General features: G+C 35.3%; 17 protein-coding genes and 1 long non-coding RNA gene across 38 annotated transcripts; 9 read left to right on the top strand and 9 right to left on the bottom strand.

Moving 5' to 3' along the window:
* The first annotated feature begins 12730 nt into the window (after positions 1–12730).
* Positions 12731–18700, top strand: LOC109188095 (protein MEI2-like 2). The gene is made up of 13 exons (XM_019338605.1): positions 12731–13008; positions 13929–14119; positions 14211–14351; positions 14426–14892; positions 14982–15140; positions 15228–15344; positions 15468–15619; positions 16045–16136; positions 16225–17149; positions 17240–17324; positions 17428–17496; positions 17648–17827; positions 17951–18700. Exons 2-13 carry the CDS (start codon positions 14077–14079, stop codon positions 18083–18085), a joined length of 2565 nt encoding a protein of 854 aa, XP_019194150.1. The 5' UTR covers positions 12731–13008; positions 13929–14076; the 3' UTR covers positions 18086–18700.
* LOC109188100 lies at positions 18645–36180 on the bottom strand. The gene is made up of 3 exons (XR_002055354.1): positions 36169–36180; positions 25948–25954; positions 18645–18715 (listed from the first exon to the last, which is right to left on the bottom strand). It is a non-coding gene; the product is annotated as an uncharacterized LOC109188100 (long non-coding RNA).
* Positions 22995–25182, top strand: LOC109188098 (glycerol-3-phosphate acyltransferase 1-like). Its single transcript, XM_019338608.1, has 2 exons — positions 22995–24057; positions 24229–25182. The coding sequence occupies exons 1-2, from the start codon at positions 23296–23298 to the stop codon at positions 25093–25095; spliced, it is 1629 nt and encodes a 542-aa protein (XP_019194153.1). The 5' UTR covers positions 22995–23295; the 3' UTR covers positions 25096–25182.
* Positions 27527–30171, bottom strand: LOC109188099 (PLASMODESMATA CALLOSE-BINDING PROTEIN 1-like). 2 transcript variants are annotated; one of them, XM_019338609.1, is made up of 4 exons: positions 29787–30171; positions 28271–28720; positions 28127–28157; positions 27527–28019 (listed from the first exon to the last, which is right to left on the bottom strand). In XM_019338609.1, the coding sequence occupies exons 1-4, from the start codon at positions 29872–29874 to the stop codon at positions 27848–27850; spliced, it is 741 nt and encodes a 246-aa protein (XP_019194154.1). In that variant the 5' UTR covers positions 29875–30171; the 3' UTR covers positions 27527–27847. The 2 variants fall into 2 exon arrangements, with proteins under 2 accessions (XP_019194154.1, XP_019194155.1); XM_019338610.1 differs by having other exon boundaries at positions 28271–28714; positions 29787–30170.
* LOC109188096 lies at positions 33422–36791 on the top strand. 2 transcript variants are annotated; one of them, XM_019338607.1, is made up of 8 exons: positions 33422–33673; positions 34061–34808; positions 34939–35127; positions 35231–35322; positions 35412–35471; positions 35588–35657; positions 35774–35977; positions 36296–36791. In XM_019338607.1, the coding sequence occupies exons 2-8, from the start codon at positions 34110–34112 to the stop codon at positions 36680–36682; spliced, it is 1701 nt and encodes a 566-aa protein (XP_019194152.1). In that variant the 5' UTR covers positions 33422–33673; positions 34061–34109; the 3' UTR covers positions 36683–36791. The 2 variants fall into 2 exon arrangements, with proteins under 2 accessions (XP_019194152.1, XP_019194151.1); XM_019338606.1 differs by having other exon boundaries at positions 34010–34808.
* Positions 36792–58384: 21593 nt separating this feature from the next.
* LOC109187717 (probable WRKY transcription factor 71) lies at positions 58385–109336 on the bottom strand. The gene is made up of 4 exons (XM_019338011.1): positions 108919–109336; positions 59971–60211; positions 59276–59425; positions 58385–58968 (listed from the first exon to the last, which is right to left on the bottom strand). Exons 1-4 carry the CDS (start codon positions 109220–109222, stop codon positions 58560–58562), a joined length of 1104 nt encoding a protein of 367 aa, XP_019193556.1. The 5' UTR covers positions 109223–109336; the 3' UTR covers positions 58385–58559.
* LOC109187709 (putative callose synthase 6) lies at positions 89273–165932 on the top strand. Its single transcript, XM_019337983.1, has 58 exons — positions 89273–89353; positions 94079–94211; positions 94840–94940; positions 96830–96942; positions 97044–97131; positions 97220–97324; positions 97701–97833; positions 98453–98553; positions 99242–99354; positions 99459–99546; positions 99635–99739; positions 100164–100296; positions 100916–101016; positions 101690–101802; positions 101905–101992; positions 102081–102185; positions 151321–151453; positions 152049–152149; positions 152824–152936; positions 153053–153140; positions 153229–153339; positions 153487–153612; positions 153809–153907; positions 154078–154169; positions 154253–154376; positions 155164–155298; positions 155376–155452; positions 155546–155633; positions 155944–156066; positions 157086–157203; positions 157311–157642; positions 157727–157779; positions 157971–158031; positions 158837–158918; positions 159003–159052; positions 159131–159217; positions 159338–159442; positions 159572–159666; positions 159822–159909; positions 159992–160155; positions 160344–160467; positions 160595–160698; positions 160811–160910; positions 161010–161161; positions 161850–161959; positions 162082–162201; positions 162303–162371; positions 162515–162698; positions 162791–162905; positions 163044–163166; positions 163234–163352; positions 163438–163521; positions 163711–163823; positions 163897–164126; positions 164226–165023; positions 165125–165175; positions 165346–165531; positions 165612–165932. Exons 1-58 carry the CDS (start codon positions 89339–89341, stop codon positions 165840–165842), a joined length of 7293 nt encoding a protein of 2430 aa, XP_019193528.1. The 5' UTR covers positions 89273–89338; the 3' UTR covers positions 165843–165932.
* Positions 106349–140133, bottom strand: LOC109187711 (probable receptor-like protein kinase At2g42960). Of its 4 annotated transcripts, none has more exons than XM_019337986.1 (8): positions 139619–140128; positions 138308–139235; positions 137981–138103; positions 137538–137708; positions 137301–137430; positions 136750–136959; positions 135989–136161; positions 106349–106621 (listed from the first exon to the last, which is right to left on the bottom strand). In XM_019337986.1, the coding sequence occupies exons 2-7, from the start codon at positions 139063–139065 to the stop codon at positions 136033–136035; spliced, it is 1521 nt and encodes a 506-aa protein (XP_019193531.1). In that variant the 5' UTR covers positions 139066–139235; positions 139619–140128; the 3' UTR covers positions 106349–106621; positions 135989–136032. The 4 variants fall into 4 exon arrangements, with proteins under 4 accessions (XP_019193531.1, XP_019193530.1, XP_019193533.1 ...); XM_019337985.1 differs by lacking the exon at positions 106349–106621 and adding an exon at positions 135682–135913; XM_019337988.1 differs by lacking the exon at positions 106349–106621 and having other exon boundaries at positions 135920–136188; positions 136779–136959; positions 139619–140133.
* On the bottom strand, positions 106390–107365 carry LOC109187719 (probable receptor-like protein kinase At2g42960). Its single transcript, XM_019338013.1, has 2 exons — positions 107146–107365; positions 106390–106873 (listed from the first exon to the last, which is right to left on the bottom strand). Exons 1-2 carry the CDS (start codon positions 107326–107328, stop codon positions 106745–106747), a joined length of 312 nt encoding a protein of 103 aa, XP_019193558.1. The 5' UTR covers positions 107329–107365; the 3' UTR covers positions 106390–106744.
* Positions 165933–167257: 1325 nt separating the features above from the next.
* On the top strand, positions 167258–167969 carry LOC109187393 (floral homeotic protein AGAMOUS-like). Its single transcript, XM_019337577.1, has 2 exons — positions 167258–167344; positions 167376–167969. Exon 2 carries the CDS (start codon positions 167511–167513, stop codon positions 167967–167969), a length of 459 nt encoding a protein of 152 aa, XP_019193122.1. The 5' UTR covers positions 167258–167344; positions 167376–167510.
* LOC109187718 (MADS-box transcription factor 56-like) lies at positions 167341–175557 on the top strand. The gene is made up of 2 exons (XM_019338012.1): positions 167341–167375; positions 174789–175557. The coding sequence occupies exon 2, from the start codon at positions 174926–174928 to the stop codon at positions 175388–175390; it is 465 nt and encodes a 154-aa protein (XP_019193557.1). The 5' UTR covers positions 167341–167375; positions 174789–174925; the 3' UTR covers positions 175391–175557.
* Positions 169784–179591, bottom strand: LOC109187714 (GDSL esterase/lipase At4g10955-like). Of its 2 annotated transcripts, XM_019337992.1 has the most exons (3): positions 179526–179591; positions 171400–171674; positions 169784–170988 (listed from the first exon to the last, which is right to left on the bottom strand). In XM_019337992.1, the coding sequence occupies exons 2-3, from the start codon at positions 171603–171605 to the stop codon at positions 169995–169997; spliced, it is 1200 nt and encodes a 399-aa protein (XP_019193537.1). In that variant the 5' UTR covers positions 171606–171674; positions 179526–179591; the 3' UTR covers positions 169784–169994. The 2 variants fall into 2 exon arrangements, with proteins under 2 accessions (XP_019193537.1, XP_019193538.1); XM_019337993.1 differs by lacking the exon at positions 179526–179591 and having other exon boundaries at positions 171400–171852.
* Positions 177618–179528, bottom strand: LOC109187713 (GDSL esterase/lipase At4g10955-like). The gene is made up of 3 exons (XM_019337991.1): positions 179263–179528; positions 177868–178858; positions 177618–177793 (listed from the first exon to the last, which is right to left on the bottom strand). The coding sequence occupies exons 1-3, from the start codon at positions 179475–179477 to the stop codon at positions 177791–177793; spliced, it is 1209 nt and encodes a 402-aa protein (XP_019193536.1). The 5' UTR covers positions 179478–179528; the 3' UTR covers positions 177618–177790.
* A 1261-nt stretch (positions 179592–180852) lies between the features above and the next one.
* LOC109187710 (protein VACUOLELESS1) lies at positions 180853–189499 on the top strand. Its single transcript, XM_019337984.1, has 15 exons — positions 180853–181755; positions 182579–182869; positions 183463–183602; positions 184282–184387; positions 185186–185278; positions 185474–185563; positions 185693–185806; positions 186019–186126; positions 186242–186315; positions 186410–186464; positions 187021–187202; positions 187605–187734; positions 187851–187953; positions 188642–188739; positions 188943–189499. The coding sequence occupies exons 1-15, from the start codon at positions 180982–180984 to the stop codon at positions 189105–189107; spliced, it is 2523 nt and encodes an 840-aa protein (XP_019193529.1). The 5' UTR covers positions 180853–180981; the 3' UTR covers positions 189108–189499.
* Positions 189500–189607: 108 nt separating this feature from the next.
* Positions 189608–192881, bottom strand: LOC109187715 (3-hydroxyisobutyryl-CoA hydrolase-like protein 5). 15 transcript variants are annotated; one of them, XM_019338003.1, is made up of 16 exons: positions 192793–192864; positions 192651–192698; positions 192409–192471; positions 192182–192265; positions 191992–192060; positions 191784–191847; positions 191608–191681; positions 191448–191531; positions 191273–191357; positions 191097–191182; positions 190685–190806; positions 190526–190586; positions 190335–190433; positions 190144–190245; positions 189981–190022; positions 189608–189863 (listed from the first exon to the last, which is right to left on the bottom strand). In XM_019338003.1, the coding sequence occupies exons 3-16, from the start codon at positions 192439–192441 to the stop codon at positions 189708–189710; spliced, it is 1161 nt and encodes a 386-aa protein (XP_019193548.1). In that variant the 5' UTR covers positions 192442–192471; positions 192651–192698; positions 192793–192864; the 3' UTR covers positions 189608–189707. The 15 variants fall into 15 exon arrangements, with proteins under 15 accessions (XP_019193548.1, XP_019193547.1, XP_019193553.1 ...); XM_019338002.1 differs by having other exon boundaries at positions 192409–192467; XM_019338008.1 differs by having other exon boundaries at positions 192409–192445.
* A 1444-nt stretch (positions 192882–194325) lies between these two features.
* Positions 194326–197519, bottom strand: LOC109187712 (cytochrome P450 724B1). Its single transcript, XM_019337989.1, has 9 exons — positions 197225–197519; positions 196671–196995; positions 196428–196580; positions 195846–196097; positions 195630–195716; positions 195455–195533; positions 195251–195357; positions 194876–194997; positions 194326–194700 (listed from the first exon to the last, which is right to left on the bottom strand). The coding sequence occupies exons 1-9, from the start codon at positions 197434–197436 to the stop codon at positions 194592–194594; spliced, it is 1446 nt and encodes a 481-aa protein (XP_019193534.1). The 5' UTR covers positions 197437–197519; the 3' UTR covers positions 194326–194591.
* Positions 197520–219184: 21665 nt separating this feature from the next.
* On the top strand, positions 219185–219957 carry LOC109187392 (cytochrome P450 CYP82H23-like). The gene is made up of 2 exons (XM_019337576.1): positions 219185–219595; positions 219817–219957. The coding sequence occupies exons 1-2, from the start codon at positions 219185–219187 to the stop codon at positions 219955–219957; spliced, it is 552 nt and encodes a 183-aa protein (XP_019193121.1).
* Positions 219958–224154: 4197 nt separating this feature from the next.
* On the top strand, positions 224155–228316 carry LOC109188391 (glucose-1-phosphate adenylyltransferase small subunit, chloroplastic/amyloplastic). The gene is made up of 9 exons (XM_019339042.1): positions 224155–224538; positions 225346–225642; positions 225964–226233; positions 226335–226514; positions 226731–226834; positions 226909–227020; positions 227128–227226; positions 227411–227530; positions 227957–228316. Exons 1-9 carry the CDS (start codon positions 224266–224268, stop codon positions 228071–228073), a joined length of 1572 nt encoding a protein of 523 aa, XP_019194587.1. The 5' UTR covers positions 224155–224265; the 3' UTR covers positions 228074–228316.
* The last annotated feature ends 22534 nt before the right edge of the window (positions 228317–250850 follow it).

Below are 250850 nucleotides of genomic sequence, written 5' to 3'. Positions count from 1 at the left end.
GTCCACAGTCAAAAAAACAAAGAAGAAAAGCACATGTGATCACATGAATTTCTTGAACCTACCACCACCCATGTGCAACCCTCGTCCTACTGCACCCATGATCAAAGGAGCAACGTGTCCCTTTTCCCTCTTGGGTCCCACCTCCCCTTGAGCCCCGCACCACCCCCAATTTTCTTTTTTCTTTTCTTAAATCTTTATCGCTAATTTACGGAGTAATCAAAATTAACAAATATATTTATGGGATTATTCTATTTTTACCTTTATTCATTATAATTCTAGGTGCAAATTGTATTCTTATGTAATTTTTTTTATAGAGTATGACACTCCATATTACAAAATTTTATAATATATATATATATATATATATATATATATATATATATATATATATTTCAAAGAAACACAACACACTCATTTGGAGCCAGGCACTAAAAAGTTTGTATGACTATTTACTATTTGTGCACCAAAGTTGATTAAGATGGAATAAAAGAATTCGTGTTCTTTTAAACCATCTAAAGAGAGTCTGCGAGATAGAGATTTTATTTTAATTAACTTTATAATATTTATATTTATTATATAAAATTAGTCTTTCAAAAGGCTGAATCACTGCCGCTCGTGAGACTCAATCACTGGTCATTTTTTCAAACTTTCACATCTATGACCAGTTGAACTGTCCATGCGGGTAAATTATAAATATTCATTTGGTTTCATTTTACATGTCACGTTAATTATTTATTGGTCAAACCAACTTTTCCTTCCTTACTTATTTTTTTAGTAATTTTTAATTATTTTTAAAATTAATTTTTGTGTTTAATAGTACTTTTAATATTATTTTTAAGTATATATATATTTTATATACTGATATTAAACTTAATATTATGAAAAAATTGAATTAAAATAACTTCAATCAAATTTATTAATCGAATCAGGCAAATAAAATGAGACGAGAGGAATAATTTTTTGACTAGAGTAGAGTTTTTGAAAAAAATGAATAGCATTTACGTAGGTGTTTCCAGGAAGGAGACAGGAGGCGGCGGTGAATTGTGGTATTGTATGTGGATTTATAAGATTAGGTTATGTAGGGGAATTGGGAGTCCATGTGATCAGAGCTACCAAATCTTGTTGTTGCTGCCACACACTACAACCTTGTCAATCATATCTCTATTTTAATTCATTTTTAGTACATACATTGGAACAACCAAATTTCTTGGATCAATTGCCATCTCACTCCAACATGCTATATAATTAGCCTAACCTCCTTTTTCTTTAGTTTATCCACACACCCTTCCCCTTTTGTTTCTTTTTAATTATAAAACAAGCTTTCCCACAAAACTACATCTCAAAAGTCCATTAAAAATTCGCAAGTATAACGCCAATCGTATAATTTATGAAATATAACTAAAATGTATTATTCAAACAGGAGATTTGATTAGCATTTTAATCACATAAGTATTAACACATATATAAGTGATTAGATGAGTACATAGTACTACTTTTTTACTTACGGTATTTACATTTTTACTCACAATTTTGTTCAGTTACTGGATTATTAAATAATTCAAAAAAATTAAGTTATAAACAAGTTAAGCAATTATATACGTTTATACAAAATAAATATATACTTTTTTTTGAAGATTAACATAAATATATACTTTTACAAACTCACTTACAACACATGTAAAACAATAAAAATTGAATTGTTTTGATGTTATAATATTTGATGGGCTACTTTGTTACAATGGAGTGTTTGGTAAATAACTGTTAGCTGTTAGCTGATTGAGTTAGTGTGTTTGACTAATTGATAGTATTAGTTGATTGTAGAAAAGTGTTTGATAAATTAGCTGTTAGCTGATTGAATTAGTGGGTTTGACTAATTGATAGCATTAGCTGATTGTAGAAAAGTGTTTTGATAAATTAGCTATTAGTTGATAGCAGATTACATGCAAAATGACTTGCTCAAAAAGCTGATTGAAAAAACTACTTTAATTTGAGCATATTTTTAAATTTTAGTATTTTGGAGTGATAACTTGTTACGAAAAGCCAATTAATCAAACAATCATATTGATTGTTTAACTAAATTAAAAAGTTAATAATGGTCAAATAAGCTAAAATTGGTTGATAAATTAACTATACTATCAAAAAGCCCAATATTTATGATTGTATTTTTCTTATTCCTTAATATCAAAAAATAATTTATACGAATGGAGTAGAGTTTTTATTTTTACGAAAATATTCTTTTCAATTTTTTATTGTTAATTAAACAATATTAGTGTGTACTAGACATACAAGTTGTTCAAAGTTGTTTTAGTGTTACCGCTAAATCCAAAACGCAAATCTAGGAAAATCTGTCACATTAAACATTGTTGGTTGATTAATTAATTATTAATTAATATAATTAACAATAATGCAAATTTATCCACCAAAATAATAAATACAAAATGATTGGAAGTCAAAGACAAAATGCCAACCCATGTTCATTGGCGTCTTGTTTAGAATATGAGAATGACCTTTCCCTGGTTATGAATTACCTAATTGTACGTCCATCAATTTCTAATTTTCTAAAACGTTTGTCAAGCCCCCGTCTCCTGTATATTAATTCATTCTCTAATTGGGAAACAATTATTTATCATTATTATTATTTTATTTTATGTGACAAAACTTTTGGCTAAGATTGAATCCAACGTCAATTCCGCACGTCATACATTTTTTTTTTCTTATTTTTTTTTTCCAATGGACTGAGAATCCAAATGTCATATCAACAAAGGTTTGACAGCTTTGTTAAGGTTGATGAATGGGGGGTATGGGATGATTAAGGTGGGCAAGTGGAATTAACATTAAAAATCAAACTCAAGCTATCTTGTTATTTCAAATGTTTGTACATGTGATGCCTAAATTAAGGTACTAATTTAATTTCATGTGTTTTTTTTATTAGTAAAAATTAAAGGTGAGTAAAACATGCATAACGATTAAGTGAGGAAAATAAAAAATGGGGACAGGGCAAGTGGGTTTAAAGGCTGGAATTGTGTGGGGTTGAGTGGAGACAAAAGCATAGAAATATTATGGGCACATGGTGGCTCAAAAGGTTGTAATGTATTGAATGATGATGGGTGTGACGAAATAACACATGCACCGCAATGCCATCAAATTATGTGCTCTAAGTCTCTAACCCACCCAGGCACCCACCTTCCACCTTCCTTCCTCCCTCTGATCTTCAACTTCATTTTGCCGCGCTCTCACCTCCCAATACAAAAACCACCCTCAGCTCCTCCATGCAGGGCCGTATTTTAACTTTTTGTGGCCCTGTTCTGATAAATAAATGTGGCCCTACTAAAATAATAATTTTTAAAATCAATATATGCAAGTTTGGAACCTTTGACCTCCAAGTGAAAATACACTAAATACACATTCTTACCATCTCTTCATAAAACCTTTTTAGATTTAATTGAAAACTTTTTATTTTTATTTCTAAACTAGTTAGGTAAAAATTAAATATTAGACCTCTAAAATTTGGGGCCCCTCTAAAATTGGGGGCCCTGTGCGGTAGCCCAGCTTGCACAGCCTAAAATCCGGCCCTGCCTCCATGTCCTACCTATGGCCTGTTTGGTAGGTTCTAGCTACAGTTTAATTCTTTGTGAAGCACAATTACATTGTTTGATTTAAGAAAATTGTAATTCTCTCTTTTTTGAAATTATTGGATATAATCCATTCAAACTATAGCCTTAATTTTGTGTACATGATGTGGCTAAATGACCTTTTCTCATTACCACTTCCCTTGCTTGTAGCTATTGTGTGATTGGGACAAAAGGTGTCTAAGAAGATGATTTTTAAGTAAACTTCGGTTTCACCACTCGACCTGAGAGTGCTTAAGAAGTAGGGTGTTGATCATGCAGGCTAATTATAGCGGCACTTGATCTCCATCTGAAATGAGGTTGGCTTTCATATGTTATTAAACAATCAAAGCTTTGCAATAAAAATTGTTGAAGTACTACAATAGTAATATTGATCTGCATCATATGAATGTTTTATATAAGTCTTAATCTCCTCACGTGAAGGAAAAGTTGTGCAGGTGGCAACTTTGAGTGTTAAAATTATACTTGTTGAAGTCACATTGTTGAGAATTCCTAATAAATGATGGTTTGAACACATCCTTTGCGTATGAGATTAATTTCTTGTAAAAATATGATGTGAAATTTGTGATTATGTTGTTCAACTTGAAGTAGCATGTGGACAACATTATCTCTATGCTTTACTAACAATTAGCATTTGTATATATATTATTCAAATTCTTGGTTGAGTCATCTTGAAAAGACATATAATTCCTGTTTAAAGGGTAATTATGATGGGTTGAGATAACCAAGTTTGTTGAAATATATTCATCTGGTGAGTATGTATCAAGCAAAGTGCAAAACTACTATAATGCTCCACAAAGCAAACTGGCAAAACTGAATCTACATATTAAAGGAGCTAATGTTGGGCACCAAAGATCAGTCTGGGTAAGAGATCAAATACATTTGACAAAAATATTTGTAAGTATCGCATTGTGGGGGTGATTAACTCCTTATATTTTCACTAAAAAGTTTCTCCGTGGTGTTGAGAATAATGATAACAGAGAATGTTTCATGTTAAGCATGAAAATCTCAAGGGATTATTTACGAGTAAATGAAGTACTCGTCAAAGTGCATGTAAGTTTGATCATGAGAATCAACTTACTTGAAGGCTAATTATGAGGATTAGTCGTTGACTCATTGGAAGGACTTAAAGTCCAAGTGGTAATGAATTCGTGGTGGGTCTCACTTGTGTGGTCAAACGAAGCCATAAAAAGAATTACAGAGTAGTACACTAGTTGGTCATTCCTACAATGTGTGTACTTGTGAGGCTGAACTACAACTCTTAATGAATTCATAACTTTTTGAGAATGGTGGTTTTGTTTAGACAAATCTAATGAATTAACCGCATAATGATTTGAGTACAAAAGTGTTCTTAGTGACTTATACCCAATTGGGGTAGTCTATTTTAAGGCAGACCTTACGAGATCCCTGACTTGAGTGGAAAAGGGTTAACCGCCTCTAGATAAAGGGGTATCCCAGAAGCTAAGTGTCTAAGAAATATGTTGATAACCGTGCAGTTGTGGGGGTGTCTGACACCTTCACTACATATACATTGTGATTCACAAACTGTCATTTGCATTGCAAATAACAGTGTCTATGATAGAAAGAAAAGACTTACAACTGATTTATGTCTCTAACTACTCTATAAGCCTTTAATGGTGGTCTATACTGAGATAAACTTGATAGAGTTAAAAGTCTATATTGAGATGGACTTGACAAGACATAAAAATCTATAATGCGGTAAGACTTGTTAGAGTTAAAAGTCTATGTTGAGATAGACTTTGACAGGGTAGAAGTCTATATTGAGATAGACAACAAACTTGAATACTAACAGGGCGTTTGGTTTGAGGGATTTTAAATCCCCTTCCCACTTAATTCCCACCTAATTCCAAAGGCCATTAAATTCCGTAGTTTGGTTGGATGGAATTGCAATTCCATGGAATTCCAATTCCCCCATTTTCATGGAATTAAAATCTCATGTCCCCCCCTGGTATTTTAATTCCTGGGAAAAAAAGATAGTGATGAGTCAAAATTACCCCTTCCTTTTTTAACCTAAAATTAATGTCTAACAACAATAATGGACATTTTTTAGTTTATACTACTTATTCCCTTTCAATTCCCATGTATACCAAACATTGGAATTGAAATTCCTAGTAATTCTATTCCTATCAACCAAACACTGGAATTTAAATTCCCACTTTATTCCCAGTAATTCAACTCCCATGGAATTACAATTCCTTTCCCACATAATTCTCCCCCCCCCCCCCCCCCTCTCCCCCCTCTAACCAAACGCCCTGTAAGAGTATTTATAAGAAGTCAAAGAGTTTGACTTTCGTAGAACCTGTTTTTTGAGTTGGTGTGTGCATTAGAGTTCAGAATTTATTACTCAGTGTCACTACGTGTCGGTTCAAGTTCTCAAACACTGACATTAAGATCTACTCATTTGTATTGCTCAAACGTGACCTTCTTCTAACCTCTACTTTGAATGTGTGGGGGGATTGTTGGATATAATCCATTCAAACTACAGCCTTAATTTTTGGGGAGTCAACAAATGACTTCCGTCATTTGTGTACATGATGTGGCTAAATGATCTTTTCTCATTACCACTTCTCTTGTTTGTAGCTATTGTGTGGTTGGGACAAAAGGTGTCTTCACCTTCCTACACACTATATAAACAAGCAAGCTAAAGAAATCTTGTCTAAATGCAAGAAATATTTCTTCCTTTCTTTCTCCCTTTGGTGTCTGCCTAGTAAAGTCTGAGCAATAGTGAGGTTCGCCTACGTGATTGCTACTTTGCTAGTGCAAGCTATCCGTAGTAGGTCTGTGTAGCCTGTCGAAAGCGTGCCAGGATTTTAACTGCACCGTTACCGGACAAATAATGTTTTTAAGGTAGTGTTATTATAACACGGCACAGATTTTCTTTCAACCATACACCCGTTGTGTCCGTGCTTCTTAAAAGGCTTCATCGCGCGTTGACGTTGCAACTATTTTCCAACAATTGAAATTCATATGACTCCCTCCATCAATTATAATTCAGCGGTGGATGAAAAGGGGAAAAAAAAAATTACAATTAGGAGCAGTAGAACAGCAGCAATGCGTCGGACTTGCGTTGCCCATAGGCCTCAGCTCCCAAATGGAAGACTCATATAATCATATTTAAGCCCCAACATCCCAAATGTATTAAGGGTTCAAAGTTGGGCATGAAAGAGCTAGCGCATGCAATGAAAGCATATATATGGCTCCACCAGGAAAAAGCTGCTCAAACTTCATTACGTACTGTCAGGCTTACAGTAATCCTAGCTCACTAAATTTATGGAAGGCTTAATTAGACCACTGCACCTTGGTAAATGCATGCATGCTAATCTTAATACTTTCCCTAGTACGAGTTACGTTGCCACAACTCAACCCAGGTTTATGGCAAAAGATACAACGTAACTGTACTCCTGCAAAAACATTGCACAATAGTGACCACCTTGGAAGATGCAAATTAAAGAAGCTAAGGCAATAAATTAATTATTGCAGTAATGAACCTCAAGCACATGGATGAGAATAAGTCATCTAACGCCATAACATCACGAAATCGATTCTTACCAAAACCTAACTTATTGGTCCATCAAGCTTGTCACACAGAGTTTTTTCTAGTACAATTTACAATTTTACAAGTTATTACATAGGAACACAATTTATCGGATGCATACTTTCGATCAGATAATGGTTACAATTTTTTTTAAAACAATGATCTATTTAACGGTAAGGATTAGCTAATGCCTGACTTACATAACACAATATATGTCAAAAAAGGGGCATCATGTATCAAATATATTTTGTTAATATAAAAAAAGTTTTTGCAGGATTGCCACATTGTACAGTAAACAGAAAAGCATTAGATTGGCATCTGATCGAGTGGAATAAAACATTGCCACATGTCATTAGGGGCGTAACAAAAAGCAACAAGTCTTTCCAGAAGTCGAAGAGCCAATTCAAAGGAAATAAATCAAAAGATTAGAGATAAACAAAGGTTAAGCAATCAACAACAAAATAGAGATAAACAAAGGTTAAGCAACCAACAAGTCCTGCTTTTATTTGCTGACGTCTTCCTCTTATCTCTTCCTCATTCTTTCCTTCAAAACCAAGTACCTTATGTATGTATACTGCTAACATGATTAATGCCAAACCGGTACGACTATACGAGATATCAGTACACGGTTAATTAGCTCCCATACTCCGATCCGATGAGAACTGTCAATATGACAATATTATTAAGTTTCGACTAATTTTAAATTGAACTATTGTCTGGTCGAGAAAACTCTTCTAATCTAATACTTGATAGTTAATATAACTCAAACACAAAACATTGTTTAAGAATGATTGAACACTCTCCATTTGAGGTATTAGTATCTCTCACAACTTATCAGTAACAATGTTATAAGACATTCGCTTCGTAAGTATTGGGTTTGTTTTCATGACCAAGTTGGTTTTATACAACTCACCAACGTACGGCAGACATAGTGGACCGTATTCTTTTGATAAGCCCAAATTTGATGTGTTACAAAACCTATTACCGTAAAAATGGGCCTGCGAACCTTTCTAGCTTCTACCAGCAATTATACATTGGACCATGGTCTAAAATGGCAGATACTATAGTGTATTTAAACTGACATTGTCTCACGTATTATTTTTATTATATTATCAAATGGAACTGCAGTTGAATTGAAATGAAACAGTAGTGTTGAAATGAAACTGAATAACAATTTCACATATTTGAGTGTATATTATCCAGCGAAACTGTAGTTATATCAAAATGATATTGTAGCTGTGTTGAAATGAATCTGTAGTGCATATTTGATGCCTGGACCATAATGCATTGTGGACCGCGGTCCACAGTATAATTTGCCCCTTTCTACGGCAAATTATTCAGTGGACCTGGATCTAGAACGACGTCATTTTGCTTCAAAACGACGCCATCTGAATTTAAACAAAAAATTACTTCCTTCCTTGTCATTTGTCTTCCGAATTCGTTCCTCTATATTCACAATTTTTTAACTTTATATTCACAGTTTTAGAACTGAATATTCACAATTTTAGATCACAATATACAAAATTACAGAACTCAATATTCACAATTGCAGAACTCTATATTCACAATTTTTGAACTCTGTATTCACAATTAGTATATAGAACTCTATATTCAACAGTATAACACAATATTTAAATCACTATATTCACAATTTTTGAACTCTATATTCACAAAAAAAATATCATTGGCTAAGGAAACAGTGCCACTAACAACACTGTTATTCCAAACACACAAAGCTACATCATTTTAGACATGGATCCACCTTGCAAGGTGGACCCAGGTTCATGACATAACAATTGCCTTTCTACCCATTTTCTAGTGATCAATGAAAAGTTTTAACACAACAAATTTTTTTAAATGATGAAATAAATTTATAGTCATTATCTTCTGAAGGTGTATAAGGTAAACCTAACTTTGCAATCTAACCGGCAAAGAACCATAATGATGTAAACTAGTTTAAGTTACCTACGACTAATTAGCTTAAATTAAGAAAGACAATTAGTTGAGTCTAAATTGTAATATTGTGATCCCTAAATTACAACAATTTTCAAATTTTAATTCAAAAGGAAAAATTTTAATTTGTCACCGCCAACTAAATGTTGTCACTTTAACTAAGGAGGTATCAAGCATGTTGATCTATATAACCTAGTACAATTGTAAATTGTAATAAATATTATTTTTTTCATACACTATTTTTATTAAGTTGTATTTATTACAATTTAATGGTTTTAACAATAAATAAAGGATCTCATTGAGTACACCATACTAATTAACAAAATACTAATAAATACATTTTAATGATTATCAGAATTGCAAGATATTATTATTATTATTATTATTATTATTATTATATTATTATTATTATTATTATTATTATTGATAATAAAAAAGCAGTTAAAACAACAATAATAATTGTTAAAATTGTATAAATTTAAAATAGGTAAATAAATAAAGTAATAAATCTATATTGTTATTACTAATTTTACGTGTAAACAATTAATTTATCAAACATATCTTTATAAACTGTTATATTACCAGTTAATTAAAAAAAATTAATACAATCAACTATCAATTATAAACTAATTGCAAAATATTTCAATATAAATTAAAATACAAGTATGAATATATATTATTGGCTTTGATCGATATTTACGGATAAATTTACATAGAGGGTGGCAGATGTTGTAATTCCGTGAAAACTAGAGCCCGAAATTGAAAACAAAGTTCACTTATAGTCAACGGACTCCAAACTAAATTCAGATACAGCTAAATCTTCCCATGGAGATGCGGGAAACTCAGAACAGGGAATGAATATATACACACAAGGTGAGCAGTTGTATTAAATTAATAATTTTTTAATTCTTCCAAAAAAAATAATTTTTTAATAATATGTTTGTGGTGAATAATTTTGGTTGCAATATTTTCTCCAATTTTGCATGTGTTTCAGAATTTAAATTAACTTCTAGCGCAGGCTTTTGTATTCTTGCCGCAACGTGGCACTAATTCAATTCAGTCTAAAAAATATATATTGAAAAGTGTTGTGGAGAATTAAATATTAAATTTGTGATATTTCATTCATAAAAATTATGTTTTATTAACTCATTAATAATTTTTTAATATTAAAATTGGACACTCCTACATAATTCACTACATGTTAATAACTTATGACGTGTCATTATCTCATTAGTCATTATAATTATTAAGTAAATTCTTTATTAATTTATGTTAAAATTAGTCAATTTTATGAGTAATTCATAAAAATAAAGAGTTTTTCTTTATTTAATTAATATTATATTAGGTTTGAATATTGTGTAATGATTTTAATAAGAAGAGTTTATTGGTACCTAGTTACTCCTCTAAATGGGAGGTGAAAGGTTTGAACCTTACTGGCAAATAGTGTGTGTATAGGGTATCTCTTTATTCCTTATAAAATAAAATTAAAAAAAAAAAAAAAAGAGTAACATCATTATTCTATTAGCAAATTTGAACATGAAACTATTTAAAAGAACCAAACTTTTTATATTTAGATCACAAATCATTGATACTTCTTGAAATAAAATATTTAAACAATTATGATATCCTAGAATATCATACCGTATGTTTGCTAGAATATACAAAGAATATGATTAGACTAATCACAAAAATGAAACTACAATCTACAGATTTAGAATATAATTTTCTATAGTGAGTTTAAGGTTTTTAGAATAAAAATTTCATATCCTCCAACCACATAAAAAATAGAGTAAATACCCAAAATGATCCCTCAACTATAGCTAAATTCAGAAATTGATCATCGACTTTCAATTTCAACCAATTAAGTCCTTAACTTTATAAATTTAACATAATTTGGTCCTCTGTCTATTTGACCGTTTGTTGACTGTGATTTTTTAGGATATATATGTAATTTCATGGTCCACCGTCAGTTTTTTAAGGTTCTAGTTGCATTTCCAGACCGCACTGTTACATTTGAATCCATTGCCGAAAGCAATCTACCAAATCCGGTCGCCTTTCTTCATCCTCCCTTTGCATTCAATGTAGTTGAGTTCATACCTGAGCGAAGAAGACGACGTGTTTCCGAACCAGTGCAACGTCATCCTAGAGGCCTCCACGTGCTCCGACGAGAGCTGAAGATTCTTCTGGAGATCGTCGATCACGGTCAACAAACGGTCAAATAGATGGAGGACCAAATCGTGTCAAAATTACAAAGTTAAGGACTTAATTGGTTGAAATTGAAAGTCGAGGACCAACTTGTGAATTTAGCTATAGTCGAGGAGTTAATTCTAGCAATGGTCCTCCGACTATATTGATTTTCCAAAATTAGTCCTCGACTTTTAATTTGGACACTTTACATCCCTTAACTTTCAATTTCTTTCCAATTGAGGCCATTTCGTCAGATTACGGTAAAGTGGACCTTAAATAAAAGGGTAAAATAGCCATTTCATTTGCCTAATGTATAATTCTTCGTATTCCTTCCTTGTATACGCGACTTCGGACATTAGATTCACTTAATTGCTTAATCCGTAATGAAATTTTATTCTTCGAGTGGATTTAGGGATTAAGCAATTAAGTAAATCTGATGTCCGAAGTCGCGCATACAAGGGAGAAATATGATGAATTATACATTAGGCAGAGAAATGACTACTTTACCATTTCATTTAAAGTCCAATTTACTGTAATCTTACGAAAGGACCTCAATTGGAAAAAAATTGAAAGTCAAGGGACGTAAAATGTCCAAATTAAAAGTCAAGGACTAATTTTGGAAAATCAATATAGTCGGAGGACCATTGCTGAAATTAACTCATAGTCGAGAGACCATTTTGGATATTTAGTCTAAAAAATAAGAACAGTAATGGTATACTTTCCTTATCAAATTATCTCTATAACATTTATTATCAAATTATCTATATAACATTTATTATTATTAATTTTTTTTTTAATCATAAAGAGAGGGGCAACCTCGGAGAGAAAGACACTAGCTAGTCTCCCTCACTTTGTGAGCACAGGTGGCATGCACCAAGTCGTTAAAGTAAGCCTCATCACTTTCTAAGATAGGTGTTGATAATCTTCCACTCTTTGTTTGACAAACGTCTATTGAGACAAGACTATCAGTTATCCTATTTTATTCGCGGTAGATTACTCATATACAACTCCTCCCATCTCTGTCGTAATAAATCACTCGAATAACATTTATTACTTTAACCTATAATTAGACTAAATTTTCAAACAAAATGTAAAATTTAACTCAAATTTCAAATTTTAGTTAGATAATTTGAATAACATCTACCTTAAAGTGACAATTACAAAGAAAAAACAATATTATATGATACAGATAACGTTTATTATTTATTTAGTTATGGTATGTTATACCGAGGTGTAGATTAAAATATTGTGGCCATTACCATCCTATCGTGGTTTGGTTCAAAGAGTACATCTCTTATATATAATGGGTAAGAATATTGGGTACTATATTATATGAATATTTTAATGATGTCGAAATTATTAGTATGCAAGATAGTATTGTACATTACCAATACTTTAATTCCAATCATGTTCCTCCCTCTCGTGTAGTCGTGTGTGTCTCTGTGTTGTGTTTTGGTATGCGGGTTTGGTCCCAATTCTCTCTCTCTCTCTCTCTCTCTACACTGGGATTTCTCTCTCCTAACTAGTGTTCCGGCGGGAGAGAAGGAAGTAAAAGAGTAGAAGAAAACAATTCCTCTGCTTTTACGAAACTGTTTTTTTTGTGCTTATATTTCTTCGTCCACCCTTTCTTCTTGTTATTCTTGCTACTTCCATAACCGAGTCCAAGAGTTTTCTCTCTTTGAGGTACTTTCTCTCAACACGTGTGTTTTTTTTTTAAAGTGGGTGTTCATATCCTGCTTCAATCAGTTGTAAAGTTGTGATCTTTGCTTGATTTTTGGGTGATTTTGTAAATGCTGGCTGAATGGTAGTGAAATCAAATGTGCGTATTAATTTGTGTTTGTGAATGGGTTAATATTTTTTATTTTATTTTATTTTATTTTATTTTTTTATCAATTTCAGACCTTTTCGTTTCCTTTTGATTTAGGATGGTGTTGACCCAAGTTAAAAGTGGGATTTATGGGCTGATTTTGTGTTTGTTATTTTCTGATATAGAACAAATTGATTTTTTTTTTCTCTCGAAATTTTGAGTAGGGATTTATAAATAAAAATTATGGGTAAAATCTTGACTTGATTCTTGATATGCATTATATGTTTCTCATGTCATGATGAACAATTATTAGTATAATAGTTATAAATTGTGAAGTTTGCTATGCTCTTTGAGTCTTTGGTTTCTCTCTGTGCCTTGTTCTCAAAGTTTCTCCTTTTCAGAAGGCCTGCAAAATTGCCTCTGGTCTGTGACTATTTAGCATGATTCTGTCTAAATTTCAAATCTGATATCTCCATGATATAGTTCTTCTGTGCACATTGTGAATAGTTTGTAATCCTTAATAACATGCTGAAACCCAGGTTAAACAAAGGCGTTGATACTTAGGTAGTTAGGTCATAACTCTTTGCAGGACTGTATTGTTATTGGTGAGTTGATGATGTTCCCTTCTACGAAGGGCATCCTCTTACTCTCGGTTCATAATAGTGTCTTAACTTTGCATCTCTTGACTGAACAAATCTTGATGCCATTCAGCATTTGTATTCAGTGCTATCATTCTATGTTGTGAGAATTGCTTTTAGTAATTATACTGGTTGTGCTCAAATTCATGTTGAAACAGGATCTTGCTTAAATAGCTTCGGGGCTTGGCTTGACCCTCTTCGAGGCGCAAAGTTCATAATTCAGTGTGGTGGGAACAGATTTTCTTCCGTTGAATTTGGCATCTCTTGGAGTCTGAACACTTGTGGTTATTTTGAAGGCAGTTCTGAATGGATGCGCCTTCAAAGATACCTGGTTCAGGTGACTCTCGAGGTATTTGCTTCGTGGTCCTTTAACCTATTCAAGTCTAAACCCGCATGTTTGTATTTTCATATTTATATATTTATTGTGCTATAAAAAACAGGTCTAGACAAAGTTCCAGCAGCAAACATTTCTGAGAGGCTAAGAAATGCGTGGGCCATCCCTCTTGGAACTGCTGCATATCATGCCGCAACAGATGTTAGCTTGTTCTCCAGCTCGTTGCCTGTTCTTCCACATGAAAAATGTCTGTATAAACGTCTTTTCAATTGTTATATCTTTCCTTTCATTTTTCTTATAATTTCTTCTTCTAATATGCAGTAATCCCCAATGACTCTGAGCAATGTGGGCAATCGGTTGATGATAACACACCTAGACTAGGTGAATTTAATTTAGAAGAGGAAGGTAAAGGCGCATTTGGAGAGGATGAAACGAGGATGCTTGGGAACATTCTTCCTGGGGATGAGGATGAGCTATTAGCCGGGATAATGGATGATTTTGATCTTAGTGGATTGCCTTCTCAACTCGAGGACTTAGAGGATGATTTCTTTGGCAGTGGAGGGGGATTAGAAATGGAACAAGATCCCCAGGAGAACCTACTTAACGGTTTTGCAAGGTTGAGTATACCTGACGGTGTTCTTGGAGCTAGCATTGCACAATATAGCTTTTCCAATGGTTCTGGAACAGTTGCTGGAGAACACCCGTATGGAGAGCACCCTTCAAGGACACTGTTTGTTCGGAACATTAATAGTAATGTAGAGGACTCTGAATTGAAATATCTATTTGAGGTATGTTTTCTTTCTGTGAATAATTTATTTGCTTTGATTTTAGTAAATTGTTAAGTAAATTGTGTTTTTTTTTTTTTTTTTAATTGAAGCAATATGGCGATATCAGAACATTGTATACAGCATGTAAACACAGGGGATTTGTGATGATATCTTACTATGATATCCGAGCGGCTCGAACTGCAATGCGTGCTCTGCAAAATAAGCCTTTAAGACGGAGAAAACTTGATATTCATTTTTCAATCCCAAAGGTGCGAGCCAAGTGTGCATGTCTTTTTAACCGATCGGTCCTGTAAACATATGAGCTTCTAAGAATTATCATTTGTTGCTGCATGCAGGAAAATCCATCAGAGAAAGACGTTAACCAAGGAACTCTTGTTGTGTTCAATTTGGATTCTTCAGTATCCAATGAGGACCTTCGACAAATATTTGGGGCTTATGGTGAAGTCAAGGAGGTGGCGATTTTTTCTTACTCATTTTCTATTATTACTATATTATGCTGATCTTATCTGTCAATAAAGATCCAATTTTTTTATATGAAACTCGATGAATTCTGGACATTTTTGTTACAAATGCAGATCAGGGAAACACCACATAAACGGCACCATAAATTCATTGAATTCTATGATGTTAGAGCTGCTGAGGCTGCTCTTAAGGCGTTAAATAGAAGTGATATTGCTGGGAAGCGGATAAAGCTTGAACCTAGCCGGCCCGGTGGAGCCCGTCGGAAGTATGTACTTATTGCCTTGCTCTTTTACGCCCTCATGTTTGTTAGGGATGGGCATGGGTTGGGAGTGGGTCACACACAACTTATCCACAACCTTTATAATTTCAAAACTCCCACTGTCCCATTTTATCTGTATTCATTGGTCAAACCAACTATTTCTTCTTTGTTTATTTTCTTTAGTATTTTTAAATTTGATTTTATACGTTTAATAGTACTTTTAGTGTAGTTTCTAAATATATAAATTTTATATACTAATACTAAACTTAATATTATGAAAAATTGGATTAAAAATAGCTTCAGTCAAGCCTCGTTAACTGAACCAGATACATAAAATGGGACGGAGGGAGTATAATACTATAATTCTTTATGCAAGCTAGTAATGATTGAAAATATATAAATGGTTCTACTCCCCTTATTTTTCCTCTTAGCTTGATGCAACAATTGAGCCAAGACATGGAGCATGATGATGCCCGATCTTTTAGGAATCCAGTTGGTTCACCGGTTGCTAACTCTCCTCCAGGTACATTTTAATGATGGCACATGATATCATATTGTCATCCTTGTCACTAGCATGATATATGAGCTGAAATGGTGACAATATCTAACAGGAAGCTGGCCAAATTTTGGCAGTCCAGTTGAGCCGAGTCAATCACACAGCTATAGTAAATCTCCTGGTTTAAGAAATTTTAGCCCCGTAAATAACAATATGTCTGGGTTGGCCTCCATTCTTCCCTCTCACCTCTCAAACCCTGCAAAGATTGCACCGATTGGTAAAGACCTCGGAAGGGTTAGTCATGTGAGCCAGGTTAGTACTGATACTCTTTCAGCCCAAGCAGTTGCTTATCAGCATTGTTATTCATTCCCTGAACAGAAACTTAGTTCGAGTTCTGGACCTGTCTCATTTGACGACTCTAAGCCATCTGGAATCGGGACACTTTCTGGTCCTCAATTTCTTTGGGGAAGCCCGCCTGTTCACTCGGAGCGTAATGACTCTTCTATCTGGTCGACATCATCAATGGGGGGTCACCCGTTTGGTTCCAATGCTCAAGGACAAGGCTATCCATATTCCCGTCGCCAGGGCTCACTCCTTGGCTCTCACCATCATGTGGGGTCTGCACCATCTGGAATTCCCTTGGAAAGGCATTTTGGGTTTTTCCCCGAATCACCTGAAACAACATATCTAAGCCCAGCTGCCTTTGGCAGTGCAAGCTCTAGTCGTAATAATGGAAGCCGGGGAATGGGTATAGGTTCCCCTGGGGTTATGAATATGGGAGTTTCTCTTGCAGGGACTTTTACTGAAGGTGGTTCTCCTACTCCTAGAATGATTCCATTGTCAAGAAATAGCCCTATATTTTTCGGAAATGGTTCATATGGAGGAATTGGAGTGAATAATAGTGAGTTAACTGGTCGAAGTCGAAGAGTTGAGAGTGGGGACCAGATGGAAAACAAAAAACAATATCAGCTTGATTTAGAGAAGATTCTGAGCGGGGAAGATATCAGGACAACTTTGATGATTAAAAACATCCCAAACAAGTAAGAAAGATCTCTCTGTTCAATTTACACGATGTTTTCTTTATGGAACTGCCCAACAGTTACAGACTTACATTTTTATTTCCCATGAAGGTACACTTCAAAGATGCTACTTGCAGCTATTGACGAGACCCACAAAAATACATACGATTTCCTCTACTTACCAATTGATTTCAAGGTAATTGTAGTATCTTTGGCGTTTACATTTATTGGTAGTTTTGACTTGGAACAGTGTAACTAAATTTGTGCCATTTTATCCCATGGTTTTCTTTTGGCTTCAGAATAAGTGCAATGTTGGTTATGCCTTCATCAACATGGTGTCTCCTTCACATATTATCTCTTTCTACGAGGTTAATCTTCTTTTTCTCTCCATTTTTTCGTGAATTCTTGTTTTGTCTAATGGGTTGGTTAGATAAGAGAGTCTGCTGTTTAGTATGCTCCCATTAGATCAGACATTGCTTTTGAAAGTGAGATTTGTATATAACATACTAATTTATGCAGGTATTCAATGGAAAAAGGTGGGAAAAGTTTAACAGTGAAAAGGTTGCATCTTTAGCTTATGCAAGAATCCAAGGAAAAACGGCTTTAGTTGCTCACTTCCAGAACTCGAGCTTAATGAATGAAGACAAAAGATGTCGCCCAATTGTCTTCCAGTCAGAGGGGCAGGAGACTGCAGACGAGGTAACATAAATTATTTATAAATGTATACTTCTTCGTGTAAATGGTGACAGCTTTTATTTTATTTGTTCTTTGGTTCCCCATAAATTTACCGAGATAAACTAAGGATGTTTTTGGGTCACCCAGGAACCTTTACCTTCCAGCAACCTGAATGTTTGTATTCGACGGCCTGATGGGTCCTATACCGGAGACTCCCTGGATAGTCCCAAGGATAATCTCGATGAGAAGCCAGTGACTTCTACATTTACTGGAAGCGCCTGACCCTCGAATATGATGGCCGTGGATTCTAACTGTTAATAGATATTTCAGTACATATAATAAGTCAGCAGAAATGTGAAGATTGCTTTGAGGTTGTATGCTAGGCCGTGTCTGGTTTTTGGATGGAGGACACTCGGGGCATTTCCCGCAAGGCAGAGGGAACAGTTAACTTATGTTTTGTAGCGCACGAATTGGTAGTATTTAACACGGTGACAAGAATTCTACCGTCCGGGCTGCTGGCGCAAAGCATCTCCTTTGTGATCTTACTTGTTCATCGTCCTTGTAATTTCCTTGTATAGTGTTTTGTTATGGGGTAATGCTAAACAGGACACTAGTTAAGGATGTTGGTTCGGTTCTTTTCTTTTTGTTTTGGACAACATGGGAGTTGGGGCCTGGGGGGCTCCAATCTTTGTTTTACAAGTCCAAAATAAAGAAGAAAAGGATTGAAGATATGTCCTAATAGTAAAACCCTTCTTGTATAGTGGGTTTAGGGCAGTCTCTCAAGTGTATAGGATGCAGGCAAACAGACCACCTGCATCTTTTGAGTTTACTTGTGATCATGTACCTAGAAAACTGTTGCGTTTATGATGTTAATGTACATGGAATTTTTTCAATTGTATTTTGACCTCCTTACTCTGTAACAATGTAGTATATGTTCATAACTATTTTATTAACATACTGAAGCACAAAGAGTCAATACTGCTTCCATTGGGGATTGAACCTATGACCTTCCATTTGGGATAGTCATTTCGTGTCACTAGATCACAAAGTCATTGGCTGTAAGTTCCATTTTAGTCTTGAGAGCAGGGTTACAAAACTCAGCCACCTAGGCGCTAGGCGGCACCGAGTCTTGCCGTTTTGGCCTAAAGGCGGCCAAACGCGGCCAACTTGGCCGAGTCGACTGATTTCGTCCGATTTTGATCGTTTTTGACGGATTTCGTTCGATTTTGACCGATGTCGTCTTTCATTAATTATTGATTTTAATACTATTATGACGTTGACTTATAAATTATCATTATTTCATTTATTTAGATATGTTATTTGATTGAATGTTGAAAACAAGGTCATTAAAATTGTCAAACTACAAGTCTGTTACTATTTTTTTAAATTTTTTTGGTGCCCGCTAGCGCCGTCTAAATTCCGCCTAGGCGCTGCCCGCCCGCCCGACTAGCGCCTAGTTGCTTGAGAGAGAGTAGAATTGATTTATTGTCTCACTCAATTAATGTGTGATAAATATGTAATGAGTGTCTAATTTTGGAACAATTGGAACTCTATATAAGGTGGAAAACACAAATTTTACTTGATTGGTAGTATAATGTGGGGTTGGTGGTAAAGATTTAAGAGAGAATTTTGTGAGGAAACAAGCAATGGCGCAATGCAACTACGTTGTTGCATAGACTATTCAAACTTGAACCCTCAACCTTGGCATGAAAATCTTATGCAAAAGAAAGTAGACATCCACTTCAAATGATTGAACGTTCACCAACTCGTTAACAACAAACTGCATGACCCTACCTAACTTTACATGTGATGCACTCAACTCCATACCTCCTCAAACATAACACTTCTCAAATTTTTGAAACTCGTAAAATTTTAGTCACGATCATTAAAGTTTCACTTGAATTACAATACAATATAATATTGTAATTCTTCAATTTTTATTTCTCTAGTTTTCTTTTATCAAATTTTCCATTCTACACTTTCTGATTTCAAATTATAAAACGTATCTTGAAAAGGGTGGACGAGTGAGTAAAACATGATTTTCGTATTAGAAAATTCTTGTAGGTCAACCTAACCCCTTTCAGAATCTATATTTGAAATTAATAAAATACCATCATAACTAATGAGTAGTAACTAGTTGGCCATAAACACTTCTCATTTAAATGGAACAAAGAATATATAGTGATACATGGTAGTATGGAGCACATCAAGAAAACACTTTAATAAATGATGTTCACTCTATAAAATTAAATATATTAAGTTAAATGATATTTGAAACAAAGAATACATAAAATTAATGATACATAATAGTACCAATATGCAAATTTCTTGGCCAACTTGGGGCAGCATTATGGGTGGGGGACCACGTTCTTGACGGATTCGCTGGCTGGGATTATCTCTTTTTTGAATCGGGACGCGAACATGGTGGCTACTAGAAAAGTTACATAGTTTATTCTAGAGTTTTCTAACTCCTCTTTCCTCACCAAAAAAAAAAGAAGATACATAGTACATAGCATATCAAAAAAAGGCTTTAATAAATGATATTTACACTACTATAAAATGCGCTCGTTTCTTAGTGAAATAATATTTATGTGTTTGACTTGATATATGTATCACATGTGCTCAAGAACACTATTGTGAGGCAACTTCTTTTTCTTTTAATACATTAATTAATTTCTTCAATTCCAAAATGGAGTAAATATTAGATACAATTATACAATAATATTTCCCTAGAGTATATTCTCCATTTATAGAGTTTGAACATGATACGCTACCTAATAAAAAATTTACACTCTTTTTATTTGGACCGCAGATTATTTTGTATCAATTATAAATGAAATGATTTTTTTAAAACCTTCTTTTACCTTTACAGAAAAGATAAAAGAACAACGTCAAACACTCCTTTAATTAACAAGTGATATTGACTTGTAGGCAGTAGTGTCAGGTGGACGTTGGAAGTAGATTCATCATGATAAGTGGTTGATCCTTCATAATTCCCCATTATTTATGACACTTCACTGCACTCATTCACAGAAAATTGAAACAACACATACCACTGTATCCAATCACTGATCCACATTATCATCATCACTATATATAATTCTTTTATTTTAATTTCGAAAAAAATATTATAGAAAGATATTAATTTAATAAAAGGAGTCTGAATCACTTTATCGAAAAATTGAGACTTGAAGAATTTAAATTTATATATTAAAATCTTACGATTTTGGGGGGAAAACATTACGTTCAACCTGTGGAGTTGAACCATATATATGCAAAAAATTCAAGCATTATGAAAATGGAAAGGGGAGGCTGGTGACCAACAATTTAACCTACCATATCTTTAGCATGAGGGCAAAGAAAAAAGTAACGTAGCCCCCATGAAGATGGCATGCCCATTTTCCCGTGAAAGGTGTCCATGTAGAATCAAGAAAATGAGAAGTTGACAATATGAGGAAGAAAACAAAAAAAGACGAAAAACAATTTGGTCGGCATTTAATGCTTGCGGTGTGGGTAACCAAATGCAAATGGTCAAACTTCTCCCTACCTGTAAATTAAATTTCACCATGCCCAACCATGAAGAATTACTCCCTCTTTATTTATGTCTCGTAGTTTCATGCTATATTAAGTTATTAACCCTTTGCAATAACCATATGAATAAGATTTTGATTAGTTTTACAATAGTCAAAACACCAGATAATGATGATAAGAAATAAGGGAGAAAAGTAATTTATGGCTGGTTATAAGGAATTTATTATATTTTTCTTAGTAAAAAATTCAAAGTTTTGATCTAAGCCAATCATAGAAACTTTGAGACTATATAATTTTAAGTGATTAAAAGTATTTATTGATATAACAATAAGTCAATAACATGAAATTGAAGAAAACATACTAACCATTCATTCATTTGTCTACACATTGTTCACACATGACCTAGTTTTTTCTCTCATTCTACGTACAAATGCTCTCTCTCCATTCTTTTCTATCCATTTTATTTTCCCTCATATTTTCTTGCATTTTCTTTCCTTTCACTTACCAACCACCCACACTGTCCACACACAACATAAATATAATGCATTCCAAGATTTGACCATATATATGTTACAAGTAATTTTTTAGTAATATTCAAAAAAGTAAATTTTTAGTAATTCTGATCTTTACCTACACATACACAACGAAAATTTAATTTTATTATTAGTATTCTTCAAAAGAAAGTTATACAAAAAGTTAGTTGTAATAATTATTAATTTAGTGTAAAAAAATAAGAGTGAGAAACATAATACTCCGTAATTAATTAACTTTAAACATAACAATACAATGCTTTCAACCTACGTTGTGCATAGCCCGTCTTGTGGTTCTAGACAACAAAAGACTATAACGAAATAAATTAACCTAGGTTGTCTATGGTTGACTAGCTCAAACCAATTGTTATACCATGGATAAGGGTCCATTTTGTATTGTGGACCTTGGTCCAAAAATCAAGTGTTTGTAGTTGACATATTCTGTACTCTTGCAGACACATAATTTGAAATGTAAAATAGACCATGGTCCATTGTAGAATTTTTCAATTGAAACTAAGAAAGCAATAGACTGCGTCTATTGAAAATTCGTATCTAATTGATTATCAAGTTAACAGTTTGATAAATGGTTGGATTTTCCCAAATTATCCTACTTCAATTTGGTGGTTTAAAACCAATCGTTATGCCATGGAACCGTGGTCCCAACGGTGTTAGTGCACCGTTATCTCCTCTTTTTTTTTTTTCTTTTTTTTTTTCCTTAATTAATCGCCTGACTTTTCTTCTTTATTTTCACATTTCGCGGTTTCACTTTAATTTGAGGTGAGCAATGATTTCGGACATTCATAAATTATGAATCCATGCCTGCACATTCACTTTGGAACTATGCCTACACATTCCCGCCCGAAACCTGGCTGCTCCTTTGTAGTGCAAGCTTCTTCAACATTCATAAATTATGAATTTTCTGTTATGAAATTATGAATTTTCATAATTTTCATAATCTCATAACAGAAAATTCATAATCTAACCAAACGCGCGCCGTTAACAACACATTAGCGATTTTTTTTTTTTAATTTTTTTTTTAACATAAAAACGGCACCGTTTAGACCCGTGTTCACCATTCATGGTGAACACGTTTCCAGGGCATAATTTACCGTTTAAAACAGTATATACAACATGATACTATAAAAGCCCATGAAAAAATGCGTTGTACATAATAGTGAGTAGTATGATAGAATAGGCAACCCACATAAAGAAGCTAGGTCTAAAGAGTCTTGTTGAAAAGGTTGTTTTTCTATATACTACCGTTTAATGACTTGAATTGGGAGTTCAGCCACACTGTTATTTCGACTATAAATTCCCTCAGCATTTGTGACCATTCTCTTCATTCCTGCGTTTCTCTCTCTCTCTCTCTCTCTCTCTGCATTATCTCTATCTTTGTCGTCAATTCAAGCCTATTTGGTGTTGAAATTTTCAATGACAGAAGAAGCGGTAAAGGACATGGTGTTTCCAATGGTGGTACTGAGGCTAGCAGAGCGGCTGTTGTACAAACTCCTGGCCAACTCTTGTTACAGGACTGCTATGAAGCTCAAGAGCTACTCTACAATATTCTTCTCCAGAAACCCATCTTCAAAACCCTCCAATCACCTCTCTTCTTTATACCCTAATGTCACAAAATGCAGCTTGCACCACAGGGAAGCCCAAACTTTGGTGTGTGATATGCAGGGCACTCTGCTCAGATCCCACTCATTCTTCCCATTCTTCATGCTCGTTGCCTTTGAAGGTGGCAGCATTTTCAGAGCCTTCTTGCTGCTCCTCTCCTGCCCTTTCCTGTGGTTCTTGGATTTTGAGCTCAGGTCAAGGGTCATCATCTTCATCACCTTCTGTGGGCTCAGGTTGAAGGACGTGGACAGCGTTGGAAGGGCTGTTCTCCCCAAGTTTTACCTTGAAAACCTTAACCGCCATGTTTACGAGGTTCTTGCTTCTGCTGGTACTAGGATTGTGTTCACCAGTGTTCCTAGAGTCATGGTTGAAGGGTTTTTGAAGGAATATCTGAGTGTTGATTCAGTGAAGGGCACAGAATTGCACACCTTGGGGGATTTCTTCACTGGATTTGTTTCTCATTCTGGGTTGCTTGTAAAACATAGGGCTCTCAAGGAAGTTTTTGGTGATAAAATGCCTGATATTGGTGTGGGCACTTCAACCCTTCATGACCACCTTTTCATCTCACTCTGCAAGGTACATTTTAGCGTTTCAAAATAAGCTAGTATCTGCAAGATACACTTAAATAGCGTTTCAAAATAAGCTAATATCTATAGTTAGCGTTTCAAAATAAGCTAGTATCTATTTGGTGAAATGGGATTTGATTTTTCTTCTTTCTTGACTGGTTATGTGAAACTGAATGAACAGGAAGCATATGTGGTGAATAGAGAAGATAACAACAAGAAGGGTTCAGAAATGCCAAGGGAGAAGTACCCAAAGCCACTGGTTTTTCATGACGGGAGGCTAGCATTCTTGCCCACTCCTCTGGCGGCTCTGGCAATGTTCATCTGGCTACCAGTGGGAATACTCCTGGCAATCTTCAGAATATTCATCGGCAAATGCTTGCCTAACAAGGCGGCAGTCTTCCTGGGCAGTTTGAGCGGCGTGAGGATCCGGCTAAAAGGCAGCGACCCTCCGAGATCGGAGAAGGGGAAAGGCGTGCTCTACGTCTGCACCCACAGGACCCTCCTGGACCCCGTCTTCCTTAGCGCCGCACTGGACAAGCCATTGATCGCCGTCACCTACAGCCTGAGCAAAATGTCGGAGCTGATAGCCCCAATCAGAACGGTGAGACTGAAACGGGACAGGAAACAGGACGGCGAAACCATGCAAAAACTGCTGCGTGAAGGCGACCTGGTGGTGTGCCCGGAGGGGACAACGTGCAGAGAGCCGTACTTGCTGAGATTCAGCTCCCTGTTCGCCGAGCTGGCCGACGAGATCGTGCCGGTGGCGGTGGACACCGCCACCGCCATGTTCTACGGGACCACCGCCAGCGGACTCAAGATGCTGGACCCAATCTTCTTCCTCATGAACCCGCGGCCGTGCTACCGGATCCACATCCTGGAGAAGGTGCCCGGGGAGATGACGTGCGGCGGCGGCGGCAAGTCCAGCGTTGAGGTGGCGAACTATATACAGAAACAGCTGGGTGACGCGCTGGGGTTTGAGTGCACCAGTCTTACCAGAAGGGACAAGTATTTGATGCTGGCTGGGAATGATGGGATTGTTAAATGTTAATTGACCATCGCAAACAAACCTTAGCTTATTACTATTACTATTATAATACTCCGTAATAATTATTATTATAATTATTTACCTTATTTAGTCCCCTTGTTTATGCTATTGTAATTACTTATTTTAACTTGAGAAAATATATTAATTTATCACAATCATAAATAGGTATCCATCATATATAAGATTTCTATGATCATAACATTTCAATCTATTTATTGTATGTCAAACATGTAAAAATAGTTAAATTGATGATGAATTTATTGGGAAAGGGAAATGTTGGGAAAGTCAAACAATAAAGAACATTATGGAGGAATTGAAGAATGGGCCTTGGGTAGGGGTGGGTGAGGGACAAATTATACTGTTGATCATGGATAGAGATTTACTTGTAGCATGCATATTGAAGATGCCCATGAGTGATTAATAGTTGGGGGAGTACAGTATTTTAGAGAAGAGACCAAAGTTTGAATTTTGACAATGACAGTGTGAAAATTATGTTTAAAATGGATAAAAATTTTTTGTGTATCGACATTTGATTTTGTTTGTTAAGTTATTGAGTCACCGTGATTTACATTTTATGAAATGTTCTGTGGAATAGAATGTAGAAGTCCTTATAGTTGGGGATTCAACTTTTTGGAAGAAGAATAGTTGATGGAAGGCTAGGCCGGATCTATCCTATTGCAGCGTTAGGTAGAAATTAATGACTGCTCCCATTCTCTTTTCATTTATTCCTAATATTAATAATGCATGGCAATTGGCATGCATGATCTTTTGTGGTCTTGATTTTTTAACTTTTTTGTTCTTTTCTTTATTATTTAAAATTTTCTCATATCCATTTGTTGCCATACTAATATGTACATATAAACTTATAAGGAGTATATATTTTTAATTGCTATTTTGTATAAATTCTTTTTTTTTTTTTTACTTTATTAATTTGTCTATTAGTTGGCAACCAATATAGTGGATCTAAGAAAATTATATCATAGAACTCAAGATCTATCTTGCAAGACGAGTTTTAATCTAATATATGAACATAAATACATTATAAATGAATTTATAATATATTGAAAATAAACGTGTATAAAATATAATTAATTTGTTACATATTTCATGAACCTATACAAACTATTAAATGAACTTATAATATATACTAAAAATAAACATACAGTAAACAAAAATGAACTTGTATTAGGATCCATCTTAGAAGATAAATCCGGCGCCAAGATATAACAATTGTGTATTTTGTGTCAATTGATCTTCCCCATCACCTTGATGGGCTCCTTCTGTGAAGGGGCAAATTATTGTGTGAAACATGATCTACACAATGTTATGTGGAGTGTGGATCATAACAAAAAGTATATTTTTAATATACTAAATATAAATTATTTTTATACTATTTTGTACTGAATGTACATTATATAATATAATGTATACTCAGAATAAAAATAATATACATTACTTGAATATAATGTATATTATTTTTGTACTGAATGTACATTATTTTACAGTAGACAAAATATGGTCCACACAAGTTGTGCGGACCATGGTCCACACAATAATGAGGTATTTGGGCCAATCTATAATTTAAGACTGAAACACCATACTTTATTGCCCTCTATTACTGGACAGGGATGAAGAGATGGCCCAAATATCCTGTCAATTCAACTGTCCAATCCACAGAAAAAGGTCATGGCCCATTTGTCCATATTCAACAATGTATGTTTGGTGTATAATGAATGAGCTGAGATTGGTGGAGCGTTATGCTATGCATCCATGCATACGGATGTAAAAATGACGTCGTTTTGGCATCTAACTTAAAAAAAATCAAAATTGCATAATTACACATTCATAATTTCACTACATATCCATAATTTCATAACTATACATTCAGAATTGTATAACTACACTTTCAGAATTGCATAACTACACTTCCAGAATTTCATAACTAAAAAATCCAAAATGAATGAACTAAAAATGAATAACATAATGTTGTTGCTGGGAATCGAAACTGATTTTTTTTTTTTTTTTTTTTTTAAAGTAGGGCGCACGTTTTATGCAAAACGACGTCATTTTTGCATCCGTATGCACCATGCAGGGTGCATACATATGCACAACATACTTTGCCGAGATTGGTGTAATAGAATGAATTAGTATTGTTTCAATGGAATGGGTATAGCTTTTCAAAAAAAAAAAAATGGAATGGGTATAGAAGTCAATGAGTTGCTGTCACCCTTTTGCTTTTTTTCGCCTCTTTAGCTTTCTTCTCTTTTTCATTAATGTCTGTTACCCTTTCAGTCTCCAAATTACTGAGAAACCAAACTGTCAGTTTCTGGGGACCTTCCTCCCAGTGCTTCAATAATCTGTGTTAGTTTGTGTGTAGTGGAAGAATTCCTTTTACACCATTCCCAACAAGGATTTTCTGATCTTTGCAGAAATGTAGTAAAAGAAACAATGATTTATCTATCTAGCTAGCTTTAATCAAGATTACACTCTAATTTAATTTCAACTCCAATCTCCTCTATAACCTACAAGAAACCCCCAGATTTCACAAACATAAACACCCTCCTGCACACTGCTCTTTTTCTTCCTCAATTCCTTCCTTCATCTGCACACTTCCCTTCTTTTTTACACCAAAAAAGATGTCAGCTTGGTAGTATAATGATTAAAACAACAACCACTGTGACTGACACTAAAGCCTTGCCATTTACATTCTGTCTTGCAGCAAAAAGAAATGATCTTTAGTGCGATATATAAGCTGTTATCGATGATGATGATTACCCACCAGGCACATCACGAGAACCGTTAACTGGTAGTAAAAAAGAAGGAAACTACTTGTTCCAACAGCTTTTGAGGTTGAGGGTGTGATAGGTCCAGCACCGAAAACTCTAGATCCACTCGAATTAGTCGTGTTCAAGATTGATGCGCTCGTGCTGCATTTTTCAAAGGGTTTATAAGAGCTATAATAGAACACTTTAAGCAATCAAGAGAAAAAGAAAAAGAAAAAGAAAGGTAAGTATACTAGCTATGTTGTTCTCACCTAGTTGATGGATACTGACAGGCTCCAGAGCCTGCACATGCAAAAACAGACATGAAAAAGTCAATTAAATTGTTTGAAAAGATGTGATTTTTACTGTAAATGTTTTTCAAACTTAGGACAGAATTAACATGAAATGAGACTCACTGGGGTCAGTGTTGGTTGTGACAGCAGTGCCACCAAAATTGCAGCTATTAGGAATCGGATTTTTCTGGTAATAACTATTGAACGCATAGGAAGCGTGGTCACGGATACCGTTGGGATTGTAACAGCTCCCTCCGGGCTGAATGGCCGAACAATCAGCACCGCCATAGCCACACGCATAGTCCAAGGCTACCTGCAACGCGATTTGCGAAGCAGATTGGCTAGCAACACACCAGCTCGCGCTTGAAGATGACTGTGGGGACGTTGTAGGGAACGGTGTCATCACCGGATTAACCGGGCTCGTGGTGGTTGAATCGGGATTGGAAACTGTAGGATTCAGAACTGGAGTTGTGGTAGTTGGAGTGGTGGGATTTGCAGTTGGAACAGTTGTTATAGGTGTAGTGATGTCTCTTTGGGTGCTGGAAATTTCTCCCTTTACATTTGAACCTGAACAAATCAACATTGAAATCAAATGGGATAAATTTCAAGTAAAAAGTGAAAAATTAACACAATTTAAACACAAGAGGGGAGCAAGATTCCTTACCTGTAGAGAAAGTGACACCTAGTTAACTTTATCAGTGGAATGAAATTTCATTTCTTGTAATTATGAAGAGTACTGTCTTACTTATGCTTGCTTAACCAAAAAGCAGACAGTCTATTGTTACTGTTGTTAGTTTTTAAATTTTTCTGCAAAATCTTTTCAAACAAATAAAAAGGTAAATGGACCATATTTACCTATCTGTTAAAATGCTGAAGGCTCTTGAAAAGCCAGTCTCTTTAATGTCAAAGTATATATGAAAATTAATGTGAGACAACAGTTCAACTAACTCACCCCAGATTCTGCAGATTCATTTGCACAAAAACAGGACAATACATACATACATAAGCAGACAAAATTGCAAAAACATTTTTAGTCCTGCTCCTTTGACATCTGCAATGGATTTGTTAGGCCAGTGGGTACAGTTCAATCAAAGGGGAATTGAAATTCTTCTGAAGTTTGAACTGAGCAGAGGAGGAAGGAGTTCAGCAACCCAACTAAGTTAGTCAGGCTGTTGACTTGGTAACCACAAGATTACAAGTTCGACTCCCAGCAGGAGTGGTCTATTCTTGGTTTAAGCTGGTGGGTAGCCTAGACTGGTTTACTTGATCAGTTAGAGTCACAGTTTTAACCAGTACAATAGTGGCTACGGATTTTTCTTGTTAAAGAAAATAAAAGATATTCAAAATTTGAATGACCAAATTAAATACACTAAGGTGGCAATTAATGATGATTCTAGACAAGAAAAGGAACATTGAATCATCATGGCATTTTCAAAGTAGATCCATATGTTTGAATATAAGTATTTTGGGAAGGAGATTAGTTTGAAACTTTGACATGCAAATCCAACAAAGTAGCAAAACGTATTATCATGGATCACCATTTCTGTGCATGAAACAAAAGAATGAAGAAATGAGAAAAATTAAAGCACTAAAACACAGATATGGTGGCAATTATGATCAGGAAAATTTAGTCAGGCACCTGAAGAGATAACAAGACTGCAGCCCAGTTGGATGAATACAAGAAGACCCCAGAGGTTCCTTCTACACATTCTTCTCAACTTTTTCATCTTCTTCTTGAATTCTGGGTTGGTTTCAGCTTTCAACAGAGAGAGACAAGGCAATTGCAAGGCATTTCAAAACCAGAGAAACATGATATGACATCCTTGGAAAGTAGAGGCAATTGTGTTTATATACAAATTTATGTTGATAAGTGAGAAAAGATTTCCCTTTTTTGAATTTCTTTTGAGAGAGAGAGAGGGCAGAGAAAACTTGAGTGATGGAGTAGGGGGTGAGGGAGCAAGAAAATAAAAGGTGGGAAGGTGCAAAAAGGAGGAGAGAGGTGGAAGGAGGGAAGAAAAGATAGTGAAAGAGGGAATTGTTTGCAATTTAAGTGTGGGGTTGTAAGTTGAAGTAGTGATGGCAGTAATGATGATGATTTTATGTGCAATTTCTCCCCCACCCCTTCTCCCTTGTCACCTTGTGATATGATTCAGCTTTTACTATTCTTAGGACCAATGCCACTCTATCTCGTATGAGTTCTACTATATGTAATAGGGATATACCCCCGGTCACTGACCCATACGATCGAGCGTCACGTATCTCAAAGTTGATGGTTGGACTGTCTGTCCCTGTACCACCTACTCGGGCTGTTGCCCGGCCGACCCAACCGGCTGGCTGTTCCGAGGGCAGTCATCCCGACCGCGCTCCTACCTTAAGCCAGGATCGTTGTTGGACCGACCGACCCCTACTTGTCAGTCGGGTCCGATCCGGCCGCTATCCCACGACCCCCGGAGGTGCTAGACTTTAACCGCCGCGTGGCGGCTAGACATTCGGCATCGCCTGTGGCCAGTGCATGCCCGTCACGTGCCCGCCATGCCGAGAACCCGGAGATGTCCCTCTTTACCCTCTATATAAAGCGCATTAAATGCAACTTGAGGGGGACTTTTGGCATGAGGCTGGATCGGAGCTTCCCGTCCCACTGTTAGAAACCCGAGCTTCAGCCCTTACCTGTATACGTATTGCAACCCGTATATACTATATCAATATGTACTCTCTTAAATTTACTACCAAGACACCAACATCACCTCTAGGATACTAACTCGACAATAGATCTAGAGCTCGGCAAATACAATCCCAAACAAGAAGCACAAATCAAGGAAGATAGTTGACCGAATTGGAAGCTCAGTTAAACGCCTAGACCCACCCATATATCTCTAATGGTCATAATGATGTTACAAGTAGTTATGCATAACGAATTTTGTGATATGACAACATTGGAATATATCATGGATAACAGAGACACGTCATTTTATTACTTGTAATCATTTAAAATTTTAGACCTAAAATAACAATTATAAATATTATTTTTATACCTTGTAAAAGGGAAAGTAATTCAAATATTACCACTCTTAGAAACATCCTTGAATTCGATTCCAACAAATATGTAGCACTACGTGTTGAGGAAGGTAGTTGAGAGTGGTGGGCATGAGCCATCCGAGTAGCATATGTGTAGGTTGTTGTGACAGCACTCATGATCACACCCCCACCAGTATTTGCTTTCTCGAACAAACCCACTCTCCAAAGGACGTTAACCGACCATCCATAAACCTAAGTACGTACCTTAAATTGGCGATTATTGAGGACCCATGATTATATGTATATATTTTAACTCTTAAACGCAAATTTTATAAGATGCTGAATGTGTTTTAGAGCTTACCACAATAATTGCGCCTTCATTAATGGCTTTATTGCCACTCTGGGCCTATGGAGACAACGTGTAACAGCCTTTTTTTTTTTTTTTTAAAACAGAACACTTTAAATTTTATTTATCAAAATAAATTAAATGGTTATCCAACCCTTAATTATTTAAATAATACACAATAATTTTATCCATCTATTCTACTACAGATTAATTGATTTTATGATTATTTTATTCAATATTACGTTAATTAGAAAGAAATTCTTAAAATACATGAATCTTCTGGAAAAATGACATTTTTCCTCTTGAATTATAGAGATATAACTTATTTTCTCCTTTTATATGCATCTACTTTTTCCCACATCAGTGATTATTTTTATCCAACTGTTAACTATTTTCTGTTGACATCTAAAATACTAAAAGAGAGACTTTTTAGAAATATTATTAGCTAAATCTTTTAATATCATAGTTCGTTTAACTCAAATGCATGCTCAAAATAAATAAAATAATATGTTATAATTATTCATATTTCCGAATCTTAATTGCATGTCCAAAAAGAAAAGAATTGAGAAAAAAATTTATTGTCTATTATGTATAAGTTAAAAGAATGATATTATTGGGATATTTAACTAATATTTCTAGAAAAACTCTTTTTTTTTTTTTTGAATATTTACCGTGAATAAAAATAGGAGGTCACTTTAGAGATAATTGAGGGGAGGTGAGGGGGGAGGGGAATAAATTATATCATCATAATTTAAGGGAGAAAGTGTTAATTCTTCAAAAATATTAATTTTTTTTTATATAGTTGTATTTAATATTAACATTAATTATTGGAATTTTGTGTTTGGTCAGATTTTTGAAGAGTATTTAGTTTTTGTTTTTTTTTTCCTTGTAAATTATATTTAAAAAAAAAAGTGAAAACATTAAAAATTTAAATTAAAGTTGGTGATTGATGAGGATCTTGCCAAATCTTAGCCCAATTAAGCCTATACTTTTGACCAATAGATATCAACACTCTTGAGGCTATGGTGGAAAATTATAAATATATGTATATATTTTTAAGGTGGAAGTAAAGCTATTTCTTGGTTGTAGTTCCTATTTAATAGCCACTAATCAAAATTAACAGTAGTGGATTAGTGACTGGTTTATAATAATTGAATATGGCCTTGGCGCCGCTGCTATCACTTCACTCCTCTTTTTGCACAATAAAAAAACATTAAATCCACATCAGCAGACACAGATGGCAAAGTCTGGGATAAAGTCTGATGTAGTGAAAAAAGTGGTAATTATTAAGAAGCTGTCCATCAAGATTTTTGGAGCTCCCCAGAGCCCAAGGTCAAGCAAATGCCAAATTTTGACCATTCTGCATGAGAAATATATACTCATATATAGTGTTCATGTTGATTACGAGATTCCTTCTACAAAGACAACATGGAAAAACATGTAATCTTTTTCAGATTCTGGAAGTGGGAGTATATATACCATTAATTGTCGTTAAGATCACCCATGTAATGTTGGATCTGTGGACATTTTGTTTACCAGTATTGTTAGCTTAGATTTTGATAGCTGTACTTAGAAAGATTCTAATAATATTAAATAATATTTTTCTTAAGAATTTAGCTTACAATAGATTGATCTAGAGACAATGGGAGCGTTTTCGATTCCATGTCAAGAAGTCAGCAAATTAAGTGATTCGCGTGCTTGCACAGACAATTGTTTCCTCATATGTCCTGGGCTCGTGGATTTTTTCTCCACCTATCTCCGATTTATTGAGTTCTTAATGCAGCTTTGATTCGTTTTTGCTTAAAAAAAACATTATGACTTTTATTAGATTTTATATTAGATTTTAGATTGGGTTAAAATGTACTAAAAGAAACTATTTTCATTTTATTTTTTATTCATCTACCGAGGAATTGGCGGTAGTGAAGGATAACGGCCACTTGTCATCCTTACAACAGTGTTTTCTTCATGTTTCGCCGAACTCGTAAGCTGCCGGAATCTCAATTGAAATTTCCAGAGTTTCCCATATTAGATCTCTCTACAAAAAGCCCCAATCTTCATTCTTTTGGCTCTGCGTCCTTGCAAGATTCTTTGTCGGGTTCTTTATGGGTGCATGAATCCATCTAGGGTCCGAGTATCTTCACTCAACTACTAACAACTTCTTCTAGGTATGTGCATTTTCACTAGAACACTCTTTTCTTGGATAAAAACAGAACCCATTTTTAATTTAATACCGTATGAGTCTGAATTTGATCGAATGTCTGATATGTCACTGAATTCTTACAATTCTTGTGAGGCGGTTGTTTTAGTCTTGCTAAAATCCGACATCAATTTGTGAATTAATGTCAATTGTAGTACTATTTGTCATGTTCATTAGGTTGAGAAAATGGGCATTTGCAGAATTAGTCGTTTTTGCAGTGTCATTGGGGTTATCTTCTTCTCTGATGGGTTTATTCAATAAGATGGCTATATGAAAATTTGAATGCCCCTCTCTCACATTTCAGTTCCATCTTATGTGGCAACTGGCAAGGATATTAATGTCAAGAACATATTAGGAACATTCGATCATATCACTAGCTGCTGCTGAAGATTGCTAAAAGGATCATGCCTAGTGCAGCTGAAGTGAACCCGGGCATGAGCACTGAGGCGATTAACCAACCGAATCGCAAACAACATTTGTCCAGAGATGTCATGTTGGGTAGTGAATTGTGGACTGATGGCCTAATTTGTGCCTTTGAATTTGTCCGAGGCCCCTCGAAGAAAAAATGCGCTGTAAGATCATATAGGAAAAATGAATCCAGGTGCCAGAATGGTTGCAGAGTGGTGCCTACAAACTCAGTGTCTAAATGTGTGACCACTCATATATCACCTCAAGATATTGACAATAAAGATTGTGTGGAACCTTGTTCTGTAAGAGATTCTGAAGCTACCAACATTGATTCTGTGGATTGCCAAAATTATTGTGATGGCTTTCATCCCCAAGAAAGATCTTCGGGTAATTACTGGATACAAATCGGGTGGACCAGAATATCCGAGCTCCTACAGACAGTGCAAATCGATGCTGGTTGGGCATCACAGCCCTTTGATTTCACAGATGAGGAAGACGATGTCACTGTTGCAGATGTTGCGGCGCCCTATTGGGAACGCCCTGTGGGGCCTACATGGTGGTGTCATGTAGCGGCTGATCACCCGTTTATCAATGCATGGCTAAGCAATGCTCAGTGGTTGCATCCGGCAATTAGCATTGCATTGAGAGACGAAAGTAAGCTGATTAGTGAAAGGATGAAGCATCTCTTATATGAGGTACTTCTCTACTACTTTGACATCATATTCGAATTTGAGCTTATGGTGCTTTTCCTTTTTGCCCACTTCTTGAGTTCTTGCTCAATGTTAAATTACCAAGTGAACATATATGAGAGTGTGCTATATTCAGGTTCCAGTTAGAGTTGCGGGTGGATTACTGTTCGAGCTCTTAGGGCAGTCAGTAGGCGACCCTTATGTTCAAGAAGAGGACATCCCAATTGTCGTTCGAGCATGGCAATCACAAAACTTCTTGTTAACTGCCTTGCACATTAAAGGGACTGCATCGAATATTAATGTGTTAGGTATTACAGAAGTCCAGGTCTGTCAATAACTGTCGAAAGAATTTTCTTCCATTTCTCACATTAGTTGAGTAAGCTATTGAGTTGCTTTACTTATTATCATCGTACGTCTTAATGGAACAGGAACTGCTTGCTGCTGGTTGTTTTAATGCACCGAGAACAATCCATGAAGTCATAGCCCTCATAGCTTGTCGCCTTGCCCGCTGGGATGACAGGTGGCTGTTTTCAATTTCTAGTTATCCTTATTCATTGTTAGGTTATAGTGTGGGATAGTAATACTTAATTTCCCCCTATTGATTTCTAGGTTATTTCGTAAATACATTTTTGGGGAAGCTGATGAAGTTGAATTGAAGTTTATGAACAGGTTTGATGCTAAGTCCTAATTGGAGCACTTCACAGTTGATTTAATTGATTCCATGAGAAGCGGTTTCCTTTTTCTATATTTTGTAACTTGATTAAATATGCTTTCCACGTGAACAGGAGAACTCATGAGGATATGCACTTGTTTAGCATAATTTTGAATCAAGAAATCAGAAGGTTATCATCACAGGTAGCTTCATTTTCATGGATGTCATTGTGTTAAGATATGCACTAAGGCAAATCCCAGTGCTCTGTATAATTTATCGTCTATTTATATCGAAGTGAAGCATAACCTTTCACTGATAGGTTATAAGGGTGAAATGGTCTTTACATGCAAGAGAGGAGATTGTATTCGAGCTTCTCCAACACTTGAGAGGGAATCCAGCGAGGAGTATGCTTGAAGGGTTACGAAAGAGCACAAGGGAAATGATTCAGGAGCAAGAAGCAGTTCGTGGTCGCTTGTTTACAATTCAAGATGTTATGCAGAGCACTGTCCGTGCATGGCTTCAGGTACACCGTTCTCCTTGTTGAGCATATAGCCATTAACGTGCAATCCAACTATGAGCTTAGGCTTTTAGTTGAGATGGAGCACATGCTTCAATTTGGTATCAGAATCAGACTAAAGGTCATGGGTCACGTGAGGGGGCGTGTTGAGCATATAGTTCAGATGGAGCACATGCATCAGTTATAGGCTGGTTTACTTCATTGTGGTCCTTTTGCCTGCTTGAGTCACAAGGCGGGGTTTACTATCATATCCAAAAAAAAAAAGATGATATCATGGCGACATTTCAATAAAAGCATCTTATTACTATAGGACTATGATTTCAGGATCAGAGTTTACGGGTGCAACACAACCTAGGAGTCTTCGGAGGGTGTGGCCTCATTCTTTCTATTATCACCGGGCTCTTTGGGATAAACGTGGATGGCATTCCTGGAGCTGAAGGGTACCCGTATGCATTCGCCTTCTTTTCTCTCGCTCTTGTCTTGCTCGGGGTTGTATTGATCGTTATTGGAGTGATTTATCTGGGGCTGAAAAGTCCGGCCATTGAAGAACAGGTTGAGGTTAGAAAACTCGAGCTCCAGGAACTTGTGAAGATGTTCCAGCAGGAAGCAGAATCCCATGCTCAAGTCAGAAAAACTTCTCTGTTACCCCCGAGACAACCTAGTCCTAAAGGTATAATATCTGATGGCGAGAACTATATCCTAATTGGATGAACATTTCTTCCCCTGGATCCTGCATTGCAATTAGAAGTGATTTTGCAGGTTATCCCTGTGTTTTTGTTACATCTGAGAAGAAGGAAGAGAAACTACATTCTAGTTTTCACACTTTTTTTTTTTTTTTTTTTTTTTTTTTTTTTTTGGCATAGTGTAATGTAATCATGGGACGAGACGAGACTAATACAGTCGAGTCTTGGTCAGTTCCATTTAAGGATGGCTGTTAAGAGTTCATGTGTGATACTGCTAATACTACGTAAGCAATATAAAATATCACGAGACCAATTAAAGCAAGTAAAATCTTTATTGATCCCGGGAAAGGCCCTAAGTACAATCTACTTGGTTGTTCTGAGTACCGACTGACTGCGGTCGGGATTCTCTAACAACAACCTATCGATCGTCCAAAAGTCCCCTACACTGTAGCTACTGTGGGCATTTATAGCCGCTATGCCGGGGACAAGATTCCTGCCGCTCGGCATGTCTTCCACGTAGCCACCACGCGTCATCTTCCCGGGTGCCCTGCCTGTCGCCATGAAGAGCCGCTTGTACCAGCTCTTTCGTCGAAGGGCTACCGCTCGGTGGTTGACATCAGCGCTCGGGCAACTCCCGGCCATTCCCGACCGGGGTCTTCATGAAAAAAAAGCCCGACCTGCCACCTGAAAAGATCACAAGAGAAAGACAAAGGCAAATCGGTCGTGGTGGAGCGTATGTCGGTCGGGATATTCCCTACCAAAAGCCCCCCATCCCGGGCCTTTTTGATCAGTCGGGAAAAAACGGGACGGGATGAAGAAGCCCAACCGTCAGGCATTAGACCGACCGGCCAGCTGTCATTCCCCCCTACGCCACGTGTCGGCCTCTGCCGGCCTCGGCGATCCCATCCGTCGCCTCGGATTCAGCGCGGGTCGTGTCAGGCAGGTTGGCCCATTTCCCGCCTAGATGTCCTCCTATAAATAGGCCCTTGAGGCCCTCATTTGAACTTTCCTCACTCTTTCGCATCAGTCGGTACCCTCAGAGAGTCCCGAGCAGAGCAGCTTAGCAAGGCAGTCGAACAAGCAAACTTCAACTTTCAAGCTTCAAACTTCAATCTTCCTCCCATCGGTAAGCTCTTAACCCTCCTCTTTACTTTAGGCTCTCATTTATAGGTAGAACTGCTAGGTCAACTAACTGTCCCGGACGTCTCAAGTCCCTACTAACTCCGACCGACCTTTAGGTAGATCGATATGACGGACTCAGACAGTCAAAACGCCTCGATTGCTGATTACGACGAGGAGGTCGAGCACATCAGCGACGAGGAGGTGGACATTATGTCCTACACCCCGGACGCCAGCCCCCGAGCAAGCCGCCGAGCGAGACAATGCATCAAGCTCCTCTGGATCGTCAAGCTCAAGTTCGAGCGGATCGGGGAGCTCCAGCGAAGAAGAGGAAGAGAGGACCACGTCAAGCGGGCGGGGTTCTCCAACCGAGGGCGTTAGGGAAACGCCTACCCGGGTGGTTGGGGACCACCCGGAGGCTGCTCCTCGAGGGGGTGATCGAGAAAATACCCCGAGCAGACCGAAGAAGACCCGGCCGGGCCGGCCACACCAGCCGTCGAGCTCGAGTTCTTGAACAGCGAGAGCGTCGAGCAAGAAATGAGCCTGCTGTCCAAAGGCGAGGCGGCTCGGATTGCTGAAATACTCCGGGGTCGGGCAGAATTCGACACGAGCCGGCAGCTGGGAAACGTGATTGAGAGGCATCGGGGCAAGTGGATCGGGATGCACTACGACTCCCTGATGGCCCGATCGCCATTCCCTTCACCCCCCTCCTGAACGCCTTCTTGGCCTATTACCGGGTCGTCCCGGCCCAGATCTGCCCGAACGCACATCGGATCCTGGCCTGCTTCCCACAGATATGCGCTCGGCACGAGGCCGAGTGCACGATGGAGTTGTTTAACTTCATCTACCAGATCAAGGTTCTCCCGGGCCGCTACGGGGGTGGGTTCCTGATGCTGCAATCCCGAGCAGATATGTGCTCGATCAGAGGCTTGCCCGGGAACAACAAGGGGTGGAAAAACAGGATTTTCTCCATCAAGTACGACCCCTGGATCCTCCCGGTTGACCGCACTTGGAGCACCCACTTTCGAAAGCAAGTGGTGCCGGACGCGACCCAGGCGCTCAAGGAAACGGTCTCCCGGATCTCGAGCGAGCTGCACGAATACATCATCTTCCGGACGGCCGAGAGTCTGGAAGCCGCCAAGCTCCCGCCCCCCACGTACGAGCTAAGGGAAAAGTACCTGCCCGTTCCGGTGGGCGTGACGGTCGCCAAGCCGTCCAAACGAAAGAAGAAAGGTTTACCACGAGCTACTTCTCTCGACCTGGCTTATTATCTCGATCTAACTAACTTTCTTGTTTTGCAGCTATGGCGGAGTTCGGTGATGAAGACACCGCCCTTCCCCCACCCGTCAAGATCTCGCTCGGCGGGAAGAAGAAGGCCAAGACCAAGACGGCCGGGAAGAAGGAGATCCCATCTGCCCGACCTCTGAGCGCCTCGACCGTGACGACGGGCGAGGGCTTCATCGTGGAGCAGCCGGACGTTCTAGTCACTCGGGTGGAGGTCGCCCGGGGCAAGGAGAAGGTCGCCGACCAGGGCGCGACCGAGGTGGGCAGCCTGAAGCGCCGCCGTGAACAGCACAGCCCGACCCCTTCGGCCGGGCGGGAGAGGGGGCCTACATCCGTGCTGGCACGGATCGGCAATGCCGCGCCAGCCCGAGCGGACCTGGGGAAGATGACCCCGACCCAGGTTGCTGAGCGGATCGGCTACGATCTTGCTGAGGTAAGTCCCAACTTTTAATTTTTTATTGCCCTAGTATCTTTGATCGGGCTAATTTTGAGTACCCTTCTTTGTATTGCAGATCTCCCGGGCGACCCAACTTCTTCAGGGTCAAGCTATGCTGGCCGAGGAGGCTGATCACCACAAGAAGACGGCCGCTCGTCGTCTGAAGGAGATCAAGGAACTCCAGGCCGAGCTGGAGAAAACGCAGAAGGCCCTGAAGAAGGGTGACGAGGAGCGGGTGCTGGCCGAGAAGGTCGCCAGCCGGGCGATTGGGGAGGCCAGGGAGCTGAAGGCTCAGCTCGAGAGCCCGAGCGAGCTAGCGCGAGCAGCCTTCAAAGATAAGGACCTGGGCTCGGCCTTCCTCACAGAAGCCCGGGGAACGGCGATCGGTGAAGAACTGATCGTCTCGTTCGGCCGCTGGGGTTTTTCGGCCGGGAAGCGGAAGATGCTCGAACGAGTCCGTACCCGGTTGGAGCAAGCTTTGGAGGGGGAGGACCTTCAGCTGGTCCTCTCGGTCTTGCCCCCAGACCTAGCCGATCCCGGTCCCTCTCCCTTTGCCCCGAAAGCCAAGGCGTCCGAGCCCGGGGCATCGTCGGCGCCCCCTTCGAGCGGGAAGGAAGCAGCTGCTGGAGCTCGGGAGGCGAAGAAGTAGGCTAGGCTTGTCTCCCCCTTTTTTGTAATGACGATTGATCGGGAGCCCGGTCCCGAATTGTACCGGGCGCCTTTTGTGGATTAATAATATTTATTTTTGCTCTAACTTGCGTCGTTCGTCTTTTATCTTCTTGCTTTTCATTTTTCGCACACTGATCATAATCACTCGACCACTTGGCCTTTAGACCCGGTCTCGCGACACTCGATCCGCTCAACGGCCGATCTTACGACCTTATGGCCTGGTCGTGCGTTCGATGTTTCGACTTCAAAACTGGCCAACCGATCAGGTTTACCCGATCTCCGGGCCTTTGTCGAAAAATTTTCAAGCCTCTACGGTCGGAATGTAACCGAGCGACGGGCCGAGAACAAGCAAGCCTCTACGGTCGGAATGTAACCGAGCGACGGGCCTTGTACCTTACTTCCTTATCCCAGCCCCCACACTATTGTGCGCTCGAGGCACGAGTGGGTGCGATAGTGGACAGAAGTTGGACGGATCGGGGAATAATACTGAGAGCTCCTGGCTTCCCCGATCGGTGGCGTGACTTGAGTGTCCGCCTATGTGGAGCGCGTTTTGACCGGTCGACAGTCTTCACCCGGTCGATTGAATGTTGAACTGATCTGCTTATGACGAAGGTGAAAGAAAATAACCGATCGTGCCGCCGCATACAAACGGTCGAGCAATCATCGATCGTATATACATTAAACTTTCCCGCTCGCAGGCGGTTGAACTAATTTTACAACCATAAATTTACATAGAAACGACGACCGGGACTAACTCGCAGGTCCAGCCCCCACTTCGTCTAAAAATACAAAAGATAGGCTAATGCCTAAAAAGAACGAGGTGCTCGGAATTCCAAGTCCCCTCTATTAGCCGACCCGTCGTTGTCTCTAGTCGGTATGTTCCCGGCCGGATGACGGCGTTGATGATGTACGGCCCTTCCCAGTTCTGAGCTAGCTTTCCCCCTTCTAAAGGTTGACTGGCCTCCCTTCGTCGTAAGACATAATCTCCGACTTGAAAATAACGAGGGTTAACCCGAACGTCCTTCGAGCTCTTGACGCACTTCTGGTACTCGGCCATACGCCGAGCGGCTAGCTCTCTTTTTTCTTCGACCGCATCGAGATCCATAGCCATGGCATGTTCATTGTCCTCCGCGTTGTAGGTTCTCTCTCGATCGGTCGGGATCCAAGCCTCGTGTCCATTTCCCTGCGGGTAAGCGACAGACGACCGGACATGAGTCGTCCCGATCGTGGCCAAGAAATTCTGAAAATATTGGCTCACAAATTGGCGGCCGTTATCGCTGATGAGATGTACGGGCACGCCAAAACGGGAAACGACATTGCGCCAAAGGAACCGAGCACACTGCTGAGATGTGATCGTGGCTAAGGGCTCGGCTTCTATCCACTTGGAGAAGTAATCAACGGCGACGATCACGAACCTTCTCCGACCGGACAGCTGAGGAAAGGGGCCCAAGATGTCTACCCCCCACCTAGCGAAAGGAATTGCGGTCGTGACTGGCTGGTAGAAGGTTGCCGGTCGTCCAGGCATCCGGGCGTACAGTTGGCACGTCTCACACTCCCGAGCTAACTTTTCACAGTCTAGCTGGAGGGACGGCCAATAGTACCCGATCAACATGATACGACGGGCCAGGGATCGACCTCCCTGATGTGAGGAGCAGATTCCCGAGTGCAGCTCCTTCATGACTAACTCGGCCTCGAATGCGGTCAAGCAACGCATAAGGGGGCCTCCATACGATCGCCGATAGAGACGACCGTTCACGACTTGGAACCTCGGGGCTCTCAGCTTGGCTCTTCGAGCACGTTGCGGGTCGTCTGGGAGTCGACCGTGCTCGAGGTATTCCTTCAGATCGGTGATCCAACTATCTTCCACCGGTTGGATCGGATTGACCGGCAGGCGATGGATACTGTGTTTGGGGATCACCAAGATCCGAGCTATCTTCGACATGTGTTCCGGGGCGTCTTGGGCCAGTTTGGACAAGATATCCGCATCGGCGTTATCCAATCGGGGTATATGTCGGACGGTATACCCCGGAACTGAGCGAGCTTTTCCATGGCGAGGTCTCGGTACAACTGCAAACGCTCACCATTGACTTCATAATCTCCGAGAACTTGCCCGACCACGAGCGCAGAATCTGTCTGGGCTCGGATGTATTCAGCCCCCAAGTCCCGAGCGCATTGCAAGCCATTTACGAACGCCTCATACTCGGCTTCATTGTTAGTCGGGTGGAACTGATACATGAGAGCAAAATAGACTTTGAATCCTTCTGGGCTCGTGATTACTAGTCCTCCCCCTGCTCCTTTTTTGCTACTTGAGCCATCAGTAGCCAGCGACCACCACTCGGCCTCGGGATCTGCAACCTCGGGGGGTCGAGTATCCCGGGCGGTGCATTCGACCAAGAAGTCAGCAAGGGCCTGACCTTTGATAGCAGGTCTTGGTCGGTACTCGATCGCGTATTGGGTCAGCATTAACGCCCACTTGACTAGGCGACCGGATGAAGAAGCGGTGCGGAGAACTGGGCCGATCGGCTGATCGGTCAACACGCGAATTGCTCGACCCTGGAAGTAGGGAGCCAACTTCTTCGCGGCGGTATAGAGGGCGTAGACGACCTTCTCTAACCGGGAGTACCGGAGCTCGGGACCATGTAGCGCGTGGCTTACATAGTACACCGGTCGCTGGACCCCTTCCGGATCGGTTCGGCACAATACTGCGCTTACTGCACGATCGAAGACGGCGAGGTACACGTCTAGCTCTTCTCCGAGCTCGGGCTTTGAGAGCACAATAGGTGACATGAGGTACTCTTTCAACTCATCAAAAGCTGCTCGGCACTCTTCGTCCCAGACGAACCCATTAACTTTTCGCAATACCTTGAAGAAGGGTAAAGCGCGCTCGGCTAACTTGGAGAGGAACCGGCCGAGGGCTGCCAACCGACCGGTCAATTGTTGGACCTCCCGAACGGTGGAAGGCGGTTGCATGTCCAGAATCGCTTTTACCTTAGCCGGGTTGGGCTCAATTCCTCTCTTGGTCATCATGTAGCCAAGGAACTTGCCGGTCTGAACCGCGAATGTGCACTTGGTCGGGTTCAGCCGTAACTGGTACTTCCTCATGATCTGGAAGCACTCCCGGAGGTCCCGAGTGTGGTCGGATCGGTCACGACTCTTGACCAGCATGTCATCAATGTAGGCCTCCATCGTTCGGCCCAATAGATCGGCAAAGAGCATATTGACCATTCTCTGATAGGTCGCTCCTGCATTCCGGAGGCCGAACGGCATCACTCGGTAGCAATACAGCCCGTCCGGGGTTACGAAGGCTGTCTTGCTCTCGTCTTCATGGTGCATCATTATTTGGTGATATCCCTTGAAGGCATCCATGAAGCTCATCAACTCGGCCCCGGCCGTCTCATCGACCATCTGGTGAATACTTGGTAGAGGATAAGGGTCGAGCGGACAGGCCTTGTTGAGGTCGGTGAAATCAATGCACATCCTCCAAGCTGGGGGCTTCGGAACAAGGACAATATTAGCCACCCACTCGGGATATATCACCGGTCGGATGTGCTCGATCGCCGCCATCTTTTTTACTTCCTCCCTGACAAATTTGCGGCGATCGGAGGAGAGATGTCGGGTTTTCTGCACGACCGGCTTGGCTGCGGGATCGACGGCTAACTTGTGACAGATGACCGACCGATCGATCCCGGGCATGTCTTCGGGTCCCCACGCAAAGATATCAGCGTATTCCCGGAGTACAGCCAGGACTTCTGCCCGGAGCTCGGGGGTGAGGGCTCGGCCAATCTTAATCTTCCTGTCCGGGCGGTCCTCGGACAGGGGAACTTCTTCAATCTCTTCGGAAGGCTCAGGCTGTTCCTTTCGTTCCTTAGCCTCCTCCTTGGCTATGGTATTCACCCGGGATGACGGACCGGAGTCGCGTCTATTAACCGCTCGGGTGTAGCATTTCCGGGCGGATTGGACATCGCCGCGGACCACGCCGACCCCATTGGGGGTAGGGAATTTCATGCACAGGTGGGGCATAGAAATTATCCCACCGATCTTCATAATGGTGGGTCGGCCCAAGATTATGTTGTGGACACAATGGAGGTTGACCACAACAAACTCCAGCTCCGTCTTGATCGACTTTGGAGGCGTGCCGATCTCTACGGGGAGCGTTATCTTTCCCTCAGGGTAGATTAAGGCCCCGGTAAATCCCGACAGTGGTACACCGACCGGAGTCAGCTCCTTCCTGTCAAGGCCCAGCTTCTCGAAGACGTCCAAGTAAAGGACGTTCACACTACTGCCCGTGTCCACCATAACCCTTTGGACATCCGTCCCCTTGACATCGATCGTGACCACCAACGCCTCCATGCCGTGGTCGCTGCTGCTAGGTTGGTCCTCAAGGGTGAAGGTTATGGGTTCCATCCTCTATCTTTTCCCGGTCTCCCGAGAATCTACGATCGCGACCGGGCAGTTCGTCCTCGATCGAGATGCATCTTCTAGCCCGCCAAATATGACATGGATGGTGGGCTTGCCGGATGGTCGGCTGCCAGATGGGGGGTCAAGGTCCCGTCGGTCATCGTGACGATCGTCCCTTCGATCGTCTCTTCGGTCCTGACCCGACCGATCAGAGCGGTGGTGAGATCGCCTGTGATCCCTCCGATCGGTACTTCTCTTGCTATCCTCTCTCTTCCCTACGCACTTGTCCAATTTTCCCAAATTGAGCAAATCTTCCAGCAATTGGCGCAAGTGGGTACACTCCTCGGTGTCATGCCCGGCGCATCGATGGTAAGCACAATGCTTACTCTTATCAGGGCCGTCTCGATCGGGATGGGGGAGTTTGATGAGATTGCAGGACTGGGCGTACTGCATGGCCTCCGCGGCGGATCGGTTCAAGGCCGTAAACTCGCCATGCCTGGTGCGGGGTCGGGGATTGTCATCTCCCGATCGGTGTTCCGCCCGGCCGGCCGGTTTACGGGAGGAAGAGCCGACCTCTTGCGAGCGCTTGACGGCATTCGCCTCACCTGCGTTAGCATAATCAGCGACCCTTCGGAGGGCCTCCTCATATGTGGTCTGGGGGTGGAGGATAAAATCCTGATATAGATGCCCCGCCCGGAGGGAGATATGATGCATGTGAGTGGCGGTCGCATCATCCATGGGCTCGACCTCCCCGACCGCTGCTTTCCACTTGATGAGGAAGTCGGTCAAGCTTTCCCCTTCGAACTGCTTGGCCTTTTCGAGGTACATATAGGACTTCCTCACCACTTTGGAAGTAATGAACTTCCGTACAAACTTGATCGCCAGGGTCTCAAATTTGTCGATTGACCCCGGCTGCAGGGTTCGGAACCATTCTGCCGCCCGACCGTTAAGCGTTGAGTAGAAGGCCCTGCACATCACGTCGTCTGAAACGCCCTTCAGCATCATATTGCTGAAAAAATCATTCACGTGAGCCTCCGGGTCTGTCCGGCCGTCGTAACTCTTCTCTCCCGAGACCTTTAAGTCGAGCGGGTAAGGCTGGGCCATTACCGCTGCTGTGAAAGGCGTCTGGTGTAGGGTCGATCGGTCGGCCGGGGGTGCTGTAGGATACGCACTCCTGAGCTGCGCAACTTCAGCCTGGAGGTTGTAGAGCAATCCTCGGGTTTCGTTGAGCTCGGCGGCTTGGGCGGCTTGGGCTGTATCCCGAGCGCGTCGCCGTCGGTGAGATCTCGACCCGCTGTGCCCAGACGAAGCCTCCTGGCTGGCTTCCTGCATCTGCGCGTCTTCTAACCGGCGATCTGGATCTTGGGGTCCCAGTCTCTGCCGCATTTCCGGTCGAAGACGGTCAAAAGCTACCGCTCGGGCAACTTCCTCAGGATCCTCCGCTCGGGCAGGAGCTTCCCCTTCTTGCTGGGCCTGCGACGCCTCCATCGCAACAGCACCCCCCGACCCCAACCGCGAACGAGCCGAGCGTCGAGCCCGGGAAGTGGGCTGATACTGCGGCTCTACCTGAGCGGCCGGGTATACTGGAGGGGCGGCGGCTGGAGCCGTGTACGCAGGTGTGTACGGCGCGTAACCGACCGGTGGTGTGTAATATACCGGCTGGCCTGGCCAATACCCGTATGGTTGGGGTGGGACCGGGTATGGATACTGACCGGGATAGACCATCTGAGGCATCGGTTGCTGATATTGTTGACCGGGCTGCTGGTACCCTGGTTGGATGTACTGTACCGGCTGTTGGGCAGCCGGGTATGCATTCGATGGATGCGGTGGCGAGAGGTTGAGGTTGAGGTCGACCGTTTGACCTTGCTGTTGGGTGGCATGATGGTCGGATGAGCTCGCCGCATCCGCCTGGTCGTCAGCAAAGTTGTTGCGTGCCCACGGATACATGATTGGTGAAGAGACCGGGTGCTCGTCGAAACGTTGGTTTCTTGCACGGTCCCCACAGACGGCGCCAAAATGATACTGCTAATACTACGTAAGCAATATAAAATATCACGAGACCAATTAAAGCAAGTAAAATCTTTATTGATCCCGGGAAAGGCCCTAAGTACAATCTACTTGGTTGTTCTGAGTACCGACTGACTGCGGTCGGGATTCTCTAACAACAACCTATCGATCGTCCAAAAGTCCCCTACACTGTAGCTACTGTGGGCATTTATAGCCGCTATGCCGGGGACAAGATTCCTGCCGCTCGGCATGTCTTCCACGTAGCCACCACGCGTCATCTTCCCGGGTGCCCTGCCTGTCGCCATGAAGAGCCGCCACGCGTCCTCTCGCGTCCTTGTACCAGCTCTTTCGTCGAAGGGCTACCGCTCGGTGGTTGACATCAGCGCTCGGGCAACTCCCGGCCATTCCCGACCGGGGTCTTCATGAAAAAAAAGCCCGACCTGCCACCTGAAAAGATCACAAGAGAAAGACAAAGGCAAATCGGTCGTGGTGGAGCGTATGTCGGTCGGGATATTCCCTACCAATGTGTATTATGTATTATGTTAGATTATGTGTTTAGGAGTTTATGTATATTCAACTATACAATTATGTACATACGAAAGAGTGGATTTTGCATTGTGCGCCTTGATGCACGATATAACAATTGTTCAAGGACTATGCTGCATACACATGGGTTGCGATTGAACTTGAATAGCATCATTCTTTAACAAGAGTTTAATTAATATAGTTTGGCAGACTATTACACATAGTTCTTCCCCAGTTAGTTAGGCCCTGGGTGGTATAGACAATTGTGAGTATCAACTTGGCTATAAAATAAAACACATCGTCTAGTAAAAAACTCACCAAAAGCGCACGGACTAAGGCCTTCTCCAAAGAAGGTGTCAAACGCCATTCTGGTGGGTAAATTTGGTGCAATCACCCCTCCACTGTAAAATGGCATTGGTAAACAGTGCAATGTCATATATGACGCTACACTCTTCATCAACGCCATTTTAGTAGAGATTTTTTTTTTTTTTAAAAAATTTTATCCTTGTTTATTTTTGTTAATTCCGTCTGTACGTATTCCTATTTTGTTTTTATATATTTACATATTTTGTTCACTACTTAAACATAAAATTTGTTTAATTTAAAATAAATTATATCATTTGAAATATCTCATCAAGACGATTAAAATAAGATTAATATTGAATATATGTGAGAACGATATAGTAATTTTCAAAAATTAAATGTAATAGATGTTAAATGTTATATTACTGTGGAATAAAAATATTATTCACATTACAATTATATATTATATTAAAATAATTAAACACTACTGAAAATTATGAAATTTTCGACCACCTGAAAATGATCTTAAATCAAGTCGAAAGCCTTGTTCCGACCACTTTTGGTATCCGAAAAAACCTTTATTGCTATTTCCGATCACTTTTTGCTTTCAACGTGATTTAAGATCATTTTAAGGTGGTCAGAAATTCCATAATTTTCAATAGTGAAAGTATTAATATAAAATTTTAATTTATGAGAATATAAATTATTTTAGTATAGTGTATGAATAAAATTTAGTGTAAATGAGTTGAAGATTAATAAAATTTAATGTAAGAATATGCTAAGTATTTTTTATTTTACTTTTTTTTTTTGATGATTTAATGTTGAATTTGATGTTTTGAATTGGAGATTAGATAAGGCGGTCCAAGTGTCCAACCCAACTTGCTACCCTATATAGATGATACTCATGATAAATAGACCATAGCACATAGGAGCTGGAGACATGACATGCATGCAGTGTGGATGGTTGAAGTTCCATTAAATCTAGGCAAAGTTATTACCACCCAAACTGCCCCTAAGTTAAGCCTAGTAATTAGGATGAGTATGACCATGACCATGTATAGTGCTATCCACATTATTATTGAACAATCATTTTGACACAAAACCCAAAAGAAAGAACAATCATTTTGACAAAAATGGCATTTGCCTACAAAACTTTTGTATGAACTTATCTAGAAAGTCTAATTACCCTTTTTTGTTTTTTTTTTTTTTTTTTGTTTTTTTCAATTCATGAGTTATGACTTTTATTTCGGAATGGTAGTTACAAGTAAAATTATATGAGTTTTACTACATATATTTCTAATTTTTATTCTCTCACTTGATTCTTTTATACTGTAATTTATGAAAAAACATTTTTATTATGTAAATTCTACTAAAAATGTCTATATCAAGAGTATAAGTGTATGTGAGAGTAAGAATTGAGAATAGAATTTAAGATTATATGTATTATTAGAATTAGATATCCCATTCAATCATGTATTAATAATATGGGTTTGAATATGTACAGTTCAAGTTTCAAATGAATCTTCGTATTAAATATATATAAAACTCGATTAAGATTTAGATTTACGTCCAAATTATTGAGTTACCCAAAATTTATATATGAAAATCAGTGAAGACGTGAAAGTTGTAGAAGTGCATATAATTTACTTACATGAGTGCACAAAATCTACTCTATGGTCTCCACCGTCATTCAAGCATGCCTATGAGTAGAATATAATATATTTTTGGAAAAATGGTCAAATAGGCCATCGAACTTTAGCTTAAAAGTCAATTAGACCCCTAAATTTTTTAAAGGTGCAATTACACCCATCAACAATTCATTTAGGTGCAATAAAGTCCAAAAACAAATTAATGACCTGCTACACAGGTCATTAGGGTTCAGGCCACCTTCCGGCAAAAAAAAAGTGACCGGCGAAATTTCTGGCAAAAAAAAAAAGTGACCGGCGACTGACGAACGGTCGCCGGCGGTCACTTTTTTGCCAAAAATTTCGCTAGTCACTATTTTTTTTGTTGCCGGAAATTTCGCCGGAAGGTGGCTTGAACCCTAATGACCTGTGATAGCAGGTTATTAACTTGTTCTTGGGCTTCATTGCACCTAAATGAATTGTTGATGGGTGTAATTGTACCTTTAAAAAATTTAGGGGCCTAATTGACTTTTAAGCTAAAGTTCGAGGGCCTATTTGATCATTTTCCCTATATTTTTCATCAAAAGTATTACATTTTTCTTCATATGTGTAACATTACTTATAAGGAAAAATATAATACTTTTAATAAAAAAAGTAATACTTTTACATTAAAATATAAAAGTATTACATTTGTCATCAAAAGTATTATGTTTTCCCTTATAAGCAACAAACATTTTATTTTTGATTTAATATTACATTTACTAATATAAGTATTACTTTTGCATATTGACTTGATCCGTCCCGACCCGTCTCACGGATAAGAATATATGAGACGGTTTTACACAAGTGTGACCCTGGTTTTATTATGAGTAATATACTATTATTCCATAGGATAAATTTTGTTAGATACGATAGTTTTTTATTATTTAACTATTAACTAGAATTTCGGCAACATCGCCGTTCTAGGCGTTCTAGGCGCTGACTAGGTTGGCGGCAGACTATGCAACTTAGGCGGGCGTTTAGACTACCGGTTAATTATTTTCAGAGTTTTTTTTTTAAAAAATAGATTATTTCTTTCAAACCTACGCTGATTTTAATATTTTAGTATTAACTATTAAAGTATTAAATAATTTATAATTATCAAGTCTTAAGTAAATCTTTTTCAAAAAAAAAATTAAATAAAAAAAATAATTAAAAAAACGTGCGCCTAGGCACTAAGGAACCCTAGACGCCCGAAGAACGCCTATAGATTTTTGTAACCTTGCGAATTATAAACAATATTTGTAACATGTTCGAACCGACAGGTACTGCATTGTAACAGAGTCAGTAGTATTCAAAAAAATAAGGCATTGGTCAAATATAGAAGCAAATGATTTAAATGTAATTAGTTAACAAAGAGTTTGAACTTGAGAAACATTGCATGTCTTGAGGGGGATCGGACAAATATTAATGGGTTAAAATGACAAAATTAGTATTAACAAAAAAACAAAAACAAAAACAAATAAATAAAGGCGTGTGAGAATACTTAAAAATCTTACGTGGAGGTTAAGATACACACCCTAGACTTATAATATTCACTTCATTTTATAACATTACTAAATTGATTTTATTTATTTTTATTTTTTTGTATTTGATTATTGAACACGTGAACTTTTTTTTTTTTTTTTTTTTCTTATTAACTCATCATCTTGGGGAGGGCTAGTGTAAAGATAAATAATGGACATAAATTTTATCGTTAAGCCAAGAAATGAATACAGTAAATTTTAAAAAGTTAATAGCACATTTTTATATGTTTAAAAAGAAATAGTAAATTCTTTGTCACTAGTTATCAAAACCATTATATATAGGTATGGAACTTTAAAGAACAATTTTGTCCCATAAAAGATAATAATATAATATTTGTAAAGTAATGTATAATTATACCATTATAGAATTACAGACAAAAAAATTAAAATATTGAGTCTTGTTCTAAATAATCAGAAGAAGACTAATTAAACAAAAAAAAAAAAAAAAAAACTTAACCGAGACTTATTTTTTTTTTAAAATGCAAGAAAATGATTTTCATAGTTCCTTATTTGTAAAATTTGATGCTCAACTTTGATTGCTATGTATATAGTCTGACTAATTAATTGACCAAAGTTTATGTTAAATTTTATATTGTAAATTGTATTTTTTTAATACACTTTAACATATTCATAGTATATGTTCAACAATTATGCCACTCTGATTGAGATATGATGAGGTTCGAACCTTAGACATTTTTTATGGAAATCAATGAGTAAGTTAAGAATAATAAATAGTTTACGGAATATTCCATTACTAAAGTTTACACTAGCAGAATGCGGAGTATTTAGGAAAAGTAAATGATATAATATAGGGTAAATTAGGAAAAATAATAATAATACTAAAATAAAAATAATATGAACCATTCATTTTAACAAATAATTGGACCATTCATTTCAAAATAATTCATATTATATGTCTAACTTTATTGAGTCTTATTAGATTTAGTAGATATACGCAAGACTGAATTAATTTCATATAATGCCAATTTTTGTGAAAATTATTATAAATAAATAGTTGTTTGAAGTGACTTTTGACTTTAAGATCCATGGATTAGGTATGTAGACCTGTAAACAACTTGTCCATTGAGTTGATGATTTTGGTCATTAATTAGCTATGACTATAGGGATTAATAAATACAGTATAGTTAATAAATTAAATTGTTTACACACACTTTCCCTTTCATAATCGCCTTATAATTAAAGAACAAATATGTCTCCATTGGTGGAGCAGATGAACTATTTGCTTTTAAAATTGAAACACAAAGTCTTCCACCTTGAAATGACAATGTATGTCTTGGTTCTTGGTACAAAGAAATTTAGGTGAGAAGAAATTACTCCGGCCAATTTATAAGTCATGACATTTAATCAGTACGTGTTGAAAGTTTATAGTGAAATTTACATATATATTAAATAAAGTTGAACTTATATGAGGAGTATATAAAATTGTTAATATTAACTATGGTTACGTTGTTATGTTCTCAAACACAACTTACATGCTCAAGTAGCCCCAAAAGGAATGATTGAGTAAGTGGAACATGATTTTTGTACCAACAGATCATGAGTTCGATTCTTGTCAACAATCTCTCGATCAAATTCATCACACACAGATTTTCATTATGCAGTTTCACTACTGGAAATTATGAAATTTCCGACCACCTGAAAATGATCTTAAATCAAGTTGAAAGCTTTGTTCCGACCACTTTTGGTATCCGGAAAAACCTTTATTGCTATTTCCGACCACTTTTTGTTTTCAATTTGATTTAAGATCACTCATAATTTCTGACCACCTGAAAATGATCTTAAGTCGATTCAAAAGTCTTGTTCCGACCACTTTTGGTATCCGGAAAAACCTTTATTGCTATTTTCGACCACTTTTTATTTTCAATTTGATTTAAGATCACTTTCAGGTGGTCGAAAATTCCATAATTTCTAACAGTGTTTACATCTCTTGTATAATTTGTGGACTATTACATAATAGTAAGATTTATCCACTCTAAACTTTCGAATAGTGACTGTGAATTTTCTTATTATAAAAAATAATATCAATTTGTTGTTAGAGTAGGTAGGCACCCAATTAAGAACATATAGCTGGCAGCCTCTTGATTAAATGTGACACTTAAACACGCTAAGCTACGTTTTAAAGATACTAATTGGGGAGCTTGTTCTCATCTCAGCAACGTTCGATCTTCGATCCCAATCTTGTCGACGTGACTATACACATGATGATTAAGCACGTGAAATATAATATAATAATAATGAAATGTTATTATATTGTGTGCATACGTTCGGATGTAACGTTAATTGATTTAATCAGGACAAAGTTTGTTTCTTTGTTTACATATTGACAGGAATTCTGATAGCGATAATATCCCAATCGAGGTAGATATATAGTATAACTCAACCCACTAGATTGACCAAATCAAACTATAACAGCACTAATGGCTGCCCGAGTAACTTCTAGAACATTATCCGATTCTAAAATTCATATTATGCCACATTATAACTAAAAATCTATACTGATATAGTATCCTTAGGTGTGCAATCAATTACTCTTGACAGGCTTCAAGCAACATGTGTACCATAGTCACTTACCTCTTGAATATGATTGATTCGAATACCAAATTGAATCATGTGCTACATCACAACAAAAAGCATAAGCTAATAGTTGGAGTACACATTTATGTTTATATGTTATATATATTAGTTTTACACGCACATTGCGCGACCGATTTAATGTCAAATGTTTGTATTTACATAAATAATTCAAAGTATATCAATCCAAGATTATATATGAGAAGTTCATTATAGTTGGCATTAAAATTAATGTTTAACTTGCACTTTTCTAAAAGCAATTATCTAAATACTTATTGTAATTGAGTTTGAGTAGCACAACCTCAACATAAGCAGCATGACTTTTTAAGACTCAACAACAGAACTTTGAGATAAGCAGCAAAGCTTATGACAGAAGGACGATAAGCAACAAGGCATTTCGACTAACATTCGGATATTTAGGTCAATGCTCTACTAGATCCTTATTCCTTTTGGAGCGTTGGTAGACTATCCAAAGCAGATACATGCCTTTAAGAAAATGTTCTGCTTGAAAGTTACATAAAGTAGAATTCTAAGGACAAGTTGCAAACAACTATTAGACGTCAACCTTGTCAAATCTAGACCTAATATTTTATTGCGAAGTCGGAGATATATATATATATATATATATATATATATATATATATATATATATATATATATATATATCTCCAACAGACAAATTCGAAACATTGCAATAAATAGGAGGAATTTTTAAAGAAGAAACATAGAAGATATATGAGATAATTCCGAGTTTACAAGCATTCAAAGAGCTTTAAACATCAATCATCAAGTTCAACAAGAGAATTCAAGCAAGATCTAGTCTTTCTTAGTCACTTAGTTGGGTGATTATTCAACCTTTGTGTATTGAAGTATTGTATATCTCTATCTGTGTGGTAGATAGTAGAAGAGTAGCAGGGGTTGTCTTGTGAAAACCTTAGCAAACTCGTATATACTTTGTGATCAAAGTACCCATTTGGTTCATTCACTGTAATTTTGTGTAGATACAAATTGCAAGTAAATATCCTCATAAGAGAATAGTGGAGTAGAAAGATTACATCACCTTCAAGCCACTATAAAATTTCGGAATAAGGGTCAAATTAGCCATCGAACGTAACGTAAAAATGCAATTGAGCCACTCAACTAAAAACAAATGCAATTAGACCATTTAACGTTGTAAAATCATGCAATTTGTTCCAAGTAACCTGCAATGGCAGGTTACCAACAAGTAATTAATTAAAGATTTTTTTAAAAAATTAAAATTATTTTAAAACAAAAAAAAAAAAAGAAAGAAAGAGAAAAACAAAAAGACCAGCAACAGCTCCGGTGATGGCGGGTCGTCGACGGCAGCCTTCTCCGACCTCTCTTCCCCTGATGCGTACAGATCGACAACATACTTCTGTTCAGTTCAAGTATTAAATATGAGTTTTAGACATCAAAGGAAAATGATTTACAGAAGATGTTTTCCATAAAAGAAACATACCCAGACAAAACATTTAGAAAACCCTGAGATTCAAGAGATAAAAGTGCTTGAACTGCCATGCACAATCCTATCAGAAAAACTATGTTAGTTACGTTCCCAATGAAATCTTCACTCTCTAAATATGCATGGAAAGCTTTAGAAATACATTGCCAAGCCATGGGCTCCATATATGAGAAAAGAAGGTCTTGATTCTTAGAAAACATGTATACCTTAGAGAAAGAGAGACGAGAGGAGGTTGTCGATGCTGATCAGGGGAAGAGAGGTCGGAGAAGGCCGCCGTCGACGACCTGCCATCACCGGAGCTGCTGCTGGTCCCCCCCCCCTTTTTTTTTTCTTTTGTTTTAAAATAATTTTTAATTTCTTTTTAAAAATTTTAATTAATTACTTGTTGGTAACCTGCCATTGTAGGTCACTTGGGACAAATTGCATAATTTTATAACGTTAAATGGTCTAATTGCATTTGTTTTTAGTTGAGTGGCTCAATTGCATTTTTACGTTACGTTCGATGACTAATTTGACCCTTATTCCTAAAATCTCTTATGTCATTTACTTTTGCACACTTTATTTTGCCATAACTCATCTTTACTTCAGCTTTTAACTTATCTTGAAAATATTTATTTTCGCTGTGTAATATTGTTTTATAAAAAATTTTTGGACTTTTTAGTTAAGGCCTTTTACTCATTATCAACAGGGACCATTAATCTCTTTTACAAATAATGATCCACTAGAAGAGCAATATATGTGGAGAAAATATGGTTTACTAAAAGAATCTCAACAAAGCAAGTCTAGCTAAGTCAAGAACAACGGGAACAACAGAGCATAAGTCACTAAATTAATTAGATATGGCAAAGATAGTATGGATGAATGTTTTGGATAACTTTTAGAAAAGTTGAAGTACAAGAATGTCTATCAATTAACAACCTAGCTAGGATATGCTAATAAAGTAGCTGTTGACAAAAAAAAAAAAAAAAAAAATCTACAAAGAGTGAGGCTTACATGCAAATTAAAAGGAATTGCTGTAGTTTTCATATTAAAATAATTCTTATGCCATGTTTACTTTATTAATTTTAGAGTAAATACCCAAAATGGTCCATCGACTATAGCTAAATTCACAAATTGGTCATTGACTTTCAATTTTAACCAATTAAGTCCTTAACTTTGCAATTTTAACACGATTTGGTCCTCCGTCTATTTGACCGTTTGTTGATTGTGATTTTTGAGGATATATATGTAATTTCATGGTCCATCGTCGATTTTTTAAGGTTCCAATTGCATTTTCAGACCGCACTGTTACATTTGAATCCACCGCCGAAAGCAATTTGCCAAATCCTGTCGCCTTTCTTCATCCTCTCTTTGGATTCAATGTAGTTGAGTTCGTACCAGAGTGAAGAAGACAACGTGTTTCCGAACCGGTGCAGCGTCATCCTGGAGGCCTCCATGTGCTCCGGGTATTTCTGGAGATCGTCGATGACGGCGCGGGCGCCAGCGTTAATGCGGAAGTGTTCGAAGGACCAAATCGTGTTAAAAGAGTTAATTACCAAAATGGTCCCTTGACTATAGTGAAATTACCAATTTGGTCCTTGACTATTTTTTTAAACCAATTAAGTCCCTCAACTTTAAAATTTTTAACCAATTTGGTCCTCTGTTAGTTTGACCGTTAGTCAACTATTAACTTAGGACCAAATTGGTAATTTTGCTATAGTCAAGGGACTATTTTGGTAATTAACTTTAGGGGTGGGCAATTCGATTTAGTTTTCACGAATCTAACCGAACCGAACCGAAGTAGTTTGGTTCGGTAATATACCGAACAACCGAACGATATTGGATTCTTGTATACCGAATGGTTCGATAAAAAACCGATCCGATTCGAATTTTTCGGTAAAAAATTGAACTGAACCGAATACCGTTTGATTTTTTTTTAAAATATAATAATAATAATAATAATAATAATAATAATAAATAAATAAATAAATAAATAAATAAATAAATAAAAATTAAATCCAAGTCCCTGCTGCTTGCTCTCCGTTCAGCTCATATTCTCACGGGTATCTCTCGTAAATGTTTTATTTGATTTTTTTATGGTTTATTATCAAAAGTTCTATATTATGTGTTATGGTGTTTACATAGTCCATATCCAAAGTCTAATATATAACAAAATAGCAATCCATAGTTCAAACGGTATTCGGTTCGGTTCGTTTTTTACCGAACAATTCAGTTCGGTTCGAGTTTTTATCGAACAATTCTGTATACAAGAATCTATTACCGTTCGGTTGTTCGATATATTACCGAATCTAACTAGTTTGGTACAGTACGGTTCAAGAAAATTGAACCGAATTGTCGACCCTTAAAGTTAATTACCAAAATGGTCCCTTGACTATAGCGAATTACCAATTTGGTCCCAAGTTAACGGTTGACTAACGGTCAAACAAACGGAGGACCAAATTGGTTAAGATTTTTAAAGTTGAGGGACTAAATTGATCAAAAAAAATAATCAAGGATCAAATTAGTAATTTCGCTATAGTCAAGGGACTATTTCAGTAATTAACTCGTGTTAAAATTGCAAAGTTAAGGACTTAATTGGTTAAAATTGAAAGTCAAGGATCAATTTGTGAATTTAGCTATAGTTGAGGGACCATTTTGAGTAATTACTCTTAATTTTATTTTTCAGAAAATGTACATGTAACTATAAAAACCAACCCCGTCGTTTGAATTAATTCTATCAAATTCTTTGCTGATTTAATGTGAGAATTAAATTATTCTAGACGAGTATTATATTATATGTAGAATTGAATATTCCAAACTCTAGAAAACATGGATGGGTAATGTTACGTTGTAGATCGATGTTACGTTGTGGTGTGTTAGTACGTCCTGAAAGTAACAAAAAACCTGCTCTCTTTTGACTCAAGCTGGACATTGTGAATTATATTGTGTGGTTAATTAGTTCGTGAGAGACAACGTTAATTATCAGCGCAGAGGTCAACAATGTCAAGCTTATCTTTACACATGTGCTGCAACCTCTTAGCTTCTTTCATCATCAATCCATCCCCAGCTGGAGTGGGAAAAACTGAAGCAATAATGATTGCTTTTTTCAATAATGCAGCCATGATTTTATTCCCAGTGCTTATTAGCTACATACGTTCTCAAAACTTTAATTTCTTCTCTTTGCTAGCCCAACAAGACTCCTTTCTCTACACTTTTGTCTCTCTCATTCAACACTACAATTATTGACTAATTAGGAATCCCTTTTTGATTGGTAGTCATCACAACTAGAATTGACAAATGCCAAACCTCTAATTAATTAAGCTAGCAAAACCGGTTAGGGTATCCACCTTAATTACTCTTTTATTTGTTATCAATCGACACCAAGCCAATTTGCATTAAATACAATTACCCATAATGTGTTTGGTTGCATTGAACACTATATTAAGAAACATATCCTCAGTACCTGATGCAAATCGACATAGGATAACGTTGTTTAATTGACACCTTAAAAAATTCTTTGTAATGACAATTTTTGGATGAATTATTAGGAGTACGTGATAGAATAAATAGTTTGGTTTAGTTTGAGCACATATAAGGGAAAATGTTTTATCAAAAATAATTTAATTCCAGTCATCTACATCTTCAAAGAAGACTCAACAAGTTCATGACCAAATAAACACATCATAATCTCACATGTCTATATATATATATATATACCCATCCACCCTCCCATCCTTGTAGCTCAGACAATAAATATAAACATCAACAGCTCTAATAGTGAATTGAAAAATGTGTTCCGTCTCTGAATTATAAAATTAAAATGATAGTGATGATCGAGACTACACATTTATATTATATATAGATGTTTGCCGAACAGGAGCAAGGCGTGAAGGAATAATAACGTACGTACTCGATCCATCTCATGGATGCTCCTGTTTATGGCCCAATGATGAGACAAGCATGTCCTGGAATAAAGTGTACTGATCGACTGCGGATTGGGTCATCTGATGATCATAGTGGTGAGGGTTGAGGCCAAGATGGTGATTGTGCTGATGATAGCTGCCGTACATGGAAGTCTGGAAATTTGTGGAGGCTGACAGCATTGGATTGAGCAAGAGGTCTTGATGGAAGGTGGGCATGAGCGCGGCCGGAGATGGTGACAAGAATGAAGCTGGGGATAGCAGCGCCACCGCATTGCCGCGTAGAGTCGCCGGACAGTGGTGGTTGTGCTGCCCTTCGTAGGTGGTGACCACGACTGTTGGGTCTTCGTATGATCTCTCCACACGCTTCTTCACGGTGCATTTTTGGCTGGTGCACCTGTAATAACTCCTGCAACAATATAACGTTGAATACATAACCCTTCTGGTGAACTTAACCGACAAAGAATCATAAGACGTAAATCAGTTTAGATCGTTCATAGCTGATCAGGTTAAATTAAGAAGGTCAATAAACTAAGTCACTTTCAATAAGAGTTAAATTTGTAACATTGTAGTTATTAAGTCGAGCTAGAGTCTGACCAACATAATTGGCTGGAGTTATGGCACAATGTTACGTTTCTTCATGTGCTTTTCTAGAAGATTAAGGTTGGTTGAAAAATCTAATCATGAATAGGTTTAGCATGAAATTAAATGAAAACCTGGGAAACGGACTGTTCTTGACAGCTTTCTGTCCGTATTTTCTCCAGCGATATCCATCTTCAAGATTATCAATCTCACTTTTTGTCATGAAGGCGAATCTTGGTTCCTTTTGCTTCTTCTCCCCTTTCTTCTTCGCTGCACCTTTGTTTCTGAAATATTTATACAGAAATTTATATATATTCAATCACCATATATATTCTCACTCACACCACTAATGTAACATTAATAATTAGTACTGTTCTTCACACATAATGCAAGCTAAGGAGTGAGAAATGGTTGTATATATGCTGTCGAAAAAAATAGGGTTTTTGTTTAACATGAAAATTGGATTCCACCTGGGAGAAGATCGATCAAGAAGAAAAATCAATTCAATTTTAGATGAATATTTTGATGTTGGAAGCAGATAAAATATCAGGAAATTAATTAAAATCATACTATTTTTTATGCTAAATAGTCTAAATTTTGTTGGTAAAATATAATGTAATGGGTTGAAAAGACTAGGTAGCACAAGACTTCCCAAAGTCCAAATTGGAAATAATATATCCAAGTTGTATGTATGTATACTAATTAATTCTACCAAACAATTCAAGAATATATATAATTGAGGGAAACATGGCGTGACATAAGGTGTGATATCTTGAGCTTAAATTAAATTAAACCACAAAATAATAATAAAAAATAAATAAAATCCTACATTTTTGTGGACTTGTCGTCGTCTCCGTCCTCACACCCTTTGGGCAGTATCAGATCTTTCTTGCTCTTTGAGGAATCTTCTTCTCCGTTATCTCCCCCCGCAGCCTCACTGGACGAGGACGACACCGATGAATTCGCCGCCACAAACGGAATATTCTCCGCGCTGCTTCCCGCCGCCGCCTCTCCCGCAGAAACACTACTCTTTCTAGAAGATTCCTGGTGGTGCTGCTGCTGCTGATGATCGGCCGGAGTGCAGACAACCTCGGACGAAGAGCCGCAAGACATCCCAAAAGCGTTGGAGAGAGTGTGGTAATCCATGGAGCCTTGTAAGCTCTCGGTGAAACTCATGAACGGAGAAGGAAGGAATTCTTGGTGGAGGAGATTCTGTGTCGGAGCAGACGGCGGGTGATGATGATCAGAGGAAGCGTAGATAGAAGAAGGGTTGTGGTCGGCGTGATCATCGCCGAAGAAAGGGAATGTGTTGATCCTTCCACTTCCCATGTGATTATGGTAATAGAATGGGTTATCAGACATGGAGAAAAAACAACAACAACGTTGTACTGATCTCTCTCTAGGCAGACTCGAAAATCAAAAAAGGGAATCTGAACTCTCTTTCTGTTGGAAAAGGAATGAATTTTGAAGCTTTCTTGGATCTTGAATTGATTTGATTTGCTTTCTAGCTACCTGAACCAAAAAGAAGATAAGGGGGGGTTGGGATCGGTGATGTTTTCCTCAGAGATTGGGAAAAACAGCAAAAACCAGTTGATAGTAGAGATTCATGGAGATGGATCCGAGGTTCTTGAAGCTAAGTGAGAGTTGAATTGGTAAGTGAATATGAACAAGATGTTATTTTCTTTTCGTAGGGGGTAGTGGGTTTTGGGATAGCTTTTTTATTGCTTTTTAGGGAGATGGGAAGTGCTTGGTTGTTTTAGGTTACTTAGCTTGAATAGTTTAGAAAGACTTTGAGAGAGAGAGAGAGAGAGAAGGGTGATGGTCCTTGTTGGAGGGGAGAATAGAATTTTGGGCTACTCAAGAAGCTAGCTAGATAGATTAATAGACAACATTTTCCACCTCAAAATTACAATATTATTTTTTTAAAATTATTAGAGATAACAGCATTTTGTTAGTCCCTTGATTATTTCTTATTTAGAAATGTGATCCTTCAATTCTTAAGTGAACACATGTGAACCTGTAATTTTTTCTAAATTTGCATTGTCAATTTGACCCCTCCACCTAATGAAATTAACTAACCAATTCAACAATATTGATCATTTGAGCAAAATTAATAGATAAATTATTTATTGTTATTATTATTATTAAGAAAATGTTTCCCACGCCTATAATTACCCCTCCCTATTAGTCTTGAATTTTAAAAATATATATATTTATTTTCATGAATTACTTATGAATTTGTTGACTCAATCCTGAGTTAATTAATAAGGAATCTAAATATCCCATGAAAAGATAACGATTTAGTTTGGTAACATAATTAGTTTATAAGTGAATTCTGGCTTATTTGACCAGTATTAGTTGTTTGACTTGGTTAAACAATCAATATGAGTGTTTGATTAATTAGCTTTTTATAACAACTTATTGTTCCATGTTAAAATTCAAAAAAACTGCTCAATGCAGCTTTTTCGATAAGCTTTTTAAGAAAGTCATTTTGTGTGTAATCAGCTATCAGCTGACAGCTAATTTACTAAACACTTTTCTACAAGCAGCTAGTTCTATCAACTAGTCAAACTCACTAACCCAACCATCTAACAACTATCAGCTAACAACTGTTTACTAAACAACCCAACATGTCAAGAAATGGTAATTATAGGGGTTTCTAGCATATTAGCTATTATTATTAGCAAAGAGACATCAAAGAGTGCCTTTAAATAAAGCATACCATAGAAGTCATGTGAAAAAATCTTAATGAGATTTGAAGAATTTCCACACAAGAAACTGTCTTAATCAAACCTGTGTCTTTTTTTTTTTTTTTTTTTTCAGAAAAAAATAAAATTAAAATGGCTGCGAGGGAATAACCATCAAATTATTGTTTTTAAAAAATAAAGAATATAGTGGCATAAAATAAATGTGTTAGGCACCATATATGTCTATCACTGCACCTGCCAATTTTTTTAGTAATTAAAGGCCATATAGTCACCTACTTACACAATCAACGGCGTAAGGCATGAAATCTCTATAGCAGCACATCTTTTAATCTCAATTTAAATTTCACGTTTATATCACAAAGAAATATCACTGATGTTTTACAAGAAAAGAAAATATAATTTAACATAAATAACACTTTTTGTAAATAAATAAATATTTTCTTACATTTTTTTTTAGTCCGATCGCAAGTTTCCTCATATATGATAAGACCTCTTTAAGGGTGACAATATTATTTCATGAGTTTTAAAATAATTGCATTCTTTTATAGTTTAAACATAGATAAACAGTACAATTTACAATCAATCAATCATTATATCATGGACAAAGGTACATATTACTACATGCACCAAGTCATCCTGTGATTCCTATCGTTTCTCCTCATACTTATTTCTCTTTTTCATTTTTTTTACAAATAAAATTATTGTATAAAAAGTATATCGTTAAAAATTTATAATTAAGATATTTTTAATGACATTAATATTGATTTGTTTTTTTAAAACATTAATAAATTAAACTCACATGTACATAATGTCATTATTTTAAGTACAAAAATCACTATATTATCGTTAACTTGTAGGTACATAAATTCAATATTGTAGGTTCATAAAACCACTATTGCAAGTTCATCACAAAATATTAAACGATATGATATATTGAAAAAAATATATTAATATAGTTGTCATTTAAAATATCTCAACACAAGATATTTTTAAAGAGATTTTTATATATTTATATAAAAGAAAATAAAAAATAATATATTTAAGTGATAATTGATCAATTGGTACCATTTTTACTAATTTATAGTATTATTTCTATGTACATAGGTTGAATCTATTACAATGTAGTAAATCTCTTCAGGCTTGAAATCACAACCTCCCTTATAGAAGTCCAATCCGGATGCTATCTGAGCACAAGGTGCTTGACATCCTCATCGCGACTTAATGTCTCTATAAATAAATTAATTAAACTTTAAAAATAAAAATGGTTGGAATTTATGAATAAACGAAAACCTTGAAATAATTAATATGCATTTTGGAAAATTAAAAATCTTATTACAAAAGAAAGTTGTGGAAGAGGTGCACCGCTGGAAAATGATTAATATGCATTTTGGAAGAGAAACACATGCAGCATTTTTGGTATGAGTCGATCAGCTATGAACAATTTAGACTGATTTATCTCTTTATAATTTTTTACTTGTTAAGATTACAAAGTAAAATTTATCTCGTACGATATACTGTACATGTCCTCAGATAATAATTGCGAGTTATCCTCATGACCACTCAAACACATGCAGCAGCTTTGCTGGAGAGTGGAAGTCAAAGGATTCCGAGGTGGATACGAGGCTGTTAATTGTGATAGAGATATAATTGAAGGAAGGACCGGAGGCTCTCTCCCACGTGTCCGGAGACCGGCACCGGCATTTGACCCTAGCGGACAACACACTTGGCACGTTCCTTGTACAGTTTTTGCAACCATTGTATTTCCATCTCTTCATCATACTTGCCACCACTGTTTGTGTCTCTCTGTGTGTAAAGTATATATATCACATATTAAAGATGCTTGCAAAGATTATTTAATTTTTAAAGGTTATGTACAATATACAAGTGTTAAAACTTATAGAATTAACTTACAAGGCACAATATAATATATTATTAAAAATTACTATTTATGTGGACAAATATTTGTCATTTTTACTATTTATTTATTTAGTTAATTAATTAAATTTTGACTTAAATTCGGTCGATATCAATATCTAGAGTGAATTCCATTTTTGGTTTACTATTATAGGGTCGTTTTCAATTTCAGTCCACTTTAATTTTTTTTGCCACTTTACAACAACTGTTATTGAATGTGTTCCACTTTTAGTCCACCGTTAATATTTCCGTCAAGAGGCCGTATAATCAAAGGGTATTTTGGTCTTTTTATGTTTGTCTCTTCTCTTTTAATCCAGACGCTTCGTCCTCCTCCTTCGATATTCAAAGATGGCTCTTCGAACAACGAGAATGGGAAGCCAAAGCTACATCGTTTTCTTCGTTCCAACATGGGCCAGCGAGGTTTCTTAGGTTTTAGGTTTAATGTTCTCATTTCTTTAGTCAAACATAGTCTTGGATGAGAAGAAAGGTCAAAATACCCCTAGATTACACGGCCTCTTGATGGAAATACTAACGGTGAGACTAAAAGTGGAACACATTCAATAATAGTGGTTATAAAGTGGCAAAAAAAAATTAAAGTGGACTAAAATTGGAAACGCCCCTACAACAGTAGGACCAAAAATGGAATTCACTCTCAATATCTATTCAAAATAAATAAATAAATAAATTGTCTTGAAAGTGGTAATAACTAAGTGGATGAAGCATGTTTTTAGTATTTGGATTGTCACAAGTTTGATTTTTACTAAGACCATCTCGATTAAACTCATCACACAATTCAAGTACAACTAGTCTAAAAAATTATAACTTAATTTGTTAATAATATATTTTAAAATAATATTAAAAATTAGATTGTGTTAATCATATACAAGAGTGATGAGCTTAATTCGGACTTTACCTAATGATATTACTCCCCTTTTACTCGAGAAGTGAGTAGGGCAATTTGGATTGATTTCAGATAAATTGTGTTAGATCAATTAAAAGTCTCCTTTTTCAGCATTAAATGTGCCTTATATAGGCAAAAGAGGGAACACATGCCGCAGATTCGGCATGTCTTCCACGTGGAAGGCGCAAGTTGACCGGTTAGGGAGGCGGTTCCAAGTGCTATGATGTAGGGGATATAATGGACATAACGTGATTGAGACAAGGTTCAAGGGATGGATAGCCGGAGAGACGGGTGGTAGGTCGGGAAGTCCTCCCGATCTCAAGGTGAGTGCCTTGCTCAAGGTTCGGGCTACCGGGAATGATTGTGTGGTATTCAGTCCCGACCAGTTAAGAGTCGGAGCTGGTCGGTTACTGGTCTACTCACGGATTTGAGCGGTCGAGTGTATATGTATTATCAAAGAGGAGGCCATTGTCATCCCCAAATTCCATTATTATTGCAACATTATCTTAATTATATATGTATGGTGCGAAATGAATCGTTGACTAATTCTATACATACATTATAGTGTTATCCTATGTACATAATATGTACAGTATGTACAAACTAGTATTGTAATAACAATACAGAAGGTAACGAAACGTATGTATGGTTAGTTGGCACTAGTACGTACTGTTAACTAGTACCGTGACATACGAACCATTAATTGATTCTATACATATATCTTCTTATTATTATCGTCACATGTATATAGTACATATACAAGGATGTATGACGATTTGGGCAGGCAGTTGTACCGTTAACTTAGGCGGAAGCAAAAGAGCAAATTGCTGTTGTTGACTTTGGAAGAGAGGGAGTACAAAGTGCCAAATATATATATATATATATATATATATATATATATATATATATATATATATATATATATATAGGGAAGGGATCAGGTGCATTTGTGGATTCCCGTGCGGTTGTGCGGTGGATTAATGTGCGTGAGTGTTGTGCTTAATGTGCCTGAGATTTGTACTTAATGTGCGTAATGTTAATATGCGTGAGTTTTGTACTTAATGTGCCTGAGTATTGTGCTTAATATGCGTTAGATTTGTGCTTAATGTGCGTGAGTAGTTCAGAATTACGAGCTCAGAAGGAAGCAGAACAGAAAACTCACGCACATTAACGTCCAAGCTTCTTGTTACTTCTTCCTTCAATTTGGCCATGGATTCTGGATTACCATCTACCTTCAGTGCAGTTGAATGTTTATATAGATGACGCACGCACAGCAAAATTTGCATACCAGCTAAGTGTGGATTTCTGTTGTATTATTCCCATAATTCTTAACCACCATAGCCCGCCTCCGCATCATCATCATCAGGGAAGGGGCAATGGCTATTGAGGAAGAAGCTAACATCCATATTTTCTGCTGCATTTTACACATTCACGCACATTAAGTACAAATCTCAGGCACGTTAAGTATAACACTCACGCACATTGAGTACAAATCTCACGCACATTAATCAACTGCACAACCGCACGGGAAACATTCAACCGCATGGGAACCTTTCACTATATATATATATATATATATATATATATATATATATATATATATATATATATATATACATATATATGCCAAGCAACTTGTGTTCAGATGGCACTCGGGTTGGAATTCTATATAAGAGGGTGTGAGTTTAAGCCTTAGTGAAGGCGTTATTGGCTCTTTGTACCTTCAATAGGTTGCATGCATATATATATATATATATATATATATATATATATATATATATGCTCGCATGCATTTTGCGTACAGTATTTTCCATGCTTTTGGCGCATTCATTGCATTATTGCCTTCAAATGCGGAAAAAGTGTACATGATGATGATCAAAGGTGTAATAAAGCATGTATTATGCCAACAATTTATCTACTTTTTTGTTTTTTGAAAATGCATTTTGTGACTAAGGTGAACCCAAAATGGTAAATTTTTTCTTTGATTGGAAATGGGTAATTTTTAAATATAAACTAAAAGAAATAGACAACATTACTTTGTTTAATGCATTTGGGTCAAAATTTTGAAGAAACACATTATATAAATTAAATTTGTTTGATTAGCTCTTTGCCATGATTTAGAGGAAAAATGTTTAGACTTTCCTCTCTTATATGAGTTACTGTTGTTATTCCTATCCGCTCCAACTACACATCATGCTTCTTTGAATTCGTGATTCTGGGTTCTGATACCAATTGGGGATCAATAACTTATCATTACGATAAAAGGTATAACTAGTAGCGAAGATGGAACTTTATTTCTTTATAATTGCTTAGCAGTTAGCGATCGATACTGTCCAATGACAAGATGCTGAACTCAGCGGCAAATTATTGTGTGGACCATGGTCCACACAATGTTATGTGGACTATAACAAAAAATACATTTTTAATATGCTAAATGTACATTATTTTTGTACTGAATGTATATTATACAATATAATGTACACTCAGAACAAAAATAATGTACATCCCCTGAATACAATATACATATTTTTGTATTGAATATACATTATTTTTGTACTGAGTGTACATTATTTTACAGTAGACAAAATATGGTCCTTATAACTTGTGTGGACCATGATCCATACAATAATGATTGGAACTCAGCTCTCCGGGCCACAACCCAACACTTTCCGTCATGTTAGAAGGGTTGCAAACCGTGTACCTCATATTCTTGCTAAAGTTATGAATTTACAAGCTAGTTCTGGTCTTTGGAGTATACTTCCGCACTTGTTTTTGTGACTATTTTCTTCCTCATTCAATACATTGTGGTGCTTTTGCTTTGAATTTTTTTTTTTTTTTAAATTTTTTTTTAGCTAAAAAAGAGAGAGAATGGAATTTATCAATTTCTATCAAAATCAAACGCATTTTCCTAATGTATTTTTTTCAAAATTTTGATTCGTAAACATGAATGACTTTGTTTATTTCCATCAAACATGTATTTGTGGTCTTACCCATTTAAATTCTCCTATTCTAGTCAAAACCCATTTAATTCCACCTCCCTTCTCTCTCTTGATACCTCGTCGGCTCGTCCCATGCATGTTTTTGTCAAAAAGTAAGAGATGGGATCCGGGCTTTTGGACATAAAACAACAACCTAATATAAATGAAAAAATGTAACTTTTTTCCCTAAGTTATATATTTATAGTACCTTTTTTCTCTTGAATTATTCATGTAAGTATATTAGTCCTCTCAATCATTTGGTGGTTTTTTCCTTGATATATTAAATTGACATTTCTACCCTTAAAGTAAACATTTTATTTAATTTTATTCTCCAACAAATTATTGCGTATACGTAGGGATGACAACGGTTCAGTTTAAACTAAACCGGACCCTATAACAATCGAATTGAAAGTTTTCGGTTATGATTCAGATCAAAACTCAATATTTGAATTTCAGTTTATTAAAATTATGAATCTAAAAACTAGATCCTGAACCGTAAATCGGTGATTCCGAATCCGGTTCACGATTTTGAACCGTCTTTATTTTAGTTTTTTTTTTTAAATTTTAAAATAGTCTAAATTCAATAATAAATGTATTTTTTTTCAGTTCGGAACATGAATCGGCCGTTCCGGTTCGCAATTTTAATAAACTCTAAATATCGGGTTTCACTTCTAAATTGTAATTTGAATATTTCGATTTGGTTGCTATAATGTTTGCTCGGTTTGAATCAAATCGTGGTCATAATTTGTTTGAGAAGAAAAATAAATGAAATATTTGTTTGAAGGGTAAATGCATCCATTTAACATTTTAGGGGAAAAAACAACCATTTGAATAATTCATGGGAAAAAAGTGCCCATGACATTTGGCATGACTCTGATACCAAATTAAAGCATATGCTCCATCTCAACTAGCTGATAATTCGATTACACATTAATGGTTATATGCTCAACAAGTATTGAAAAATCAAAATCAAAATATTCCAAGCATCACATTCAAAAAATAAAACTTTCAATTTAATATATATATATATATATATATATATATATATATATATATATATACGCGCAGTATATTAGATATAACAAATTTTGAAAAGTCATATCTATATCTCATTTACTTTAAGTTGATACAAATTAGATAGAACTCAGAAGTGTATTTAAAAAATTAAATTGAATTTGGCGGATTTATGCTCGCCCTAGTACGAATTACATTAACTATTATAATTAATGCAGCAGCTACTTTAACATACTGGATCACCCGTGCATTAACTGCAGCTATACATTAAATTTGCAATTTTATTGGCTAAGGCATGTCTGGAGGCCTAACTAATGATATTCCATTGGAGGACAAACAAATACTCTTGCCCACAATACTCTTGACCAGTGAGTATGGTAGGGCAGCTAGTTAGCTAGGAATGTACTTAACCCGGCCAAATTGCCAAACCAATATTATAGCTATAAAAAATGAAATATTTTAAATCGGGCGACTTCTATTCTTTCCAATACTCTTTTGGTCAGTTTACAATAAAATTTTCTTAATGCAATTTATCTCTTTTATGTGATTTACGAATTATTATTGCATAATAGTGATGTTTACTTAATACATATCATCATATAATAGCTGTGAGTTTCCTCATCGTTATCCAATTATCTAAAATAAGTCAAACATTTCAGGTTGCCTGGATATACAACTATACAAACGTTTCTGCCTCCCGTGTGTGTCGCATGTGCAAAATATATATGTGCGTATGCGTGTTTGTTTATAGTAAAGTTTGACCTAGTACAACGTAAATAAATTAAGACCAACCAGAATTTCAAAGAAGCGAGTTTGTTGACTTACATTGAGATGCCTACCAAATTTGTGTGGAAAAAAGACATCCGTGAATGGCATCCAAGAAAGACCAATAGAACCTCAATTGGTCGAATATTCTATGTACCTCCAGCTTCAGGTGAAATATATTATTTGAGGTGTCTATTGAACATAGTCCGTGGTCCAAAAAGTTTCAAAGATATTAGGACAGTTAACAGTGTTGAGTACTTGACCTTTAGAGATGCGTGTTATGCTCATGGATTGCTAGACGACGATAAAGAGTACATTGATGCTATAAATGAGGCAAGCTACTGGTCAACTGCACATTCATTGAGGAAGCTATTTGTTGTTTTACTAACATCATCCTCAATTATTAGACCCGAAAATGTTTGGAATCAAGTTTGGCAACATCTGTGTGAAGATGCTCAACACTATCAAAGAAGAATATTAAAACAACAAGGTAATATAACTTTTTTTTTTTTTATACAATATACTTTTCAACAATTTTCTTAGGTTATACATATAACAATTTGGATGTTGCTATTGTAACAGATTTGGTCTTAACAGAGGAAGAGAAAAAGAACTTTGGATTATTGGAATTGGAAAACCTGTTGGGGCAACAGAACAAGTCTTTAAAAGACTATCCTCCGATGCCCACACCAAGTACTGATAATACAAGGTTGTTTCAAAATCGATTGGTTCGTTACAATTCGGAACAATTGAAGACAGATTCTGAAGTGATGTGTGCCAAACTAACAGAAGAACAGGGTCTCATTTTTGATACTGTCATCCAAGATATTGCAACCAATAAAGGTGGATTATTTTTTGTTTATGGATACGGTGGAATAGGAAAGACTTTCTTATGGAGAGCGTTATCCGCTGCAGTCCGGTGCAAAGGCCAGATCGTTTTAAATGTCGTATCAAGTGGCATAGCTTCTTTGTTGTTACCAGGTGGCCGAACTGCACACTCGAGATTTGTAATACCTATTGCAATAAATGAGGACTCTACCTGTAACATTAAACAAGGTAGCGACTTGGCTGAATTGTTGATAAAAACGAGCTTGATAATTTGGGATGAAGCTCCCATGATGCACAAACATTGCTTTGAAGCGTTAGATCGAACCATGCGGGATTTGTTGCGTTTTGTGGACCCTAATAGTGAAATGAAGACGTTTGGTGGTAAGACAGTTGTCCTGGGTGGAGATTTCCGCCAAATTCTTCCAGTAGTTCCAAAAGGTACACGGCAAGACATTGTTTTGTCCGCTATAAATTCATCATATTTATGGGATAGTTGCAAAGTTTTTAGATTGACTAAAAACCTCAGGCTAAGTTCGGTACACAACGGTGTGAACCGGCAGACATTACAAGAGTTTGCTAACTGGATTGCCAATATCGGCGATGGAAAGCTTGGTGGGCGGAACGACGGATTCGCAGAGGTTCAAATACCTAATCACATGTTAGTATCATCCGGGGGGGGGGGGGGGGGGGGGGGACGACATTAAAGCAATTGTGGAAAGTACATTTCCAATGTTTGCAATTGGAAACACTGACCCCGAGCATCTGATAGGTCGTGCTATACTTGCACCAACGCTGGACGTGGTCAACGCAGTTAATGAATATATGACTGAGTTGCATAATGCCGAAAGCAGGTCCTACTATAGTTCAGACGCAGTATGCAAAGCCGACGGTGATAATGGTATACTTGGAGATGTACACACACCGGAATTTCTAAACAGCATTCGTGTGTCGGGTCTACCAAATCATACACTGAATTTGAAAATCGGCTCACCATTAATGTTAATGAGAAATATTGACCATTCTCTGGGGTTGTGCAATGGAACTCGGTTGATAATCATAATGTTAGTAGACCATGTTATTGAAGGCGAGCTTTTCACTAGTCCCAACAAAGGTACAAAAGTGTTAATTCCCCGAATGTCAATGTCACCCTCGGATCCAAGATTGCCGTTCAAGTTTCAACGAAGGCAATTCCCATTGATGCTTTCATATGCGATGACCATAAACAAACGTCAAGGCCAAACGTTAACTCATGTAAGTTTAATACTAAAGAAACCGGTTTTTGTACACGGTCAGTTGTACGTAGCTGCATCTCGGGTTAATAATCCAGACGGTCTGGAAATATTGATTGTAAAAGACTCAAGTTCAACTACTACATCAACCACTAATGTTGTATATCATGAAGTTTTTAATAATTTGTAATTTTGTAATGTATTGTTTTTATATTACCAACACCTTGCAACTATTAGTAACATACAATTTTCATACGTTTTTTGTTGTATTCCCCAATATATCACACAAATCTTAACATAAAATACACACAATTAAAAATATTTAAATAACATCCCGTGAAATTGGCAGTATAGAGTATAGAATTAAAAAATTCCTAGTTGGGTGAATCAGTTACAGCAGGCAAAGCAGTTTCCCAAAGGAAAAGCCAGTACCTTCTTAGCAAATCCAGATTGTTCATGACATAATTCCCTTTGACGGGGCACCATTCTGCGGCTTCCCTGCCCATCGTTCCTCGCGGCCGCCCTCTCGACGCCGCTAGGCCCGAGACTATGACCTAGACAGGTGCTGCGTTTCGGTTGGGCGACGGGAGAATGCCCTATATATACAAGTCCGTCCTCTTCTCTATTCCAGATTTTTATTTCATGCCTCGGTCTCAGCGCTTATCTCCGCCAAACGTCTTTTACGGTTAGCTGATAGGCTCGCGAGGATTTCAAGTCAAATGATGATCTTATAGGTGCGGTCAGTTTTCCAGACAGGTATTATTCTATTTGATGCTCATCAAACAAAGCAAAGCTGATCTTTCCTTCTTATCTTACTCGCTCTCTTCTTTTGTAAAATCCTTCTTTAACTCGAAAAAAATAACATCCCGTGCATCGCACGGGTCAAATACTAGTCATCATATAATAGCTGTGAGTTTCTTCATCGTTATCCAATTATCTAAAATAAGTCAAACATTTCAGGTTGCCTGGATATACAACTATACAAACGTTTCTGCCTCCCGTGTGTGTCGCATGTGCAATATATATGTGTGTATGCGTGTTTGTTTATAGTAAAGTTTGACCTAGTACAACGTAAATAAATTATTAAAATAAAAATTAAAAAAAAAAAACAGGGTGTCATACTGTCATATAGTTGTAGTGAAAGATTCTTACCTCTATAGCAGTCTAGCAGAGTCCAAGTTAGGCATAGAGAATTTGCTTCGCGTGGATGATGTTTTTCTTTTTCTCCTTTTTGGGATGATTGCAGATTTTTTCTTTAGATATGGATGGATATATGGAATTTATTTAGAACTTTGATAGATATTAATTATTTGTCATATTTTCAAATTAAACAATTTAGTTATAATATTGTAATTAGTTTATTTTATAATATTTTGAGTTTTAAATTGAATATTTATGTTATATTTTATTAATTTTTTGAATTAATTTATTAAAACCCTCCTAAATATATTGTTTTCTAAAATTAAACTCTATTAATGCTTTAAAAAAATAAACTCTTTCTTTACGAAGTGTTTTTTTTTTTTTTTTTTTTTTTTTTTTGTTGTTGTTGTTGTTGTTGTTGTTGTTGTTGCTATTTACATAAAAAAAATCAAAATTATTAATTATGTTAAAAAAAAAAAACTTTTAATTTTAGAAACAAGTAGTCAAATATTTCTAAATTATTTTTTACAGCTAAAAAATTATTTCCTTTCAAATTTTCTATTATTAATATAAATATTTTAATTATTGTGTATATGAAATAATAATATAGTGTTTGTAGAAGTACAATATTTTATTTAAAAAAAATTCCAAAGCTATTATTATTATTATTTACTTAACATAATAACGATAACAATAACAATAACAACTATTTTGGAAAGAAATAGTTTTTCAAAATTAGAAATTTTTAATTTAGAAGATTTTTTCAAAGTAATGCTAATACAATAATTGAAAATTTTTAGGTGTAAACCACGAGGTGGTCCAGATCTTTCTCTATCCTTTTAACAGTTCAGGTTCACCCGACAACCGACAATCTCAATTCGTCCTCCAGGTCTTTAATTTCTCTGTCCTTTTAACAGTTTAGGTTCACTCGACAGGTCTTTCTCTGTCCTTTTAACAGTTCAGGTTCACCCGACAACCGACAATCTCAGTTCGTTCCGAGAGACTGAGAGCTGGCCCGGGGAGAATCATCACTTGTGAAAATCAAACTCAGGTTATCCCGAAATTTTCCTCCACGAAAAGAGCTCATTTACCATATGAGCTACCACCCCAGGTTACAATAATTGAAACTTTGTACTAAGTTTTTAAGTAATGAGATTTGAATTCTTATTAATAATATTTTAAAATTTTAAAATCACCTATTTCTGTGGCTACCCATTACCCACGCAATCATGCCCTAAAGTCTTCCCAGTAATAATAACAGTAAAGTCAAAAGAATTTAGTTTTACAATTTTATGATTGAGCTTTAAAGTGTATGATATTAGGAGATCGATTTTTTTTTTTCTATAAAATTAATTATAACTTGCAGTATAACTATTACATCTCTTTGCTCACAAAAGGCAAAATATCTCACAAAGGCAAATTATATTGTGAACTTGGTTTAATAACATTATTATGTTTTATACTTTTAATATTTGTTTTATATGTCTATAAACATAAATTTTAATGTTCATAAGCACTCAATTAAATGCACATCATATGTATAGTATTCTATTCCCTCTATAGTGTTCATATGTATAGTATTTCTATTCCCTCTATAGTGTGTTCATAACGCTCTTTCTATATGTTCATAAAAATAAAGTTTAATTTACATAAACATTATATTATCAAGCAACATGCTTAATAACATTCATCATGTATTATGTTCATAATATTTGTTCTATATGTCCATAAATATAAACCTTAATATCCATAAACACTAAACTAAATGTACATCATACGTATATAGTAGGTTGTTAATCTTCATTATATTCTATATGTTCATAAAATAAAGTTCAATGTACTTAAACATATTGAATTGGGGACCGTTAGGTTATTTACCCCGAGTCCGTTTTCCCGCTTATAGTCGGGTCAAAAGCCAAACAGTTCGATCCCTGATCTGCGAGTCGGAGTCAAAGGTGACGGGTCAAACGCGGAACGGGTCAAACCCGCCACCTCCCTTGGGCCTATAAAAGGGCTTTTAGCCCTCAAAGTTAGGGGTTCCACTCTCTCTTTCACTCTATGCATCTAGCCTAATCTCCTCCTCTCTACAAGAAAACACTCAAGAACAGAACATGAATAACACACCACTTGTTCTATATCTTATTGTCTACAATTCGTTCTTGTACATTACATACATTCTATGAGTACCACCGACCACCTGGAATTAGTACTATCAGGGACGGATTTAGATATGTCAACCTACAAAAACACATTAAGATTTTTTGTGACAAAATATTGAAACAAATCATTTTCAATAAAAGAAAAGGAAAGTGTCAAGTGTAGAGAATATTAAGCAGTGATGTAAGGAATGAAGGCAAAAGGCCCAAAACCATGAATGAGTGATGAGGAAGTTCATCCCCGTGTCTCCTTCCACAAAATAGTGAAATACTTCACCTCCCTATCCACAATTCCCCATGCATGCAATATAAGTAACGAGTAAATACTACCTATGGTCCCTCGAGTTTGGTGGCATCGCCATCAACGGTCCCTAACTTCCGTAATTACCATCCGTCATCCTCCGAGTTGTCAAAAGTTACCTTCTAGCGTCCTTCCGTTACTTCCTCCCGTCTCAGCCGTCAAAATGGAGGGTAATATTGTCATTTGACTTATACGAAAAGAGTTAATACCAACCAAGGTCCCTCGAGTTTGGTGGTTTGGCCATCTTTAGTCCCAAGTTTTCATATTCCATTATTTTTCTTCTTTCATATTCTCTTCTTCAAATGTATTATTATTACTATTATTTATAGTTATTATTAAATTCTTATTATTATTACTATTATTTAAAGTTATTATTGTTATTATTATTGTTGTTATTGTTATTATTATATTATTAGCATTAAATTATTATTATTATTATTATTGTTATTATTATTATTATTATTATTATAATATTCATATTCATATTATTATTATTATTATTGTTATTATTAAATTATTATTATTATTATTATTATTTATTGTTATTATTATTTTTTAAAATTATTATTACTATTATTATTTTATTGTTGTTGTTGTTGTTGTTGTTGTTGTTGTTGTTATTTTTGTTGTTGTAGAAATGTACAAATGCTATTATATTATTATTATTATTATTATTATTATTGTTATTGTTATTGTTATTGTTATTGTTATTGTTATTATTATTATTATTATTAAATTCTTATTATTATTACTATTATTTATTGTTATTATTATTATTATTATTATTATTATTAAATTATTAAATTATTATTATTGTTGTTGTTGTTGTAGAAATGTGCAAATGCTATATAGGATGAGTGTATTTAATAAAATCAGAAAATTAGAGAAATAAAAATTTGGAGGAATGGAAAAATGGAAAACTGAAAAAATGGAGAAGGAAAACTGGAAAAATGGAGAAATGGAGAAAACTGGAAATGGAAAAACAGATAAATAAAGTAAACGACCCCTATACATTTGTAAATTTTCTTTAATATTGTATAGTAGAAGAGGGAGTTCGAGTTGGAAGTTGAGAAACCACCAACTTTCTTTAATATTGTTTGGCCAAGTTTGGGACTAAAGATGGCCAAACCACCAATAATAATAATAATAATATTACATATAATAAAGCTATATGGTTGGGAGGTAATTAATGTTATAATAATGTTACAATTAATTACCAACATTATTATTATTACTAGCTATAAATATAAAACAGCCACAACATCTTTTACTATTAAAAAAAAAAAAGCACAACATTTGAAAAATAAAATAGCTATTTTTTTTCTCATCCATAACAAAGGATTACATATATTGAATTAATGGAGTTATTAAATGTTATGATATTAGGATTAAGGATTCCGATTCCCGATTAATAGAAAATATGAAACGATGTAATATTAATTAAATCTCTGGTTTTACCATGAAAGTCTATTTGATATACTTTTGTTATTTATGGTGGTTCTTGGGATTACAATATTAATTAAATTTTCGATGAAAGCCTATTCGATATCTGAAACAATGCAATTAATGCAAGCCTCTACATATAATTTTTCTCCCTCTCAAATGCTTCAAAGAAATGGCAGAAGCGAGAAGGGATGAAGAAAGCAAATGTTGCGGGCTGTGGGTCAATTATTGGACTTCAGAATAAAAAAAATCATTTAAGCCATAAATAAAAATTTAAGTATATATATAAATGTATATATCGTATATGTCTTTAATGTTTTTCTGGATAGGACTTTTAAAAGAAAAAAAATACATTTGAATTATCTCCACAAAAAGTGGTCTTGGACTTATAAAATGACATTTGAGTTTATGAAATGCCATGTGCATAAAGAATATATTATATAATCATATAAAAAAATATGTTCAATTAGAGTTTAAATTTACTCATACAAAATTTGAAATTTGCTTTCTAAATGTAATTATCTTAGTTATTATTCGTATTGTGAAAATTATAATATAGATGAAATACAATTAAAAATAAATCAATGTAATTATGTAAAATCTCTCTATAAGTTTATTTGAATATATACATAATTAGAGATTATATTAACCATACAAAATTTTAATTATAATTTTGTATTCTATAAAAATAATAAATACTTGACCAATGGAAGCTCACAAATATTATTATATTAAACAATTTAAAATATTTTTATTTTTTCTATTTTTTATTTATATTTATAATAACATAATTTTTTCTCCGTGCATCGCGCAGGTGAACAATTTAAAATATTTTTATTTTTTCTATTTTTTATTTATATTTATAATAATATAATTTTTTTTTCGTGCATCGCGCGGGTGAATTACTAGTAATTTAATAATAACAATAACAATAATAATAATAATAATAATATGAATATGAATATTATAATAATAATAACAATAATAATAATAATAATAATAATAATAATAATAATAATAATAATTTAATGCTAATAATAATAATATAATAATAATAACAATAACAATAATAATAATAATAATTTAATAATAACAATAATAACTTTAAATAATAGTAATAATAATAAGAATTTAATAATTATAAATAATAGTAATAATAATACATTTGAAGAAGAGAATATGAAAGAAGGAAAATAATGGAATATGGAAACTTGGGACTAAAGATGGCCAAACCACCAAACTCGAGGGACCTTGGCTGGTATTAACTCTTTTTGTATAAATCAAATGATAATATTACCCTCTATTTTGACGGCTGAGACGGGAGGAAGTAACGGAAGGACGCTAGAAGGTAACTTTTGACAACTCGAAGGATGACGGATGGTAATTACGGAAATTAGGGACCATTGATGGCGATGCCACCAAACACGAGGGACCATAGGTGGTATTTACTCTATAAGTAACATTATAATAGTACAACTGTGCACATTGAATGTGGAATGTATTCTTTTGTTGTAGGATGGACCATTCTTTCATCACAAGAATTCCGTGCCATTATTGATAACGACTATCTCCATGAAGAATAAAATAAAATAGTATAAAAAAAAAATAGAGTATGAAGGCGAATTCATGGAGAAGCAGAAAAATCTGGGTCCTTGGAGATTACAATTCAAGATAGTTGGGCCTCTCTCCACGAAAGCAAGGCAAAGCAGAACCATCGCAATCCCCATTCTTTACTTCTTTGTTGAGTAATAATGAAGTTTCCCACTCATTTGCCTCGCATTTCTCCAAAGTATCTGCCTCTTCATATATAAACCTCTCCAATCCGCATGTTCATTTACGCTTTCTTTTTCTTCTTCTTCTTCTTCTTCTTCTTCTTCTTCTTCTTCAATCCAGCTCTCTGGATTCAGAAGCCGAAGAAGAGAGGACATAATTGGTGTTGTAGATTATTGTTTCTGCCGCTTTTCAATCTTAATACATGGCGATGTCTACGGCGCCAACCATGGTAGACCCCGCCGCCGGCGAAGACGAGAACACCCTTGACAGTGAGCTCGTCCCTTCCTCCTTGGCTCCCATTATTCCCATCCTCCGTGTGGCCAACGAAATCCAGAAAGAAAATAGAAGAGTTGCTTATTTATGTAAGTATCATATTTTTTTTTTTTTTTTTTTGTATTTCAATTTACTCTCTGTGTATGCAAGTAAAGCTGGTGATTATATGTCTAATAACTGCAAATGCTTGTAATTTTAGATCAAACTTTTTAACTTTTGTAATCTACATTAAAATTTGAATTTTCATTGCAAAATTTAGCCAATTCCTAAGTTGGCAATGGGATAAAAGAGAAACTGAAAGTTTTTGACTTGAATTGTAATTAGTCACAGACTCACAGGTTTTGCTTTTCCCAAAACACCATTTCTTATTTGTCTTAACTACCTTTTTCTTGAACTATATGCTAGAAGAATTTGCATTTGCCCGGTTGGCACTTTGAAAGACATGGCATTTGATATAAAATTTGAAAAGCAATTAAATGAGAATTTATGGTGATGAGATTAATTTGGATTGTTGATGCATAAGAAAAAATAAATAAAATATTAGTTTAACTTGTTTGTTGACAATAATTTAAATAATGTGTCACTTTCACTTCTTCTTCTTTTTTTTTTTTGTTTTTTTTTTTTTGTTTAAAAAAAAAAAAAGAATGAACTCTTATTAAAAACCAAAACAACGTCTTGCCAAGGCCCAAAAGTGACCAAGGCAACAAAGAGATAAAAGAATAAAGCAAAGAGGCCTAAGGCTAACTAATAAAGGAAATAAACTCTTAACCACCAAGTGGGCCCAATACCCATTCTACAAACCACCTGTACCACATGCAAAGCTGGACAATTCCTGGGCGTCATGCCATACACAAAGGGTGGGAACGGTGCTCCAAAGCCAAAGAAGGACTAGTTTCACCCCCAAGCGTCAGGTTGATCCCCCACGGTACAAAGCTCTGCATTTTTATCCGAGGGGACCTATGTGACCATCCACAGAAGCAATGAAACCAGCCTCCTGAAACCCTACCACCCTCATGCGTTGGACATATCCCCTCCGGTACAGATCTCTGCATTTTTGTCCGGGGGAACCGTGAATAGTCCGCCACATGAGCAATGATTCTCACCTCCACCCACCCTTGGAACCCAGGTCACCCTCGTACGTACAGAGCTCTGCATTTTATCGCAGAGGGCTTCAACGGCCCAAGGTCCCAAGCGATGGCTCCCTAACCACTGATGCCAACATATATACCACCCTTAAGCGTTAGACCAGCTCCCTCGGTACAACGTACTGTATTTTAGCCCGGGGAACCTATACGGCCATCCACAGAAGCAATAGTATATATGCTAAGCACCAGAAGCCCACCTCACACCCACCCAACCCTTTATATAACAACCAGCCTTTTCTTCCAGTCGCCAATTCAAGTAAGATATTTAAAGCAGACTAAGAGAGCACTCCCACCTCAGAGTGTATGCTATGCATGAAACACAGGAATCAAATCCCGCGAAACACACAGCCACAGATAGAAGCATGACAGGCACAGAGAGCACAGAGCAGAAAGAGAAAACCCCCAGTATTGGAAAGCCACCTACGCCCTATGCCAGCAAGGCCAACTACTCAACTAGCCCAGCAGAAAACAATAAAACATGAAGTAATAGTACAAGTCCGGAAATATCTCCGCTAAAGAAATAAATGAAAGATAAATAAGAAAATAAAGACGCGGCTCGCAGGCCAACAGGCCAGCCAATCTCCTCTCAACGGCACCAGCAACGAACAGTAACCAGAACCCTAACGGGATTAGCTACTATGGGCCAGCAGCAAGCCTGACTAGGTCAATGGATTTGATAGATTCCACTGTACCGCGGCGCGTGGTTCGCGCTGTTAGATGGGATCCCCCTTCGGATGGTTCTATAAAGCTCAATTTTTCATATTCTGAGTCGTTGGGTGGGACTGCTGCCTTGGTACGTAATCGGGGGGGGGGGGGGGTGGTTTCTGCTACGGCCTAGCCATTTCGGCAGTCGACGGGTTTCGGGATTTTTTCCATGGTATGCACCGCTCTCTTGAATGGTGTTTAGCTGAGGGTTTTAGGTCCCTGGTCTTAGAGTCTGTATTGCCTGAGCTTAAGGGTTATGTAGACCCCACCGCACCTAGTCCATGGGTCTTTGACTCTGAAGTGTCACGACTCCGGTTTCTTTACTCCTGTGCATTTGTTTCTGTTCTTCAGTGTTTGCCGCAGGGTAACCTCCCGGTGGCTGCATTGGCAGATTGGGTTGGGGATAAGGATGGGGAGTTTATTTTCCGTAATTTGTCAAACTTACCGCCGAGGGTGCGTGCGTTGCTTGTTCATGATGATATCCCATCGGTGGTTTTTGATGATTATGACCCGCCTTGAACTATGTTTGCTTTTGATGAATTGTATCACTTTTTTAAAAACGAGAGTGGAAAATAGAAAAGGAAATTATAAAGAAAATTTGAAATGAAGGGAAAGTACTACTTAGAGGAAATGATGGTTTGGCTTTGTGTCAAGCCTAGCCTCAACAACGTAGGTGTCAGCGGTACAAGAGGCACCCTTGTCCGGGCTGAACGGTGGCTGGGCAGGATCTATCAAATCCGTTGATCTAGTCAGGCTTGCTACTGGCCCATAGTAGCTAATCCCGTTAGGGTTCTAGTTACTGTTCGTTGCTGGTGCCGTTGAGAGGAGATTGGCTGGCCTGTTGGCATGCGAGCCGCGTCTTTATTTTCCTTATTTATCTTTCATTTATTTCTTTAGCGGAGATATTTCCGGACTTGTACTATTACTTCATGTTGTATTGTTTTCTGCTGGGCTAGTTGCGTAGTTGGCCTTGCTGTCATAGGGCGTAGGGGGCTTTCCAATACTGGGGGTTTTCTCTTTCTGCTCTGTGCTCTCTGTGCCTGTCCTGCTTCTATCTGTGGCTGTGTGTTTCGCGGGATTTGATTCCTGTGTTTCATGCATAACATACACTCTGAGGTGGGAGTGCTCTCTTAGTCTGCTTTAAATATCTTGCTTGAATTGGCGATTGGAAGAAAAGGCTGGTTGTTATATAAAGGGTTGGGTGGGTGTGAGGTGGGCTTCTGGTGCTTAGCATATATACTATTGCTTCTGTGGATGTTCCCCGGGCTAAAATACAGTACGTTGTACCGAGGGAGCTGGTCTAACACTTAAGGGTGGTATATATGTTGGCATCAGTGGTTAGGGAGCCATCGCTTGAGACCTTGGGCCGTTGAAGCCCTCTGCGATAAAATGCAGAGCTCTGTACGTACGAGGGTCACTTTCACTTCTTCATAAGTGAGTTTAGGTGGATGGGGTGGTTTTTTTTTTAAAAAAAAAAATTTAATTTAATTTAATTTAAATGTTATGGATATTCTTTTCTTCTTTAACTGAATTTTTATTTCTGAAAAGGCCGATTTCATGCATTAGAGATGGCTCATAGGATGGATCCAACATCAAGCGGACGAGGCGTTCGTCAGTTCAAGACTCACCTGCTACATACACTTGAAAGGGTATACCCATTATGTTCAATTTTATGTTTGTCTCTTTATGCATCTATTTTGTTCTTTATTTGTATATATTTTCCATTTTCTGCTCTACAAATTCCATATATTTTAAATTTCTTAACTAATTTAATGGCAACATCTGATTATGTTGTCTCAAAATTACTAAATCATCCCATATTACCACAATCATTATGTGATGAGTGCAAATTGGGATCTCGAGAGACCATCTGCCCACACTTATTGTTACTCTGTGAATAGCAAAAGGCCTTATCAGTGTTAGATATTATAATCCAATAGGTTATAAGCTGCTGAAGTTTGATTATTTATAAATTAAAATGTATTTTCATTATTCAATAATGTACATAATCTGTGGTTAAAGTGTATATCACGTTTGTACACCAATAATAAAAATAAACATTGGCAAGTGTCACTCAGACTAGTGGGATGATACTATAAGTAGAGGGCCTTGCTCTCTTGTGTGTTTGAAAGCCTGGGTAGAACATGCCAGTCATTGCTTGTCATCCCAAATCAATCTACTATAAATATTCTTGAATTGTGGTTTATCCGCATAATTAAATTCCTTATTGTGTATGTGGTCCACTGATTTGAATGCTGGATACATATTTGATATCTAAATATCTAATACCTATCTATTCAGCCCGAGCTAACCATGTTGACAATTTATTTTTGTAGGAAGAAGAAGAGACAAAACCCGTGCTTGCAAAAACTGATCCCAGAGAAATTAAAAAATTTTACCAGAACTTCTATGAGAAAAATATCAGAGATGGCCAACAAACAAAAAAACCGTGAGGCTTGCTTAGAATTTATTTGTCAGCTTTGCCTCTGATTCTAATCTATTTCCTAGTTTTTTTTTTTATTTAAAAAATTCCTGACTTTCTATTACAGAGAAGAGATGTTTAAGATATATCAAATTGCAAGTGTGTTGTATGATGTGCTAATTACAGTGGTGCCACCTTCAAAAGTGGATGAACAGGTTTGATCTATTTACTTCGCAATCTTTTGGATATATTCCACCTATGAGTTAGGTGAACTCCGTACTTATTTTTGCATCATACATGTAGACACTAAGGTATGCCAAAGATGTAGAGGAGAAAAGAGAATACTATGAGGACGATAACATTCTCCCTACTGTTGGAGTTAAACCTGTGGAATTTTTTGAGGTAATTTGTAGTTGGATTGTAAGCATACTTGTTAGAATATGTTGCTCAAATTGTGCATGAAGACCACTCATCCATGAAGACATTTTCTTTTTCCATGTTGCCTGACTTCTTACATGTTCTCGCCGAAATAAATGCTGTTCCTCCAACATGTCGCATTTCTCTCTACATTTGATTGTATAATTCTTTTAGGAGATTGTGGCTCTTGATACCATGCAAGGGAATGAACAATATGTTTATTCATGTAAAACAGCTAGCTATAAATAGTACACAAGTGAGAGTAGATATATATAGTAGGGATTTACAACTACTAGTCTAATAAAGCTATTCTACATGAGTATAATTAGAACAGAGATAGACTGAGTCAACCACTTATATCCTTAACATGCCCTCGCAAGATTGAGGATCCGTCGGAAACTCCAATCTTGGACCGAAAATGAAGGAAAAGGTGACGTCCCAGTGGCTTGGTGAAGAGATCGGCTAACTGAGAGGAGGATGGAATATGTTGAACAACTAGCGTACCACTAGTAACTAGATCCTATACAAAAAAGTAGTCCAAAGCCATGTGTTTCATACGTGAGTGAAACACTGGATTTTTACAGACGTAGGTGGCATTGAGGTTATCACAATGTAGAACTGGGGGCTGTACTAGACTTAACATGAGCTCCTGGAGAAAATTTTTAATCCAGAGGACCTCATCAGCTGCATTAGCCAAGGCCCGGTACTCAGCTTCTGTTGACGAACGAGAAACAGACTTCTGCTGTGAGGACTTCCAAAAAATAAGGTTGTCGCCTAGATACACCAAGTACGCCGTAGTCGAGCGTCCAGCAGTGTTGCATCCGCCCCAACTGGAGTCGGTATATACACGCAACCTTAAAGCTTGTCTAACACGAAGGAGTAGCCCGTGACAAACAGTCCCTTTGAGATTGCAATGCAGACGTTAAGTAGCTTGCCAATGTAGCTTTGAAGGCGCATGCATGAATTGTGAGAGTCGATTGACCGCAAACGCCACATCTGGCCAGGTGATCACAAGGCCAGGTACTGCATGAGACCTAGCAAGCGACGAAATTGCGTAGCACCCGTCGCATGATCAGGTGACTGCAGAGGTATTAACTTTTCTGAAACAGCCAGTGGTGTTGAAACATCCTTTTGCACCATCCATTTTGAACTACGTGAGTATATCAGTTATATACTGGCTTTGTGACAGGAACACACCATCACCAATGGAGATGACCTCGATACCCAAGAAATGGTGGAGTGTACCGAGATCCTTTAGAGCAAACTGGGATGATAGAGTTTCCACAAAACAATCAAGCCATGTGACATTATTGCCTGTTAACAAAATGTCATCTACGTAGACTAAGAAATAAACAATCACACCATCAGTTGAATAAATGAACAGTGAAGCATCTGCTTGTGACTTAGTGAACCCACAACGCTGCAAAAACAACAAGAGTTCCTGGTACCAGGCTCTGGGAGTAGGCGTGTGCATCAGACGGGTTCGGACGGTTCGGATTTTAGAACTGCCCACCCATTCAGATTTCGGATTCCAAATTTTGTATCATATCCGATTAAATTTATTAAGTAATCCATTCGGTTTTAGTTGTTTGGGTTCGGACGGATTTTATCGAATTTCGGTTAAGTTCGGATTTCAAAAACATTATATATATATATATATATATATATATATATATATATATATATATATATATATATATATATATATATATATATATATATATATATATATATAAAAGCTAATTTAAGATCAATTGTTCAAGTGTTCAACCTTACAAAAGGCGGTGAACTTAACTAAGTTACAATTTACAAAGCTACAAATTGCAAAATTAGATTACAAGTGCCAAACTCCAAATAAAAAGTTACATCACATATTCACAGTTTACCAAAAAAAAAAAAAAAAAAAAACAGAAATTACATCAATCACTCCAACCAGCAACAGTTCAGCACTCAAAAGTAATCAACTCAGTAACTAACACTCAACATCTTCCTGCTCATATTAAAAATCATTAGCCAAAGTATAAAACTACAAAGTAATTAAGCTCAAAGAGAAGTTAAATAAAGGAACTACATTTGTGCTGAGGGAGAAAAAAATGTTCAAATTGCTATTTTTCATATTAAGGTAAGATTAGGGGGAAAATTGCTACTTGAGTTTTGCAATTAAACTCAGAGCAACATACCAACCCTAAAGTCCTTTGATTCAAACAAATGGTGGAAGCATCATCATAGCCATAAACTTCACCAAAAATCATCATAACCATAAAAAAAAACACTGAAGTTAGTATAATAATCATTAGTAATTTAGTATTCAGTAAAACAAAACAGTTAAGCTTTAAATGAGTAAGGGAGAGTAATATACCAGAAATCAATGGACAGATCAGATTGTGATTCACACTTACAATGCCTATCTCCATGTTCCCCTTCAGTAAGACAGTAAACAAATGTCCACATAAAGCATAAACAATTATACAGATTACAGATTAGAGTAGATTACAAATTAAAGCAGCTTAGGCTTCCACCATAAAATTCAAAATAAAGGCATAAGCAGACATACAGATTACATAGTAAACCAGCTTAAGCTCCCAGCCTCTCACCATGAAATTCATAATCAGATTTGAATCATCAAATCATCACCTATATGGAATTGTCCAAAATTTAGGGCTCATAGTCTCATACAATCAACAATCATATATTAGAATTTTGTAAAATTAATCATATATCTGGAAAACCCCAAAAATTAGGGCTTAGTTTGAGTCAATGGCTAATGTACAAATTAGGGCACAAATGCACAATACTCATGCAACAGACAGTCATACATAGAAGTGGGAAAACCCCAAAAATTAGTGCTCACATATTACATATTCATCATAGAAATTACATTTCTGCAGATTAACAGAACACATCAACGATTAAACACAGAAACAATATTAAAAAAAAAGAAAAAAAAAAGAAAAAAAAAAGAAGAGAGAACTGAGATGGAACGATTTACTTGTTTTCTCCCTATATTTCCTGGAGAACTAGGGCTAACTAGGGCTTCAAGCAAAGGCTTCCATTAGGACCACCACCGGCACCACAGGTCCACGGGTATGAATACGGAATACCTCCAACTCTCCAAGGGTCAAGCTACCTGGCTTCCACCACAGGTCGACACTCCACATCACCATTGTCGTCCGACGTCAAATAAACTCTGAGAGACTCAGAGACAGAGACATAGAGGGAATGAGAGATCAGAGATCTTAGTATCTATCTAAGAGACGTAGATTAGAGAACTCAGAGAGACGGAGAGTGAGAGATTAGAGAACTCAGAGAGACAGAGAGTGAGAGAAGTTCTAGAGAAGTCACGACTACGCAGCTGCGCTCTCACTCCTCTCAAGCGTAAGGAGAAATGGGAAATGGCAAACCTAGGGTTTCTTAACATATATATATATATATATATATATATATATATATATATATATATATATATATATATATAATATTTCAGATATTCGGGCGGGTCGGGGGGGCAAATCTCAAACCTTACCCGAATTATATATAACCGTATAAGTAGTCTATCGGTTCGGGTTTAGCCTTTCGGGTTCGGATATCCTCCCCAGCTCTATTATCGGATTTCGGGGCGGGCAGGTTCATCAGGTTAGCACAGCCCTATCTGGGAGCCTGTTTAAGGCCATACATAGCTTTAGTTAACCTGCAAACATGAATAGGGTATAAGGGATTAACATATCTGGTCGGCTGCTCCATATATACTTTATCATGCAGTGTGTCATGCAGGAAAGCATTATTGATATCCAATTGGCGCAAACTCCAGCGGTTACTTAATAGGGAAGTTGGACGGAGCATTTTGCTGGATAACATCATTGCTAGTTGCAGCAGATCAGATTGGGAAGCAATCTGTGTCACAAAGGTGGCGAAAAAGAAAGGGAAAAAAATGAATAATTCTCTTAGGAGATTGTGGCTCTTGATACCATGTGAGGGAATGAGCAATATGTTTATTGATGTAAAACAGATAGCTATAAATAGTACACAAGTGAGAGTAGATAGCAGGGAGTTACAACTATGTACTAGTCTAATAAAGCTATTCTACATGAGTATAATTAGAACAGAGATAGACTGAGTCAACCACTTATATCCTTAACAGGTAGACCCCGCCGCCGGCGAAGACGATAACACCCTTGACAGTGAGCTTGCCCCTTCCTCCTTAGCTTCCATTGCTCCCATCCTCCGTGTGGCCAACGAAATCGAGAAAGAAAATAGAAGAGTTGCTTATTTATGTAAGTATAATTTCTTTTTGTATTTCAATTGCTCAAATCAACCGGTATCCTTTACTCTCTGTGTATGAAAGTAAAGCTGGTGATTATATGTCTAATAACTACAAATGCTCAAGTCTTTCATGTGGCTTGTAATTTTAGATCAAAATTTATAACTCTTTATAATCTACATCAAAATTTGAATTTTCATTGCAAAATTTAGAAAATTCCCAAGTTCGACAATTGGATAAAAGAGAAACTGAAAGTTTTTGACTTGAATTGTAATTAGTCACAGGTTTTACTTTTCCCAGAACACCATTTCTTATTTGTCTTAACTACCCTTTTCTTGAACTATGCTACAAGAATTTGCATTTGACCTGTTGGTACTTTGAAAGACATGGTATTTGATATAAAATTCGGAAAGCAATTAAATGAGAATTTACCGTGATGAGATTAATTTGGATTACTGTTAACTTGTTTGTTAACAATAATTTAAATAATGTGTCACTTTAGGTGGATGGAGTGGTTTTTTAATGTTAAGGATATTCTTTTCTTCTTTAACTCAATTTTTGTTTCTGAAAAAGGCCGATTTCATGCATTTGAGAAGACTCGTAGGATGGATCCAACAGCAAGCGGACATGGTGTTCGTCAGTTTAAGACTTACCTGATACAAAGACTTGAAAAGGTATACCGATTATGTTCAATTTTATGTTTGTCTCTTTATGCATCAATTATGTTCTTTATTTGTATATATTTTCCATTTTCTGCTCTATAAATTCCATATATTTTAAATTTCTTAACTAATTTAATGGCAACATCTGATTATGTTGTTTCAAAATTACTAAATCATCCCAGATTACCACAATCATTATGTGATGAGTGCAAATTGGGATCTCGAGAGACCATCTGCCCTCACTTATTGTTACTCTGTGAATAGCAAAAGGCCTTATCTGCCTTAGATAGTATAATCCAATAGGTTCTAAGCTGCTGATGTTTGAGTATTTATAAATTAAAATGTATATTCATTATTCAATAATGTACAAAATCTGTGGTTAAAGTATATATCATGTTTGTACACCAATAGTAAAAATAAAAATTGGCAAGTGTCACTCAAACTAGTGGGATGATACTAAAAGTAGAGGACCTTGCTCTCTTGTGTGTTTGAAAGCCTTGGTGGAACTTGTCAGTCATTGCCTGTCATCCCAAATCAATCTACTGTAAATATTCTTCAGCATAATTAAATTCCTTATTGTGTCTGTGGTCCACTGATTTGAATGCTGGATACATATCTGATATCTGAATATCTAATAGCTATCTAGTAAGCTCCTTCTAACCATGTTTGACAATTTATTTTTGTAGGAAGAAGAAGAGACAAAACCCGTGCTTACAAAAACTGATCCTAGAGAAATTCAAAAATTTTACCAGAATTTCTATGAGAAAAATATCAGAGATGGCAAACAAACAAAAAAATCGTGAGGCTTGCTTAGAATTTATTTTGCAGCTTTGTCTCTCATTCTAATCTAATTTCCTAGATTTTTTTTTATTTAAAAAATTCTTGACTTTCTATTGCAGAGAAGAGATGTTTAAGATATATCAAATTGCAAGTGTGTTGTATGATGTGCTAAGATTAATAGTGCCACCTTCAAAAGTGGATGAACAGGTTTGATCTATTTACTTTGCAATCTTTTGGATATATTCCACCTATGAGTTAGGTGAACTCCGTACTTATTTTTGCATCATACTTGTAGACACTAAGGTATGCCAAATATGTAGATGAGAAAAGAGAATACTATGAGGACAATAACATTCTCCATACTGTTGGAGTTAAACCTGTGATAATGGAACTTTCTGAGGTAATTTGTAGTTGGAGTGTAAGTATACTTGTTTGAATATGTTGCTCAAATTGTGCATGAATACCACTCATCCATGAGACATTTTCTTTCTCCACGTTGCCTGACTTCTTACATGTTCTTGTAAAAATAGTTGTTGCTCCTCCAACATGCCGCATTTCTCTTTAAATTTGATTGTATAATTCTCTTGGGAGATTGTGACTCTTGATACCATGTGAGGGAATGAACAATATGTTTATTGTTGTAAAACAGCTAACTATAAATAGTATACAAGTGAACGTAGATAGTAGGGAGTTATAACTACTAGTTTAATGAAGCTATTCTACAGGAGTATATAATTAGAACAGACATAGACTGAGTCAACCACTTATATCCTTAACATGCCCCCGCAAGATTGAGGATCCGTCGGAAACTACAATCTTTGACCGAAAATGAAGGAAAAGTTGACGTCCCAGTGGCTTGGTGAGGAGATCGACTAACTAAGCGGAGGATGGATATGTTGAACAACTAGCAGACCACTAGTTACTAGATCCCGTACAAAAAGTTGTCCAAAGCCAAGTGTTTCATACGTGAGGGAAACACTGGATTTTTACAGACGTACGTGGCACTGAGGTTATCACAAAGTAGAACCGGGGGCTGTACTAGACTCAACTTGAGCTCTTGGAGCAATTTTTAATTTGGAGGACCTTAGCAGCTGCATTAGCCAAGGCCCGGTACTCAGCTTCTGTTGACGAACAAGAAATAGACTTCTACCGTGAGGACTTCCAAGAAATGAGGTTGTCGCCTAGATACACCAAGTATGTCGTAGTCGAGCGTCCAGCAGTGTTGCATCCGCCCAAATCGGAGTCGGTATATACACACAACCTCAAAGCTTGTCCAACGCGAAGGAGTAGGCCGTGACAAACAGTCCCTTTGAGATAGCGAAGCAGACGTTTAGCAGCTTGCCAATGTAGCTCCGAAAGCGCATGCATGAACTATGACAGTCGATTGACCGCAAACACCACATCTATCCGAGTGGTCACAAGGTACTGCATGAGACCTAGCAAACGGCGAAATTGCATAGCATCTGTCGCAGGATAAGGTGACTGCAGAGGTACTAACTTGGTGTTGAAACACCCTTTGCACCATCCATTTTGAATTGCATGAGTATGTCAGTTATATACTGGCTTTGTGACAGGAACATACCATCCCCAGTGGAGATGACCTCGACACCCAAGAAATGGTGGAGCGTACCGAGATCCTTCAGAGCAAACTGGGCTGATAGAGTTTCCATAAAACGATTAAGCCATGTGACATTATTGCCTGTTATCAAAATGTCATTTACGTAGACTAAGAAATAAACAATCACACCATGAGATGAATAAATGAACAATGAAACATCTGCTTGGGACTTAGTGAACCCACAACGCTGCAAAAACAACGAGAGTTCCTGGTACCAGGCTATAGGAGTCTGTTTAAGGCCATACATAGCTTTAGTTAACATGCAAACATGATTAGGGTATAAGGGATCAACGTATCTGGGCGGCTGCTCCATATATACTTTCTCATGCAGTGTGTCATGCAGGAAAACGTTATTGATATCCAATTCGCGCAAACTCCAGTGGTTACTTAATGCAATGGTCAAGACCAACTGGATAGTGATCGGTTTCATAATCGGGCTATATGTTTCGAAGTAATCCCGCCCAGTTATAAGTAAGAACCCTTTGGCCACAAGTCGTGCCTTGTAACGATCAACTGGGCCATCTGATTTGCGCTTCACCCGGTAAACCCATTTACAGCCAATTTGAACACCATCACCACGTGAGACAAGCGGCCACGTATTGTTGTGGTGCAAAGCTTCGAACTCCTTGTCCTTGGCTTTCCTCCACCTAGCGTCTTTGAGGGCCTGAGCGACGGTAGCGGGTTCTAAGGTCGGGGGAAAGGGTTGGGATGTGGTGAAGTTGACAAATTAATCAGAGTACCTGGGATTAGGGCGATGAGACCTGGTAGACCGGCGCAAACCAGCTTGCTGTTGAAGAGATTCAGAGGAAGACACTGGTTGAGAAACTTCATAGGTGGCGAGTGGACGAGAAGTCGAGGGTTCATCGTGCGGGTGAACGTTGGTAGTAACAGGAGGGGACGAATGACTTGGAGGAGACGGTGGCTGTGACAAAGCCGGAGAGGAATGTTGACCGACGGCCACACTGAGTTCGCCGGACTGCCCAGACGTCGAGGCAGGTTGCGGCGTCGAAAGTCCTGGCGAAACTGAAGCGGACGGCGGCAAAACTGAGGCGGGTGGTGAGGAAGAAGAGGGCGATTCTAAAGACATCGACTCAAGAGAGGATACCGGTGACTTGAATAGAATTTGTGGCAAGTGAGGAGATTGAACCCCAGAAGTCATATCTGACTTAATCTGTAACTCCCTGGCAGGAAACACATGAGAAACAAAGCGTACATGTCTTGATAAATATACCCGATTCGATACATAATCGAGGCATTTATAAGTTGATTGTGTAGTTGGATATCCCAGAAAAATACACGGGCGCGACCTTGGTTGTAGGTTTTTTTTTTTTTGTATTATAGGGACGTAACCAGGGGAAACACAAACAACCAAAGGGTTGTAGCTTATCATAATTTGGTAACTGGTTAAACAAAACATGATAGGGAGATTTATAACCTAAAACTGGTGTCAGGAGCTGATTAATGAGATAGGCTACTGTTTGAAAGACATAAGACCAATATGAAGACGACACAGAGGCAGCATGAAGAATGGACATACCAGTTTCGACCACATGCCTGTGTCGTCGTTCAGCCATGCCATTATGTTCGGAAGTATGAGGGGGAGTAGTAAAATGTGAAATACCAAGAATGTTAAACATCGGTATTAATTTAACAAACTCCCCTCCATTATCAGAATAAACAGAGATAATTGACAGATTGAAGAACTTTTCTACTAACCTTTTGAACTGGGGAAATACGTCAAACACATCAGACTTGCGTTTTAAGGGATATAACCAGATATATCGAGAAAAATGATCGACAAAAATTACATAATAAGCAAACCCATCAATCAATTTTTCGGAAGTACCCCATACATCAATGTAGATTGATTGGAGAGGCCTAGAACTAACAACAGTGCTTTTTGAGAAGGGTAACTTGTAACTCTTGTATACATTGTACGAATGACAGTAAAATTTATTTAACAAGGACAGTGGAATGGGAACATTGCAGTGTTGCAACACCAGATGTAACACCTTACTGGACGGATGGCCAAGACGATGGTGCCACTGCAACAATTCTGTGGAATTTATTGTAGGCTGACTCGAGTGGGGTCCATAGTAGACACCATTAATGGTCGCCCCCCGTAGAAGTGACATCCCCGTTCGTAGATCCTCCACGACAAAATAGGAGTAAAAAATTCGACCGACACGTGATTAGTTTTGCACAACTGAGACCCAGATAATAAATTATTATTCAATTGCGGGACACGCAGGACATTTTGGAGAGTGAGAACAGAAGAGGGAGTGGGAATAGCAGACTGGCCAACATGAGAGATTTTTAGTGAATTACCGTCACCCAGGCGTATTTCATCGGGACCCTTGTACTCAGAGAAGGTCTGAAGAGGAGCCATGTTCGGGGTGGTATGATGAAACACCCCACTGTCAAATAACCACGGTGAAGTCGTACCTATGGTTGAATTGGTTGTAGGAGACGAAGTGGACAGAGTTGCCTGCATGGAAAAAACATTATGATCCTTTAAGAACTGGGCTAACTTATGGCAGACACGGGTTTCATGGCCAGCAAAGTTACAGAATCGGCACACAACATTGGTTCGATTGTTGCCATTTTGCGTTTGAGTTTTCCGGTTAGCATTATTGTTGGTGTAAAACCTCCGGTTGGTTGTAAATTGATGAGAATTCAATGAATCCCAAGAGCTGCGTTCAGCGGTATTGGCAGTAGCCAACAGGGACTGACGAACATCATCGGCTTCCATCAAATGACGTTCATGATCCATGAGAATATCGACTAATTCACCCAAAGAGATGGGCGTGTCACGGACACGAACAGCAGAAACGATGGAGCTGTACTCGTCTCCTAGCTGCGTTAAAACATAAACAACTATGTCTTCATCCAAAATTGGGCACTGAGCCAATGCGAGATCATCGGCTATAGACTGCATATCAGTCAGGAAAGCGGCAACCGACCGATCACCTTTCGGGTTTTTGGTGAGCTTAGCCTTGAAGGAAATGATCCGTCCTCGAGAGGCACTAACATAACTACCAACGAGCCGTTGCCAGGCATCATACGCTGTTGGTGCGGAAGAGATAAGAGGCTGAATTGTGTCAGAGCAACTCCCCAGTAGAGCATTAGTGATGATCTGGTCTTGATGAAACCAAGTCAAGTGTGCATGATTTGGGGTGGACTGTTCAGCACCGCCAAATTTGGCTGATTCTTAAACAGAACCGGTCGATGTAGCCAAAGAGATTGAAGCCAATTAATGTCGCCTGGACTTGGCATTTCCAAATAGGGAAATTAGTGGGGTAAGTTTAATAGGGAAGTCGGACGGAGCATTTCGCTGGATAACATCATTGCTGATTGCAGCAGATTGGATTGGGAAGCCATCTGTGTCACAAAGGTGGCGAAAAAGAAAGGGGAAAAAATGAATAATTCTAGTCTAATAAAGCTATTCTACAGAGGAGTATAATTAGAACAAAGATATACGGAGTCAACCACTTATATCCTTAACAGGTAGACCCCGCCGCCGGCGAAGATGGGAACACACTTGATAATGAGCTCATCCCTTCCTCCTTGGCTTCCATTGCTCCCATCCTCCGTGTGGCCAACGAAATCGAGAAAGAAAATAGAAGAGTTGCTTATTTATGTAAGTATCATTTCTTTTTGTATTTCAATTTCTCAAATCAACCGTTATCCTTTACTCTCTGTGTATGCTAGTAAAACTGGTGATTATGTGTAATACCTGCAAAGGCTCAAGTCTTTCAAGTGGCTTGTAATTTTAGATCAAACTTTTTAACTTTTTATAATCTGCATCAAAATTTGAATTTTCATTGCAAAATTTAGCCAATTACCAAGTTTGGCAATGGGATAAAAGAGAAACTGAAAGTTTTTGACTTGAATTGTAATTAGTCACATGTTTTGCTTTCCCAAAATACCATTTCTTATTTGTCTTAACTACCTTTTTCTTGAACTATGCTAGAAGAATTTGAATTTGCCCTGTTGGCACTTTGAAAGACATGGTATTTGATAAAAAAATTTGGAGAGCAATTAAATGAGAATTTACCGTGATGAGATTAATTTGGATAGTTGATGAATAAGAAAAAATAAATAAAATAATAGTTTAACTTGTTTGTTAACAATAATTTAAATAATGTGTCACTTTCACTTCTTCACAAGTGAGTTTAGGTGGATGGAGTGGTTTTTTTTTTTTTTTTTTTTTTTTAAATTTTATGGATATTCTTTTCTTCTTTAACAGAATTTTTATTTATGAAAAGGCCGATTTCATGCATATGAGATGGCTCATAGGATGGATCCAACATCAAGCGGACGTGGTGTTCGTAAGTTCAAGACTTACCTGCTACATAGACTTGAAAGGGTATACCCATTATGTTAAATTTTATGTTTGTCTCTTTATACATCTATTATGTTCTTTATTTGTATATATTTTCCATTTTCTGCTCTACAAATTCCATATATTTTAAATTTCTTAACTAATTTAATGGCTAAATCTGATTATGTTGTCTCAAAATTACTAAATCATCCTAGATTACCACAATCTGTTGGAAAAATAGCATTAAAATGGCATAAAATGACATGTTAAGTGGCTATTTTGTGGTACAATTATCAGTGGGGTCCACTTCCGATCAAATTCCAACTAGAAACGAGATCAAAAGGCTTGATTCAAGCCCGAGCTCGTGTGCGCCGGCACCTGCGGGCACGAATGTCGTCCGAAAATTGGTTGGCCTTGCGGGCATAAGTTATGCCAACTTTCGGTATCAGTTTTCCCAACTCTAAGCCACTTGACAGCTAGGTGGCCGAGAGCAACACGAGAGTTGCTCTCGTGCTCACCCAGCCGAGTTTTCCCAACTCTAAGCCACTTGACAGCTAGGTGGCCGAGAGTAACACGAGAGTTGCTCTCGTGCTCACCTAGCCGAGAGCAACACGAGAGTTGCTATCATGCTCACCTGGCCGAGAGCAACTCGAGAGTTGCTCCCGTGCGCAGCGCGAGGTTGAAACTTCAGTCTACCAGATACGTCTCTGGACAGTTGGAGATTTAATTCATCCGTTACAGAATTAATTTCTGTATTTGATTTTTGAATTAAATCTGCACTAAAGACCAGCTGTTTCAGATGTTACAAGGCTTGTGTTAATGGCCTAGTTAAATGCTATTTGATGTCCTACGTCCCTATATAAGAAGGAGGGTAGCAGCAGTATTTCTACACGGGAGAACAACACACACAACACAGAAAATTCTGTTTTTCCCAGCTCCAAAACTCTGCTCCTACACCTTTCTTGCTACTGTGTTTTGCCCGTGCTCTAGTTTGCCGGGTTCGTTCGTTTGGGTGCTCAAACGTCGAACCGTTGTACGTTTTATCCTGGGAAACCTAGGCCACAACGCTCCTAGCACTTTTGGGAGGTGGCAAATAAGGTTTCTTTGCCTAACTCATACATTTCTTTCTTTCTTCTCCTTCTTTCTTGGTTTGGATTATGCTTTTAAGCAAAAATCCGCTCTTTCTTGTTAAATTGGAATTATAATCTAAGGATTATATTTTCTTTTTGGTTGATATATATTGGTATATCTTAATTGTAGATATACATGTATATATAACCATTGGGTCCGTTTTATATATATTTGTGTGTATATATATATATATTTCGGATATATATATCCAATAATATTATATATATATTTCGTGTGTATATATATAAATATTATTTTACGGATATTAAATCGATTGTGGTTCATTATCTCCAACACAATCATTATGTGATGAGTGCAAATTGGGATCTCAAGATACCATCTGGCCCTCACTAATTGTTACTCTGTGAATAGCAAAAGGTCTTATCTGCGTTAGATAATAAAATCCAATAGGTTCTAAGCTGCTTAAGTTTGAGTATTTATAAACTACAATGTATATTCATTATTTAATAATGTACACAATCTACGGTTAAATGATATATCATGTTTGTACACCAATAATAAAAATAAACATTGGGAAGTGTCACTCAGACTAATGGGATAATACTATAAGTAGAGGGCCTTGCTCTCTTGTGTGTTTGAAAGCCTTGGCGGAACTTGTCAGTCATTGCTTGTCATCCCAAATCAATCAACTGTAAATCTTCTTGAATTGTGGTTTATCAGCATACTTAAATTCCTTATTGTGTCTGTGGTCCACTGATTTGAATGCAGGATACATATCTGATATCTGAATATCTAATACTTATCTAGCCCGAGCTAACCATGTTTACAATTTATTTTTGTAGGAAGAAGAAGAGACAAAACCTGTGATTGCAAAAACTGATCCCAGAGAAATTCAAAAATTTTACCAGAACTTCTATGAGAAAAATATTAGAGATGGCCAACAAACAAGGAAACCGTGAGGCTTTCTCATAATTTCTTTTGCAGCTTTGTCTCTCATTATAATCTAATTTCCTAGTTTTTTTATTTATTTAAAAAATTCCTTACTTTCTATTGCAGAGAAGAGATGTCTAAGATATATCAAATTGCAAGTGTGTTGTATGATGTGCTAAGAACAGTGGTTCCACCTTCGAAAGTGGATGAACAGGTTTGATCTATTTACTTTGAAATCTTTTGGATATATTCCACCTATGAGTTTGGTGAACTCCGTACTTATTTTTGCATCATAATTGTAGACACAAAGGTATGCCAAAGATGTAGAGGAGAAAAGAGAATACTATGAGCACAATAACATTCTACATACTGTTGGAGTTAAACCTGTGATAATGGAACTTTCTGAGGTAATTTGTAGTTGGATTGTATGCATACTTGTTAGAATATGTGGCTCAAATTGTGCATGAAGACCACTCATCCATGAAGACATTTTCTTTCTCCACGTTGCCTAACTTCATACATGTTCTTGCCGAAATAGATGTCCCCTCCAACATGCCGCATTTCTCTCTAAATTTCATTGTATAATTTTCTTAGGAGATTGTGGCTCTTGATACCATGTGAGGGAATGAACAATATGTTTATTGATGTAAAACAGCTAACTACAAATAGTACACAAGTGAGAGTAGATAGCAGGGAGTTACAACTACTAGTCTAATAAAGCTATTCTACAGGAGTATAATTAGAACAGAGATAAACTTACTCAACCACTTATATCCTTAACAGGTAGACCCCACCACCAGCGAAGACGAGAACACCCTTGACAGTGAGCTCGTCCCTTCCTCCTTGGCTTCCATTGCTCCCATCCTCCATGTGGCCAACGAAATCGAGATAGAAAATAGAAGAGTTGCTTATTTATGTAAGTATCATTTCTTTTTGTATTTCAATTGCTCAAATCAACAGTTATCTTTTAGTCTCTGTGTATGCAAGTAAAGCTTGTGATTATATATCTAATAACTGCAAATGCTCAAGTCTTTAAAGTGGCTTGTAATTTTGGGTCAAACTTTTTAACTTTTTGTAATCTACATCAAAATTTGAATTTTCATTGAAAAATTTAGCCAATTCCCAAGTTTGGCAATTGGATAAATGAGAAACTGAAAGTTTTTGACTTAAATTGAAATTAGTCACAAGTTTTGCTTTTCCCAAAACACCATTTCTTATTTGTCTTAACTACCTTTTTCTTGAACTATGCCAGAAGAATTTGCATTTGCCCTGTTGGCACTTTGAAAGACATGGTATTTGATGTAAAATTTGGAAATCAATTAAATGAGAATGTACCGTGATGAGATTAATTTGGATTGTTGATGCATAAGAAAAATTAAATAAAATATTAGTTTAACTTGTTTGTTGACAATAATTTAAATAATATGTCACTTTCACTTCTTCATAAGTGAGTTTAGGTGGATGGAGTGGTTTTTTTTTTTTTTAATGTTATGGATATTCTTTTCTTCTTTAACTGAATTTTTATTTCTGAAAAGGCCGATTTCATGCATATGAGATGGCTCATAGGATGGATCCAACATCAAGCAGACGTGGTGTTCGTCAGTTCAAGACTTACCTGCTACAGAGACTTGAAAGGGTATACCCATTATGTTCAATTTTATGTTTGTCTCTTTATGCATCTATTATGTTCTTTATTTGTATATATTTTCCACTTTCTGCTCTACAAATTCCATATATTTTAAATTTCATAACTAATTTTATGGCAAAATGTAATTATGTTGTCTCAAAATTACTAAATCATCCTAGATTACCAAAATCATTATGTGGTGAGTGCAAATTGGGATCTCGAGAGACCATCTGGCCCTCACATATTGTTACTCTATGAATAGCAATAGGCGTTATCTGCGTTAGATAGTAGAATCCAATAGGTTCTAAGCTGCTGAAGTTTGAGTATTTATAAAACACAATGTATATTCATTATTCAATAATGTACACAATCTGTGGTTAAAGTATATATCATGTTTGTACACCAATAATAAAATAAACATTGGCACGTGTCACTCAGACATGTGGGATGATACTATAAGTAGAGGGCCTTACTCTCTTGTGTGTTTGAAAGCCTTGGCGGAACTTGTCAGTCATTGCCTGTCATCCCAAATCAATCTACTGTAAATCTTCTTGGATTGTGGTTTATCAGCAATAATTAAATTCTTTATTGTGTCTGTGGTCCACTGATTTGAATGATGGATACCTATCTTATATCTGAATATCTAATACCTATCTAGTAAGCCTAAGCTAACCATGTTGACAAATTATTTTTGTAGGAAGAAGAAGAAACAAAACCTATGCTTGCAAAAACTGATCCCAGAGAAATTCAAAGATTTTACCAGAACTTCTATGAGAAAAATATCAGAGATGGCCAACAAACAAAAGAACCGTGAGGCTTGCTCAGAATTTCTTCTGCAGCTTTGTCTCTCATTCTAATCTAATTTCCTAGTTTTTTTTTTTTAAAAAAAAAAAATTCCTTACTTTCTATTGCAGAGAAGAGATGGCTAAGATATATCAAATTGCAAGTGTGTTGTATGATGCGCTAAGAACAGTGGTGCTACCTTCAAAAGTGGATGAACAGGTTTGATCTATTTACTTTGCAATCTTTTGGATATATTCCACCTATAAGTTAGGTGAACTCCGTACTTATTTTTGCATCATACTTGTAGACACAAAGGTATGCCAAAGATGTAGAGGAGAAAACAGAATACTATGAGCACAATAAAATTCTCCCTACTCTTGGAGTTAAACCTCTGATAATGGAACTTTCTGAGGTAATTTGTAGGTGGATTGTAAGCATACTTGTTAGAATATGTGAGGTCATTTGTAGGTGGATTGTAAGCATACTTGTTAGAATATGTGGCTCAAAATGTGCTTGAAGACCACTCATCCATGAAGACATTTTCTTTTTTCACGTTGTCTGACTTCTTACATGTTCTCGCCGAAATAGATGTTGCTCCTCCAACATGCCGCATTTCTCTCTAAATTTTATTGTATAATTCTCTTAGGAGATTGTGGCTCTTGATACCATGTGAGGGAATGAACAATATGTTTATTTGATGTAAAACAGCTAACTATAAATAGTACACAAGTGAGAGTAAATAGCAGGGAGTTACAACTACTTGTCTAATAAAGCTATTCTACCGGAGTATAATTAGAACAGAGATAGACTGAGTCAACCACTTATATCTTTAACAGATAGACCCAACCGCCGGGGAAGATGAGAACACCCCTGACAGTGAGCTCGTCCCTTCCTCCTTGGCTTCCATTGCTCCCATCCTCCGTGTGGCCCACGAAACTGAGAAAGAAAATAGAAGAGTTGCTTATTTATGTAAGTATCATTTCTTTTTGTATTTCAATTCTCAAATCAACCGTTATCCTTTAGTCTCTATGTATGCAAGTAAAGCTTGTGATTATATTTCTAATAACTGCAAATGCTCAAGTCTTTAAAGTGGCTTGTAATTTTAAATCAAACTTTTTAACTTTTTGTAATCTACATCAAAATTTAAATTTTCATTGCAAAATTTAGCTAATTCCCAATTTTGGCAATTGGATAAAAGAGAAACTGAAAGTTTTTGACTTGTAATTAGTCACAAGTTTTGCTTTTCCCAAAACACCATTTCTTATTTGTCTTAACTACCTTTTTCTTGAACTATGCTAGAAGAATTTGCATTTGCCCTGTTGGCACTTTGAAAGACATGGTATTTGATATAAAATTTGAAAATCAATTAAATGAGAATTTATCGCGATGAGATTATTTTGGATTGTTGATGCATATATAAGAAAAAATAAATAAAATTTTAGTTTAACTTGTTTGTTGACAAAAAATTAAATAATGTGCCACTTTCACTTCTTCATAAGTGAGTTTAGGTGGATGGAGTGGTTTTTTTTTTTTTTCTAATGTTATAGATATATTTTTTTCTTTAACTGAATTTTTATTTCGGAAAAAGGCCGATTTCATGCATATGAGATGGCTCATAGGATGGATCCAACATCAAGCAGACGTGGTGTTCGTCAGTTCAAGACTTACCTGCTACAGAGACTTGAAAGGGTATACCCATTATGTTCAATTTTATGTTTGTCTCTTTATGCATCTATTATGTTCTTTATTTGTATATATTTTCCATTTTCTGCTCTACAAATTCCATATATTTTAAATTTCTTAACTAATTTAATAGCAACACCTGATTATGTTGTCTCAAATTTACTAAATCTTCCTAGATTACCAAAATCATTATGTGATGAGTGCAAATTGGGACCTCAAGAGACCATCTGGCCCTCTGTGAATAGCAAAAGGCTTATCTGTGTTAGATAGTTGAATCCAATAGGTGCTAAGCTTCTAAAGTTTTAGTATTTATAAATTAAAATGTATATTCATTATTCAATAATGTACACTATCTGTGGTTAAAGTATACATCATGTTTGTACACCAATAATAAAAATAAACATTGGCAAGTGTCACTCAGACTAGTGGGATGATACTATAAGTAGAGGGCCTTACTCTCTTGTGTGTTTGAAAGCCTTGGTGGAACTTGTCAGTCATTGCATGTCATCCCAATTCAATCTACTGTAAATCTTCTTGAAATGTGATTTATCAACATAATTAAATTCCTCATTGTGTCTATGGTTCACTGATTTGAATGCTGGATACATATCTGATATCTGAATATCTAATACCTATCTAGTAAGCCCGAGCTGTCAATGTTGACAATTTATTTTTGTAGGAAGAAGAAGAGACAAAACCTGTCCTTGCAAAAACTGATCCCAGAGAAATTCAAAAATTTTACCAGAACTTCTATGAGAAAAATATCCGAGATATCCAACAAACAAAGAAACCGTGAGGCTTGCTCTAAATTTCTTTTGCAGCTTTGTCTCTCATTCTAATCAAATTTCCTAGATTTTTTTATTTATTTAAAAAATTCCTTACTTTCTATTGCAGGGAAGAGATGTCTAAGATATATCAAATTGCAAGTGTGTTGTATGATGTGCTAAGAACAGTGGTGCCACCTACAAAAGTGGATGAACAGGTTTGATCTATTTACTTTGCAATCTTTTGGATATATTCCACCTATGAGTTTGGTGAACTCCGTACTTATTTTTGCATCATACTTGTAGACACAAAGGTATGCCAAAGATGTAGAGGATAAAAGAGAATACTTTGAGCACAATAACATTCTCCCTACTGTTGGAGTTAAACCTGTGATAATGGAACTTTCTGAGGTAATTTGTAGTTGGATTGTAAGCATACTTGTTAGAATATGTGGCTCAAATTGTGCATGAAGACCACTCATCCATGATGACATTTTCTTTCTCCACGTTGTCTGACTTCTTACATGTTCTCGCTGAAATAGATGTTGTTCCTCCAACATGTCGCATTTCTCTATAAATTTCATTGTATAATTCTCTTAGGAGATTGTGGCTCATGATACCATGTGAGGGAATGAACAATATGTTTATTGATGTAAAACAGCTAGTTATAAATAGTACACAAGTGAGAGTAGATAGCAGGGAGTTACAACTACTAGTCTAATAAAGCTATTGTACAGGAGTATAATTAGAACTAAGATAGACTGAGTCAACCACTTGTATCCTTAACACGCCCCCGCAAGATTGAGGATCCGTCGAAACTCCAATCTTGCACCGAAAATGAAGGAAAAGGTGACGTCCCAGGGGATTGGTGAGGAGATCGGCTAACTGAGCGGAGGATGGAATATGTTGAACAACTAGCGCACCACTAGTAACTTGATCCCGTACAAAAAAAGTAGTCCAAAGCCAAGTGTTTCATACGTGAGTGAAACACTGGATTTTTACAGACGTAGGTGGCATTGAGGTTATCACAAAGTAGAACCAGGGTCTGTACTAAACTCAGCTTGACCTCCTGGAGCAAATTTTTAATCTAGAAGACCTCAGCAGCTGCATTAGCCAATGCCCAGTACTCAGTTTCTGTTGACGAACGAGAAATAGACTTCTACCGCGATGACTTCCAAGAAATAAGGTTGTCGCCTAGATACACCAAGTACGCCGTAGTCGAGCGTCCAGCAGTGTTGCATCCGCCCCAATCGGAGTCGGTATATACACGCAACCTCAAAGCTTGTCCAACGCGAAGGAGTATGTCGTGACAAATAATCCCTTTGAGATAGCGAAGCAGACGTTTAGCAGCTTGCCAATGTAGCTCCGAAGGCGCATGCATGAACTGTGAGAGTCGATTGACCGTAAACGTCACATCTGGCCGGGTAATCACTAGGTACTGCATGAGACCTAGCAAGCGGCGAAATTGCGTAGCATCCGTCGCAGGATCAGGTGACTACAGAGGTACTAACTTTTCTGAAACAGCTAGTGGTGTTGAAACATCCTTTGCACCATCCATTTTGAACTGTGTGAGTATATCAGTTATATACTGGCTTTGTGACAGGAACACACCATCACCAGTGGAGATGACCTCGACACCCAATAAATGGTGGAGTGTATCGAGATCCTTCAGAGCAAACTGCGCTGATAGAGTTTCCACAAAACGATCAAGCCATGTGACATTATTGCCTGTTAACAAAATGTCATCTACGTAGACTAAGAAATAAACAATCACACAATGAGATGAATAAATGAACAGTGAAGCATCTGCTTGGGACTTAGTGAACCCACAACGCTGCAAAAACAACTAGAGCTCCTGGTACCAGGCTTTGGGAGGCTGTTTAAGGCCATACAGAGCTTTAGTTAACTTGCAAACATGGTTAGGGTATAAGGGATCAACATATCTGGGCAGCTGCTCCATATATACTTTCTCATGCAGTGTGCCATGCAGGAAAGCGTTATTGATATCCAATTGGCGCAAACTCCAGCGGTTACTTAATGCAATGGTCAAGACCAATCGGATAGTGACCGGTTTCATAACCGGGCTATATGTTTCGAAGAAATCGCGCCCAGCTGTCTGTAAGAACCCTTTGGCCACAAGGCGTGCCTTGTAACGATCAACTGAGCCATCTTATTTGTGTTTCACCCGATAAACCCATTTACAGCCAATTGGAACACCATCACCACGCGGGACAAGCGACCACGTATTATTGCGGTGCAAAGCTTCGAACTCCTCGTCCATGGCTTTCCTCCTCCTAGCGTCTTTGAGGGCCTGAGCTACGGTAGAGGGTTCTAAGGTCGGAGGCAAGGGTTGGGCTGTGGTGAAGTTGACAACGTAATCAGAGTTCCTGGGATTAGGGCGACGAGACCTGGTAGACCGGCGCAAACCAGCTTGCGGTTGAAGAGATTCAAAGGAGGATACTGGTTGAGAAACTTCAGAGGTGGCGAGTGGACGGGAAGTCGAGGGTTCATCGTGCGGGTGAACGTTGGTAGTAACAGGAGGGGACGAATAGCTCGGAGGAGACGGGGGCTGTGACGAAGCCGGAGAGGAATGCTGACCAGCGGTCACACTGAGTTCGCCGGACTGCCCAGACGTCAAGGCAGTTTGCGGCGTCGGAAGTCCTGGCGAAACTGACGCGAACAGCGGCAAAACTGACGCGGGTGGTGAGGAAGAAGAGGGCGATTCTAAAGACATCAGCTCAAGAGAGGATACCAGCAACTTGAGTAGAATTTGTGGCAAGGCAGGAGATTGAACCCCAGCAGTCATATCTGAGTTAACCTATAACTCCCTGGCAGGAAACACATGAGAAACAAAGCGTACATGTCTTGATAGATATACCCGATTCGAGACATAATCGAGGCATTTATAAGTTGATTGTGCGTTTGAATATTCCAAAAAAATACACGGGCGCGACCTTGGTTCTAGTTTTTTGTATTATAGGGACGTAACCAGGGGAAACACAAACAGCCAAAGGATTGTAGCTTATCATAATTTGGTAACTGGTTAAACAAAACATGATAGGGAGATTTATTACCTGAAACTGGTGTCGGGGCCGATTAATGAGATAGGCTACTGTTTGAAAGGCATAAGACCAATATGAAGACGCCATAGAGGCAGCATGAAGAAGTGACACTCCAGTTTCGACCACATGCCTGTGTCATCGTTCAGCCATGCCATTGTGCTCGGGAGTATGAGGGGAAGTAGTAAAATGTGAAATACCATGAGTGTTAAACATCGGTATTAATTTAACAAACTCTCCTCCATTATCAGAATAAACAGAGATAATTGACCGATTGAAGGACTTTTCTACTAACCTTTTGAACTGGGGAAATACGTCAAACACATTGGACTTGCATTTTAAGAGATATAACCTGATATAATGATCGACAAAAATTACATAATAAGCAAACCCATCAATCGATTTTTCGGAAGTACCCCATACATCAGTGTAGATTAATTGGAGAGGCCTAGAACTAATAAGAGTGCTTTTTGAAAAGGGTAACTTGTGACTCTTGTATACATTTCACGACTGACAATAAAATTTATTTAACGAGGACAAAGGAATCGGAACATTGCAATGTTGCAACATCAGATGTAACACCTTTTTGGACGAAGAAGAGACAAAACATGTGCTTGCAAAAACTGATCCCAGAGAAATTCAAAAATTTTACCAGAACTTCGATGAGAAAAATATCAGAGATGTCCAACAAACAAAAAAATCGTAAGGCTTGCTCAGAATTTCTTTTGCAGCTTTGTCTCTCATTCTAATATAATTTTCCTAGTTTTTTTTTATTTATTTAAAAAATTTCTTACTTTCTATTGCAGAGAAGAGATGTCTAAGATATATCAAATTGCAAATGTGTTGCATGATGCGTTAAGAACTGTGGTGCCACCTTCAAAAGTGGATGAACAAGTTTGATCTATTTACTTTGCAATCTTTTGGATATATTCCACCGATGAACTCCGTACTTATTTTTGCATCATACATGTAGACACAAAGGTATGCCAAAGATGTAGAGGAGAAAAGAGAATACTATGAGCACTATAACAATCTCCCTCTTAAGTAATTGGTGGAATATAAGGTTCTTTCTTCTTGCTCCCTATGTAACTTAATGTTTCATATTTATCTAAATATACTTGTTTGTACCTATAAATATATATATATATATATATATATATATATATATATATATATATATTAATATGAGTGGTATTGAAAGATCTCAATTAGATATTTTTTATACTTTTGAAAAAAGAATGTATAAAAAAAAAATAAAGATATATTTGGGTGCATGTAACAACGTACACCTTGGTCCATAATATAACTATGGTGGAGCCCCACAATCTATTTTCATTTACGCACACATAAAACATCAACCGCTATTTAAAAGTATGATTTGGTAAAATCCCCATTATGATCCTAGTTGGCAATGGTAAATATTCTTAAGTTATTCATAACTAATAGACTCTAATAAAGAAAGCCAATAAACAACTCTCATGAAAAATCAAACTTGGAACCCTATGACAAACTTAGTTATGGTTATCCCATAACTATTAGATCTCTAAGGACCATGATACCATAAATTATACTCCGTATATAACAGTAACAACAATGATGATGAATGAACAGCCATAATTTGCAGGATATACAAACAATGCCTCCATCTGCAAAACATGTTTCGGAGAACAGGAAAACCGTATACAAGTAATCTACTCAAAATCACAAAAGACAATCCTCAAAACACATTTGTACAATCAAAGAACCAATCTTTCCCAATCTGCGCTATTCGGGCAGCTACCTGCCAATCTGCCAGTGCCATGATTGAATCGTAAAGTTGGCTACCATCACTTCAGTCAAACATAAACAAAATATGAATCTTACTGTCAGCCAAATAGTTGCCAGATCACAAGCATGCGCCCATCCGTTGTCCTATCCATGAATTATCAGAGATGTATCTGATTTTCCTACCCCACTTTCCACGTCAACTGATTGGGAGCTGCTACTGTCCTTTGTAGATTCGATTTCAATGCTAGCTGTTCGGCTTCTGTTTCTGCGATCCTGAAATTTTCACAAGAACTTCAAATAATTTGGTGCATTCTTCAAATAATTACTTTTAACAGCTTAAAGTCTCTACCCCCATTTAGGGTAGGTGTAACCTTTTGGATTTGTGTTCATTAAGAGTAAATACCAAAGAGTTGTTGATTTGAAAGTTGAGAACTAAAAAGTGCCACCCTAGTGGGAGGGCGCTGGTATTTACCCGTAGTATTAACAAGGAAAGTGAAAAAGCTTAAATTTGAGTCTATAAATGGACCAATGTAATGCATGTGCACCTCACGATAAGGGAACTCATCTGCTTCCAGTATTTGAGCAACTTGACTCATTTTAGGCCGTTTTTCTGAGTCAGGGTCAACACATCTAAGCGCCACCAGGAGTGCATGTTTCAAAGAACGAGTACTGGGCTTAACTTCGAGGTTAGGATCCACGACTTCCTCAGCTCTCCGGTTACCAACCATCGTTTTTAGCCACTCAACAAGATTGACCTGCAATGTACACACATTCTTTATTAAAGAGAATTGGTGGAAACCAGCTTGGTTGGTGATAGAATAATTACGGAGCGGACCTGGAGTGAAGAAATATGGAGCGGATCACACCTGGCACCGAGTGGACTACGCACGCGGCCGGACAGACCATGGAGGGGTCTACCTCTCCGGGGTCCTCAACTACTATCACGGGGTCCTCGGCTACTATCACGGGGTCCCCGGCTACTATCATGGGGTCCTCGGCTACTGTGCACACGGAGTGACGAACCACCCCGGGGTCGGCCAACATGGGCTCGGCACCTCGGGGTCGGCCTACGTAGGCTCGGCCACCACGGGGTCGGCCGGCGCACCCCGGGTCGACCTACGCGGGGTCGGCCATCCTTTGGGGTCGGCTCGGCCGGGATGGGATCCCCTCGTAGTCCGAGTAGTGCGGTGGCAGTTGCGACTCCTCCCGCGTACCCCGGGCCACGCTTTAGACCCGGTTCTGAGCTAGGACGCGGTCAAAGCGCCAGATCCAACCATCCCCCGATTTAGGGGGAGCGGTTAGAGGTTTGTAGCATATAAAAATCCCTCCCTTTGTCCTAACAAGGGACACTTGATTCCTATCTCATACGTTCTTACAACATTTGTACTGTTATTACACTTCCCGAACCTCTGTAACAGCATTTTATGTCCAATTAATACAATATTTACCGCTTTATTATTCGTTCATCATATTCAAACATATATTCGGGTTGTATAATCCGGACTCCCGGGTTCATATAATCCATCATTGGCCATCAAGTCCGGATTGAACATCATACGTTCCGGACTTGATGACCAATGATGGATTATATGAACCCGGGGGTCCGGATTATACAACCCGAATATATGTTTGAATATGATGAACGAATAATAAAGCGGTAAATATTGTATTAATTGGACATAAAATGCTGTTACAGAGGTTCGGGAAGTGTAATAACAGTACAAATGTTGTAAGAACGTATGAGATAGGAATCAAGTGTCTCGTTAGGACAAGGGGAGGGGTTTTTATATGCTACAAACCTCTGACCGCTCCCCCTAAACCGGGGGATGGTTGGATCTGGCGCTTTGACCGCGTCCTAGCTCAGGACCGAGTTCAAAGCGTGGCCCGGGGTACGCGGGAGGAGTCGCAACTGCCACCGCACGACTCGGACAACGCGGGGACCCCGTCCCGGCCGAGCCGACCCCGCGTAGGCCGACCCGGGGTGCGCCGGCCGACCCTGTGGTGACCGAGCCTACGTAGGCCGACCCCGGGGTACTGAGCCCATGTTGGCCGACCCCGGGGTGGTTCGTCACTCCGTGTGCACAGTAACAGGGGACCCCGTGATAGTAGCCGAGGACCCCGTGGTAGTAGTTGAGGACCTCGGGGAGGTAGACCCTCCATGTTTTGTCCGGCCGCGTGCGTAGTCCACTCGGTGCCGGGTTCGCTCCAGGTCTGCTCCGTAATTATTTCATCATCCGCCACAAAAGGAATATTCTCCGCGCTGCTTCCTGCCGCCGCCTCTCCCGCAGAAGCACTACTCTTTCTAGAAGATTCCTCCTGCTGCTGATGATGATGATCCGCCGGAGTGCAGACAACCTCGGACGAAGAGCAAGACATCCCAAAAGCGTTGGAGTGAGAGTGGTAATCCATGGAGCCTTGTAAGCTCTCGGTGAAACTCATGAACGGAGAAGGAAGGAATTCTTGGTGAAGGAGATTCTGTGTCGGAGCAGACGGCGGGTGATGATCGGAGGAAGCGTAGATAGAAGAAGGGTTGTGGTCGGCGTGATCATCGCCGAAGAAAGGGAATGTGTTGATCCTTCCACTTCCCATGTGATTATGGTAATAGAATGGGTTATCAGACATGGAGAAAAACCAACAACAACGTTGTACTGATCTCTCTCTAGGCAGACTCGAAAATCAAAAAAGGGAATCTGAACTCTCTTTCTGCTGAGAAAGGAATGAATTTTGAAGCTTTCTTGGATCTTGAACCAAAGAGAAGATAAAGGGGGATTGGGATCGGTGATGTTTTCCTCAGAGATTGGGAAAAACAGCAAAAACCAGTTGATAGTAGAGATTCATGGAGATGGATCCGAGGTTCTTGAAGCTAAGTGAGAGTTGAATTGGTAAGTGAATATGAACAAGATCTTATTTTCTTTTCGTAGGGGGTAGTGGGTTTTGGGATAGCTTTTTTATTGCTTTTTAGGGAGATGGGAAGTGCTTGGTTGTTTTAGGTTATGATCAATGACTAAAATGTGTAGTCAAAATTATGTATTTTTCAAAATGTGTTTGACTTTTTTTTTTTTTGATAAAAATATGAAAAACTATACTGCCACTCGCGTTTTAGGTGTGTCCCAGCTGTCAACGTCAACTTTTTTTTTTTTCCAAATTTTCTTAAAACGCAAGACTTACATGCGTTTTAGGTATACCTATGCTATACAATACCATGCTGCAAAACGCATCTGCCAGTTGCGTTTTACATATAATACGTAAAACGCAATTGCCAGATGCGTTTATGGTTTTTGTACGTCAATCCTAAATATTGAAGATTAACTACACTGAATTATGTTTTAATGCCCTTGCTTAATTCATGAAGTGATAAGGGTGTTGGATTTGCTGAAACTTGCGGCGAAGCACAAGATTGCAACGCCGGTGAACTGCGTTTTGTGGTATACGGTCGCCGGAGGCCGGTGGCGTACGAATAAGGAATAATGCCATAGCCAAACTCAGAGTCCTCAAATATAAGAACAACCTGTCTCCACTTGAAGGATTCCACTATGGCTGCAATTGCACCCACCTCGCATCATCGCTTAGGCCAGTTTGAACAAAGTAAGGGGAGCCAGGGCGAAGGGAAGGACTGGTTGCTGAGAAAGAGATTACTGGCACTTTTGCTATGCCTCCAAGATCCGTCACAAAGTTACCTTGTGCTGATTTTTGAGGTCCAATTATTGCATCAACCTTTGCATCTTTCAGCAACTCCAGACCTGTTTTCATATGCCCAAAAAAAAATAAAAAAACCCATGATGATAGTGGTCACTAACCTAATATATATACAATAAATAAATACTTATAAAAATGAAACAGATAGGAGTATCTGCATAGACTGCATCTTTTGGAACATACAGATAAGCTATTTAATCAGAATCAATCATTTCAGATACAAGTGGATCATGGGATTTACAAGAGTTTTAATTCACAAGTATATTCATATAAACATGCATAGAAGATTTAGACAGTTTGCAGAACAAGGAGACACGGAAACAACTGGTACCAGAAGATGCGGCGGTGAGAGTTTGGTCCTTTGAGTCTCTAAAATGGAGAACCAGCCTGGTTGAGTAGTTGGAATGAACTGAGTAGAAATCAGAACGTGCAATTGAGAGGAAACTTCTCCCTATTCTTCCTATCAATGAATCTGAATCAAGAATCACCCCAACTTGGAGTTCCCTGAAACTTGCGGCAAGAGGGTGACGCAATTCGCTGAAACATAAACCGGCCGGAACATGGATGAATTGAAGTGGTAAGGGTGTTGGATTCGCTGAAACTTGCGGCGAAGCACAAGATTGCGACGCCGGTGAACTGTGTTTTGTGGTATACGAGGCCGGTGACGTACAAAAACCATAAATCCATCTGGCAATTGCGTTTTACGTATTATACGTAAAACGCATCTGGCAGATGCGTTTTGCAGTATGGTATTGTATAGCATAGATATACCTAAAACGCATTTGAGAAATGCGTTTTAGGTATACGATACCTAAACAGCATGTAAGTCTTGCGTTTTAAGAAAATTTGGAAAAAAAAAAAAAAAAAAAGTTGACGTTGACAGCTGGGCACACCTAAAACGCAAGTGGCAGTATAATTTTTCATATTTTTGTCAAAAAAAAAAAGTCAAACACATTTTGAGAAATACATGATTTTGACTACACATTTTAGTCATTGATCCTTTAGGTTACTTAGCTTGAATAGTTTAGAAAGACTTTGAGAGAGAGAGAGAAGGGTGATGGTCCTTGTTGGAGGGGAGAATATAATTTTGGGCTACTCAAGAAGCTAGATAGATTAATAAACAGCATTTTCCACCTCAAAATTACAATATTATTTTTTAAAAATTATTAGAGATAACAGCATTTTGTTAGTCCCTTGATTATTTCTTATTTAGAAATGTGATCCTTCAATTCCTAAGTCAACAAATGTGATCCTGTAATTTTTGCTAAATTTGTCAATTTGACCCCTCCACCTAATGAAATTAACTAACCAATTCAACAATATTGATCATTTGAGCAAAATTAATAGATCACTTATTTATTGTTATTATTATTATTAAGAAAATGTTTCCCACGGCTATAATTACCCCTCCCTATTGGTCTTGAATTTTTTTTTAAAACTATTTATTTTCATGAAATTCAATCCTGAGTTAATAAGGAATCTAATATCCCACGAAAAGATAACGATTTTGTTTGGTAACATAATTAATTTATAAGTGAATTTTGGCTTATTTGACCAGTATTAGTTGTTTGACTTGGTTAAACAATCAATATGAGTGTTTGATTAATTAGCTTTTTATAACAACTTATTGTTCCAAAATGTTAAAATTCAAAAAAACTGCTCAATGTAGCTTTTTCAATAAGTTTTTTGAGAAAGTCATTTTGTGTGTAATCAACTATAAGCTAACAGCTAATTTACCAAACACTTTTCTACAATAAGCTAATGCTATCAACTAGTCAAAAACTAACCCAATCATCTAACAGCTATCAACTAACAACTATTTACTAAACACCCCTACACTTCAAGAAATGATAATTATAGGGGTTTCTAGCATATTATTAGCTATTATTATTAGCAAAGAGACATCAAAGAGTGCCTTTAAATAAAGCATACCATAGAAGTCATGTGAAAAAATCTTAATGAGATTTGAAGAATTTCCACACAAGAAACTGTCTTAATCAAACCGGTGTCTTTTTTCTTTTTTTGCAGAAAAAAAAATAAAAATAAAATGGCTGCGAGGGAATAACCATCAAATTATTGTTTTTTTAAAATAAAGAATATAGTGGCATAAAATAAATGTGTTAGGCACCATATATGTCTATCACCTGCCAATTTTTTTAGTAATTAAAGGCCATATAGTCACCTACTTACACAATCAACGGCGTAAGGCATGAAATCTCTATAGCAGCACATCTTTTAATCTCAATTTAAATTTCACGTTTATATCACAAAGAAATATCACTGAAGTTTTACAAGAAAATAAAATTTTTTTTTTTTTTGAATGCTACTACCTCTATTACATTGTAGTATCTGTTCATATACTTTCTCAACCTACTGAAACACAAAGAGCCAATAACGCCTCCACTGAGGCTCGAAATCACAACCTTCCACTTGGAAGTCCACCCCGGATACCATTAGACCACATAGTCCTGGTTACAAGAAAATAAAATATAATTTAACATAAATAAAACTTTTTGTAAATAAATAAATATTTTTCTACATTTTTTTAGTCGGATCGCAAGTTTCCTCATATATGTTAAGATCTCTTTAAGGGTGACAATATTATCTCATAAATTTTAAGATAATTGCATTCTTATAGTTTGAACATGGCTAAATAGTATAATTTACAATCAATCAATCATTATATCATGGACTAAGGTGCATATTACTACATGCACCAAGTCATCCTGTGATTCCTATCGTTTTTCTCTTTAAACTTATTTCTCTTTTTCATTTTTTTTACAAATAAAATTATTGTATAAAAAGTATATCATAAAAAATTATAATTAAGATATTTTTAATGACACTAATATTGATTTGTTTTTTTTTTAATATTAATAAATTCACATGTACATAAAATCATTATTTTAAGTACAAAAATCACTATTGCAAGTTCATCACAAAATATTAAACGATATGATATATTGAAAAAAAAAAAGAATATATATATATATATATATATATATATATATATATATATATATATATATATATATATATAGTTTTCATTTAAAATATCTCAACACAAGATATTTTTAAAGAGATTTTTATATATTTATTTTATTTATACAAAATAAAATAAAAAAATAATATATTTAAGTGATAATTGATCAATTGGTACCATTTTTACTAATTTATAGTATTATTTTTTATGTATCTTAATTAATTTTTTATGTACATATAATATTATTTCTTTAAGTACATAGGTGATAGGTCCATGATATAATTTGGTACCAAAGGAAAGTACTTGGTGTACTCCCATCTTAAACTCTCAACTTGTACTCCCTCTCATATGCTTTTGATGTAGATACTTTTCAGTGGACGCACATGATGAAAATAACCAATCTTGATTTGCCACCTCAGGGAGTATAAATAATGGAGTAAATTTTAGGAGTCTATATAGTAGAACTCTTTACCAAATAGCTCATTATATATCATTTCAAGTTTGTGATGTGTCATAACCTTACATATTTGCTACTCGTAAATAGAATGTTTAATTTACATCCTCATCGCGACTTAATGTCTCTATAAATAAATTAATTAAACTTTATTAAAAATAAAAATGGTTGGAATTTATGAATAAAAGAAAACCTTGAAATAATTAATATGCATTTTGGAAAATTAAAATCTTATTACAAAACAAAGTTGTGGAAGAGGTGCACCGTTGGAAAATGATTAATATGCATTTTGGAAGAGAAACACATGCAGCATTCTTGGTATGAGTCGATCAATTATGAAAAACTTAGACTGATTTATCTCTTTTTGATTTTTTACTGGTTAAGATTACAAAGCAGAGTTTATTCAATACATATCCTCGAATAGTAAGTGTGAGTTTAATTTCCTCATGACTGAAACACATGCAGCAGCTTTGCTGGAGAGTGGAAGTCAAAGGATTCCAAGGTGGATACGAGGCTGTTAATTGTGATAGAGAGATAATTGAAGGAAGGACCGGAGGCTCTCTCCCACGTGTCCGGAGACCGGCACCAGCATTTGACCCTAGCGGACAACACACTTGGCACGTTCCTTGTACAGTTTTTGCAACCATTGTATTTCCATTTCTTCATCATGACATCATACTTATCCCAGGCTGAATTCCAAGGGCCCAACACTCTGACTCGACAGAGTATGTGGGAGGATGTAAATCACGATAACTCAATGGGTTAGTAGGCATCATGACATCATACTTGTCACCACTGTTTGTGTCTCTATGTGTGTATCAAGTATATATCACATATTAAAGAAGCTTGCAAAGATTATTTAATTTTTAAAGGTTAAATATAATATACAAATGTTAAAATTTAACTTACAATGCATAATATAATATATTATTAAAAATTACTATTATTTATGTGGACGAATATTTGTCATTTTTATTATTTATTTAGTTAATTAATTAAATTTTGACTTAAATTCAATCTGCATCAATATATATTCAAAAAATAAAATTAAATTAAATAGTCCTGAAAGCGGTAACTAAGTGGATGAAGCTTTTCATATTTGGATGGTCACAAGTTTGATTTTTATTAAGACCATCTCGATTATTAGACTCATAACACAATTGACAATTCAAGTACGTACTAGTCTAAAAAATTATAACTTAATTTGTTAATAATATACTTTAAAATATTATTAAAATTAGATTGTGTTAATCATATACAAGAGTGATGAGCTTAATTCGGACTTGACCTAATGATATTACTCCCCTTTTACTCGAGAAGTGAGTAGGGTAATTCGGATAGATTTCGGATAGATTGTGTTAGATCAGTTAAAAAGTCTCCTTTTCAGCATTAAATGTGCCTTATATAGGCGAAGGAGGGAACACATGCCGCAGATTCGAAATGTCCTCCACGTAGAAGGCGCAAGTTGGCCGGTTACGGAGGCGGTTCCAAGTGCTATGATGTAGGGCATATGATGGACGTGACGTGGTTGAGACAAGGTGTCAGGGGCTGGAGGCTGGAGAGACGGGTGGTGGGTCGGGAAGTCCTCCACCGGTCTCAAGGTGAGTGCCTTGCTCAAGGTTCGGGCTATCGGGAATGGTCGTAGCTAGGGTAGTCAGTCTTGATCAGTTAAGAGTCAGAGCTAGTCGGTTACTGGTCTGCTCACGAGTTTGCCTGGTCGAGTGTATATGTATTATCAAAGAGAAGCAATTGTCATCCCCAAATTCCATTATTATTGCAACATTATCTTAATTACATATGTATGGTGCGAAATGAATCGTTGCTATACATACATTATAGTGTTATCCTATGTACATAGTATGTACAAACTAGTATTGTAACAATACAGAGGGTAACGAAACATATGTATGGTTAGTTGGCACTAGCTAGTACGTACTGTTAACTAGTACCGTGACATACGAACCATTAATTGATTCTATACATATATCTTCTTATTATTATCGTCACATGTATATAGTACATATACAAGGATGTATGACGATTTGGGCAGGCAGTTGTACCGTTAACTTAGGCGGAAGCAAAAGAGCAAATTGCTGTTGTTGACTTTGGAAGAGAGGGAGTACAAAGTGCCAAATATATAAATATAAATATAAATATACATATAAATAAATAAATAAATAAATAAATAAATATATATATATATATATATATATATATATATATATATATATAGGGAAGGGATCAGGTGCGTTTGTGGCTTCCCGTGCGGTTGTGCGGTTGATTAATGTGCGTGAGCTTTGTACTTAATGTGTCTGAGTCTTCTGTTTAATGTGCCTGAGATTTGTACTTAATGTGCGTGAGCAGTTCAGAATTACGAGCTCAGAAAGAAGCAGAGCAGAAAATTTTCACAATCTCCTTTTTCACAATCTTTGAAGCTTTCATTAGCAGCTTCGCTCTCATTAGCCGCCCCTCAGTATGCAAAACAAAACAAGACAAAATTCATTCCTCCACCACTTCGAAACAAAAATAAGAAGAAAATGCAGCAGTGGATGAAGAACACACTCACGCACATTAAGCATACAACCCACGCACTTTAGGCACAAGACTCGCACACCTTAAGTACAAAACTCACGCACATTAATATTATACATTCACGCACATTAAGTACAAATCTCAGGCACATTAAACACAATACTCATGCACATTGAATACAAATCTCACGCACATTAATCAACCGCACAACCGCACAGGAAGCATTCACTATAAGCTATATATTATGCTATGCTACTATGCTAGCATGCATTTTGCGTACAGTATTTTCCATGCTTTTGGCGCATTCATTGCATTATTGCCTTCAAATGCGGAAAAAGTGTACATGATGATGATCAAAGGTGTAATAAAGCATGTATTATGCCAACAATTTATCTACTTTTTTGTTTTTTGAAAATACATTTTGTGACTAAGGTGAACCCAAAATGGTAAATTTTTTCTTTGATTGGAAAAGGGTAATTTTTAAATATAAACTAAAAGAAATAGATAACATTACTTTGTTTAATGCATTTGGGTCAAAATTTTGAAGAAACACATTATATAAATTAGATTTGTTTGATGAGCTCTTTGCCATGCTTTAGAGGAAAAATGTTTAGATTTTCCTCTCTTATATGAGTTAGTGTTGTTATTCCTGTCGGCTCCAACTGCACAGCATGCTTTTTTGAATTCGTGATTCTGGGCTCTGATACCAATTGAGGATCAATAACTTATATATCATTACGACAAAAGGTATAACTAGTAGTGAAGATGCAACTTTATTTCTTTATAATTGCTTAGCAGTTAACGATCGATACTGTCCAATGACAAAATGTTGAACTCAACTCTCCGGGCCACAACCCAACACTTTCCGTCATGTTAGAAGGGTTGCAAACCGTGTACCTCATATTCTTGCTAAAGTTATGGATTTACAAGCTAGTTCTGGTTTTTGGAGTATACTGCCGCACTTGTTTTTCTGACTATTTTCTTCCTCATTCAATGCATTGTGGTGCTTTTGCTTTCAATTTTTTTTTTAATTTTTTTTGGCTAAAAAAGAGAGAGAATGGAATTTATCAATTTCTATCAAAATCAAACGCATTTACCTAATGTATTTTTTTCAAAATTTTGATTCGTAAACATGAATGACTTTGTTTATTTCCATCAAACATGTATTTGTGGTCTTACCCATTTAAATTCTCCTATTCTAGTCAAAACCCATTTAATTCCACCTCCCTTCTCTCTCTTGATACCTCGTCGGCTCGTCCCATGCATGTTTTTGTCAAAAAGTAAGAGATGGGATCCGGGCTTTTGGACATAAAACAACAACCTAATATAAATGAGAAAATATCATTTTTTTCCCTGAGTTATATACTTGTAACACTTTTTTTCTTGATTTATTCATGTAAGCATATTGCCCTCTCAATTATTTTAAAAGTGACGATTTCCCCTTCATGATATATTAAATTGACATTTCTACCCTTAAAATAAACATTTTATTTATTTTTCTTCTCCAATAAATTATTGCGTATATGTAGGGATGACAACGGTTCAATTCGAACTGAACTGGACCCTATAGCAATCAAATTGAAAATTTCCGGTTATGATTCAGAGCAGAACCCAATATTTGGATTTCAGTTTATTAAAATTATGAATCTAAAAACTGGATCATGAACCGTAAATCGGCGGTTCCGAATCCGGTTCGCGATTTTGAACCGTCTTTATTTTATTTTTTTTTATTTTAAAATAGTCTAAATTCAACAATAAATGTATTTTTTTCAGTTCGGAACATGAATCGGTCGTTCCGGTTCGCAATTTTAATAAACTCTAAATATTGGGTTTCACTTCTAAATTGTAATTGGAATATTTCAATTTGGATGCTATAATGTATGTTCGGTTTGAATCAAATCGTGGTCATAATTTGTTTGAGAATAAAAATAAATGAAATATTTGTTTGAAGGGTAAATGTGTCCATTTAACATTTTAGGGGGAAAAACAACCACTTGAATAATTCATGGGGAAAAAGTGCCAATGACATTTGGCATGACTCTGATACCAAATTAAAACATATGCTTCATCTCAACTAAGAGACTAAGCTGATAGTTTAATTACACATTAATGGTTATATGCTCAATAAGTATTGAAAAATCAAAATCAGAATATTCCAAGAATCACATTCAAAAAAAAACTTTCAATTTAATATATATATATATATATATATATATATATATATATATATATATATATATATAGGGACGCACTCAGGTGCGAATAAGTGCCCAGGAAGGAAATGCGAGCGAATCAGCGCGTGACACGTGTCCAGATCTAATAACTTAAAAAAAACGCAGTGGCATTTTCGTAAATAATTGAACATCAAAGTGCAAGTAAAATCTCTTATAAGTGCACCTATTTTCACCTATAAGTGCATATAATTTTGCCTTGTTAGCATTCACTTTCCGCAACCATTCATGCACATGGGTATGCTTATAACTATATGTGCAACTATTTATAACTATAGGTGCAACTACTTATAACTATATGTGCACCTACTTTCACCTATAAGTGCATGTAATTTTATCTTGTTAACATTCATTGATCTGAGTTCAGCGGGTAGTAATACTCCTGAAAACCACTCGCAAACATTCATACACCTAGATGCAACTACTTATACATATGTGTGCAACTACTTAGAACTATCGGTGCAACTACTTAGAACTATAAGTGCAACTAAGTATTGATGCTTAGTGTAAATTTTTACTTGCACCTATAATACATTTTACATGCACTTGTAATACATTTTACTTGCACTACGATGTTCAATTATTTACGAAAATGCCACCGCGTTTTTTAAAAAAATCAGTGTTTCTCATCCATTAGATCTGGACACGTGGACGAACAGAATCCATTCCTATTTCGCGCCTGGGCGAGCCGTTCGCACCCGAGTGCAACTATATATATATATATATATATATATATATATATATATATATATATATATATATATATATATATATATGCAGTATATTAGATATAACGAATTTTGAGAAGTCATATCTATATCTCATCTACTTTAAGTTGATACAAATTAGATAGAAGTGTATTTAAGAAATTAAATTGAATTTGGCGGATTTATGCTCGCCCTAGTACGAATTACATTACCTAATATATATATATATATATATATATATATATATATATATATATATATATAGTATATTAGATATAACGAATTTTGAGAAGTCATATATATATCTCATCTACTTTAAGTTGATACAAATTAGATAGAAGTGTATTTAAGAAATTAAATTGAATTTGGCGGATTTATGCTCGCCCTAGTACGAATTACATTACCTAATATATATATATATATATATATATATATATATATATATATATATATAGTATATTAGATATAACGAATTTTGAGAAGTCATATCTATATCTCATCTACTTTAAGTTGATACAAATTAGATAGAAGTGTATTTAAGAAATTAAATTGAATTTGGCGGATTTATGCTCGCCCTAGTACGAATTACATTAACTAATATAATTAATGCAGCAGCTACTTTAACATACGGGATCACCCAGGCATGTCTGGAGGCCTAACTAATGATATTCCATTGGAGGACAAACAAATACTCTTGCCCACAATACTCTTGACCAGTGAGTATGGTAGGGCAGCTAGTTAGCTAGGAATGTACTTAACCCGGCCAGTGCCAAACCAATATTATTGCTAAAAAAACAAATGAAATATTTTAGATCACGAGTTCTATTCTTATCAATACTCTTTTGGTCGAGTTTATAATAAGATTTTCTTAACGTAATTTATCTCTTTTATGTGGTTTACGAATTATTATTATTGCATAATAGTGATGTTTACTTAATACATATCATCATATAATAGTTGTGAGTTTCCTCATCGTTATCCAATTATCTAAAATAAGTCAAACATTTCAGGTTGCCTGGATATACAACTATACAAAATTACAAACGTTTCTGCCTCCCGTGTGTGTCACATGTGCAATATATATGTGTGTATACGTGTTTGTTTATAGTAAAGTTTGACCTAGCTAGTACAACGTAAATAAATTATTAAAAAAAAAATTAAAAAAAACAGGGTGTCATACTGTCATATAGTTGTAGTGAAAGATTCTTACCTCTAAAGCAGAGTCCAAGTTAGGCATAGAGAATTTGCTTCGCGTGGATGATGTTTTTCTTTTTCGCCTTTTTGGGATGATTGCAGATTTTTTCTTTAGATATGGATGGATATATGGAATTTATTTAGAACTTTGATAGATATTAATTATTTGTCATATTTTCAAATTAAACAATTTAGTTATAATATTGTAACTAGTATTTGTCCCTATCGCATGGAAAATATGTTATAAAAATATACCCTATATGAGGTTTATTCATATATAAAATTTTTGTTATTTAGTAATTATTATGTGTGAATTCCTATGATAAAATTATGAACATAAATATATTTACAATTAAAATAATATTTAAGGTGGGTGATTACTACAAATCTTAAACTATATTAAAAATTTAGTACATAGTATTTAATATTACAAATTTTTAAGAACTTAGTAAACTACAATAGTAATTGAATTACAATTTTAGAGTCACCACGGATCAAAATTTTTAGACCTTTGAGATTTCTAACTCTAGATGTAGCAACATACAATTGACCTTTAAATACCAAAATCACAATCTTAGTTCGAACATTGATTTTTTCTTCCAAATACTATCGAATTAAGTGTGTAATCAATAAAAGATGAGAACTAATAATTCGAGAATATAATCTTAATGTTACTAAGCCTACTTTACGTCAATTAAGTTGGAGAGTGTTGTTGGATAGCATCCGATGAATCCACGAATAACGCATCTTTGTCTCCGTAGTCCTCAATATGCACATCAACAATCTTAAATATTAGGTCGCCTAGCTATGCCATATATTAATTTCAAACTTATGAACTTTGGGGTTGCATGCAATAAAAAGTATATTTTAAATATACTAAGGGTACATTATATATGTATGTAAGGTACTTTCAATATAAAAATAATGTACTTTTAATATATTAAAAATGTATTTGATATTCATGATCCATACAATTATGTGGACCATCGTTCACACAATAATTTGCCAGTAGAAATTGAAATATAAATAAATATAATAAATATATATATATATATATATATATATATATATATATATATATATATATATATATATATATATATATATATATATATATATATATTAGAAACTGTCAGTGGAAATTATTATCATTATTATTATTATTGTTATTGTTATTATAATTAACAATATTATTATGGTCTTGTGAAAATTAAATGTTGATTTTCACCATTTAATTTTCACAAGACCATATGGCTTTATTATATATAGGATAGGATAAGATAGGATAGGATTAGTGTATTTTATAATATTTTGAGTTTTAAATTGTATATTTATGTTATATTTTATTAATTTTTTGAATTAATTTATTAAAACCCTCCTAAATATATTGTTTTCTAAAATTAAACTCTATTAATGCTTAAAAAAAAAAAAAAAAAAAAAACTCTTTCTTTACGAAGTTGTTTTTTTTTGTTGTTGTTGCTATTTACATAAAAAAAAAATCAAAATTATTAATTATGTTAAACAAAACTTTTAATTTTGGAAACAAATAGTCAAATATTTCTAAATTAGTTTTTACAGCTAAAAAAATTATTTATTTTCAAATTTTCTATTATTAATATAAATATTTTAATTATTGTGTATATGAAATAATAATATTAATAATAATATAGTGTTTGTAGAAGTACAATATTTTATTTAAAAAAAAAATTCCAAAGCTATTATTATTATTATTATATACTTAACATAATAACGATAATAACAATAACAATAACAACTATTTTGGAAAGAAATAGTTTTTCAAAATTAGAAATTTTTAATTTAGAAGATTTTTTTTCAAAGTAATGTTAATACAATAATTGAAATTTTTTAGGTGTAAATCACGAGGTGGTCCAGGTCTTTCTCTATCATTTTAACAGTTCAGGTTCACCCGACAATCGACAATCTCAGTTCGTTCCGAGAGACTAAGAGCTGGCCCGGGGAGAATCATCACTTGTGAAAATCGAACTCAGGTTATCCCAAAATTTTCCCCCACAAAAGAACTCATTTACCATATGAGCTACCACCCCAGGTTACAATAATTGAAACTTTTGTACGAAGTTTTTAAGTAATGAGATTTGAAATCTTATTAATAATATTTTAAAATTTAAAAATTTTAAAATCACCTATTTCTGTGGCTACCCATTACCCACGCAATCATGCCCTAAAGTCTTCCCAGTAATAATAACAGTAAAGTCAAAAGAATTTAGTTTTACAATTTTATGATTGAGCTTTAAAGTGTATGATATTAGGAGAATTTTTTTCTATAAAAATTAATTATAACTTGCAGTATATAACTATTACGGAGTACATCTCTTCGCTCACAAAAAGACAAAATCTCTCTGCAAATTATATTGTGAAGTTGGTTTAAAACAATTTCATTTTATATTAAGGGTCAACTAATACATCATATTTAATAACATTATTATGTTTTATGCTTTTAATATTTGTTTTATATGTCTATAAACATAATTTTTAATGTTCATAAGCACTCAATTAAATGCACATCATATGTATAGTATTTCTATTCCCTCTATAGTGTGTTCATAACGCTCTTTCTATATGTTCATAAAAATAAAGTTTAATTTACATAAACATTATATTATCAAGCAGCATGCTTAATAACATTCATCATGTATTATGTTCATAATATTTGTTCTATGTCCATAAATCATGGTTGCAATAGGCGTTTGGCGCTAGTCGGGCGGTAGAGTAGCGCCTAGCGCCTAGACGGCCTAGGCGGGGCCTAAGTGGCCTAGGCGGCTAACTGAAAAAATAGAAAATAGTGCACGTGTGTAGGTGCATATATGTCATATTATACATACATACATACATAAATAAATAAATATAAATATAAATAAATAAATATATATATATATATATATATCATATAAATAAAAAAAAATTAGCAAGGTCGAGTCGGCCGGGTTAACTCGGCTACCTCGACAGAAATTGACGACTTAACTCGGCGTAATAGGCCGAGTTAGGCGCTAGGCGGCCGAATTAGGCGCTAGGCGGGAGCCTAGGGAGGAAATCGCCACGGCATAGGGGCGCCTAGCGCCTAGGCGCCGATTACTCGGTGCCTAGGCGGGATTTTTGCAACCCTGCCATAAATATAAACCTTAATATCCATAAACACTAAACTAAATGTACATCATACGTATTTTCATTCACTCTATATAGTAGGTTGTTAATCTTCATTATATTCTATATGTTCATAAAATAAAGTTTAATGTACTTAAACATATTGAATTGGGGACCGATAGGTTATATACCCCGGGTCCGTGTTCCCGCTTATAGTCGGGTCAAGGCCAAACAGTTCGATCCCCGATCTGCGAGTCTGAGTCAAACCCGCCACCTCCCTTGGGCCTATAAAAGGGCCTTTAGCCCTCAAAGTTAGGGGTTCCACTCTTTCTTTCTCTCTATATATGCATCTAGCCTAATCTCCTCCTCTCTACAAGAAAACACTCAAGAACAAAACATGAATAAAATACCACTTGTTCTATATCTTATTGTCTACAATTCGTTCTTGTACATTACATACATTCTACAAGTACCACTGACCACCGGGAAGTAGTACTATCAAGGACGAATTTAGATATGTTAACCTACAAAAACACATTAAGATTTTTTGTGACAACATATTGAAACAAATCATTTTCAATAAAAGAAAAGGAAAGTGTCAAGTGTAGAGAATATTAAGCAGTGATGTAAGGAATGAAGGCAAAAGGCCCAAAACCATGAATGAGTGATGAGGAAGTTCATCCCCGTGTCTCCTTCCACAAAATAGTGAAATACTTCACCTCCCTATCCACAATTCCCCATGCATGCAACTACGTAACATCATAACAGTACAACTGCGCACATTGAATGTGGAATGTATTCTTTTGTGGTAGGATGGACCATTCTTTCATCACAAGAATTCCGTGCCATTATTGATAACGACTATCTCCATGAAAAATAAAATAGTATAAAAAAAAAAAATAGAGTATGAAGGCGAATTCATGGAGTAGCAGAAAAATCTGGGTCCTTGGAGATTACAATTCAAGATAGTTGGGTCTCTCTCCACGAAAGCAAGGCAATGTAGAACCATCGCAATCCCCACTCTTTACTTCTTCGTTGAGTAATGAAGTTTCCCACTTATTTGCCTCGCATTTCTCCAAAGTATCTGCCTCTTCATATATAAACCTCTCCAATCCCCATGTTCATTTACGCTTTCTTTTTCGTCTTCTTCTTCATCTTCTTCTTCTTCTTCTTCTTCAATCCAGCTCTCTGGATTCAGAAGCCGAAGAAGAGAGGACATAATTGGTGTTGTAGATTATTGTTTCTGCCGCTTTCCAATCTTAATACATGGCGATGTCTACGGCGCCAACCATGGTAGGACCCGCCGCCGGCGAAGACGAGAACACCCTTGACAGTGATCTCGTCCCTTCCTCCTTGGCTTCCATTACTCCCATCCTCCGTGTGGCCAACGAAATCGAGAAAGAAAATAGAAGAGTTGCTTATTTATGTAAGTATCTTTTTTTTTTTTTTTTTGTATTTCAATTTACTCTCCGTGTATGCAAGTAAAGCTGGTGATTATATGTCTAATAACTGCAAATGCATGTAATTTTAGATCAAACTTTTTAACTTTTGTAATCTACATTACAATTTGAATTTTCATTGCAAGATTTAGCCTATTCCTAAGTTTGGCAATTGGCCTGGATAAAAGAGAAACTGAAAGTTTTTTACTTCAATTGTAATTAGTCACAGGTTTTGCTTTTTCCAAAACACCATTTCTTATTTGTCTTAACTACCTTTTTCTTGAACTAAGCTTCAAAATTTTGCATTTGTCCTGTTGGCACTTTGAAAGACATGGTATTTGATATAAAATTTGGAAAGCAATTAAATGAGAATTTACTGAGATGAGATTAATTTGGATGGTTGATGCATAAGAAAAAATAAATAAAATATTAGTTTAACTTGTTTGTTGACAATAATTTAAATAATATGCCACTTTCACTTCTTCATAAGTGAGTTTAGGTGGATGGAGTGTTTTTATTTTTATTCATTTTTTTTTAATGTTATTGATATTCTTTTCTTCTCTAACTGAATTTATATTTCTCAAAAGGCCGATTTCATGCATTTGAGATGGCTCATAGGATGGATCCAACATCAATCGGACGCGGTGTTCATCAGTTCAAGACTTACCTGCAACATAGACTTGAAAGGGTATACCCATTATGTTCAATTTTATGTTTGTCTCTTTATGCATCTATTATGTTCTTTATTTGTATATATTTTCCATTTTCTACTCTACAAATTCCATATATTTTAAATTTCTTAACTAATTTAATGGCAACATCTGATTATGTTGTTTCAAAATTACTAAATCATCCCAGATTACCACACTCATTATGTGATGAGGGCAAATTGGGATCTCGAGAGACCATCTGGCCCTCACTTATTGTTACTCTGTGAATAGCAAATGGCCTTATCTGTGTTAGATAGTAAAATCCAATAGGTGCCAAGTTGCTGAAGTTTGAGTATTTATAAATTAAAATGTATATTCATTATTCAATAATGTACACAATCTGTGGTTAAAGTATATATCATGTTTGTACACCAATAATAAAAATAAACATTGGCAAGTGTCACTCAGACTAGTGAGATTATACTATAATTAAGTAGAGGGCCTTGCCCTCTTGTGTGTTTGAAAGCCGTGGTGGAATTTGTCAGTCATTGACTGTCATCCCAAATCAATCTACTATAAATCTTCTTGAATTGTGGTTTATCAGCATAATTAAATTACTTATTGTGTACCAGGAGTATGTGGTCCAATGGTATCCGGGTTGGACTTCCATTTGGAAGGTTGTGAGTTTGAGCATCGGTGGAGGCGTTATTAGCTCTTTGTGTTTCCGTAGGTTGAGAAAGTATATGAACAGATACTACATTCTAATAGAGCTAGTAGCATTCAAAAAAAATGATTTATTTTTGTAGGAAGAAGAAGAGACAAAACCTGTGCTTGGAAAAACTGATCAAATAGAGATTCAAAGATTTTACCAGAACTTCTATGAGAAAAATATCAGAGATGGCCAACAAACAAAAGAACCGTGAGGCTTGCTCAGAATTTCTTCTGCAGCTTTGTCTCTCATTCTAATCTAATTTCCTAGTTTTTTTAATAAAAAAAAAAATTCCTTACTTTCTATTGCAGAGAAGAGATGGCTAAGATATATCAAATTGCAAGTGTGTTGTATGATGTGCTGAGAACAGTGGTGCCACCTTCAAAAGTGGATGAACAGGTTTGATCTATTTACTTTGCAATCTTTTCGATATATTCCACCTATGAGTTAGGTGAACTCCGTACTTATTTTTGCATCATACTTGTAGACACAAAGGTATGCCAAAGATGTAGAGGAGAAAAGAGAATACTATGAGCACAATAAAATTCTCCCTACTTTTGGAGTTAAACCTCTGATAATGGAACTTTCTGAGGTAATTTGTAGGTAGATTGTAAGCATACTTGTTAGAATATGTGGCTAAAAATGTGCATGAAGACCACTCATCCATGAAGACATTTTCTTTTTCCACGTTGCCTGACTTATTACATGTTCTCGCCGAAATAGATGTTGCTCCTCCAACATGCCGCATTTCTCTCTAAATTTCATTCTATAATTCTCTTAGGAGATTGTGGCTCTTGATACCATGTGAGGGAATGAACAATATGTTTATTGATGTAAAACAGCTAACTATAAATAGTACACAAGTGAGAGTAAATAGCAGGGAGTTACAACTACTTGTCTAATAAAGCTATTGCACCGCAGTATAATTTGAACAGAGATACACTGAGTCAACCACTTATATCCTTAACAGGTAGACCCAACCGCTGGCGAAGACGAGAACACCCCTGACAGTGAGCTCGTCCCTTCCTCCTTGGCTTCCATTGCTCCCATCCTCCGTGTGGCCAACGAAATCGAGAAAGAAAATCGAAGAGTTGCTTATTTATGTAAGTATCATTTCTTTTTGTATTTCAATTGCTCAACCGTTATCCTTTACTCTCTGTTTATGCAAGTAAAGCTGGTGATTATATGTATAATAACTGCAAATGCTCAAGTCTTTCAAGTGGCTTGTAATTTTAGATCAAACTTTTTAACTTTTTATAATCTACATCTAAATTTGAATTTTCATTACAAAATTTAGCCAATTCCCAAGTTTGGCAATTGGATAAAAGAGAAACTAAAAGTTTTTTACTTCAATTGTAATTAGTCACAGGTTTTGCTTTTTCCAAAACACCATTTCTTATTTGTCTTAACTACCTTTTTCTTGAACTATGCTAGAAGAATTTGCATTTTCCCTGTTGGCACTTTGAAAGACATAGTATTTGATATAAATTTTGAAAAGCAATTAAATGAGAATTTACCGTGATGAGGTTAATTTGAATTGTTGATGCATAAGAAAAAATAAATAAAATATTAGTTTAACTTCTTTATTGACAATAATTTAAATAATGTGTCACTTTCACTTCTTCATAAGTGAGTTTAGGTGGATGGAGTGGTTTTTTTTTTTTAATGTTATGCATATTCTTTTCTTCTTTAACTGAATTTTTATTACTGAAAAGGCCGATTTCATGCATTTGAGATGGCTCATAAGACGGATCCAACATCAATCGGACGCGGTGTTCACCAGTTTAAGACTTACCTGCTACATAGACTTGAAAGGGCATACCCATTATGTTCAATTTTATGTTTGTCTCTTTATGCATCTATTATGTTCTTTATTTGTATATATTTTCCATTTCCTGCTCTACAATTCCATATATTTTAAATTTCTTAACTAATTTAATGGCAACATCTGATTATGTTGTCTCAAAATTACTAAATCATCTCAGATTACCACAATCATTATGTGATGAGGGCAAACTGGGATCTCGAGAGACTATATGGCCCTCACTTATTGTTACTCTGTGAATAGCAAAAAGCCATATCTGCGTTAGATAGTAGAATCCAATAGGTGCTAAGTTGCTGAAGTTTGATTATTTATAGATTAAAATGTATATTCATTATTCAATAATGTACACAATCTGTGGTTATAGTATATCATGTTTGTACACCAATAATAAAAATAAACATTGGCAAGTGTCACTCAGACTAGTGGGATGATACTATAAGTAGAGGGTCTTGCTCTTTTGTGTGTTTGAATCATCTAGAATTGTTGTTTATCATCATAATTTAATTCCTTATTGAGTCTGTGGTCCATTGATTTGAATGTTGGATACATATCTGATATCTGGATATCTAATACCTATCTAGTAAGCCCGAGCTAACCATGTTGACAATTTATTTTTGTAGGAAGAAGAAGAGACAAAACCTGTGCTTGGAAAAACTGATCACATAGAGATCCAAAGATTTTACCAGAACTTCTATGAGAAAAATATCAGAGATGGTCAACAAACAAAAGAACCGTGAGGCTTGCTCAGAATATCTTCTGCAGCTTTGTCTCTCATTCTAATCAAATTTCCTAGTTTTTTTATTTATTTAAAAAATTCTTTACTTTCTATTGCAGAGAAGAGATGGCTAAGATATATCAAATTGCAAGTGTGTTGTATGATGCGCTAAGAACAGTGGTGCCACCTTCAAAAGTGGATGAACAGGTTTGATCTATTTACTTTGCAATCTTTTGGATATATTCCACCTATGAGTTAGGTGAACTCCGTACTTATTGATGCATTATACTTGTAGACACAAAGGTATGCCAAAGATGTAGAGGAGAAAAGAGAATACTATGAGCACAATAAAATTCTCCCTACTTTTGGAGTTAAACCTCTGATAATGGAACTTTCTGAGGTAATTTGTAGTTGGATTGTAAGCATACTTGTTAGAATATGTGGCTCAAATTGTGCATGAAGACCACTCATCCATGAAGACATTTTCTTTCTCCACGTTGCCTAACTTCTTACATGTTCTCGCCGAAATAATTGCTGCTCCTCGAACATGCCGCATTTCTCTCTAAATTTCATGGTATAAATAGAGTTGGATTTGGCTTTGTAATTCACACCTCAATTTGAATTCATCTCTATTCATTCTTTCTTCCTTCTTTTGTGTCTCTCTCTCTTTCACACACACACACAAATTCAAATTTCCTGTAATTCATCTCTAATCTAGACTATTAAATTAGAATAAAGCATAGCTGAGATTAAAATGAACAAATCATATGGATTAAGGAAACAAATCCCTTTAAAATATTATATATATATATATATATATATATATATATATATATATATATATATATATATATATATATATATATATTATGGGTAAATTATTCTTATTAGAATCTGTGCATTACTATATAAAATATCGTGCATTCCTATACAAGAGTGTTGTGCACTACTTGTGCATCAATAAGTCTATAGTTGTGCATTCTAAAATCACAAAAAAAATCCTACCGTGGACATCTCAATGTCGTACGATGCACTTAACTATGTGCACTAATGCACAACTCACCAGCTTACGGTGCACAACTTACAACACTAGGTTGCACAAACAGCACACACGAATGCACAATCGTACTACCAGCCGTTTGTACATATACACGACTATCCAAATATAGGCAATATTACACTCAAAAGAACGAGCAAAAAAAAATAAAATTAAAAAATACGGATTACATTGCATGGGCAAACACTCAATCAATGATTAAGAAATCACGGCTTCAAATCGCAACAGTGATGATCCAATAAAACAGGAAACCAATTAAGGCAAGGATTACACATGCGTTCACACTTTAAAAAAAAAATAGAATAAGACACTACTACCAAACTTTAACCAAAAAAAAAAAAAAAAAAAAAAAAAAAAAAAAAAAAAAAAATCAATGTCATCTTAGAAAATCAAATCTGGGCCATCGAAATAAAAAAACGAACGCACAAGATTAGTCCCCACGTCCATACCTAAGAATGAGTCCTCATTTGATCATATATATATATATATATATATATATATATATATATATATATATATATATATATATATATATATATATATATATATATATATATATATATATATATATATATATATATATAGTAATAAGAAACCAAGAGAGTTAGGCCTATAATGGGTAGAAAAAATGGCTGTCAAATTTTTTAATCAAATGAATGGCTCAGATTGATCAGATTTTAATTTTTCCTTAACATTTCCTAATTTATCCTTAATGAATATGACTATCCGTTAACTTTTCCGTTAAATATTATCTTTTCCGTTAACTTGTGTTAGTTCACCGTTAACTTACTCATTGATTTGAATAAGAAAGGTCTTAGGTTCGAACCTCATCCCAATCAAAGTTGGCATAATTAGTACTCTATTTTACTGTTATTAAATTAAATAATAATTTAGTAGCTACAACAAAAAATAATACATATGCATTTCTTTAATTTAGAATTATGTGTCTACAATGTCTTTATTCAAAAAAAAAATTATTTGTTATCAATAATTTAAATAAGAGAAATAATTTCATTAGTTATATTGTCTTTATTTTTCTCAAATATCAAAATTTTTTACATTCAAATTCATCAATTGATTATATTCGCTACATTGTCCCTACAATGTCTTTATTAAAAAAAATTATTCATTATCAATAAATTAATTAAGAGAAATAATTTTATTAGTTATATTGTCTTTATATTTCTCCAATGTAAAAATTATTTACATTCAAATTCATCAATTGATTATATTCACTACATTGTCTATTATCTTTTTTGTGCACTATTTTTTAATTAAATATTAAAGTTAAAATACAAAATAATGCTATATATTTATTTACCAAGTATTTTATTAATACCATGAAAAAATTAAAAAATTATAATTAATAAAGTCAATCATATTAACTACTTGAGGGATTTGTTGACAAAGAGAGTATTCAAATCACACAACAAATTGAAATGAGAATTACCTCGCAATGGCCTTGTTTGACAATCAGCAGTTAGCGGTTAGCGTTAGCAGATTATATTAGCGGATTTGACCAGCGAATTATATCAACGGTTGGTAAAAAGATATTTAAAAAAATTAACTGTTTAGATTAACATGTAAAATGACCTAAGGTATACATAATAATAATAATAATAATAATAATAATAATAATAATAATAATAATAATAATAACAACAACAACAACAACAACAACAACAACAACAACAACAACAACAATAATAATAATAATAATTGTTTTTAAAAAATAAAAAATATATATAATTAAGCCAATCATATTAACTACTTGGGCGATTTATTGACAAAAAGAGTATTCAAATCACATAACAAATTGGAGTGTCCTTGTTTGACAATCAGCAGTTAGCTCTTCAATATTAGTATATATTTAATATTTTATGCCCTAATTTTTATTTGCTCTCCCTTATGTCCCGTATTTGATCTCAATCATACCTATACAATTATTTTATTGACAATTATAATCAATCTTGACTATATTATCTTGCATTTGTAAACTTAGAATTGCCTATTTAAATACACAAATTTAACATTCAATTATCTATGCATGAACAATTCCAATATAATCTTGCATTGATATACCTTAAAGTACTTATTAAAAAAAAAAAAAAACAATAAAAAAAAAACAATAAAAAAAAACATTGGGCATTATCCTAATCGCGCAATGCGCGTAAAAAACTAGTATATATATATATATATATATATATATATATATATATATATGGAAGGGATCATGTGTGAAGGAGGCTTCCCGTGCGGTTGTACGGTTGGACTCACATTAATCATTAAATTGACGCACCTTAAGTAAACAACACACTCACATTAACCACTCAAACAAAATACCTTCAGAACACAAACTCACGCACCTTAAGTACAAAACTCAAACATCTTAAGCATAAAATTCAAGCATCTTAATCACAACCATCACACACCTTAAGCATAAAACTCATACACAAATACAAAAACATACAAAAAACTCACGCACATTATTGTTAGTTGTGATGTATCTAACCAGATAAAGGCCAGGCAATTATATATTTATATATATAGGAGAAGCCATATTGGCATACACTACTTCCTGGCAGCCAATGATGGTAAAAAAAAAAAAAAAAAAAAAAAAGTGGGGCCAAAACAATCGCAGAATAATTTTTATTTTTTTTTTAAATAAGAAATAAGTTAATGCCACATGGATAATGAGTTAATCACCTTATGTAGCAGATAACCTGACGACTTCATATTTTATACACACACAGTGATTGTTATTCGATGTTTTATAACTTACACATCGTCCCATATAAAAAGAGTGTTTTTGTTGGTTGGCATCTGATGTAAAACTTAACCACTTTGGTATGAAATTGCACTACTAGATTGGGATTAAATCTTTGTTGGGTTATGTTAGTATTTTAGAGCTTAGATGACATCCTGACTCTGGTGTTCTTGAATGTATTGCACAATTTGGTGGGTAAAATTCTTGGACATAAAAATCTTAGGAACAAGGGTCAAATATACACATCAAATTGCAATTAGGTCATTCAACTCAAAAAAACTACAATCAAGTCCCTGAACAACACAAATTCAAACAATTGAATCCAAAGTAACCTATTGATCTGGTAATTAGATGACGTGGCGGTTACCAATTTTTTTTTAAACAAATTATTTTAATAATTCTTAAATAAAAACTATAAAAAAAAAAAAAACAAAACAAACTGCCGGCTATCCCCTTCCACCTCCTTCGAGACCGGAGACGAAGAGTCGAAGACTGGCTATTCGTCTCCAGGACGGAAACGAGGACCATTTCTTCGTCTCCGATTGGAGACGAAGAGAGATCTTCTTTAAAACAACTCTGCGATCTATTTACTTACAGGTGATTCTAGAATCAAGACCGGTTACCGGCGTGTTGTTTTTCGAATTGATCGCGAGTTTTTGATTTGTTTTAATTTGTTGTAGTAGTGTCGAGAGTTCTGAAGAATATGGTAATATTGACTGGAACAATATGAGATTTGGTTTCACTCAAACTGATTATATGTAAGTTACAAAGTCCATCGGAGATGGCAATTTTAAACCAGAAAAATCCATCGCTTTGGAAGAACTCAGCCCCGATCGTCGTGATAATTCGCGTCGGCATGTTGAATTATGGACAGGTTGATCTGCCAAAATTTCCATTTCAATCTCAATCCCGACTGGTTTCAATTTTCTTCTTCTGTTTTCTTTTCTCTATCTATATGAATGTGTATCCAATTCAAATTTAAAAAGGGCTTGTATGAAGGCATGAAAACATTCAGGAGATAAAATGGAAGAATCTTTTTATTCCGTCGAGATCAAAATGCAGTCAATGTTAGCACTTCAGTGGTCATCTTGATTCTTGAATCACCTGAACTAGACGGAGACGAAGAGAGGCTCTGTGGGTGGCCAGTGGGTTTTTTTATTAGTTTTTTATTTAAAAATTATTAAAATAATTTTTTTTTTTAAAAAATTAAATTGGTAACCTCCACCTCACCTAATTACCTGATCAACAAGTTACTTTGGGTTCATTTGTTTGAATTTGCGCTGTTCAGGGACTTGGTTGTAGTTTTTTTTGAGTTGGATGGCCTAATTGCATTTTGATGTGTAGTTCGATGGCTTATTTGGCCTTATTCCAAAATCTTATAATGCAGCACTCAAAATACTAAAAACTAAATCTTAAAGATTGATGTGTTAGTAATAGTGGAATGATGTGCTTTTATCAGGTTTGTGGTAATAGCTTAATTAACTCTACCTAACCTATATTATGTAGGAGATTATTATGTTAGTTATTTCCTATAGGACTCTAGGGATGTATTCTCTCTCCTATATTGATTGATTCTGATTCAATAACATTCATCTGGTATCAAATTTTTTCTCCCACCCCAGATGTCAGACACATTCCTCCGAGCGTACGGGGAGTGCCGCTACCGCACTTACTCCGGTCACCACCAATTCGCTCACATCCGCCCACCATTACGTTTCAATCAAATCTCCTCTGTATTGATTGATTCTGATTCAGTAACATTCATTGTATGTATGTTTGGACATTTTACTTAGTTACTAATTATGTAATTTTTAAGTTAAGCTTTTTATTTTAATTTTTTTTTTTTTAATTTCAAATCCGAATATATCCGAATCCGATCCGACCAAATTCAAACTTTGTAAAACTGAATGGTCTTTCCTCTAATAATTAGCGGATAGGAGTTAGAAAATGCAATTCGTAATCCGATCGGGTGGAAGGTTCCGATATCCGAACCCGTCCGATGCACAGGGCTAATAAACATTATACTACATATACATCATTTAATAACATTCATCATGCATTATGTCTATAATGTCTATAAACCTAAACATTAATATCTATAAGTACTAAACTAAGCGTGTGTTTGGTTCGAGAATCGGAATCGGAATGAGAATCAAATACTTGGTAATGGTAATGGGTTTTGGTGAAAATATTTTGCATGTTTGGTAGTATGGTGGAATTATAATGATTAACAATATTGATGTTTGATTATGTATGACCCTATAATGAGAATAAAGGTTTTTAAAATACAAAAATACTAAATTAAGGCAATTGACCCTACTATAATGACATCCAATATGAATAAAACAAAAATCTAAAAGCACTAATCTAAACTTAAAAATCATATTACCAATAAAATAAAATGATACATGTTTTTAATTAGGGAATGAACTTTTTAATTGAAGGGATAATTAAATCCCATAGTTGTGTTTTAAAAAGTTATCAGTCAAACATTAACTATGATTTCGATTCTCATTTCTGGTGTGCAAACACATGAACCAAACACACCCTAAATGTACATCATATATATTTTCATTCACTTTATAGTAAGTTCATAATATTTCTTCTATATGTTCATAAAACCCAAAAAAAAAAAAAAAAAAAAAAAAAAATGATGTACATAAACATTACATCAAAGTAATGACTTTATGTGCCTATAAATTTACTTTTAAAATATATATATATATATATATATATATATATATATGAGTGGTATTAAAAGATCTCAATTAGATATTTTTAATAATGTATTTTTTATACATTACTTTTAATTGTACAAAAAGAAAAAGAGAAATAAATTTAAGTTGAAAAAAGAATGTATAAGGAAAAAATAAATAAAGATATGTTTGGGTGCATGTAACAACGTACACCTTGGTCCATAATATAATATAATTATGGTGGAGCCCCACAATCTATTTCATTTACGCACACATAAAACATCATCCGCTATTTAAGGACCATGATACCATAAATTATACTCCGTATATAACAGTAACAATGATGATGAATGAATAGCCACAATTTGCAGGATATACAAACAATGCCTCCATCTGCAAAACATGTTTGGGAGAACAGGAAAACCGTACAACACAAGTAATCTACTCAAAATCACAAAAGACAATCCTCAAAACACATTTGTACAATCAAAGAACCAATCTTTCCCAATATGCGCTATTCGGGCAGCTACCTGCCAATCTGCCAGTGCCATGATTGAATCGTAAAGTTGGCTACCATTACTTCAATCAAACATAAACAAAATATGAATCTTACTGTTAGCCAAAGGGTTGCCAGATCACAAGCATGCGCCCGTTGTCTTATCCATGAATTATCAGAGATGTATCTGATTTTCCTACCCCGCTTTCCACGTCAACTGATTGGGAGCTGCTACTGTCCTTTGTAGATTCGATGTCAATGCTAGCTGTTCGGCTTCTGTTTCTGCGATCCTGAAATTTTCACAAGAACTTCAACCAAGACCTCTGCAGCAGTAATGCAGTATATATACATATATACATATACTCTTGAATTAAGTTTTGCAGATGTATTCTGTTCCATGGTTAATTGGTGCATTCTTCAAATAATAACTTTTTTGTTGAGTTTGTCTCATATATGGATTAGAAATATGAGTTTGTCTCATACTAGGAGTAGGAGTGAAACCCCTAAGGGGTTGTTTCACCACTATCACCATCACTATGAATATAAGAATTGTTTCACTCCTGTGGATGTAGGCACTTTGCCGAACCACATAAACCTTGCCTTCTTTATCTTTTATGCCATTATTATTGTTTCTTGTTCTTGTTAATCTCAACAGTTTTAACAGCTTAAAGTCTCTACCCCGTTTAGGGTAGGTGTAAGCTTTTGGATATGTGTTCACTAAGAGTAAATACCAAAGAGTGGTTGATTTGAAAGTTGCGGACTAAAAGTGACAGTGCCACCATAGTGGGAGGGCGCTGGTATTTACCCGTAGTATTAACAAGGAAAGTGAAAAAGCTTAAATTTGAGTCTATAAATGGACGAATGTAATGCATGTGCACCTCACGATAAGGGAACTCATCTGCTTCCAGCATTTGAGCAACTTGACTCATTTTAGGCCGTTTTTCTGAGTCAGGGTCGACACATCTAAGTGCCACCAGGAGTGCATGTTTCAAAGAACGAGTACTGGGCTTAACTTCGAGGTTAGGATCCACGACTTCCTCAGCTCTCCGGTTACCAACCATCGTTTTTAGCCACTCAACAAGATTGACCTGCAATGTACACACATTCTTTACTAAAGAGAATTGGTGGAAACCAGCTTGGTTGGCGTGAGTGGCCGTGTCCCTTAAGAGAGGTCGGGAGTTAGAACCCCTTCTCGTATGGAAAAACCAATCTGGCCAGCACTTTGCCCCTTAATTGGGCCGGCCGGTGCAAACGGGGATTAGTCCAAGTATGGTACGGGCTTAAAGGTGCATCCTACAGTTAGGACCTGCTCAGGACACCTCGTGGTCTAACCAAAAAAGAGAATTGGTGGACAGAGTGGGAGGGCTGAACTTTGGACGGAGCGATATTTTTTTCATGATAACCGTCTAGAAACAAAGGATTGAGTAACCTCATTAGCAGGACGGCCATAATCCACTGGGTCTCTTCCAGTAACTGCTTCAAGTAGTAAGACACCAAAGCTGTAAATATCACTCTTTTCATTTAGTAGCCCAGAATTTGCATATTCTGGGGCCACGTAACTGAAAACATATGGAAACCGTTAGTATTCCCACCAAAAACAGTACTAATCAGACAATGACTTCAAAATAGAATAGCCAAGAACCAAGTGACGTAGAAAACCACATACCCAAATGTTCCCATTACTCTTGTTGTTATGTGACTTTCTCCAGAATCCAAAAGCTTTGCCAGTCCAAAATCAGAAACCTTGGCATTGAACTCATCATCAATCAAGATATTACTGGATTTTATGTCTCGATGAACAACTTTTGGTTCTATTGACTCATGTAGATATGCAAGCCTGCAAGAAATATTATGAAGTCCTTTATAGGCTTGTGCTTACAATAACCGAGCTAATAACTAATTCCTTGGTAGGATTCAAGGCATTAAACTTGAATCGGAATAGAGTAGTTCCAAGCATTAATGTTATTTAGGATAAAATGTATGATAACATAAATGAAATCTTAAAAACAAGTTATACAAGGAATGAAAATAATTCAAAATCTCATAACCAGTACAGATCATAAGTTTAAAGCACAAATTCAAAATGGTGTGAGGGATACTAGAACTCACGCTTTTGCAGTACCAAGAAGGACCTTCATGCGGCCTTCCCAAGTAAGGGTACCATGTTGTCGCATAGCACCATGAAGCCACTGCTCCAAGTTGCCATTATTAACATATTCATACACCAGCATCCTTCAAGTGCAAAACAGACAACCTTAAGAAAAAGACATGACAATTGAAAATCTTCATTTGAGAATACAAGAGTTAGAGCAAGAAAAACCATTTTTTTATACTAATACGGAAGAAGTACTTGTGGAACCTGGCATAAATAATATCGAATGTCTCCATCTCAATCTGAACGAGTGAGTAGAGACTCATTTTCTTGAAGATGATTACCTGTGAACACCTTCGATGCAATAACCAAGAAGTCGCACAAGATTCTTGTGTCGAACATGGCCGATAGCTTCCACTTCAACCCTGAATTCTTTCTCTGCTTGGCCACTGTAATTATTAAGTAGTTTCTTTACTGCTACCTCTGACCCATTGATCAATTGACCCCTATAAACGATTCCATAGCCACCTTCTCCAATCACATTCTCTGCCGAGAAATGGTTTGTTGCATGCTCAAGATCTCTAAGCATGAACCAGTGGCCCCACCCAAGCTGCGAGAACTCAGGCAAGCCAACCAGAGGAGACGGCATTGGAACATACGAAGACTGTTTATGAACTGTTCCATAACTACCTTCCTCCCCTGACTGTGAACTACAACCCCTCTCAAGACGGTAACTTGAGCTGGATTGACTGATGTTATCGGTATCACTTGACTTGCTCCTACCTAAATGAACAGTCATTTTCTCTGAATGCTTCTCGCTTGATTTATCATTAACAGTTAGAGATACACTTTCAGGATGATCATGAGCATTTGGAGCATCAATTCTGTCAACTGTGATATCCTTTGAAATATTAGGTATTTTACAATGTGAGTACTTGTCTAATGTTCTTCTAGATTTTCTGCGAAATGTGACACACACTGACAACAGACACAGAACCCCAACAATGAACACACCAATGCAGATACCAATCACGACCCATAGTTTTAGACCAAAAAAAGATGTCTTCTTTGTTAATTCAGTGTTTAAACTCCCAGACGACATTGCCAGCAGATTATAGGAAAACCCTCTAGGTTCAAAACTCAGATTTACTCCATGACCCTCCTGGATCCCAGAAAAATGTACTGGAATTATAAGAGGTTGCAAATTATAACCACATCTTGACAGCTTTTTGCTATTCTATATCTGTAACTCCAAACACTTGTGATGTAATTCTGCAAAAAGAATATAAAATATAACCCTTCATTCATTCAGCATTCAAAACCCAGAGACCATAACAAACAAACAAGGGAGAGAGTCTGCTTTAGTGCAATTAAAGGCATAAACTTTGAAGGCAAATGCAGAAACCAAAATAAATTAACATACTATGAATCACTTTCATTTCCAATTAAAGTCCAAAAAATGAAACATCACCGAAGATTCCAAAACATATTAACAAGAACACCACAAACGCTAGAACCCCATTTATCTGCAAACCTAAATCGCTTTATAAACACAGGCAGGACTTAGAAACAAAGCTAAACAAATAAGAGGCAGATAAAGATAGAGACTTGGATTCGATATAGAGCAATTCAGCAAAGAAGAAAGGAGAAATTACCAGTACAGTGATCTGGAACACAAAGGAAAACCTAGCCCACCTGTTCGTCTTCCTCGAGAACCCAAAGGACCAAAAAAGGGGTGTCTTTTTTGCAGCAGCACAGAGTAGATAAGCACGGACAGGTATGGCAATGCAGAGGTGGAACAGAGAATCCACAAAAGCAAGCCAAAGAGAAAGCTAAAAGTTTCGCAGAGAAGTAGTTTAGAAGTAGAACTGTGGAGTGGGCTATAAATGTGGACCACAGACAACCCAGGCAAAAAAACAATACAATTGCTTAAACCAGGCCAGACAAAAATCTAATCTTTGCAAAAGCAAAATGTAGAGAGAGAAAGATGCATTTAGCACATTGCGTATAACATAGAAGAAGCAACGAAGGGTCAAAAAAGATGTGCGTACGTGAAATGATTCAGTGTGAAACTGTGAAGAATAGGCTCAGAAAAGCTTGATTGTCAATGGAGGAAACCTTATACAGGAGACATGAACAGGCTTCGAAAAGGCAATTGTGTCTCGGTGAGAAAATTTTTATGCACAAATTTATTTATTTTTTTTGGAACTCATAAAAGAAATAAAAGAGAACTGTGGAAAATAAGTAAATGTGTAATTGGAGAGTCAACTAAACAGAAGGGGCTATTGAGGCTTTCCTAATAAGTAGCCGTGAAATTAAAACGATTGGAGATGTGAAATTAAAAATTTAAAACGATTAGAGATTTAGGGGGTGTTTGGTTCAAGTTATCTTTAAAAGAATTTGACATTTCTAAACTTACATTTTTATGTTTGGTTCATGTTATCTTACTTTCTCAAGGGAATATAACATTCCCAAAGGAATGCAACATACCCTCCACATAGGATTTTGAAGGGAATGTGATTCCCTTACATTTCTTAGGTTATCTAAGATTATCATATCTAAGATTATCATGCATGTTTAAACATTTTTTCCTTTCAATTCTAATTATTATAAAATATATATTCTATGTGGACTTATTATATGCAGCATTTTTAATTGTTTTTATAATTATATATTTTATTTTATTTTTTATTAAGTCATATTAACTTATAAAATAATTTTGTTTCACAAGTTATGTTAATTAATTATTTTTAAATCATGTAATTATATATGATACAATTATCTTATTTATTTATTTTAATTTAAAAGCTTATTCAAATACATGAAAATATGTTAAGGGTATTAAAGTAAAAATAATAATTAGAACATAAAAGATAACCTCTACACCAAACAAGTTTAGATTATATACCCCAATTTTAACCAAACACACGAATTTAATATTCCTAGCAATCTAACATTCTCTAAGGTAGCCAAGCACATTGTGCTCAGATGGCATGTAGTGGCTCTCTCATATGGGAGGTCATGAGATCGAGCCTCAGTGGAGGTGGTGTTGACTCTTTGTGCTTCAATAGGTTGAGAAAAGTATAGATGAACAGATACTACAATGTAATAGAGTTAATAGCCAAAAAAAAAAAAAAAAAAAAAAAAAAAAAAAAAAAAAAAAAAAAAAAACATTCTCTAAGGTAATTTAACATTCCGTGAACCAGACGGCCCCTTAGAGCGTCCAAATTTGAAATTTGTAATTCTAAAAAGAGATTAAACTATTTTAACTTATGGCGAAAACCTTTTACAGCTTAACGCGTACCTTAATTAAACTTATGATAGAATATATTGTCACCATCAAAATCCTATAAAAATTATTAGTCTCAGTAGTCATTCTTAATCGCAGGAGCATTGTCATTAATTTTTTCCTCCTGACCTCTCTTAAGAGATGATAGTGTAATGTCCCTCACGTCAATCAAGCTGGTTCACTTTTAGTATTACTAAGAGACTATCTCATGCCCCCATGAAATATAAATGAGATGAATTAAATCTCTTATAATTTAATCAGGTATTGAGATTGACGCAACTATATTGGCATAAATACGCAACTCCCCTACAATTTCCAACCTTACATACTAGTATTTTAATTTGAGTGATATTGATATTTTGTGTTAATTCTTCTTTCTTTTTCTTTTTTTCTTTTTTTGGTTGAATTGGTAAAAATGTAGATTTTAAATGTGTATAGGGGAGAAGTCAACCTTAGTATATGAATTAAAAATAGGTTTTTATTTAATTAAATATATTTATTTGAGTGACGAGGGAAGCATATTCTCAATATTGAGGGTGTGTTGTGTGTATTGAGTAAACCCCGCCTTGTGATTCTAACTAGCGAAGGACTACAAGGATGTAAAACCAACTTAAGTTGTTCATAGTTGACATGCTCGATCAAATAAAGAAAATTTATAAATCACTTTCATTGAGAGGTAAACTTGAAACTTTATAATTACAAAATTAAATATGTTTTGTTGATTATGATGAACAATATCACCAAAATAAATGATCAAATTCACCATTTATACAAAGTACAAACACTCACTAATCGTCTAGTCACTACATTGTTGACAAACACAACACTTAAATAGCTTGTAGTTTGATTTTTCGAAGACAGTCACTTTTATTTGGGATCATTAAAGGAAATTAAGAAAAAAAAAAGTTTTAGAAAACATCATGTAATTATATTTTCTTCACACATGTAATGAAAAAATTAGATTTTTAATTTTATCAAATAACATCATTGAATATGTACTTATTTTAAATCTCTAAAAAATACTATTTCATCCAAAATTTTAACTATTTTAATCATTCTGAACAATTTAATTGCCAAGGAAATTATTAGATGAAATTAAAAGTAAATAAGTAAATGGTCAAATCACCATAGTCAAGGGATTATTCCCTTTTAATTTATTTTGTAAACAAATAAAATTAAGAAGTACCAATAACATTAATGTGTGTGGTAAATACGTGATGGTAAATATAAATAAATACATATGTAGTGGTAGGTGAAAGTAAGGGTGTGTTTGGTTCGCACATAGGAATCGGAATTGGAGTGGGTATCAAATACTTGGTAATGGTAATGGGTTTTGGTGAAAGTATTTAACATGTTTGGTAGTAGGGGGAATGGGAATGGTTACTAATAGTAGTGGTTAAGAATGAATAAGGGAATGAAACCCTATTATTGTATTTGGGTATGGGTTTTTCAATTGAAGGGGTATTCGAAACCCATAGTAGTGTTCTAAAAACATATTAACCAAACAACAACAATCACTTTCATACCCATTCCTATGGACAAAACACACCCTAAGTAATCACGATAATGGTAAACATATAGATGAAGATATAGTTAATAGTTGGCAACTTGGCATTTTGTAAATAGGCGGAATTGAAGTTGTTTGATAATGTTCATAGTACCCATAAATGAAGTTATATATATATATATATATATATATATATATATATATATATACACACTAGCATTTTGTATGCGCAATGTGTGAAAATTCATGTCCAATATTAAAATATTGATAAATATAAATAATTAAAAATTATAATTTGAATTATATATGCACAAATAATATATGTATTTTGTACACACACATATATAATTTATCATGCATAGAAATTTAATTAAAATATAATTAAGCATTAAATTAATATATAATGATTTTAATAAAATGATAATAAAAAAATAAGAAAAAGATATGATAGATATAGGCGTATGGTAATAATGATGTGTTATCAATGTTATAATTAAAAATTAACGATGTTATAACGGTGTAAGGGTAGTTTTGTCTAATAACATTGAAATGTACAACAGTTAAAGTAAAATGTACCATCAGGTGGTTCGAGAGCCCTCCGAGTGAAATTCAAAGAATCTTGCGTGAAGATGAGTTAGGCTTGCATGGCCAGACGAATGTAGTGAGAGTCATACTGACTGTTGGGTCTGCTCCCCCCTTTTTTAGAAAAAAAAAAAGTAAAATGTACATATTTATTTGCATACAAAAAGATGAACATAAATCAAGGATATAACCTTAATTGAGGCTTATTATGGTTTTAGATATAAGATAAAATGTATAGTAGCTAATTGCAAGTAAAACAATCACTTAATTTTTGGAGTGACGATGAAAATCAACAATCATTATCTAAAAATTATATACAGCATAAATTTTGCTCTTATATATATATATATATATATATATATATATATATATATATATATATATATATATATATATATATATATATATATATATTTGGTGAATTTGAAGTCCTTAGTGAGAGCCTTATCTAACCCTTAAGTAGGGCGTGTTAAACAGATCAGCAGCCAAGAGTTTGGCCAAACCAGTAGGAGCATGATTTAGGATGTTAATACCCCAGTTGATCGTTTGACCCCAGTTTGCTAGCCAGTCAGCACATTTATTTCCTTCCCTTTCGATGTGGGTGAACCGGATGTTATGAAACATTGAAGCAAGGTCAAGGCAATCTTTGACTAAGGCTACCTTAGTCTTGGACTGCTCTCGTCTGGTCATGATTGCTATTACTACCGCCGAATCCATCTCCACCCAAATTTTATCCAACCCCAATCTCAGACTAAATCGTAGACCCTCCCTTAGGCCTATTTCCGCTCTTATATAATAACTCAGAAATATAACCACTCAAGAATCAATAACGTAATTCGTAAAAAAAAAAAAAAAAAAAAAAAAAAAAAAAAACCTACAAACAGGTTTGCTTGCAAGTCAAACAATCACTTATATATTAATCTAATTCCAACCAGTGAGCATATAGTTAATTAAAAGCAACATGATTTCATTAAATGTGTATTAATTTAATGAGTCTTATTTTGACTATGTCCATTAAATTTATTAAAATAGAATTTCTTACAACGGTTCTAAGGGGTAATAAGGGAAATAGAGAAATTAAACCCACCCACCAACACAACTTGATTTAATTTGAATGAAAAAAAAAAATTAATCTTTTTACTTCTTCTGTTGGTGGATTGTGTAGAATTTTCCAATATCTCGAAAACATTAAATTTCAACTAACTCTAGTGTCATATTTCATATTAGGAGCTCTCCACCACTGTTTTTTTTTTTTTTTTTTTTTTTAATGTTATTGACTCTATATATTATAGTATCTGTTCAAACATACTTGGCCACCACTGCTTAGCTTAATTTAACAAATAGTTAATTATCGAAATTGTCCCTGACTATATTTAATTTATCAATTTGGACTTTGACTTTTTTTCTGTCTAATTAAGTTTTCAACTTTAAAAATTTTAACCAATTTAGTCGTCCATTTGTTTAGCCGTCAGACGTCAGTTTACTCGGAACCAAATTGGTAATTTTGCTTTAGTCAATGGATCATTTCAGTCATCACATGCATGCATCATTTCCTCTCTCATTAAATCGAAGAATTAATTACCAAAATAGTCAATTGACTATAGCGAAATTTGGTCACGAGTAAACGGATGGCTGACGGCTAAACAAACGGATGACCAAATTGGTTAAGATTTTTAAAGTTGAAAATAGTCTATGACCAAATTGATAATTTCGCTATAATTAATGAACCATTTTAATAATTACCTCTTTAAAAAATTATATATTACAAATATTAATTCATGTATTAATGTAAAATATTCGATTTAGTTTATGTACTTGTGATTTATTAAATTTTATCCATATGCTACTAAAAGAAAAACGTTTACTCTTTTTTTATAATAAAGTTATAATTTACACTATCTTGACATTATTTATAAGATGTGTAAATAAAAACTATTTATTTTTCTTGTTTATATGCGAATTGGTTGATAATACCACAAGTTGATAAATATTAAACACAATAATTACAATTTTTTTAAAAAAAATCTAATACAATATCGACACTAGAAAGTGAATATTAAGTAATTGTTTTAATGAGAGAAATTTAGGAGGACTCCTACTAAGTCATGACCCTAATGCACCTGTTAGGCAATGCTAGTGTGTAATATGTACCATCACTTTTTCTTTTTCATATATAAATAATTTTTAAAGCTTGAGAAAAAAATATAATTTAGTGGTTAAACTATATTTGTATCTCATTCACTTTCTTTTCCACATAAGTTTGTGTTCTCTAAAAAATCATAAAAAATCTTCTCAATGGGACTACTCTTAGTTAAAGATTGATTTAAGTAATTTTTTAAAATTTAAAGATGTGCACTTGGTAAATCATGTCTTGCGACTTTAATCGGTAAAAGATCAATAAATAAGTCTAAATTGTCCATATAAATAAATCTGGTTTTAATTTGTTCATGTGATTTTGGGTTGGGGGTTGAGATAAAGCCATAACTGGGGGAGGAATAGTCTTTGATTTGAAGCATAAACTTTTGATTAAGAGTCCGTGTCAGACAAATCATTTCAATCTTCTCATACTTTAACAACATTAATTAACAAAAACTGGTGCGTGATTATTATATTATGCTGCTAATTAAAGTGCGTAGACAAACAACTGACTGGGTCCCACATTCATAGCTTTTTCTCCTAAATCAAAGTAATCAAACGTTATCCCCAATCTAGTTAGGGATTTCATAGGTGGTGTTGATTCAGGTAAATATCACAGATTTACTTTATTATTATAATCACTCGATCTGCAGTTAACCTAGCTAGGGTAGCTTAAATAATTGACCATTTATTTTTATATTCTATCTTTTGTCTCCGTGAATAAATAAAAAAGTAAAAAATCAAGATATAGCTAGTTGTGTTGATGGGAAGGAATTGGAATTTGTTTTTTTGTTTTTTGTTTTTTTTTTTTTTAATTATGAGTTAATTTCATTTTTGGTATTAGATTTATAGGTGATAGGTGATATTTCATTTTTAATTATTCTTTTTTAAAATATTTCTCTAGTCTTAATATTATTGTGGTAGGACAATTTTTTGTGATCTGTCAACAAAATCGTTGAAAATTTACACATTCAGAGTTCAAATATATTTTTTTTCTCTCTTTTCAACTGTATAACCCTTTTTATCTTCTTACGCAATAAATTTTTTCGAATAAAAAAGATAGTGTATAGTACACTCAAGAAAGGCTATATAAATGAAATGTTCATTTAATGCATAAATTTTAGTTAAGATAGAATGAAGAGAGGTAGGTGAGACCATGGAGACTGGAAGAATAATAATGCATGTATGGAAGTGCATAGGAATCAGGCTTCAGTTGCAGAAAATTCATATCAATTTTGTACATGGGAATTAGTATCAATCTCGTGAATATGATTTCACTTTGTGTCTCCAACTAACCAATCTTTTGTTTTGGTGCGACCTTGGGCGGTTTGCACCAAAAACTAATTAACAAAGTGGGTAGTCAATGGGCATGTTCGGTAAATGGTTGTTAGCTGTTGGCTAATTGAGTTAATTAGAGAGTTTTATGTTTTTTTTGTTTTTTTTTTTTGGCAACATTTAGAGAATGGAATTTTTATTGTGGGTTCGAATCTCGATATAGAGTTATATTGTGTGGTGTATGTTTGTATGATGGTTGATTTTAATTGTGTAGTAGAATATACAGTATAAAAAAATGTGATCACTTGTGTATTTAAATAAAGATACATTTGGTGTTGCACCGTACCGCTAGGTTGTTTGGATACTTTTGAGTTGGTAACACGGGGATGAACTTCCTCATCACTGTACCGCTAGCTTGGGAACAATGTAAGTACGTAACATCATAATAGTACAAGTGCATTGAATGTGGAATGTATTCTTTTGTGGTAGGATGGACCATTCTTTCATCACAAGAATTTCATGCCATTATTGAACCATTATAAATTATTAGTTATTTTTTTTTTTGTTAGACCATGAGGTGTCCTAAGTAGGTCCTACTGTAGGAGGCATCTTAAGTTCGTACCATACTTAGACTAATCTCTATTTGTACCAAGTCAGTCCAATAAAGGAGCAAAGTACTGACTAGATTGATAAATTATTAGTTATATGTTTTTAAAAAAGATAAATTTTTCCTCGAAGTATATATAGCTTCCCCCCGTACTATTAGGACTCTATTATCCATATTAGACTAGGACTATATTATTCGTGTTAGACTAGGATTATATATAGCATCTCTATATATTCGCTCCCTGTACTCTCAGACATTATGATGGAATACAGAAAATATATTCCCATCTGGTATCAGAGCCAGGGTTTTCTTTTCCAACATTATTCATATCTGCGTGTTTTTGGGTGTTTATGCTTTCCAAATCTGCGTCCCTATAATCGCAACAAACTACAGTTTCGGTCATCCCCTTGTGTCTTTCTAGGATATCCTCCATCTTTTCGTGGCTATCGTTGTTTAGACACTAACAAGGTTTTTATCTGTCGCCATGTGCGATTCGATGAGGCTGTCTTTCCTTTTGTTGCCTCTGTGGATTCGCAGGTTCCAAAACCACGCTCGGAGCCGTGGGGTGTTGCACCAATTGTTTCTGGTGGTGATCCGACTATTGTCACGGCTCGTGACCCTCCTGCTGCGCCCATAGCCGCTTCTGACCACCACCGCCAGCAGTCTGCTACTGCCGAGCCCATGACCGAGTCCGAGCGGACAGTCACGGACCAACCGCCTGCTCGGCCGAGGGGTCGACCCCGTGGTCGATCCCGTCCCGCGCCCTCGCTCGTTCGGTCTCATACGATGAATACGCGGAGCTCGGGACCTCATGATCATGTTGCTCTATCTACTGACATCACTACTGAGCCTACATGTTTTACTCAAGCGGTCAAATTTCCTGAATAGCGGGATGCAATGGATTTGGAATTTAATGCCTTGGTGCACAACAATACATGGAGGCTTGTTCCTTTTAAATCAGGTATGAATGTGGTTGGTTGTAAGGGGGTGTTTAGAACCAAGAGGAAAGCTGATGGTTCGATTGAACGTTACAAGGCTCGTTTGGTTGCCAAGGGATTCAATCAGGTTGCTGGTGGGGATTTCTTTGAGACCTTTAGTCCCGTGGTTAAACCGACTACGGTACGTCTTATTTTATCCTTAGCTATTTCTCGTGGATGGACTATTCGACAGTTGGATATACACAATACTTTTCTAAATGGCAATCTCGCTGAGACGGTTTATATGCGCCAGCCCCCTGGCTATGAAGACAAAACGATGCCCGGGCACGTTTGTCTCCTTCAACGTTCTTTATATGGGCTTAAGCAAGCTCCCCGTGCTTGGTTCACTCGTTTGCATGATTTTCTGGTGTCTGCTGGTTTCTCACCTTCCAAAACGGATGTCTCTCTATTTATATATTCACATGGCAATACTCGTCTATATTTTCTGGTTTATGTGGATGATATTTTGGTTATGGGATCTGATCCGGCTCATGTGACTGCTCTTATTGACAAGTTGGCTCTTGAGTTTAAAGTTCGTGATATGGGTGCGCCCTCGTTCTTTCTGGGTATTGAGACCGTTCCGTTGTCTGATGGCATGTTTCTGTCTCAACAACGGTACATGAAGGATATTCTAAAACGAGCAGGTATGGTTGATTGCAAGCTCGTGGCTACTCCGGTTTCAACCACGAAGGCCGAGACTGATGTCGTGGTACCATACGCTGATCCCACTCAGTATCGCAGCTTTGCAGGTGCTCTGCAATATCTTACGGTAACTCGGCCTGATCTTTCCTATGCAGTCAATCGTTTGTGTCAGCACATGCACTCTCCCTCTACTGCGGATTGGGCGGCTCTCAAGAGGGTGTTACGGTATGTAAATGGGACACTACATCTTGGTCTTAAGATTATGTCTTCTCCTTCTCTAGATATTCATGCATATTCTGATTCGGATTGGGCTGGCAATCCTGATGATCGCAAACCTACTAGTGGTTTTGCTGTATTTTTGGGGACCAATCTTGTCTCATGGGTTTGTCGAAAACAACGTACTGTGGCTCGTTCATCAACTGAGGCTGAATACAAAGGACTGGCTGATGTCTCTGTAGAGGTTACTTGGCTCGTTTCTCTGATGAAGGAAATCGGGTTTGCGCCACCTTCTGTGCCCAAACTCTGGTGTGACAATCTGGGAGCTATTTATCTGTGTGCTAATCCGGTGTTTCATGTTCGCACCAAGCACATTGAGATCGACTACCACTTTGTTCGTGATAAAGTCGCGAAGAAGGAATTACAAGTCAATTTTATTTCTACCAAAGATCAGATAGCTGATATTTTTACTAAGTCTCTTTCGTCTGTACGTTTTAATTTACTCCGTTGCAAGCTCAATGTTTTGGCTGACCAACCTTGTGCTTGAGGGGGAGTATTAGGACTCTATTATCCATATTAGACTAGGATTATATTATCCATATTAGACTAGGACTATATTATTTGTGTTAGACTTGGATTATATCTAGCATCTCTATATATTTGCTCCCTGTACTCTCAGACATTATGATGGAATACAGAAAATATATTCCCATCCGCACCACCCAATTATATATGCATTTCATTTTTCACTCAATTGTCCATATAGTGATTATTTTTGTCCAAACATATGATCTATTTGCTGTACCCAAAATTCTAAAAAAATATGAGAATTTTTAAAGGAATATCAATTAAATATTTGAATGTTACTATTATTTTAATTAAAGCGTACAAAATAGACAATATAATTTCTCACAATTCTCGTTTCTAGACATGCAATTAGGATCCAGAAACAAGATTTTGGAGAAATTATCATATTTATTTCGTGCATTTGGATTAAATGAATGATGATATTGAAAGATTTAGCTAATATATATAAACAAAAAACTAGTGAGTTTTTAGGGTTTTGAATGCCAACAGTAAATAGTTAATAAATTTGGGTAAAGATAACTAATTCGATGATACTCGAGGGGGAAAAAGTATCATTTTTTCATTGAAAAATTATAAATAGTTAATATCAAATTAGAGACTCTTTGATAACGACTATCTTCATGAAAAAGAAAATAGTTAAAAAAAAAAAAAAAGAGTATGATAGCGGGTTCATGGAGTCGATGATAGAGTCTAGTGAAGCTGAAAAATATGGATTATAAAAAATAATAAAATTGTATTTCACTGAATAAAAAATAAAATCCTTGGAGATTACAATTCAAGATTGTCGGGCCTCTCTCGACAAAAGCATACCATGGGCCAGGCTTTCAACGGGCCAAACATTCTAAAAAGATAGATCAGGCGGATTGAATTGGGCGTAATTGAATAGTAGCCGTTAGGCCCATTAGTTTCGTTACTTAACGAAGACGCGGGAACAGAGGCGTACGGGGTGTCCCCGCCTCCCTCCGCTTTTTGGAGTCGTCTTCCAAGTTCCACCTGGAGAAGTAAAGCAAAGTGCGTTTCTTTCTGTCTCTCTCTCTCTTCTGTATATTATTATTATAGTATTAGTATATACGAGTGAGCGCTTTATTAGTTCAAAAAAGCTCTCACAAACCCATTTCTTAGTTAACAATATCTCTCTCTCACCTTTAATTTGCTCTACAGACGAGACGACAAACGAAATCGTCAGCATTATATTAAAGCAGAACCATCGCAATCCCCATTCTTTACTTCTTCGTTGAGTAATGAAAAGCTAAAGTTTCCCACTCATTTGCCTCGCAGTTCTCCAAAGTATCTGCCCCTTCATATATAAACCTCTCGCCGACTCCAATCCCCATGTTCATTTACGCTTTCTTCTTCTTCAATCCAGCTCTCTGGATTCAGAAGCCGAAGAAGAGAGGACATAATTGGTGTTGTGGATTATTATTGTTGTTTCTGCCGCTTTTCAATCTGAATACATGGCGAGTACTAGCGGGACCAAAGCGGATGTGGGCCCGCCGGGGAGGATGGCTTCCCGGCGGATGTCTAGGGCGCCCACCATGGTAGACCCCGCCGCCGGCGAAGACGAGAACACCCTTGACAGTGAGCTCGTCCCTTCCTCCTTGGCTTCCATTGCTCCCATCCTCCGTGTGGCCAACGAAATCGAGAAAGAAAATAGGAGAGTTGCTTATTTATGTAAGTATCATTTCTTTTTGTATTTCAAATGCTCAAATCAACCGTTATCGTTTACTCTGTGTGTATGCAAGTAAAGATGTAAAGCTGGTGATTAAATGTCTAATAACTGCAAATGGAAAGTCTTTGAAGTGGCTTGTAATTTTAGATCAAACTTTTTTAACTTTTTGTAATCTACATGAAAATTTGAATTTTCATTGCAAAATTTAGCCAATTCCCAATTTTGGCAATTGGATAAAAGAGAAACTGAAAGTTTTTGACTTGAATTGTAATCAGTCACAAGTTTTGCTTTTCCCAAAACACCACTTCTTACTTGTCTTAACTTCTTAACTACCTTTTTTCTTGAACTGCTAGAAGAATTTGCATTTGCCCTGTTGGCACTTTGAAAGACATGGTATTTGATATAAAATTTGGAAAGCAATTAAATGAGAATTTACCGTGATGAGATTAATTTGGATTATTGTTAACTTGTTTGTTAACAATAATTTAAATAATGTGTTACTTTCACTTCTTCATAAGTGAGTTTAGGTGGATGGAGTGGTTTTTTAATGTTATGGATATTCTTTTCTTCTTTAACTCAATTTTTATTTCTGAAAAGGCCGATTTCATGCATTTGAGAAGGCTCATAGGATGGATCCAACATCAAGCGGACGTGGTGTTCGTCAGTTCAAGACTTACCTGCTACATAGACTTGAAAGGGTATACCCATTATGTTCAATTTTATGTTTGTCTCTTTATGCATCTATTATGTTCTTTATTTGTATATATTTTCCATTTTCTGCTCTACAAATTCCATATATTTTAAATTTCTTAACTAATTTAATGGCAACATTTGATTATGTTGTCTCAAAATTACTAAATCATCCCAGATTACCACAATCATTACGTGATGAGTGCAAATTGGGATCTCAAGAGACCATCTGGCCCTCTGTGAATAGCAAAAGGCTTATCTGCGTTAGATAGTAGAATCCAATAGGTGCTAAGCTGCTGAAGTTTTAGTATTTATAAATTAAAATGTATATTCATTATTCAATAATGTACACAATCTGTGGTTAAAGTATATATTATGTTTGTACACCAATAATAAAAATAACATTGGCAAGTGTCACTGAGACTAGTGGGATGATACTATATGTAGAGGGCCTTGCTCTCTCTTGTGTGTTTTAAAGCCTTGGTGGAACTTGTCAGTCATTGCCTGTCATCCCAAATCAATCTATTGTAAATCTTCTTGAATTGTGGTTTATCAGCATAATTAAATTCCTTCTTGTGTCTGTGGTCCACTGATTTTAATGCTGGATACATATCTGATACCTGAATATCTAATACCTATCTAGTAAGCCCGAGCTGACCATGTTGACAATTTATTTTTGTAGGAAGAAGAAGAGACAAAACCTGTGCTTGCAAAAACTGATCCCAGAGAAATTCAAAAATTTTACCAGAACTTCTATGAGAAAAATATCAGAGATGGCCAACAAACAAAAAAACCGTGAGGCTTGCTCAGAATTTCTTTTGCAGCTTTGTCTCTCATTCTAATATAATTTCCTAGTTTTTTTTTTTTTTTTTAAGTTAAAAATTTTTAAAATTCCTTACTTTCTATTGCAGAGAAGAGATGGCTAAGATATATCAAATTGCAAGTGTGTTGTATGATGTGCTGAGAACAGTGGTGCCACCTTCAAAAGTGGATGAACAGGTTTGATCTATTTACTTTGCAATCTTTTGGATATATTCCACCTATGAGTTAGGTGAACTCCTTACTTATTTTTGCATCATACTTGTAGACACAAAGGTATGCCAAAGATGTAGAGGAGAAAAGAGAATACTATGAGCACTATAACATTCTCCCTCTTTATGCTGTTGGAGTTAAACCTGTGATAATGGAACTTTCTGAGGTAATTTGTAGTTGGATTGTAAGCATAGTTCATTAGGAGTCTCTTAAGTAATTGATGGAATATAAGGGTCCTTCTTCTTGCTCCCTATGTAACTTAATGCTTCATATTTATCTAAATATACTTGCTTGTTCTGCCTTTCTTAAACAGATCAAAGCAGCACTTCGAGCTATCCGTAATATGGATAATCTCCCCATTATCCGAACTCATGATGGCAGTAAGGATAAATCAACAAACGACATCCTTGAATGGCTGGCTTCAGCCTTTGGATTCCAGGTAATTTGAATCTCCCCTTATTTTCTTCATCCAATCTAATATGATAGTCTCTTTAAAATTTGAATGTCCAAAATCCCATCTTTTAAAGACTAATAAAAATGACAGCCACCAAAAGAGCAATCTCATTCTTTACGTGATGCTTTGTACTTCAAACTTTTCTTCTTATTTTTTGTTTCCTGATCTTTGTGGAGTGAAGAAAGGAAATGTAGCAAATCAACGGGAGCACTTAGTACTGATGCTTGCAAATATGGACGTCAGAAATAAGAGCTTAGAGGATCATGAAAACTATGACCAAGTAATTGACCTTTTCAGTAATTCCTTAGTTCATCATTAAGATGAATAATTGCATGTTGAAGTCAAATCTTTTGCTCTTCTTATATGGTGGTTTGTAGCAAGAGATTTCTCACCCTAGGCTTGTGTGTTAGATTTGGAAAAAAAAATATTATTTATTTTTATTTTATGCAGTTGGATAGCTTCACAGTTCGGCAATTGAAGGAAAAGATATTTAAAAATTATGATTCATGGTGCAAATATTTGCATTGCTCATCAAATCTCAAGTAAGTTGTGTACATCAAATCTCAAGAAAATTTGAAGTCAATCCTTCTCTGTTTTACTAAGCTAAGTACATCTTGCAATTCAGATTTCCACCGGGTTGTAACCGGCAACAGCTGGAGCTTGTTTACATTGGACTTTATCTCCTTATCTGGGGTGAAGCTTCAAATATCCGATTCATGCCAGAATGTCTCTGCTATATATTCCACAATGTAGGTTAACCTTTTATGTTAAGTATGTTACTATAAACTATGAAACATTGAAATCCATAGAGTCATGCAGTACTGTATAATAATTTTTTATTTTCTATTTTCAGTTTAAAAAATCATCTTATTAACATCATTTAATGCAAAAGCAGCAAACCATATTGAGTACTTAACTGTACTGGTCAAACCTATATTGAGTTATTTTATTGTTAATTGTGATGTATCTAACCAGATAAAGGCAATTATATGGGAGAAGCCATATTGGCATACTCTCCTGGCAGCCAAAGATGGTAAAAAAAGAAAAAAAGAAGTGGGGCCAAATGAATCGCAGAACAGTTTATTTATTTATTTTTAAGAAGAAATAAGTTAATGCCACATGGGGAATGAGTTAATCACCTACAACTTCATATTTTATACATACACACAAATTATTATTCAATGTTTTATAACTTACACATCATCCCATATAAAAAAGAGTGTTTTTGTTGGTTGACATCTGATGTAAAACTTAACCACTTCTGTATGAAATGACACCACTAGATTGGGATTAAATCTTTGTTGAGTTATGTTAGTATTTTAGAGCTTAGATGACATCCTGACTCTGATGTTCTTGAATGTATTGCACAATTTGGTGGGTAAAATTCTTGGACATAAAAATCTTATAATGCAGCATCATTCAAAATACTAAATTGCAGTATTGCGGTGATGCACTTTCTAAGTCTTGTGGGTGATGCTGATTTGTTGCTTTTAACCACACGGATGAAAAATAGTACCTTTTTTTTCATAAATGTAGATGGCTCGTGAGGTTTATGGAATTTTATTTGGCAATGTTGGTCATGTCAGTGGAGGTTCATATCAGACAGTGCCTCATGGTGAGGAATCATTCCTAAAGAATGTTGTGACCCCTATTTATGAAGTGATACGCAAGGTAAGTTATGTTTTTGTGATATTGACTGTAATCAATGATCTTTTATGACCTAAACTGAATAACTTTTGTCGGAAAAGGAAGCTAGGAGAAATAAAGATGGGAAAGCAAGTCATTCTGCATGGAGAAATTATGATGATCTAAATGAATACTTCTGGTAACTCTTCTCATAATTAAAGTTTGGTCCTATTCTCTAATAAATTTCCAATTGTAAATTTACTTTTCTCCAATTGTTGGGTCCTTTCATCAGGTCTGATAAATGTTTTAAGTTGGGATGGCCAATGAACAAAAGTGCTGATTTTTTTGTGCACTCAGATGACAAACATAAAGCAAATGCAGTAAGTATGCATTGTATTTGTAATTTTGTATACATTTATATACACCACATTTCTAGTTAAAAGTAGCTAAAATATGGAGTAGAGGCACTAGTTGACACTCGACAGTTGATAAGTTATTCGATTAGCACTCTAAAATGCATAAGAATTAGTTTGTTAAGCCTCATATAAATGGTCTAGATTTCCATGTATGTACTACAATCAGTTACTAGTTGTATTTGATAACAGTTTACCAATTTTTCTTTTAATGATTATGTTATTGGCAGTTTTGCCTTTTATAAAAAATTGTTACTTACCAGCCTTGACTCTCCAGGGACCAAACCAGGTTGCTACAGGAAATAGGAAGCCTAAGACAAACTTTGTTGAAATTCGTACATTTTGGCACCTGTATAGGAGTTTTGACCGCATGTGGATATTCTTTGTATTGGCTCTTCAGGTATCTTGAGAATAGCTGAACTAATTTGTAGTTTAAAATTTTGTTTTTGGCACTTATGTATAAGATGTTTGCAGATCTTTGTTCCCTCTTGTGAGCTACTAACAGAAATTAAAGAAGATCAAGTTTAGTTAAATCAGAAAAAAACCAGGGGAATAAAGACTGAAGATAGATAAATCTAATAAGTGTAGACAAGCGAGAAATAAAATCTTTCCATATGTGACAACCTATGGCAGCTTAGGACTTTTAGTAATCCAGTGGTGCTGTTTTGAGTTGGCACATGGCCTTTCTTTAATATGAGACACCATTCTTTCGCTTTCCGGAGCATATATTTATACTTTAAATTTTTTCTCTCTTTTCTTTTGTGTACATCTATTGCGGGTGCAGGGGTGGGGGGTTGAACTCCTAACCTTGAGGTTTCTCTTTCACTACTTGAGCTAAGGGTCATAGGTGCTACTAACTGGAGAAGTGAGCCTTTTGGGAACAATAATTTAATTTCTATTCAAATTTCTATTTGTTGTTTGAAGACCACCAACTGTCCTAGAGGAATATTTATCTGGCTTTGCAACTTGGCCTCTTAACTAAAAAACACTCAATGACACTGGAAAAGACTGGACCTACAACCAAAGAGCAAATGTTTACTGAAATGGATGGCAAAGCCTGGATATTGAATCATCTTCAAGACTGAGACAAGTAAAAAGTACTACAAGCATGTAATTTGTTTTTGATAAGTGACTCAAAGCTTGTTCCCCAATTATCTATAGTAGGAATTTTCTCCTAAACTATACAGGGAAGGACATGAAGGATCAGTGGAATAGAAACTGTGAAACTCAAGAAAAATTTAATTGAGCACTTCGTAACTGTCTTATTTCTCTATCTCCTCATATCTTCTCCCACACTCCTCCCACTCCACTTCCAATAATTAAAAATTCATAATGGTAAAACAAATTTAATCTCTCCTTTAAGCATCATGTTTCATGTACTGTCAATAATTTTTTCTCCCTTTATTTTTGGGTTTCCAGGCGATGATTATTATTGCATGGAACCACTCAGGATCCATTTATGACATTTTTGATGAGGACATGTTTAAAAGCATTTTGAGTATTTTTATAACTGCTGCTATTCTGCACTTTTTACGAGGTATTTAGGATAACTTCTTCTTTTGGATGTTATACTTTGTGTTAAATTGGAGTTACTCCTGTTCTCTTTCAGTATGATATAATTTACATTCTTGTTAACATTTGCAGCTATTTTGGACATAATCCTTAGCCTTAATGCCTGGAGGAGCTTGAGATTTACCCAGATACTTCGCTACCTTCTGAAATTTGTGGTTGCAGCATTCTGGGTTGTTGTTATGCCTATCACTTATTCTAAATCTATCCAGAATCCTACAGGAGTTGTGAGATTTTTCAACAATTTGGGAGGGGATATACCAAACCAATCATTATACTACTATTGTGTTGCAATCTACTTGCTACCAAACATATTGGCTGCATTCCTATTTCTCTTTCCTGTTGTGCGTAAATCCCTCGAAAAATCAAACTGGCACATTGTTGGGCTTCTTATGTGGTGGTCTCAGGTCAGCAACATCTTTCTTTTGCTACTTCCTTGTAAATATAGTACTTCTACACAATTATTCTAATACTGGCTCTTTAAATTCCAGCCAAAGTTGTATGTAGGAAGAGGGATGCATGAAGACATGTTCTCTCTTTTCAAGTAAGAAGCAATTCTTTTGTTTGTAGATACACCTAGATGCATATAAATTTCTAGCTTTCGAATTTTCCTTTCTTACATACTGTTGAAGCAGAGAAGGGCTTGGAGTATGGAGATGGGCATGAGTTTGAAGTCATTATTTCTCAAGGAGCTATAGGGTTTCTTTAATGCGTTCTTTTCCACTGTTCTCTCAGGTACACATTTTTCTGGATCATGCTACTCATCAGCAAGCTAGCATTCAGCTATTATGTGGAGGTATTTATTGTCTTAAATTATCATTATTCAAGGATCTTGATCTCTTAAGATGCTAGAAAGCAAATTTTGTTGATATCAGATAGTGTATTTCTCCCTATATGTTGACCTCGTCCATGGATGTCTCCTAGGCGATGTGTCATTTTTCTATCACAAGTACTTGGTAATTGTGAATTGTTTTTGTCTGTTCACTTTGCATAAAATAGGCACAACACATTTCTTGGTTTGAGGTGTTCATTTAACTGGAATGCACATAAATTATTTCCCCCCAAAAAAAAACACATTTTTATGCTTGGATGCATTAAATGTTTTACGCCTCAAAAGTCATGTAAATTGTTTTACGTATAGAATCTTCTCCAAAACCCTTGAACATGACTTTCTTCCTGATATGAACCAACTAGAGCTCACAGCTCTTACCAATCACTGCTAGCCTACACTGGAAAAACCTAGTGCGAACATTAGATTCCTTTTTTCTTCTCCTTTTGCCCTTTTCTCCCTGTGTGCCAGAAAATGGTGACAGGCTGACAGCAATGAGAATTATTTTGGGTACATATATAGCAACTGTACTGGAAAATTGGTCTTTTCATGAATTTTGCATTTTGAAGTTCATAAAACACAACAAAACACAGAAGAGCTTTTAAAAGCTTATCCCAGCTAAACATTTTCCTTTTTCCCATTTTTCATACTCAAAGTGAAAGAGGCCTTGGGTATACTTTTGTGAAGATCATATTATGCAAATCTCTTATGGTGGTGGACTGTTAAATGTAACTTGGTCATTCTTCTTTCTTTTTGTGTTTTGCCCCTGCAGATTTTGCCATTAGTTCAACCTACAAAAACAATTATGGATATTAGAGTGACGAACTATGAATGGCATGAATTCTTTCCAAATAGTAATGTCTTACTTTCGCACTTATCATTCTTAAGGTTTGCTGTTTGCATATGATCACACTAATTTACATTTACATGTGATGCAGTGACAAATAATATTGGTGTTGTGATTGCTATTTGGAGTCCAATTATTCTGGTATGTGGTGGAAAGAAAAAAAAAAAAACATAGAATAGGAATTTAACTCCATATGCTAAGAAATGAATTTGCATGTAGGTCTATTTCATGGACACACAAATATGGTATGCTATATTTTATACAATTGTTGGAGGGATCACCGGTGCATTCAGTCACCTTGGTGAGGTAATTGTTATTCTCTCATAAAATCTAGATCCTTTATTGGATTTGTACATGTCTTTTTCTTGCTTCTGATAGAACTGTAATATTTGTTTCCTTTACTCTTTAATATTTCCTTTCTAGTAGATAAGAACACTTGGGATGTTAAGGTCTAGATTTGTATCTATTCCTTCAGCTTTCAGTGAACGCCTGGTGCCATCTTCAAAAGAGGAGCTCAGAAAACGTAGAAGAGTATAACAATGTTTCCTTATCCTTATTTTTTAATACATGTGCCTTGAATTAAAGTGCTCCCACCGGGCCTTTCTGTTTAATAGATCTTGACATTCCATTCTTTTGTTTGAATTATCATTGCTGTGCTAGGACGATGCACTGGAACGAAAGAACATTGCAAAGTTCTCTCAGATGTGGAATGAGTTCATAGTATCAATGCGGATGGAGGACTTGATTAGCAATAGGTTGGCATTGTTTGCCTTGACTTTGTGTTATGATTATGCATTTACTCCATCGGACAAATGCCATGGAGAGATAATTGTATGTTAAGCACCTATTGCATCCCCAAACATGAAATGCTATCAAGTTAAAATAAATTTTTGTTGACACCATTTGCCAGGGAAAGGGATCTTCTTCTTGTGCCATATTCATCAAATGATGTTACTATTACTGTTATCCAGTGGCCTCCTTTCTTGCTTGCTAGTAAGGTGAGAACATTATTACTATTGTCAATGTGTATTAAAGCTAGTTTTGTTTTTGACTTGTTACTGTATTGGTTATCCTCATTAGATCCCAATAGCACTGGACATGGCAAAAGATTTTAAGGGGAAGGAAGATGCTGATCTATTCAGGAAGATTCAGAGTGATGAATTTATGTTTTCAGCCGTGATTGAAAGCTATCAAACACTCAATTATTTGTTGCATAAAATACTGGATTCTCCAGAAGACAGAAGGTAAGGCAAATTCCAATCACTGGTAAAGTCATTTCTTGAACCCCACCCCCGAAAAAAAGTGCCAAATAGATATAACCATACATGACTACACAAGAAGAATATTTTTATCACCTCTAAATTGAGAAGCATTTGTAATTATCTCTCTTCTGACAAGCTATATGGCTGCTTGGGTTTTGGAATCTTTACAGGATCATTGATCAGATTTGTAAAGAAGTAGAGGACAGCATAAAAGGGAAGCATTTTCTTAGAAATTTCCGGATGAGTGGATTGCCTATACTGAACAATAAGTTGGAGAGATTTTTAGATCTTCTGGTTAGTTTAATTTAACTCTTGTCAAAGTTCTGCCTTAAGCATTCAAATTCTTCTTTCCAGAAAAAATCTAGAAAGTTTGCTTGTATTATTCATGCAATTGATGCACAATTAATTTTCAATCTAACAGGTAACTGATTATGAAGATGAGGAGCAGAAAAAATCACCGCTGATAAACCTCCTCCAGGATATTATTGAAATTATCACTCAGGATGTGATGGTTAATGGCAATGTGTGAGTTTTTGAGATAACTCGTTCCTAGATGGCATGAACTTATCTGAGTAGCATACCTTTCCTTTATGGATCTGTAATTTAAAACGTGCTTTCAAATATCTCTTATTTGTAGAATCATGGAAGGAGCCCACCACCATTATGAAAATGACAGGGAGGAAAAGTTTCAGAGGATAAACATTCACTTTACTCAGAACAGGTCTTGGATGGAAAAGGTAACCTGGCCTCTAGGAACCTGCTTTGAGATTCTTTCTTTCCTGTGCTTCCCTTAAGTAAATGACCCGTCTTTGTCTTTCCGTTTCACTCCTTTACAGGTTACCAGGCTACATTTGCTATTGACAGTTAAGGAGTCTGCAATAAATGTGCCAATGAATTTAGAAGCTCGTCGCAGAATCACCTTTTTTGCAAACTCTTTATTTATGAAAATGCCATCTGCTCCAAAAGTTCGTAATATGATATCTTTCAGGTCCATTTCCAAATCTCAAATAAGGGGTTTTTCTTACTTGGGTGTTGAATGTTTATTTTTACCTTTGTTGATGCTGCTTTTTGTTTTTTGGTCTGGTGGTGCCATATTACCAGTTTTAACATTCAAGAGAGTTCATAAATAATTCAGTAATGATCATTTGTCAGCTCTTTTATACAAAAACTTAAATCCTTGAGGCAGCATCTCTTTGTCAGGACTACATTTATTTGCTTTTCACATCACTTTAAGTTGATTGCTCTAATTTAGTTGTAAATTTTTGTGACTCCCTCAATTAAAATTAAAGGTATGACCAAACAAGTAAATAACAGGATCACTGAGGATAGTTTGGGAAAGAGGATACACAAAAAAAATGTCAATTTACGGAAAGTGGACAATTACAAATTATCAGGATAATTTTTTTGCTTCATTTTCTTTTAATTATTTCAAGATATCAATATATTGGGACATAATAAATTAATAATGTTCTAACCAGAGAGTTCCTTTGAATATAGGAGCATCCAGCCTTAAGAGAAGTTATTTTCTTAAATCATGTATAAGCACATATATACTTACAAATAAATTGTAATATTTGCTTGGTAGGTGCTCCATATTTTATATAAATATTATATATCTCTGTGTATGGGCATTTGTTTTGCAATTCATTCTAATTTAAATACTCTGCATCATTCAGTGTTCTAACTCCATATTATAAAGAAGAAGTTATGTATTCTGAGGAGGAGCTTAACAAGGAAAATGAAGATGGCATATCAACTCTCTTTTACCTTCAGAGGATCTATCCAGGTGAGTTTTAAACCTATATAGCAGAACATTTGTGTTTTCAGGCGCCCCTCACTAGTTGAAATTCAGTTTTGCTACATTGAAGTTGCTCTAACTCTTTTAATCTTATCCTGGTACCACACTAGATGAATGGAAAAATTTCCAGGACCGAATTCACGATCCAAAATTGAAAACTGAAGATAAAGAGGAGATGGAATTGACTCGGCAATGGGTGTCCTACAGGGGCCAGACACTAGCAAGAACTGGTTTGACTTGAACTAAACTTTCATATTGAGATTACTTACATGATTGTACAGTCATTAATTACTTAATATCCATTTTATACATGTTTCTGCTGGATGGTCAGTAAGAGGAATGATGTACTACAGGGAAGCTCTTGAGCTTCAGTACTTCCTGGACTTTGGCGAGGATAAAGGTCTGACTTTTACTTGACATCTAGTGTTGTAACTTGTAACTCAATATTGTCCACCTTTTAGTTTTCCTTTCACTAACAATATTTATACAACTCCTAGTTGAAGATAGTAGTCTATAGAATAACCCTTCAATGTCTCCTTGCAGATATATTTCGTGGTTATCGTAGTACAAATCAATCTGACTACAAAGTGCTGAAGGAACGTGCACAGGCATTGGCAGATTTGAAGTTCACCTATGTTGTCTCTTGTCAGATTTATGGTACTCAGAAGAAATCCAAGGATGCAAAAGAACGTAGTTGTTATGTTAATATTCTGAATCTCATGTTGGCGTAAGTTGCATTATCATAGTATTCTCACCATTTACAAATAATGATTTGAAATTTAGAGAATGTTGATGGAATTTGTAATCTCACAATGACAGGTATCCATCTTTGCGCGTTGCTTATATTGATGAAAGAGAAGAGACAATTCAGGGTAAAAAAACAGAGAAGGTTTACTATTCTGTTCTTGTCAAGGGAGGAGACAAGTTGGATGAGGTATTAGTTAATTAACTATATAAACATGAAACAATATAAGTATCATTTCCAGAAAGAATAGTGTTCTGTAGAACCCTTTCTTTCAAATGTCATACTATTGGCAGAGCTTTTAACAATCCTTACATAATCCAAAACTAGGAAATATATCGAATCAAGCTTCCGGGTCCTCCAGCAGTAATTGGGGAAGGAAAACCTGAAAATCAAAACCATGCCATTATTTTCACTCGTGGAGAAGCCCTGCAGACCATAGACATGAATCAGGTATGAGAAGCTTTTCTCTTTCTTAAAAGAATTATAAGCAGAAGTCTTAATGCTTTTCTCTTTCCAGGATAATTATTTTGAAGAAGCCTTCAAAATGAGGAATGTATTGGAGGAGTTTCTAAAATCTCATCATGGGCAACGAAGGCCAACAATATTAGGATTAAGGGAGCACATTTTTACTGGAAGGTTTGTATTTGAGTTGATCTTAATCACAGTCTGAGATGTTCAATTACTTATAAGAGTACTTATTTGTGCTTTCAATGATTGCTAGTGTCTCTTCACTTGCCTGGTTCATGTCCAATCAGGAGACCAGTTTTGTAACTATTGGACAAAGAGTTTTGGCAAGCCCTTTAAGGTTAGCATTTTCTCCCTCTTCCCAAAATTTCAAAGTGATCTTGCGTGGTAGAGATGACAATATGACATTAATATCCAGTATGCTGCTCATATTTACTTGCCTGGCCACATTAGATTCAATTTTACATATATTTTAAATTCCCGAAAATAAAGCTTGAATATGAAAGAAGTAACAGTCTTTGTTTCACAGGGTGAGGTTCCACTATGGTCATCCTGATATATTTGACAGGATCTTTCATTTGACAAGGGGTGGCATGAGCAAAGCCTCGAAAATTATTAATTTGAGTGAAGACATATTTTCAGGTGACATTCTTTTTTGTGATGGACCGCACTTTAACAAGCACCATTCAGTGTTTTAATGGGTTAACATCTTCAGGTTACAATTCAACTTTACGAGGAGGATATGTGACGCATCATGAATACATTCAAGTAGGCAAGGGTCGTGATGTGGGGATGAATCAGATATCTCTCTTCGAGGCAAAGGTTGCAAATGGAAATGGAGAACAAACGCTTAGCCGTGATGTATACAGGCTTGGACGTCGGTTTGACTTCTATAGGATGTTATCATTCTACTTCACCACTGTTGGTTTCTACTTTAGTAGCATGGTATGTAAGATTATGGTTCTTAGTATCATTCGTTCTTGTGATTGACACAAAAATATGCAAGAAATTGGAGTTACGTTATTATTAACATTTCTTTTCCAGGTCACTGTGCTTACTGTTTATGTATTTCTATATGGCCGTCTCTATATGGTGTTGAGTGGATTGGAAAAGCGGATTTTGGAGGATCCTTCTGTTCGTCAGACTAAAGCTCTCGAAGAGGCTTTGGCCACCCAGTCGGTGTTTCAGCTAGGATTGTTGCTGGTGTTGCCTATGGTGATGGAAATTGGGTTAGAGAGAGGATTCCGTACTGCCCTAGGTGATTTCATAGTAATGCAATTGCAGCTTGCTTCTGTTTTCTTCACGTTCCAGCTCGGAACAAAAGCACATTATTATGGTAGAACACTTTTGCATGGAGGTTCTAAGTACCGAGCTACTGGTCGCGGTTTTGTTGTTTTCCATGCTAAGTATGCTGATAACTACAGAATGTATTCACGCAGTCACTTTGTGAAGGGGCTTGAGCTGTTGATACTGTTGATTGTTTATGAAGTGTATGGGGAATCTTATCGGAGTTCCAAGCTGTACTTCTTTATAACTGTTTCAATGTGGTTCTTAGTTGGTTCATGGTTGTTTGCTCCTTTCGTGTTCAACCCATCTGGATTCGATTGGCAGAAAACAGTTGATGATTGGACAGACTGGAAGAGGTGGATGGGAAACCGTGGTGGCATTGGAATTTCTCCCGATAAAAGTTGGGAATCCTGGTGGAGTGGAGAACAAGAGCATCTGAAACACACAAATATAAGGGGTAGACTGCTCGAGATAATCCTTGGACTTCGGTTTTTCATCTACCAATATGGAGTTGTCTATCACCTTGATATAGCCCACGGAAGCAGGAATTTACTGGTAACACTGCTGCTGCTGCTGCAATTGTTTTATTTCTATTTCCTTTATGAATGTCAACCTTGAGCTTGTTATCTAAATTTTCATAAAATCATTTGTGACAGGTTTATGGACTTTCTTGGTTTGTTATGGTTACTGTTCTTCTGGTCTTGAAGGTATGTACTATGCTTCTTCTATATTAGCATTTTTCTCTAAACTAACTAATGCTGCAAGAACCTTAATCATCTGTAGCTGCTGAACAGATCTTTTTTATCTTAAAAAGGAAAGAACAAATCGCACGACCAAAAGTTTTACGTTTTCTGATATTACATTTTGTTTACAACAGATGGTGTCAATGGGAAGGCGAAGATTCGGCACTGACTTTCAGCTGATGTTCAGAATTCTCAAGGCACTTCTGTTTCTTGGTTTTGTATCTGTCATGACTGTGCTTTTCGTGGTCTGTGGCCTCACCATAAGCGATATATTTGCTGCTCTTCTTGCGTTCTTGCCCACAGGCTGGGGTCTTCTTCTTGTAAGTTCAATCTAATCTATCTCCATTCTTATTTCTCTAAGTTGAGACTGAACGCATCTTTGGTTTTTGTTTGTGTAAAGATTGGTCAAGCATGCAAGCCGTGTCTGAGTCGAGTTGGAATATGGGATTCAGTGATGGAGTTGGGGAGAGCATATGAATGCATCATGGGACTTATCATCTTCATGCCTACAGTGGTGTTATCATGGTTCCCATTTGTCTCAGAATTCCAGACCAGGTTGCTCTTCAACCAGGCCTTCAGCAGAGGTCTCCAGATTTCCATGATTCTTGCAGGGAAGAAAGCATCTGTCTGATTTCTTTTTTTCTTCTTTTCAGATTACAAATAGTTTCTCAATCGTCTTTAAAACTGTAGGTTATTATTGACATTTCAATAGGAAATAGGGGTACTTTTAGTATATGATTTATTTAGTTCTTGTAAACAATTCTTTAAAGTTGCTGAAATTACAACATTTTTTTAAAAAATACAAAATATTAAAAACAAAATCAATTATGAAAGACATAAAACATGAAAGTTTCTTATTATAAATCTCGAATAGTTTTTTTTTTTTTTCCTTTTTAAATGATAAAAAAAGATAAGTAACTTCTAACTTATTACTTTTCTTCCCCTTTCTTAATGAAATGACCTTTCTTTATCAATTTTTGATTAGAGATTAAGAGAGTGTTTGGGTTGCTGGAAAATATTTTAAAAATAAAAATACTTACTAATAAAAAAATAATTTTAAAATATTTTTTAATCCCTAAACATGAGAAAATTTTATATTTAAAAAAAAATACAATTTGATAAATATCATAAATTAATTATTGCAATATCATTTATGTTTATAATGAGAATAATTAAAGAAAAAATAAATAATTCAAATATGTGAACCAAAGATTTCAAAATGAAATTAATATACAGTTACAAATAAATATAGCATGATTAGATTTACTTTAATTAGTTTTAATTTCCTTAATGAAATGACTTTTCTTTATCAGTTTTGTATGCGAGACTAAGGGAGTATTTGGGTTGTTGAAAAATATTTTAAAAATAAAAACAATTTTAAAATATTGTTTTAACCCCTAAACATGCAAAAATTTTATATTTTAAAAAAAGATACAATTTGATAAATATCATAAATTAATTCTTGCAATATCATTTATGTTTACAATGAGAATAATTAAAGAAAAAATAAATAATTTAAATAGTTTAAAAATTATGAATATATAATTTTATAATTATGAACATATAGTTCAGTAATTATGAACATAGAGTTCTGTAATTGTGAATATAGAGTTCAATGGTTATGAACATGAAGTTCAAAGATTATGAATATATAGCTTTATAGTAATTAACATATAGTTCAGTAATTATGAACATAGATCAATTAATACAAATCATAAATACTAATATATAAAATCTCTAAAATTGCAGCACCGAATATGTATATCTACACGTTAGTTATTAATTTGATAATTATTTGCTCGAATTTAAGCAATGATAACATCAGAAAACATAATCGGTGCAACTCAATTCTTCAATTATATTATATAATATTCGATATTCGATGTTATAATTTATACAATTGTATATTGATCTAAATATTTTTAAAATACTATAACAAATTCATAAAATACTAGTTTTTATTAAAAAAAAAAAAAAAAAAAAAAAACAGACATGAAAGTGATGGAATTATCAATTATGGAACTAAGAAGTTTCCTATTAGGGAGTATAAATCATTAAATCTAGAGAGAAAAAGAAAATATAGTACAAAATTAGGAAATAAAATCACAATTCAAGAATTTACAAATTTGGCAGGTTTTAACTAAAAAAAAATAAAATTTGGCAGGTGAATTTTGTTTATAAAGGCATTAACTCATTAAGGGCAATATCGACCTTTGCTTCTCTTCTACGCGGTTCAGCAATTCTCTCTCGCCTCCGCCGTCGGCAACATTCCGAGGAAGAGATTGAAATTCAGAGAGAGATGATGCGAGGAACAGGGAAGAAGAAGATTGAAATCAAGAAAATAGAGAAAGAGTCATCACGAATGGTGACATTCTCTAAGAGACGTAGTGGTCTGGTCAAGAAAGCTGTGGAACTAGAAGACAAGACGGGAGCCCGTGTGGCCTTGGTGGTTTTCTCCCCCAGAGATCACGTCTACACTTACGGCGACATTCCCGCCATGTCCGACCTTGTCGAGAGGATCACCAACAACTCCAATGCCGCCATGTCCGACCTTGTCGAGAAGATCACCAACAACACCAGCATCGTTCCTTACGACGCCGGCCAAATGCAGGACAACGGTTCCACTTCAGGTTCCGCTTCGGGTTCAAATTACACAAATCTAATGAACTGGGTGGATAGCATCGACATTGAAGGATGTAACAATTTGGAAGAAACCTTGAAGTTGAAGCAAATTTTGGAAGTCCTTCTGCAAGACTGAAGATCATTGCTCCGGAAGATGAAAATTTTGAATAAAAAGATGCTTTTTTTTTTAGCTACTTGTGTATTGGCAGCACTAGAATGAGATTAAATCTTTTGAGATGTTCATTCATTAGTAGTTCAAGAATCGAATAAAAATATGTTTTTTTTTCCAGTAATTTTAAAATTGTTAAAACATATTTATAGTGCAAGTAGAAAATAGATTACCCATTTTTTTTCTGTTTCTCAATTATTCAAGAAATTTGGAAATTTTAACAAGGTATTAATATTCCAATATTATTCAGAAGACAATATAGTGTGAAATTGAGAAAATTTTGCAGGCAATAGCTCAAGAAGACAGGGTTCAAAATGTCAAATCTTAAGAATCGACTAATGTCTTGTTTTGAGTCAAGTAATTACAATTATTGGCATATAATGTTTATGTGGTCAAAACTTGTGTTGACCAATAGATATAGACACTTATACAGCATCAGCTCATATGACTAAACCTATAATTAAAAAAAAAAATTACCCAAAAATTTAGTATAATAGTTATAAACTTTACTGTTTTCCAATGGCCTTGTAGCCTAGTGTCATTGAGTGACTCTTTCAAATAAAAAATCACGTCCAACTAGCGCGCAACCTGACGAGATTACAATGGAAACAACATTATCTAAGGAATCAGTAAAATTTCACCGGGGAGGAATAGAATCGAGTCCAGTATAACGAATAGAATATCAAGGCTACATAGAATCGTCAAAAAAAAAAAAACATCAAAACATTTAGAAATCAAGGCTATGATTGCATACCTCCATAAAGAACCCATGGTAAAACCAAGTAAGCCATGCATTAGCTGGATAGGGGAAAGGGGGTGAAGAAAATAAATCAGTGACCTGAACATATCATTCAGCAAATGTATAGTGTATTGTATACAAATATAAGACCTGCACCAAGCTGTATAGCCATCATAACTAAGAAAAGATAATGGAATTGCGGAGTCTGGAAATTTCACTACATGCACATCTTCATAGTTCTATTATCATTGCTCACCATATAGTTAACTGCTTTCACTGGACCAGACAGGACAAACAGTAGCACAACGGTTGCCACCTAAGAAGATCAAAAAATTATATCATATTTAGTCCATACATATATATCTTAACTCTGTCGTCTTCTCCCTGCCATTTCATATTTATACAACATCATACCATCTTCCAGTAGCAGCAAAGAAAGAAGCAAAATATAAACACACTTAATTGGTTTCTGAGGCCAAGAGATCAGTACCCCTTTTCTCTCTGATCTAGTTTTCTCGGAGACATGGGAAAGAAGACAATGAGCAAAACATGTTCACAGTCGCAGAAAACATCGAAGAATCATGACAAGCTTAACAGCTTGATCAACTTCTTGAAACCCAAAGTTTACATCACAGATTCTTCAAACTTCAAGAGCCTGGTTCAAGAACTCACCGGAAATGGAACTCATCCCGACTCCTCACCTTCGCCTGCTATTCCACAGCCATTTGAGGCTTCTGTAATGCCTGCAGTTATTCATGATGTTGAAGGAGACCAAACTTATCAAGAAAATGGGATTGAGGAGTTATCAGAAGGAAGCGGTCAAATAGAAAGTTCCATGGTTCCATGCATACAAGAACCTTTCGCCAGGTTGGATAACTTTGCACAGTTTAAGGATTTCGAGTCTTGGCTCCTGGAAACGGACTTGGATCGCTATGATGATGCCTATGCTCCCATGATTCAGCATGACCTGCAAGATGTTTCTGTCTTTGACAGTTATGATATACCCTGCTTATTTCTTGATGATAATTACCAAATCCAGTACTAGGAAATCACCATGTGTAGTTCGTTTTCCTGTTTTCAAACGGTAGATAATGAAGCATTATAATTACAAAGGAGTTACTTGTCAAATGATGAAGTGGAATGCGCAAACTTTCTAATTTCAAGCTAGTTTCCACTTCTCTGCCTCTTATTCTTTTCCCACAGGATTACAATTCCTTTCCCCCCAAATTCCTTCATTCCAACCAAACGCCCTGTTAGCGTTTTCCTTGTGTTTGTAGAGAACTAGCAGGGAGACTATACAAGGATTTGAGTTGCTGGCTAATCAGCCTGCTGTTATTCAGGGCAGTTTCGAGTTCCAAGTTGTCGGACCACCATTGCTCGAGTCCATGTGCCTCTAGAAACTTCTGCTTCCCTTTCGACGAGGACAGGAAAAGTTTGGCAGCAACTTGAGCATTTGTCGTCCTAGCATTATTCACCTTGCCTGCAGCCTGCAGGTTGTTCTGTGTTTCGCCTGAATCAATGTAATAGCAACAAATGTAATCGCTGTTGTTTATATACAGATGTGGCACCCATTGTCCGAGGCCTAACTGCAAAGCTTTTGCTGCAGATTCTTCTGAGCTAGTCCGAGTTTGATCAGAACTTAAAGGTAGCATTGACCTCAACTTGTTCCAACCAAAACGAGCTTTTTCTCCGATATTCCTCATATACATAGCCAGTGAGGCAGAGGGCGGATTGAACAAATGTGCCTCTATGTATATTCCTTCTTTGGCTAATGTTTTCCCTACTTGAAGAGCAAAGCCAGCCCCGAGTGAATGCCCAGCAATGCATATATTCTTGCTTCCATACTTGCCAGCAAGCAACTTGAGCGCTCTTTGAGCTACACTGAACCTGACAGATCCCTTTAAACTTTCCCAAGCTAGGTAGCGTAGATCATCTTGGATATCCCTTCTCATTGTTGGGGTTTTGAGAAGTGTCCCTCTCAGCGCTAAAACAGCAGTTGGGGCACCACTCGGTCTGATAGGCACGAGATCAGCCAAAGCTGCTGCTCGATCCCATTTGAATACCGCCCCAAATATAGATCCATCTCTTTCGTCTGTTAGGGTCTCAGCCAGTCTGTATTTGAAGGGTATCCACCAATTTGGAGCAAGAGCGTTTCCTTCTTTCCTGTTTTCTTGCCTGTCTAGCTCAAGCAAGTAAACTGATTGTACAAAACAAGCCATCACTGTTCTCTTATAATTGCCATTCTTCCTGTACATGCAAATTCCCAGCATCAAACTTCAACAAATTCTTTCCAACAAGAGGAATTCACCAATTTTTTTAGCAAATAATCATTCCAATTTCTCAAATTAACAAGCAAATGACAAAAGATTGCATCCTTTTTTTTTTTTGGTCCTCAAACAAGCCAACAAATCCACAACTATTGACCTGAGAGAAGTGGATTTCTTAAAGATTTATATCATCTAAGCAACAGATGTTATGAAAAACTCATAGTTTCCCTCATAGTCATATTTTTCTAATAACAGATCAAAATAATATACGGAGTATCACACAAGCATTATTACTAAAAAACTGAAGAAGGAGAGGGTTTGATCCAATTAGAGATTAATCTAAAAAAGCAAAAGAAGTATGATAAAATGGGAAAGTGGAGAGTAGACTAACCAACTGGAGTTGATCAGGTCTCTCCAACTGGGAGTAGAAACATTGCGTGGTCCTGAAGCTTGAAATGCATATGGATGAAACTGTGACTGATCCTTACTCATCTCCTTCGCCATTTCCTCCCTTTCCAAAACCTCACCTCCGATGCTCCCACATTCCGCCATATATATCTCCGTGTGCGCATTTATATTGTCATCGCCGCCCCACATTTCTCTGCTCTCAAGAATCAAAAGAGCGAATAAGTAAGAAAAAGGGGGAGATTGGGCTCTGGTTCTCGCCTCTTTTGCTTCGCTTTTCTCAAGGCTTTTTGCACTGTAAGTCGGTATCTGATTCCTGAATTGGCGGTGGATTTGGAGCCGATGTGAGCATCTGCATGCCGTCGTCCAGATAAGAATCAACTAATTTAACCTATTCCTTAGTACGTTCAATTCAAAAGTGGATACCAGGCTGCCAGATCTTGATGGGACGCTAATTACGTCTTTATTTCTAGTCTCAGTATACGTTAATTACATTGTTTGAATTCTTAATACCAAGTAACTTTGCGTAATTAAGAGAAAGGCAAACAAGAAGAACATTTCTGAAGTTTCTAACTGGAAATTCACAAAGCTTAATCCAGAATCCTGAAGCCAAGCGGCTCCTCTCTCACCCGCTGTATATGTGTTGGGGCTTGCAACTTTGCGGTAAATAAAGCGTTATGGTAGCTTACAGGCTTCAACCAGGCCGACATCTTCCTACCTTCTCCCATTCCCCTGCAAAAGTTGACTTCACATATGGAATCAAATCTTATGATTCCATACTCATTTAAATTGCATTCCAATACGGCAAATACCTTACTATATAGTGTGATGTTAATTTGTTATTGTTCTAAAATAGATAGTTACATGATCAAACTCAATAATTTATTACATATGAACAATTAATTAGGAAGAATTTTGGACTGTTTGAGATAAATTTTTTGTCAATTTTTTATCTTGCAAAATTAATATTTTTGTGAGATCCATTGAATAAGAAAAAATTTAAATAAGCTTGTACAAGTGGGCGTTGGGCACGTAAATGTACATTTTTAATTATTATTTTTTTTTTTGCTTTTCTTTTTTGTTATTTTTTCCCCTCAATTCTTCATCCTCTTTCCTACTTGGCACCAAAAAACAACTAAAAATCTTGTCCTAATGAGATTGCTCAAGGCATCTCCATTAGGAAGGTTTTTCTTGATTTTTCAGACCCTTTTGGTACATGAAAGAGAGAGAATGATTGAGCTCCTCTTGAAACAATCATTATGCTGTGCATCCGTATGCACCATGCATGGTGCATACGGATGTCAAAACGATGTCGTTTTATTAAAAAACGCGCGTCTCCCCTTTATAAAAAATTCAGGTTCGATTCCCAGCAACAACATTATATTGTTCATTCATTCTGGAATTTTAGTTCATAGATTATTGGAATTATAGTTCATTGATTATGAAATTATAGTTCATCGATTATGGAATTGTAGTTCATCGATTCTGAAATTTTAGTTTATAGATTATGGAATTTTAGTTCATTCATTCTGAAATTTTTAGTTCATAGATTAGATTTTATGCATTATAGTTCATCGATTATGAAATTATAACTCATATGTTGTTGCTGGGAATCGAACCTGATTTTTTTTTTTTAAAGGGGAGACGTGCGTTTTATTAAAACGACGTCGTTTTTGCATCCGTATGCACCATGCATGGTGCATACGGATGCACAACATAATTTGCCCTCTTGAAAAGACTCAAGTTTTTACAGATTTGTGGATCCCACCAAAAGAGAGAGGGGAGTCGCCAACTCGCATGAGACACACAAAAGGCGCCGAGTCTAGCGCATGCAATAAATACACTTATTTATTTATTTATTTGTTTCACGATTGTTTTTTTTTTTCATTTTCTTTTTTCTCACATGTTCCTCTCTCTTCTCTCTTATTTGGCACCTTAAAAACTGTTCCAAAAAACCTCACTATTGAGGATGCTACAAATGCTATTTTTTGTGAGTCCCGATTCAAGAAAAAAAAAATAACGAATTTGTATGCTGCAAGGTGCACCTGCGTAAAAGAAGCACTTTTTTTTTTAATTACTTTTCTTCCCCTTTCTTAATGAAATGACTTTTCTTTATCAATTTTTTATTAGAGACTAAGGGAGTGTTTGGGTTGCTGAAAAATATTTTAAAAATAAAAATAATTATTAATAAAAAATAATTTTAAAATATTTTTTAATCCCTAAACATGAGAAAATTTTATATTTAAAAAAATACAATTTGATAAATATCATAAATTAATTATTGCAATATCATTTATGTTTACAATGAGATTTTTTTTTTTTTGAATGCTTAAACCATTACAAAAAAAAAAAATTCACATTGTAAACATAAATGATATTGCAATAATTAATTTATGATATTTATCAAATTAAAGAAAAAATTAATAATTCAAATATGTGAACCAAAGATTTCAAAATGAAATTAATATACAGTTACAAATAAATATAGCATGATTAGATTTACTTTAATTAGTATGATTTTTCTTTATCAGTTTTGTATGCGAGACTAAGGGAGTATTTGGGTTGTTGAAAAATATTTTAAAAGTAAAAACAATTTTAAAATACTTTTTAACCCCTAAACATGTAAAAATTTTATATTTTAAAAAAGATACAATTTGATAAATATCATAAATTAATTATGGCAATATCATTTATGTTTACAATGAGAATAATTAAAGAAAAAATAAACAATTCAAGTAGTTTAAAAATTATGAATATATAGCTTTATAATTATGAACATATAGTTCAGTAATTATGAACATAGGGTTCTGTAATTGTGAATATAGAGTTCAATAATTACGAATATGAAATTCAAAGATTATGAATATATAGCTTTATAATAATTAACATATAGTTCAGTAATTATGAACATAGAATTGTAATTATAGTCCAATTAATACAAATCCAAAACACTAATATATATAATCTATAAAATTGCAGCACCGAATGCGTATATCTACACGTTAGTTATTAATTTGACAATTATTTGCTCAAATTCAAACAATAATAACATCAGAAAACATAATCGGTGCAACTCAATTCTTCAATTATATTATATAATATTCGATATTCGATGTTATAATTTATACAATTGTATATTGATTTAAATATTTTTAAAATATTATAACAAATTCATCACGTGCAACGCACGAGCAAAAATACTAGTTTTTATTTTTTTATAAAAAAAAAACAGACATGAAAGTGATGGAATTATCAATTATGGAACTAAGAAGTTTCCTATTAGGGAGTATAAATCATTAAATCTAGAGAGAAAAAGAAAATATAGTACAAAATTAGGAAATAAAATCACAATTCAAGAATTTACAAATTTGGCAGGTGAATTTTGTTTATAAAGGCATTAACTCATTAAGGGCAATATCGACCTTTGCTTCTCTTCTACGCGGTTCAGCAATTCTCTCTCGCCCTCCGCCGTGGGCAACATTCCGAGGAAGAGATTTTCAATTCAGGCAGTGATGATGCGAGGAACAGGGAAGAAGAAGATTGAAATCAAGAAAATAGAGAAAGAGTCATCACGAATGGTGACATTCTCTAAGAGACGTAGTGGTCTGGTCAAGAAAGCTGTGGAACTAGAAGACAAGACGGGAGCCCGTGTGGCCTTGGTGGTTTTCTCCCCCAGAGATCACGTCTACACTTACGGCGACATTCCCGCCATGTCCGACCTTGTCGAGAGGATCACCAACAACACCAATGCCGCCATGTCCGACCTTGTCGAGAGGATCACCAACAACACCAGCATAGTTCCTTACGAGGCCGGCCAAATGCAGGACAACGGTACCGTCGACAGTTCCACCTTGGGTTCGGGTTCAAATTACAAAAACCTAATTCACTGGGTCGATAGCATCGACATTGAAGGATGTAACAATTTGGAAGAAACCTTGAAGTTGAAGCAAATTTTGGAAGTCCTTCTGCAAGACTGAAGATTATTGCTCATGATGACTTGTTTAGGATACAATCCTAATCCTAATCCTGACGGGTAAGAGTAAGGAAAATTTTGAATAAAAAGATGCTTTTTTTTAGCTACTTGTGTATTGGCAGCACTAGAATGAGATTAAATCTTTGAGATGTTCATTCATTAGTAGTTTAAAATCGAATAAAAATATGTTTTTTTTTTTCCAGTAATTTTAAAATTGTTAAAATATATTTATACTGCAAGTAGAAAATAGATTACCCATTTTTTTTCTGTTTCTCAATTATTCAAGAAATTTGAAAAATTTCACAAGTTATTAATATTCCAATATTATTCAGAAGACAATATAGTGTGAAATTGAGAAAATTTTGTAGGCAATAACTCAAGAAGAGTAGAAGACAGAGTTCAAAATGTCAAATCTTAAGAACTTGGCTTCTGTTATTAATTGTCATAACAATAAGCACAGAATATAGTTATAAACTTAAACATTCTATGATTCTTAAATGATTAAAAAGGAAATGTCAAGCATGCAACACTCCAGCATCATACAGGTTATGGGGCCAGGAGTTGGAGCTGTAAAAGTTTTCTGCCATCTTACACCAGAAAGGTTGATTCAAGAATGAACAATTATCATCTATTACCAATGTATTCAAGTTGTGATGTTATGAATGCGTTGGTTACAGTTAGAACCGAGCAGAAACCCTTTTTCATTTCCACCACTTCAGCTTCTAAGTAAACACTCTACAATCTGATTGGGCAAACACATTCAGAATAATTCTTTGAATTGACCTTCAAACTTGTACATCAATCATTCTATTGACTAAGCAAATAATAGTTTTTCTTGAAGTTCAAAAGCACCAAATGTTTAGTTTTAAAAAAAAAAAAAAACTCAATTAAACAACTTATAAAAAACCAAGATACTTTCATAATCACATCCTCTTTCATAAAAAGAAACAAATGCCAACTCAGAATGATAACAAAGAATCAAGTTTTATTCAGTTTGAGCAATTTGCACAACCTCACATGAGTTTGCTGCATCCATACATAAAGAGAAGGGCTGTGAGATTTACCAATGCTGCTCTAGTGCAGGGGCTCTGGATAACAGATAGCTGCAACACTTCAATGAGAGGGAAAGACACTTATAATCCTCAAACCTTTACTGCCACTTAAAAATCAAGAAGACAATAACTCAAGAAGACAGAGTTCAAAATGTCAAATATTAAGAATCGACTAATGTCTTGTTTTGAGTCAAGTAATTACAATTATTGGCATATAATGTTTATGTGAACTTCTGTTGACCAATAGATATAGTCATATAGACACTTATACAGCATCAGCTCAGATGAAATAAGACTATAATTAAAAAAAAAAAATTACCCAAAAATTTAGTAAATTAAGGATGTTATTTTTACCTGAAGCTAATTTTAAATAAAATAAAATAAAATAAATCCAATCCTGGGTATTTTGCATACTCCTTTGAATGAACATCATTTTCAGCATCTTTTCCAAGCATATATGTTGACCTATTGTGTTAAACTCTCCAGCCCGCCTTATTCCACATCTTAACTCTGTCGTCTTCTCCCCGCCATTTCATATTTATACAACATCATACCTTCTTCCAGTAGCAGCAAAGAAAGAAGGAAAATATAAACACACTTACTTGGTTTCTGAGGCCAAGAGATCAGTACCCCTTTTCTCTCTGATCTAGTTTTCTCACAGACATGGGAAAGAAGACAATGAGCAAAACATGTTCACAGTCGCAGAAAATATCGAAGAATCATGACAAGCTTAAGAAGCAACAGCTTAACAGCTTGATTAACTTCTTGAAACCCAAAGTTTACATCACAGACTCTTCAAACTTCAAGAGCCTGGTTCAAGAACTCACCGGTAAAGGAACTCATCCCGACTCCTCACCTTCGCCTGCTATTCCACAGCCATTTGAGGCTTCTGTAATGCCTGCAGTTATTCATGATGTTGGAGGACACCAAACTTATCAAGAAAATGGGATTGAGGAGTTTTCTGTCGACTCATCAGAAGGAAGCGGCCAAATAGAAAGTTCCATGGTTCCACGCATACAAGAACCTTTCACCGGGTTGGATAACTTTGCACAATTTAAGGATTTCGAGTCTTGGCTCCTGGAAACGGACTTGGATCACTATGATGATGCCTATGCTCCCATGATTCAGCATGACCTGCAAGATGTTTCTGTCTTTGACAGTTATGATATACCCTGCTTATTTCTTGATGATAATTACCAAATCCAGTACTAGGAAATCACCATGTGTAGTTCGTTTTCCTGTTTTCAAACGGTAGATAATGAAGCATTATAATTACAAAGGAGTTACTTGTCAAATGATGAAGTGGAATGCGCAAACTTTCTATTTCTAGCTAGTTTCCACTTCTCTGCCTCTTACTTTATTCCCACCGGATTACAATTCCTTTCCCCCCAAATTCCTTCATTCCAATTTCCAACCAAACGCCCTGTTAGCGTTTTCCTTGTGTTTGTAAAGAACTAGCAGGGATACTATACAAGGATTTCAGTTGCTGGCTAATCAGCCTGCTGTTATTCAGGGCAGTTTCGAGTTCCAAGTTGTCGGACCACCATTGCTCGAGTCCATGTGCCTCTAGAAACTTCTGCTTCCCTTTCGACGAGGACAGGAAAAGTTTGGCAGCAACTTGAGCATTTGTCGTCCTAGCATTATTCACCTTGCCTGCAGCCTGCAGGTTGTTCTGTGTTTCGCCTGAATCAATGTAATAGCAACAAATGTAATCACTGTTGTTTATATACAGATGTGGCACCCATTGTCCAAGGCCTAACTGCAACGCTTTTGCTGCAGATTCTTCTGAGCTAGTCCGAGTTTGATCAGAACTTAAAGGTAGCATTGACCTCAACTTGTTCCAACCAAAATGAGCTTTTTCTCCGATATTCCTCATATACATAGCCAGTGAGGCAGAGGGCGGATTGAACAAATGTGCCTCTATGTATATTCCTTCTTTGGCTAATGTTTTCCCTACTTGAAGAGCAAAGCCAGCCCCGAGTGAATGCCCAGCAATGCATATATTCCTGCTTCCATACATGCCAGCAAGCGACTTGAGCGCTCTTTGAGCTACACTGAACCTCACAGATCCCTTTAAACTTTCCCAAGCTAGGTAGCGTAGATCATCTTGGATATCCCTTCTCATTGTTGGGGTTTTGAGAAGTGTCCCTCTCAGCGCTAAAACAGCAGTTGGGGCACCACTCGGTCTGATAGGCACGAGATCAGCCAAAGCTGCTGCTCGATCCCATTTGAATACCGCCCCAAATATAGATCCATCTCTTTCGTCTGTTAGGGTCTCAGCCAGTCTGTATTTGAAGGGTATCCACCAATTTGGAGCAAGAGCGTTTCCTTCTTTCCTGTTTTCTTGCCTGTCTAGCTCAAGCAAGTAAACTGATTGTACAAAACAAGCCATCACTGTTCTCTTATAATTGCCATTCTTCCTGTACATACAAATTCCCAGCATCAAACTTCAACAAATTCTTTCCAACATGAGGAATTCACAATTTTTTTAGCAAATAATCATTCCAATTTCTCAAATTAACAAGCTAAGGACAAAAGATTGCATCCTTTTTTTTTTTTTTGTCCTCAAACAAGCTAACAAATCCACAACTATTGACCTGAGAGAAGTGGATTTCTTAAAGATTTATATCATCTAAGCAACAGATGTTATGAAAAACTCATAGTTTCCCTCATAGTCATATTTTTCAAATAACAGATCAAAATAATATATCACACAAGCATTATTACTAAAAAACTGAAGAAGGAGAGGGTTTGATCCAATTAGAGATTAATCTAAAAAAGCAAAAGAAGTATGATAAAATGGGAAAGAGGAGAGTAGACTAACCAACTGGAGTTGATGAGGTCTCTCCAACTGGGAGTAGAAACATTGCGTGGTCCTGAAGCTTGAAATGCATATGGATGAAACTGTGACTGATCCTTACTCATCTCCTTCGCCATTTCCTCCCTTTCCAAATTCAGCGCCGTAACCTCACCTCCGATGCTCCCACATTCCTCCATATATATCTCCGTGTGCGCATTTATATCGTCGCCGCCCCACATTTCTCTGCTCTCAAGAATCAAAATGGCGAATAAGTGAGGAAAAAGGGCCTCTGGGTTTCTCTTTTGCTTCGCTTTTCTCAAGGCTTTTTACACTGTAAGTCGGTATCTGATTCCTGAATTGGCGGTGGATTTGGAGCGGATGTGGGCATCTGCATGCCGTCGTCCAGATAAGAATCAACTCATTTAGCCTATTCCTTTGTACGTTCAAAAAGGCTAAATATATTTTAATTCATTATACTTTTTTGGAATAAGGGTCAAATAGACCATCGAAGTGCACACAATAATACAATGAGGCAGAGACAAAGAAATCTTCATTTCCGGGCCGGAGACGAAAAAATCGGCCGAAGACGGTCGTCTCTCTGTCCGGTTCTTCTTTTTTTTTTTTTTAAATTTAAATAATTTCCTTCAAAAAACAAAGTTAAAATAATTAATTTTAAAAACTTATTTTTTAAAAAATAATTTATTTAGAAGGATGACCTGTTGATCTGTTGGAAACTTCCGAATTGGAAGAATGGTTGGAAATTTGTTAGTTTAGAGACTAAATTGTTGACTTTTTAGGTTCAGTGGCCTAATTGAATTATTGCGTGCAGTTGAATGACCTATTTAACCCTTATTTCTATTTTTTTTTTTTTGGAATAAGGGTCAAATATGCCACTCAATTGCACACAAAATTACAATTAGGCCATTGAACTAAAAAATAATGCAATTGAGCCATTGAATAACACAAAAACATGCAATTTAGTCCAAAATGACATGTTGACCTGTTGTAGCAAGTTACCCATTTTTAAATTAATTTTTAAAAATAATTTTTTATTTTTAATAAATAATTAAATTTAAATTTAAATTTAAAAAAAAAAAAAACAAAAAAAGACATAAACATTCGGCCGGAGACGAACCTCCGTCTCCAGCCATGGAGACAAAGACCTTCGTCTCCGGCTATGGAGACGAAAGTCTTTGTCTCCATGGCTGGAGACGGAGGTTTGTCTTCGGCCATGGAGACGAAGCTGGCCGGAGACGAATCGTCTCCGGGCGGCTGTTTCTGTTTCTGTTTTTTTTTTTTTAATTTTAAATTTAATTATTTATTTATTAAAAATTATTTTTAAAATTTAATTAAAAAATGGGTAACTTCCTACAACAAGTAAACAAGTTATTTTGGGCTAAATTGCATGTTTTTGTGTTGTTCAATGGTTCAATTGCATTCTTTTTTAGTTCAGTGGCCTAATTACATTTTTGTGTGCAGTTGAGTGGTCTATTTGACCCTTATTCTTTTTTTTTTTTTTTTTAAATTTTAAATGATGAGAGAATTATTTGATGTGATTTTGTGAATTAGAGGAATGAGGTGAAAGAGATGTGATTTTAGTATCTTCCAGGGAGGTCCGTGCAATTTAGAAAAGTAATTTCAGTCCAGCGTGGCAACACCCTCCGGAAGCTTCTTGTCGTGAAATTGGCAATCATTCGAGCGCGGATTATCCAGTCCGGCGCACCGTCGAGTAACAATCTAAGGATGAGCACAGTATCAGTGGCTGCTGAATGGCAGCTTCTCTATAATCGGTATTACAGGAAGCCGGAGCTCTATCAGATGCAATGGAAGCACGTGGACCTAACGCGCAACAAGGTCGCTTGTTCCCCCTTCGGCGGCCCCATCGCCGTTATCCGCGACGACGCCAAGATCGTCCAGCTCTACGCCGAGTCCGCCCTCCGGAAGCTCCGAATCTTCAACTCCGCCGGCGTCCAGATCGCAGAAACTGTCTGGAAGAACCCTGGCGGCCGTCTCGTCGGCATGTCCTGGACCGACGACCAGACGCTGATCTGCATTACTCAGGACGGCACCGTTTACCGCTACGACATCCGCGCAGAGCCTCTGGAATCGCTCTCCCTCGGCAAAGACTGCTTCACGCACAGTGTGGTGGATTGCGTCTTCTGGCATAACGGCGTCGTTTGCATCAACGAGGCCTTTCAGGTCTTCTGCATACCCGATTTCAAGAATCCGAACCCGATCAAGCTGGCGGATCCTGGTTTGGAGGACTTTCCGCTCTCTATGACGGTGATCGAGCCCCAGTACACCATGTCTGGAAATGTGGAAGTGCTGATGGCAGTAGGGGATCACGTGTTATTGGTAGAAGAGGACGGGATTCAGCAGCTGGGAGTTGGAATTGGGCCGTTGCAGAAGATGGTGGTTTCGCGGAATGGGAAGCTGCTGGCGTCGTTTACACATGATGGTAGACTTCTGGTCATGACCACGGACTTCTCCAACATCATTTTCGATTACACTTGTGAGGTTGTTATTAAATTCCCAATTTGTTTACATTGATAGAGTATGTTGGTTTTTGCCTTCTCGGTGCATATTGTAGATAATCTATACGCCATAATTGAAAAGATCTAAAATTTCAGTGATCATAGCTTAATTGAAGGTGGTGATGGCTTTTATTCCCCAGTGAAGTCTTTGATAGAAGAAATTCATAAACTAGAAGTACAAAACTGATAACCAAACTCGGAAGCACCATAAACTGCATTTTATTTGTCAGAACTGTTGATACGTAAGGTGACTTGGATAGCATTTATCCAACTGATACTATAATGCAATTGTAGCAGGGATAAGCATAGGATCTGTTGTAGGTTGGTTATTTTGCTGTGTAAGAAACATTTGAAGTAATGAAAATTGTAGCCTACAAGTAATGATCTGGTGAAGGGGAAGATGAAAAAAAGAATAATTAAAAAGAAGGAATTTTTCATAAAAGAAATGATTTCGTTAGACATTTCAGGCACAATAATATTACTGAATTTTCTGAGTTTAGCCCAAGCAGAATATTTTGAATTGTTGTATAAGGTATCTATTTCTCCTCAATTCCAAAATATTAAAGGTCCTAAAGGCACTGCCTTTAGAACCTTGCTATATAATAAATGAAAGTTGTTTTGGCTTAACACCAGAGCTATTTCAGGACTTCAGGCGAGGTACTTTGCTCCCAGAGCCTTTTTCATTTCATGTGACCTCCATCTCATTTTAGGATTTAGTTTTCCTTGTCTCATTTCTTTATTCTCCTGAAATAATGAAGCATACACTTTATCCTTGTTTCCTTTCTTTCTCCTTTTCGTGTATATAGTCAGCCCTACCTCCTGAGCAGCTGGCTTGGTGCGGAATGGATAGTGTATTACTTTACTGGGATGACATGCTTTTAATGGTGGGTCCTTATGGCGATCCAGTACGCTACATCTACGACGAACAAGTTCTGCTGATCCCCGAATGTGATGGAGTTAGAATACTATCCAACACAAGTATGGAGTTTCTGCATAGAGTACCAGATTCCACCGTCTCTGTCTTTCAAATTGGGAGTACACTGCCTGCTGCTTTACTTTATGATGCCTTGGATCATTTTGACAGGAGGAGTGCCAAGGTATGCCCCTCTTGATGGGAACAAAAGGCATTCATTTGTGTGGCATCAATGATTTTCATGTATTTTCACTTTTACAGTTTCACATGATAGATTAACTAACTATATGTGTATCCCATAACTCATGCATGTCTGTGGCTGGGGTTTAGGTTTAATTCTCCATGAATGTATGACATGTTAAATAACATGTTGCTATAATAGGTGACGCCTCTGTTTCAGAAATTTAGGGTCTGTTTGGAAAGCAGGAAAATGACTCATTTTCCAGGAAACATTTTCCTTTCCAGTGTTTGGTTGCATTTTGGAATAGGTGATGACTTTTAGTTAATAATATTTGGTCAAGTTGCATTGAGAGCTCAACATTTTTGGGCTCTGAATTAAAAACATATATAGGTGTTGACTTTTAGTTAAATGCATGGTTCAGACAGATGGTGCACAGGACATATTATCTATATCTTGTTATAGTACTTGCACATGCCAAATGCATCGCTAAGATTAGATAAAAGTAAATAGATTGAACAACATAGTACTCTACCTAGAGGGGAAGTGTTCTTAAAATGGAATTTTTCAGCAAATTCTAATGTTTTGTTCTTCACCAGGCAGATGAGAATTTGAGGTTAATTCGCTCTTCATTGCCTGAGGCTGTTGAATCATGTATTGATGCGGCAGGTCATGAATTTGATGTTCAACAGCAAAGAACCTTGCTAAGAGCTGCAAGCTATGGCCAAGCATTTTGCAGGTTGGTATACTTGAATTATCAGAATCTCTTCTTAATAAAATTATGGACTTTATAAAAATGAATCACATGCCCTTATTTACTTTGATCTGTTTCTGCCTCTTTGGCAGGTTTGTATAATGAACACACCCTTCATTAATAGTTATTGCATAGTCTGTGTTTTTATGTGATTCATACTCGTCTGTGCAAGGATCATTTAAGCAAAATAGGCCCCTTACCCCAGAAACTAATCATTAAAGGGGTACATAATTATGATCTATTCCAATGTAAAACTGCAGAGAAATGTTCATGGAACTTCTTGCCCTGGTTGTGTTCTTTATGCTATAAAATGGCTCAAACTACTACTGAAGCAGTGAAACTGTAGAGGACAAAAAGGCTTTATTGAATATTTGCCCCCCAGACATGCCCCCTTTTCCCTTTGCTCATTAGATTATAATCCTTAACTTCTTCTCACTTGCAAAAGTTTGGTGTAACCCTTTATATTCAATGATGGCTCAAACAACTATTGGAGCATTAGAACTATCACTTGGTGCAAAGGTCTTTTTTTTCTGTGGACTCATTCTTGAGGAACACACCAGTTTTGTTATGGCCTTTATCACTGTTAAATTTCATGTTCTAAAGAGAACCTTTTTTTTTCCCCTGATTTCTTCTCTCGTTAACTGTATCCAGTTGGCTTTGGCAGCCATTTTCAGCGTGATCATATTCAAGAGATTTCTAAAACCTTACGAGTACTAAATGCTGTGCGCCATTCAGAGATCGGCATTCCTCTTAGTATTCAGCAATATAAGGTATTTAATGCTTAATGTTTTGGTTTTACCAAGAGCGGAGCCAAAAATAAGGTTGACTAGGGGCAAAAAATAAAGTAGTGCGAAATGTGATAAAAAACATTCATGACAAAATATGAAACATAATTAATTGGATAAAATAGTTCAAATAGAAAACACATTATAATTCGCACATCATCTCTATTGATACCTAAAAAACTTATAAGACTGCATCTAGGTAGGTTAGTACTCCTAATTTATGTTCATATTTTTATGCTCATTGAGTTATACATTGGGCTACAAATATTATACTATGATTTTTACGGGGCAAATCGTCCTCACACCGTTAAAACTTCCGTTAGTATATATTAAATGCTACCATAATTATATTTAATCAATTATCATATCTAGACTAGAAATCTTACTTTAACAATTAATCATTTCATAATTATTACCCAAATTATCAACTATACTTTTTAATATAATATGAATTTTAGAACTATGAACTAAATGACCTTTTTAAAAAAATTATATTATTATTTTTAAAAAATTATTTCAACATAACTATGACTTTAATATTAAGCATTTATTTGCGTGTAGAAAAGACTAGTGATGTTTATAAATACTTCTTCTCACAAAACACAAAAGGAGGTGTAGCCAGCAAGTCTCAACCCCTAGACCTATGGGAAAGGCTACTAGGCAACTACCAACTAGGCTCTTGGGCAACTGCCCCCTTTGCCAATCTTTCCCTCCTCCCCTGGGTTTTGCAGTTGTATCTGAATTTGTTATTTACACAAAGTAACTAAACGTTTTATGCTGCAGGTGCTTACACCTTCGGTTCTGATCGCTCGTCTAATTAATGCTCATCATCACCTTCTCGCACTGCGAATATCAGAATATCTTGGTATGAATCAGGTAAGTATAGTTCTTACTTTCCTTTTAAAAATAAGGTGTTGCCTTTACTTTGTACATTTAGCCTGTCATTCATTATGATGTAACACTTTCACATTCTTTTACTGGTTCAAGTTCTTTTAATTGTTTTAGTTCCCTCCCAAAGGGGAGTGAAAGTTTTTCTTTTGCTGCAATGCTATTTTCTTTTTGGCTCTGCAGGAAGTTGTAATTATGCACTGGGCATGCACAAAGATTACAACATCCTCTGCAACCCCTGATGCTAATCTTCTGGAAATTTTACTTGATAAGGTTTGTGTTTTGCATTGTAGTCTCAAAAAGGTGTACTGTCAGATCTATCTCCTTGGTTGACCAGAATGAATACTTGAATAGTTTCATGTGAATGCAATATCTAATCTCCTGGGCTTTTGCAATTTTCAGCTTAAGTTGTGCAAAGGCATATCTTATGCTGCAGTTGCTGCCCACGCAGATAAGAGTGGTCGACGTAAATTAGCTGCTCTTCTTGTTGAACATGAACCACGTTCATCTAAACAGGTTTGCTGTTAACTTCTTCCTTGTTACTTCCATTCCTATTTATGAATTGAGTTGTGTTTTTACCTTGCTATTATCTGAAACTTAATTTGAATACGATTCTTTAATTCTTTTTCTTTATTGAGTATTGATTGTTGAAAGTGCCTCCTTTTGGCAAAGGTTACAGCAAGAAACCATCGGATAAAAATTAATGATTGAAAGATTATTCTTTTCAGGTTCCTCTCCTGTTGAGCATAGGAGAGGAAGATACTGCTCTCACAAAAGCAACTGAAAGTGGCGACACGGATCTTGTTTACCTAGTCCTCCTTCATATCTGGCAAAAGGTGTTTTATGAAGTCTAATTTTTATTGCTGATTTTTTAGTCTATTGTTTGTATTTGCCAGTAACTTGTAGCTTTTTAGTTATTAATTATCCATTGCCAATGACATGTTACCTTAGAGACCAGCTTTGGAGCTCTTTGGAACTATACAGTCTAGACCACTGCCACGTGATTTATTTATTAGTTATGCACGGTAAGAAAATGTGAACTTGTACTCACTCTCCATTCAGAATTCTTTTCTCCAAATCTCTGTTAACATTTTCCTACCGTGTTCCATTCGGCTTCAGGCTTTACAAGCATGAATTTTTGAAAGACTTCTTCCTATCTACTGGACAACTGCAGGTTGGTTGATAAGGCTAACCAATCCTCTTTCCTCAAGAAAAATAGTTCTAAATAAATTTATTATTATAGAGTAACTTACTAACTTGTAATGCAGCAATACTTATACTGTCATATTCCTATTCTTTTATCTCTTTGCTCTATAGTTGGAACTTAGATAAGTAAATCAATATTTTAAAGTAGTTAGAAGGTTATTTATCAGGCTCCATGGCAAGTTTTTGAGCAATATTAAGGATGGATCATGTATGTTTTTGAATTTCATTATGATTGTTCTTGTAAATGCATTTCTATGTACTTGGGTTTCATACTTGAACCCCTTGGCACCTGTTACTTAATTTTGTTTATGTATCCAAAAATAAAAAGCCAAGTTGGCACCACTCATGTTAGTATATATTTATTACTTGCAATCCAAAGCTTTCATTTTCTTTACTTAAATTATATATTGTGTTGCATTTAAATTTTCTGGCAGTTATGTTTTGCCACTTGTATTGATTTGAGACAATCATCCTCTTTTTACCACTGCATCTACTGTTTATATTGACAAAGTTTCAATTTTCAGGATGTAGCTTTTCTTTTATGGAAAGAATCATGGGAATTAGCAAAAAATCCAATGGCAAGCAAAGGATCTCCACTGCATGGTCCTCGTATAAAACTTGTTGAGAAGGCCCATGGCCTTTTTGCAGAAACAAAAGAACATGTTTTTGAGTCAAAGGCAGCTGAAGAGCATGCAAAATTATTAAGGTGATTCACCAATTTTAATCAAGTTAGTTAATCATGCCAGTGTGCAGTTCTTTCTTTAGAACCAAGTGGCAGTAACTTTAGTTGATGGTCTAATTAATTAAAAAATAGTGCGGTAATGCCATACTCATAGGTACAGAGGTCAAATAAAAGGTGACGTCATGAGTATTCTATAGAACAAGTGGTTAACAATAGAATCCAAGATATGCCATTTTATCTGAATGACATATTTGATAAAGTTTGCCTGTTAATCTGTTACGGAGTATTATTGATGGATTGTGCAATTGGATGGTGGAACACTGCATGCTGTATTATGAAATGTGGAAAGTTACCCCCTACTTTCGCTCAAGTTTAAAGTATTGTTGGTTGTTATATTCATGTACTCAGACTTAATTATCTCTGCAGGATACAGCATGAGTTGGAGGTGACAACTAAACAGGCCATCTTTGTTGATTCAAGTATCAGTGATACTATTCGTACATGTATTGTTCTGGGAAATCATCGCGCTGCAAATAAAGTCAAAACAGAATTCAAGGTAAGTTCATATTCTTTATTTGTATGGACTGCTGCTTAGGATTTGGTTCCAATGATCAAATATTTTTATGTTTAAGATTGCATTGTGATGACTATGATACTGTTAATATGATCCAGGTATCAGAAAAGAGGTGGTATTGGCTAAAAGTTTTTGCTTTGGCAACTATCAGGGACTGGGATGCTTTAGAGAAATTCTCGAAAGAGAAGAGACCACCAATTGGTAAGTAATTCTAAGCTTGTAATGGTAGGTGGAAACACATTAGCAACTTGATATGGTAGTTTCAAACTTGTGTGCTATGGGTTGCTGTTCCACTTACTCTAATATTGAGGTCAAGATGGTTCCACTATCATGTGCACAAGGAATGCCTGCCCGTTGTGTATGTATCTATTTGATCTAAATTTAAGTGTCATAATAGTGTTAATTGTTGGTCGAATTTGACCTTTGATATCTATAAATTAAACTCAGAACTCATCTTTCCAGACCCACAGAATATCTAGGAAAGCTTGAACCATACTGAAAGCATTTTATAGGTGTTCTGATTCTCTACTTCAAAATCTATGAAGTCAATAAATTTATACTCAGATGCAGTCTGTTTTCTATAAAGTATCAACGGGAGGCTTGCATGAAAGTAACATAAATGAGCAGAGCAATTATCTTTGTATAAAAGAATTGGAGCATGACTAATTGAAACTATGTAAAAACCATTCTTTTTGCCAATTCTAGTTTAAGGAGATATCATATATGCATTAAATTTGCACTTTTTTCTGGGTTTTGATTGGTAGGGGAACTGTAAACTTTAGACATTTCCAGATAAATGTTAAGTTTTGTTCTCTTAGCTTGGAGAAATGCTGAGTTGGGTATGTTGTAACAAACCCTGATCCCTCTAACCTTTCATTGCAATATTTAGGCTACAAACCATTTGTAGAGGCATGTGTTGAAGCGGAAGATAAGGGGGAAGCACTCAAATACATACCCAAGCTGGCTGATCCTCGGGAAAGAGCAGAGGTAAGTAATGAGTTCAAACTGTCAGAAATAGAAATACACACAATTGTTTGATGGACATTGCAATGTCAATGTCCCCATCATGTTCCCACTAAAGAGAAGAAAAAACCGCATTAACATTGGAAGTAGCAAGTTGTAACAAAATTTGATAAAAGGGGCTTTGCCAAACACTCATTTTAGTTGTTTCTTGTGTGAATTGTGAGCAGGCTTATGCTGGAATTGGAATGGCCAAGGAAGCTGCTGATGCTGCATCTCAGGCTAAAGATGGTGAATTGCTTGGGCGGCTGAAGCTGACTTTTTCACAAAATGCTGCCGCTGCTTCAATTTTTGACACTCTTCGAGATAGGTTAACCTTCCAAGGCACATCATAATCCTGTCTCCCCTCTCAGAAGCATCTGTTATCGACGTTGTATGTGTGTTTCCCGTCCAAGTACTTGTTCAGATAGTAAATGAGTGAACTCAAGCAAGGTGAGGTTTTGCGCATTCTTAGATCCAACCAATGAAGTTGATGACTATAATTTTGGTGTCATCTGCCTAGTCTCCTCTCGGTATATGTATGTATATATGCCACCATAGTGGTGCAAGCTATCTTGTCCTTCATTCAACCTTTTCAATTTTATGCTTTGTAGATAGCAAGCATGATTCGGGATGAATATTTATGTTTGTTACATAGTGAGAATTTTCATGATTCCTAGACATTTGACAAATTCTTGTACCCACAAAACTGATTTCAGAAAAAAAAAAAAAAAAAAAAGTTTTCTCACAGGTCAAGTGTTTACTATTTAATTAGTCACATAATTTAATGCAATATTTATTGCAATGGGGCCATTACATGCATAAAAGTCACCATGCAAAGTAGGATTACAACAACACTGCAAACACAAGCTAAGCTAGGCTTGTAATCAAATCAAAATGAAGACAATTTCAGCTCTTAATCAAAACCCATGAGAGTGATGAGTGCCTTATAATTTTTACTCATTAAGGTGAGCGTATACTGAACTTTCGTATTTTCCATCCCACCTGTGATCTTCTGTTTCTGGAATGTTGAGCTCCAATTCTTCTTCAAATGGTTGGAATACTGTCTCAACTTTCTCAACATCAACCTTATCAAGACTTGAAGGATCCCACTAGAGACACAGAGAGAGAGAAGCAGTGAATTGAAGGATGATGTTCTTGATTATAATTAATTGTTTCCACAACACTATAATAAGGTTTAGGAAGAGAGAGAGAGAGAGAGAGCATACTTTGGGAGAGTTATCTTTGTCAATATTGATAGCTCTGATACCCTTCATTTAACCAAAGAAAACATGAATTTCAGATCCAGAAGAAATATTTCATGAATTTGAACCATCTATATATAGTAATCCAAGTACAGGGATGAAGTATACTTGGAAAACTAGAAATTACCTCATACACATCATCAGATATCACTGCCCTTAGAATATTCATTGTTACTCGAAATTCTTTCTTCAGGCATTCACCCAGTGTTTGTTTCCTTCCTTCTCGAATCTGGAAAGCAATAATGCGTTTACTAAAAAATAAAAACATATGCATGTTTAACTGTTTAAGGATCACAGAAGCACGAGTACAAGCATTACCGATCTCAGTGTGATTTTTAATCCTGTTGGGGACGATCTTTTGAGGCCTTTAAGCACACCACGAATCCAATCATTGCCTTCTTTGCTCGCCTCAACTTCCTGATAATAATGTAAGCGTCAATTATTGTTGAACATTACGGGTTACGTTGCAAATCATCACATATTCAATGCCTTTAGTTAACAACTCATACAAAGGATTTTATAATCTCCTCCACAGAATCCTTGGAAAAACACTCATCAATAATGGCCTGCCTGCATGCGTGAAGTAATACATTTGATCTTGCGTGTATATCATAAATAGGGAAACAAAAAACGGAGCATATATAGCTGCGTTAATGTGGGAATGTTACTTGTTCAAGACACTTTCTTCGTCAACTTGAACAGCTATGGAGAATTCCTCTATGGCAGATCTGATAGCATTCTCATTGCCCGTGTTCAAATCTAGCAAACGCTTCTCTAGCTCAGGCAATTTCTGTCGGGCAAAAAGTTAAAAGCCATGCTTATCAATCTACTTAGTGAAAGAGAATGGACGGGGACAATCACAATTCATTCAAAACTCGAGATGCTTTAAATCAAATGAAATGACAGTGTTGAGCATACAGTCATTAATGTGCAATCTAACTATCAGCTTAGGTTTTTAGTTGAGATGGAGCACATGCTTCAATTTGGTAAGTCACTTTGAGCATATAGCCATTAATGTGCAATCCAGTAAAAAGTAATTTCATTCGAGAAAATAACTGAAACTCTAAGCAAAGAACTTACATCCAAAGGTACAAAGTGTGTCGCCATTCCAAGTGCAACCAGTTCTTTACCATTAAGCCTCGCCCCAGTTAACGCAAAATACTCCCCTGCACACAACAAATGTCTTCTCAAATTCTTGTCCTTTTCAATCGAGAAAGCTAGCATAACACATGGTCCAGCGCTATTTTAATGCTTACCAAATCTGCCCGGAAGGCGAGAGTGAATATATGAGAATCCACAGTCAGTATGAAACCCAATACTTGCTTCTGGAGTAGAAAAAACCTAGCCAACAACAAAAGTCAAATGTAAAAATGGACCCGAAAAATCAATGCTACATTTAATGCGAATGTATATGCATAGTTGCATACTTACTGTCTTTTCAGTTACAACAGAGAACTTCATTGGGACCATCAACGATGCACCTCCACCCATTGAAATGCCATGAACTAGAGCAACCTGCCCAGAATCTCACCAGTTAATGTCGCTCGGTGAAAATATTCATTACATAAATGCAATCAAATCAAGATTGTACCTGGGGTTTTTTATAGGTGTGGATATGGTAACAAAGCCAATACATCCGGTAAACAACTTCAAGGCAAGAATCCTCTACATATTCACCAACCAACTTATTTAAGTAACAGAATTAAACAAGTCAATACAATACACAAAAAGAAAGCAATCAAATTTCTTGTGGGGGAAAACGGTTACTTGGTGTCCTGCCATCATAAAACATTTTCAAGTCCCCACCAGCAGAATAAGCACGCCCAGCTCCCTATTGAAAACAATAAATAACATCTCAAAGTACAATCACCATCGGTACCACTCAGATGAATTTAGAGATAGAAACAGCAAAGTATGTAAGATGTGGTTATACTTATAATCATCCGCTTTTCTTTCTTGCACAGACTGTACTAACCTTGAGGATGATGAGAGCTGCATTGTCATCTTTCTCCCATTTTTCCAGGTTTTGAGCCAGCAATTTTACCTATTCAACAGAAAACGAAAATTTACTCGCAAAAGAAGTTGGAGGACCAAAACTAATATAGAATCCAATGGAATAACCGAGTAATGACTTCAAAATGATAATTCTTATATGATTAACGTACCACTTCAGATGAAATGACATTCAATTGCTTGGGACGGTTTAAGGTGATCAATCTAGCATTGCCAACTTCTTCAGCCAGAACAACCTAAAAATACCCAAAAACAAAAATACTAATAATTAATCTAAGCCAGGCCTTAATTCTTGCTAATTAGTACTAATACAAGGATTATCCCAGAAAAAGGGATAATCCCATATCTCATAGGGCAAAAAAATATTCATAGAAATTACCTCTCCATCTAGGTGTGCTGTTTCCTGTGACATCTTCCTAGCCAATTAAGCAGGTATAGCTAACTAATAGCCCCAAATGAAAATAGTAAGAGTGGTTCACAGGTTACAATTACCAGATCAGAGAAAGCAGTTAAATGAAACCAAAAAGACAGCTAAAGAACTGAACTTTAGTACAAATTGAAGCAGTAGAAGAAAAGAGGAGAGTTACAATAATGTTGGAATTCTCGAAACAACAAGCTTACTTACTCACTCCCAGCAAGATGAATTCAACTTGTGAATTTGGGTCTGTTCTGAAATACAGAGAAAACCCCGCAAGATTATGGCAAGAATTCGTAAAAAGAGATTTGAAAAGTTAAAAGTGGAGGAAAGGGTTTTCTTCCACACCTACCACCCTCCACAGACTTGTCTTCAACACCAGAATCAGAGACCACTCTTCCTTTTACCTACCACTCTTAACTACTTTCATGCCCAGGTGTAAATTGTGCATTTATTTTTAGATATTATATTATTATTTTATCATTTATATTTAGTTTATTGTGCATTTATAAACATTTTAATTATCAAAAAATTGATAATCATTGTTCAAAAAAAAAGTATCAAAATGTATAAATACAAGTATATGAACTTATTATAAAAAACGTGTTGAAACCTGCTACCTAGTTTGGTAGGTTATTTGACATTCACCTAACCCTTCTTCCCCATGAAAATCTTGTGTCCTGCAAAATCATTTTCTTCACCAAATATTTAGCAATCATTTTCTTTACCAAATACTCAGTAGTTATTACAAATACACCTACAAAGTTGTTTTTAAATAAATTTGTTATATTTTAAATAGGTCACACAAAATCTTATTTAGTGATATATTCTGTTATAATAGATGACGATTATTCAATATGTTACTAAATAATAACATATATAAAAGTGTAAGACTCAATTTTCACAAGAAGTAAATATGGTATAACTATAGAAGTATAGAGGCTTAACAAAAGAATATTAATAGCTTATAGAAAATTTAATGGGCATAAAAAATGGGGTTTGATAAACCTGATAATTGAAGCAATCTGGTGCATGCTAGGCCTTGGTGTAGTGCAGTGTCCCAATTTGTAGTTGGGTCTGCCTGACTCCTCTGGTGCCAACTAGGAAGAGTGCCAACCATCTTGACAATGCTGCTCCTAGATGGCATCCAGGGAGCCAGGCAGAACACTGCTTCGATTCACCGCTAATTTAAAATCAAACTATCATCGAATCTCATATAACAGAAATTCATATATTACTCGAGAAAAATCGAGAATCTTTAGACTATCTCTTTTAGTGAGAGTGTGGGAGAATAGACTTACTAAATGGAGGAATTTAAAGGGGGTGAAGAAAAGGAAAGACAACACAAATTCTCAACTGGGCTGCTGCCGTTTGATGGATACATAGAGAGGGTGATAAAACCAAAAACTGTGTTTTTTTTCTGGGATTTTAATGAAGTTTGTCCCTTTCTTCTTCGACTTGAAATGGCGGCAAACCACTCCCATCGTGATTATTATATATTAATCAAATGAGATTAAATATTATATCATATTGGAACTCGGCCACGACATGGGACAAAAGACAGTCTTGATGAGTTGTTTGACGGATTTTCTCATGGAAATCTATAAATAATTATATGTTTTTTGGAGGATTTTCCCAAAAGAATTGTACTATTCAACGGATAACATGCACTGTTATGATTCACTTTTAATTTATTTAGTTTGAGGATTATGATAATATTCTGTTTAGTCGCTAGCTTTGTTTGTACGTGAGTCACCCCGGCCACCCATAATACAATTAATTTGAGGATTATGATAATATGCTGTTTGGCTTGATTCTTATGGTTTTTCAGATGATTCCGTCCCTATTTTCGTGGTCCCATGTTTTAAGGCAGATGGTTTATACAGTAGAAAATCCTTACAAGGTTTGATTATATTAGCAGCATGAACTGTATACATACAATCACAGTTTCAAGAAGGAAATAAACCTCGGATTTTATGTACTAGGAAAAGCAAAATGCAAGAATTAGTACAAAATTCCTGTGCAACAGGGAATTAAAAAGGGAGACCTTATATATATCTCCGAAATAATTAAATTACAAAAATAGAAAATGCTCCACCAATCTTGCCTGCCTTCTTTAGCCGTCATCTCATCACACTCTGATCACTTCACCCAGAACCAAACTGGTGGTTTAATGGCTGCAACTTTATTGCCAGTCCTTTATGGAACTCTACATATGGATATGCCATGGCTTCTTCACCTTCTTCCACTTTCCACCTACACAAATTAAAACCACTCACTTTGTTATATATATATCGATACATACTGCACTAGTATCTGCATCCCGCAAGACGAGACTAATATATATAAATCTTGTACATATACTGCACTGGTATCTGTATCCCGCAAAGGAGACTAAATCTCGGGACCAAACCGGAAAAAGTCGATGTACCTGTAGTTTTGTATAAGGTGGTGCAGGAAAAATGCAACCTCAACCTTTGCAAGTTCAGAGCCAGGGCAGGACCTAGACCCTCCACCAAAAGGTGTGAATTTCTTGCATGTTTGATCATCACTCTGAGTTAAAAGACACACACACAGAAAGTAAAAGAATCAGCAGCCTTTCCCCTTATTTCAATTGACTATATGCTTGCTTTTATGTATGCCCGCGCAAACTTAAATAAGAAGTCTCGTGTTCAATTCTCGTCGTTTCGAAAGACAAAATCTCAACTTGCTTACTACCATGTTTTAAAAATAACATTTTTAGTCAAATTATGTTTTACACAACAAAGAATTCCAAGTAATTAAGGTAGGGGTTTAGCATTGTGACCTCCCATCTCCAAGGATTAAATTGCAGAGCATTGGCATGGAGGTTTTGATCCAAGTGAACTGCACTAAAAACTGGTAGGACCTTCCAACCAGATGGAATAATGTAATCTACAAAACACCCCAAAAAAATTAAAAATTAAAAATTAAAAATTAAAAAAATAATAACAAAAATGGGGTAGTTGGAGGATGAGAGGTGAATACAGACCTCTAAATTTGACATCTTTGAGTGCTTTTCGGTGCACAAATTTAACAACATTTCCATATCTAAGAGCTTCATTCATGACCTAACAATTATAACCCCCAAAAAGAAATGCTTAAAATAATATAAAATATTAAAAAATAAAACTGAGTAATCATTGCAGTCTGCAGTTCTGTCTTACCTTTTGACTAAAATCCATTTTTTTATAGTCTTCCCAGTTCAAGAACTCTCCCTTTTTCTTCATGCTCCTTATGCTTTGATGTTCAAGCTACATCACCATAATTTCATTGAAAAGGGAAGTCAAATAAATGCAACAAATTAAATAATTAATTATATTCCTAAAAAATAGAATACCAACTTTATTATTATAGAAAAAAGAAAAGAAAATTGCATGTACCTTTAATTGTTCAAGGGCAGAGGTGGATTGACCAAGAAAATAAACAACCATGGACAGCAAGAGCGAGGTGGTCTCATAACCACCTAGGAGAGAATCTAGAACAAAACTAATCTTTTCATCTTCAGATAAGGTATCCACATATAACAGTATCTCAAGAAAATCATTCTTTTTACTGTTATGATCTCCAAGATGCCTTCTCCTTCTTCTTTCCTCTATGATTGCTTTGACAGTGGAAGATATTCTACGTCTAGCCTGTAAAGATGTAATGGAGAAAAAGTTCATCACATGCCTCTTCTTTTCTTCCCACAACAAAAAGCATTTCCAAATTATATTATATTAAACCTAGCTTTCATAGTTAATACCCAAAAAAAAAACCACTTTAATTATGGTTTAATGTTTTCTTGGCTTCTTGCCCACAAAGACAAATTCTCTCACTCTTACACTGAAACTGTCAAGACTCGATTTTGCGTCTTTGCTCACAATTTGTCACCAGAAACCAACTGAGATACCTGTGCGGGCCGGTTTAATTTAATGTTTTTTTTATTAAATCAAAATTTTAGTGAGATATGAGGAGAATTGAACCTGCACAGCTCTTGCATATGGAGTGCCAGGTATGTGGAGTGGCAAAGAGATAAGGCCTCTCATGAAAGTCAGGAAATCTTGAAGAATCTCAGTAGTCTGTGGCTCTTCTGGGGTTAATCCAAGAACTTGCTTTACTATTACATTGAATGTAAACTGTAAAACACCCAACAAATTAAAAAAACATCATTCTTCAGATCACTGAAAGCAGCTAGCTAGGAATGAGATTAAATTAAATAAAATTACCTTTCTTGATTGTTCCCAGAATATGACTTGGTGCATATCTTTCCAGGAATCAAGAATGTGGAGGGCAGCAGTCTCAACATCATTGAGAAACTCAGGTTTAGATTTGGTGGTGTTGACAAGGGAAAGGGCAACATTTCTGAGCCTCTTATGGGTGTCTCCCACAGCAACCAGCATAGAGACTTTTCCCAGGATGCCATGGATGGGCTTGGGATAGCTGCACTGGAACAGCTTATCCTCATTTTGCAGGATGAAGTAATTGAGGTCTTGGTCACATGAAACCACTGTGGGGGAGAAGAAAAGATGGGATTTGAACACTTTCCCATACCTACATAATAATCAAAACCCCAAAAAAGGAATTAAATTATAAAAGAGGGCACATGCATGCATGTATGTATATATGTATATATATGTACTACTGCACAATTACATTAAAAGTAGTAAAACTTGAGGCCATCCAGGGTAATGGCAGCTTTAATTTGTGATGATGATCGATCATGTTTTCCAAAAGAAACATCATAATTATATATATTCATTCCCCCCCACGTTATACTTACCTAGAACAATGATCTTGCAGGAAAGAACCAATAGAGTTAGAAGGGTGAGGCTTCAAAAAGGCAAGGGTTTCTCCCAGAAGAGGCCACCCAAAAGACCCCTTGGGCACAACCCCAAGCCGCAGGAGCCATGGCAAGAAATGGTTCAACATCATTCCCACCAAAAACCCAATCACAATACTCACCCCCCAAAACCACCTTTGATCTCCAGCCATCACACCCAAAAATTCAACACTGCTCTCTATATATTTATATCTGCAAACTAGCTAGAATGGAAACTATGGTTTTCTGATCTCTCCTCAAAGGGCTTCTTGCTTTTATGAAGGTGGCATTGACCGCCTATATATAAGGGGGGGATGGGGGTGGGGACTGGGGAGTGAGAGTAGTGGAAATGTTAAAACTTAAAACTGAGGGAGAAGAAAGGTTGGTAACAGTAATATTACTGTAGTGTGTTTAATTTACAGCAGGGGAGCAAACAGGCTTTAAATTTCTACAGTGAAAGGGAATTAAATGAAATCAAAGTAGCATAGCTTAGCCTTAGCTAGCTAGTCTGAGATCCATGTACCTCTCTCTATTCGATCTATATCACACACATCTAGCTACCCCAAAAATGTATATCCTACTGCCTACTACTACTAAAGTACACAACCATTTATTCAGGATTTCAACAACCAAAAAGTATTGTGAAATTATGATTTTTGATACTCACCCTCAAAAAATTTAAGAGAAGTCAATTGCCCCCACACCGCATATTCCAGCTCGACTAGATTGTAGAATAGTAAATTATGGTGATTCAGTAACTTTTTAAGTAGAGGGATTAATATTTGATGTTTAGCCAAAGACGTTGTGATCGAACGATATAACTGTGACCCCTCAAATGAGAGATCTTAGATTTAAACTTTGGGGACATTCAAAAAAAAATATTGATGTTTATAAAGAGCCCACCATATTAGATGATCACACTATAAATGTCAGGAGTCAATCCGCAATTTGTTTTTAGATACTTTTTATGAAAAAAATAAAATTATAATAGTCATATATATATATATATATATATATATATATATATATATATATACACACACACACATCATAATGCACGAAGTATTGTATTATGAAAGTTGCTTTTCACCCTTGCATCATATTATTTATTTTCATATATTACTGGTGAATTGGCTTCTTATTCTAAATTGATAAAGAATTTATGTTTTTAGTAAAAAGAGAAAATTTTATTTTTTGGTCGTAGATTTATAAATGTTAATTCACTTTAAGTCTTTTTTTATTAGAACATTCATTTTTGGTCCTAGTATTATTATTGCATGACCATTTTTTGTCCTTTATCAACAAAATATTTAAATATAGTTAAATACAATAGCATTTTGGACCTCAATTATGATTTTTTTCAAAAAACAATAAACAAAAAAATATAGTAGTTCAACCTACTTTGTATAAAAAAGATTGAAATATCTTTGTATTTAATGACATTTCAAAGATTTTGTTGAAGGAGAACAAAAATTGGTTATGTCACAATAATACTATGAAAAGCTAAGGACTAAAAGTGTACTATCACCTATAAATCTATGACCAAAAATGGAATATATATATATATATGCCAATGAGAAAGTTATAAAAAGAAATAATTATAAGCTCTTTAGCAATCTAGCATGGGTAAATTATTCTGTGGACCCGGGTCCAAATGTTTACATACTAAATGTTCACAATTTATCTTTTAAAAATTCACAATTTGTATATTATGAACACACAATGTTAATATATATGTAATTGGTTACTTTGTTTTGTATTCACAAGTTCCTTTCAAATACTGCAGTCACACAATATTAACTAATGAAGATTTGATTACTTTATTGTATTTACAAATTTCCTTGTACAGTTGTTATGTGTTTCGACTTAAAAACACAATTTATATTATAAATATTCACAATTCTAATACTAAAAATACATTATTTATACATCGTTTAAGATCAATGTCCACCTTACAAGGTGAACCCTGATCCATGGTATCTAGCATGCCTATTATGTTATGCTTTGGATTCCGATATATACATTCCTTAAATAATATTAACAAAACAAGTAATTTTATTTAAAAATACATTACCCTGACAACCTGACATCTCAAGAATTCTTAATTTTTATGGTCAAAATAGACTGATAGATAAAATGACCCATATAATTTAACTCATTTTGTAGCACATCTAATATGGTTGACCCATTATTTAACTATTTTTTAGCACATCTAATATGACTCGGAAGTCGGAATTAATATATAGAGATTAAAAAATCGTCTAGATCTCCTCCCATCCCGTTTCTTCAAATTTTGCTAATCTTATTCAGCTGCAATCATTATCTCATGAACCATGATCTACACATTTGATTTGTATAAACTATAAATAAAAATACATTTTTTAATATACTAAAACTGTAAAAATACATATTTTGTATACATAAATTACATGATTTTTTTTATATATTATCAAATAATATACATTCAATGGTTCAATACACAAATAATGTATTTTTAGTATATTATTAAAATATATATTGCATTTATGGTCTACACAGCTATGTAGACCATAATCCACACAATAATTTGTCATTCAGTTGTCACTTAGTATAGGTGTGAAATGGACGAATTAGCTCAAAGTCTAATTTAAATATAACATGTTTGGATCAAATTAATCTGGTCCATTTGCTACAATCGACGGACTGGGGCTAGTCCATTTTATACTACAGACAAAGCTGAACTTTAATTTGGGTTCATGGACTAGTTCGATCTTATCCTCCGAGCTCAATCGTTATACCATGCACCAGGGCGCACATAGCAATGTGCATCTCGCGCCTCCAAAACAACGTCGTTTTGGTAAGTTCTGTATTTTCAGGTATAAAACTCTGTGCATTCTAATATATAATTCTATACATTCGAAACATGGGAATTTTCAGGTATAAAATTTTGTGTTTTCAGGTATAAAATTCTATGTTTTCAGGTATAAAATTATGTGCATTCTATTATATAATTCTGTACATTCGAAACATAGAAATTTTTGTTATAAAATTCTGTGTTTTCAGGTATAAAATTCTATGTTTTCAAGTAGAAAATTCTATGTTTTCAGGTATAAAATTTTGTGTATTCTATTATACAATTTTGTACATTCGAACATGAATTTTTTTTTAAAGAATTAACAGCAGACACGTAAAAAGGTCCAAAACGACATCATTTTGGACCAAAACGCACAATGTTGTGCACCCTGGTGCACGGTATAATTTGCCCTCCGAGCTTGAGACAACAATTAATAATAGAATAATGGAGAAATATAACCTCTACTCATTTTATTTAAAAAATTTAATTCAAAACAACTAACATATGTCAAAATTCTATTATCATATCAGATAAATGTTATTTAAAAAAAAAAAAAAAAAAAAAAAAACTTTCCAAAGAGTGAATATGATCAAAATTTTCCTCTCATCTATCCAACACAAGTTTCTTCATTTAAATTTGTACACATTCAAAAACAGCATAAGTATGTTGGGTGCTGGGAAGCCTCAGCTTAGAACCCGTAGAGACAAAGACATTACCCTCTATTTATATCTCACCACTCAAAAAGTGAATTGCTGTATGTACCTCCATTTGTGCAATCCTGTTTGAGTGAGTTCATGTTATCAATCTGGGAATAATTAAACTTGTTGCTGCTGGTGAGGTCATGACTACTTGGATAAAAATCATGATTCTGGACATACCTTTGCCCTGCCCTTTTCTCTTGGAATTGAATACATTATTACTTATGTCTAATTTTATCCTACAAGCTACAATAAGTGTGTCTTATTTTTGTCTCAGTAATTTTGTTGCTAAGTTGACTTTAACTAATGGGATTCTCAGTGTATGTATGTGGGATATTAGGAATGTCAACTATTATATTGCATGTTGAAAGATGAATATTTTAAATGTTTGGATGTTATGCTGCATTTGGACATTTACAACTAACACTTTTGGTTCACATAATAAATTTTAATAAAATATGAATTTTTAATTAACAATAAAGCCCACAATCGCTACATGAAATTAATTAAGGTACACTTTGAGTAAAATCCGCCTTTTAATTTAATCGATATAAAGAACTACTAGGGACTAAGCTAGGGAGTCTATAAAACGTACTTTTAAAGAAACATACTTTTTTTTCTTTCCAAAAAAAAAAAAAAGGAAACTCTTAATTTAAAGGCTTAGTCTGACTTTGCCCAATTTAATTTTTAATATATAATTATATATATCTATGTTTAATAGGAAAAACATTACATAAAAATCAAGCTAGCAAGATCATTGTTCTACTATATATCTAAGTTGTAATGTGCTATTTCTTATTCTTTCTCACCATCCAATTTTGTTGTGTGGTTTGAGATATAAAATGGATAGCTTATTGCTTGTGTCATTGAGACAAAAGACAAAAACTAAAGTGTCGCATGTGTGACAATAATGGAGACGACATGATAACTTGAAAAGGAAAATGAATAGATCATAGAAATGCCATCCAACTCGAAAGCAAAAGTTGATAGTAATAATCTTCATTGCTTCTTGTTTTTTTTTTTTAACCATCATTTATGCATAAATTATTAAGGGTAAATACAAAAGTGCAATTAATATGTCTGCTTATTTTTTAGAAACAAGTTAAACAATAATTATTTCTATTTTCAATACTCAATTATTATGATATTTTTCATAAATTATATAACATATAATATAAATATTTTGATGCAATATATATATTGCTGTTTGCATACTCCAATTTGATTGATATGGTTACTGGGTCCCAACTTTTTTAGCTTTTGGTACCCTTCCATGGCAACATCACTGACTTTTTGTTGTCAATCAACTTGTGAACATTAACAAAAGTAAGGGCGAAAGTATAAATACGAAAAAGCAGGCGGAAAGTTTAGAATATAAAAGAAAATGTGGGGCATATGGGAAAAAGGAAAAAATAATTTAGTTGTGGAGTGCACAATATTACGGTACACCAGTTTCATAAAATCACATTCACGTGCGCTTCTTCTTGTATACTTGTCATATAAACGTAACTTTTCCTTTGTCAGTGTCAGACTTAAGTTTTCTGATGAGAAATGGTACTCGGTAAAACTTTTTCATTTTTCACACCAACCATCCAAAATAAGCAAACGACTAAAAGTAATGATACATTTTCAATTCTTAGGATTCAATATACTTATTCTTATTTATTTTATGTGTCTGATTTAAATAAGGAGACTTTAGTAAAATTATTTACTCCATCATTTGTTTTCTCATACTATTAAACTTTAGAATATATAAAATTTACAATACGAACTTAGAAATTACAAGAAAAAATACAATTAAACACAAAAATAATCAAATAAGAAATTGTTACTGATGGGAAAATACTACCCGTACAAAGGCCGACACTGACCAGTCGACAGTCGTATCCGATCCGTTTTTGACAACTTGAACAACATCGGAAATCATTTGTGTGGTAGTGTTGAGTTCGCTAGCTTGGGCTTCCCGACTTCCATATGGCTTGATCGACCCAAAGATGCACAACGGATGTCACATGTCTTTATCATACGTCTATTCAATGAACAGGGACGGATCCAGAAAACCAAGTAAGCTACTCAAACTATTAGTAATTTAAACATAAATTTAATATAGGTTTTATATAACATTTAGTGTTATATATATATATATATATATATATATATATATATATATATATATATATATATATAAAGGAGTGAGTGGGGGTGGGGGGCGCTGCCCCCCATAGTGGTTCCGCCCCTGTCAATGAGATTGTGAATATTCATGTACATGGCACCACCAATTTGAGAACTCAATTCACAAGTGACGTGACACATGTAAAATATGCCGAGGGACTAACATGTGTCATTTTTAGCCTCTATAAAAAGTCACGCATAGCGTCATAAAGGGGGAGGGAAATAAGACACCCTCATACATAACACACATTTCATGACCAACCTACTTAACATTTACACTATCAATCAATTTGACCAATGAACAATAAATACACTATCAATCAATTTGACCAACGAACAATAAATATATATGATACGGAGTATATAAAATGGGACACATGAAGTAAGAATAAATTTTCCTTCTTGTCGGATGGAAATTAATATATTGTTGGTTAATAAAGGTTGTTAAAAATTTTGAACGATTGTAATTTGATTTGGGAGCACCTATACCATAATCAAGGATGATATATATTTATTGGTTTGGAATTGTTTATGTATATGCTTGACTATTTTGCTATAACAAGTGACGTCGTACACGGGGGAATCCTTGCATGGACAGACCAGATCGATGACGACAACTCAGTGTATCCTCCTCCTAACATCATCACCTGAAGAAAAATGGATGGCCAACAATTAATCCTTCAAACCATACATAATTATATCTAATTAATTTCTTGCAAATTAAACCCTCCAAAAACCTAAAACGTAATATTTTCTTTTTATCAAACTACAAAATGTCCTAAACAGACCTTAACTGTAAGATATACCATATTCAGATTAATCCTCGTTTACATTACGACCGAACAATAAGTGAAAAATGGAGTGCCCTAGCTAGGTACGTGGTCGTCAATATTGTGTAGCTGAAAAGGGCTACTTTTCAAGCTGACAGATCAGAATTGAAGGATAGCTATATATATATACTAGTGGTGGCCTGGCTATGGGGTTTAACAACAGCTCCTCATGCATCACTGCATTCACCACTGTACTGTTGTGATGTTGAAAGGGATAATTATATACGTGTATATATATTCCTTCTATAATGTGTACACGGAAGGGATAATGAAACTTGCGGTCAAATTTTACTGTTGATTCATGTCATGATGATAAAAGCATTTATTTCACATTATACTTTGAGCAACTCCAATATGGATACAACATCTAATACTAATAGTTAACAAACACATTAAAATATAATACTCCGTAATAATAATAAAGATACAACATTATATTAGTTTGAAGTGTGAAAATTTAATGTAGTTTCTTCCAAAAAAAAAAAAAAAAAAATTAATGTAGTGAATGCGTTGCAAGGAAAATAATTGTAGGTAGGTTGAATGAGGGATGGTACAGTAGTAATCATGGATATGCGAGAAATGGGTGATTACGAAACGAAGCCAGAAAAATGAGTTCGCAGTCTTCGAGAATGCACGAGGACATGTCAGTGTTTCTTAGACCAAATGCCTACCTACTATTACCTAGCTCACCTCTTTCTTTATTTTCTTTTTTTTTTTTTTTTCCTTTCAATTATATACAGTATATTTCCCCCCCCCCCCCCCCCCCTCTCTCTCTCTCTCTCTCTCAACTGCAGCAGTAGGGTACTACAACTAGGGTTTGGCACGGAGATGTACTACAGACACACACACAGTGATAAAAGGATGAACCTTTTTTCCGCCAATGAATGTCAATGCCAAAACCCAAAATCATACAACAACGAAAGGCTTAGGTGAGTGAACACTATTCTCGTCTCAAAAATTTATGAGTTTCAATTCATTATTATTGTTAATATTAATTTCATTGAATCTATTGTAAATATTTTTATTTCGTTTAGTATCATTTACTTCTCCTATATATAATTTGTAAACTACTACACAATAAAACGTAACGAACAACTGAACGGTAATAGATTCTTGTATACCGAACGGTTCGATAAAAACTCGAACCGAACTGAATTTGTTCGGTAAAAAACTGAACCGAACCGAATACCGTTTGAACTTTGAATTGCTATTTTGTTATATATTAGACTTTGGATATGGACTATGTAAACACCATAACACATAATATATAACTTTTGATAACAAATCATAAAGAAATCAAATAAAACATTTACGAGAGATACCTGTGAAAATATGAGCTGAACGACTGAGCAAGCAGTATGGGACTTGGATTTACTATTTATTTATTTATTTATTTATTTATTTATTATTATTATTATTATTATTATTATTATTATTATTATTATTATATTTTTAAAAAAAATCAAACGGTATTCGATTCAGTTCAATTTTTTACCGAACAATTGGATCGGTTTTTATTGAACCGTTCGGTATACAAGAATCCAATACCGTTTGGTTGTTCGGTAATCGGTATATTACCGAACCAAATTAGTTCGGTTCGGTTTGATACGGTTCAGTTCGAGAAAACTAAACTGAATTTTCCACCCCTAAAGATAATTACCAAAATGGTCCATTAACTATAGCGAAATTACCAATTTGGTCCCAAGTTAACGGTTGACTAACGGTCAAACAAACGGATGACCAAATTGGTTAAGATTTTTAAAGTTAAGGGACTTAATTGGTTAAAAAAATAGTCAATGACCAAATTGGTAATGTCACTATAGTCAAGGGACCGTTTCGGTAATTAACTCATAATAGAATTTACCTAATTAATACACTATCTCAAATAGTAACCGTTGATTTCAATTTCCTCATCATCTAAACAAATGATGCCGAGTAATAAATATTTCTGACTAGGACTGCAAATGAGTCGAGCCACTCGCTAATCACTCGGTCAATTCGAGCTACAGCCGAGCTCGAGTTCAAATATTTTTGACTCATGGTTCGTCGATTTGCTCGCGAGCTATATATATATATATATATATATATATATATAATAATAATAATAAAATATAAATTTATAATAAATATATACAATATTATATTAAATATATCAATTTGAGCCATCTCGAGCTAATCCAAGCTCAAGCTCGACTCGGCTCATTTACCCCTATTTCTGACTATATAAGGTTTGCCCAATTTCATTATACTCTAATGAATTAATTATAATTTAAAAAATTATACCCACTAACAAACGATAATATACATAGTTATAGTTATATTAATGCTATCAATAGTAAATTATTAATATAGTGGATGTTTGGCGAATAGATGTTAGTTGATACCTATTAGCTTATTGTGATAACTGATAATATTAATTGGTTGTAAAAGCTGTCGAGTAAAATTAGTTGATAATATTAAGCAATGTTGAAAAAATCGCTAGGCGCCTAGGGCACCGATTAATCGGCACCTAGGCGCGATTTTTGCAACACTGATATTAAGGGTAGAAGTGTATTGTGTTATTTTAACTTATGATGACCTATTATTCATTTTTAAAGTAATAATAATATAATATTTAAAACTATTATAAAAGAATTAAGAAAAAAATAAAAAAAAATTGTGGTATTATCATTTTATGTCCCCGATCACAAAATCGTTTAAATTTTGTTAAATATAAAAATATTCCGATCTTTTTTATACAAAGTGAATTGATCCGCTATATTTTTATTTTTATTTAAAAAATCATAATTGAAGAACTAAATATCCTTGAATTTTACAAAATTTAAATAATTTTGTTGACGGAAGACAAAAAATTGTCACGCCATAATAATACTAGGACTAAAAGACGTTATGAGAAAAACAAATGAATAAAAGTGAATTGCCACATATAAATCTAGGACAACAATTAAATTAACTCTTTTTTGTAATAATTAGCTCAATATTAACACACATAATCTATATATTTAGAAACTATATCAAAATTATTATTACATACAAAATGTTAAATTTAAAAATTATAAAAAAAAAATATTTAAGCTAAAAATATGAGATCGAAAAGAATTGTTTTACGGAGTAACTAATAATAGTAAACATGAAAGTAAAATAAGAAAAAGGAAGTAATAAATAGAAATGCTTATATACTTATTTACACCAACATATTATTTCTTTTTTTTTTTTTTTTTTTTGGTGAGACACCAACATATTATTTCGGTATAAGAAAATTCTATTTCCTATTTATTTATTTATTTATTTTTTTATGGACACACTTTGTAAATCAATTTGAAAAGAATTCAAATTTACTTACATCTTATTAAAAATGTTAGGAGACTCCTTAAAATCGGGATTAAACTATAGAGACCAAAATTATACAGCATTAGACTTGGCAATATAAATATATTCAATTTTTAACATGGAGTGAAATCGGTAAAATTCAATCTAATAAATGAATAAAAGTAGTTTTATTGTTATGTCTGATAGTACAAGATTTTAGTAAAACATTTTAATCCTATAGCTTTATCTTTAAAATTGTGTCATAGAATGATTATTAGAAGTTTTTAATTTTTTTCAACAGAAGGACTATACATGTATTTCAAGCCGACAAAGTTAAATTCACCTTAGGTCACTACGGGAAATTATGGAATTTCCGACCACCTAAAAGTGATCTTAAATCAAGTTGATACCAAAAAGTGGTCAGAAATAGCAACAAAGGTTTTTTTCGGATATCAAAAGTGGTCGGAATAAGACTTTCGCCTTGATTTAAGATCACTTTCAGGTGGTCGAAAATTTCATAATTTCCAGTAGTGAGTCAAATTCCTAATTTAAATTTTAGAGTCAATTCTATTTTTTGTCATAGCTAGATTTATAGGTGGTAGTTCACTTTTAGTCATTTTTTATTAAAATATTTACATTTAGTCCCAGTATTATTGTGACATGGTCATTTTTGTCATCTGTCAACAAAATCGTTTAAATGAAGTTAAATGCAAAGACATTTTGTTTTTTTTTATAAAGTGGGTTAACCCGTTATATATATATATATATATATATATATATATATATATATATATATATATATATATATATATATATATATATATATATATATATTTTAAAAAATCATATTTAAAGACCAAAATTTCATTGTGTTTATAAAAATGTAAACGATTTTATTGATAAAAGACAAAAAATGGTCATGCCACAATAATACTATGATTAAATATGGATGCTTTGAGAAAAATGAATAAAAGTGAAATGACACTTATAAATCTAAGACAAAAATGGAATTAATTTCAAATTTTATTATTAAAGTATTAGATGCCAAAAAAGTTTTACTAATAAGATTCGTCAGGATTTAATGTACCCAAAAATAATGTACGAAGAAACAAGAGAGACTACCAAACCATGAGCGCAGATTTGATACGACAGAAAATGGATTTTCTTCTTGGAACATTCTCACTTTTATTTATGCAGTATTTATTAGTATATATGTATATCAAGCTCCATAAATTATGAGTCTTAGCTTGTTCTTCTTTTTTTTTTTTTTTTTTTAATAAATAATTTCATAACTTACTTTTCAGTTTGATAATACAATATTCACATTTTTACAGCGTATTTGATTTACATAATAAAATTTAGAATAATTGACTTCTTGTTCCATTAAGAATGGGATACGTTTAGAATATTATAACAATTGAATCACTATTTAGTTTTTGAAAGAATAAACTCTAAGAATTGTATTGTTGTGTTTTGTATTAAAAACTAAACTCAGGTTTATATAGTTGGAGAAAATTCAATACGACCTCAACTGTAACAGTCATTATCAATTCGCTCTTGTACGTTATTTGTTTTTGAGTTAATACCCAAAATGGTCCCTCGACTATGTCATAATTACCAATTTGGTCCTCAACTACCATTCTTACCCAATTAAGTCCTCAACTACCATTCTTACCCAATTAAGTCCTCAACTATGTAACTTTTACTCAATTAAGTCCTCAACTATACAATTCTTACCCAATTTAGTCCTCAACTATATAATTCTTACCCAATTTAGTCCTCTGTATTAATTTGACTGTTTGTTGACTGTCAAAAGTCGGGATAAAATTATAATTTTACAAGATTTCTCCTTCCTCTCCATTTAGCAGCACCAAACCATACAGCAATACACTCCGTCATATTTCGATCGTCAAAAAAATCGTTGGAAATTAAATTCATGGACTATCCGATGCATAACCACTACTTCGATACTGACAGGTTTAGAACCCAACCGGAGCTTATTGCTACATGGGTTGGCGCTGCTAAATGAGGAGGAAGGAGAAAACTTGTAAAATTACAACTTTATTTCCACTTTTGACAGTCAACAAACAGTCAAATTGACAAAGGACTAAATTGGGTAAAAATTATATAGTTGAGGACTTAATTGGGTAAGAATGATAGTTGATGACCAAATTGGTAATTACGACATAGTCGAGGGACTATTTTGAGTATTAACTCTTTGTTTTTCTATAATTTTAAGTTTGGCCCGAACTTGTTGTAACATGATTATTGTTGTGGTGCCATAGAAAAATTGTGGTGCACATGACCAAAGCATATATGATTAGGAAAAAATAATATGAATAAGAAGTATAATTAATGTGTTTATCATGCATATACTGTTTTTTTTTTTTTTTTTTTACACATATTTGCTTCTAACTTTTTTTGATATTGGAGTAACAAAACGTCAAATTGACCATTTTTACGAGTTTAACGTTTAATTGGGTGGTTGAATTTATACGTAAAATATATTCGGAAAATGGCTTGTTAGTTCTTGAATTATTGTGTAATGGACAACTCAATCCTTTAATTGATTAGAATTGTAATCCCATTTTGCCTGGAACTGCTTGGTAGCCTTTTAATTCACTTACGTGAATGATAGCTGATAGCTCTCAGTAATTTTATTAGTTGATAGCATTAATTGATCGTATAAAAATATTTGGTAAATTAGCTATTAGTTGTTAGCTGATTACATATAAAATGATTTTTTTCAAAAAACTTATCGAAAAAAGTTACTTTGAACAGTTTATTGAATTTCAGTATTTTAAGCAATAAGTTGTTACAAAAATTTAATTAATTAAACACTTATATTGACTGTTTCATCAAATTAAACAATTATAGAGATCAAATAAGTCAAAATTAACTGATATGCTAACTACTCTGTAATTTATAAGGCATAATAAAGTTATTTTTCCAAATAAAGCAGCAGTAAGTCCCAAGAAAATATGCTATTAATAGGTATTGGACAGTAAATCCATTATTGTGTCGTGTGTGGACGGTTGGACGACATATGCTATGATGCACGGAGACGACCAAGGTGTAAGGCCTAGCTAGCTACGCATATAGGTTTCACCGATTCGTACTACACGGTGCGCTTTTCTAGAACGTAAGAGATTTATTGAGTGTGCAGTGGGCTCAACCTCAGCTCCCATTAGCTTTCTGGTTCCAATATCGTTACCATTACTCCACAACCTAGTCCGCATCTAAGCACATTTTGGTTTTCTTCGGTTAGTTGCATGCAATCATTATATCATGGATCATTATTTATTTTGAGCTTGTTTAGTAATTGATGGATCCGCAAAAAAGGTTTAATTCAAACCCGAGCTCGTGTGCACTGGTACTTACGAGCACGAATGTTATCTGAAAATTGATTGGCCTTGAGGGCTAAGTTATGCCAACTTTCGGTATCAATTTTTCAACATGAGTAGTCACTTGGGTTCGGCCAAGATCGAGATGAGCTCGGTCCAGACCGAACTGAACTATTGTTTTGGCCATTGGGAGGCCGAAACTTGACCAGTAGTTTCGGCCAGTGAGGCCGAAACTTGGCTTGTAGTTTCGGCCAGGCCGAAACTGGAGCAGTATGGCCAGTCTGGGGTGGCTGAATGCCAACAGACAAATGTGGGATTAAATTATTCAGTTACGGATTTAATTTTTAATTAACTCCAATTTCAATTTTTTGAATTTAAGTCTTGGGCAATGGCTTGCTGTTTCAGATGTTACAAAGCCAAGCTTAAATGCCATTGTTTAATGCTATTAAAGTACTACATCCCTATATAAGAAGGGGTAGAGGGCAGCAGTTTTTCCAAGCACACAGTGAACAAACTCACACACGAAATTTGGTTTTTCAGCTTCAAAACATTTATGCTTCTACTCCTTTCTTAAGCCTAACTGTGTTCAAGGTTTTACTCTAGTTCGCCGGGTTCTTTCGTTTGGGTGCTCAAATGTCGAACAGTTGTACGTTTTGTCCTGCGAAATCTAGGCCACAACGCTCCTAGCACTTTTGGGAGGTGGCAAATAAAGTTTTAAGGAAAGACAGACACTTTGCCTAAATCGTACTACTCTTTCTTCCTTCCCCTTCTTTCTTGTTTTAGATTATGCTTTTAAGCAAAAAATCCGTTCTCCCTTTTTTGATATATTTGTTGGATTGGAATTTTAATTTGAGGATTAGTTCCAATTTTTGGTTAATATATATTGGTATATCTTTTTCGTAGATATATATGTATATATAACCTTTGGGTCCGTGTTATATATATTTGTGTGTGTATATATATATATTTCGGATAAATATCCAATAATATTTTATATACTTGTGTGTGTATATATAACTATTATTTTTGGGATATTAAATTGATTTTGGTTCATTATCACCAACAATTTATTTATGTCATTAGTTTGTGAGATGAAAAAGACAATATTACCCATGTTAAAATGTGGAGTAAACGTTTTTGGCAAATATTGAATGGAAAATGCACCGGAAAGACCAAATTTGCTAAGAAAATCATAGTCATAGACCAGTTCTACAAGTTTTAAAAGTCATGGATCAAAGTTGTTAGTGACATCATAGTCGTAGGATCAAAAGTGCAAAAAACTCTGTTTAGAAGTAAAGTGAATGATAATAAAAGGGTGAATGTGGTAATCACGGACTATTATTAATTAGAGTTCTACTATTATAGACTCTCAAATCATACTTCTTAAATTTTACTCCGTGATGTGGCGAGCACGGATAGACAACTTTTTTTATGTGAATCCCAATATAAATGTTTACAATTAAAATTTTGTATGTAAAAATAAAAATTTAGAGTAGAAAATAGAAATACATATAACTTTTCCTATTGATTGGGATTATTTGATAAAGAAATCAAAATTTTGTTAATGGATGGAATTAAAAGAGATTTTACCATCCAAAAAGAGAATGGTGACATTGACTCGTTGGGAGAGCGCACGTGGGCTCATGTGGTCCAAAGCACCGAATCATTAGCTGTGGGCCCCCGCGACCTAAACTCCGAGTCTATTTTATTGAGTCCCCCGTGCGAGCAGAACCAATAATACATTCCTATTTTGCAAAACAGTCATAATACGGACTCTATATATGTATTCTCACTTCCATTTTATTTTTAATCGTTATATATATATATATATATATATATATATATATATATATATATATATAGGAGTGATCACATGTGGCCATGTTGTTAGGTATGGTCATATGGTCAATTATAGACCATTAGATTAGATAGATCTAATGAATCATATTAATCAAGATTTTTTCAGTATTTTCGCGCACATTCTTCTACCCAGCGAACTGTAAGGGTAAACTTGTCATAAAACACCGGAATAAGGAAAATCACATTGTTGTGCGTTTTATTACACTATTGGTGCATGTTGTCAACACTGTTAGTGTATTCTGAAACTCGACCGCTATAAATGGCCACTGTAATTACCATAACACGGAAATACATTATTGGTGTGTTTCACTGTGGTGTGTTTTATTACACTATTGGTATATGTTGTTAACACTGTTGGTGTATTCTGGAACCCGCCCGCTATAAATGGTCACTGTAATTACCATAACACCCCCAACTTACTAAAACGCGCGAAAATCCTCAGAATTACCACTGCCTTTAGATTAAACTGATTCAACGACACAGATACAACCACACCTAATGACATGACCACATATGAGCGTTTTTCTATATATATATATATATATATATATATATATATATATATATATATATATATATATATATATATTAGTACTATTGACTCTGTTACAATGCAGTATCGGTTCATAATTATTTTCTCAACCTACTAAAGCACAAAGAGTCATATTACCCCATACTAAGACAAGAACTCACAACCTCCCATATAAGATAGCGACTTGGTGCCACTAGATCACAATGTCCTTTGACTAATCATTACTTTTATATAGTAATTACTCTTTTTACCCAAATTAAAGTAAGTCATGTAATTAATATAATTGAAATGTGTTTAACTTAAAAATATACGGAGTAGTATTTTCAAAATTTCACATTATTATATTTATTTATTTTTTTAATTCAAAACCAAGAACTTCATTAACGGGCCAATCAATAGAAAATATTTACAATAAACTCAGGCGGAAAACTCTCCCATATAAATATACATTGTGATTAATAGCTCTCGCCGCAAGACAATCAGCCACTTTATTCGAAAATCGCCAGATAAATTTGAAATCATAAACATTATTTAAACATTTTAAAATACATATGAATTAACTTGTAATATATTAAAAAGTATCTTATGTAATAAAGTGTGCATTTATTCTTATATGATTTGTTGTCCAGAAAAAATTATCTTACTTTTTTATTTTTAAAATTTTCTTTTAGGGACAACATAATAATTAAATAACATGGCCATGTATAGGGGAGGCGTAGACGTGTAGCCACCCGCAATAATAAACCATTATTTAGAATGAGGAATGAGGAATTGGGATGGCTCATATCATGATATCTTTGCAATGATTTGATCCAAATAAAATACATACAACCCAAATTGAAGTAATTCCATCCTATGAATTCAATGAATGGTATCATGGTGTTAGGAAGGTGCCAAATGGGATACTAGTATAGAACATCTCATACCACAAGGATTAAAAATTGTGAAAGAAAGGGATTTTAATAATTAATATTGAAGCCAAATTAGACTTAAAACTTGTAATTAGGACATTTTAGAAGGAAGAAGATGAAAAAAGAAAAGCTAAGTAAATTTACATTACTAGTAGACTACACGAATCTCATTTTAGAGAGAATGATCAATGAGTAATTCACACACTCGCTAAAGAAAATAAATGTATGTGTTAATTGCCTTAGAGCGATCACTTGAATAAAAAATTAAAAGTGAATTATTTGTGAGGTCAATTACGAAAGAGAAAGGAAAAATAAAGAAAAAAAATTACGCAACAATAGTTATGTGTCCGTTGGATGCAGTTTGTATGCTAGACATGACCTGCGATGACTTTTTTCAACTTTTTGAAAAAATGTGCAGGAATCTAAGTTAACATAAGTAACTGATCTAATTTTTTTTTTCTCTTTCATAACTTTTCTCCTCTACATTAAATGATTTGCCTCAAAATTGAAAAAAAAAAATCCATTAATGAAAATGCCCTTATAAGATTATTATTTGCTTCTAATTTTATTGGGCTGTTCTCTTTCATGAAGTTCAAAAAAAAAAAAAAGACTGGGGGGAGTGATTCTTGATAAACTTTCGGAAAGCATGATATGTCCCCTAAGTTTGGACGCGGCAGAAGCGAAGTACGCAATAATGAGAATTTAATTGTGTTTGTTTTTTCTTTGAAGATGCATTATTAAAAAAAAAAAAACAAAACAAAACAAAACAAAAAACCCTTGATCCTACTTACATAACATATTACGGAGTATAATGCACAATTCATTATGAGTTACTACAAATTAGAAATTGCAAGGCAGCGCATTTCATATTTGGGGTGTGTTTTCAACTCCTTTTTTCGCATTTTCAGTATGTAAATGTGCCTGGAAAATCAAGTCAACAGAAATTTTTTTTATCGACTTGAGAAAATATGACTATTTACGAGGAAAATGACTATCGAGCACTGTTTTGATTTTCACAGAGGCAACCAGAGCAGCTCTGATTTCTGCTGAAAATCAGGAGTTTTTTTCTTTTTTTATTTTTAATAAATAACACTATTTTTAAATTCTAAATAAAACAATTAAAATATTTAATTATACAATTCTACTCATTTTTCAAAATATGAACCAAACACACCAAGACAATTTTTCAGAATGCAACCAAACACTAAAAATGAAACTATTTTCTGAACTCGTTTTCCTGATTTCTAAACACACCATTAATAATAAAGAATTCTGATCTCGTAATGGTTGTTTACTAGTTTATAAACATTACTCTGATAATATTTAGCCGAAAGAAAGAAAGAAAAAGTCAATAAATTAACCAGAAACAATAATATAATGAATAAAGTTACATGGGCATTTTATTAGTATTATTTTTTTTACAAAATCCTTCACTATATGAAGCGGTCACTACTCCATTCTACAACTCCTCGTTTTTTTTTTTTTTTTTTTTTTTTACTACTACTGACTTTTGCCAGTACGCTTAATTGGGAATCTTACAGCAATAAATAGAATCTCCATAAAAATATGATTAGATCGAGCATCAATGATTTCGTATCCAGTCAAAATCTTGGTTAATTTATCAAAGTGGCAAATTATATCGTGCACCAGTGTGTACAATATATTGTGCGCCCTAAAAGTTTATGTGTATTATGTATTATATTAGATTATGTGTAATTGTGTATGTATATTTGGAGTTTATGTATACTCTAATATACAATTATGTATATACAAAATATGAGATTTTTAAAACACATAATGCATTATACATCTTAGTGCACGATATAACAGTTGTCTTGGTTGTCTCTTCACATAGAATCAATCAAAATTATATTTAAAAACATGTTGAGATTCAACCCAATATGGGTTTTGGGAGGTCCAATTTCAAGTGAACATCCATTAGTTGGGCCCAAAATCAAATCAACATCAGACACCCATAATTCAATTCCTTTTGAGTCTTCACTATCTTTAAGGAGTAATTTTACCATTCTCTCTCTCTCTCTCTCTCTCTATATATATATATATATATATATATATATATATATATATATATTAATTGTGTGTGCGCACAAGGACAAATGTAGACAATAAGTATTTTTGGATAAAAACACCACAATACACTAGTCTTCCTACCTAATGAGCTGTTAATTACAATGATTTATCCCTATACAATCTTGTCGGGTTAAGGTGTGAGGGACCTTGGGACGAGAAATTTTGAACTTTTATAAGCAATAAAATAAGGATTTCAGCACCAGTTCTCAAACAACAAAGCTAGCTAGCTTCACTCCGCCTTCTGCTCTCTCCAAAGGGTGAAAACTAACCCAACTCGAAATTATGATGCATGGTTTGAAAGTCAATTACATACCACACATATGAAACTTGCAAATAAAAAACTGTAACTATATATATTTGTATATTACAACTGGGGTCCCTTTTATATATCACTCTCCAACTCCTCAAAGCAATGAAACCCGGCCCCCTATATATCCACTTCTCTCGATTGACTTATCTTTTATCTTAATTTGGAATATTTTCTGTTGGTGATTGCTATTTTTAATACAAACAATTCCTGCTTCAATTAAGTCTGATCTGGCTCTCTTTGGTTTAATTTCCTCTTGGCTTCATGTGGAAATTAAATAGTGTTTAATTACCATACCTATATATGCTTTAATTTGTAGCTCTAACAAAAAAATAGTGTTTCTTTTGGCAACGGTACCATACCCCTTGCATATCAACTGTGCTCATTAATGCATGGTACGTAGTCAAGACTGAAAATCGACTCAACATATATAAATAATGGCATATTGTAACGTACACTACTATACTCTAGTGTGAAAATGCATGGGTTGTTGCTCGCTAGCAATATCTAGATTCCAGATTTGGGGCTTTTTTTTTTTTTTTTTTTTGGGGGTGGGGGGTGGTGCACATGTGTATTCACGTCATCACGTGCATGGCCTGAAACGTCAAAGATAAGAAACATTTGTTTGTGGTAACAGCCAAATTGATCAATTACCATGATTATTTGGATTTTTTGTGCAACGTAACTATTTGTTGGTGCAGATGACTCAGGAAACCGAAGAGATAATGGTGTATTTCGTGTGCTCCTGGGATAATATTGATGAGGATCGGATCAAGAAGTTGCAACACCACACTAAACTACCATCTAAATTCTAAACCATTGTTGTTCATATTGGTGTTTTTGGATCAGATTTCATTATAATTAGGGTGTTATTTGGTTTGCACATGAGAATTGAAATTTGAATGACAATCAAATACTTGGTAATCGTAATGGATTTTGTGAAAGTATTTTGCATGTTTGGTAGTAGGATTGAATTGAAATGATTACCAATACTGATGTTTGGTGATGTATGACCCTAAATGGGAATAAAAGTTTTAAAAATAAAACAAATAAAAAAAAATCAAAGGACCTTTCAAAAAAAAATCAAAGGAATTGATCCTAATATAATGAAATTCGATCCAAAACACCAATATGAACAACAAATCAAAACAAAAATATGAGGGATGTAGTGAGGAGGCAGCAGATCAGGAGGTGACATATGATGAAGGATAAGATGGCGTAGAATGATACTCGTTTTTAATTAGGGAATGAGAGTTTTAATTGAATGGATAATCAAATCACATAATTGTGTTTTAAAAAAATATCAACCAAATAATAACTATGATTTTTCCATTACTGGTGTATAAACTCATGACCCAAATATACCCTTACAGCACGTTTGGTTCACGGAATGAATTTTGAGGTAATAGGAATGCTATTCCATAAGGAATGGAATAGGCAAGGAATAGAATAAGAATTGTATTTTATTGTTTGGTTCGCATAAGGAATAGACTTTAGGAATTATATTACAGTGTTTGGTTGATTTAAGGAATAGAAATGAAATATGTTTTAAAAGACATAAATACCCTTATAAAAATATGTGATGGTGGCGATGGTGGTGGTGGCGGTGGTGGGGTGGTAGTGGTGGCGATGGTGGTGGCGATGGTGGTGGTGCTGGGGTGGTAGTGGTGGTGGTAGCGGTGGCAGTGGTGGGGGCGGCGGCGATGGTGGGGGCGGCGACGGTTGTGGCGATGGTGGTGGTGGCGGCGGCGGTGGCGATGGTGGTGGTGGCGGCGGTGATGGTGCTGTGGTAGCAGTGGTGGTGGGGGCGGTGACGATTGTGGCGGTGGTGCTCCTGGGTGGTGGTTCTGGTGGCGACGGTGGTGCTAGGGTGGTAGTGGTGGTGGTGGCGGTGGCAGTGGTGGGGGCGGTGACGGTTGTGGCAATGGTGGTGGTGGTGGTGGCGGCAGCGGCGATAGTGGTGGCGACGACGGTGGTGAAATAGGATAAATTTATATATAGGATAAAAAAATTAGGTTAAAGAAATGGGTAAAAAAGAAAATAGATTCTAAAATCTATTCCTGAGCGTTCAGTAATATGCTAATACCAGGGGGGCCCTAGTAATAGCTATTACCTTATTTGAGGTAATAGGCTATTACCAGGAATATTATTCCTGGTAATAGAAATGGTTACCAAACAAAGGAATAGGCCTATTACTGGGAATGCTATGCCATTCCCGGCCTATTCCGTGAACCAAACGGGCCATTAGTGTAATAGTTTCAAATTTCAATTCAGTAGTGGGCTTAATTAGCCAAATAATAAAATAGTGACAAAATATATCATGAATAAATGTTCATTTTTAATATATCAAAATTTTACTATTTATGTACTAAAAGTTTTTTTTTTCGAAAATATTTATACACTAAAAGTTCATTATTTGATAATAAAAATAAACATTTAATATATTAAAAATGTACCTAAAGTGGATGATGGTCTATAGTTGAGAAAATTTCAATTTTGGTCCACTGACTATTGCACTTGTGTTAATTGTAACACTTGACTATTAAAAATGTTAATTTAGCACCTTGACTATGCAATTTTTATCAATTTTGGTCACGCCGGCTAAATTACCAGCCAAATATGACCGGAAAATTTTAAGTCAACAATTTAATTTAAATGGGAGGGCAAAATCGACATTTCACACTCCAATTTGGGAAAGCTATCTCCGCGGCGGCAAAGGCGCCGGCACAGCGACCTTCTGGATCGATCGCCGTCTACCAATCACTGTAATTCCACCATACTTGATTCTTCTGTGTTTGCATTTGACTCCATTCCACCATACTCGGCAGCGGAGATATTCCTCTCGGCCAGAAACTGCGGTGATATTCCTATTGGCCGGATGGCGGATCCTGGTGGTTTGTAGCTGGGAAGCCGTGAAGAACTGCTTCACCACCAACAACAAAGTCATGGTCGCCCGGATTTCGCTGTCGGAAAATACCTCGCCTATAACTACGACGTGTTCAGCCTCGACATCGACAGCCCCTACTGGCGGAAAATGCGGAAGTTCGCCGTGACGGAACTGCTATCATCGCAGAAGCTCGAGAAACTCAAACATCTCCGCGTTTCGGAGGTGGAGACCAACCTGAAAGAGCTCTACATGCTGGTCACCAGTGGCTTTTCTTCGCCGAAAATGATCGGCATGAACGAGTGGTTCCGGCGGTTAACGTTGAATTTGATCGTGAAGATTTTCGCCGGGAAGCGGTTCAAGTTTAGGGTGAAGGAAGACGACGATTGCGATGAGTACAAAGCAACGGGTTCGGGTTTAGTTTCAGATACAGTAACACCACAAGGATCATTAATTATTGCCTCCATTGATGGCCTTTTTGGAATAATTTCTGCATCAGAAAGTTTGGTGGTTTCTTTGAATGGAGTTTTGCCATCTCTTCTTGAAAGTTCAAGGACTAGAGTGCTTGATGGCTTCCTAAGGTTTTGAGTAACAACCTCTGACTGTCCAGAATTTTCTAATATGGAGTTGGAGGTCTTCTTTAGACTTTTCCTTACTTTCTCAATCTCATTTCCTTGGTGCTCAGAGACAGATTTTAGCGAATGATTAGTGGTTCTTCTTCGGCCAAAACAGTCGACATGAACGAGTGGTTCTGGTAGTTAACGTTGAATTTGATAATGAAGATTGTCGTCGGGAAGCGGTTCAAGTTTAGGGTGAAGGAAGACGACGATTGCGATGAGTACAAAGAGGCGCAGCATATCATTGAGGTGTTTAAGGAATTCTTGTACCTTAACAGCAGTTCGTGTTCTCCATTTCTGTTCTGAGCTGGATCGCTTTCGTGTTCGGAGATGCGGGAGGAGCGTGACTTTGGTCTTACCCAAATTGGAGTGAACATGAAATGTCGATTTTATCCTCCCATTTAAGTTAAATTGTTGACTTAAAATTTTCCCTTCATATTTGGCCGCTAATTTGGCCGGCGTGACCAAAATTGATAAAAATTGCATAGTCAAGGTACTAAATTAACATTTTTAATAGTCAAGTGTTGCAATTAACATAAGTGCAATAGTCAGTGGACCAAAATTGAAATTTTCTCGTCTATAGTTTAATGATTGTAAATTAATACTGTTATATGGTATTCAAATTATTATAAATGTTGTCGGTTTGGCCCATCAAGTTTAATCTAAAATAACAAATTATTTAGTCCAAAAATAATAATTTCACCGATCTTAGAGAAGATTGTTGTGAAATGGGTAAGTCATCACCAAGAGTTGTTTAAGAGGCTGTTTAATTAATATTTTATTTGAAACAATTTTGTTGATAAAATCAATTAGTTAGTTAATGTTTTAGGTGGTTTGTTTAAAGTTTTAAAGAAAAATCATATCTAATACCCAATATATTATTACCATATACATACAAACAACCTAAAGAATTTTTTTTAAAAAAAAAAAAAAAAAAAAAAACAAACAACAATAAAATGTAATAGAATAAAAATTTACATATCTCTAATTCCTTAGGAAAAAGAATAGGGTCCCTCCTAATTAGAATTAACTTGTTCACCTTTTAATAAATAATATTTTTAATTAATTAAAACTTTTCTAAGTTAAAATAACGCCAAAATTAAATATGACAATAATTTTTCAATTTTTTTTATTTAGAAGGAAGTTCAAACTTTTTTCACTATCAAACTATTTCTAAAACTATAATTAAGCATCATTAGCTAACTTTCTAAATAATGAGTCTACTTTATATATACATCATTAGCTAACTTTCCAAGTAATGTCATTAGAGTCATTATTGTACCAATATTACCAACTTAATACCACTTGTATAAATACCAAAAACACATGTTTTACTTCGTTATGCATGTTAAGCCACCATTAGTATCAATATATATTATGACAATTTTGGCAATTCTATCATTCTATCTATCCCATCTCAAATTAAAAAGAATGAACGATTTTAAAACTCACATCTATATGCACTCGCTTTTTGTAAAAGTGTGTTTATATAATAATAATAATAATAATAGTTGTTTTAATTTAATTGTATAAACCAATAAATATATACTTCGTATTAGATATTATAAAACAACAGAAATGACACAGTGATCGATCTTCTTCTTCTTAAAAAAGTTGAATTCCCAGTTTCACACTCTGTCAAACAGAGCATTTAGAATAATGTAAATTATGGTGACTTAATGACAAATGTCGGTGTGCACAAAAAATCTATTCACTTCAAGTATAATTCTCACATTACCGTCATTGAAATTTAAATATGAATTTCTTTTTTTAAATACTGCCTACTAAACTAATGAGTTAAAGCGGTCCTGAAAATGAAATAGCAATCTCATCTCATAGTGTTAATTGCGGTGTGTGGTATGATGGTGGTCGTCCATTAATTGTTTATTGTTTTCCGCATGATTTTCTGGGACGCTGATGGCACCAATGGCTACCGTCCAAAGCTCCACATGGATTGTTGTAGTCAATGATTATCTTGAAAGTCGTATCATACACCATTATCCCTGCTGGCGATATCAATAACAACCCACCCCCCTCAATTTCAGAGATTTTGCTACTTAGCTTGTCTCTTTCTGACCTAACCACCATCCCCCTTCACGCTAAAGTTCTTCATTCCCCATATATATGTATCCTAGCTGCTACCTAGCTAGAACTTACCGAGTCTCTATAACAGAGTTTATTTAGGAACTTTTATTTGATAATATTTTTAAAATAAGCTCGTAGCATAAGATAAACTAGTATTTTTTTTAATTTTTTTATACTTATTATTTTAAAGAAATAACATCATTTACCCTTTCCGTTTTCTCTTCTTTTTTATCTGTAACTTTCACTGCAATTATTATTATTATTATTATTATTATTATTATTATTATTATTATTATTATATGAAGGAGATTCACATCAATATTGTTACTTTATTATGGAATGCTAGATTATAATTATGCTAATAGTTTTATTTTAAAATGTTACTTTTTTTAAAGACAAAATATTAAATTTTAATATGTAAACAAACTAATTTAAATTTTATGAAGATATCATTTTTTTGTCTTTTTACATTTATCAGTTTCTCAAAAAGTTAATTTTACCAAACAATTTCAAGCATAAGTTCTTCCATTTTCAGCTCCTATTTTATAGCGTTTCAGCTTTTAGCTACCTTTTCAACTAGGTTTGACAAACATAACCTACAAGTTACAATTATCGACAGAATCTGTTAACATGATACGAAATCGAACACGAAAAGTCAAAAATAATATGTTAGTATTTATTTGTAACGATTCTCAGGTCATTAATGGGTTGACCTGTTATAATTGTCAACCCCTTAAACATATTAAGAACTTGTTTAACCCGTTAATATTATCATGTTAACTCATTTACACACTGATTTATATAACCAACTAAGAATCCATTATTATTTAATATAAAAGAAAAGTTAAAAACTAAAAAAATCCTAAAAAGACTTGGATGGGGTTTAGGTATGGAGATTTAGTTAATGCATATATATAAATTATATGCATAAAAGAAAATTAATGATGAGTGTGTGGGGTGTACGCTACTTGCCCAACGAGATTATATTGTGCATCGTACGTGTTTGCTAGGTAGGCGAAATCGACGGCTACTTAGTTGACAATCACTTCCCTTATAATATTATATTTTCAAAAATTTTAGACTTAAAAGACAAACCAAATTGAATGATATATTAACTCAAAAAAAAATAAAAAATTGAATGATATATTGATATTACATAAGATGTTATGAATATGACTAAGGATGAATTTATTACATTACACAAAGACCTTACGCCAATTATTAATGTTAAATAATCTGATATATTTGAATGTTATTATGTTGAATTTTATAAAAAAAAAAAAACCATTATACATATGGACTTCTTTACTTATGAATTTTGGATGTTATTTTATTATTTTATTATTTTATAAATGTTATGAATTGAATTTTGTTTGATGGATTGAATGATATGTTTTATTTTTTTAATATATAACTTTACTAATTATCAAATGATCGAGCTATCTAAACCTTTGATAATTGTTATATATAAATGATACGGAGTATATTAGTTATTTATACTTGATAAGAAGTTTGACCTCAATGTACTAGAATTTGGCTTAGTAATTGTACAGATCGTCCTATTCGACATTTTCCGACCACATTCAGGAACACAAGTTCTTGACCACGAATGTGGTAGAGTAAGTAGTTAAATTAGTCGTGGAGCTTAGTTGTTGGTTGGCGAATTATTCTCAAGCTAAACTAATTGGGAATAATGACCTTAATCAATCAATTAACCTTAAAATAAGCCCAGCCCGACCACATAAAAAACCGTCACATCATACACCTATGATCGGTTAGCTTTATTTAGACAGATGTAATGTGCACGATCACCAGCCGCTTGCCTAATGTGCTCACGACACGTGGTGGACATGCAGAAGTTCAAGACATGTTCTCTTACTTCAACTATATAAGCTGCATTAAATAGTATTTAGGTGGACCGTATTTTAAAAAAAAAATTAAATAAAATACAATTAAATCAGACCTTCCATCGAATCTTGATTAACACCCTCAATTCGTTAGTAAGTTGATTAAAAAAGTTTGCAACACCGTACATCAATGCATTAGTTCTGCTGTACAATTATTAATTTAATCATTTTATACTTTCTTAATTTGAACTATAGTTAAGCAGGAGTTATAAAAATTCCTAAAATATATTAATAATTATTCCGCAAGAATAAATTATCAGATGTACGGACAATATACGTGTATCATGAACTTAATAATCAACGGCTCAAAGCAAGTTACAGATTTCGTAAGGGCCCCACGTGACCAAATCGTAATATTCCCTGGAATAGCCGAATTGCGTCCACAAAGATTTTCCTTAACAGGCATCCTAAATTCCCGTACTACCCTCCGTGACAGGTGTGCTGATGACTGGTCATTTGCGAAGGCAAATCTGTAATTTCCGACAAGATGAGTGACAATTTATTAACAGCTGGCAGCTACGCAGCTCTTAAAAAAAACAAGCTGGTTCGGTTATATTATTTCCAGTTTTCCACCACTCTTCACTCACCTCCACACACTCCATACCGATCGAAGAGAGAGGCAATGGCGGCGGCAATCGGAGCTCCGAAGCTCGCTCCGTATACCTGCGCGGCTGAGAGGAACGACGGCTCTGCTCGTCGTGCTGCGAGGTTCAAGAGCCTCTCGTTCGCGTCTTCTAATCTCTCCGGCGACAAACTCGTGTCGTTAGTTTCTCGGCGCTGCAGCCGTTCCGGAGGGAAATCGTCGGAGAGGCGTAATGCTCCGATTATTGTTTCCCCTAAAGCTGTTTCCGACTCCCAAAATTCGCAGACTTGCCTGGATCCTGATGCTAGCCGAGTAAGCACTCAATCGTGTCCATGATGCATATACACGTCTTAAATATTAAGTATATATTTGCCCGTATATCAATGCCTGTGTTTAAATCTGCAGTGTTTCTGTATTTTTTTTTTGTTAATCTCATAACATCTTTCTTTTTAGCAATAAAATTGGTGATAGTTCATCGAATTGCCACTGAAGTGAAGTGATGATTCAATTAAATTAGAATGTCTGGATACAGCTCTCATATTGTCATGAGAACGGTAGCATTAATTGCTTTACCTTGAAGTATATTTTCCAACTATTTCCAGATCCAAATCTTCACTTTTTGTTTGCATCGATTACTATTATATTGAGAGATTGCGTAAGGAGGTTGCTTTACGTGCGTTTTATATAGTTAAAGCAAAGTGTGTGATGAACTATTATTTTTTTTCACTATTCTTTTTCTGTTTTTGTTTTTGAATATAACAATAAAAAACGTGGATCTGGCTTTGAGTGGTGTCCACTTCAACTGCATGTATGGATGAAACTTAGGAGTTCACTAGAGAGTTGCATTTCTTGTGTTGGCTGTAAAATTTAGGGACAAAAACGTAATAAGAAAAACGGTGTTTTGACATCATTCAAAGATGAATGCAGTTGAATGATTTGTATGTTATATCTGAAATCAAATTGCATTCATTTTTCTGAGACTATCTAAATATTTAGTTCTTTTGCTTCATTTCTAATGTAAAATCTAGCCTTTTACCTCCTGAATTCCATCACTAAGGAGTAGTTGAAGCCATATGGGGAAGGATTATTATGAACTTCTGTATATTTAATGTTTTGCAGAGTGTCTTGGGAATTATTCTCGGAGGTGGAGCTGGGACCCGGCTCTACCCTCTAACAAAGAAGAGGGCAAAGCCAGCTGTTCCACTTGGAGCAAACTATCGTCTGATTGATATCCCTGTTAGCAATTGCTTGAACAGTAATGTTTCCAAGATCTATGTTCTTACACAGTTTAACTCTGCATCACTCAATCGTCACCTCTCACGGGCATATGCAAGTAACATGGGCGGTTACAAGAATGAAGGTTTCGTTGAAGTTCTTGCTGCTCAGCAAAGTCCAGAGAACCCTAATTGGTTCCAGGTATTTATCCTGTTGCTACTTGTTATAAACCATGCTAGTTGCATACAAAGAATTATGAAGTGTATGTTCTATTATTCACACATGATCCATGTAGTAGTTCTTCAGTTGTTTTAATCTGTACATGATATGATTCTAACCAAATCAATCTCCAGCTATGCTAGTTTGATGAGTGTATATATGGTTGCCAAGTGTAGCAATCTAAATGTGATTTTGTCATGGGCAGTCTAAAAGGAGTCAACTGTTTGGTTCCAAGAATTTTATGGGGGTATTCATTAATGGTACCATTAAGCACTAAATAATTTACATGCTATTTAATTGCAGGGTACTGCTGATGCTGTGAGGCAGTATCTATGGCTTTTTGAGGAACACAATGTTCTTGAATTCCTAGTTCTTGCTGGAGATCATTTGTACCGAATGGATTATGAGAGATTCATTCAAGCCCACAGAGAAACAGATGCTGATATTACTGTTGCTGCTCTGCCAATGGATGAGAAGCGTGCCACTGCATTTGGTCTCATGAAGATTGATGAAGAAGGGCGGATTATTGAATTTGCAGAGAAACCAAAAGGAGAACAGTTGAAAGCTATGAAGGTAAACTAAATAAATTCAGTTATCACACTCATCTAGGTAGTGTATTTAAGTATAAAACAAAAAACAAATAGGGAAATAATTGTCTTTTCACTCCCATCCAGGTTGATACTACTATTTTAGGTCTTGATGATCAGAGAGCTAAAGAGTTGCCTTTTATTGCAAGTATGGGTATATATGTCATTAGCAAAAATGTGATGATAAACCTACTTCGAGAAAAGTTCCCTGGAGCCAATGACTTTGGAAGTGAAGTCATTCCTGGTGCAACATCCATTGGAATGAGAGTATGTACCTTTTTTTTTTATTAATAAATCATTAAGTGTATTTTGACCATCCATATTTTGTTAATTTGTCTTCTCACCAAATCAAACTGTATTGTACTGTAAGTTTGCTGTAGTTTAAGTATAATAGGAAGATGAATAATTATTGACTGACATTCGCCCATGAAAACTGTAAAGAATAAGTGTAACTGTGGAATTCTCACCATTTCATCCATACAGGTGCAAGCTTATTTGTTTGATGGCTACTGGGAAGATATTGGTACAATTGAGGCTTTCTATAATGCCAACTTGGGGATCACAAAAAAGCCAGTGCCAGATTTCAGGTAAACCCCTTGTAGAATATAATTTTCGTTCTAATGTTTAAATTTAAAGCACTAACCAGGAAATCCTTTTGAAGTTTCTATGACCGATCAGCTCCAATCTACACTCAGCCTCGATATTTACCTCCTTCTAAAATGCTTGATGCTGATGTCACGGACAGTGTTATTGGCGAAGGTTGTGTGATCAAGGCAAGTGAATTGAACTTCTAGAGTTGAAAACATCATCCGTTCATAGATTGTGATTTCATTTATAATAATGTGGAATGCAATATTCATTATTGTGTTTGTTAGTGCAGAACTGTAAAATTCACCATTCTGTGATTGGGCTTAGATCGTGTATATCAGAAGGTGCAATTATTGAAGATTCACTACTGATGGGAGCTGATTACTATGAGGTAATAATCCATATAGAAGATGATATAGATTTTTTTTTTTTTTTCTCTAGTCAGATTTCAACTGAGTTTTTGTGTTGAGTGCAACACTTATCTTAATGGTTCATGATTCATTGGAAAGCATCATTGTTCTGCAATTTCTGTAGGCAACTTTGTGTTTTTGACATAATTTCTTGTATTGGGACAGACTGATGCTGACAGGAGGCTTCTGGCAGCAAAGGGCAGCATCCCAATTGGCATTGGCAGGAACTCCCACATTAAAAGAGCAATCATTGACAAGAATGCCCGTATAGGGGACAATGTGAAGGTGCAAAATCTAAACATTTTGTTTTAACTCAACTTTTCAAATTGTCTTCTAGACCTCTCATAAGCCATTTCATACCTTGCTGAAAGGTGGGTCATGAAGAACAAAAAGTCCTTTACCTTGCTTGAATCAGGCCCACTTATACCAAAGATATCAATTCTTGAATTGCATATATCTTGATCAAATAACTATATCATCTTTTAGTTTATATAATGTTCAAATACTCTTGCACTTTACAGCAGCATAGCTCCATATGCACCAAGTATTTTGGGATTATCCCTTCAGTACTAAGAGAAGCACATATATATATATATATATATATATATATATATATATATATATATATATATATATATATATATATATATACGAAGTTGAAATTTGAAATCTTGAAACCCGGCCCCTAACATCGACATTTGATTTTCTCAGATCATTAATAGTGACGATGTTCAAGAAGCTGCTAGGGAAACTGATGGATATTTCATCAAGAGTGGAATCGTCACTGTGATCAAGGATGCATTGATCCCCAGCGGGACTGTAATATAAAGATGTAACAAGAGTTGAGGCACATGCATATCCTCCAAACTGTTTAGCAGAAGATGGAGCTGCAGTGGTAGTTGTTTATTTTTCCGTAGAAAATCTAACATTTTTTGTTGGTAATGTTATGTGTCCCATAAGAGAAACTAATGCATATTATCCTTTAAATACCATCTTAGTCACCAATAAATGATGATTATACAAGTGTATATGTGATGCTTTCTACTTGATCACAAATCTCCAATGGGCAAATTTTGGAACTAGTTATAAACATACACAGCAAGTTCAGTTAATGTACAGGCACAATATTTTGGGCTTGTTTGGTTATCAGCGGTTAGTGGTAGCGGACTGTGTTAGCGGTTATAAGATAACGGATTGTGTTAGCGGGTTTGAACAACGAATTGTATCAGCGGTTTATAAAAAGATGTTTGATAAAATTAGCTGTTGACTATTAGCGATTGAGGTGTAAAAAGACATATAAGGTCATTGTTATAACAACAAGTCAACAACAATAATAATACCAAAGAGAAAAGGGTCAAATAGGCCCCTAAACTTTACCCCAAAGGTCAATTAGGCCCTTAAACTTTAAAAAAGTTCAATTAAACACTTAAACATGTTAAATTGTGTCAATGAAACCCAAAAACCGGAAAATGACCTGTTATTACAAGTCATTTGAATTCCGGCGATATGACGAATTCCGGTCACCGGCCACCGGCCACATTTTCCGGCACTAGTTATCCAGTGGAAGACGGCCGGAAAATGTCGTCGGTGGCCGGAATTCGTCACCGGTGGCCGGAATCCGTCGCCGGAATTAAAATGACCTGTAATAACAAGTCATTTACCGATTTTTGGGCTTCATTGACACAATTTGACATGTTTGAGTGTTTAATTGAACTTTTTTAAAGTTTAGGGGCCTAATTGACCTTTAGGGTAAAGTTTAGGGGCTTATTTGACCCTTTTCTCTAATACCAAATAATAATTATAATATATTATTATAATTATAATTATAATTATTATTGTTAGTATTGTTGTTGAAAAAAATAAAATAAAACTGTTATAAATATTAATGATGGCCATTATTTTGTAACGTTTGTAACAGACATATTAATATGTCATTATGTATGCCATTATTATTCGGTATTATATATATGTATTGTATGTGTATTGTAAGTTGTACAGATGAGAAGACATGATTCTCTCCCTCTCCCTTATCTCTCTGTTCTAATTATTCTTTTAACACGTTATCAGTACACGCTCTAACCAACAGAGGCTCCAGGCCGGCGATTATCACAGTGATTGGTGTATCTTGATCGCAACATATCCCAAATATCATCTCCACCCATCGATTGCCCATCTATAGCCCCCATCGCCGTCTTGAACGAGCACCGGAGACTCCTCCGACGAACCTAAGGTTTGTTCGCAATTGATCGCAGAAGTAGTCCGACCACCCAATTGTGGTGGGTGAGCACTCCGATGAGTCTCACTGACAACTCCGAGGGACTGAGAATGCCCATGGCCATCCTGAACAGTCGCCGGCGCCTCCAGGGTCGAAACTAGACCGCGATCGCGATCTATCGCCGAAGTCATCTGATGAAGTCAGGGATGGTGGCAGGGTCACCGTCGTCCGCCAACCGAAAAGAGAAGTCGAATTTCGAAGGAGGAATTCGCCCCTGAAAGAAGCTACAGTCGCCAGGGATAGCTTCGTCTTGCTGCTTCGTCGCTGCACACCGGACCAGGGGTCCAAAGGTATGCGTTGTACGAGTCTTGGACTGATGGGGACTGGCCCAAGGCTGCTGCTGGCCTGCTGCATTGCTAAGGTTGGAGATTGGGGCTCTTCAAGGTACTTCTATTTTCTGGTCACACTTTAAAGTACTGGTGTGGTGAGCTTATCATCTGCAATTGTTTCTAATCGGCTGGTCCAAAGTGATCTGGCTGGTCATAGAACACATGAAATCATTGTTCCTAATCGGCCTACCTTTGGTAATTTGGCTGGTCATAGGACCTTTGATGGAGCTACTCAAACCACACTACCAGTACTTAGTGTTCCTGCTAGTGACAGTGTTATTGTTTCTGATTTTCTGGTCTTGATAATATGAATACCACTGTTAATGAATCACAAAGTGTTAGTGGTCCTAGTGTTAATGCTCTTAATTGGCTAAGTATTGGTAATGTCCCTTTGATTTCTTCTGTTGCTAATAATCCACTTAGTCGTGGCAATGAGGCAGCAAACAGAATCCGGTTTGATAATTTTTGAACCATGTTAATAAGGATATGTGTGTTTGTATTATCCATTTCCAGAACCCGATAACATATGCATTATGACTAATTTTTTTTGTATGTATATGTGCGTATGCATATTATAAACCCAGTATCAAAGCAAAATTAGCTTGTGGGAGTACACTTCTTAGCATAGAAATACAGTGGAAATCAAATCAAAGGTTGGAAAATCATGCTAGAGTTTCGACCATACTCTAGCGAGCTTTGTCTTTGATCCTACTTGATTAAAACTGCTACATCATCTATGCCTACTTGATTGATTATGCACTTCATATTATTGCCTTGAATTATGTCAATAAATTATTATTATTAGGCAATACAATCATATTGCATAATGTTGTTATACCATGTCAAATTATAAACTGAAATGTGGTAAATGGCATAGATTACTTGAACTTAGATGAGTGATTATCTTTTTAGATAATTTTGACTATGCTTATTATTTAAGATAATAATATGTCATATGCATGTCCATCCTGTTGATGCCTAATTTTTTTTTGAGAGCTTAATTGAAATATATAATGTTGTGACACTACTGATTATTACATGACAATTATTGTTGTGCCACAATTTGCTCTCTTATGCAATATGGCTATGTGTATATCATAGAAGAAAATGTGACATAACAATTATTTGCTATAGGCCATATATGTTAAGATTTATTATAAATCTTAATGAGTGCTTTGCCCAGATGAAAAATTAAAGTCATTGATTTATATACTTATTATACGATAGTCCTTGTAGGATTGTCATGATCAACAAGTGGTTACAACATGAATTTTACACATAGCATTGCCCAGAAGGCGAATTCATAGCACTAGTTATATGATAATAACACTACGACAATTTATATGACTAATGTCAAATTGACTTAATTCTGTTTTGGAAGTCAAATGATTTATTTGTCCAAATTCATGCATATTGATGGTGCTAATTTTTATCATAAAATTATATGGCATGAGTCTTGAATCTTGAATATCTCAAATGTGAGTATTTGAACACAATAAAAGTGCATATTTTCAATATTGTTTTGCCCAGAAGGTAAACACTTAGAGCACTAATTTTTATTTGACACCTTTTAGTCTAAACCATCGGTTATGAATATTTGATCGAAAAGATTCAGAGTCTAAGTTGATCCCTGAAGGATCGTATGATCCTATGATCAATAAATTATTGTGATCCATTAATGTACAAAATGGACGCATGATCTGAGAAGTTAATTCTCGTGGGTCACCCGGAATTATTTGACAATTTAGAATTTACTTCTCTATGTTTAATTTTCTGGACGGGTTTTTACTTTCCGGATGGTACCTTTTCGGATTGTACATGAATCCGTTGTACTCTAGTAGAAGTACATAACTAAAAATTATTTATTTAAAAAAAAAAATAATAACTAAAAATTATTTAAAATAGTGTGCGTCTCATTGTCATATGTGATAGTCACCTTGTACTCCTGTAGTAGTACATGACTAGATTATAATAAGTATTTTGAATGTCATTGTTTTTTAAAAAAGACATCAAAATTTTAGTTTTTTTTGTTGGAATGTACTTTATGAGTTCCGTGCCTTCCCTACTTGGCAAATATGCTTGGTCATTGGATCGTTTTTAATAAAGGTCTATAAGACCTCAAATGGGATTGATCTTTAAGGTGATTTATGACTCATGAATGAAGTTTGCAACTTCTATTTCTAATGCTATGCTACTGTCCAAAAGTTAAAATTGACTCACATCATGTTGGTTTGCCTGAAGCAAACAAGTTGTGATTTTTTTTTTTACACATAGTAATCACTATCTGAAAATTCTGACAGGCGCAGTTTGAAAATTAAATTCGTGAAAAATACTTGTTGAACTCCTTTTGGCATGAAATGTTTTCTGGAGAACCTAGACTCGTGATATTTGATGTCTATAAAAATATTTTGTTAAAAATATGCTTTGGTTATTCCAGAAAAATTTGTAAAGTTTTAGCAGTGTGCTGCCAATTATTTTTCTGCCTGGAGCAATATTGTGAAAATTTTCAGAAAAAATACTTCCACACCTTGGATTGAGATGAAAATTTTTATGTACATTCTAGACTTGCTGAACTACATATCTGCCAAACTTTGTGTCAAAATGTGTTACCGTTTTCCCCCAGAAAATTCTGCAATCCAGGTCAAAATTCTGAAAATTTTCTGCCGTCTTCAGCTTGTATATCTTGCTGTTTTGTGATGTTTTCATGCTGATATGAAACTATGAAATAAAATGAGAGCCTTCTTGGAAAAGTGCTATTTTTGACTCCCCGAAATAGGAATGAATGGGCCCGGCAGCGAACATGTGCTCATTATTCTTCGACGAACGGTACTTCTCTCATTTTTCTAATTTATGAATTAATAAACAATATCTCTTGTCATGTCATGCCTTGTGTGTACCAAACATGATACTCTTTAATGGATGTGCATGACTCAATAGAGAGTTTGGTGTCCAAGACATAAGGGACAATTATAATCACATGCTATTGCATGCTTCTCTTTAATTGACAACTTTTAGCATATAATCTCTTGATTAGGCTCATATAACAGCTTTTGTTATTTCTTGTTGGCAATTAATTATTTGCTATAGGCCATAGCTATTGAGATTCATCACCCTACTTATAAGTGTGACAATATCATGAATTCTCAATATGGTTAGGTTGCACCTGTCGTTGCTAAACCTTAGCTTACATGTGATAATAGTTAAAGGCTATGACATGTTTACAGTGCTAGTTTCTGCTATAGAAACTTTTTGACATGAGATTTGGGCATATGATATTTAAATTTATAGCCCTCATTGTTTTGTATATTTATTTGCCCAGAAGGTAGATTAAGGATTTTAATTCTCTAAGTCATCCTTTTAGGATGAATCTTGACAATGAATTCTTGACAAAAAATGGTCAACCTATCCCATCAATCCCCGAAGGATTGCTTGACGTTACTATGAGTCAAGTTTTTTTTACTAAGTCTAACTCGATGCATATCACAAATCAATCCTTCAAGGATTGTTATACCCCCTTTTTCACCTAGTACGTGGTTTAAGAAGTAACATTTCCCTATTTGCGTTATTTTATTTGCGCAGTCTATTTTATATCACCACCACAACGTACCTCTAAAAGGGCTACCAAAGAAACCTCCATCTATTGATTAAATACCGAAAGCCCATGATAGGGGATCAATACATATAATTGGGTACGTTGACTACATTCCTAATGAAGATTGTTTCTCGGCATTAGGGGGAGATAATATACTACTCCGTAGCTTTTTGGAATGCCAAGAAATTTCATAAGAATAAAAACATCTTCATTATTTAAATCCATGTACTAGTTAGATTGAACTGGAAGTTCAAAAGATAATCTATTTGCGATTTTAGCAAATAATCTGCCAAATACATCTATTGATCATAATGATCATAAAAGAAGTGACTAGGTCCTATATCCTTGGACCAAACATATCTATCGATACTCTTTGACACCAGAAGTGTAGGAGATCTATCGGTGAAAGAGATATGGATCATAATACTAGATCTAGTAAAGAAATATTGTCACTCTTGAAATAGATTGAACAATTATGTCCTGCAGACGTTCGTCCAGATGACGAAAAACCCTGGTAAGATTTATAGGTGCACCAAACAAACGTAATACTAGGGATGCGGAATGACCAGATCAAAATATCTTTGGGAAATGTTTAGAATCTGGTTGTTTTAGAAATTGCCATTACTTTTACAGATATGGGAGTTTTACAAAAAGGTTATAGTTGTCGACAACACAATTGCCATTACAAATTGCTCGTTATATGATAATATGGATCCAGAGTTAGGCACCAGAAGTGCCATGACTATTTAATATATGAAGGAGCAATTAAGGCATAGCTCGACTCGCTAAAATAAATAAATTCTCTTTATGACAATACACCATTAAGCGTTAACCCTGAAGGTTACAAATGGGTGCGTGCATGAAAGAGAAGTAAGAATAACAAGGTGATGAAGCGAGTTTGTAGCCTATGGGTTCACGCAGAGACCCTTAATTGATTTTCATCAAATATACTCTCCCACAGTAAATGGCATTAAGTTCCGCTACATAATACAATTGGCAGAATACTAAATTTAGATATGCAGTTAAATTTATTTTTGAGAAATTCCTGATGGATTTATAATTCTCGAAATGAGAATGTATGTGTCATTATTTACTCTTTAAAGGGTTGCGAATGGAGTTAATATCCTCATTGAAGGAATAATATGTACCATTGTGTGCTCGATAAAGGGTTGATAATGAACTTATTTATTATTTATTATCTCAGTCAAGATTGATGGTGTAAACATCAATGAAATATATAAAGAGCAGTTCATGTTTAAAGACTGAGACTTTTGAAATAAAAAGCTTGTGAAAGCTATAAGTATTATCTCGACTTGAAGATCGAGTTTTTCTTTGAAGATCTTTTTTATATATACACCAGTCAGCCTACATATAAAAATGCTTTTTCACATGTCTATATACATATAAGTGTCATGTTTTTATCAAACTAAAGGCTGCCTAATAATCTCCTGAAGCAGATAAGGAACCTTTTCGGACTCGAAGTCCCTTACTTCATTATCGTTGGAACACCATTATAGAACCAGAAGTTCCATAATCGCAACATATTTGCGATGAAATTGATAGCAAAATCTAGTGTTCCCCCTACAAATGAAGTACTTGAATAATGATTAACATATTCTCCGGTATCTTCGAGATACAAAGACATGACATGTATGTAAGAAACCATGATACGGTTTTAATAGGCTACTTGGGTACTGGCTGTTTTGTTTGATCCCCGCAATGCCAAGTCCAAACTGGTTATACAATGAATTTCCCTAAATGTTCAAAATGAGGACAATAACACTTGTGTTGCACAAATGTTATATTAGCTCTAGAAGAGCTATAAGATTATTGTACACTACTCTAGTGACAATCCAGAAGATTTGTCCAATCCATCTCTTCAAAATTTGAAATATATGTAGAACTTGAAGGTTGTTATCTTCAGGGGGAGACTGGAAGTACATTTACTTGAATCAATCCGGAAGATTGAACGTAAAATCCTGAAGATTAAGTCATAAAAGACTAACAGTTACGCACTATTTGGAACACATAAATACATAAATATCATGTACTCTTTTCCTCACTAGTTTTCTCCCATTGGGTTTTCTAGTGTGGTTTTTAACGAGGCATGGGTATGATATAGTAATGACAATAAGGAAAAGTTGCAAAATAATTGCTTAAATGGACAAACCCCAAAATCCTGAAGATTATGCGGTTTGCGCCCTGAAGGCTTATGGTTGTACTCTTTTTCCCTTAATTAAGTTTTTCCCACAGGGTTTTCTTAAGTTAAGGTTTTTAATGAGGCGACCAAATACAATATATGTTTTTACATATATCATGTACTCTTTTCTTCAACTAGGTTTTTCCCACGTGGTTTTCCTAGTAAAGTTTTTAATGAGGCATGAATATATTTGCTATTGTACTCTTTTCTTGTCTAGGTTTAACCCTGAAGGTTACAAATGTGTTCACGCAGAGACCCTTAATTGATTTTCATCAAATATACTCTCCCACAGTAAATGGCATTAAGTTCCGCTACATAATACAATTGGCAGAATACTAAATTTAGATATGCAGTTAAATTTATTTTTGAGAAATTCCTGATGGATTTATAATTCTCGAAATGAGAATGTATGTGTCATTATTTACTCTTTAAAGGGTTGCGAATGGAGTTAATATCCTCATTGAAGGAATAATATGTACCATTGTGTGCTCGATAAAGGGTTGATAATGAACTTATTTATTATTTATTATCTCAGTCAAGATTGATGGTGTAAACATCAATGAAATATATAAAGAGCAGTTCATGTTTAAAGACTGAGACTTTTGAAATAAAAAGCTTGTGAAAGCTATAAGTATTATCTCGACTTGAAGATCGAGTTTTTCTTTGAAGATCTTTTTTATATATACACCAGTCAGCCTACATATAAAAATGCTTTTTCACATGTCTATATACATATAAGTGTCATGTTTTTATCAAACTAAAGGCTGCCTAATAATCTCCTGAAGCAGATAAGGAACCTTTTCGGACTCGAAGTCCCTTACTTCATTATCGTTGGAACACCATTATAGAACCAGAAGTTCCATAATCGCAACATATTTGCGATGAAATTGATAGCAAAATCTAGTGTTCCCCCTACAAATGAAGTACTTGAATAATGATTAACATATTCTCCGGTATCTTCGAGATACAAAGACATGACATGTATGTAAGAAACCATGATACGGTTTTAATAGGCTACTTGGGTACTGGCTGTTTTGTTTGATCCCCGCAATGCCAAGTCCAAACTGGTTATACAATGAATTTCCCTAAATGTTCAAAATGAGGACAATAACACTTGTGTTGCACAAATGTTATATTAGCTCTAGAAGAGCTATAAGATTATTGTACACTACTCTAGTGACAATCCAGAAGATTTGTCCAATCCATCTCTTCAAAATTTGAAATATATGTAGAACTTGAAGGTTGTTATCTTCAGGGGGAGACTGGAAGTACATTTACTTGAATCAATCCGGAAGATTGAACGTAAAATCCTGAAGATTAAGTCATAAAAGACTAACAGTTACGCACTATTTGGAACACATAAATACATAAATATCATGTACTCTTTTCCTCACTAGTTTTCTCCCATTGGGTTTTCTAGTGTGGTTTTTAACGAGGCATGGGTATGATATAGTAATGACAATAAGGAAAAGTTGCAAAATAATTGCTTAAATGGACAAACCCCAAAATCCTGAAGATTATGCGGTTTGCGCCCTGAAGGCTTATGGTTGTACTCTTTTTCCCTTAATTAAGTTTTTCCCACAGGGTTTTCTTAAGTTAAGGTTTTTAATGAGGCGACCAAATACAATATATGTTTTTACATATATCATGTACTCTTTTCTTCAACTAGGTTTTTCCCACGTGGTTTTCCTAGTAAAGTTTTTAATGAGGCATGAATATATTTGCTATTGTACTCTTTTCTTGTCTAGGTTTAACCCTGAAGGTTACAAATGTGTTCACGCAGAGACCCTTAATTGATTTTCATCAAATATACTCTCCCACAGTAAATGGCATTAAGTTCCGCTACATAATACAATTGGCAGAATACTAAATTTAGATATGCAGTTAAATTTATTTTTGAGAAATTCCTGATGGATTTATAATTCTCGAAATGAGAATGTATGTGTCATTATTTACTCTTTAAAGGGTTGCGAATGGAGTTAATATCCTCATTGAAGGAATAATATGTACCATTGTGTGCTCGATAAAGGGTTGATAATGAACTTATTTATTATTTATTATCTCAGTCAAGATTGATGGTGTAAACATCAATGAAATATATAAAGAGCAGTTCATGTTTAAAGACTGAGACTTTTGAAATAAAAAGCTTGTGAAAGCTATAAGTATTATCTCGACTTGAAGATCGAGTTTTTCTTTGAAGATCTTTTTTATATATACACCAGTCAGCCTACATATAAAAATGCTTTTTCACATGTCTATATACATATAAGTGTCATGTTTTTATCAAACTAAAGGCTGCCTAATAATCTCCTGAAGCAGATAAGGAACCTTTTCGGACTCGAAGTCCCTTACTTCATTATCGTTGGAACACCATTATAGAACCAGAAGTTCCATAATCGCAACATATTTGCGATGAAATTGATAGCAAAATCTAGTGTTCCCCCTACAAATGAAGTACTTGAATAATGATTAACATATTCTCCGGTATCTTCGAGATACAAAGACATGACATGTATGTAAGAAACCATGATACGGTTTTAATAGGCTACTTGGGTACTGGCTGTTTTGTTTGATCCCCGCAATGCCAAGTCCAAACTGGTTATACAATGAATTTCCCTAAATGTTCAAAATGAGGACAATAACACTTGTGTTGCACAAATGTTATATTAGCTCTAGAAGAGCTATAAGATTATTGTACACTACTCTAGTGACAATCCAGAAGATTTGTCCAATCCATCTCTTCAAAATTTGAAATATATGTAGAACTTGAAGGTTGTTATCTTCAGGGGGAGACTGGAAGTACATTTACTTGAATCAATCCGGAAGATTGAACGTAAAATCCTGAAGATTAAGTCATAAAAGACTAACAGTTACGCACTATTTGGAACACATAAATACATAAATATCATGTACTCTTTTCCTCACTAGTTTTCTCCCATTGGGTTTTCTAGTGTGGTTTTTAACGAGGCATGGGTATGATATAGTAATGACAATAAGGAAAAGTTGCAAAATAATTGCTTAAATGGACAAACCCCAAAATCCTGAAGATTATGCGGTTTGCGCCCTGAAGGCTTATGGTTGTACTCTTTTTCCCTTAATTAAGTTTTTCCCACAGGGTTTTCTTAAGTTAAGGTTTTTAATGAGGCGACCAAATACAATATATGTTTTTACATATATCATGTACTCTTTTCTTCAACTAGGTTTTTCCCACGTGGTTTTCCTAGTAAAGTTTTTAATGAGGCATGAATATATTTGCTATTGTACTCTTTTCTTGTCTAGGTTTAACCCTGAAGGTTACAAATGGGTGCGTGCATGAAAGAGAAGTAAGAATAACAAGGTGATGAAGCGAGTTTGTAGCCTATGGGTTCACGCAGAGACCCTTAATTGATTTTCATCAAATATACTCTCCCACAGTAAATGGCATTAAGTTCCGCTACATAATACAATTGGCAGAATACTAAATTTAGATATGCAGTTAAATTTATTTTTGAGAAATCCCTGATGGATTTATAATTCTCGAAATGAGAATGTATGTGTCATTATTTACTCTTTAAAGGGTTGCGAATGGAGTTAATATCCTCATTGAAGGAATAATATGTACCATTGTGTGCTCGATAAAGGGTTGATAATGAACTTATTTATTATTTATTATCTCAGTCAAGATTGATGGTGTAAACATCAATGAAATATATAAAGAGCAGTTCATGTTTAAAGACTGAGACTTTTGAAATAAAAAGCTTGTGAAAGCTATAAGTATTATCTCGACTTGAAGATCGAGTTTTTCTTTGAAGATCTTTTTTATATATACACCAGTCAGCCTACATATAAAAATGCTTTTTCACATGTCTATATACATATAAGTGTCATGTTTTTATCAAACTAAAGGCTGCCTAATAATCTCCTGAAGCAGATAAGGAACCTTTTCGGACTCGAAGTCCCTTACTTCATTATCGTTGGAACACCATTATAGAACCAGAAGTTCCATAATCGCAACATATTTGCGATGAAATTGATAGCAAAATCTAGTGTTCCCCCTACAAATGAAGTACTTGAATAATGATTAACATATTCTCCGGTATCTTCGAGATACAAAGACATGACATGTATGTAAGAAACCATGATACGGTTTTAATAGGCTACTTGGGTACTGGCTGTTTTGTTTGATCCCCGCAATGCCAAGTCCAAACTGGTTATACAATGAATTTCCCTAAATGTTCAAAATGAGGACAATAACACTTGTGTTGCACAAATGTTATATTAGCTCTAGAAGAGCTATAAGATTATTGTACACTACTCTAGTGACAATCCAGAAGATTTGTCCAATCCATCTCTTCAAAATTTGAAATATATGTAGAACTTGAAGGTTGTTATCTTCAGGGGGAGACTGGAAGTACATTTACTTGAATCAATCCGGAAGATTGAACGTAAAATCCTGAAGATTAAGTCATAAAAGACTAACAGTTACGCACTATTTGGAACACATAAATACATAAATATCATGTACTCTTTTCCTCACTAGTTTTCTCCCATTGGGTTTTCTAGTGTGGTTTTTAACGAGGCATGGGTATGATATAGTAATGACAATAAGGAAAAGTTGCAAAATAATTGCTTAAATGGACAAACCCCAAAATCCTGAAGATTATGCGGTTTGCGCCCTGAAGGCTTATGGTTGTACTCTTTTTCCCTTAATTAAGTTTTTCCCACAGGGTTTTCTTAAGTTAAGGTTTTTAATGAGGCGACCAAATACAATATATGTTTTTACATATATCATGTACTCTTTTCTTCAACTAGGTTTTTCCCACGTGGTTTTCCTAGTAAAGTTTTTAATGAGGCATGAATATATTTGCTATTGTACTCTTTTCTTGTCTAGGTTTAACCCTGAAGGTTACAAATGGGTGCGTGCATGAAAGAGAAGTAAGAATAACAAGGTGATGAAGCGAGTTTGTAGCCTATGGGTTCACGCAGAGACCCTTAATTGATTTTCATCAAATATACTCTCCCACAGTAAATGGCATTAAGTTCCGCTACATAATACAATTGGCAGAATACTAAATTTAGATATGCAGTTAAATTTATTTTTGAGAAATCCCTGATGGATTTATAATTCTCGAAATGAGAATGTATGTGTCATTATTTACTCTTTAAAGGGTTGCGAATGGAGTTAATATCCTCATTGAAGGAATAATATGTACCATTGTGTGCTCGATAAAGGGTTGATAATGAACTTATTTATTATTTATTATCTCAGTCAAGATTGATGGTGTAAACATCAATGAAATATATAAAGAGCAGTTCATGTTTAAAGACTGAGACTTTTGAAATAAAAAGCTTGTGAAAGCTATAAGTATTATCTCGACTTGAAGATCGAGTTTTTCTTTGAAGATCTTTTTTATATATACACCAGTCAGCCTACATATAAAAATGCTTTTTCACATGTCTATATACATATAAGTGTCATGTTTTTATCAAACTAAAGGCTGCCTAATAATCTCCTGAAGCAGATAAGGAACCTTTTCGGACTCGAAGTCCCTTACTTCATTATCGTTGGAACACCATTATAGAACCAGAAGTTCCATAATCGCAACATATTTGCGATGAAATTGATAGCAAAATCTAGTGTTCCCCCTACAAATGAAGTACTTGAATAATGATTAACATATTCTCCGGTATCTTCGAGATACAAAGACATGACATGTATGTAAGAAACCATGATACGGTTTTAATAGGCTACTTGGGTACTGGCTGTTTTGTTTGATCCCCGCAATGCCAAGTCCAAACTGGTTATACAATGAATTTCCCTAAATGTTCAAAATGAGGACAATAACACTTGTGTTGCACAAATGTTATATTAGCTCTAGAAGAGCTATAAGATTATTGTACACTACTCTAGTGACAATCCAGAAGATTTGTCCAATCCATCTCTTCAAAATTTGAAATATATGTAGAACTTGAAGGTTGTTATCTTCAGGGGGAGACTGGAAGTACATTTACTTGAATCAATCCGGAAGATTGAACGTAAAATCCTGAAGATTAAGTCATAAAAGACTAACAGTTACGCACTATTTGGAACACATAAATACATAAATATCATGTACTCTTTTCCTCACTAGTTTTCTCCCATTGGGTTTTCTAGTGTGGTTTTTAACGAGGCATGGGTATGATATAGTAATGACAATAAGGAAAAGTTGCAAAATAATTGCTTAAATGGACAAACCCCAAAATCCTGAAGATTATGCGGTTTGCGCCCTGAAGGCTTATGGTTGTACTCTTTTTCCCTTAATTAAGTTTTTCCCACAGGGTTTTCTTAAGTTAAGGTTTTTAATGAGGCGACCAAATACAATATATGTTTTTACATATATCATGTACTCTTTTCTTCAACTAGGTTTTTCCCACGTGGTTTTCCTAGTAAAGTTTTTAATGAGGCATGAATATATTTGCTATTGTACTCTTTTCTTGTCTAGGTTTAACCCTGAAGGTTACAAATGGGTGCGTGCATGAAAGAGAAGTAAGAATAACAAGGTGATGAAGCGAGTTTGTAGCCTATGGGTTCACGCAGAGACCCTTAATTGATTTTCATCAAATATACTCTCCCACAGTAAATGGCATTAAGTTCCGCTACATAATACAATTGGCAGAATACTAAATTTAGATATGCAGTTAAATTTATTTTTGAGAAATCCCTGATGGATTTATAATTCTCGAAATGAGAATGTATGTGTCATTATTTACTCTTTAAAGGGTTGCGAATGGAGTTAATATCCTCATTGAAGGAATAATATGTACCATTGTGTGCTCGATAAAGGGTTGATAATGAACTTATTTATTATTTATTATCTCAGTCAAGATTGATGGTGTAAACATCAATGAAATATATAAAGAGCAGTTCATGTTTAAAGACTGAGACTTTTGAAATAAAAAGCTTGTGAAAGCTATAAGTATTATCTCGACTTGAAGATCGAGTTTTTCTTTGAAGATCTTTTTTATATATACACCAGTCAGCCTACATATAAAAATGCTTTTTCACATGTCTATATACATATAAGTGTCATGTTTTTATCAAACTAAAGGCTGCCTAATAATCTCCTGAAGCAGATAAGGAACCTTTTCGGACTCGAAGTCCCTTACTTCATTATCGTTGGAACACCATTATAGAACCAGAAGTTCCATAATCGCAACATATTTGCAATGAAATTGATAGCAAAATCTAGTGTTCCCCCTACAAATGAAGTACTTGAATAATGATTAACATATTCTCCGGTATCTTCGAGATACAAAGACATGACATGTATGTAAGAAACCATGATACGGTTTTAATAGGCTACTTGGGTACTGGCTGTTTTGTTTGATCCCCGCAATGCCAAGTCCAAACTGGTTATACAATGAATTTCCCTAAATGTTCAAAATGAGGACAATAACACTTGTGTTGCACAAATGTTATATTAGCTCTAGAAGAGCTATAAGATTATTGTACACTACTCTAGTGACAATCCAGAAGATTTGTCCAATCCATCTCTTCAAAATTTGAAATATATGTAGAACTTGAAGGTTGTTATCTTCAGGGGGAGACTGGAAGTACATTTACTTGAATCAATCCGGAAGATTGAACGTAAAATCCTGAAGATTAAGTCATAAAAGACTAACAGTTACGCACTATTTGGAACACATAAATACATAAATATCATGTACTCTTTTCCTCACTAGTTTTCTCCCATTGGGTTTTCTAGTGTGGTTTTTAACGAGGCATGGGTATGATATAGTAATGACAATAAGGAAAAGTTGCAAAATAATTGCTTAAATGGACAAACCCCAAAATCCTGAAGATTATGCGGTTTGCGCCCTGAAGGCTTATGGTTGTACTCTTTTTCCCTTAATTAAGTTTTTCCCACAGGGTTTTCTTAAGTTAAGGTTTTTAATGAGGCGACCAAATACAATATATGTTTTTACATATATCATGTACTCTTTTCTTCAACTAGGTTTTTCCCACGTGGTTTTCCTAGTAAAGTTTTTAATGAGGCATGAATATATTTGCTATTGTACTCTTTTCTTGTCTAGGTTTAACCCTGAAGGTTACAAATGGGTGCGTGCATGAAAGAGAAGTAAGAATAACAAGGTGATGAAGCGAGTTTGTAGCCTATGGGTTCACGCAGAGACCCTTAATTGATTTTCATCAAATATACTCTCCCACAGTAAATGGCATTAAGTTCCGCTACATAATACAATTGGCAGAATACTAAATTTAGATATGCAGTTAAATTTATTTTTGAGAAATCCCTGATGGATTTATAATTCTCGAAATGAGAATGTATGTGTCATTATTTACTCTTTAAAGGGTTGCGAATGGAGTTAATATCCTCATTGAAGGAATAATATGTACCATTGTGTGCTCGATAAAGGGTTGATAATGAACTTATTTATTATTTATTATCTCAGTCAAGATTGATGGTGTAAACATCAATGAAATATATAAAGAGCAGTTCATGTTTAAAGACTGAGACTTTTGAAATAAAAAGCTTGTGAAAGCTATAAGTATTATCTCGACTTGAAGATCGAGTTTTTCTTTGAAGATCTTTTTTATATATACACCAGTCAGCCTACATATAAAAATGCTTTTTCACATGTCTATATACATATAAGTGTCATGTTTTTATCAAACTAAAGGCTGCCTAATAATCTCCTGAAGCAGATAAGGAACCTTTTCGGACTCGAAGTCCCTTACTTCATTATCGTTGGAACACCATTATAGAACCAGAAGTTCCATAATCGCAACATATTTGCGATGAAATTGATAGCAAAATCTAGTGTTCCCCCTACAAATGAAGTACTTGAATAATGATTAACATATTCTCCGGTATCTTCGAGATACAAAGACATGACATGTATGTAAGAAACCATGATACGGTTTTAATAGGCTACTTGGGTACTGGCTGTTTTGTTTGATCCCCGCAATGCCAAGTCCAAACTGGTTATACAATGAATTTCCCTAAATGTTCAAAATGAGGACAATAACACTTGTGTTGCACAAATGTTATATTAGCTCTAGAAGAGCTATAAGATTATTGTACACTACTCTAGTGACAATCCAGAAGATTTGTCCAATCCATCTCTTCAAAATTTGAAATATATGTAGAACTTGAAGGTTGTTATCTTCAGGGGGAGACTGGAAGTACATTTACTTGAATCAATCCGGAAGATTGAACGTAAAATCCTGAAGATTAAGTCATAAAAGACTAACAGTTACGCACTATTTGGAACACATAAATACATAAATATCATGTACTCTTTTCCTCACTAGTTTTCTCCCATTGGGTTTTCTAGTGTGGTTTTTAACGAGGCATGGGTATGATATAGTAATGACAATAAGGAAAAGTTGCAAAATAATTGCTTAAATGGACAAACCCCAAAATCCTGAAGATTATGCGGTTTGCGCCCTGAAGGCTTATGGTTGTACTCTTTTTCCCTTAATTAAGTTTTTCCCACAGGGTTTTCTTAAGTTAAGGTTTTTAATGAGGCGACCAAATACAATATATGTTTTTACATATATCATGTACTCTTTTCTTCAACTAGGTTTTTCCCACGTGGTTTTCCTAGTAAAGTTTTTAATGAGGCATGAATATATTTGCTATTGTACTCTTTTCTTGTCTAGGTTTTTCCCACAGGGTTTTCCTAGCAAGTTTTTAACGAGGCAAGATCATGGACAAATAATGTCCAAGGGGGAGTGTTATAAATATTAATGATGGCCATTATTTTGTAATGTTTGTAACAGACATATTAATATGTCATTATGTATGCCATTATTATTCGGTATTATATATATGTATTGTATGTGTATTGTAAGTTGTACAGATGAATGAAGACATGATTCTCTCCCTCTCCCTTATCTCTCTGTTCTAATTATTCTTTTAACAAAAACAATACAATGCAAAGGAGAGCCAAATTGACTCCCCTTTATATTTCAGTATTGTCCCACATCGGTGGGAGAACATAGAGGGGCCTTAAGCCTCAAGGCCGTTTAGTTTATTCGTAAGAGGAAGTGAGCCTCTTTATTGAGGAGACTAGAGGCAACGAAGTTAAATAATTTTTTTTTATTTAAATTATATATGAAGGGCGTTTTGGGAAAAGGAGTTCTTTTCCCCAAAATGTCAAACCCAAACGCTGCTATATGTTAGTGGTTTGGAGTAAAAATGCTGCTCTGAACTATTGTTTTATCAAATAGAAAATTTGGCATTTTAACTCAGTCAAGATGTCAAAATTGGTGGATCTGTCAAAGTTTTGGTGGATCCGATGTTTGTTTTTATTGTAGAGTTGGATGTATAGTTTTCCTTTTCAACTTTTAATTAAATTTTGTTCAACCATAGGATATATATATATATATAAAAGGGGATAATTTTACATTTTTATTTTGTTCTTGCAGGTTTAATGTATCACTTATAAATTCTAATCGAGTTTATTTTGAAATATAATCAACGACACTAAGGGGGTGTATTCAATCATGACTTTCATAGAGTTTTTAAAGATTTTTATGAACTTTAAAAGTTTGAGAGTATTCAATTCAAACTTTTAGATAGTCTTTAAAAGTCAGGCGGTATTCAATCAAGATTTTTAAAGAGTCTTTAAAAGTCATGTGGTATTCGATTAAGACTTTTAGAGAGTCTTTAAAAGTCAAGTGGTATTCAAAAAGTTATGAACTTTTGTAGATTTTTTAATTTTAAGATTTTTGTAGACTTTTTCTTCTCAAATATAAATAGTTAAAATCCAACCATCAACCCCTAGATTTCAAAATTTTCTTTCTAACAACTTTGATTGTTTTATCTCTCTATTTAAACTCTATTTTTTCTCACAATTTAAACTTTATAAACCTATCTAAATTTAATTAAAAAAAAAATTCTTCATTATCCTATATTTTCCTCATACTTAAACTCTACCAATTTTTCTGTCTCCTAAACTTTTTTATTACAAAGGAAGGGGGATACCCATACAATCTACGCCTACACTAAGGCTCAAAACTTAGACCTCCCACATAAGGGAGCCATCCGATACTAGTGGACCACAAGCCAGTTCCTCTAAAAATTTGAAATAATATTATTTTTACTTCATTATGCTTGTTTATATTGATTTTTATTTTTTCTATGAATTTTTTATCCCTAACTTTCTCTAATGATCCCTAAATACATGAATAAAGCAAATTTTTCATCATCAAATTTTAGTATATGTTTCATAATATTCATATAAATAATTATATATTTTGATTTTTATTCTTTTTATGTTTAAATTCGTAATATATATATATATATATATATATATATATATATATATATATATATATATATATATATATATATATATATATATATATCGCAATCAGGTGCGAATGCTTCGCCCAGGAGCGAAATAGGAATGAATTCCGTCTGTCCACGTGTCCAGATCTAATGGATGAGATACACTGATTTTTTTAAAAAAGCGCGGTGACATTTTCGTAAATAATTGAACATCGAAGTGCAAGTAAAATGTATTACAAGTGCATGTAAAATGTATTATAGGTGCAAGTAAAAATTTACACTGAGCATCAATACTAAGTGCACCTATAGTTATAAGTAGTTGCACTTATAGTTCTAAGTAGTTGCACATATAGTTATAAATAGTTGCACCTAGGTGCATGAATGTTTGCGGGTGGTTTTCAGGGGTATTACTTCCCGCTGAACTCAGATCAATGAATGTTAACAAGGCAAAATTACATGCACTTATAGGTGAAAGTATGTGCACCTATAGTTATAAGTAGTTGCACCTATAGTTATAAATAGTTGCACATATAGTTATAAGCACACCTAGGTGCATGAATGTTTGCGGGAAGTGAATGCTAACATTGCAAAATTACATGCACTTATAGGTGAAAGTAGGTGCACTTGTAATTGATTTTACTTGCACTTCGATGTTCAATTATTTATGAAAATACCACCGCATTTTTTTAAGCTATTAGATCTGGACACGTGTCACACGCTGATTCGTTCGCATATTCCTTCCTGGACACTTATTCACACCTGAGTGCATCCCTATATATATATATATATATATATATATATATATATATATATATATATATATATATATATATATATATATATATATATATATATATATATATATATATATATATATATATATATATATATATATATATTGCTAGGAATCACGCAAATAACTATTATTTGCAATAGCAATTTGAGACTGCGAACAACAACAAGATGTTACTATTTGCAACCCCAATTTGCAATAGCAATTTGAGACTGCGAACAACAACAAGATGTTACTATTTGCAACCCCAAATTGTTGTTGCGAACAGTAGTTCGCTATTCGTAGTAACTTGTTGTTAATATATATATATATATATATATATATATATATATATATATATATATTAGATTTTTATTTTTTTTAATTTATTTTATGCAACTTGTAATTATATTTTTAAATATTTTATTTGATCAATTCTTTTATTATAAATTTTATTATTCAATATTGTTATGAATTTCTAATGAAATAATTTTTTTTGATGTTTATTAATAATATATATAAGTAATTAGCATATAAGTTTCAACAAACTATGGATAAAAATAATAATGTTGAGAATGTTGACATGGGTGAAGAACTATATAATAAGATAATTTTATGATATATTATAAATATTTTGTAAGAAAATTATAAATGATAAGAATCAAAATCATTGAAAGTTTGTAAGGATGTATTCAATTTAGAATTTCAATGACTTTTGTAGACATTTTAAAATAAAAAGTTGATAAAAGTTTATGAATGTTTTTTTATATAGACTTTTATATAGAGTCTTATAAAGTTTTAAAAAGTTTTGAACGACTCTATAAAAGTCAATCAAAGTTTATTAAAATCTATCATTTTAAAAATCTTTAAAACTCTACAAAAGTCATTATTGAATTCACCCCCTAAATTATTAATGTTGCTGAATAATAAAATTTTACAATGTCGGATGTAACATTATCTCTTTTTTTTTTTATGTATTTTTATATTATTTTTTAATATTTCAATTTTGTCATTAGCAATTAACCATTATATGAAAGAGGATTTAGGTGAAAATCTGTACCCAGAAAAAAATAAGGACTAATTTTATCCATTCATTTGGATATGTAAATTATTGATGGTTACGGGAAAAAAACAAAAACAAAAAAAAAAAAAAACAAAAAAAAAGGTAGTTTTATAAGTATAACAAACTTTTTTTAAAAAAAAGGTTGTTCTCATTTGAATTCATCACTTTATATATATATCATAACAATAGTTAATTATCAAAATAGTCAATTGACTATAACGAAATTATCAATTTGGTCATTACTATTTTTTTGACCAATTAAGTCCTTCAACTTTAAAAAGTTTAACCAATTTGGTCATTCGTTTGTTTTGTCGTTAGACATCCGTTAATTCGAGAACAAATTGGTAACTTTACTATAATCAACGGACCATTTCGGCCATCACATGCACCATCTTTTTTGAAAAATTAATTACTAAAATGATCTCTTAACTATAGTAAAATTACCAATAATTGGCCCCGAGTTAACGGATGTTCAACGACAATATAAACGGATAGACCAAATTAGTTAAGATTTTTAAAGTTGAAAAAACTTAATTGGTCAAAACAAATAGTCAAGGACCAAATTAATCATTTCGTTATAGTCAATGGACTATTTCGATAATTAACTCTCATAACAACAATAATAATATACATACATACATATATGGAACTATGGAAGTCTCCAGACCATGAGATGCCGTAACAAATTAAATTGGAATCCGCATGCAAAGTTGTAAATTTTAGTATGAACAATGAAGTAGATAGAGTATATTTGCCATCCAATTAATGTAAGGCTCAAACCAAGAAAAGGTGGGGCTGGGCATGCAACTTAATGGAAAAATCCTTGAGTTTTTTCTATAGAGATATCTGTTGACTTTTACAAATACTTTACTCGAAGACGTGCAAGCTAACGCAAGTAATAATAAGAAATTAAGTTATTAGTAATTTGTTAATAAAATTCTCAGCTTGTATTATATGACTAGTCAACCTACGTGATAGACATATTGGGAACGGACCCGGGACAAACCGACTCGGAGAGGGGCCAATGACGGCCCCGGCTAAAGTACGTCGACCCCGATTAGAGTCGACCCCGGTTGGGGTCGGCCTCAGCTAGGGGCGGCCACGGCCTGGAGGCTTGCAGCGGACGACGGCTTCAGCAGAGATGTCCCAGGCCTCGGACGTGTGCACGCGGGCTCGGTCAAACAGTGATCCAACTGCCCACTCTATTCTCATGGGGCGATTGGTGGGCTAGCTTGTATATAATAGCTCACTCCTGTCTTGTTAGGACATCTTATATCTTGTCTGAATATTACCCTTTCTTTGTAACTCGATCTCCTACAAACGGTTATCAATACAAAAGTTGTCTTTTCCCACTTTATTATTTATCATTTATTATCGAATTTAGTAATTCGGACTACTTCGAGTTAATTAAATCCATCATTGAGTCAAGTATATAATAAATGACATATACAAAGACTATATAAATTGGGTCACTGAGAATAATTAAGCTAATATTAAAATTAACTTTTTGTTTGTTAAATGTTGTGTGAATATGACAGCCTCATTTGATAGCAGAACTGCAGAAGATATTGTTTCTAAGCTCGATTCTTTGGAATGGTACGTTTTCTATTCCTTTTCCTTCATTCTCCTTTTGATGTTCTAGCAGCTTGAATTAATTAATGAAATCATGCATATATATTGTAACAAGTTAAAACCAGATAGATTGCAAAGTTACGTTGTGAAATTTAGTATGAACAAGAAATTAGGTAGAATATATTTGCAGACCAATTAACGGCTTAAACCAATAACAAGTATGGGGCATGCAACTTCATGGAAAAATCCTATTATATATTATTAGTTTCTTCTTTAGAAATATCAGTTGACTTCTACAAATACTTAGCTTTACTCCAAGACGTACAGGGCACGTAATAAGAAATTTAAGTTAATTTGTACTAATTTGCTAATAAAATTCTGTACTTGTATGAGTCGACAACCGCCAACGACCGAGTCAAGTATATGGCACAGAGACTCTATATAAATTGGATCATTGAGAATAAAATAATGATCCATGCATGCCTCATCGCAGAGCCGCCTACAACAACGTTAATTAGAAATGGCA

This window comes from Ipomoea nil, unplaced genomic scaffold (assembly GCF_001879475.1).
Source record: "Ipomoea nil cultivar Tokyo-kokei standard unplaced genomic scaffold, Asagao_1.1 scaffold1421, whole genome shotgun sequence".
In the NCBI taxonomy this organism is placed as follows: Eukaryota; Viridiplantae; Streptophyta; class Magnoliopsida; order Solanales; family Convolvulaceae; genus Ipomoea; species Ipomoea nil.
This window is presented reverse-complemented; position numbering and strand designations above follow the sequence as displayed.

Excerpts from the sequence above, each read along its gene's own strand:
- LOC109188095 (XM_019338605.1), top strand. The coding sequence starts at position 14,077 with ATGGATGCGCCTTCAAAGATACCTGGTTCAGGTGACTCTCGAG. Across the intron at positions 14,120-14,210 it reads TGGTTCAGGTGACTCTCGAG|GTCTAGACAAAGTTCCAGCA; the intron begins GTATTTGCTTCG and ends TATAAAAAACAG. Across the intron at positions 14,352-14,425 it reads TGTTCTTCCACATGAAAAAT|TAATCCCCAATGACTCTGAG; the intron begins GTCTGTATAAAC and ends TCTAATATGCAG.
- LOC109188098 (XM_019338608.1), top strand. The coding sequence starts at position 23,296 with ATGACAGAAGAAGCGGTAAAGGACATGGTGTTTCCAATGGTGGTACTG. Across the intron at positions 24,058-24,228 it reads TTTTCATCTCACTCTGCAAG|GAAGCATATGTGGTGAATAG; the intron begins GTACATTTTAGC and ends CTGAATGAACAG.
- LOC109188099 (XM_019338609.1), bottom strand. The coding sequence starts at position 29,874 with ATGAAAAAGTTGAGAAGAATGTGTAGAAGGAACCTCTGGGGTCTTCTT. Across the intron at positions 28,721-29,786 it reads CAGTCTTGTTATCTCTTCAG|GTTCAGGTTCAAATGTAAAG; the intron begins GTGCCTGACTAA and ends CAATGTTGATTT. Across the intron at positions 28,158-28,270 it reads CACAACCAACACTGACCCCA|GCTCTGGAGCCTGTCAGTAT; the intron begins GTGAGTCTCATT and ends TTGCATGTGCAG.
- LOC109188096 (XM_019338607.1), top strand. The coding sequence starts at position 34,110 with ATGCCTAGTGCAGCTGAAGTGAACCCGGGCATGAGCACTGAGGCGATT. Across the intron at positions 35,658-35,773 it reads TCAGAAGGTTATCATCACAG|GTTATAAGGGTGAAATGGTC; the intron begins GTAGCTTCATTT and ends TTTCACTGATAG. Across the intron at positions 35,978-36,295 it reads CTGTCCGTGCATGGCTTCAG|GATCAGAGTTTACGGGTGCA; the intron begins GTACACCGTTCT and ends CTATGATTTCAG.
- LOC109187709 (XM_019337983.1), top strand. Across the intron at positions 101,017-101,689 it reads TGCTACAGAGACTTGAAAGG|GAAGAAGAAGAGACAAAACC; the intron begins GTATACCCATTA and ends TTATTTTTGTAG. Across the intron at positions 153,340-153,486 it reads TGATAATGGAACTTTCTGAG|ATCAAAGCAGCACTTCGAGC; the intron begins GTAATTTGTAGT and ends TTTCTTAAACAG.
- LOC109187719 (XM_019338013.1), bottom strand. The coding sequence starts at position 107,328 with ATGGTTGGTAACCGGAGAGCTGAGGAAGTCGTGGATCCTAACCTCGAA. Across the intron at positions 106,874-107,145 it reads ATGAGTTCCCTTATCGTGAG|GATCGCAGAAACAGAAGCCG; the intron begins GTGCACATGCAT and ends TGAAAATTTCAG.
- LOC109187717 (XM_019338011.1), bottom strand. The coding sequence starts at position 109,222 with ATGTCTGATAACCCATTCTATTACCATAATCACATGGGAAGTGGAAGG. Across the intron at positions 60,212-108,918 it reads GGATCATCATCATCAGCAGC|ATCATCAGCAGCAGCAGCAC; the intron begins AGGAGGAATCTT and ends GCACTCCGGCCG. Across the intron at positions 59,426-59,970 it reads GACGACAAGTCCACAAAAAT|AAACAAAGGTGCAGCGAAGA; the intron begins GTAGGATTTTAT and ends TAAATATTTCAG.
- LOC109187711 (XM_019337986.1), bottom strand. The coding sequence starts at position 139,065 with ATGTCGTCTGGGAGTTTAAACACTGAATTAACAAAGAAGACATCTTTT. Across the intron at positions 138,104-138,307 it reads TGCATCGAAGGTGTTCACAG|GATGCTGGTGTATGAATATG; the intron begins GTAATCATCTTC and ends TTGCACTTGAAG. Across the intron at positions 136,162-136,749 it reads ATGAGTTCCCTTATCGTGAG|GATCGCAGAAACAGAAGCCG; the intron begins GTGCACATGCAT and ends TGAAAATTTCAG.
- LOC109187393 (XM_019337577.1), top strand. The coding sequence starts at position 167,511 with ATGATGCGAGGAACAGGGAAGAAGAAGATTGAAATCAAGAAAATAGAG.
- LOC109187714 (XM_019337992.1), bottom strand. The coding sequence starts at position 171,605 with ATGTGGGGCGGCGATGACAATATAAATGCGCACACGGAGATATATATG. Across the intron at positions 170,989-171,399 it reads GACCTGATCAACTCCAGTTG|GAAGAATGGCAATTATAAGA; the intron begins GTTAGTCTACTC and ends TTGCATGTACAG.
- LOC109187718 (XM_019338012.1), top strand. The coding sequence starts at position 174,926 with ATGATGCGAGGAACAGGGAAGAAGAAGATTGAAATCAAGAAAATAGAG.
- LOC109187713 (XM_019337991.1), bottom strand. The coding sequence starts at position 179,477 with ATGTGGGGCGGCGACGATATAAATGCGCACACGGAGATATATATGGAG. Across the intron at positions 178,859-179,262 it reads GACCTCATCAACTCCAGTTG|GAAGAATGGCAATTATAAGA; the intron begins GTTAGTCTACTC and ends TTGTATGTACAG.
- LOC109187710 (XM_019337984.1), top strand. The coding sequence starts at position 180,982 with ATGAGCACAGTATCAGTGGCTGCTGAATGGCAGCTTCTCTATAATCGG. Across the intron at positions 187,203-187,604 it reads GAGCATGCAAAATTATTAAG|GATACAGCATGAGTTGGAGG; the intron begins GTGATTCACCAA and ends TTATCTCTGCAG. Across the intron at positions 187,954-188,641 it reads AGAGAAGAGACCACCAATTG|GCTACAAACCATTTGTAGAG; the intron begins GTAAGTAATTCT and ends TGCAATATTTAG.
- LOC109187715 (XM_019337997.1), bottom strand. The coding sequence starts at position 192,441 with ATGTCACAGGAAACAGCACACCTAGATGGAGAG. Across the intron at positions 191,532-191,607 it reads ACACCTATAAAAAACCCCAG|GTTGCTCTAGTTCATGGCAT; the intron begins GTACAATCTTGA and ends GATTCTGGGCAG. Across the intron at positions 191,183-191,272 it reads TCGCCTTCCGGGCAGATTTG|GGGAGTATTTTGCGTTAACT; the intron begins GTAAGCATTAAA and ends TGTTGTGTGCAG.
- LOC109187712 (XM_019337989.1), bottom strand. The coding sequence starts at position 197,436 with ATGGCTGGAGATCAAAGGTGGTTTTGGGGGGTGAGTATTGTGATTGGG. Across the intron at positions 196,581-196,670 it reads TCTGGGAACAATCAAGAAAG|TTTACATTCAATGTAATAGT; the intron begins GTAATTTTATTT and ends GGTGTTTTACAG. Across the intron at positions 194,701-194,875 it reads CACCTTATACAAAACTACAG|GTGGAAAGTGGAAGAAGGTG; the intron begins GTACATCGACTT and ends TAATTTGTGTAG.
- LOC109187392 (XM_019337576.1), top strand. The coding sequence starts at position 219,185 with ATGCGGAAGTTCGCCGTGACGGAACTGCTATCATCGCAGAAGCTCGAG. Across the intron at positions 219,596-219,816 it reads TTGAAAGTTCAAGGACTAGA|ATTGTCGTCGGGAAGCGGTT; the intron begins GTGCTTGATGGC and ends TTGATAATGAAG.
- LOC109188391 (XM_019339042.1), top strand. The coding sequence starts at position 224,266 with ATGGCGGCGGCAATCGGAGCTCCGAAGCTCGCTCCGTATACCTGCGCG. Across the intron at positions 224,539-225,345 it reads TGGATCCTGATGCTAGCCGA|AGTGTCTTGGGAATTATTCT; the intron begins GTAAGCACTCAA and ends AATGTTTTGCAG. Across the intron at positions 227,531-227,956 it reads GTATAGGGGACAATGTGAAG|ATCATTAATAGTGACGATGT; the intron begins GTGCAAAATCTA and ends TGATTTTCTCAG.